Source organism: Erythrolamprus reginae, chromosome 2 (genome assembly GCF_031021105.1).
Source record: "Erythrolamprus reginae isolate rEryReg1 chromosome 2, rEryReg1.hap1, whole genome shotgun sequence".
Taxonomy (NCBI): domain Eukaryota; kingdom Metazoa; phylum Chordata; class Lepidosauria; order Squamata; family Dipsadidae; genus Erythrolamprus; species Erythrolamprus reginae.
Genome location: NC_091951.1, coordinates 107,757,120 through 108,045,477, shown reverse-complemented (window position 1 = coordinate 108,045,477; position 288,358 = coordinate 107,757,120). Strand labels below are relative to the sequence as shown.

The 288,358-nt window shown below is 40.5% G+C and overlaps 7 protein-coding genes across 16 annotated transcripts; 4 read left to right on the top strand and 3 right to left on the bottom strand.

Moving 5' to 3' along the window:
• The first annotated feature begins 9,076 nt into the window (after window positions 1-9,076).
• MYOZ3 (myozenin 3) lies at window positions 9,077-22,268 on the top strand. Its single transcript, XM_070736736.1, has 6 exons — window positions 9,077-9,161; window positions 12,087-12,241; window positions 15,739-15,807; window positions 17,565-17,715; window positions 18,509-18,689; window positions 21,887-22,268. Exons 1-6 carry the CDS (start codon window positions 9,077-9,079, stop codon window positions 22,056-22,058), a joined length of 813 nt encoding a protein of 270 aa, XP_070592837.1. The 3' UTR covers window positions 22,059-22,268.
• Window positions 22,269-24,195: 1,927 nt separating this feature from the next.
• On the bottom strand, window positions 24,196-36,671 carry RBM22 (RNA binding motif protein 22). Its single transcript, XM_070739059.1, has 11 exons — window positions 36,516-36,671; window positions 35,950-36,003; window positions 33,820-33,849; window positions 32,954-33,086; window positions 31,333-31,433; window positions 30,993-31,165; window positions 30,171-30,371; window positions 28,408-28,572; window positions 28,185-28,273; window positions 26,993-27,127; window positions 24,196-25,140 (listed from the first exon to the last, which is right to left on the bottom strand). The coding sequence occupies exons 1-11, from the start codon at window positions 36,567-36,569 to the stop codon at window positions 25,010-25,012; spliced, it is 1,266 nt and encodes a 421-aa protein (XP_070595160.1). The 5' UTR covers window positions 36,570-36,671; the 3' UTR covers window positions 24,196-25,009.
• Window positions 36,672-43,360: 6,689 nt separating this feature from the next.
• Window positions 43,361-66,035, bottom strand: DCTN4 (dynactin subunit 4). 2 transcript variants are annotated; one of them, XM_070739057.1, is made up of 14 exons: window positions 65,816-66,035; window positions 61,192-61,262; window positions 60,276-60,454; window positions 59,729-59,772; window positions 58,470-58,577; window positions 57,170-57,190; window positions 53,889-53,962; window positions 51,898-52,010; window positions 51,663-51,772; window positions 49,930-50,003; window positions 47,727-47,781; window positions 46,264-46,371; window positions 45,695-45,792; window positions 43,361-45,245 (listed from the first exon to the last, which is right to left on the bottom strand). In XM_070739057.1, exons 1-14 carry the CDS (start codon window positions 66,026-66,028, stop codon window positions 45,032-45,034), a joined length of 1,482 nt encoding a protein of 493 aa, XP_070595158.1. In that variant the 5' UTR covers window positions 66,029-66,035; the 3' UTR covers window positions 43,361-45,031. The 2 variants fall into 2 exon arrangements, with proteins under 2 accessions (XP_070595158.1, XP_070595159.1); XM_070739058.1 differs by lacking the exon at window positions 57,170-57,190.
• Window positions 66,036-76,674: 10,639 nt separating this feature from the next.
• Window positions 76,675-93,080, top strand: SMIM3 (small integral membrane protein 3). Of its 3 annotated transcripts, none has more exons than XM_070735848.1 (2): window positions 76,675-76,762; window positions 91,410-93,080. In XM_070735848.1, exon 2 carries the CDS (start codon window positions 91,426-91,428, stop codon window positions 91,615-91,617), a length of 192 nt encoding a protein of 63 aa, XP_070591949.1. In that variant the 5' UTR covers window positions 76,675-76,762; window positions 91,410-91,425; the 3' UTR covers window positions 91,618-93,080. The 3 variants fall into 3 exon arrangements, with proteins under 3 accessions (XP_070591949.1, XP_070591950.1, XP_070591948.1); XM_070735849.1 differs by having other exon boundaries at window positions 76,680-76,758; XM_070735847.1 differs by lacking the exon at window positions 76,675-76,762 and adding an exon at window positions 76,805-76,889.
• A 64,714-nt stretch (window positions 93,081-157,794) lies between these two features.
• On the top strand, window positions 157,795-171,558 carry LOC139160777 (glutathione peroxidase 3-like). Its single transcript, XM_070739056.1, has 6 exons — window positions 157,795-158,017; window positions 160,523-160,615; window positions 163,333-163,483; window positions 165,560-165,677; window positions 167,558-167,657; window positions 168,992-171,558. The coding sequence occupies exons 1-6, from the start codon at window positions 157,931-157,933 to the stop codon at window positions 169,196-169,198; spliced, it is 756 nt and encodes a 251-aa protein (XP_070595157.1). The 5' UTR covers window positions 157,795-157,930; the 3' UTR covers window positions 169,199-171,558.
• LOC139159420 (glutathione peroxidase 3-like) lies at window positions 171,352-180,630 on the top strand. The gene is made up of 4 exons (XM_070736735.1): window positions 171,352-171,425; window positions 174,609-174,749; window positions 176,630-176,729; window positions 178,064-180,630. Exons 1-4 carry the CDS (start codon window positions 171,352-171,354, stop codon window positions 178,268-178,270), a joined length of 522 nt encoding a protein of 173 aa, XP_070592836.1. The 3' UTR covers window positions 178,271-180,630.
• Window positions 180,631-185,509: 4,879 nt separating this feature from the next.
• Window positions 185,510-284,580, bottom strand: TNIP1 (TNFAIP3 interacting protein 1). Of its 7 annotated transcripts, none has more exons than XM_070739047.1 (18): window positions 284,384-284,580; window positions 245,728-245,903; window positions 243,729-243,851; window positions 228,979-229,067; window positions 221,733-221,804; window positions 209,832-210,038; window positions 205,735-205,829; window positions 201,434-201,524; window positions 200,022-200,111; window positions 198,618-198,683; window positions 196,785-196,916; window positions 194,650-194,778; window positions 194,082-194,210; window positions 193,070-193,195; window positions 191,734-191,814; window positions 189,278-189,472; window positions 188,062-188,152; window positions 185,510-187,102 (listed from the first exon to the last, which is right to left on the bottom strand). In XM_070739047.1, exons 2-18 carry the CDS (start codon window positions 245,864-245,866, stop codon window positions 187,059-187,061), a joined length of 1,899 nt encoding a protein of 632 aa, XP_070595148.1. In that variant the 5' UTR covers window positions 245,867-245,903; window positions 284,384-284,580; the 3' UTR covers window positions 185,510-187,058. The 7 variants fall into 7 exon arrangements, with proteins under 7 accessions (XP_070595148.1, XP_070595152.1, XP_070595154.1 ...); XM_070739051.1 differs by having other exon boundaries at window positions 209,847-210,038; window positions 284,384-284,500; XM_070739053.1 differs by having other exon boundaries at window positions 209,847-210,038; window positions 245,734-245,903; window positions 284,384-284,488.
• Between the last annotated feature and the right edge of the window lie 3,778 nt (window positions 284,581-288,358).

Sequence of the window (288,358 nt, the reverse complement as noted above, 5' to 3'; positions counted from 1 at the left end):
CATGCCAAGCGTTGACCCTTTGGGTGCAGAATTGTCCTCTGGCAAGACTTGGATCTGGGAATGTCAAATTGCCTAGCATTAAGAATATAAGACTTAGCATTAGAAAAGGGCTGCTAGGAAATTATCTGGAAGGTAGAAGCAGGTAAAGGAAGAGAATTTGTGACTGCAGGCACATCCTGATGAAAGCCTATTGATAAACACATATAATGTCCAAAAGAGCAAATGACTATGCCTTAAGGCTCCCTAAGTTCATCTAAAACTGATGGTTTCTCACTCAATTTTCTAAAGAAAGGAAAAACAAAACTCAGCTATCCATTAGCTCAGTTTTGTCTGCAGTTCTGTCCATTTTTTCAGAAGACTTCCTCCCAGATAGACGTATAGATATATACGGTTGAAGTCTTAGCCTTCTTTTCTGATTCCAGCGCTAAATGACTTCAGTTGCTATTGGAAGAATGTTGCACGCCCCTGGCACCAGAGCAGCAGAAGGGGAAGTTTGTGCTCTTGTACTAAGTTGATGGTCATTTGAAACCATGAAGTCCTGTTCTTAGCTCAGAGGTATTTGCTTACTCAACTAAAGACTAATACATTTTGTAGTTTCTTAGCTTCCCTACAGATACACCTGTACAGGTTTTTTGTGGCAACGACAAGACACATGTAGACTGACCAAAATCTTGTCCCTTTATGCACTGATTTATTTCCATTGAAATTTATCAGACCCTCTAGCTCTTAATTGATGGTAAAAACAAGCAAGAAATGTGTGTCTTGAATCATAACACGCCAGAGTGAGAATATACTCTCAAAATTAGATACTGTATCTTGTGAGACAAAAAAAATATTACAGCCAACCAATATATCTATTTTTTTTGTTTAAAACAGGGTCATGAAGTTAGGTAGATAGGAGGCAAATTCAAGGACATTTGTTTCTTACTTTCTATTGGGAAAGGGTTCAAATATTCATATTTTGAGATAAAAGGTAAATATTTATTTATTCATATAGACAATTTAGAAACCACACATCTGATTATAATAATCTGGGATAAATAAGGAACTAGAGTGGGAACAAGTGGAGAAAAGGAATTAGTAGGGTACGGGAGTGTATTTCAAAGGTAATAATAAAGAATCTGTTCTACATCTGTTCCTAAATAATGAGTATTCAGGCTCACAAACCTACATGTAGAAACAATGCAAGAGATTTTTGTCAAGCATTGTACAAGATCAAGAATAGGCACCCATGAGTGACATTTTAGTTTAGGCTGACGGTATGTGTGCAGGTGATAGTAGCTGACGTGGATACATTGATGGAAAGATCTTCATTCCTTGAAAAGAAATTAACTTGGCAATTAAGATGTAATTTTGAAATGCAGCTGCATGGATTGTTGATGATCTCGATCTCCCAATTTTGCAGTTTTTGTGATTTTAGGATTAAAGCTGCCTGCTTCGTCTAACACTGTGAATTCATCCTTTCTGAAAACGTTGCCTGCATCCTCCAGAGTCCAAGGTCAGGAGTGCATCTCCAGTATTCTCAGGTCGCCAGCTAAATATAGTGCTGGCAGATTTAAGGAAGGCTTTTCTGGGCAGAAAGAAGACATGGTGTCCCAATTGAAACTTTTTGCTGAGAGGTGTAGCTCTTCCTGATAGAACTGCCCCTTCAAAAAGTTTAACCTTCTATTTAACACTTTGACAACAAGTATCTTTGTTTACCAAAATCTGGTTCTTTTCTAAGGAAGAACCTATGTATATAAGCCAGCTATTACTTTACTTTCATTAGAGTTCTGGGAGGAAAAGGTTATTCTATCTATGCTATAGCAACTTAGTATTGGTCAGTGGATAACTATAAATCCACTTTAATCTTTTCCCCCCCTCTGGCTAATACTAATAGCTCAGCTGGCTTCAAAACATTCTCGCAAAGACCAGTTTGGAATTGCCAAATTACAGATCAAAGATGCATGATGCAGAACTTTTGTTTTAAATCCAAAAGAAAACATGCTGTTCTGCTCAGGAGAAAATCTGACCTCAGTAGAAAATGTGGTCAATTCAACCTAAATTATCATGAAGAATTCGGGGATAATGGAAAAAGAGAGAGAGAAAAAAAATAATACAATTTGGCTTAGCAATTCCACATAGTCTCTTTGTGCAACCCCTGCTTTTACCAAGTTGTTCTAACTGGCAATTAAGATGTAATTGAAATAACTCAAGAAATGTTAATTAGCATTCTTTGCCATATGTTAATATGTTGGCTGAATGGATTGGGGAGAGGGGGAGATGTTAGTTAATAAATTATACTCTATATTGAAAATCCAGAGAGGGAAGTGCATTTTTCTGATAACATATTTAGTCAATAAATGTAATGAAATATTTTGTATTTTATTTTATTACAATGCTTCATCCGTAGCTCAGTTAATTTTACTAGAACTTTGTAGTAAAGGAATTCGCCAGGGGAAGAGCCTTCTCTGTGGCGGCCCCGACCCTCTGGAACCAGCTCCCCCTGGAGATTAGAATTGCCCCCACCCTCTTTGCCTTTCACAAACTTCTTAAAACCCACCTCTGTTGTCAGGGCATGGGGGAATTGAGACATCTCCCCCTGGCCTATACCGTTTATGCATGGTATGTTTGCGTGTATGTTTTGCTTTTTAATAAGGGGTTTTTAGTGTCAAGGTGTCAATCACCTAAAGCAGTGATGGTGTACCCTTTTTTCCATGGGTGCCGAAAAAGCGTGTGTGCGCACTATCATGCATGCATGAGTGCCCACACCAACAATTCAATGTCTGGGGAGCAGGGCCGCCATCAGGAATTTTCCGGCCCCATACAGCCTAAGTGTCTGCCCCCCCCCCCCCGCCATTTTAAAACTATTTTAAGTCGCCAAGCCACTCCATCCCCGGGGATCATTTCCTGCTTCACGCCAAGCGAGGCGGTCCCATAGGCCAGTGTTTCCCAACCTTGGCAACTTGAAGATATCTGGACTTCAACTCCCAGAATTCCCCAGCCAGCGAACGCTGGCTGGGGAATTCTGGGAGTTGAAGTCCAGATATCTTCAAGTTGTCAAGGTTGGGAAGCACTGCCATAGGCTATTTCAGGAACTGGGTTAAGCCAATTGTGTGGACTCGTCCAGGAGAAAGAAAGAAGTGGGAGTGGCGAGGGAAAGAAAGAGCCTCCTGGCATCGGTCAGGCGGAGCAAGGCTTATTTACGGCTCCTTGGCACTTCTCCCTTCTTGGAAGAGGCCTTGTTGACAAAACCATGTGCTTTCTAGCGAGGGGAGAGGGGAGGGGGATCTCACACTCGGCAGCCACCGGCGAGGAGCTGGAAAGGAGGAGGGGAGAGAAAAAGCAGGGTACCAGCAGTTGGGCAGGTGTCTTGAGGGGGCACTCCCATCTGGAAGGAAGGGAAGAAAGGTGAGGGCAAGCTATGAAGGAAGGAAGGAGGAAGGAAGGAAGGAAGGAAGGAAGGAAGGGTAAAAGGGGCGATCAAGAGAGGAATGGGTGAATGAAAGACATGGAAGGAAGGAAGGAAGGAAGGAAGGAGAGAAAGAAAGAGGAAGAAAGAAAGCAAGAGAAAAAAAAGAATGAAAGAGCAAGAGAGAAAGAGAGAAAGAAAAAGAAATGAAAGAAAGAAGGAAAGAAAGAAGGAAAGAAAAAAAGAAAGAGAAAAGAAATAAAGAGAATGAAAAAGAAATAAAAAAGAGAGGGGGAATGAAAGAAATGGAAGGAGGGAAGGAAGGAGAGAAAGAAAGAGAAAGAAAGAAAAAAAGAATGAAAGAGCAAGAAAGAGAGAAAGAAAGAAAAAGAAAGGAAAGAAAGAAGGAAAGAGAAAAGAAAGAAAGAGAATGAAAGAGAAATAAAAATAGAGAGGGGGAATGAAAGAAATGGAAGGAGGGAAGGAAGGAGAGAAAGCAAGAGAAAGAAAGAAATAAAGAGAAAGAAAAAAGAATGAAAGAGCAAGAAAGAGAGAAAGAAAGAAAAAGAAACGATAGAAAGAAAGAAGGAAAGAAAGAAGGAAAGAAAGAGAAAAGAAAGAATGAATGAATGAAAGAGAAATAAAAATAGAGAGCGGGAATGAAAGAAATGGAAGGGGGAAGGAAGGAGAGAAAGAAAGAGAAAGAAAGAAAGCAAGAGAAAGAAAAAAGAATGAAAGAGCAAGAAATAAAGAAAGAATGAAAGAGCAAGAGAGCAAGAAAGAAAGAAAGAAAGAAAAAAAGAAAAAAAGAAAAAAAGAAAAGAAGAAAAAAAAGAAAGGCAACTCCAAAGAAAGGCTCACTGAGCATGAAAAGAGGGTCCGAGATCTCCACTTGCCTCCCCCTCGCGCCTCGCCCTTCTCACCCGGCCGCCCGCGCGCACTTACCTGCTCCCAGCGCCAGCAGCAGGAATTCAAGTGAGTAAGCCCAAAAGAAGCCATTGGCTCCGGGCGGTGGGCGGTGTTCACGGCCTCCCCGAACCCCCGGCCCAGCACCTCTGGAGGCCGAAAGGCGCGGCTCTCTTGCCCTTGCAATCCTCGGGGGGACACAAGGCCGGCGGAGAAGCCGGCCGGGCTCCGCCCTCTTCCGGCTTCCCCAATTCCACTTCCCCAGCAGTGCGGCTTGGCTTCCGGAGGGTCCTGCCATCGGGGCTCCCTGCCTGTTTGCAGGCCTCCCTGCCTTCTTTCCTCGCGGGGGTGGGAAGAAGGTGCGGGCCGCGGTCGGAGAAGCTCCGCAGAGGCAGAGTTCGTCGCAATCGGGTTTGGAGAGTTTTTGGCGGGCGCCCCCCCCCCCATTTTTCAATTTGGCCGGGCCCGTGACACCACTCCCAGTAGTACCGCCCTATCGGCGGCCCTGCTGGGGAGGGTGAAAATAGCTTCTCCCACCCCCTAAATGCTATCTGGAGGCCATAAATGGCCTGTTTCCCAACTTCTGATGTGCCCAGTAGGCTCATGTTTCACCCTCCCCAGGCTCCAAAGGCTTCCCTGGAGCTGGAGGAGGGTAAAAATGCCCTCACCCCCTGGAGGCTCTCTGGAAGCCAAAAACACCCTCCCAGAGCTTTTGTGTGAGCCAAAAAATCAGCTGGTCGGCACACACATGCACGTTGGAGCTGAGCCAAGGCAACGACTTGTGTGCCAGCAGATATGGCTCTGCCCGTGCCGTAGGTTCACCATCTATGACCTAACACCTATGTTCGTTGTACCTAAAGACCAGCACTCTAATAGGTTTCATGTGCAATTTGAATGTTGAGTTTGACCTACAAGATCCTTTGTAACTTCATGCCAACCTTGGGATTGCATTCTCTAATTATACCTGATCAGTCCAATATTATAGAACAGCCTCCCTTTGTCTATCACATTTGCTTCAAAAAAATATTGAAGTCTGTATTAATCCAGATCTTGGGTGGTTTAATGTTGCCCTCCTTCGCTCATTCTTAATTGTGTGCTTTTTCTTTTATATCATGTGTGATAAATTTACTGAAGAGGATTATAATTGTTTTAATGTGTATTATGAGATTGGAGTTTTTAGGATTCTTACCAGGAATAATTTAAGGTTGTAATGCTAAAGTTATTTTAAACTTACTTTACATGCTTGTTTTAGCGTTGTTATGTTTGTTATATCATGAAACTTTTAATCCTGCTGAAAGCCATCATGACAGAGTTGGTGGCATATCAGCTTAAAATCAATCAATCAACAATCAATCAATCAACTCAGGACTGCTGTAGGGCTCAGTAATCTCTTTCACACAATTGAACCCTTACATGAGGCTATTGAGAGAGTCATTCATCAATTTGCAGTTGACATTTGCCTAGCAACTCATATGGTGGTTCTGTGGCTACTCTGCTATTTTTGGTGTACTTGGTAGCAGCAAGGTCTTCAATTTGTAAGTCCTCTTGAGTTTGCAGTTCCACTTACATCAGAAGGTGGATACAAATACAGTCCTTTTGGGAGTGGGAGTTACTCTACAGCAGTTACAAGTCACTTATATTTATTTATTTATTTTATTTGTCATACAAATATAGTATTGTATTGTAGTATGTATAAGGATAAAGTAGAGATAGAAAAGATAAAAAGACATTAGGACAGGAATGGTAGGCACAAAGGTGCACTTATGTACGCCCCTTATCTAGGGCTACCCTTTGAAGATCACCCAGAAATTGAAATTGATGCAAAATTCAGGCTCGCAGCAGTCTCAAAATGCAGACTTGCCCCAGCTCCTGCCCACCTAGCAATTCAAAAGCATGCAAATGTGAGTAGATTAATAGATGCCACTTTGGTGAAAGGTGAAAGTGTTCCATGTGTTTTTGGTGTATAGCCATGGTGGCCATATGAATGCAAAAAATGTCTTTGGACAACGCTGGCTCCCTTGAAATGGAGGTGAGCACCATGCTCTAGAATAGGACATAACTACACAGGGAAACCTTTACCTTTACTTGCAACACTCTACATGCCAATGGGTACACAGAGGTTCCGCAATATCACACCTATTTTGCTAGTTCTGCAGTGGCTTTGAGTAGTGCCCAAGTAAAACTCAATGTATCTGTCTGAAACTATAAAGGCCATCTCCTCCCATTTGACTCTGGCTGATCTGGCTTTTCTACTCAAGAGGCTGCTGTGCTACCCAGACTCTGGGAGGTGTAGATAAGGACCTAAAAAGCAATGTTGTTCTTTAGCTTATGATTGTAAGCCATCCAGAGTCATCCTATGGTAAGATGGGTGGGCAATAAATTTTACAAACAAACAAATAAATAAGCAACCAAACACACAAGCAAGCTGTGCTGATTCTGTGAAAGAAGCTTCCCCAAGATCTGATTGTCTCCCCAAATCATTTTTTTCTGACAAGCTACTTCAGATTGACATCTATTATTTTCTGATCCGCAATGGAGTGCGTTAAACTGTGCTTTCTCTTAGAATTATGATGTTTTTAGTGCTTTTGATCTCATTACTTGATTTGCGAACTGCCTAGAGATGGGTCCTTATGGCAATATTGAAATTGGGGGGGGAATAAAAATGAATCCCTCTATTGTCTTCCAAATTCCTGTTGGCATAACAGCTGTTATCACAGTTCTGGCAACAGTCTGCTGCCATAGGAAGATCCAGAAGTTAGAAGATAAGAGGAGCCAATCAGCTACTCCAATAAGGCCCTTCTTGGAATGCAAGGCAGTATTATGCTGCTACTTCTCTCTTAACCATCCCAGCTTGAAATAGAGTGTCTTTGTTGGTGCCTATGATGCTATAGACACTAGAACAATCCAGGAACTATCACAATTGAAACAATCCAGTCGTTGTATTATATCATGAGTAGCAGGCTCATCTTGTTCCTTTGTCTCTCCATTTGAAATGTGAAAATGTCAATTGCCAAATGCGTCACTTTCTATTATTGTTTAGCTTTCCAAAGGTTCTGTATCAGGATTCCAACTCTGTTTTTCATTTGACGTTGATATTCTCATTTATAAACTTTAAAAATGTGGTTTGCATGGCATTATAGTAAAATGTGCCTGTGACTGGCTGTCTACTTGCAGTAAAAGAATCCGCAATAATGGTTCTATATCAGGTTGGGTAGCGGTGAACAGTGAGTCCTGCAGAGATTTGATTTTTGGCCAATATCATTCAACATTTGGATTTATTAGCTGGATAATGGAGTTGATGGGATGACACAATGTGCGGATGACACAAAGTTGAGAGGTTTGGTCAACAGCCAAGATGACCAAATGAGATTGCTATCTATTTGTACAGATTGATGTCTTTCAATAAGGAAAAATGTGAAGTATTATCTTTAAGGAGAAAAAAAAAGTAGCTCATTTTCCAAGATGGCTTAGAAATGTGACATTGTCAGTGATCACTGACAGCAGCTAGCAGGACTAATTAAATTCTGAGCTGCATTAGATCACACTGTACCAAAGATATGCAAAGTCCTTATTTCTACCTAGACACTGTTTGTCTCTCTTCCCAGTAGAATTAGTTTGCTGGCAAGCTTTATTCATGTATTTATCAAATTTCTATACCTGTTTCTATTTTTGCTGGGTGTCAACAGACTCAAACTCAACCCTGATAAGACGGAGTGGCTGTGGGTTTTGCCTCCCAAGGACAATTCCATCCATCCGTCCATCACCCTGGGGGGAGAATTATTGACCCCCTCAGAGAGAGTCCGCAACTTGGGCGTCCTCCTCGATCCACAGCTCACATTAGAGAAACATCTTTCGGCTGTGGTGAAGGGGGCGTTTGACCAGGTTTGTCTGGTGCACCAGTTGCGGCCCTATTTGGACCGGGAGTCACTGCTCACAGTCACTCATGCCCTCATCGGCTTGACTACTGTAATGCTCTCTACATGGGGCTACCTTTGAAAAGTGTTCAGAAACTTCAGGTCATGCAGAATGCAGCTGCGAGAGCAAACATGGGCTTTCCCAAATATGCCCATGTTACACCAACACTCCGCAGTCTGCATTGGTTGCTGATCAGTTTCCGGTCACAATTCAAAGTGTTGGTTATGACCCATAAAGCCCTTCATGGCACTGGACCAGATTATCTCAGGGACTGCCTTCTGCTGCACGAATCCCAGCAACCAGTTAGGTCCCACAGAGTGGATCTTCTCCGGGTCCCGTCAACTAAACAATGTCGCTTGGTGGGACCCAGGAGAAGAGCCTTCTCTGTGGTGGCCCCAGCCCTCTGGACCCAACTCCCCCCAGAGATTAGAATTGCCCCCACCCTCCTTGCCTTTTGTAAGCTTCTTAAAACTTACAAAGTCTGCAGAGAGGGGCAGCATACGAGTCTGCGGAGAGGGGCGGCATACAAATCTGATTAATAAATAAATAAATAATAAAACCCACCTCTGCCACCAGGCATGGGGGAACTGAGATACCCCTTCCCCCTAGGCCTTTACAATTTTATGCATGGTATGTCTGTATGTATGTTTGGTTTTATAATAAGGGTTTTTAACTGTTTTAATATTGGATTGTTATATGCTGTTTTTATTACTGTTGTTAGCCACCCCGAGTCTACGGAGATGGGTGGCATACAAATCCAATAAATAAATAAATAAGCTTAGCACTGGAAACAAATGCAGATAACAGAAAAATAAGTGGATGTGCGAAGACTGATCAAATCTTGCTTTCCTTGCAGCTGGAAATATGTTTCCCCTTCCACGCTTGTACCTCAAAAGCGAGCAGTATGAACCGATTCAAGCCATTGTGAAAGAAATTCATGGAGAAGAGGGTAAATTGATTTTGTACTGCCATAATTGTGTAGAGTCTTCCTAGATATTAGGCTTCTCTAGCATTTTAGATGACTGCAGGTCCTTACAAAGCAGAAGATGTGAATAGTACAGACAAAACTGGGAAGGTTTCAGATCCTAACATAACATGCCTGGGTTTTTTTAAAATAATTTTTTATTGAATTGTATTAAAAATCATAGCCAAAAACATATATACATTTGTACATTTGCAATATTTGCAATACACAAGAAAGGAAAAGAAAAAATACAAACCAAAACAAACAAAAACAACAACCAAATCAAAATAAGAATAATACAAAAATATACAATGGACAATTACAACAATAACAACAATAAACAAATAACAAGAAAAATATCTCATCAATATCCTCTTGAGAGGAGGAAAATTACAATCCTTTCTAATATCAAATTATTTTCTGGTGAATCAAACCATCAGTATTCACTATTGTTCTTTTTGCTTATCAATGTCTTCTTTGTTGCTATTATTATTATTTTAACCACCTTCTGTACAATCTTTGTTAATTAATTTAATTACATAAAAATGTTGTCTTCACAAAACAATTGTATATGTATCCTATTTCATCTTTCTGACAATAAATACATGCCTTAACACATTGTTATTATCGTATTTTAATTTAAACATGCCTGTTTTTATGAGTATATTCTACTCAGTGGAATGTGTTGTAAAATTCAGGCAATTGTGAATTAATGTCCACCTTCAAAAGATCTAAGGATGGCCTAATTGCAGATATTCAGATATGCCCTTGTAAAAAGTAGTTGGTAAGAGAGATCTGTACTTACTGGCCATAAACAGGATGCTTCTTCCCTTGCTTGTTACGATTCTTCCTTAGTCAATATACATTTGGTGGAGATAGACTTGTCTACACCAGAGTGTGCCTGCAAAGCTATTTCTGCCCATAGTATGTCCTTTCTCTATCAACAGCTGAGTATCAGCCAGATATGCAGGAAAATGTATTTCTGATACCAATCATCCATTTACAAGTAGTCCTTGACTTATGAGCATAGCCAAGCCCAAAATTTCTGCTGCTAAACGAGACATTTACTAAATGAATTTTGACCCATTTTACAACCTTTCTTGCTACATACGTTAAGTGAATCACTACAGTGGTTCAGTAACCAACACAGTTGTTAAATGAATCTGGCTTCCCTATTGACTTTGCTTGTCAGAAGGCCACAAAACATGATCACATGATCCCAGGACACTGCAACCATCGTAAATAGGAATCAGTTGTCAAGCATCTGAATTTTGATCATGTGACCATGGGGATGGGGCATCAGTTGTAAGTTTGCAAAACAATCACCAGTCATTATTTTTTCAGTGCCGTTGTAACTGCAAACAGTCATTAAATGAACTGTTGTAAGTTATTGTTCAAAGCCTAGGGCTAAGAGAGCCTCAAGAAATATTTGTTCTTGTTCAACTGGAAAAAGATGTGCCCATGTGTTTTTAGTTGGCCACATCCTCAGCTACTAAAACCAAGGATCCTTCTAGAGAACAATAGGGTAAACACCAAGGAAAACAAGCCAAGAATTATGATGAAAGTTTCTTCTTGCAACAACTTCCCTCTCTAATTACAGTAGGTCTAATTCCTATACAGTAGTACCTCTAGATACGAGCTGTTCCACATGCGAGTATTCCAAGTTATGAGCCGCGACGCGAGCAAAATTTCTGTTCGACACCCGAGCTCAAATTCAGGATACGAGCCAAGCTTCCACTAGGTGGCACAAGAATCTCCTTGCTTCCAGTTATCTCAGCGTGAAAAACAAAGTCTAAAGGCATTCGTTCAAGATGTGAGTTGATCAACTTACGAGCTCGGGTCTGGAACGAATTAAACTCGTATGTCGAGGTACCACTGTACATACTTTAACCTAGTAAGCACTCTTGACTGCAATCTTTTTGGTTAAATGTTCAAACAATAGCAAAGGGTGAAACAAATGCACCCGTATTTCTTAATCTGAATATATACTGTATGTACTATATTTTTGGAGTATAAGACACACCTTTTTACCACAAAAAAGAGGGTGAAAACTGGGGTGTGTCTTATACACTGAATGTAGCCCCGCTCAGGCACCCCCACTCTTTGGCCTCTGCCTCCCAGACATTTACCTCCTTGCAGCAAACACAGAACCTATTAAGCCAAGCAACTGATTAGCAGCTTCCCAACTCTCACTTGATTGAAGCTGCAGGCAAGGCCATGTGCTGAAACTGAAATTAAAGTTGCAAGGAGGCAAATTGCTGGGAGGTAGAGGCAGAATTTTATTTCCTTGTGCTAATCAGACTGCTGAAACTGAATGCAAGTAGGTAAGCCAATACCCTGTCTGTAGAATGTTCAAAATATTAGACATATTTTTAAAGACTGCTTTATTGTTGTTTTAGGCAACTTAACAAAATGAAGAAGATTTTTAAAATAAATGATTGATCTGTAGAGGCCCAGTGCTTTTGTATCTTCTTTTAAATAGCAGAGAATAATGTATACTTCAAGAAAGCCACATCAATTTTAACAGCATCTGTACAAGTATAATCTGAAATGTAACAGTGTCCTGTTTTAGTATTAAGATAAGGGAGCTGAGTTAAAACCTGACTAGTCATGTTTGGAATAGATCTATTTAAATAAATGGGATGAGTTAGTGTGACTATATTTAAGAAAACTTTCTGGCATTAATACACTTCCATAACATACATTTCTCCAATTCTTTGCTGTTTCTATGGATCAGGCATACATGCACAGAAATACACAGCAAACAGTGTATATCAACAGTGCTGTTTGCGTGGAGGAAAATTGCTAGGAAGTGGGGCAGAATTTTTTCTCCTTGTTTTCCTCCCCCAAAACTAAGGTGTGTCTTATACTCTAAAAAATACAGGTATATTTATTTCTTTGTGTCTTCAGCTCCAGAATTAGACTTGGGAAAGAAGGTTAGCACTCCTCAAGACTTGATGATGGAGGAGCTGTCCCTCTCCGTAAACAGAGGATCGAGGCTATATCAACAAAGGCAGAAGAGAGTGCAGCGTTTTGTGCTGGAGAATCCTACAGGCTACAAAATTGTAAGTCAAAGTAACGTACTAGGCAAAAATTAGAAACATAGAAACATAGAAGACTGACGGCAGAAAAAGACCCCATGGTCCATCTAGTCTGCCCTTTTACTATTTCCTGTATTTTATCTTACAATGGATATATGTTTATCCCAGGCATGTTTAAATTCGGTTACTGTGGATTTACCAACCACGTCTGCTGGAAGTTTGTTCCAAGGATCTACTACTCTTTCAGTAAAATAATACTTTCTCATGTTGCCTTTGATCTTTCCCCCAACTAACTTCAGATTGTGTCCCCTTGTTCTTGTGTTCACTTTCCTGTTAAAAACACTTCCCTCCTGAACCCTATTTAACCCTTTAACATATTTAAATGTTTCGATCATGTCCCCCCTTTTCCTTCTGTCTTCCAGACTATACAGATTGAGTTCATTAAGTCTTTCCTGATACGTTTTATACTTCAGACCTTCCACCATTCTTGTAGCCCGTCTTTGGACCCGTTCAATTTTGTCAATATCTTTTTGTAGGTGAGGTCTCCAGAACTGAACACAGTACTCCAAATGTGGTCTCACCAGCGCTCTATATAAGGGGATCACAATCTCCCTCTTCCTGCTTGTTATACCTCTAGCTATGCAGCCAAGCATCCTACTTGCCTTTCCTACTGCCCGACCACACTGCTCACCCATTTTGAGACTGTCAGAAATCACTACCCCTAAATCCTTCTCTTCTGAAGTTTTTGCTAACACAGAACTGCCAATGCAATACTCAGATTTAGAATTCCTTTTCCCCAAGTGCATTATTTTACATTTGGAAACATTAAACTGCAGTTTCCATTGCTTTGACCATTTATCTAGTAACGCTAAATCATTTACCATATTACAGACCCCTCCAGGAATATCAACCCTATTGCACACTTTAGAGTCATCGGCAAATAGGCAAACCTTCCCTACCAAACTTTCCCCTATGTCACTCACAAACATATTAAAAAGAATAGGACCCAGAACAGACCCTTGTGGCACACCGCTTGTAACCTGTCTCTGCTCAGAATACTCGCCATTAACAATAACTCTCTGATGTCTATGCTTCAGCCAGCTTGAAATCCACTGAACTATCCAGGGATTAAGTCCAATCTTCACTAATTTATCTATCAGCTCTTTATGTGGAACCGTATCAAAGGCTTTGCTGAAGTCCAGGTAGGCAATATCCACGGCACCACCTTGATCCAACACCTTTGTGACATAGTCAAAGAACTCAATGAGATTAGTCTGACACGATTTGCCTTCAGTAAAGCCATGCTGATTTGGGTCCAATAAGTTATTGTTTTTTAGATGCTGATTTATCCTCTTTTTGAGTAGAGTCTCCATCATTTTAACTACAACTGATGTCAAGCTAACTGGCCTGTAGTTTCCAGCTTCTTCTCTACTGCCCTTCTTGTGGATAGGCACAACACTGGAGAATCCTACAGGCTACAAAATTGTAAGTCATATTAACGTACTAGGGAAAGACCCCATGGTCCATCTAGTCTGCCCTTTTACTATTTCCTGTATTTTATCTTACAATGGATATATGTTTATCCCAGGCATGTTTAAATTCGGTTACTGTGGATTTACCAACCACGTCTGCTGGAAGTTTGTTCCAAGGATCTACTACTCTTTCAGTAAAATAATACTTTCTCATGTTGCCTTTGATCTTTCCCCCAACTAACTTCAGATTGTGTCCCCTTGTTCTCCAATCCTCAGGAACACCTCCTGTTAACAGGGATTGGTTAAACAAATCAGTCAGGGGGGTAGCAATGACAGATCTGAGTTCTTTAAGAACTCTGGGATGGATGCCATCTGGACCCATTGCCTTATTTATCTTTAATCTTTCAAGTTCTTCTAAGACATCGGCTTCTAAGATCACTGGAGCTGAATCCGTACAGCTGGAAGCAATGCTATATCCCTCTATAGTATTATTTTGTAAGGTGTCCTTTGAGAAAACTGAACAGAAGTAGCTATTGAAATGGTCAGCGATCTCCTTATTCCCATTAATGCATGTATTATTCCCGGTACTAAGCTTTGTGATGCTGCAGTTTTTCTTCTTCCTATCACTAATATATCTGAAGAAGGTTTTATCCCCCTTCTTTACAGATTTTGCTATTTCTTCCTCTTTTGAGGCTTTAGCAGCATATATTATCTGTTTCGCCTCCTTCTGTCTCATTTTATACACCTCTCTATCAGCTATACTTCCAGACTCTTTATACCTCCTATAGGCAGCTTTTTTTTCATTGACTATAGCCCTTACATCATTGCTAAACCATAGCAGTTTCTTCTTCCTTTTACCTTTAGTTACTTGCTTTACATAAAGTCTTGTGGCTTTTAAGATGGCCTTTTTTAATACAGTCCACTGGGTGCTCGCTCCTGCCATTTTATCCCTCCCCTTTAATTCATTATTTAAATATTCCCCCATTGCATTAAAATTTGTTTTTCTGAAATCCAATACTTTGGTTGCAGTATAGGATTGCTCACAATCAGTTTTTACATCAAACCACAAACATAGATGGTCGCTGCAACCTAAATTTTCTCCCACCTTGACCTCTGAAACCCGATTCCCATTTGTAAAAACTAAATCTAGAATATTCTCCCCTCTAGTTGGTGTCTTAACTAGCTGTGCCACAGCTGCTCTTGTAAAGGCCTCTACTATATTCTTACTTTTGCATGTAAGGGCACTGGGGATATTCCAGTCAACATCAGGCATGTTGAAATCACCCATAACCACAATATCTCCCTTTACTGCCATTAGGGTAATCTCATCCACCATCTTGTTGTCATGTTCCTCAGATTGCCCTGGAGGCCTATAGATCACCCCAATTCTAATGACAGAACCGTCTTAAATTCTTACTGGGATGTCAATTCGGGAACAAAACCAGGAAGTGTCAAGGCAGGTATCCCACTTAAAGCTGAACAAATCAACTTTCCTTTTCACTTCAGATGGGGTAATTTAATCATAATTGTTAAATTTCTAAGCACAGGAGCCTGGATCAGTCCCCTCTTGAAGCAGCTGGGGTAGATTTGTGGGACGCAGATCAATGCAAACCATAGTCATTGCTTGGCTTGAAGCATAAGTCTCAGGGTTAAGTTTAATTACTTGATAAACTAGATTACTGAATTAGAGTAAATACAATTAGATTAGAGTAGAAACTCCTTGAGAAACTCTTATGGCATAAAGATCTATAATTAAGCTTAAAATTACTAGCTACTGATTAATTCTCTGTCCATCTATCCATCTGCAAACAAATACTATGCGTGGAAGAAATTATTCCATCTCCCATATAATGGATTCTAAACAATTATATTAGCTTAACGTTATAGGAATGCCCATAGACCACTGTAGACCAAGTTTCAATATACTCAATTGACAAGCTTTTATTAAAATTATTAGCCAACCGACGTATGCTTTCTGGTTTCAGGTCTTCTTTCTCTTTCTTCTTATCCAAATATGGTTTGTTTGTTTTTTTTGCTTTCTCCTTCTAGGCCTCCAACATGGCAAGTGGAGGCTCACACGCAGACTGCAATGGAGTGGCAACAACCAAAGGATGGAGGGTATGCTTAGTTACTTGATCAGAACCCAGGATAATGTCATATGATTAGCCTGGGGTTTAGTGCCTTAGAGTTTCCCTCTGAGCCCTTTTTGCATGGGTGTCATTTTTGGTTAAAACGAATGAATTTGAATGATCTTTCCAAATTAACATTTTAGTATTAATGGAAATGAGATATTCATGTCTAAGCTTATCCGTGGGGTGTCAAACTCGTGTCATCACAGTGTCATCATATAGGCCACAAGTTTGACAGCCCTGCACTAGAACCAGTGGTGGGATTCAGAATTTGTTACTATCGGTTCTGTGGGTTTGGCTTGGTGGGCATGACTTAGTGGGCGTGGCAATGGAATATCCATTCCCACCCCATGCCTGCTACAGAAATAATATTGTTACAGGCTGAAATATATGTATATATTGCAACCTTATGCTATCATGGTTTCTAGAGCAATTACTTATACATTATCAAAACAGAAAAAGTATGATAAAAAAGACACTGATTTGTTACTACCAGTTTTTATTTATTTATCTATCTATCTATCTATTTATCTATCTATCTATCTATCTATCTATTTATCTATCTATCTATCTATCTATCTATTTATTTATTTATTTATTTATTTTGTCCAATACACAATGAGGGTTTTAGTGGGTATATATCTATATACACATAGTAAAATACATGATGAAGGTTATAGAGGAGATACTCATAGTAAAATATATCTAAGAAATAATAGAAAAGAAGGTATAGTAATAGAACATATCAATGAAAGAATAGAAGAAGAGATATAGGAATAGAAGAAAGGTATAGGAGATATAGGAGAGCAATAGGACAGGGGACGGAAGGCACTGTAGTGCACTTGTACTCGCCCCTTACTGACCTCTTAGGAATCTGGATAGGTCAACCGTAGATAATCTAAGGGTAAAGTGTTGGGGGTTTGGGGATGACACTATGGAGTCCGGTAATGAGTTCCACGCTTCGACAACTCGGTTACTGAAGTTGTATTTTTTACATTTCTGTGGGAGTAGCTTGGTGGGCGTGGCAAGGGAATATCCATTCCCACACCATGCCAGGGGAAGGTTATTGCAAAATCCCCATTTCTTCCTGATCAGCTGGGACTTGGAAGGCAGAGAATAGATGCAGGTGGGGCCACAAGGTTGCAATATATACATATATTTTCAGCCTTTAACAATATTGTTTCCATAGCCAGATGTATGCGGAGTTAGTCTTGTGGTTTTTTAAAATTTATTTATTGGCAATTCAATGTAAATCTGGACAGTGGGAAGATAATAATAAACTAAATATTAAGTGCAGATATTTTGGGAGAAAATGTTTGTGCATAATGGCAATGAAGGAAATTCTCTTTCCACATGGGGAAGAATGGTTTAAAAGCAGTTACTCCACACATTGCCTGAAAAAAATCTTTTTCCTTTGCCTACATTTTTCCATTGCTTCTGGACAAGGGGTCTCCAAGCGTAGCAACTTTAAGACTTGTGGACTTCAACTCCCAGAATTCCCCAGCCAGCAAAATTCTGGGAGTTGAAGTCCGCAAGTCTTAAATTTGCCAAGGTTGGAGACCCCTCGTCTAGACAACCTAGTCCTAATCTCTCAGTCTTCGGAGAGGAGCGGCATACAAATCTAATAAATAATAATAAAAATAAATTAATAATAATAATAATAATAATAATAATAATAATAATAAGAAGGTATTTTGTCTAATAGAAAATATTGACCTCTTATGCATGTTCTCCTTTATCTGCCAGTCTGATCACTCCGCCGGGGGCAAAGAGAACTATCAAAATGACATAAATCACATGGAGGCTTCCGGAAAGAGAGTACCTCCCCAAGTACCACAAAAGACAGACAAAGTCTTTAGGATGAGCAAAGCCCTGAACCCTAGTGCACTTGCTCCAGGTAAGAAGTGCTTCTCTACTCCAAACTGCCCCTAACATCATGGAAGAAAGGCTTGCTAGCCTTGACTCATAGACTTTCTACCCTGTGGGAATTCCCACATATTGCATTGAATACTTGTAGGGAACCAAGTTGGAGCCCATCATAAAATCAAAAATCAAGAGGCGTGTCTTCCATCCTGTCCTTATGTTTCTCTCTTACTAGTATCATGTATATAAATATTGTTATATCTTTATATACCACCAATACGTACTTGACAAAACAAATATAAATAAATAAATAAAAGAAAAGAATAAATTTGAAGTAATGGTGATGGATGTCCATATAATGATGATAGGGAACACTTGAAGGATACATCATCTTTACCTTATTGCTCATATTGTTCATAATACCGTCATCAGAGGTGGGTTCCTCCCAGTTCAAACTGGATCACCCGAACTGGTTGTGACTTGCTGGTGATGTCACAATGCCATCACGGATCCAGTTTTGGCGGCGCTGGTCCGTGGACATCACCATCTTTTTTTTTTTACTGTTTGGAAGTTTTTTCCTTTGCTGCTGCTTGAAAAGGGGCCCTCCTGCCCACCCCTAGGTTTATACTTACCTTTAGTCCTTTGCCTGAAGCACAGCTGATCAGCTCCTCTTTGGGCTGATTATAGCTACTGAGTGCACAGAAGCAGAATTGGATAGGTGGACACCTATGTATGCACAAGCACAGTGAGCAAATTGAAACCCATCATTAAAGTTTTGGTGTCTCATGACTTAAAACAGTTGTTTTATTGGACAATCCTTATTGCAGGCTACTCTGGACCACTAAAAGAAGTTCCACCGGAGAAATTTAATCGAACTGCGATCCCCAAATGTTACCACTCTCCCTGGGGGAAATTCTTCTGCAATGGTGATTACCAGGTAGAAAATGCGGAAAACCATTTTCCTGAATCCACAAAAGTGAATAATTTGGACCTTAGGGATTTCAACAGGTAAAAAGGCTTGCCCTGTTTCATTTGTTTTTTTTCTTTTGCATATGTTGTTGTTTACCCCTTTCCTATAAGGCTTGATATGCATATTTTCAAATATCAGCTCTTTAAAGCATGCTAGAAAATATATATCCTTCCAGAAGCTGCTCACTTGTATCCTTCATTATGGTCCATACTGGTTAAGGCTGCTATGGGTATAGCTCAGTGGTCCCCAACCTTTTTTTGGCCATGCCCCACCTAAGCATCTCTAAAATCCTGATGCCCTCCTCCTCGCATGACATATAATTCTTACTATTCAAAAAGTAACTCTTACTCATGCGGAACAAGCCTAAAAGGCCAATAACGTGGTTTAAACAAGGTTCCAATTGCCTCCATTAGAAATCAAATTGCCCCCCCTATGAGGCGTGGGCCCCATATTGAGAACCGCTGGTATAGCTCATCAACAGTTTAACTTTTTGTGACTATTGGATTTTATAAGAGCAGAGGAGGGAGTTGTCATCACCCCCCTCCCCCAACATAACCTCTCAATCACAACATAGGAAATAATTCTTCAATTAATGCAACACTTTTTTGTTTTCTTTAAAATTGTCATCAGGACATATTAATGCAAATACATTTCCAGTCTCTTCCCCATATCTCAACTATGTGAAAAATTTTGGTGCCACCTGTCACTTTAGTCATGCGTCACTTCGTGATGCATGTATTTCTTAATTATCCTATCCTATCCTATCCTATCCTATTCTACTTTACTCTCCTCTCCTCCACTTCACTCCACTCCATTCCATTCCATTCCATTCCATTCCATTATTTATTTAAGACACTTAAATGTAATGATCATTGAACGCAAAATTCTATTGCAAGGAAGTGAAAGACCGGAAAAGAAAAACAATAGTATTTCAGTAGGGAAGGCTTCATCACTTCATTTAAAAAAATGGAAGACAAAATGGAAGTTGTATGTTGGAAGGAGATGGAGTGAATCCCAATTTTAGATATTCCTTCGAATAATGCTGACACTTCCGCTTCTAAGGTATGTTGAATGTCTTGGAAATGAAAAACACTACTTGCAAGTTAAATTTTTGACTGCACTGGAACACTAGAAAAACACATGTGGACATTGATAAACCTAGTTTCAACAGTTACGTTGATATTACAGCTGACGTCACAGGTGGCAAACACTCATTGTGCGATGTTTCAAAAGAAGTGCTCCCCCTTCCACCACTACCCATTCTGGCCAATGGCACACCACTGTATGGGTAGAGGCTGCTGTGCAATGCATATGAAGATAAGTGATATGCACGGCATTCAGTACTGAAGCTAGCTGGAGGAGCATTTGAAAACACAACTCAATTCACTAATAACAAGCGATCTGATGTTTTTGTACAACAGATATACAGCGATTCACTGCATGGAAAACTCTCAAAAGTGTCCCCAAAACATCTCACTCCATCACCCCTATATCCCCCCCCCCCCGAAAAATGAAATTGGCCTCTGGGAGGCGATATCGCCCAGGTTAAGAACCACTGCTCTAGAAGACTATACAACACCAAAGGTGACATTTTGAAATGCTTACCCTGGAATACGCATGAAACTATTGTGCTATTTTAATTAATCCTTTTTCCCCTTAATGCAAAATTATCTAGATATATTATAAATAACACATATTTTGGAAACTCCATCTGGGCTATTATCTATGATTTCTAAGAAGGGTTCCTGACACATTCTAAACCTAAATCAGAGCACCCCCAAAATGCATGGAACCATAATTTTCAAACAATGGAGATTACTTGTTGATATGGTCTTCTTAATCTATACCATGGGGTGGGCAATTAATTTTCTCAAGGGACCACTGGAGAGCCACTGTTGCCCTACTGGCCCTGAGGACATCCTTCCACTAAGGCTGCCTCCTCTAATACTGCAGGCCAGACAAGGACATCTGAAGGGCCCGATATGACTCACAGGGCCATAAAATGCTCAGGTTTGCTCTATTAAGTTCTCTATCATAGAAACATAGAAGACTGACGGCAGAAAAAGACCTCATGGTCCATCTAGTCTGGACTGAGATACATCCCCCCACCTATAAAAAATGTAAAAACAAAAACAATTCACAGATTTCGCAGAAAGGAAAAATAAGCCCAGTCTCCAAAGAGTCAGAAGATGCCAGAAGTTGCAAGCTTCCATTTATAGACATTTGGTAATATAAAACAGAAATGGCTTCAGCCTTTTTATTTCTTAGAAATTTTACAGCAACTGTTTCATTTGTTGGAGCTTGCTTGGAAACATATTCTGCCCAATTTCATCAATTTGAGAAGCTGGCAACCTACATAATCCATGATTTTATGCACAGTTTAGAATAACCAATTTGTGAGCTCTCAAAATCCCTCCCGGGTAACAAAAATGGTATCAGGAAGCAAAAGATGCCTGACATAGTATTTACCCAGAATTGAAAATACTCCGTTGTTCATCCATGTAATTCAGTGTTTCCCAACCTTGGCAACTTGAAGATATCTGAACTTCAACTCCCAGAATTCCCCAGCCGGCGAACACTGGCTGGGGAATTCTGGGAGTTGAAGTCCAGATATCTTCAACTTGCCAAGGTTGGGAAACACTGGTGTAATTGACACTGTGTTATTTCACTACAGAATTAAATAACTGTTTAGCTGGATGAGGTCAAAATAAGATTTGGACAATAGACTCACTATTCTTGGTTGACTATCAGTTGAAAACAATGCATCGTTTGTTTTGCGATCATGAATAATCATACGTACATAAACCCACGCCCATACACCAGTGTATGTGGCAGAAAACACAATGGGTGTAAAACAGTATACACAAACGGGTTTGAAAGAAAGAAATGTTTGCATTTCACACCAAGTAATTCACTGACTTATCTGTGAAGCAGATAAGCAGTTCACAGAACAAACCTGCCGTTAGAAATTATTGCAGAAAAGAAACTCTAATGGCACATGTCCGTGATCGGTTTTGCAATACAAACACCATGCAATGAAACTTGGTTGGACAGAAAGTTTCAAGTATTGACTAGCAAACCATGAGGAACATTTTAATCGTGGCTTAATTTGCTAATGGCTAGCTGCATTCAACACTTGCAGATTGTGTCATATTAGCAGCAAATATGTTCCCCACTTATATGCTTCCAAAATGTTTGTTTACCAATTGTCTTGAACTTCTCATCTTCCTTATAGGACCCCTACACCATTTGGTGGGCCATTACTGATTGACGGGTTCTCCGGGTTTGATGTAGTCGTGCCTCCTGCAGATGCCATGAATGATGTGATGCTACTTTCAGACCGACCCAGTTTCAACAGAACACCTCAAGGATGGATACAGTTTATGCCTGAATCGGAGGATCTGTAGAGACTGCCTCATAGTCGTATCTCATATCCCAAGATCAATGCCTGCTTGACACCCAGTTGTTAACAAATAATTGCCAGAATTTCACATCATGAAAGAAAAAAATAGCAGCTTTGGCTTATTGCTTATTATTAAATGCTCCCGCTTGGTGCCATTTTGACTACAAATTGTAACAGACATGTAGTTCATAGTAGGGTGATTGCTTAAAACATTGAAACAAGGAGTGGAAGTGATTATTAAATCCAAAGAGCAAAATCCCCAAAACATTTGTAAAATGAACATACTGTATATCTAGGGATATGAAAAGATACAGTGGAGTAAAAGTATGCAGGACATATAAAGTCTCTCTCCGATTGTCTTTACCTGTCCTGTTAGATCCAGCAGAAAAGGCAAGCTACAGACCTCTATTTAGTCATCTGGCAAAACCCAGGAAAAGAGCTTTTCTCTCATGGTGACTTGAGGGGCCACAACACTGGTGGCCCTTCATACAGCTTTTATGTCCTGGTTTTTCCATCAGAGTTGGAATATATGACGGAGCCTGTAGAATGGTTCTCATGATGGTGGGGGAAAGATATTTTTTTAAATCTTGTTACTGTTTAAAGATTTATTGAGGTGTTATTTTTCTTTTGGGATCTGCCAATTGCCACTCAGATCCATTTCATTAGACGGGTAGCCATCAAAATTGAAATTAAACTTAAAAAATAAAATAAAGCAGGTTGAAACGAACTGAATTTCATGTTGTTGTTGAAAAACATGATAGGTCAAATGTGGATTTATGTTTGTCTAGTTTATGTCTAATTAAAATACCCAGATTTTTTTTTTGGAAATATCTCAAAGCTAGATGTTGGAAGAATTGCTAGAAAATAAAAAAAATATGACATCTATTACGACTGTTTTTTCTTGTCTCGCAACTCATTTCTTTGAATTGTCGATGTTCAACCTCTTTTAAAAAGTCTGGAAACTGAAATTGCCAGGTTAAGAACTTGACTATTATAACACTACAATTTGAATTTTAGCTATGTCAACAGGCCTAAAAGTAAAAATGCATGGTGGGATAGGTTTATCTATCTTTCCACCAGTCTGGATTATGAAGCAAGTGTTGAAGAATATATATAGACCTTTATTATTACAGTCAAAGACCATCAATATATTAATAATAATTTTTTAAAAACCAAGAAGAAACCAGGAAAACAGAACATCCAAGTTTCAGATTCTTAGAATCTAGACATTTTAGTATCTCTTTGATCATAGTAGCAGATTCTTGGGTGATAAATGTAGTCCTTGACTTACAACAGTTCATTGTACTGTACTGTACTGTATATTCACTTTGGACAGCTGCAATTATGCAACTGTGGTCAATTCTCACCAGATCTAGTGCAATGCACTCTGTAAAGGACAATCCTTGAAGTCTATTCGGAAACTTCAGTTGATGCAAAGCAGGGAAGTGGAAGCAGACTTTGGTACCCTGATGGATGGCCCATATTGCACCTCAGCCCTGCAAATTTCACTGGCCATCTATCTGTTTCCAAATACAGTTCAAGGTGTAACTTATGGCCTGCAAAGTCCTTAATGGCATAGGTCCAGGCTCTCTGATTAACTGAATTGTCCCACTAGGACAGGGATCAGGTGTGAGCATTGCTCCACATCCTTCTGCAAAAACCTGATGCCCTGGCTCTGCCAATTAGCCTGGGAACCAAATGAGGGCCTTCCACAGTGGAGGTGGTGCTGGATTGATGGCAGACTCCACCTCCACTCCTCTGTCTGCTCTCCATCCACCCACGCATCCATCCCTTTGGTTGTTATGGATCAACACCAGCAATTATTGTGGGCGCAATTGGCAAAAACAAGTGCAAGACCATATTGGTTGGAAGTATGCAGAAGAGGTCTTCATTCTGCAGTGGAAGACAATGGGTAAGAGGATGATGAATATTCTTGTTGTGTTGCTTGTTTATTTTATTGTTTTAGTTCTGTTTACTCCTGCCATTTTCATCCTTTTTATTATTATAAGCCAGGTAGAATAGCACCATTGCAAGATAGGCAGCAAATTAATTTAACAAATAAAGAAACTAAATCCTAAGTTCAAACCTCACTGAGGAAACCAATTAGGAACATTAAAAATAATAATAATGACCCTCGAGAATAGGTAAAAAATATGATTTTCTTTACTAAGACACGTTACAGACCAAGGGCAAAAAAAGATGGTACAAAGTAAATAATGAAACACATATCTAAAACAACCCCCAGTAATTGAACATTTGAATCAGGAATAAACCAGACAGGTTATAGTAACAAATGCAGGCCGTGGAACTTTTACTCTGGGTCGCTTCCTCTGTAACAGAGGATTAGCAAGCATGCTGATTCAACATTTCGATAACATGTACTACAGCCAAGATCATGAATGACAGAAACAGCTTTGATACAAAGTGGCACCCCCATCTGCATGATCTTCATGGGAGTCTGCTGAGACCTTCTGCGTTATGCCTGTCCAGCTCAGTGCAAGGAGGAATCTGAATCTAATTTCAACAGTGATACAGTAACTGAGCTGTGAAGGTGTGTCCAAAACCTGAGCAGGTTTGGGTCAATTCCACCGTTGACTGACTGGCAATCAGCAGACTTAAAGTAACAATAGGCCAAAAGACTTAACAGGGGTGTGCAAAATGGAATACATGTCTGGTGTCTGTAACTCTAGCAAAATTATTTTTTAAAAAATCATAGGTACGCTTCTTATTTTTTTTTCTTTTTAAAAACAGAAACCACTTTTCCTCCCCCGCCCTCGGTTAAGAATTCTGGTTATTTATAGAAGGGATCGTTTTTTTGTTGCTATGAAACACAATAAGATTAAAATCTGTGCTGGGTGCACAGAAAAAAAAAGGGAGATTTATTGTAACTGTATGTGATACGCTGCAAATTTAAATGTCTTGTCGAAAGAAAACGAAGAAAAGGAGTCAGCGGGGTTAGGGATTGTTGTGTTTTCCTGCATGTGCTCCCATTCTCTGTGGATCTTGAGAAGGATAATGTATGGGGCCTGGAGCCCTCATGAAAGGAGGTGGAGGTCCCATTGCATGAAACATGTGTGGCCCAAAACCTGCAAGAGAAAAAAAAAGATTATCTATGCACGATTCATTTCCCATGTAAAAGCAAGGGGATTTTTTGCAAATAAAGGAAGGTTCAACAGCTCCTCTGGAATGTACAAGAATGATTGGATTATGAGCTTTCCTATTTTTTAATTTACTAGCTACTGTATTTTTACTTCTACTTTTATCATTTATCCGAGTCTCCGGAGAGGGGCGGCATACTAACTAACTAACTAACTAACTAACTAACTAACTAACTAACTAACTAACTAACTAACTCAATCAATCAATCAATCAATCAATCATTACTTCAAGCGTATATTACCTGAAGATTTTTGCATGGTTTATAATTCAAATTCGAAACAAAATTCATTTCCAAAGGATCACCAATACTGTATATATTTTTTTAAAGAATTACGGTGGCAATTATATACAGGCAGTCCTCAACTTGCAACCACAATTGAGCCCCAAATAACTAAGGGGGACATCGGTTAAGTGAGTTTTGCCCATTTTATGACCTTTCTTGCCACGTCCGTTAAGTGAAGCACTGCAGTTTTTAAGCTAGTAACGTGTTCATTAAGTGAATCTGACTTTGTTTTGTCAGAAGGTGGCAAAAGGTGATGACACGACCAGGGACACTGCAACCATCATATCTATGAATCAGTTGCCAAGCATTTGAATTTTGATCACGTGACCACAGGGATGCTGCAACTGTTATAACTGCGAAAAAATTGTCACCAATGTTTTTTTCCTCCCAGTGCTGCTGAAAGTTTCAACAGTCGCTAAACAAATGGTTTGTAAATCAAAGACCATCTGACCAATTTTTCCGACATATGGCAAAGTCGGAAAAATTGTCTAGGAAAAGATATAATTTAGATGGCTTGTTTTCTTATCCCCTGAGCTTTGTTTTGCAAAGGCTGGAAATGAAAACAAAGTAAAAGCTTGCTGAAATAACAAAGGGGTTTTATGTGATTATTATTATTATTATTTATTAAATTTGTATGCTTCCCCTCTCTGTAGACTTGGGGCGATTCACAGCAATAGTAAAAACAATGTACAATACAAATCTAATATTTAAAAATCTAAAAACCCATAATTTAAAAAGACACACAAATTCGAACAAATAAATAAAATAAATAAATAAATAATACCATCCCATCCTTTTGAACAATTTCTGAAGACGTTCAGACAATAGAATATACCAGTGATGGCGAACCTTTTTCCCTTCAGGTGCCGAAAGTGTGCGTGCATGAACTATCGCACATGCTTGAGGGCCCACACACTGAGTGCAATGCCCCTCCCACATGTCCCAGCGCCTGCACATGCGCCCCCCACACACGTTTTGGCTTCCCATCCCAAAACAGCAGTGGCAGAGGGGAAAAACCTCCCATCCCCAAATGGAGCTGGGGGAGGGGGGAAAGCCTTGCGTGCCCGGACAGCAATGGGGGTGGAATCTCCAGAGATCTGGGAAGGCAAGGACCACAGCAAGTGAGGAGAAAGCATGAGATTGTCTGACTCGAAAATCAGCTGGGCAGCGGGAAGCGCTCGCACATGCAGTGGAGCTGAGCTGGTCAACGGCTCATGTGCCCGCAGAGAGGGCTCCGCGTGTCCTTTGTGGCACATGTGCCAGAGGTTCGCCATCACAGAAATGTACTATTCTATTCCTTTAAAGCAGTGTTTCCCAACCTTGGCAACTTGAAGATATTTGGACTTCAACTCCCAGAATTCCCCAGCCAGCAAACGCTGGCTGAGAAACTCTGGGAGTTGAAGTCCAGATATCTTCAAGTTGCCAAGGTTGGGAAACACTGCTTTAAAGAACAGTAATCAAGCATCAGCTTCTTTGGGATCGGAATTAATAATTACCTGGTGGTGGCGGCGGTGCAATGCCAGGTGGTGGCGGAAGGGCAATGTTTACAACAGCTGGAGGGCCACTGGGTGATAGGTTGAAATAGTTTGCAGAAGACGCTTCCTCTTCTGCTGCAGGAGGAGGTGGAAGAGCTGCAGGGCACAAGATTTCAGTCAGTTGTAAAACTTTTTTCCAGTGACCACGGTACCCACCCCGTCAGAACAAATTACGGTAGGTCAAGAAAGCATCATTTAACGGTTTTCACAACGATGTCTTCATTCCACCAGAACAGAACAGCAGTAGCTCAGAGTTGAACGGTGGAATTATTGCTAGTCTCTGAGCTTTGGATGTTTCAATATCCTGCTACCCTAAGAGGCATGGTGGCAGAGTGGTTAGACTGCAGTACTGCAGGATACTCCTGCTGACTGCCGGCTGACTGCAATTTGGCAGTTCAAATCTCACCAGGCTCAAGGCTTACTCAGCCTTCCATCCTTCCCAGGTGGGTAAAATGAGGACCGACCTAGGAGCAAGATGCTGATTCTGTAAAACAGCTTAGAGAGGGCTGTAAAGCACTGTGAAGTCTATTGCTATTGCTACTACGTAGCATCATCAATGTGACTAAATGTGGGGTTTCTTATCTGTTTATAGGTAGTTTGCCCTGCCAGCAAACCGCACGCTCACAGCAATGATGCTCTCTAGTGGTGTAAGGAAATATCAGTAAACAAACAACCAAGCTTGGAGAGCATCAAGAATCTCACAATATCTTCAGTATTTACTAGGGATTCAACATGGATTGGGAGATGCTGTAAAGCCATACAGTCACTCCCTCATCCCAGATTACTTCATAGACCTGTTTATGAAAAGCCCATATTTGGAATAAACAAAACACATATCTTTTGAACGGTTTCAGAATCACTAAAATAAATAAAAATATTGAGGCATCAAAAGCACTTGAATATAACCCTAGCTCTTTATCCTTCCAAGAACTAAATTAGCAGGCTTCAAATAATAACCAAGGCTTTCATTCAGACTTATTCTAATTTTTTATTTAACTGCCAATCAAACAACACACAAGATGTTCTATTTGCTTCATTCCCTTTTGGGAATATAACTGCCTTTTGAGGTTAGATTTTAAAAAAATCAAATACCTCTGTATTTTTCCTTTGCTAAGGCTGTCATAATGGCTTTGGTAAAAGACAATTGCCTTACCTCCAGGTAAACCAGGAACTGGTTCCAGTTTTAGACCAGATTCTGTAGTCCCTTCTCGTTCCTTTTCTTTCCCCCTGGCAGCTTGAGATCTGAAATCCAGGGAAAGATGCCAAAATTATGATCAATTGGTAAGTTAACAAATAATGAACTTCAAAGTTAACAATTATACTAGATGAAAGAGTAGTAGAAAAATGTGTATTGCTTTCACTCACTACTCACTCACCTGCCCCACTTCACATTAAGCCTGCGGCCGTTCACAATGAGTTTGTTGAAAGATTTTTCTGCTGCTACTTCTGCAGCTTGTCGGGTAGCAAACTGGATAAATGCACACTGCTGCCTCTGGACCACTGTTATTGTCCGAATCTCACCAAACTGATAGAAGTGATTCCTGAAGGGGAAACATTCTGTTACTGTAATACACGGTCATACACATACCTATGTCACACAAAACTGAATTGATTTTTATAGCCAGCAAAGAAAGTTTGCCTCTAAATTGTTCACTAATTAATTATATATAATTAATGCTATTTAAAACTCTGTGTGTGTTTTTTTGTAGATGTTCACGTGTATAGGTATGTAGGTCTTGGTGTATTCGGGTCTTTCCTCGTATAAGATTGATAGAATCTTGGCAACGTTTCGACGAGGTCCCACTCATCATCTTTAATTAATGAAAGAACTAAATTAATTTCCAAGACCGAACACTGCAACAAAAGAATAATTATGGAAGCCATTGAAATAGAGAAACACCCCCAAAACATGAATAAACGTGACCATACCTCCCACCTACCAGACATCTGGAAACTAGCTCTAATAAACAAACGAATCCCAGCCATGAAAATTGACACCGAACCCAGAACAACACAGGACGCCGCTACCAATCACCCTCACAAGACCCAAACCCACACCCACCCCACAGACATAATACAACCGCCACCCAGAAGCCAAACCACGGCAGCATCTCCAATTGCTGCACCTCCCTCCAACATCCACACAAAACAAACTGACACACACCATAAACACATAGCCAGACCACAAACTCAGAGCCAAACCAAAACCCAGAATGTTACATCACAGACATACATTACAAAACAGCTGAGTAGTCTGCATGCATCAACTGCAACAACTACTCAGGATATCACTTCAATCTGCAAACATCAACTGCATCAACTACTCAAGGTGTTAACCCATCAGCTAATCAAGATGTTACAACACAGGCAAACAACCCGTTTGCAGCTTTTGAACCAGCACTCCACAGACCCCACCATTATTGATAGAGGGACAGCAGCTCAGACCAAGTTTTGTTTGCCCTAACACAAATCCGAAAGCACCAGCCTGAAAGTGATGAGTGGAACCTTGTCAAAACGTCACCAAGATTCTATCAATCTTACATGGGAAGACCCGAAGATGCCAAGCCCTACACACACACACACAAACCACACACACACACGTATGTGTATGAATATGTAAAGCAATTGATTAATAAAACAGTATTGCATGTTGATGAATCGAAAGAATACTTTGTAATTTGCTAATATTGCCAAAGAATCATTAGTCAACAGTATAGTAAGATGCTGGTAACACTTTAACTGCTATTCTATTAAAAACCTTCATTTGGCATCTCTTCTCATTGCCACTGTTGGATTGTATTATTTCAGAGCAACAAGACACATAAACATGATAAATATCTTCTCCAAAAACAACATTCTATCCTGATTCAGAGATGTACCAGTTTATTATGCAGAGAAGTCTCAGGGTGAGATAAAGAGTTTGTTCCCTCAGTTTAAGCATGAGAACTCAATTAAAAAATAATAGATGTCAAATGTACATAAAAACTAAAAACAAAGCCTTGAGAAGCAAATTGTGGATGCAGATATCTATTGCTTTCCATACATTTTTGACCAAATCTGGAAAAATCACTTATGATTGACAATCTCGAAGAAAGAGTTATAACACTGACAAGAAATGAAGCCAGCAATGGAGACATACCTAAGATCAGACTCAGTGATAGTATCGCCTAGACCACCGACATACAGGGTTGTAATGGTCTTGTCATCAGGGGGGTCTAGTCGAGGCATTGTAGATGCTCTCTTGAGGAGCTTGTCAGCCACAGGATCATTTATGCCATAGTAGCGGTCTTTAATGTTCTGATCTGCAAGAGGATCATCCGGATCTGTAGGTTTTTCATGTCTAAAGGGTCAAAACCAACATTGTACGATATGATTAAGAGGTGTTCAATTCACTTGATTCATCTAGCCGTTTAAACTATGGCATTAAATTGGCAATGTAACATCCAGAGAACTTAAAAAGAAGCTAGATTATTAATAACATAATATGCAAATATTGGAAACTTTATAATATGCAATTATTGGACATTTTCTAAAAGCACCATTTCTGGAATTTCAATTTCACCAACAGTTTCTCATTCAGCAGAGTCAATTACTTATCTAAAGATTACAACTATTGTCTCAACAGTAATAGCCTGAGAGCCACTGGAATGATTTTTTCCATAGAAGCAAGAAAACCCAGATTCTATTAGACCCTTAGTCCACAGACTCTTTTGCAAGAGATTGTTGAGTGAAAATTAAAAGAGAATGTTCCCTTTGGCTGCTAATTGAATAGAATAGAAATCCAATAAACAATGTTTCTATTTTGGTATTTCTGGATTTGTTGAGGCATAACATTATTTTCTTTTGGGTAACTGCCTAAACTCTTGAAACCTTCCTTCCTTATCCATCCATCCAATTTTGTTACCCACTTGTCAGGCAACTTAAAATTGTAAAATTAATACATTTCTGCAGTAGGCTATACCTGTAAGGACACTCTTCTCCCCTTTTACACTCTCCTTTCACCCAAAATGAACAAATATGAGGGCGATTGCGCTTGTAGTAAGGTGTGGTCCGAGCCAATTTTAGCAGCATGTCACTGGTAGATGTTGCCTTTCCAAGAGCACCAACAGGTCGAGTGCCATCTGAATTCATGATCTAGAAAAGCGGACAGATATGGGTGGTTATTTATTTTATTCAACTTATATGCCATCCCTCTCGTGGTTTAATGGGTGTACATTATACAGTAATAGCAAGAAGGTTCATGTCCAAATATTGGGCTCATTTAATTTATTACTCCACCAAAAATAAAATCATTTCTTCACCTCTCTTTCCATATTTTGGGTGTAATATTCTTTATTAACATCAGACTTGGGCATATCATCTTTAAGTGAGAGTCCAGCATCACGAACCTGAATAGGTAAACCTAATATTGAGGAACAAAACACACAATTATTCATATTCATATTAGCAACTATTGCAGAGTCCCTATAGTTACATGATTGTGATTCCTAAGCATTTTGGCAGAAAACTGGAAGTTGCCCACATATGAGATTCTCACTTAAGGATGATCCTCATTTAATATCAGCACTGCACTGCTGGAACTGCTGCCACTAACAGCACATAAGTTTTTCAACTTAGGATTGTGCTGCTTAACAATAGAGTTTCTGGTCACAATGAGCATTGTTAATTGAGGGATATTTATTAAGTCATCACATGAATTTCCTTTATCAATTTTTTTTACAAAATTATTTATCCTCTCTGCGACATTGAGACTGTAGCTATATTCCAGTTCTCTTAACTCACGTTCAGCTACGCTGGGGCTGTGCAATTCTTCAGGTTCAAATATTAAAAAGATGCTAAACATGGGTATAGCAGTACAGATAGTCCTCGATTTACAACAGTTCACTTAATGACCACATCTAATCTACAACAGCTCTGAAAAAAAATTACTCATGACCGTTGCAACATCATGTGATTTACATTTGGTTGCTTGACAACCAACTCACATTTAAGACGGTTGAAGTGTCCTGAGGTCATGTGACCACCTTTTGCAACTTTCTGACAAGCAAAGTCAATGGGGAAGCCATTGACTACCATGTTACTAATTTAACTGCAGTGTTTCACTTCACGAATGGGGCAAGAAAAGTTGTAACATGGGGCAAAACTCACTTAGTTAATTTTTCACTTAGCAACATAAAGTTTGGGCTCAATTATGGTTGTAAGTTGAGGACCAGCTGTACATCATTCCAAAACACACATAAATATCTATGGTGTTAAGAAAGAAATGCCTTAAGATGTAATAACCATTAAAAAAAATGGTCAATCTTTGGAGCAGACAGGATTACCGTACAAAGTAACGGTACTCCCAGTTGGGCAAACTGGGAAGAAACAAAACTGATTTATCTGATCTACAATTACTATTCACACAGATGTCCCTAAAAATATTCAACCTAAATCATTTTCTAACAGCCCTTCAAAATTAATTATAATACCTCAAAGAGAAAAAGAATAGCGAGACCAAAATATTAAAAAGAATTGTACGTGAATATATTACATAATATATTTTTCTGGATCTTGCACCCTTTCTTGGTGGGATAAAGTTGGGAGAAAAACATTAAAGGTACCTTTTCTGATTTCGGTCAGAGCTTCCAGTATTGATTTATTCAAAACAGTAGAACAGGGATTGACTTTACCTACTCATTTATATGACAAACTATTTATTTATTTTTATTATTAAGCACTATCAGTAATGTCTGCCCTTTCAAGAAGGAGAATGCCAGACTAATTTCTCCAAACTGATAAATTAGTGCTATTTAGATAATCTTGTAGAACTTCAGTATACAGACTCGGATCTCCAGCAACAGCAGTTCATTGTTAGTGTACTGGAATAATAATGTGCTAATTTTATGTTCATAGATTTAATATAAAATGATAACTACAAACCATATTCCAAGTCCAGAAGGCAAGTCTGGCAAACATTCTTCAGCTTGCTGCATGTTTGGCACACTTCAGTCTTCTTAAAACGCATACGGACACCAGGGCACCAACGAAAAACCGTGAACGGCCTGGCACAGATCTGAAACAATTATTACATTAATGTACATCACCCTAGCCAAAATACATTTTAATGCATTTTTTATTTAAAATATTTCTATCATGCCTATATTTTATGCAATTTTAGCTGGCTGACATATTGCACATCCAAATAAATTCTTACATTAAGTCAGTATCTCAATTTAGGCATACGCACATATATCTAGTTTTCCATTATTAAAGGGATGGATATATACCGTGTTCTGATAAAATTTGTTTTGAGATTCAGTCTTAAATTGTTGAAATAAAAATTAAAAGATAAACATTGAAAGTAATACCATCTTTCCTAAAAAGAACATATATTATTCAAAGATTGGAAGATTCTGGATATGTTGTTTTGTTTTTTTAATCACATAGACATTTCACTGCCTAAAGTACCCTTATAGTTAAAATGCTGACCTTTAGAACCAAGATATTTAAATTTAAAGAAAAACAACTAATTTAATAACACTAACGAACCAGATTTACACATCCAAATTAATCCAAATTAATCAAATGTGCTTAGGATTCACATAATATTCTACGTTCAAGGAAATATTGTTAGTTTAAGATGATGGCTAGATTTATACAATTTCCTAAGTAACAGCGAAACTACAAATAAATAGTTTGGGCAGCATAGAAGTTGAATGAATAAATAAATTTACACAACCACAACCTACTTTTGTGAGCCATTTTTACAATTAAATAAGTCTTTTTTTTCCAAATGAAAAACCTACCTTGCATTCTTTTCCATATTTTTCTTTGGTCTAAAATACAGGTAAGAAAACATATATTACAATAGATAATTATCCCAATACAATGTATTTCAAAAATCAAGATTTGTTTGTTCATCAATATCAAAGAAGTTCATTTGTATTTTGTACAACTTCCATCTGTCAGATGGAAAAACAGAAGACAATTAACACGTCGCCTATCACTACTAAAATCAAAATATAACATATAAGATATCTTCACTCTTCATCTTCTAAGAGTCTAGATATCGTAGTCCTATCAGAAATCTATTCCTTGATCTCCATGAAATTTTAGCTTGTCATCTGCTTCAAAGTTGGTGCTAACCTTTAATGTGCCAAAAAGGATACATATATACATACAAATAAATCTTGTCATTAATGTACGAGGGTTATCTGGAAAGTAAGGTTACAAGGCACGTAACTCTCAGGTGGAATCTTCGCTGGGGAAGTTGGTATTACTATTGTGTCAGCGGAAGGGAACGAGCAGTGCCAGTGGTCAGTAGATCATCGACTGGCATTGTGATGAAGATTAGAGATGAGTATCCTCATTCTGTTTCCCTCCAAGTGAAAAGTGTGCGCTGTAATACACTACCTGAATGCTAAGGGCAAGAACGCTGCTGCAATGGGTGCCCAAGATGCTTATTGAAGCTCACAAAATCGACAGTCAGTACCGCCTGAGAATTTCTTAACCGTTTCAAGATTGAAGGCAAAACTTTTCTCAACTGTATAGTGCCATGAGATGAAACTTGGGCTTATCACCATACTCGAGAGAGCAAACGTCAATCAATGCAGTGGTGCCATACCCATTCTCCTTCAGCCAAAAAATTCAAAAGTCAGCAATCAGCAAGAAAAATCTTCGGCACCCATCACACACAAATTGATGGATCTACTGACCACGGCACTGCTTATTCGCTTCTGCTAGCTTCCCGCTACACGATAATAATTCCAACTTCCCCATGAACATTTTTCACGAGAGCCTTGTAATCTTATTTTTCGGATAACCCTCGGACTTGAAAAGAGTACTCATCCATGGTGAGTATATAGATCTTTTGCCAGGTTACATGAAGAACTATGAATTAATAATAATAATAATAATAATAATAATAATAATAATAATAATAATAATAATGAGATCATAAGCCTGAAAAAGTGGTCGAAAATGAGCAAGCAAAACTACTGTGGGACTTCTGACTTCAGACTGACCGAATTCTGAAGCATAACACACCAGACATCCTGATTGTGGAGAAAAAGAAAGTATGGATCATCGACATCGCAATCCCAGGGGACAGCAGAATCGAGGAGAAGCGGCTAGAGAAATTAGTGAAATACGAAGATCTAAAAATCGAGCTGCAACGACTCTGGCATAAGCCAGTGAAAGTGGTCCCAGTGGAACACTGGGTGCAGTGCCAAAGGATCTCAGCAGACATTTGAAAACCATTGGAATTGACAAAATCTCCATCTGTCAATTGCAAAAGGCCGCTTTACTGGGATCGGCAAACATAATTCGCCACTACATCACGCAGTCCTAGGTGCTTGGGAAGCGCCCGACTGGTGATGAAATGCGAAATCCAGCATAGTGATCTCATTTGCTGTGTTGTATTGATATAATAATAATAATAATAATAATAATAATAATAATAATAATAATAATAATTTAGATTTGTATGCCGCCCCTCTCTGCAGACTCGGGGTGGCTCACAACAATAATAATAACTGTGATAATGCAACAAATCTAATATTTAAAAGAAAGCATCTAAAAAACCATCATTTAAAAAACCATACAACGCTAGCATACCATAAAACTATATAAGCCTAGGGGAGATGTCTCAATTCCCCCATGGCTGTCGATATAGGTGGGTCTTAAGCAATTTACGAATGACAAGGAGGGTGGGGGCAAGTTCTGATCTCTGGGGGTAGTTGATTCCAGAGGGCCAGGGCCACCACAAAGAAGGCTCTTCCCCTAGGTCCTGCCAGGCGACATTGTTTAGTTGACAGGACCAGAAGGCCAACTCTGTGGGACCTTATCGGCCGCTGGGATTCGTGCGAAATGAAGTTCTAGTTTGCTTTATTCTTTATCATGTGTTTTAAGTATTATTCCCTTACAAGCAAACATACCATTCGGATATAGGGGTTTTCTCCAAGGCAGGTCTGGCACAAAATAGGGAAATCCTACAGAGAAAAAAAGTTATTATTAAAAGTAATAATTCCAAGACCAAGTTAACAGCATACCTCTTTCACTACCCTGTTGTAAACCAAAAGGAATAGATTAAAAAAACAAAGAAAAAAGACAAGGACACAACTCTTCCAATGACACACTGTTGAACAGCTACAGGATCTCAAGGAACCAAATACTCAAAACTAAAAGAAAGGGAAGCCAAACGCGATTCATTCCTCCGGGAAAACTGATCAAGGTACAGGGCCGCCCCGGGCCTTCCGTTTGATCCGGGGAGGAAGCTAGCCTTGCTCCAGGCACCCCTCGGCTTCTCTATCCTCCCGCAGGAAGCTCAGATCAGGCAGCAGCCCCGGTCTCGGCGCGCTTCCCAATATCCCTTCTGGAGCAACGGATCGGAAGCCTCTTCGGCCACGAAGCACGAAGGTGTCAACGGACCGCCCGATCCGGAACCGCCCTCTCCCTCCTACCAAAGCCAAGGCACCCAACCCCAAAGGACAATATTGTTTACCGCATCCTCCCAGTTCTGCCGATTGTACGTGTTGGATCCCAGAGACGTCGCCATTTTATTGTGCTTAAAGTAGTACTGTATATTAAAAAAGGGGGTCCGGAAGTAGGCGCTCTGCACTCCGGAAGTACTTTTCCATAGTCGGTGTTCTTGACCAATGGCTGTACGGGGGCGGTTTTTTTTAATGCCCTATTAGATTGGGTTGCTCTCTTTTTGACCGGTTGAAGCGGAAGCGCCTCCCCTGGGCTTGTCCCCAGATCTGACCTCCAAGCGCGGGCTGACTTAACTGCTAGCGTGAGCGAAGAGGAGGCGAATTAATTAATTAATTAATTTGTTTATTTATTTATAGTTAGTTACTTAGCTAGCTAGTTAGTTAGTTACACTATACACAATGAAGGTGATAGACGATATATTCGTAGTAAAATATATCAGAGAAAGAACTAACTATAGCTTAGTTGCAGACTAAGAGTCTTGGAGGTGGGGGGGGGGGGAGAATCACAATGGACATTTAAAATAACCGATGATTTTTTCAGTACCGTTGACAACTGCATTGACTACTCTTAAATGCAGCGTCGTATATCAGGATGAATCCTAGCTCGGCTTCAAAGCATCGCCTATTCCGCAGGTATTACTTGCAATTCAGCTATTATGTAGAACAGTGTTTCCCAACCTTTTTTGAGCCGCGGCACATTATTCACATTTTCAAAATCCTGGGGAACATTGAGGGGGGGGGGGCAAAAAAGTTTGGACAAAAAAAATCTCTCTTTCTCCCTCTCGCTCTATTTCTCTCTCCCTCCCTCTTTCTCTCCCTCCCTCTTTCTATCTCTCCATCCCTTTCTTTCTCCCTTCCTCTCTCTTTTGCTCTTTCTCTCTCCCTCCTTCCCCCCTCTTGCTGTCTTTCTTTCCTTTCTCTCATTCTGTCTCTCTTGCTATCTATTTCTTTCTTTCTCTTTCTTCCTCTCTTTTGCTTTCTCTCTCCCTCCTTCCCCCCTCTTGCTGTCTCTTTCTTTCTTTCTCTTTCTCTCTCTTTCTGTCTCTCTTGCTATCTCTTTCTCTCTTTTCCTTTCTTTCTCTCTCTTGTTCTCTCTCTTCCTTCTCTGCGGAGGCCGGCAAAGCTTTTCCGGGTAGACTGGCTGGGGGATAGGGCGCGTGCGTGCACGCACCCCCGACGTTCCAAAGAACCTTCTCCGACCTCCGCTGTGAGAAGGTTTTCCCCGAGCGCTCGCCGGACGAGCTGGAGAAAGGGGCAGATCGAGCGGGAGGGAGGGCGGGCGTCAGCGGCGAGAAGCCAGGGGCGCGAGGGGAACGGAGGCACTGGGGGGGTGGGGGCAGCCGTGGCGCCGGCCTCCGCACTTTCATCGCTCCCCACCCCAAACTCCAACGCCCAGCTCCTTGCGCGGCACTGGAAAAGGGTGCTGCATTGCCGGCTTCTACCTGGTGCTGCCAGGGAATCTCCAGCTGGGCAGGGCTCTCCTTAAGCTCTCCTTTTTCCCTAGGAGCTTGGCGGCACACCTGGCTGTGTCTCGCGGCACACTAGTGTGCCGCGGCACACCAGTTGGGAAACGCTGATGTAGAAGACCCACTGAGCAAAGTGAAGCTTGCTTCTGAGTATACGAGGGGTCTATTATGCATAGTTTTCTGAACGTGAAACTCTGGAAAAAGCATACTTGTCTTTTTGGTTTTAATCCTCCCCACCGAATTTATTTATTATTTATTTTGGGGGGATTTATATGCCACCCAATTCCCGAAGGACTGGGCGGCCCAGACAAATACAGATAAAATACAATATAAAAACCCCTTTAAAAAGTACCGAACAATGTAAAACTCACAATTAAATCAATTAAAAATGGTAATAATACTGTATATAATTCCTGATTATATAAAAATAATAAAGTCATTTACCTATACATTGTTGGAATACTTCAAGTACACTAATAACCATTGCTTGTTTTATTGATTTAAGATCATTCCCCTTTAGCAAGAGATACTTTGGGGTTTCTTTTTTAGCAAATTGTGTGTTCTGTCGGGCTCTCTGGTAGACTCCTCCCAAAAATTCACAGGTACAAATTTCAGACACACACACACGTTTGAAAATTCAAAACAATGTTCTTTATAATGAAAATTCACTTAAACCAAGCCCTCTTTTGGTATAGCAAAGAGCACCCGTCTCCAAACAAACTGGTAATTTGTACAAGTCCCTTCTCAGTTCTGTGATACTTAGCTTGCAGCTGTGAGGCAATTCACAGTCCTTCTTTCACAAAGTGAAACACACTTTGCCCTGGTTTAGTTTCAAAGCAGGGAAAAATCAGCACACAAAAGGTCAAAGTCAGTAAAGCAGGCACGAAACACAAAGATCAGATAATCCTCCACAATGGCCAAACCCACAGGCTGCTATTTATAGCAGCCTCACTAATTTCCACAGCCCTACCCAACCACAGGTGGCCTCATTTTCTTTGATAATAATCTCTCAGTTGTTGTTGCCTATGCATCGCTCTCCGCATGCGTGGCTGTATCATTAACTCTTGTTCTGAATCCAAGGAGGAACTAGATAATTGATCTCCTTCTGAGCTGTCTGCCACACTCTCCTCCCTGTCACTCATGTCTTCTTGGTCAGAGGAGCCTTCATCAGCAGATTCCACCAGGTGTGGGGGCAAAACAGGCCTGCAGCATGTGGATGTCTCCCCCACATCCACAGCTCTTGGGGCAGGAGCTGGGCCAGAGCTAACCACAACATTGTGGAATACTGTAAATGTGTTCAACAATTACCGGTAGCTCCTATTCTAATTATAATGTTAAAATTGATTTTGTGCCATCAAGTTAGTATTGACTCTTAATGACCGCATAGGTTTTCTTCATGACAAGATATCCCTCATCTGGTATTTCAGATATTTTAACAGTGTAGCTCTCATCATTGTAACAAAGTCCATCCATTTCACTGTTTAGTTGTCCTCTTCCAATTTACAAGAATCAGCTTTTTCCAGAGAGCTAGGTCTTTCAACTATGTGTCTGAAGGATAACTTCAGCTTGGTCATTTGTGCCTTCAGTGACAATTTAACAGTCCATATTAAATTTATTTTCTTTACGAATCTCTAGTCTTAAATCTTTTTCAGTATCATCCTCTTTCCTAATATTTGGAGAACATTTATATTTTAAATATAATTTTTGTCCTTAAAAATGTTTCCTCCTCAAAATGTGTGATATATGAGAAAGAAGGTAGAAGAGTGTTTATCAGAACCTGAATAAGTAAAACAGTTAAATACAGATAGTACTAAATTTACAACAGTTCATTTAGTGATTGTTCAGTTACAATGGCACTGAAAAGTGACTTATGACCATTTTCCACACTTATGCCGATTTCAGCATAGCCGTGGCCATGTGATCTAAGTTCAGATGCTGGACAAATGACTCATATTTATGATGGTTGCAGTGTCTCCTGGTCATGTGATATCATCTTTTGTAACCTGACAAGCAAACTGAATGGGGAAGCCAGATTCATTTAATTACGTTACTAACTTAACGATGCAGTGATTAATAACTGTGGCAAGAAAGGTTGTAAAATTAACATAAACGTTTGACATAGCAACATAAATTTTGGGCTCAATTGTGGTTGCAAGTCAAGGACTATCTGTAATAGCAATTTTACCAGGGATCTGTCTGAAACCACAGTCAAATAAGAAAGCATGAAAAACTTCCTGGTTTAGTACCACAAAAATGGGTATTCAAGGCACAGATCCTTTTGATTTCATATTATAATAATACCTCATCTTACGAACTTAATTGGTTCCGGGACAAGGATCGTAAGGTGAAAAGTTCATAAGATGAAACAATGTTTCCCATAGGAATCAATGGGATAATGCGTGCAAGCCCAAAACTCACCCCTTTTGCCCATTACTGCCAGCATTTGGAACCTTGTTCGGGGGTGAGTGGCAGCGGGGCTGGGTGTGGATGTGACATTCCCAGCACTGCTGCTGCTTCTGAAAGGGAAACCGCCACCGCCACTATCCTCTTGTCCTGGCAAGAGGGATGGAATCCGCCGAGGCGGGGCTCGAGCAGAGGGGCGGCTGCGAAGGGGCTGGCACGGCGAAAGCGCTCCCAGCAAAGGGGCTGTGAGAGGGTTTTCTCCAAGCGCTTCTGGAACGCTTGCCCCGCCCCTCTCGCAGCCCCTTCGCTGGGAGCGCTTTCATCCAGGGCTGTCAGTGAAGGGACTGCAGGAGAGGCGGGGCAGGCATTCCCAAAGCGCTCAGAGAAAGGGCTCTCGCAGCCGCTTCGCTGGGAGCGCTTTCTCTGAGCGCTTTGGGAACGCCCGCCCCACCTCTCCTGCAGCCCCTTAGCTGACAACCCTGGACGAAAGCACTCCCAGCGCGCGAGCCCTCCATTCCACTGCCAGTCCACTGTGCACCTGGGGGGGGGGGAGGATGAGCACTCCGCCATGAACTTCAAAGAGGCTCGGCACCTCTCGGTCCCCACCGCCTGTGTCTATTGCTGGTGCCTTCCGCCAAGGCGGGGATTGCAACCAGAGGAGGCGGTGAGTCTCTGTGCCCGCTCGCTGAGGCACCTCCGCATCCGAAGCTGGAGCGACAGCAGCGAGAACGTCCCCCTCGATCTCATCTCACCCGAGGTAAAGGAAGGCCTGCCGAAAGCTGGCCCCCACAACACACACACACACACACCCCTCCTCCTCCTCCCTGAGTTGCCGGCTCCTATTTTCTGAATGGGGATTGAATGGGAGTCCGGGGTCAGAGGGTGGATGCTTGTTGGGTGAGTCCTCAATGGGGAGAGAAGAGGGAGGGTGAAAGAAGGAAAAGAGAGAGAAAAGTGGAAAGAAAGAAAAGGGAAAAAGAGGGAGGGAAAGAGAAGAAGTGGAGAGGAAGGAGAGAGGGAAGGAAGGGGGAGAGAGAAAGGGAGGAAGAGAGAGAGAAAGCAAGAGAGAAAGAGTGAGTGAGAGAAAGCAAGAGAGAAGGAGAGGAAGGAAGGACTTTTTTGGGGGGTGTATATTTTTTTAAAAATTTCTCTCAACATACATTCAAACAATACAGTGTACCATCTAGTTTTCCATGAATAAAATGCGATATTTTGTTATTAACTAATATAAAAAAAGTTGCAAAAGTTTTTTTTGTAATGTTGTCATCCAGGTACATATTTTTCTAATTAAATCCCCTCCTTAATGTTCCTTCAAAAAGTACACCAATTATATTTCTAACTTATTAACCATTATGCCAAAGTGCTTCCTTCTTTCTTTATACATTTTTCTATAAACCAAGAAAACCTTGTATAGCCAGATGTTAACAAAAAAAATTAAAAACAACATAAACATATATGAATTTCAGACTTCTTCCCCCCTCTAAATAGTACAGTACGTTCCCATTTTGTTTTTTACTTTAAAATAAGGTATGTGCAGTGTGCATAGAGATTTGTTCATAAGGGTTTTTTTATAGTCCGGCCTTCCAACAGTCCAAGAGACAGTGAACTGGCCCCCTGTGTAAAAGGTTTGGGGACCCCTGATGTATAAGATGCACTGACATTTACACCCTCTTTATTTTTGGAGTGGGTGTGGATCTTATATTCCGAAAAATATGTTTATCAGTGGAACAGCTAGCTTCCAGAAGTTGTGAATGCTCAAACACTGGAAGTTTTTAAGAAGATGTTGGATAACCATTTGTCTAAAGTGGTGTAAGATTTCTGCCTAAGCAGGGGGTTGGACTAGAAGACCTCCAAGGTCCCTTCCAACTCTGTTGTTCTATTCTAATCTAATCTACATGGTCTACTCTTTTCCCTCTACAACACATTACAGAGCCCCAATTCTCAGCTGCCTTGTGTGTTCGAAGTACATACACCCTAGTTCTATAGCATCTTTCAGTTCCTGCCTATTGCCAATCTTACTCTTTTGATTGCCGCTATGAAGCATCTGGAATGGCATTTTAATTTCAGTTTTAATTTGCTAAAGGACAATTAATGTTTCTACTTACAAGAAATGTTTCATAACTGACATCACCATAGATTTTAAATAATTTTACTAAAATTGCTATTTGCTTTCTTATTGGTTAGATGAATGGGATATACATAAGATTAATGCTTTCAGCTAATCTTACTCTACAATAAATGTTTCATAAGTGACAGAAAGGACTTACACTAAAGGATAGTAATGTAAGTTAGATAATAGTTTCAATTAACATTTTATATAGAAAAGGCATTGATCAGATTCACATTTGTAAATGTTAAAAAAGGCACATCCCCCTTTTTATGGAGCACAGATAGTCCTCAACTTACAGTAGTTTATTTAGTGACTACAAGTAGTCCTCAACTTACAACCGTTCATTTAGTTCAAAGTTAGAATGGCACTGGAAAAAGGGACTTATGACTGTTTTTCACACTTACAGCTGTTGTAGTATCCCCATACTCAGGTGATCAAAATTCAAATGATGCATGACTGGTTTATATTTATGATGGCTGCAGGGTCCCAGGGTCATGCGATCCCCTTTTGGCACCTTCTGACCAGCCAAGTCAATGGGGATGTCAGTTTCATTTAACAACCTGGTTACTCGATTAACAATTGCAGTGGTTCACTTAATAATTGTGACAAGAAAGGTCATAAAATGGAACAAACTCCCTTAACAACTGTTTCACTTTGCAACATAAATGTTGGGCTCAATTGTAGTTATAAGTTGAGGACTATCTGTAATTCAAAATTTGGGCATTTGCATACCTTGTAAAAATGTGTAAAAATAACGTATTGGTCCAGTATTAGAAATGGAATGCTAGCCCTGCCAAAAGTAATGTAATCTACCATAGTTATTTCTAGTCATACAAATAAAACATCTTAAATATGATAAAGGAAAAATACATGAAAGCAGCTTTGTCTGCTTATTTATTTGAAGTTCACTAAATTATACAATAAGGCAACACAGTTATCCTAATACTGATAAAGGCAGAATGTCCCTCCAGTGAGATATTTTTACAGGTATGTGAGATGAGATACAATATGTACAAGTATTCCTTATTCTGAGAGGTTAAAAGGAGAAAAGAGTTTTCAAGTATATGTCAACTTTATATGTCTATACAGGAAATAAATATAGATTAGTTCATTTCAATCTTAACTTAATTGGGCTTTTAATTAATGTGGGGAATTAAATCATGGATTAATTGCAGTTAATGTATAAATTTAAGAGCAACAGACAGTAATATTGTACAACACATTGAGTAAATATTGCCTAAATGTCTTAAATTCATGCTGCACAATATATAATCAACATCAAACTTTTGTTTTACTTCAATTGCACAAAATACAAAGGTGAAACTTTTCTTTAAATAGTGTCAATCAAATTAAAACTACTTAAATACACTTTCTAACAAATTAGAAATATATCTCCAAGGGCTTTAAGTACATCTTCCAAATTATACATCATCTCCATTCAAATCGTGGACTACATGATAAATATTCACACTATAATGAATGCTCATGGCCACCAGTCTACAATCAGATTTTTTCACTTTTCCATTACATGCCTTGCTACAATATTAAATTTCAAATCATTAAAATTTAAGACCCCAAACTTGGAATGTATACTTATAATAATTTATTCACCTTCCTATTAACAAAACCTAGGGAAAGCTGCTCAATAGGGGAATAAGATTTTACACCTTTGGTGCCAAATTGCACAATAGTGATGGTAGCTACTTTTCCAAGAGGTCTTAAAAGTTCAAATTTACATACCAAAAGTAGTTAAAATCATAATGAGCGATCTTTGGTAAATACCCTGTTCCTAAAGGAATAATTTAACAAAAATACTAGTACTTCTCCCAACTGGATTCTTGCTTCAATAAATGCAATACATCAGCAAATACAACTATTCTAAATTGCATTTTGTTTAAATAAGCATTCACCAACCTAAGAAGTTAAATCTTCCAACAATATAGTATTAATTCATGTGCTAGTTTTTCAATTGTCTTCCTTTCAGGAATTGTCCAAAGCAAGACAATGAAATGCCACAAATACAATAAAGAAACTTAGCAGTAATATTTGAGATGGCTGACATATAATGAAAGCAAGATCTCTCATGCTGCTGTGCTGATTATTGTTTTATTGAAAAACCTAGTTGAAGCAATTACTACTATCAGAAAAGTAGTAATCCAGTTATTAGAAAACGTACCAGAGAAGAGAAGATATTTTGTCCAATACTAGCTTGATTAAATTGGTACAAGGAAAACTAGTAAAATGTTTTGCAAGGAACTAGTGTATGAATTTTTTAAAAGAAGATAAAAGATAACTACAAACATGCACATTAAGCCTTTACTGTCACTTTGACTACATGGTATAGTGACAGAATCCCTAATTCGCATAATGGATATGAAGACAAGGCAAGGAGGGGGAAAAAGTGTCTCTTTTCTGTTTCAACTCTCCCTTTGTTGACTGAAATTTCATTTGCCAAGGCTTCTCTGTAGAACCAGCATTTTATCAGAATGCATTTTCAAAGCACAGTATAACAGGCAACTCTCATTAGCAACCAATTAAGACACAAACTTCAGGGAAGCAGAGGGCCCAGGCTGAGCTCCACGTGATGGGTGAGCCAAATGACTTCACAACTCTGATCACATTCCTCTGTGGGACGAATTGGAGCAGCAAGATTTTTGAATTCATGTCTCATCTTAAAGCTTACAGTAACTTTCCCTTCTTCTTTCTGTGGAGTAACTTTGATGAATATCCCAACTTTGTTAGCCTTCCGGAAAGCTATGATGCTACAAAAAAAGAAAGATAATAATACTGAAATAGTCTGTTGTTCAAGTAACTAACTGCCAATTCAATTTCCTCTTCAATGCTGCTCCAGACTCTCAATTCACAGGAACAAATAGTCATCTCCCCCATCTTTTTATCAATTACTAGAATAATTAATTACCATAATTGGAAGAAGAGCTAGATGCAGTCCATATACTATATCTTGCTTTAGTTAAAAGCTATAAAATCTATACAAATTTAAACTGCGAGAACAATCCTAGCAATATTATCATATAGGCCAGTGATGATGAGGCATTGACATTTACTGTATATTGCAAGATATCCAAACTAATGTCTAATGAAGGCTACATCTGATGCTGATGCCCCTCAAAAACATTAGGATAGCACTGGTCAATTTTCAACAGTTGGTAGATGCAAGTCTGTAGTTATTAAAGCAGACAGACAAACTTACTCAGGGTCATCCTGAAAATCTTGAACTTCTGCCAAGTCATCATATTCTGCTGCTGCATCTTTCCCAGCCAAGATTAGTTCCTTGGAAGGAACCACCACCTGAAAAGAGAGATAGAAAAAAAAAGGTTTCATAACAAATATAAAAACAACTCCAATTGCAAATGAAATTTGAACTACCAAGGAAAATTCTCATATCAAAAATATTTTCTCACAAGATCTAATACCCGTACTAATCATGGATATTAAAAGCTTCCTCTCCTTTTAAAAAAATAATACATCATCAATAATAATAATAATAATAATAATAATAATAATAATAATAATAATAATATTTGTATGCCGCCCTTTTCCGAAGACTCAGGGCGGCTCACAGAATACAAAAAAACAAATCTAATTAATTAAAAATTGCTACTAAAATCCCATATATATTAAAATCAGTCGGCCAACTCATTCACAACCACACATTACAACTCATAAACAAGGGAATGGGGCTTGATCTAATTGCCTCATTTTTAGCACAGTATCAGAGTATATACATTAGTTTATGCGTGTAAAATGTTAAACTAGTACCTTTGCAGTGCTATTAATATCCTCAGGATCATTTTCCTCACATTCTTTTAAGGTCACATGGGTAAGGTTTTCCACTGGATTGGTTAGAGTTAGAAGAACTTGACTTTCCTATGAATGACAGAAGTATATAAGAGACAAAATATGCATGAAAGTTCTACATAATGAATGGTTCTATATAACCATTTTTGCCTGTACAATGCCCTTTTAAGAAGTGCTAACCTAAACAGCAACATGAACCATTATCCCATTCATTTTTCTAAACTATAAATATCCAATTTATATTGTAATTAAGGAAATTTATGAGTCGGTTTGTAGTCAATCAAACCAAAATCAAACAAAAAAAATCTGATATGGCAAACAGACACTGCTGTAATGCTACAACATACAGCTATAGCATAACAAAACTTTAGGAGATTCACTGACTCACCCTCACTCAGCTTATTACCCCAGGCAATAAATTCATACATTTCTCAATCAGATTTTTTCTTGATGGAAGGTGCTTCCTGAGGCATGGCTGGGAGCAAACAGCAAAAGTCTAATCGCCTCCCAACAGACTCTTCTCTTTGATAAGAGAAAAAAAATGTATTTTTTCCCAGAGCAGCAAGAAACTGTGGTCTTAGGTTGGATGATGTCAAGATTCACATCTAATCTCAAATTTAAGATTAAAAGTTCCAGCAAGGATAGGAAAAAGAAGGAATATTTTCAAGTCAAGGAATTACTACTTTAAGACGCATCAGTATATGCCTAGTTATCACTACATTAAAATTTTTGAAGGGGCTTTCTGGTTTTAATTTTAATTTTCTGTCACTGGTTATTGTCTATAATAAACTATAAACACAGTCCAGTCTGATAGAAAGTGGCATCACTTCCCTTCAGAGTTGTTTTTATATTAGTAGATTCTTTTTAAAAAACAAGTATATTGAGGGATTTTTTTCCCCAGTGGGAGATTTCTATAGTGTTTATAACAGCAGCAATGAATAATTTAATCTCTTTATCCACTGAATGTTTCACTTTCTTATTTTTAGTGAAGCAATTTTCCTTTCAAATTATAATTTGTAATCATGATCTAGCCTCCCAAATTAGGAAAGTAGGGGGGCTATTTTCCATCATTCCTCAATGCTACAGAGGCCAATGAGTAGCACCTTTAAATTTCTTTTTCTCCCTGTCTTTTTCCATGCGTTTTACCAGAAGCCAAAGGACTGTCAAGATTAATGAAGGGCGTCATCTAAAGGTATTCCAGGAATACCATCTTGGTCAGCTTTTGAATCCACTTTAAAAATTGGATTGTGAAACCATGAGTTAGAGTCATGCCTGAACTAATGTTATTAAACATAACATGTTAGCTTTCCAAGCTTTTGTCACATTTTAAATAAAACAAAAGATTTAACAGCCAGTCATATGCAGGCTTCATGAAGCTTTGAAAGTCCATCTCAAAAAAAGGGTTAAAGTAAACAATTACTAACCTTCATGTAGCGTAGATTAGGAATAGACATGATTCTCACTTCTGGGATGTAATTGCTATAAATATAAACAAAAAACACCAATAGGAAATATATGAATGGCATTGTCTCCAGGTTTTTTTGTTATACTTTATAATTTTAAGTAACTTGTTTTTCAATTATGCAGTTTTCAAATTATTCTGAACGTTGAAGCATTTTTAAAAACTAGCAAAATATATGATTGGGAAATATTTTTAAGGAGATAATAATTTATAGCTTCCAGTTTGTTTTTTCCATACAATACAGTAATTGGGCTTACTGTAAATTTCCTTTCTCTATTTATACAAAGCTGGATGTAAGAGGAAAGAGTTGATTTCAATTCTTTCAACTAGTAGTTAGGACTAGAAGACATTTTCCTACACCATGAAGGAAATATCTTCCCTTCAATAGTAATTAATTTCAGCTGAAAATCAGAAGCCTGGTAGCATCTTTCCAGACTTACACATTTTATGACTTATGAGCTAATGAAGTGATATAGCATTCAAATTAAGATGAGGGTAAGGAGGGGAAAACAGTTTATTTATGCTAGTTACATATTACAGAGATTACAGTGTAAAGTGTGATGTTAAAAATCATTGTGTTCCTTGAAACCTTTTGATGTATGTGGACTCAACTACCTTTCATTCAATTGTGCTATTAAAAGTTTGGGATTGCTTGTTTTCCAAATGGTAATCATCTTCCTCTTCTTTTCAATACCATAGATTTAATTTGGGTTGGATTAAATCTATATCTGATTTGGGTCTCCTACAATTATTTCAGCAGGGTAGTTTAACTTCTTTCTAGGGTAAATCATTGTAGTAACAAAGAACAACCAAAACTTGCCATTGTCACGAGCACACAGGAAATAGAAGAACAATGTTAGATAGTTTACAGGACAATAAACAAAATCAGCCACTGCTTTCTTAAGCCTCTGTCTTTCCATATCCTATAAGATGGGGCATCAATAAACATGCATCTCTTTCTTCGTAGGATAAGAGATTCTTCTATCATTTCAAGAACTTTTCTCAAAATATAAGCAGCTCTCTTTTTGCTGTTAGATGCTTCACCTCTAATCTTATGTCATCCTTTCCCCCCCTTTTCCATTGAGCATGAAAGAGACTATGCATTATAAGCAACACTTTCAGTATTAGGTACAACTAAGATCTAACAGCTGGCTTGCTTAGGCTGTACTATCGAGGTGTTCAATACTGGTGCTCGCTTCCTCTGTTACGTTCCACTGTTTTGGAGACCAATTCTCCACAATTCAGTCCAATCTCTGAATGGGCAATCCACCACACTGATCTTCAGGTGTGATCTCTTTTCAGCACAAATCAGCTATGCTTGGCAGAATCCCTTTGCTTAATTACCCGCCATTCATGGTGTACCAACTTTTCACTATTTATTTATTAATCTATTTATTAAATTTATATGCAGCCCATCTCACTGATAAAGCAACTAAGCATGGCTTTTCCCAATCCCTTTTATTTATTTATTTTCTTTTTCAACCTTTACCATAGAACTGAAAGGAAAGCTGGCTTTTTCTAGAAATGAAGACTAAAGACTGGAGGAAACAGTATCTTCCATGGGATAGACTTCATTTTATCTTTTGGCTAAGATAGGTAGAATAAATCTTACCTGCCAGTTGGTATGTATGTATGTATGTATGTATGTATGTATGTATGTATGTATGTATTTATTTATTTATTTATTTATTTATTTATTTATTTATTTATTAGATTTGTATGCCGCCCCTCTCTGTAGACTCGGGGCGGCTCACAACAACAATAAAACAGTGTACAATGAACAAATCTAATATTTGTCAATGAATAATACTAATTTGCAATCTGCTAGAGCAGAAACCAACTGAACTATTAGAAGCACGAATTAAATGAGCATTACAGCCTTTTGCCTAAGAAAAATGTAATACTCAACATAAGGTCTAGCTGATTACACTGCATTGCTTAATAAAACTGGAATTTTAAAAACTATTTTCACAAACGTATTTATCTATATGCATAAGAAAAGCTAAAATAGAAAAAAATATGCTACTGGCACACTATTTTTCTGCATGCTGGACAACCTTTATTTGCTAGAAGAAACTGTATTACAGCAGATATAGATTTATCCCAACCATGAGCATTTGATTCAAGTCTTTTTATTTGTTGTAGTCAGTTTTCAAAATACTTACACAGCAGCCAATTGAATTTTGAATTTTATTGATGTGGGGTTGAACTCTGGCTTACTCAAATTGTGTTCACATTTCTACAAACAAAAGAAAGAAAAAGAGAATAAGAAGTTTGCAAAGCTATACTCAAGAATTATAAATGCCACTGTAGAATCATTTTATTTTACTCAATTCACCAAACTGGACTATATCCAAGAGTGGCTGTTGACAGTACAACTGAAACTGCTATTGTGATGGATTACACCTAAATTGAAGCTTTAATTAAATCTCAAATCTGCTACAGAGAACCCAGTGTTCTCCAGAATAGATATGATAGAAGGAAAGTGCATGAGCACGAGGGGAAAAAACCAAGGACATTCATCCATTTCCTTAACAATGGAAGCAGGCTATAAAAATGCTGGAAATTTTTTTTCCAGACATTAAAAAAGATAACTTTGTTTCCTAAAATAACTTGCTCTATTGTCAGGCTTAACTCAAGAACAATGTAAAAAAAAAATCCAGTCAAACTTCAGTTCCTTATTTGCATAATACCATATAGACAGAATCTTACCAGATTAAACCTATGATACTCCAACCTAGTTGAGATACCATAGAAAATTCTAGGGAGTAATTCCCTATCCTAAATCTCTTCCTCTTCTCACAATCCAGCTTCAAACTGTGCTTCCTCTTGCCCCACCTTGGAATGTGGTCCCTCCTCTCTGGGAAGTTGCTGTATTATTGTAATCCACTATATCATCTCCCCACTCATAGACACATTCCAAGACAACTGTCAAATTTTATTTAGTTTAAGATGTTGTTTCCTATCACATCTAGCTACAAGTCTTTGACAAGATGATATAGTGAAGATGGAAACATATCTTGCCTAGAAACTGATAGAGATATAATCACCAGGCAGAATACCTACAGATTACCTACAGAATATCTACATATCTACACCATAAATTTATCCAACATAAGATTTAAATCTACATTCATTTTGACAATGAATTCTACAAATAATACAAATTTATATTCTAAATGTACCTTTCAGGGTAAGATTCTTTACATCTTTAGAGCTTACTCTTTTATTAGTTGTCCTTGGTTCATTAGTTCTCATACTTCAAATAAGAACTAAAGAACTAATTCAACTCCATGATAAATATGCTTCTAGTTGAAGTAAAGCACTTACTAGCACTTAATAGAGTGAGTGTCTACCTCACTCTATTTATTTGGCCTGCATTGCCAGGAATTGTCAGTATTCCTTAGCACTATTATCGGTAGTCACTGGAATGAAACAGGGAAAGTTACATCTCACAATGCAAAGTGAGATGAACTTGGTATCATGAAAGATCAAGTTATCACATTCAAGCAGTATAAATTTACAATTGGGTTTCATCACTCTAAAATACATTTATGAAGGGCACTGCTCATTGTATAGACCAGGCCTGTCAAACTGGCAGCTCCAACGGCAAAAACCATCGCAATGTCACATGACGTGATCCAGTTTGACACCCAAGGTATAGACATATTTTCCTAGAGAAGTAATACAAATTTATTGTAATCTAAGAATTCTCAAAACAAGCATTTTCATGCCAATTACATTCAAAATCAGCCAAGGGCCAAAGCTGAAAGAGTTACGTGGAAGAAAATTGGAACAATTCCGGGACAGGGAATTCTGGAATTTACATATACAGTAATCTCTAATTTTGTCAAAAGTGACTGTGATGTCAATATAATTTTTGATAGTGATTACATACCCTGCATCGCAGTGAGCGTTTGATCAGAAGGTGTTTATGACGTGGGTAAAGTTGAGAAGCAGAAATGGGCTGAAAATCTGGCTGCAGGAGACGCTGCTTTAAGGTTGTCACTGTTCACAACACAAGAAGTTCAGAAAATTCACAATCTCAGTTCATGATTTTAAATAATAAGAACAAGCTCCATTTGACTCAATCAGCTTGGACAGAAATGGACAAAGACAAGTTAAACTATTACCTTCTGTTAGATTGACTGGCCTTGTGTAATAATCCTCAGGTAAAGGTTCTACTTCTTCCACAGCCTGAGCTGGTTCAATTTTTATCTCCTTGTGGTCTTCCCCTTCTTTCAGCCTGAGGCAAAGTGAATGGACCAATTGCTTTTAAAAGAAGCCATAAAAACCTGAGCAGTATTAAATTCCTGGTTCAAATGAAACAGTATAGAGCTGCTAGAGATCAATTCTTTATTTATGTTCAGATCTTCTTGCAGCACTTGGAGTAATAATACCAAGCTGTAGCCACTCAGACTAATTTACATTTTATCACTGAATTAATATAGATAATAGCAAATTTTAGAGGTAAGAAGATGAGCTGTATTTTTTTTTAAATAAAAATGAAATTTTAGGTAAGATCACAGGTACATCTTACATGTCCACACACTGGTATTAAAAGTATAGCATTTACTGTATATACTCGAGTATAAGCCGAGTTTTTCAGCCCCAAAAATGGGCTGAAAACCCCGACCTTGGCTTATACTCGAGTCACCACAAGAGGGCGCCGAATCACCACAAGAGGGCGCCCAGACAGCAAGCTAAACGGGGAGGACAGGGACGACATGAACTCTCTCCAGGCTTTAGAAGCCTCCAGCCGGAGACAGAAGCAGATTTGTTACAGAGATCCACTTGGTACGGCAGCAGGGGAAGGAGGAGGAGGACAGCTCTTTCCTTTCCTCCTCCTCCCCCGCGGCTGTGGGCTATTCTGGCTCTCCTTCGCCTCATTTCCCTGTTGCTGTCCCAAGTGGATCTCTTTAGCAAATCTGCTTCCCTGCACAACACATGGGGCAATAAAGGGAGACGGAGGAGAGAGCCAGCAAGCTAAAGGGGGGGAGGGACCAGGACGGCATGAACTCTCTTTAGGCTTTAGAAGCCTCCAGCCGGAGAGAGAAGCAGATTTGTTAAAGAGATCCACTTGGTACAGAAGGAGAAGGAGGAGGAGGGCAGCTCTTTCCTTTCCTCCGGCTGTGGGCTATTCTGGCTCTCCACCTCCTCCTTTCCCTGTTGCTGTCCCAAGTGGATCTCTTTAGCAAATCAGCTTCCCTGCACAACACATGGGGCAATAAAGGGAGACGAGGAGGATGGAGGATCAGGGGTGGGAGATCAAGCCAACGAGCCAGCCAGCAAGCTAAAGAGTTGGGGGGGGGGGGGGGAAACAGCATGAACTCTCTCCAGGCTTCTAAAAACTCAAGTTTAAAGAGCCCTGGGTTAGGGTTATAAATGCAAGAGTCTTCAAACCTGGAAAAATTAGGGCTTGTGGATTTCAACTCCTACGCCTGAAGTAGCATGGCTGGTGCAGGAATTCTGGGAGTTGAAGTCCACTAGTCTTAAAACTGTCAAGTTTAAAGACCCATGGGTTAGGGTTAAAAATGCAAGAGTGTTCAAACCTGGAAAGATTAAGGCTTGTGGACTTCAACTCCTACTCCTGAAGTAGCATGGCTGGTGCAGGAATTCTGGAAGTTGAAGTCCACTAGTCTTAAAACTGTCAAGTTTAAAGACCCCTGGGTTAGGTTTAGAAATAGGTTTTAGCTTGGTTGCTGATTGAGCTACATTTTTTACTTTTGAATTTATTGTTATTACCAGATTGCTTTCGTTTACCCTCTTTTAAATTTACAGAGCTAATTTTGGTTTTCTTTAAAATAAATATTCTAAAACATTTAATCTACTGATGTCTCAATTAATGTAATTTTATTGGTTTCCATTTTTATAAGTTACCAGTAGCCACTGCATTTTCTAACCTCGGCTTACACTTGGGTCAATAAGTTTTCCCAGGTTTTTGTGGCAAAAACTGGTGCCTCGGCTTATACTCGGGTCGGCTTATACTCGAGTATATATACGGTAATCTAATCAACTAAAGAAGAAAGAATTATCCTTGATTTTGAGACTATTTCTATTTTATATGATTGGGATTAAGCAATGTAACTTTATCAATCATTGATATGAAAGAACTAGTACTCACGAAAGTCCAGTAAGGGCACTGATAGGAGCCCCAGGCCTCTGACGTTGGAGCCTGGTTCCAATGCCATATTTGTCCTACAAGAGATATAGGTAATCCTTGATTTAGGACTGGTTGCTTAACAAACCTTCACAATGAGACTGAAAAAAAAAATCCTTGAAGTTATGATTGCCACGCCATCCCCACAGTCACGCATTTCAGGTGCTTTGGCAGTCAGCTTACATTTACAATCAGCTTGCAGAGTCCCCAGAGTCATATTATCACATTATGCTCCTTTTTGCCATCTTAGAATCATAGAAACATAGAAGACTGACGGCAGAAAAAGACCTCGTGATCCATCTAGTCTGCCCTTATACTATTTCCTGTATTTTTATCTTAGGATGGATATATGTTTATCCCAGGCATGTTTAAATTCAGTTACTGTGGATTTACCAACCACGTCTGCTGGAAGTTTGTTCCAAGGATCTACTACTCTTTCAGTAAAATAATATTTTCTCATGTTGCTTTTGATCTTTCCCCCAACTAACTTCAGATTGTGTCCCCTTATTCTTGTGTTCACTTTCCTATTAAAAACACTTCCCTCCTGAACCTTATTTAACCCTTTAACATATTTAAATGTTTCAATCATATCCCCCCTTTTCCTTCTGTCCTCCAGACTATACAGATTGAGTTCATTAAGTCTTTCCTGATACGTTTTATGCTTAAGACCTTCTACCATTCTTGTAGCCCATCTTGTAGCTACATTCTTGTAGCATGTATTATTTCCGGTACTAAGCTTCGTGATGCTGCAGTCTTTCTTCTTCCTATCACTAATATGCCTGAAGAAGGTTTTATCCCTCTTCTTTACAGATTTGGCAATTTCTTCCTCTTTTGAGGCTTTAGAAGCATATATTATCTGTTTCGCCTCCTTCTGTCTCATTTTATACACCTCTCTATCAGCTATACTTCCAGATGCTTTATACCTCCTATAGGCAGCCTTTTTTTCATTGACTATAGCCCTTACATCATTGCTAAACCATAGCGGTTTCTTCCTTTGACCTTTAGTTATTTGCCTTAAATACAGTCCAGTGGCTTTTAAGATGGCCTTTTTTAATAGAGTCCACTGGGTGCTCGCTCCTGCCATTTTATCCCTCTCCTTTAATTCATTATTTAAATATTCCCCCATTGCATTAAAATTTGTTTTTCTGAAATCCTATGCTTTGGTTGCAGTATAGGATTGCTCACAATCAGTTTTTACATCAAACCACAAACATAGATGGTCACTGCAACCTAAATTTTCTCCAACCCTGACCTCTGAAACACAATTCCCATTTGTAAAGACTAAATCTAGAATATTCTCCCCCTTAGTCGGTGTCTTAACCAACTGTGCCAGAGCTGCTCCTGTAAAGGCCTCTACTATATGCTTACTTTTGCATGTAAGGGCATCTTTTTAGCAAAAATATGTCATTGGATAATAAAGTGGTTTGCTTTAACTACCACAGTGACTCATTCAATGACTGTCATAAAAACAATCATAAAAATAGGTCTGAGCACATGCTGCTTCAACTTACGACCACAATTACTTGAAATCAAAATTCTGGTCCCAACTGTGGTTGTGAGTTAAGGATTACCTGTCACTAACAAGAGGTGTATCAAAGGGGTGGGTTCCACCTTTGCCACAAGGTTGCATTGTGATGTTTTGTGTGTCCCCTCGTACAATTCTGCTTCTGCACATGCTCAGTAACTGGAACTGGCCCGAAACACAGCTGAGGAGCTTATCAACTGTGCTTCAAGCGAAGGAATAAAGGTAAGTATAAACTCAGGAGCAGGCGGGAAAGCACTTTTTCAAGCAGCAGCAGAGGAAAAAACGTCCAAACAGGAAAAAATTTGGGGAAAAATCCAAAAAAAGAAACAAGAAAAAAGAGATGGCGGCGCCCACCCACAAAGCAGGACTGACCGAACGGGGTCAGTGATGCCATCATGACATCACCAGCAGGTCGCTACTGATCCGGGCAATCTGGTTTGAGCCAGGAACCCACCCGTGGTGTATCGGCAAACAAAAACATACCATCTTGAGTTTTGGAGGCAGCTTAAAAACAAGATGAATCAATTACAAGAAAAGCAAATCTGGAAGTTTTCTCTGTTCAGAGAAAGTTTTGGTAGCTTGATGAACAGAAATCAAACATACAAAAGCTAAAAAAAACCTAGCAAGCCCATCAGTCACCATTTATTCTACTTAACAGTATTCCTGAGTTGTGACAGAAGATACCAAAACTGAAGGTTGTCAATTTTCTAAGGAGAAGTAGGCTGGATTCGAAGATGTTCTTCTGTATACAGAAAATAATTGAACCAGTTCTTTTCCCATTAGTGCCAGACCAGTGCACTAAAAAATGAAACCTAAAATGAAGCTAAATATCTACATGCACAAGAGGTTAGGCAACTTTTCAGAGAAGTATGGTAACTGCTATAATTCAATGAATCCAATGTTGAAAGCACAGTTCACAGGGCAATGTTACTGAGTCAGGTGGTTTGAATTATTTCCTTGCTGCTCCTAATAGCTCAGACCGTGTTATCTTCATAGTAAGGATAGAAGGTTTAGCCACATACAAGGGATGTCAAAACAGGCAGCTCATGGCTGGATGCATCCAACGCAGGCCATGCCCATCCCTGTTCCGCAAATGGGAAAGCTCTCATGAAACATCACATGATGGCAACGTGATGGCACAAGTTTGACACCTGTGCCCTATACCATAAATAAAATTGCTAAATATTTTGGGATACTATTTTGCCTCTCTAGCTCATCTATTCTTTTGTAAACTTTTTGGTGGTTGGCTTATATTTGTTTAAAGAAAAGGAAAATATATTTGTCTTATATATGTAGCATATCAGATAAACATTGCCATATAAAAGGATTTATTATTTTTAACAGGGAAAGAAATATTTAAGTGGCAAAAAATTGTAGACAGAGTTCAAATGGATTAAAATGTGTCAAAGAATCATAGATAGTGGAAGCCCAAAACATACTTCTCCAGGCAAAATCTAGCCAACTGTTCTTAATAACACTCCAATTCATCAAAGATTGTGACCTCACGGTACATTTATAAGGTGTTACACTGAACAATTTTGATTTTATGTAAAAAAAAAATTCATAATACACTGAGTTTATGACTACTAAACTCAAATGCATATTAATTCATTCAGATTGAATGTGAAGTATCCTATTATGAGCATGTTAGTTACCCAAATGCAATAAAGACAATTTGACTAGCTGAATCCAGCTAATGGAACCAACTAAAGGAACTTACCACTACATGTATAGTATGTTGCTGTGGACAGCCCCAAATTAACGGCAGGTAGCAACGGAGATAAAAAAAAATGCACCAATAAAGACAAAAGCAATGCACAGAGCAAGCAGGTTATATACAGTTTTCCAAAAGGCAGCAAGCATATGCAAAATTATTTAGCAAAAAAAAAAAAGCTTTTCATTTGACACTGAATGCTTAACTGACAATTAAAACAAAATACACATTTAAATTTAAATATCTCAGATATTACATTTGTGCCAACTCTGAGCTAAATCACTGTATACAGAGTAACAGTAATCCAGCATTGGAGGTAAGGGTGGTAAGGTATTGGAGCTAAGGGTGGGTTCTTGTTTACCTCGCTGTCAATTCGCTTCCTCCCACGCCACATGGCTGCACTGCATAGCCATGTACAGTACATGTGCAGTTTCAAAAAACTTTTAATTTTTTTAAAAATTATTTTTTTAAGCCAAAAACAAGATGGTGACGCATGAGCAGTGCTGGAAATTCAACTTCTGCACATGCCCAGAAGAAGAAAAAATAAAAATTTAAAACATTTTTTTTTAAAAAAAGATGGTGGTGCCCATGGATTGGCACCGACGAACTGGTTCCGTGATGATACCAGTGAATTTGCCCAGTTCAGGCAAACTGATCTGAACTAGGAGGAACCCACCTCTCATTGGGGCCCATTTCCAATTCTGAAACTTCACTGTAAAATTCAACCCAAGTCACTTTATGATTTCAAAATATGAATGCCTACATTTATTTCAAGTGCAGGTAGTCTTCAATTTATGACTATGTGTCAACCCAAAATTTCTGTTACTAAGCAAGACTGTTAAGTACATTTTGCCCCATTTTATTATCTTTCTTGCAGCAGTCGTTAAATGAATCTGGCTTCCTCATTGACTTTGCGTTGTCAAAAGATGGCAAAAGGGAATCATGTGACTCCAGGACAGTGCGACTATCCTAAATTAGAGTCAATTATCAAGCATTTTGATCAAAAGACCATGAGGATGATGCAATGGTCACAAGTGTGAAAAATGGTCATGTCACGTTTTTCAATGCCATTGTAACGTCAGTCACTAAATGAATTGTAAGTTGAAGACTACCTGCTGATGATACCTCTTAATAAAACATAAGCTATGAAAACTTCACATAAGCTTCAATTATTGACTTTTCAATTTCCTTGTTTCAGTTTTAAAAATGTCAGCTACAACAATAATTATATAACTGCACTTTAGAATATTATATTTGATGTTCACTATGTGACTTCAATAATTTCTGTGCTGTTTTCATAGCTTACCGAAAAAGCCAGTGGCATGTATGGTCGACGTCGAACTAATTTTTTACGATCTCTTTCCATCTTCTCCTTCTGAGCCAACTGTTGATAATATTCCACCAGTTTATTAATCTATATAAAAGGAAACATTTTAATTTTTTTTTGTGAGAAAGCATATTCTTTACAATATTTTTTTTTGTGAATTCACTCTGAATACATTTTTTAAAAAAAACTGTCACTCCATTTATAAACCTCTCTCTCTTTTAGCAACTCTTTCTCCCCCTATGTATTTTCTTTATATAATATTGTGTGTTTAATTTGTGCCACTATTCTACGTAATTACACATTTACTCTTTTGAATGAACATTACTGTTCTTTCGTAGATGCTAAACATAGAGAAATGGGGCAAATGAATATACATTCCTGATTTATTTCACTTTCACGTTTCCTAGTAACTTAATTTATTCCAGAATAAACCTGCAGCGTTAAAACTATCCATGTGAAAATTCCAAGTGTTTCAAATGTCTCAAGATATAAATTCCAAAATATATTTTAACACTCTGGCACGCAGCAGCTTATATTTTCATTCTTTTTAAATGGCATTATATTTTATTGAAACATAAATTTATGCACATGCATGCACACGCAATACTGATATAGACTAAGCTACACCCAGACCAGTTTTATCTTCATTGTTGGAGTAACTATTGCTGTGTTTTTGCCTGAACAGGAATTAAGCTGATTTGGAACAGGATTCTATCTGTCAAGCTTTGTCACCTGTTTTAATTAATCTGTTAATTCCAAGATTATTCTAATAACTGCATCAAAAGACCCTTGTATAGGTCTTTTATTTAAGCGATATTCAGTACTCAAAGGCCAAATCAGGCTCATACTGGAGAAATCCAGAAATGATCTAAGCTTTTTAAAAATCTATTACATACATCAATGACTAGAAGCTATCTAGTTATCTAGTTGTTTGCAGAAAACAACTGATCTGGAAAGAAAATCTGACCTGAGCAACCTCCTCCTTCTAAAAATGATACAGTGATTGTGATCTTCCCTATACAGATCATTTCCAGAGCTAATAAGATCAATGCAAGAAGACAGTGTCTCAAAGCAGGGCAACTACGTAATACGTAGACTTGATGCTTTTTCCACCAATACACTTTCATACCTAGGCCAATAATTATTTTATACTGCTAAATCAGTTGGGGGAAGATTGTGAATATCACTTGAGACTTATTTTCTCAAACTTAAATTACTAGATATGTTTTTTTAGTTACCTTTTGTGTGTAAGGATTTTCAGGTTCCTGCCAACCACCACTGGCTGCAATACAACAAAAAAATAATATCAACAATTAAAAAAGAAGGAATCATGAAACACATGTTCTTGTCAAAAATAAACTACTGTGTTTCCCCGAAAAGAAGACCCTGACTTATATTTTTTTGAACCCTGAAATAAGTGCTTGGCCTTATTGCCATGTGCACAAATGCCCGATTAGGCAAATTATCAGGAGATTTCTTATTTGTGGGGGAACAGAGTATATAGAAAGTAACTCTGCTAAATCCATCACTGGGCTAATACTGCATATTTTTTACTTAGAATGACATAATACTGCATGCTGTATAACGCTAATTGTATAATGAAAGTCAGAAAGCAGCTTGTTTTTCTAATCTGGTAACTGACTGTTGGTTAACATGAACATAGGGACCTAAAATATCAATCAGCCAACCAAAGACAGGTGTTTTCTCTTTGACTGATAACTCTGCATAACATATAGAGGTTTTTAAAGCCATCCTAGTCCCATTTATTTTAGATATGACACTCACCAACTGATTTATCTGCCATGCCAACATCTCTGGATGTCCAGCGGCAAAATCCACAGGCCAGATAATAAGCTTTTTTCATTGTAGTCTTAGCTGGATCATCAGGCAATGGAGCAGGAATGCTTGTTGCTCGGGTAGAAAGGGTGTGCATACAGCAAGGACAATCAAAACAGTTAGCACACCTAAGCAAGAAGACATCAGTATTAGCTTTTTAATTGAATGGATTTGATTGTATTTACGTACAGAGTGGCAATGCTCATTATTATGTAAACCATATTTATTTCTTGATATTAAAAGCTGCATGTAAATTGGAGCCAAGGTTCTTGGTTTATAAATGTACATATAATTCCAAAAATGCTCTTAATAGTAAGTTTTAAAATAATACTTTTTGTTCAGAAAAATTCATTGAGACAACCAACAGGAAGCAAATTCATATATCTGTTCCTTTATAAAAAGACAAAAATCCTGTCATGCGTATTCCTTCAGATTTTACAATAAGATTCTATACGTTGTAAGTCCTCATCTTACAATAGTTCATGTAATGACCTTCTGAAGTTTCAACAGCACTGACAAAGTGATTTATGGCTGTTTCTCACATAACCATTGCAGCAGCCCCATTGTCACGTGATCAAAATTCAGCCGCTTGGCAACTGACTCATATCCATGTTACTAACTTATCAAATGCAGTGATTCACTTAACTGTGGCAAGAAAGGTCTTAAAATGAGACAAATCTCACTTAATAAATGTCTCACTTAGCAACAGAAATTTTGGGTTCAATTATTGTCGTAAATCAAGGACTACTGTACTATTAAATTCTAAGTGGGTTTCAAATTAATAAATCTATTGTCAAATATAAACAGATTATGCAAAATACAAAAAAAAAGCTTTAGAAAAGAAAGGGGGGGGATGTAGCCTTACCTATTTTTTTTCAGTTTGGCTTCAGCTGAAGGCATATTCTCCAAGCAGCTGGGACAATAGTGAGAATCCACCTATAGAATAATTTTAAAGAGTCATCATTCTTTATCACTATACTTGAACTAATACTGCTTCTTATATTTGGAACAAAAAAGACATTTAAATTTTCAGGGAGCTGGGATAGGATGAGATTTAAAAGACTGATTTGTAAACCACAATTTCAGATTTTGCTCTCAAAGATCAGATAGGCATTTTAATTTAACTTTGTTAAGACTTCTGGCTCTCCTTGGCTAGTTCCAAATATACACCTTGATGCTTGTGGAGAAAATGTATCCCATTTTAAAATGAAATGTCATGCTCAGGAGACATAATTCTGAAAGGCTGACAATTAAATGAACAGAAAAGGTTGTTTTCCAAAATTATGCAGAATTTTTTTCTATTCTAGTTATTGAGAGGAAATTCAGATTTGTACCAAAAAAATAGTCAGCATCCTTATTAAACAATACCCAGGATTATTAATGACAATTAAAATTGGCATTATACCTGGGATGAAAAACAAACTGATAATCAGCAGTGATGCAGAGATTTTTTTCTCATTCTCAATTATTAATATTTTGAACAGATGTCAAAAACCAAATTTGGAATTTGCCTTATCATGAACCAATTCTTAAAATGTATTTTCTATCCAACTGGGTTCCAATAGCTTGTTGCCTTCTTTAACTACTCTTTAAATATTTTTTCAGAACTGAAAAACTGAAAAATAAGCAATTCAAAAACTAAAAATTCAGATTAAGACTATTTAATCATAATGACTAAGTATTTCTTGTTTAGTGCTTATAGACCAGGGGTGTAAAACCTGATCAGATCGTGGGCTGTTTCATGACATATGGGGATTGATTTTGGCCTTGAAGAACTGGGGTGGGCGTGGCCTGTGTGGGCGGCAGGCTACATGTTTGACAGCCCTACTTAGACTGTTTTAAAATGGAAAATGGTTTACATTCAAAGACATATATAGCAACAGAGTAAGATTTAAAAAGTAAAATATTCTGTTTCATTCATATTCATAGGGAACAAAATTGGGTCAATTAAAATAGAGCTAGGACCTTGGAGGTCTTCTAGTCCAACCCCTGCTCAAGCAGGAAACTCTATGCCAGTGATGGCAAACCTATGGCACATGTGCTACAGGTGGCACACGGAGCGATCTCGGAGTGCACATGAGGCATTGCCCTATGTCAGCTCCAGCAACCATGTGTGCACTGGCCAGCTGATTTTTGGCCCTGGTGAAGGCCGTTTCACCCTCCAGAGTAAGCTTCCCTGAAGCCCTGGAGTATGCAAAACTATCTAACGCCAAAACGGAAGTTTGGAAAAATGGATGACTGGTTTGCCTGTTGTGCTGTTTTTCATACTCCGGAGGCTTTAGGGAAGCTTTCTGAAGCCCCAGAGTGCAAAAAACAGCACAATGGGCAAACCGGAAATCTGTTTTTCCAAACTTTCATTTTGCCCATTTGGCCATTTTTTTTCAGCGTCCCAGGCTGGGGGGATTGTGCACATGTGCAATGTGTGAAGTGTGTGCATGTGGGAGGAGGGAATGGGTGTGGGCACATGTGCACACGCGCTAGCACACACATGCTCGTCCTTTTGGCACACAAACCAAAAAAGGTTCGCCATCGCTGCGCTATACCATTTCAGACAAGTGACTGCCCAGTCTCAAAAACTTCCAGTGATGAAGCGCCCCCAATTTCTGAAGGTAAGCTGTTCCACTGGTTAATGGTCCTCACTGTTAAGAAGTTTCCCCTTAGTTCCAGGCTGCTTCTCTCCTTATTTTCCATCGTTTCTTTTCCTGCCTACAGGTGATATGGTAAATAAGGTGACCCACCCTCTTTGTGACAACTTGTCAAATGCTAGAATTACGGCTATCAAATCCTTCTTTTCCCCAGACTAGCCAACTCCAAATCCTGCAACATGTGATCAAAACTGGAATCAGTATTCCAGATGTGGGCTTACTAAGACTTTATAAAATGGAACTAATACTTCATGTGATTTTGATTCCCTGCCTATGTTTATAGAACCAAGGATTTTGGCGGTGGCTGCACACTGTTTGCTCATAGTTAAGTGATTGTCCACTAGTAAATACTTATTAGTAAATACTTAAATACTTATTTACTAGTAAATGAAAGCTAGCAAACGGTAAAATAACTTTCAAAAACAGTTATTAACAATACTGAGACTGCAACCCAAACAATATCAAAATTAGGTTCAGGAAGGAGAGTCTCATCTTTGGAGACTTCTAGAATGTTTGAAGTAGCAGAGTACCTTTACTATTTTGTGTTTAACCAATGGAAAACCTGTTTAAATTTTGGGACCCGCAATAAAATCTGAACAAAAGTTACATGTTTTTATTGGTGGACTCACTTCTCTGAAGATCAAACAACTAATACTAAATTGTTATTGAATAAGGTTATTTAATAAATTGATTTTCATCATTACGAAGTACAGTATTGAATTCCAAGTGCCCTGTAGCTTGACAAACTTGACAGCACGTCTGGAGTTCTGTGAAAATGTCATGGGAATTCCTCCAAAAAGATGGCCACTGTGAATGCTCACATACTAGTCTTTCAGGATACTCTATCATATCTATGTATTTCTATCCTTTTCAGAACATGTGGCCATACTTCAAAAAAAACCAACCCCAAAGTAAGTCCTCAATCATTTTCATTTTTTAAAAAAATGCCTCCAGAATATATCTGGGGATCAGGAGCATTCTTTGGAATGCTGTTTGTGCTTTGCAGTACCTTAGTATCCCTTTTTTTAAAAAAAAAAAAGTCTACAATTAAAATGAAGTGGGACATTTTTTCTGGAGCACATCACAGAACACATCTCCAAGAAAGTTGCAACTTACATGTGCCACAATATGAATCAAGTCTGTAGTCCACTTGTAACTGCCCATTGTTTTTATTTTTGTTTTTGCAAGTGCAAGTTTCATGTAGTTAACAGTACCTGCTAATCAACAGTACCACCCATAGTTCCCTCTAAGCTGAGCAGTGAGCAATCGCTCACTTAAAAATCATCATCAACTCAGAGTTTTCCAAACCTGCCCAGAAGCCGAGAGGGAAAGAGTGAGAGGGAAGGAGAGAGAGAGGAAGACAGAGAAACAGATAGAAAAAAGAGAGGAAGGAAAAGACAAATAAAAAGAATGGGAGTAAGGAAGAGAGAAAGAAAATCAAAATCTAGTTTGAAACTAGCTCAACTATTTAAGTGGCATTTTGATATTGATAGAGTTGCCCTATTATGAGCTCACTGTTATAGACACACAGTACAGTATTTTATTTTGAAATTCTCTGAGGCAAAACAGGGTGGGTTTTTTATTTATTTGTTTGTTTGTTTATTTATTTATTTATTTATTATTTCTGTGCCGCCCAGTCCCAAAGGGACTGACGCTCAGACACTATACTTTTCCACCCACCTCCAAAAAAAAATTAGAGGGAACACTGGTACCACCTAGACTCTAATTGGACTGAGGCAGTCAGGTAGGCACCCATGACATAAATATATGAGCCTTGGTAGTTAGAGTGCAGTACTGCAAGCTGCTTTTGCTGACTGCTGGCTGTAGTTCACCAGTTCATATCTCATCAGGCTCAAGGCTGACTCAGCCTTCCATCCTTCCGAGGTGGGTATAATGAGGACCCAGATTGTTGGGGGCAATATGCTGATTCTGTAAACCACTTAGAGAGTCTCTAAAGCACTGGGAAGCATTATATAAGTCTAAATGCTATTGCTATATAAATATACTGCTCAAAAAAGCAAAGGGAATACTCAAATAATACATCCCAGATCTGAATGAATGAAATATTCTCACTGAATATTTCATTTGCATAACTGCAACTTGTGGGGGCAATATGCTGGCTCTGTTAAGTGCTATTGCTAACATGTTGTAAGCCGCCCTGAGTCTAAGGAGAAGGGCGGCATTAAAAAATCTAATAAATAAACTATTCCATTTGCACAACAGCATGTGAAATTGATTGTCAGTGTTGCTTCCTAAGTGGACAGTTTGATTTCACAGAAGTTTGATTTACTTGGAGTTACAGTGTGTTGTTTAAGCGTTCCCTTTATTTTTTTGAGCAGTGTATGGGGTGGGCAGAGAATAAGGATGCGGCTTAAACTGCTTGGGGGGTGTGTGTGTGGACCAGATGACCTACAAGATCCCTTCCAACTCTACTAATCTGTAATCATTAATCAATTGGGAGGCACAGCATATGATGGTCTGACCAGTGAGTGACACAGGAAAAGCAACAACTTCATGGGGACAAATTCTATCTCAAATACATGACAATGCTAAAAGATTCCCCTCCACCCTTCCTACAAATCTCTTCCTCTCTTCCCTACCCAGAATTTGCTCCCATTCAGCCTAGGCAAGGCAGCACAAAGGGACACTGACAATCGAGGTTGCTGTTTTCCAGATCCAAACCAGGAAAAAGGGGGGAACGTTTGGCACCCAATCCCTTTCAGCCAATTGGATGAAGGAGGGCTAGGACTGCGAGTGGCAGCATGGTTAGCCAATCCACACAGCCGGCGTGCCATTAAACACCCGCCCGCCCCCCTCCCAGCCTCTCCAATACGGCCAAATTACCTCATGCGAGACACACTCGAGGGAGCGGAGCTCGCTGCAATAGCGACAGAAATACAGCTGCGAAAGCGGCATGCGGATCTCCTTTTCGGCGCGCACCAGGTAGGAGACGCGGTCCGACTGAAGAAGAGAAGCCATCCTGCCAGAACAGAAGCCGGCCTCGGCGCGCCGCCGCACCCGACTCTCCCAATTTCCGCCACGTGACCCCGGAAACATTCGGTCTTGTGCCTATGGGCCGCGGTAAACTGGCGTGTCGTCATTTCCGCCAGTTCTCTCTAAAGCGAGATCAGACAGACGAATGTAAAATTAAGAGGAATGTAGAAATGTAACGTTGAGGTTGAGTTGGGTTTCCTGTATCAGCGCATTGAGAATTACTTGTCAAATTTATAATTAGCGCCTTTTGTAGCAATGTGATACATTTATCTTGTCTATGTACGAGACACCTTAATCAGGAGTTCCCAAACTTGGCAACTTTAAGTCTTGTGGACTTCAACTCCCACAATTCTCCAGCCAGCAATGCTCCAGCTATGCTGGCTGGAGAATTCTGGGAGTTGAAGTCCACAAGACTTAAAGTTGCCAAGTTTGAAGACCTGCCTTAAAACTAAAACCCATTTTCTGACTGATGATTGTTGTAATCAGACAGACTAGAGCTGGGATGCACTTTGGAGGTGTTCTAGTCCAGCCCTCTTGCTTCATTGAGCTTGCTTTTGAGAATTTTTCTCACTCTGTGTGTATTCTTTGCTGACTACATTTTTCACATGGCCATGTTTGATAATTCTCCAGTTGTGGTATGCCCAGGTATTTATAATCCTGTGATTGATGACACTTTCATGCTTGACCATTAGGCATATTTATGCCCACACTTTCAGGGATTTTACCCTTCAGTGCTTTTGTGGCACATTTGTCCATACCAAACTCCATGTGATAAAGATTTGAACAGTGTTGGTCAGAGAGTGTATTTCAGTTTCTATTTTTCCATACAGCTTCAGATCATCCATGTATAGCAGATGTGAAATTTTATTAGATTTATTGGATATTTGATAGCCAAGGTTTGTTTTTTGTGAGATTGTTGACAACGGGTTCATAGCAATGATGAAAAACAATGGTGATAATGAGTCTCCTTGGAAAAGTCCTCTTCTGATGTTGACAGATCCGTAGTTTTCATTTCCAACAAATAGTTCAGTTTTCCAGTGCTTCATCATGTTTTTGATGAAAGTGCCAACATTTTTGTAGATCCCAATGGTGTCTAGGCATTTGATGATCCAATTGTGTGGGAGTGAGTCAAAAGCTTTTTTATAGTCAATCCATGTTGTGTGAAGATTACTTTCATCTGGTAAAATGTAATTCTTCTCAAGATAATCTTGAATTCTATCAGCTAAAATGCTAGTCAATAGTTTGAACATAGTGGGTAGACATGTTATTGGCCTGCAGTTTCCTGGTGCTGGTCCTTTTGCTGGATCTTTTTGTATCAGATATGCTCTCCCAGTTGTCAACCATTCACTGATACTTCCTTTTTCATCTCATTGAATTGTTGGGCCATTTTTTCATGCAGATTTGGTCAGATATTTGAGCCAAAATCCATGCAGCTGATCACTGCCAGGTGATGTCCAATTCTTTACTTTCCTCACTCATTTGCTGATCATTTCAGTTATTTCCATCTGTTCCATTTTTCCTCAAACTCTATTATTATTGTTGTTGTTGTTATTGTCAAATAACTTCAGGAGACAGCAACAACTAAATGAACTTCTTCCAGAACTATATAGTATATGGAGCTAACAGTAAATGCAGTTTTGGGAAGAAGGGAGTCTGATCAAACTGCCAATACTTTTTCTAAAAAAATCTAACTACCCCAGCAAACATTATTTGGAAGAAGTGGGGTTCTAAGGTGTTTTTTCATAATAGACAAATCTAATAAATAAATAAATGTGTATACACATGATATACATGCAGTATTACTGTTTCCTGAGCCTGCTAGTATTTTTCTCTCAGTTAATGCATTTACCAGTAATTATTAATGGTAATTTGTAAATGTTCACTATTATTTTATTGTGATAGAACTTCTTTAAAAACTATGCTAATAGAAGACTTCAAGTTAATATCAGGCTCCTGAAAGAAAATATATGTCTTAAACAGTTTTATAGGAATAAAATGTGTAGCTGTTTTGATAATTCTTGGCTTATTGTCATCAACTACTAACTCAAGCAATGATGCAGTCTTGTTTCAAATTATACAGGAGAGGAAGCTGAGGAAATTAGAAAGGCAATATTGTTGCACTTTTCATTACACAGTGGTTAGATGAATATATTATTTTCATGCTACTTACCTGACAAGTCACATTAAAACATCTGTAGTGTGTCTATCGTATTCTTTGACTTGTACAATTGGGACTCAATGTTTTCAAAAACAAAAGAAATAAAAAGTGAGCTGTGCTTCAAACCAATTCAAAAGTGTCGCTTTTTTCCTCCAAGAAAAGAAGATAACCTCTAAACCTCTAAGAGCAACTTCTCTTCTAACAAATTGATTTATTTGATAGCAAAATAATCATTCTGTAACAGTGCTAAAATAAATAGTAATTTCATATTTCCAACACATTTACTACATTTTAGTTATAGGTAGCTCAGGGATGAACTGTAGTATTCAATCTTGCTTGACTGCAGATAGGTAACATCACTGGTAGTGAATGTGGCCTTTGGTCCCTGTTTATATATGGTAGTTTGTGCCAGTACCTTATATACACCCCCACTAAAATTGGCAGGACATATATATAAATAGGGAGCTAAGCCCACTTCGCTAGCCCTGATGATGTTATCTAGGGTAATATAATATCTGCTACCAAACACAGTAAGAGAACGGAGAACTCCACGGGTGTTTGAGTATACAGTATTTCCAACTCCCTTTACCTTTCTTCCAGCAGCTCCTAGTTGGCAATTTTCGCCTACAGATACTTCCATATTTATGGATTGCAGTGTGTTGGTATTACAGAGAACCTGAAGGCTCTATGATCCAGAAATGTTTCAATTTCTGAATGGGGCTCTAGAGCTCAAGGACAGCTGTATATATTTATTTATGTCTGGGTATGTATATGTTGTTTGCTTTTTAAAATATGATAGGGTTTTATGTGCTTTTTAATATTAGATTGGTTTTTGCTGGAATATTGTTTTTATTATTGTTGTGAGCCGCCCCGAGTATACAAATCAAATAAATTGAATTGAATTGAATTGAATATATTGTCATTATGATTTCTTACAGTTTACTTTAGAAGACTTCATGTTTCATTCAGTCTGCACAGTTTCACTTATGTAGAAGGCACAATTTCTTCTATCACAAATGAAATGAACAATATTATGCTCTTCGAAGATTAGTTCAACTGAAGAATATGCATCTCACTTCTGGTTTATAAATGGTGTGCTTTGGCCATCTATATTGAACCAGATATGCATTTGTGGACATTGGTCTGGTAAACCAAATTAGAAAATTCATTATCATTAGACAAAAATATTTTTAATACAGCTGCTTTATTTTACAAAATTATTTTTGTTGCGGGGTTTGTTTGTTTTTTGCCACCTATAAAGAGAATAGCAACTATACAAAGACATTATCTTCCTTCCTACATGATGGACTAAATTACTGTAAAATGGATGTGTTTGATTAAAAAAAAAAATTCTCCTGAAAAGAACATGTAAAGTATCAACTAAGCATCAACTAAGCGTATAACCCAGAGAGGCTGTATTTGGTGTTATCCTCTTAAATAATATCTGCTGTATGAAAAACCACAAATGACACTGATTTGCGCCAACTTTTTTTTTTTTGGCACACCTGTAGATTAACTGCTCTTCCCCAAATTTGTATGCAGTAAGCAGGGCTGTTGGAAACTGAACTGTTACCATTGTTCCACAGTTACTTTTTTCCTCCTGACGTAGCCCCAAATTTAAGAACTTTCTTAGACCTTTTAATCTCATGGATCAGTGGAATATTCCAAGAAAAAGTAGTTGTTATTATGGAATATTCCATAGGAAAGCAAGCCAGTTTCCCACAACTGAATCCCATTTTTTGACATCATAAATGATGCCTCTGTGGTATTTCAGCAAAATAAACAGTTTAAGATCATAGACGTATTTTAGCAAAGTGCTCGGTGTTGATTCTTATCTTCTTTCTGGGAATCTGATATATAGTTACTTCAGCTTCATTCATGTCCCAAAGTTTTATTCAGAATGATTCTCTTAAGGATAACTGGGAATCAGTTCAATACATCTCTTTTTTTGTTGACGTAACTGTAATGGTTTCCATATGACTTGATGAGAAAAACACATAGAGAATACATTATCTTATCGAGTTTTCATTGTTTTTGCCATCAGTCAGAACCAGTAATTGCTTGTCAGAGTTCTAGGCATCTAAAAGAGTATTTATCCTTTTCTAATGAATTCATATGTGGTACAAATTTAAAATATATTGTGAGAAACAGTGATGAAATTTATTTGTCTCATACTGAAACTAAATGAAAGACTGCCTTTATTAGTCTTTTGGGATTATGAAACTAACATCGAGATGAAAGCTTTAAAAACGTCATTTGGGGGAAGCTGAATTAAAAAATCACTATAGTCTAGGACAGTGTTTCCCAACCTTGGCAGCTTGAAGATATCTGGACTTCAACTCCCAGAATTCCCCAGCCAGATATCTGGACTTCAACTCCCAGAATTCCCCACCCAGAATTCCCCAGCCAGCATTGTAGAAGGCTGGGGAATTCTGGGAATTGAAGTCCAGATATCTTCAAGTTGCCAAGGTTGGGAAACACTGGTCTAGGACAGTGATGGCAACCCTTTTTTTCCTTGGATGTTGAAAGAGCTTGGGCGAGCCTACTGGTGAGCCCAGTAGGCTCGTGTTTTGCTCTCCCCAAGCTCCAAAGGCTTCCCTGAAGCTGGGGAAGAGTAAAAACAACCTCCCCCATCCCCCTGGAGACTCTCTGGAAGCCAAAAACGCCCTGCCAGAGCCTCTGTGCAAGCCAAAAATCATCTGGCCAGCACACACATGAATGTTGGAGCTGAGCTACGGCAACAACTTGTGTGCCAGCAGATATGGCTCTGCGTGCCACCTCTGGCACCCATGCCACAGGTTCACCATCATTGTTCTAGGACAGTGATGTTTAACCTTTTTGGCACCAAGTGCTAAAATTGGACCGTGCAGATGCGTGTGCCAGAGAACCAGAACCGGAAGAGAGCCTCTGGCAATGGCACATGTGCCCACAGAGAGGGCTCTATCTGTATGCCACCTCTGGTACGTGTGCCATAGGTTTGCCATCACAAGTTTAGGAAATAAGACAAGCATCATATTCTGCCTGTGTGATACAGAATGGAGACTGGACAGGATATCTTCCACCCAACCAGTACTTGACTTATTTACAACAAACCATATAATACTGGTTGTAAATCTTTCCTCATTGTTTCTGGAGTTCTGAAGCACATTCCTCTCTACAAAGACTCAGCGTTGCGATGGGTGGGTGATGCTTTTTTAGATGAATTCAGAAACTCTTTTTAAAGTCTTTGTCTCATCCCAGTATCTGTACTGATGAGACAAAGTTGGGTTCAGGGTGAAGGTTGGGTGCTGCTATTTCTGCTTTTTGCTTTTTGCTCCTGTAGGAGAACTCATTTTTCTTGCTGGGAGGAAGAACCATTGGCAGAGAATCTAGAAAAGGACATTTTTGATGATTGTAGCCAGAGGAAAATAGCTAGTTTCCAGGCTGTTTAAAGCAGGGGTGTCAAACACAAGATTCAGGAGCCAGATTTTGGCCCAGTGGGTGCTTAGATCTGGCCCGCAGAGCCACCCTGAAAATAGCAAAGGGCAGGCCTGCAGTGCCTCTGCCAGTGAAAACAGAGCTTGGGAAAGCTGCATGTGGCCCTTCTGAGTTCCGTTTTCATTGGCAGGGAGTTGCAGGAGGCCACTGCAGCTGAAAACTGAACTCATGAGCCTATTTTCGCTGGCGGAGCAATCGGGCTGCCACAGGCACTCCAGACATGAGTGGTGTCGAGCTGGCCACACCTGCTCTGGGTCAAAAACAACGCTGATGTTGCCCTCAATTAAATTGAGTTTGACACCCCTGGTTTAAAGGCTGTTCTATAGTGAGAGGAGTAACCGAAGCAGATATATAATGCTGCTACTATGGGAACTCTCTCCCACCTTCCCCTCTGTAAGAGAACGCTACTTAAGAACGCCTACTAAATATAATGATTTGAAACCTTTACTGCTGTACATGGAACTAACTAAGGTTTTGAATAAAACATGAATAGCCATGAATAGCAAAAACATAATCTTTTTAGAATGTTTTCTGTTCTTTTGCTTTCGGTCTGCCAAACAAAATGCTTTGGAAAGCATGAATCATTATACACTTCATCTACAGTTCTAGGTTCCAGGAAAGTACAAGCTTCCTCTTTCAGTTGTTCCATTATATGCAGGCGTTTTCGTAGAGCCTTGGTAATGAAAGGAAGAGGAGGGTTTTTCATTATGGTAAGTTGCTAAATAAACTGCAGATAAAGAACCTGTTTTTTTATTATTTTTTATCTATATTATTTTATCTTTTATTATTCTTTCATATGTTGTAGCAGTGGTTCCTTGCATTATAAGCAGATGGCAGACCTCAGTCTTAATAAAATCCCCACACATGCTCAGATTCCAGGGCCTTTCTGTGTGCAGTGTACAATTCAATGGAGATAATTGCTTTTCTATGGAAAAAAAAACTTAAAATGATATAGAAACATAGAAGACTAACGGCAGAAAAAGACCTCATGATCCATCTAGTCTGCCCTTATACTATTTTCTGTATTTTATCTTAGGATGTATATATGTTTATCCCAGGCATGTTTAAATTCAGTTACTGTGGATTTACGAACCACGTCTGCTGGAAGTTTGTTCCAAGGATCTACTACTCTTTCAGTAAAATAATATTTTCTCACGTTGCTTTTGATCTTTCCCCCAACTAACTTCAGATTGTGTCCCCTTGTTCTTGTGTTCATTTTCCTATTAAAAACACTTCCCTCCTGGACCTTATTTAACCTTTTAACATATTTAAATGTTTCGATCATGTCCCCCCTTTTCCTTCTGTCCTCCAGACTATACAGATTGAGTTCATTAAGTCTTTCCTGATATGTTTTATGCTTAAGACCTACCACCATTCTTGTAGCCCGTCTTTGGACCCATTCAATTTTGTCAATATCTTTTTGTAGGTGAGGTCTCCAGAACTGAACACAGTATTCCAAATGTTGTCTCACCAGCACTCTATATAGCGGGATCATAATCTCCCTCTTCCTGCTTGTTATACCTCTAGCTATGCAGCCAAGCATCCTACTTGCTTTCCCTACCGCCTGACTGCACTGTTCACCCATTTTGAGACTGTCAGAAATCACTACCCCTAAATCCTTCTATTCTGAAGTTTTTGCTAACACAGAACTGCCAATACAATACTCAGATTGAGGATTCCTTTTCCCCAAGTGCATTATTTTACATTTGGAAACATTAAACTGCAGTTTCCATTGCTTTGACCATTTATATAGTAAAGCTAAATAATTTACCATATTACAGACGCCTCCAGGAATATCAACCCTATTGCATACTTTAGAGCAGCGTTTCCCAACCAGCTGGGGTGAGCATGGCCAAGATGGGCATGATCAGCTCGACGTCATTCATGTCAGGGATGCCTGAGGTGGGCCAAGCACTCTGCCAGTGAAAATGGAGCTCGGAAGGGCCTCTCCCATGCTCCAATTTTGCTGGCAAAGGGTTGCAGGAGGCCGCCCGTCACAGCTGAAAAGGGAGCTCAGGAGGGCCACATGCGATCCTCCTGAGCTCCATTTTCACTGGCGGAAGCATTGCAGGCTGGCCTGCTGTTTCCAGAGCACCCCTACATGCCAGATCTAAGCACGCTGTGAGCTGGATTTGGCCCACAAGCCTTGAGTTTGATATCCCTGTCCTACACCATTTCAGACCTCCATTGATGAAGTACCTACAACTTCTGAAGGCAAGCCATTCCACTGGTTAATTGTTCTCACTATTATAAAATTTCCCCTTAATTCCAGGTTGCTCCTCTCCTTGATTAGTTTCCATCCATTTTTTTCATGAGGAAATTAACTAAGAACAATGACTCTCTGGGAAAGACTCTAATGCTGGGAAAAGCAGGCTGAAGAAAAAGTGGATGGCCAGCTCAAGGTGGGTGGTTTCAGAAGCCATGTGTGTTCAAAAAGTGCTTCTCCTCAATTATTATTATTATTATTATTATTATTATTATTATTATTATTATTAATTAGATTTGTATGCCGCCCCTCTCTGTAGACTCGGGGTAGCTAACTTAGTTCTGCTGAAGAAGCTTCTTCGATTAGAAGCGAAATGTCTTCAAAGCATAACAAGGAAGTCCAGTCATCTCTTGAAAAAAAGCACCTTTGGGACAACCATGGCCTAGATCAGTGATTTTCAACCTTTTTTGAGCCATGGCACATTTTTTACATTTACAAAATCCTGGGGCACACCACCAACCAAAATGACACAAAATGACACTCTAACGCAGTACATATTATATAATAATATAGTTTCTAAATGTATTTATACTCACTTAGAGTGAAACCTGTGCCTGTTTCAATGAACACAAAAGGGATATCCTGGCAGGAATGGTAGTTTGGGGACCCATGTTTAATTTCCCCACGGCACACCTGATTATGTCTCACGGCACACTAGTGTGCCGTGGCACACTGGTTGAAAAACACTGGCCTAGATGACCAAGAAACTCCAAAGACGTTAGAAACGATAGCTGCTTTTTTGGGAAACCTAAAAAACCTCAGGGAAAGATCGCTATAGAGCAGTGGTCTCCAACCTTGGCCATTTTAAGACATGTGGACTTTAAACTCCCAGAATTCCTCAGCCAGCAAAGCTGGGAGTTGAAGTCCACAAATCTTAAAGTTGCCGAGCTATTGATAATAACAACAGAGTTGGAAGGGACCTTGCAGGTCTTCTAGTCCAAACCCCTGCTTAGGCAGGAAACTCTACACTATTTAGATAGTTGATTGGTTATCCAACATTTTAAAAACTTACAGTGTTGGACAGTGTTCCCTCTAATTTTTGGGGTGGGTGGGCGGAAAAGTATAGTGTCTGAGCGGCAGTCCCTTCGGGACTGGGCGGCACTCTTTCCCTCTCACTTTTTCCCTCTCGGCTTCTGGGCAGGTTTGAAAAACTCTGAGTTGATGATGATTTTTAAGTGAGCCATTGCTCACTGCTCAGCTTAGAGGGAACTATGGTGTTGGAACATTCACAACTTCTGGAGGCAAGCTGTTCCACTAAATAATTGTTCTAACTGTCAGGAAATTTCTCCTTAGTTCTAAATTGCTTCTCTCCTTGTTTAGTTTTCACCCATTGCTTCTTGTTCTACCCTCAGTTGCTTTGGAGAATAAGTCAGGTCCTTCTTTGTGGCAACCGCTGAGATATTGGAACACTGCTATCATGTCTCCCCTGGTCCTTCTTTTCATTAAACTAGCCATGCCCAGTTCTTGCCAACCATTCTTCATATATTTTAGTTTCCAGACCCCTAATCATCTTTGTTGCTCCTCTCTGCACTTTTTCTAGAGTCTCAACATCTTTTTTGCATCGTGGTGACCAAAACTGAATGCAATATTCCATGTGTGGCCTTATCAAGGCCTTATAAAGTGGTATTAACACTTTGCGTGATCTTGATTCTATCCCTCTATTTATTTATTAATTTTATTTATTTATTAATTGGATTTCTATGCTGCCCCTCTCCGAGGACTCGGGGCACCTCATGACATATAATACACAATATACAATAGCTTGAATCCAATTAATTAATTAAAAATCTAAAAACCCCAAAAAGCATAAAAAAACCAATCATTCACTCAACATTCTTTCAACACATTCATTGGCCAGGGGACAAGGATCTAATGTCCCCAGGCCTGGCGGCATAAATGAGTCTTCTGACTCTTATGGAAGGTGAGGAGGGTGGAGGCATTACGAATTTCTACAGGGAGCTGCTTCCAGAGGGCCGGGGCCCCCACAGAGAAGGCTTTCCCCTAGGCCCCACCAAACGACAATGTCTAGTTGACAGAACCTGGAGAAGGCCGACTCTGGGACCTGGCCGGTCGCTGGGATTCATGCAGCAGAAGGTAGTCTCGTAGGTATTCTGGTCCCATGCCTATTAATACAGCCTAGAACTGTGTTAGCTTTTTTGGCAGCTGCTGCACACCGCTGGCTCATATTCAAATGGTCGCCCACTAGGACTCCAAGATCCCTCTCACAGTTACCACTGTTGAGCAACGTACTACATATACTGTACCTGCGCGTTTTATTTTTCTTGCCTAAATGTAGAACCTTACTTTATTCACCATTGAATTTCATTTTATTAGATAGGTTAAAGACCCCTGCTCTAGAGCAGTGTTTCCCCACCTTGGTAACTTGAAGATATCTGGACTTCAACTCCCAGAATTCTGGGAGTAGAAGTCCAAATACCTTCAAGTTGCCAAGGTTGGGAACACACTTCCGAAGACCTAAGAGCCCACGCCAATTTAATGACACATCCCTCCCCACCTCCCTTTGACGCTAAGCGCCTGTCCAGGCATCTTCCCGTCTTCATCCACCACTAGGTGGCCTGATGGGCAATGAGACAAACGAAGACGGACAGACGAGAGCAAATCAAGTCTTGGAATTCATTCTGCTCCCTCTTGGGACTGGAAGGGCAGCTCCAGGGCTACCAACGGCTGCCAGCCAGCCTTGCCCGCCAAGCCAAAGGGAAACGGTCCATATTGCTTTTTCGCCGGACGAGGCGCTTTTCACTCCTCTCTTGAGAAAGGAGGCACCACGTCGGGCGGCAGACGCGTCCAGCGCCTCTTCCTGCCTTGAACGCCTGACGACCTTCCCGCCGAAGTGCGCCAAGGGCGTCCAGCCCTTTTGACCCATCGAGCCGGGCAGGTGATTTTTTTCGAAGGAGTGGGCGGGGGTTCTGAGCTCTAAGGGGCGCTTGAGAACATTTCCCTCCAAGTCCCGTTTGTCTTCCCTCCAAGAAAAGTGGATGCAGCTCACGGACGGCTTATCTCCGGTAACTAACTTGGGTAAATTTAAGTCAGTTGGGTAGCAATGTTTTTCTTCCCCTTTGATTCGGATTGCTGGGCAGTGTCGGGTAACTGGGGTCGGAATGGTAGCTCTTAATTGGGTGGACTTTTTGGACGACTGAGCGGATCCTTTAAAAAAAAAATCACACACACACACACATTTCTTGGTTTTTTTGGTTTTTTACAGCTTTGGCACTTCCTTTCCCGCTTGCACGATTGACATGTCTCTTCCATTGGACCCATTTCTCAATTTTTCGGTTCCAGGGGAAACTCCATGTGGTTAAAAAAAAAATCCTTTGCCATTTGGCCCACTTTTCAGAAGTTCCTTTTTCTGGTTTGAGAGCTTTCAGTCAGCTTTCCCAGATAGGGTTGTCAGTAATTTCATTTGGCTCCCTAAACCAGTGTTTCCCAACCTTGGCAACTTGAAGATATTTGGACTTCAACTCCCAGAATTCCCCAGCCAGCAAATGCTGGCTGGGGAATTCTGGGAGTTAAAGTCCAGATATCTTCAAGTTGCCAAGGTTGGGAAACACTGCCCTAAACTATTATATTTCCAGGTGAACCTTTGAGACATACAAGCCCTTGAGGCGATATGTGTAAAATGACATGTTGATGCAGTCTTTGAGTGCTGGATTAGGGCTGCTTTGTTTTCTCTTTCTGAAGAAACCTTCTTGGTGGTACTTATTCCTGAAAGCCCTTAGTGCAGGGCTACAAATATATCCAGTTATTTTTGCTTAGATGTCTTTTGTTATGACTTGGCAGTTTTATATTTTCTTTCTCTTCATAGCACTTAGCTGTGGACCGACTGGAAATGTGTTGCGGGAGGCATTGTAGAAGGAGAGGTGTGCAAGCATAAGTCAGGAGGTGTCTGATTGCAATTTTTCAGACCAATAAATTTTATTCAAGACATAGATAGCTGTAAGGAGAAGAGAGAGGGAAACGGGTGAATTATGCAGAGAACACATGAGACAAATTACAAATGCTTTTATCAGTTTAGAAGTTTTTTGTTGTACTAATAAGTATCTATTGTAATATGTGAAAACTCATTATGTTCAATGAGGCCTTTGAGTAAGCCTTAATATAGATTTTAAAATACAATTTTATTAGAAATTCAAAGAAAAGTGTGCAAGCAAAACATTAACAAAAACAAGGCAAAAAGGTATATATCTCCGATTGAAATTCTGATAGAAATGGGGATGTAAATATCCCAAATGTATGTTTTTATGTTTGTTTGTTTTTATTTTGTTTGTGTATGTTTAAATTAAAAATAATTTTAAAAAACTTTAAAAAGAGAGAAAGCCTTAAACCTTCTGATGTATGTAAACTCAATCTAAAAAATAGTCACTTTGAGATCCATAGAGGGGTCTGGGAGGTTGAATCACTCTGAAATTTCTTTGTCCTTGTTTTGAGTCTGATATCAAACTTATGCCCATTTATTCTTTGGTCCAAGGGGCATTGCTGGAAGAGCATGACAAGTATCACATAAGATGATTAACATGTAATGGCTCTTCTAATCTTGTGTATGTGGATCCTTCTATGTGTATGCTTCAGACCTGTGTTGGCGCTGTTGGAGGACATACAGCATATTGATTTGACAAAATAAACTTTGTATAAAACATGCTATAAGATTCTTTCTGTGATTCAGAAGGATAACTAGTCTTCCAACATGCTTTCACAGCCAACTTTGGATTCTTTTGCAGTCTCAGTTATTCATTTGTATAGTGAGAATAAGTTTCAAGGGATTGCTATGGTGATAAGCAGAGGGAGGAAATATTTATTTTGTGAAGTTTTGTGAAGAATATCCCTTAACGTCCTTTCTCACTTGGACCTTTGTGGTAGCATTGTGTGGATGTTGTTCTTGTGATCGGAGAAAGTCAGGAATATGTCTATATCCATTAGCTGAAGATATTCCAATGCAGAAATAGCAATTTGTTCCTGTTAAATGTCCTGTTGGCTATCACATTTTTTGTTTAGCATTTGCTAGAATTGCTACAGAATGAGACATGTTTCTAATTGCTTCATTATTAGGATGCTTGGCAGCAATTTGATTCTAATTTCCTACTGGATGTTTCCAGTATGGGTTTGTTGCTTTTTCTTCTGTCTAAGATAGAATAAGCTACTTTGGACAATATCTAAACAGGGCAACCCTGTTGCCTGCCTCAAAGCAAGTAACCATAGCATGGTCAGCTCTGAAGAAAAAGGTGAATGAAAAGAACAGCAGGGATGGGCCAGGAGCCGTTTCCGAAGCAATGGCACAAATGTTTCTGATGAAGGCAGATCTTTTTATAACAGAAAAGCATCTTATATTTAATGCCATGTATGTGTGTATTCATGTACATGTAAATCTATATTTGTTCTCTAATATGTGGGTATGGCAAGCAGATGTCGTCCAGATGTTGGATATCAGCTCTCAGAATCCCCCAACCAACGAGGCCAATTTTAAGAATTCAGAGAATTTAAATCTATGTATCTGCATCTATAATTTTTACATTCCTCTCCCACATTTTTCTGTTCAATAAGAAAAAAATATTTTGATAGGTTATTTTTCTTGAATTTTTCATTTTGCAGTTCCAATATTATTTATCGCTGGATTATATTCATTTCCTCCTCACAAAATTGCAGCAGCAACTCAGGAAGATGGGCATTTTTTCTCTCCAATTGGATATTCTTAGCTTCTTTTTGCTTGCCTCTCCGTAAAGAAGACAATAGGCCATTGCATTGGTTTTGGTATTTATAAGAGCCCTAAAAAATAGGTAGCTTAGTTGAGGCGTGGTAGGTCGCAACCATTATAGTTTGTAAAACATGTCCCCTTGCAAGATTTTGTTTCTGCACATGCACAGAAAGCAAAATAAAGTAATTAAAAAAAAAAAAGATGGCACAGCGTGATGGACCCGTGAAGACGGCACCGGACCTGTCACGTGCAAATTGCGTAATCCGCGGGCCGCTACCAGAATGGAGCTGTGGAGCGTACCAGTAGCAACTCACCCCTACTTAACGTGTTAAACAGCACATATGTTTTTAGAATCAGTAACGGATACTGATAAAAGTACATTTTCTCATACCACAGGATACGCAAGCTTTATTTTTCTTTTGCAAAACATATTTTGACCTCAAGGGTGTATGTATATCATATCATACCTCAAGGGAGTAACTGGCGATGGGGTGAAAAAGAGTTTAGGGGGCAGTTCCCACAAGGACAGATTAAAGGTCTCCTGTTCCTTGAACTGATATGATAAATATATTGAATCACTTAAAGGACTGTCACAAGAAAGATAACCAACCAGATAGTCTGTTGCTTTTAAGTTGCTAGACCCAGAGTGATTTTTTTCTTGGCAACAAATGAAGGGGAGAAAAAAAGTCCTCAGATGGAACTTTGACAAAAATCATCGGCTGCTTAACAGTAGAACCTTGTGGGGCAGGGAACCTTTCTTTGTTAGGGGATTTTTAAGGATGGTACAAGTGCTACCATGGTATTGCTACCATGGTAGAATTTCTACCGCTTCAAAAGATGGGTTTACATTACAGTACTATTTAGGATCAGTGCTATCGCTCTATAACAGTGTTTCCCAACCTTGGCAACTTGGAGATATTGGCGAAGGTTGTTTCCCAACCTTGGCAACTTGGCGAATGCTGGCTGAGGAATTCTGGGAGTTGAAGTCCAAATATCTTCAAGTTGCCAAGGTTGGGAAACACTGCTCTATAATTCTATTAGGAATAGACCTAAATCTGATCTTGAAGTTCTAGTCCAGTGATGGTGAACCTTTTTTTTCCTCAGGTGCCGAAAGTGCATGTGGTATTGTACACACGCAAGTGCCCACACTTATAATTCAATGTCGGGGGGGTGGTAAAAACAGCTTCCTCTGTCATCCCCCCCCCCCCCCCGAAGGCTGTCTGGAGACCAGAAATGACCCATTTCCTGACTTCCAGTGTTTCCAGTAGGCCCATTTTTCATCCTTCCCAGGTTCCTGAGGCTTCTTTGGAGCCTGGGGGGGGGGGAGTGAAAATACCCCACCCTCTGGAACCCCCCTGGAACCAAAAATCCCTTCCCAGGGCCTTTGTGCAAGGCGAAAATCAGCTGGCTAGTGCACACATACAGTATGTACTGGAGCTGAGGTAGGGCATATGTGCCAGCAGATATGGCTCCACATGCTACCTGTTGCTCGCATGCCATAGGTTTACTATCACTGTTCTAGTCTATCAATATAAGGGCTAAAGAACTCCAAACAGCCATTAGATAAAGCAAAGAGATGTAGACATTCCTGTTTGCTGTCGTCAATTTATTGTTTGGATGTTTGCAGTTCTGATATGAGAGCCCTGTTCCTATTTAATTGTGGTTCTAATGACTTGTTGTCATTAGACAGAGAAAGCCTATCCTAAATTAATTATTTTTTACTATATCATCTTATCTTCAGTCTTCCCTTTCTGGAGAAGGTTATTGAGAAAGTAGTCGCACAGCAGCTCCGGGGGTTTCTGGATGAAATGGATTATCTGGACCCTTTTTAGTTAGGGTTCAGGCCTGGATATGGGACAGAAAGTGTATTGGTTGCTCTTTTTTATTATCTCTATTTTTGCTATGAAGGTCACTAGTTGACCTCTGAGTGACCTTCCGTATCATTGGCCATGATATCCTTTAGAGCAGCTTTGGGCGTTGGGCACGGGGAGGGTGTTCTATGTTGCCCTAGTTCACTTTCTTCCTCTGTGGTCCCTCTCAGTTGGTGAGAAATCCAGCCTTTGTCCTCTGTTGGACTTGGTGCTTTCTCTGCTTCTGTTTAATACCTACATGAAGCCATGGAGTGATATCATCTGCAACCAAGGGCTGAGATATCATCAATAAGCTGATGACATCCATCTATATCTTGGCCCATGGTGAGCTAAGTGATGTCATGACATTCATCTCTTAATGCTTGGAGGCTGGATGGGGAGCAACAGATTGAAACTAAACCCTGGCAAGGCCAAATTTATTTATTATTATTTATTATTTATTATTTAGATTTGTATGCCGCCCCTCTCCGCAGACTTGGGGCGGCTCACAACAAAACAAAACAATTCATGACAAATCTAAATTATAGTTTAAAATATTTTAAAAAACCCATTTACTAAGCAAACATACATACAAACATACCATGCATAAATTGTATATGCCCGGGGGAGATGTCTCAGTTCTCCCATGCCTGACGACAAAGGTGGGTTTTAAGGAGCTTACGAAAGGCAAGGAGAGTAGGGGCAGTTCTAATCTCTGGGGGGAGTTGGTTCCAGAGAGTCGGGGCCGCCACAGAGAAGGCTCTTCCCCTGGGGCCCGCCAACCGACATTGTTTAGTTGACGGGACCCGGAGAAGGCCCACTCTGTGGGACCTAATCGGTCGCTGGGATTCGTGCGGCAGAAGGCGGTCTCGGAGATATTCTGGTCCAATGCCATGAAGGGCTTTAAAGGTCATGACTCTGGGTTTGGAGTTCTTTGGTCCATAAACAATGGTCATCTCTGATCTTGGATAGATGGAACCATTGCTCCTTATTAAATATGAGAAATCAAAGTAGGACATTTATTCATGTTGGGGTTTGCTTGCAGCCTTCTTACAAAATGCCTATATTTTAACATCTCTTTGAGGCATGAAGATGGGTGTAGTAGCTGGCCTTCGAATCTACACAAACTTTGATGTAACAATGTTATCTTTGATCTCGATTACTTAAGGAAATCTTTATCCCGACTCCAGCTTAACCTGCTCATTCTGACGTCAAAGTCCTGCAAAGTCTGGAGGAGAAATTGCAAAAGTGGTGTCAAATTAGTTAGTTTACAGCTAAAAAGTGGGAGGAGGGAGTTAAAGGAATTTGTATCCAGCTCTCCTTTCATATCTGTTAAACCAGTGTTTCCCAACCTTGGCAACTTGAAGATATCTGGACTTCAACTCCCAGAATTCCCCAGCCAGCGAATGCTGGGTGGGGAATTCTGGGAATTGAAGTCCAGATATCTTCAAGTTGCCAAGGTTGGGAAACACTGTGTTAAACCACTGATTTACTGTATGCCTTTTCTTGGATTTATGGGCCAATCAGATCCGCATCTATTTAAATTGATAGAAGATTTCAGTGCAAAGCAAGGTAAAATATTAACTATTAATCATGTAGCATGCAGCTGTCCATTGTGTATTTCTTTTCTACAGCCTAAATATGCAGGGTCCTGACATGAATCAGGCTTACCATAAACAAGGAGAGAAGTTTCAAAAAGAGAGAAAAGCTTCTGTTAGCAAAAGTGCCAAAACTGCTCTGTTAGCAAAAAGAGAGAAAACTTTCTGTTAGTATGAAATATTTACTTCTTCCTGGGGGGGGGGGGGGGGGGGGGGGGGTGTAACAGAAAATAATTGAGAAGTATTGGATTACATTATGAATTAAACTAGTTCATTTATAAATTATTCCTGACATGGAAAAAATGTCCAGGATTCAGAGCCTAGTGTTAAGTCATTATTATAATGGCTGAGTAAATTAGACTTACACCCAAGTCTTGCTTGACAAGAAGTTGTTCCCTTCAATGGCTGCACTAATTTATTTATTTATTTATTTATTCATTTATTTATTTATTTATTTATTTGATTGATTTGTGTGCCGCCCCTTTCCATAGACTCGGGGCGGCTCACAACACAATAAAAACAGTTTATAACAAATCTAATAATTTACTATTTAAAATATTTTAAAAAACCCATTATTAAACAGACATACACACAAGCATACCATACATAAATTGTATAGGCCCGGGGGAGATATCTCAGTTCCCCCATGCCTGATGACAAAGGTGTGTTTTAAGGAGTTTGCAAAAGGCGAGGAGGGTAGGGGCAGTTCTAATCTCTGGGGGGAGCTGGTTCTAGAGAGTCGGGGCCGCCACAGAGAAGGCTCTTTGCTTGAATGCTTTTCGCTGGAAGCTGAGCCTATTATATTTGTGTTCTACCATATTTTATGAAAAAGGAATTCAACTTTAACGTAACTGTACCAGAAAATTCTTCATCAAAAGTATAAGCCAGATAGAGGAAGACTTTGTCCTCTGTAAGTAGGAAATCAAAAAATAAGATTAGCGGAGTTTCAACCCAAATCTCATTCCATTTTTTTAAATTATTTTTTTGTCAAGTACGTATTGATGGCATACAGAGATATAACAATATTTACATACATGATACTAGTAAGAGAGAAACTTAGTAAATGTTACGCTCATCTTTAAAAAATTAGGATCTCTCTCAAGAATGTTTGGGGTTAAAATCAGTGTGTGTGTGTGTGTTTGTGTATGTGTAGTATTAAATAATCAATTACTTATTGAACAGGTTGTGGAAAGCTATCTCCTAAGACATGTTTGCTAAAACATGATGTGTGTTTTTAAAGCAAATACAAAACACTGAGCCATAAAACAGACTTTGATATCGATTTTTATGTCTGTGCCCTCTTTTTTTGACATTTTTTTCAGCCATCAAGAGACAAGGGCTAAGTGATAGGGACACTATCGGTTTTAGGTGAATTGTGAGTTGGAAGGGGTAAAATATTGTGTTAAGCATATTAAAAGCTCAATTGCATTATATAATAAATCTAAAGTAAATTAATTTGAAGAAGAAATATGTTTTAAAAATGGGAGTACTGTATATAAAAATACAATAAACCGTTAAAAAAACTGGGCAATGAATAAATAGATGTTTATATTGCAGTCCATGCATGTTTGAAAATTGCAATCCCTACATAAGAATAAAGTTCATTGAAGTCAAAAAGATTTACTTTGAATAAACATATATGCCTATATACTGTTTACATAATTTTCTATAAATGGCTTACATTTCCTGTATGTGGACTGAGTTTCATCTTACATTTTAAAACTGCTTTCTTCTGCAATATCTTTAAATAATGCAGTTCATTTAATAGAAATATCCAAACCTGCTAATTTTCGTACAGAGAAAGACTTTGAAGAAAAATTTTAAAGGTGAGAAGTTTCAGTTAACGCAATAGGAATGCGTTATGGTTGGCATGCAATGCTGGACTAAATAAAAATACAAGTTCCATGGGTCTATGTCTATGACAATTCACAGTGGCCGACTTGCCGCAGCCAATTTGCCATGACCAACTTGCTGCGGCCAATTCACAACTCAGTGCTACACTAATATTGAAGAATTGTTGGAACACAGTCATTAAAGAAAGGATGCAAAAGGAGGGACAGAATGAAATGTGTATGACAAAAATCAAAATAATGTTTAATTTATTTTAAATAGTTAAATTGAATTGTTAAGTAGTTCCGCAACGAGTTGGCCATAACAGGTTGGCTGTGGAAAACTGCCCCATTCAGAGTCAAATTATGGCAGCCCGTTCCATTGGATTCTGGGTGACTTACAAAATCTAAATACACATTTAAAACAGTTTTTAAAAATTCCAGAACCAAAAAAAACCCCATGATGTGGTCTCTTAAATACAGTAACCCCAGTCCTGGGAACAAAGCTAGGTTTTTTGGCTTTCTGGAATCCCATGTAGACATGTTGTTTCAGAGGCAGGGGCAACTTCCTTGGCCCTTCAAGGAGAGAAGCATCTTAGAACTAAGGAGAAATTTCCTGACAGTTGGAGTAATTAATCAGTGGAACAGCTTGCCTCCAGAAGTTGTGAGCACTCCCACCCTGGAAATTTTTAAGAAGACATTGGATAACCATTTGTCTGAAGTGGTGTAGGATTTCCTGCCTAAGCAGGTTGGACTAGAAGACCTCCAAGGTCCCTTCCAACTCTGTTGTTGTTGTTGTTGTTGTTGTTGTTGTTGTTCCAAGAAAGCAATAGTGAGCAGTGTGGTCGGGCGGTAGGAAAAGCAAGTAGGATGCTTGGCTGCATAGCTGGAGGTATAACAAGCAGGAAGAGGGAGATTGTGATCCCCTTATATAGAGCGCTGGTGAGACCACATTTGGAGTACTGTGTTCAGTTCTGGAGACCTCACCTACAAAAAGATATTGACAAAATTGAACGGGTCCAAAGACGGGCTACAAGAATGGTGGAAGATCTTAAGCATAAAACGTATCAGGAAAGACTTAATGAACTCAATCTGTATAGTCTGGAGGACAGAAGGAAAAGGGAGGACATGATGGAAACATTTAAATATGTTAAAGGGTTAAATAAGGTTCAGGAGGGAAGTGTTTTTAATAGGAAAGTGAACACAAGAACAAGGGGACACAATCTGAAGTTAGTTGGAGGAATGATCAAAAGCAACATGAGAAAATATTATTTTACTGAAAGAGTAGTAGATCCTTGGAACAAACTTCCAGCAGACATGGTTGGTAAATCCACAGTAACTGAATTTAAACATGCCTGGGATAAACATATATCCATTGTAAGATAAAATACAGGAAATAGTATAAGGGCAGACTAGATGGACCATGAGGCCTTTTTCTGCCGTCAGTCTTCTATGTTTCTATATTTTATTGAGGGAAACTGGAGTGCATCCATCCTGTCCAATACTGGCTGATCCTAAATGAATAAATAACAGTCTCAGGACTCAGGAAGGCTACAATTGTAGATTATCTAGGAAATTGAAGAAAACATATTGTAAGCTGACAACGACAAATTGCTATATTGTTGACAGGAAAATTACATGTATATGTTTGAGATCAATTAAACAGTTTGCGTATTTGTTTTGCATTCAGAGTGTAGGGTCTGGTCTTACACAGATAAACCGGGTATTCCAAAGATACGCCACCCTGATTTAGTGTCAATCCTTCCAGGTAAATTAAACAGGAAGCATGACTAAATGAACTAATTCTACTTTATTGTAAGGCTACATTAACAGAGTCTTGCAAATCTGAAGAAGCAAATCTCTCTCCACCACTTTCAACTGCTTGATCCGTGGGTGGGAGAGATTTCCTTCCTAAATTTCATCCTCTGAATATTTAGGCACAGGGGCTTTCTCCTCTCTGGTCTGATTGTATCACAGTTGACAAATCTAGAGTATCAAAGACAATTTTCTGTAGGGTAACTGATAGTACGAAGGGCTAGTATTGTTTGTGATCTTGATAAGACAATGGTCGAATGTTCTAAAATGTGTCTTATTCATGGATCTTTTCAAGACGACCCCCATTTCTGTGTCTCTAAGACAAAGTTTGCAGATGTATTCAAACATTGAGATGGTGTGGACATGGCTATATGTTTCTGAGTCAAGGAGTCACCTAAAACTGCCCTTTGTAGCACCAATGAGCACAGAGTTGCCAGCCAATCAGTACCCATTTGTCATCCTTAAAGTTCGCAAATATCTGAGTGCATTGGCCTTTGTTTCAATGGGCTAAAAATATCCTTCCTCCCTACCACAAGAAAAAATAATAATGCAAAGAAAGATGTATTGTATATGCCAAGGTTCGACAAACCCAGGCGCCTGGTCGCCAGTGGCGCCTAGAAAATGTTGTCTGGCACCTAGAGCCGCCTGGGCAGGGCGCTGCGGTGCCTCTGACCTCTCCGCTCCTGCCCGATGCCGGGGTTTCTGGCGCTCTCCTGCTGGGTCCCAAAGAAGGCAGGCAGGAAGGAGAGCTCCATTCTTCGCGCCTTTTTCCCCGCCTTCCTTCTTTGGAGCCCAGCAGGAGAGCGCCAGAAACCGCGGCATCGAGCAGGAACCGGGAGGTCGGAGGCACCGGCACGGCAGCGCCCGCCCAGCTGAAGGTTCCCTGTCGCCATCGGCAAGTGTCGGGAGGGCACTGGCGGTGGGAGCACTGGCACCGGCGGGAGGGCACTGGCGGTGGGAGCGGGGGGGGGGGCCGCGGCTGCAGCGGCACAGGCAGTCGCGGGGAGATGGCGGGGGGAGCGGGGGGCGGCTAAAGCGGCCCCGGGCACCGTTCCCTGTACGCTTTTCCAGGGGCGCGCAGGGAGCCGCGGCCACCCGCCCGCCTACCGGATTTCCCTCCGCGCGGCTGGGGAGGTGGATTCGCCGCCCCCGCCAGCCCGATCTCCCTCCAGTGGCTGGTGACGTAGTTCTACCGCCCTCGCCAGCCTGATCTCCCTCCGTGGGGGGGTGGGGGGCGACGAACCGACGACCGGGGGCTGTCCGTCCGTGTTGGGTGGTGCAGGGCAGGCACAGGCAGCCCCAGGGGAGAACAAGGGAGGGAGAGAAAGGAAAGAGAGAGTAAGGGAGGGAGAGAAAATTGAATGAAGGAGGGAGAGAAAGAAAGAGTAAGAAGCAGAAAGGATAGAGAAAAAGGAAGAGAAAGGGAGGGGGAGAAAGGAAAGAGGGAGGAAGGGGGGGAGAGAAAATTGAATGAAGGAGGGAGAGAAAGAAAGAGTAAGAAGTAGAAAGGATAGAGAAAAAGGAAGAGAAAGGGAGGGAGAGAAAGGAAAGAGGGAGGAAGGGGGGAGAGAAAATTGAATGAAGGAGGGAGAGAAAGAAAGAGTAAGAAGTAGAAAGGATAGAGAAAAAGGAAGAGAAAGGGAGGGAGAGAAAGGAAAGAGAGAGAAAGGGAGAGAAAGGGAGGGAGAGAAAATTGAATGAAGGAGGGAGAGAAAGAAAGAGTAAGAAGTAGAAAGGATAGAGAAAAAGGAAGAGAAAGGGAGGGGGAGAAAGGAAAGAGGGAGGAAGGGGGAGAGAAAGAAGATATGAAGGAGGGAGAAAAAGAAAGAGAGATAGGAAGGAAAGAGGGAGAGAAAGGAATGAGAGAGAAAGGGAGGGAGAGAAAGGGAATGAAAGAGGGAGAAGGGGTGAGAGATAGAAAGGATAGACAGAAAGGGAGAGAAAGGAAAGAGAGAAAGGGAGGGAGAGGAAGGAAAGAGATGAGAGAGGAAGGAGGAGACAGAGGGGGTGAAAGCGATGTCAGGTGGAGACTCGGCAAAAAACCAAGTTTGCTTAAAAAAAATTCTGGCTCCTAAATTTTTTGGCTGGCTCCTAGATTCTGAACAACTTTGTCGACCCCTGGTATATGCATACGTGTGCATGTATTTGTAAACATTCTTTGGTTTGCAAAAAAGTTGGAAGAGAAACTATGCAAGAAGGGTAAATCGTTATCTATTGCCACTTTTTCTATGTTCTTTCCATTTACATTTACTTACTTACTTACTACTTACTTACTTACTTACTTACTTACTTACTTACTTATCCCCAAAAACTTTACCCTTAGACTATCCACTGTTGACCTCTCCCAATTCCTAAAAGGTCAGTCAGGGGACGTGCATAAGTGCCCCACCGTGCCTTCTGTCCCCTGTCCTAATGTCTCTATTTTACTAGTATCATGTATATAAACATTTTTATATCTTTGTATACTACCAAACAAACAAAACAACAACCCTGTTAAGCCTTTCCTGAAGGCCTTATTGTTAAAATACTACTAGGTTTTTTTCTCATCATTCCTATCACCCATTTCCTCCCACTTATGATTGTACGATTGAAACTTGTTGCTTGTATATTAAGACTTTTACTAATATTGATCATTTCTTCATTGCTTATTTGACACCATGACAACATTAAGTGGTGTACCTCATGATTCTTGACAAATATATATTTTCTTTTATGTACACTGAGAGCATATGCACCAAAGACAAATATCTTGTGTGTCCAATCACACTTGGCCCATAAAGAATTCTGTTCTGTTCTATTCCATTCCATTCTATTCTAAAACAGCCTGTCTCTCCTCTGCTTAGTTACAAAGCAATGTATGGATTGAAAAGGCAATGTTCCTCCCCATCAGATTATAAAACCAAAGGTTAATTAAAATAATAATTACATACAGCAAATACTTTTACAACATATTTTATTGAAGAGTATCAAAGTACATGGTTTTCCACTCCTCCAAAGATTCTCCTGTTGGAAAGAATATTTTGCAGTTTAGTATATAGAGTAGAGAGACTGATTAAGGCATCACACTAGACATCAAAGGCATCAAACAGGGGAGCATGAATTCTAGGCTTGCCTTAGGAACAAAGGCAACCAGGGGACTATGGACCAGTCTGTCTTAGTCCTAAGAAGGAAGCAGTGGCAAACACTTTCCCAAGACAACTGCTTGGATTTGCCTGGGTAGTCTCTGAGAATTGGACATAGTTGAATGGAAGAAAAAAATAAGAATATAAATAGCAATCCAACTTTAAAAGCTGCTTTCTGTCATTCTGTCACATATCCTCTCCTTCTACACATTCAGCATGCCTGATGTATCCAACAATGATTGCCAGACTCCATAAAAAGAGGAAAATGTGCACATTCTAATATGAAAGCATCTGTTTTATCTTACAATACACAAATGGATTTTTTAGTTTATTTAGCACATGTGCATTCCATCCCCCATACAAGGAACACAACATTGTTAGGCAGGTCAGAAAAATAATGATGATCATGGATTTGTGTATAGCTTCTAATATTTATGTAGGGTCACCTTTTGACTTCTTGATACATTGGAATTGGATACTCTACCTCCAAACAGTATGAACAAAAAAACATACTGGCCAAATTCTGGAATTTGAATTCCAGTATTTTTGGAATACAGCACATTAACATCATCTGGTTTACAAAAATGTTTTAGGAAGTCAAATAGCAAGTTACATCAAATTCCATATGGTATGAAGGTGAGTGTCGATCCTGAAAGTGATCTATTCCATTAGATCAATTAGTACAACCTTACTGGCACAAAACGGATATCATTACTTTTGATTATTTAATTCAATAAACACTTATATACCGTATGAATACTGTATATAAATAGAGGTAAAAATGTGTGTAAGATTTCTGAAAAATGTTCTACTCAGCTTTAAAAGAGGCCCCAGTTCTGCTGTAGAGGAAAGAAAAGACTCAATGACGGAGATGGCTAGTTAAGAAGTTTGATTACATAAATATAAATTTACATCATAAGAGAAATGGTGGCACAGTGGTTAGAATGTAGTATTGCAGGCTATCCACTGACTGCCGACTGCCAATAGCTCGGTAGTTTGAGTCTCACCGGCTCAAGCCTTCCATCTTTCCAAGGTCAGTAAAATGAGGACCCAGATTGTTGAGGGCATACGTTGATTTTGTAAATAGCTTAGAGAGAACTGTAAAGCACTGTGGAGGGGTATATAAACCTAAGTATTATTGCTAAATAAATAAATAAATGTTTATTTGAACTTCCCATGGATTAACTGAACCATAGAAACATAGAAGTCTGATGGCAGAAAAAGACCTCATGGTCCATCTAGTCTGCCCTTATACTATTTCCTGTATTTTATCTTAGGATGGATATATGTTTATCCCAGGCATGTTTAAATTCAGTTACTGTGGATTTATCTATCACGTCTGCTGGAAGTTTGTTCCAAGGATCTACTACTCTTTCAGTAAAATAATATTTTCTCATGTTGCTTTTGATCTTTCCCCCCAACTAACTTCAGATTGTGTCCCCTTGTTCTTGTGTTCACTTTCCTATTAAAAACACTTCCCTCCTGGACCATTATGGTCAATGGTGAAGATTGCTGGATGATGCAACTCAGCAATCTCTGGAGGAGACCATACTAACCTTAACTTGTTTTTGCTTTGTTTCTTGTCTAGTTGATAACATTTTCTTCCCTTTTCTTTGCCTTAGGGAAGAACTCAGGAAGATGATGGGTAACTCGGAGAGCATGGAATCTACCCAACTCGCCCTCCCGAAGCACATTCTGGACATTTGGGCCATTGTCTTAATCATCCTGGGTACCATTGTCATCATGACTTTACTAGTATTGTGCCCAGCAACAACAGTGATTATTTATAGGGTTTGGACACACCCTATGCATCATAATGGTGCCGAGTGAGATTGGTCTCCATGTCGCTGTTTGGACTCTGCTTTTGAGGAACACAGGCTAAAGGCAATAGGAAAAGCAGCCAAATTATCTGGCAGTTTTCAAGATTAAGTTGAGCCCTGAGCAAGCATTGGTACATTGTCAGCAAAGATATGGTAGCAACACATCTGCTGTCAGCATGTGATAAGAATGCTACAGCTCACAAGAAGTATCTTCTGGGTGCCTGGTTATCTATTTGGCTTATGTCCACAGAACATTACATCCTGGACTTTATCCCCTCTTGTGGAATGAGCTAAACTGCTACAGAATTCCAGATCCTTCCAGTTTTGATATCTGGTGTGTGTACTTCATTCAAAACGAGCCTGTTTTCATGTTTACAAAGCAAACTATTCCAAGGGGACAAGGAGATGGCAGAATAATGTTACTGAAGAGGATACCTTTAGTAAAATTTTAATAGTGGCTACTTTGCATAAACAACTTGCTTTATCTGATTCAGACAATCTTCATTCCACACAAATCAGATGAGATGGAGAGCTAGAGGTCTTCGCTGATCCATCTTTTCTCCCAGTGCCCTGTTTTAAGCAGCAAAGAGGATTAAAAGGGAAAAATGAGAAATCAGTAGATAAGTGACTGGTGGGAATAATATTTGGTATCTAGTGCAGTTGAACAATACATTAATAATGGGAAAGGTTTATTTTAAAGAAATTGAATTAACATAATGTAGAGAAAGAGAAAGGAGAGGTTAAGATTCTAGAAAAATATTTTACCGTCAGGGATTTGTATAGGCTGTAACAATGAAAAAATAACATAAAAAGCTTTTCAGTTGTGAAACTAGATTTTGTGATAGGAAGGTCGATCTCAAAAAATATTTTACAGTTATTGTGCTATACAAGTAGTATTAAGATGGAGGTTTTGAAATTATTATTCTTTTATGAGATTGATTCCGGTCATCAAACCTTTAAAAAAATATGTTCTCCTTTTAGCAATTGGCTTCTTAGAAGTACTACAATAGCTTCCTTCAAATTTTGGAACAAAATCATTCAGATTTTTTGGAGACAGCCAGTCTACACATTTCATTTACCTGGCTGATACAATAATTTGCATTTTTCAAGGACCAGGCAATGTAATGTCCTTTCTTTTTCTCCCATAGTTAATAGTGTCAGAAATGAACACATTCAAGTCACACTTGTTTTCCATTCCCATGTACAGTAGAGCTGGTAGCCTCTCATCCACAGAGGTTATTACAACTACAGGGAACATAAACATTTAGCAGGGATTTTTGTTCATGTCTTAAAGGAAATGTTTTGGTAGGTGAAAAACCCTGTAGTGTTTAATAAATGACACAATCAATATTCATATACATATCAACTGACAGTAAATTCATTTCCAGTCAACATATCATGAGAAAATTGTTATATTAAATTTCAGTATTGTACAATGCCGTGTAATAAACTGTTTTGGTGCCTGTCTCTGGATTTTAATGTTTGGATATTAGTTTCCTTCTTCCTGTTTGGCCTTGAAGAATCTTATAGTATTGCAGTATTTTATTGTGTAACTTCATATCATTCTAGCCCTCCCTTATCTGTTTGGTCAAGCTTCAAAACTCTCAAAAGAAAATAAATTCATAATGCAAATTTGTATTGTTGCCTGGGTGAGATCATCCAAGGGCATGGGGTGAGGTATCATCAGTACGCTGATGATACTCAGCTTTACATCTCCACCCCATGTCCAGTCAACGAAGCAGTGGAGGTGATGTGCCGGTGCCTGGAGGCTGTTGGGGCCTGGATGGGTGTCAACAGACTCAAACTCAACCCTGATAAGACGGAGTGGCTGTGGGTTTTGCATCCCAAGGACAATTCCATCTGTCCGTCCATCACCCTGGGAGGGGAATTATTGACCCCCTCAGAGAGGGTCCACAACTTGGGCGTCCTCCTCTATCCACTGCTCACATTAGAGAAACATCTTTCGGCTGTGGTGAGGGGGGCGTTTGCCCAGGTTCGCCTGGTGCACCAGTTGCGGCCCTATTTGGACCGGGAGTCACTGCTCACAGTCACTTATGCCCTCATCACCTCGAGGCTCGACTACTGTAATGCTCTCTACATGGGGCTACCTTTGAAAAGTGTTCGGAAACTTCAGATCGTGCAGAATGCAGCTGCGAGAGCAATCATGGGCTTTCCCAAATATGCCCATGTTACACCAACTCTCCGCTGTCTGCATTGGTTGCCTATCAGTTTCCGGTCACAATTCAAAGTGTTGGTTATTCAATTCAATTCAATTTATTAGATTTGTATGCCGCCCCTCTCCGAAAACCTATAAAGCCCTTCATGGCACCGGACCAGATTATCTCAGGGAACCCCTTCTGCTGCACAAATCCCAGCGACCAGTTAGGTCCCACAGAGTGGGTCTTCTCCGGGTCCCGTCAACTAAACAATGTCGCTTGGCGGGACCAGGGGAAGAGCCTTCTCTGTAGCGGCCCCAGCCTTCTGGAACCAACTCCCCCCAGAGATTAGAATTACTCCCACCCTCCTTGCCTTTCGTAAGCTCCTTAAAACCCACCTCTGCCGCTAGGCATGGGGGAACTGAGATACTCTTTCCCCCAGGCCTTTACAATTTTATGCATGGTATGTCTGTATGTATGATTGGGTTTTATATAATGGGTTTTTAACTATTTTAATATTGGATTGTTATATCCTGTTTTTATTACTGTTGTTAGCCACCCCAAGTCTGCGGAGAGGGGTGGCATACAAATCCAATAAATAAATAAATTAAATTAAATTAAATTAAATTATTAAATTAAATTAAATTAAATTAAATATTATACATTATACAATTATCACCAGTTGCCCTGGGTGCAGGAAAAATGCATATATATGGTAAGCCCAAAATGTGTTTTATTTGCCAAGTGAAAACAGATAGTGCTAGGAAGAAATTCACCAGTAATTGATGCACACTTGAGATTAGAATCTTGGGGGTGGGGTGGGGTACAAGAGTTTAGGTTTATTTAGAAATAAAGAAACAAGCATACAACAATTACAACACCTGATATCTGAGATAAAGCTTTGGAACTCTCCGATTATGTTTGTTTTCTACCGGATGAGGTTTTGATTCCATGGCTTCTTTGTGCCATGACACTGTTTTACGGTAAATTTGCAGCATTTTCTCACATAGTCTAGGCGTTAGATGTGGTGGGAGCTGAGGAAATGGATGGAAGCCCTCAATAGTGATAAGTCAGCTTTTAGCCTAGAAAGACATAGAATATGTTTTATTTACTGCATTCTGTTTCCTGCATAATAAAATCTAGGTGTGGGGTATATTCAGAGGAATTAAATGCACATTTAATGCAAACACTATGTTAGCTATATTGCACGCACAACTGACTTGCTCTCAAAATTGAGGAATAGACTTTTCTTATTTGGTTATTGTTGTGGTTAGCTCTGACCTAGCTCCTGCCACAAGGAATGTCCCCCAGGCCTATACAATTCATGTGTGGTATGTTTGTGTATATGTCTGCTTTAATAACATTTTTTAAAAATGTTTTTAAATTATTAGATTTGTCTTGAATTGTTTTATTATTGTTGTGAGCTGCCCCATGTCTACGGAGAGGGGCAGAATACAAATCTAATAAATAAATGAGTGAATGAATGAATGAATAATAAATGAATGAATGAATGTGGAGGTGGATGTGGGGGAAACATCCACATGCCACAGGCCTTTTTTGCTCCCAATAGAATCTGCTGACGAAGTCTCCTCTGACCAAGGAAGCGTGAGTGACAGGGAAGAGGGGAGTTTGGCAGACAGCCCAGGAGGAGATCAATCATCCTTATCATCTCTGGATTCTGAACAAGAACTTATGACGGACCCATGCATGCGTAGGAGAGAACAACTGAAGGATTATTACAGGAGATAAGTGAGGCCACCTGTGTTTGGGCTGCTGTAATTAGTGCTACAGATAAAAAGAGCAGCGTACTGGTTTAGCCTTGTGGAAGTTTATCTGATTCATTGTTTCATCAAGATCGTGGTTTTTGCTGTTCAGGATTGTGTGTGTGGACTCTGGACTTTAGAATTGGACTCAATTTCCCAGTTATTGGGTGGGCAATTGGACTGCATTTAACCTGTGTCTTGTGTGTACCAGAAAATCCCTTTGACATTTAAAAAGGAACTGTTTCTGTTTTTCTGTTTATAAAAACTTTTGGGTTTTTCTTTTATCGTGTGGTGTGTGTCTTCCTGGACTAATTACCTTGTAATTACGGGCGGTTGAGACACGCCGGCAGAACACCGATGAAGTCTCCTCTGACCAAGAAAGCGTGAATGACAGGGAAGAGGGGAGTTTGGCAGACAGCCCAGGAGGAGATCAATCATCCTTATCATCCCTGCATTCTGAACAAGAACTTATGATGAACCCACGTATGCGTACAGTGATCCATAGGAGAGAACAACTGAAGGATTATTACAGGAGATAAGTGAGGCCACCTGTGTTTGGGTGGGGCTGCTGTAATTAGTGCTACAGATAAAAAGAGCAGCATGCTGGTTTAGCCTTGTGGAAGTTTATCTGATTCATAGTTTCGTCAAGATCATGGTTTGCTGTTTCCCTGTTCAAGGCTGTGTGTGGAATTTCTGGACTTTGGAATTGGACTCAATTGGATTGCATTTAACCTGTGCTTGTGTGTACCAGAAAATCCCTTTGACATTTAAAAAGGGAGTTGTTTCTGCTTTTCTGTTGATAAAGACTTTTGGTTTTCCTTCTATCGTGTGGTGTGTGTCTGTTTGGGACTAATTATCCTGTAATTACGGGCGGTTGGGACACGCCGGCAGAACAGTTATATAATGAGGGGCTCTGATTTCCAAATGGATGACAATAAGTTTGCTGGCATATCTGGCAGGCAGACCAGGGATGCTGCACTTCAGGCAGGCAAGCTGCAGAGCATAGACTGGTGAGGCAGGGCAAGTGAGTGGTGACCAGAGGGCCAGTTTGGGGCATGGCCAGCCAGCCATCACTACCAGTTTTGCAAGCCATTGGCAGCTGCAGCTTCCAGTACACATGAACCAGGGGGTGAAATCCAGCAGGTTCTAACAGGTTCTGGAAAACTGGTAGTGGAAATTTTGAGTAGCTCAGGGAACCAGCAAATGCTACTTCTGGCTGGCCCCTGAGTGAGGTGGGAATGGAGATTTTGCAGTATCCTTCTCCCAGGAGTGGAAAGGGAATTTTGCAGTATCCTTCCCTTGCCACGCCCACCAAGCTACATTCACCAGGCCACACCACGCCTACCAAGCCACGCCCACAGAACCAATAGTAAAAAAAAAAAGCATTTCACCACTGGCACGAATTGGTCACCCCTGCAATAAAGAATATTGAAATTAGTACAGGAACAGAACAATTGCATCTCTGATATTGTTAGAAACTGTGTTGTCCATTTATGTTTGCCATGCTGTAAATCATCACTGAATTTAGGTTCTTCCTGTAGGGTTTGGGGTTTTTTAAAGAGGAAAGGAAAACTACCTCAAGATCAGGCTCAAGCTCAAAACAACAGTCACGATTTCTGTCAAGCCAGGGGTACATTATGAAATGTGGAAATAATACAGAAGATGACTTATATCTTTTACTACATTTGATCTTAGCTACACCAACTTTTCTCAACACATGTATGCTGCCATGGTTCATTCCACACATTTTCCACACATTCCACTAATGTTCTTGGATGACAAGGGCAGCTGCCCACCCATTTCCTCATGATTCCCAGCAAATCACAATTAAATTGTTCAGATTCTTGGCCACCAGTGGATATACCTCTTTCTCCAGTGGCTTATAAGCAGACACAACCCAACAACCCCAGGACCACCTTCTGCCGCACGAATCCCAGCGACCAGTTAGGTCCTACAGAGTTGGCCTTCTCCGGGTCCCGTCGACTAAACAATGTCGTCTGGTGGGACCCAGGGGAAGAGCCTTCTCTGTGGCGGCCCCGACTCTCTGGAACCAACTCCCCCCAGATATCAGAGTTGCCCCCACCCTCCTTGCCTTTCGCAAGCTCCTTAAAACCCACCTCTGAGGTTAGGCATGGGGGAATTGAAATTTTCCCTTCCCCCTAGGTTTATAGAATTTATACATGGTATGCTTGTATGTATGATTGGTTCTTTAAATTGGGGTTTTTAAGATAATTTTTAATATTAGATTTGTTTACATTGTCTTTTTTATTGTTGTTAGCCGCCCCGAGTCTTCGGAGAGGGGCGGCATACAAATCTAATAAATAAATAAATAAACAATGAGGACCAGAGTTGACATTCCCCAAATACAGTCCCTGACTTACGACCCACAATTTCTCTTGCTAAGCAAGACATGAGTTAGTAATTAGTAATTAGTAATTAAATTAGTAACACGGTTGTTAAGTGAAACAGGCTTCACCGTTGACTTTGTTTCTCACAAGGTCACAATAGGCGATCACGTGACGCTGGGACACTGCAACTGACGTAAATATGAACCAGTCTCCAAGCATCTGAATCCTGATCATGTGACCATGGGGGAATGCTACAACAGTTCGAAGCATGAAAAACAGTCAAATCACTTTTTTAGCACTATTGTAACTTTGAATGGTCACTAAATTATTACTCGGTTTATCATGTAGATGGTTGAGTGGTTCAGGGTGGGGAATTTGTAGTGGTGGGACATTTTATTCTATTTTTTATTCTATTTTTATTCTATTTTTAAATTTACCTATTCTGATTTTATGTATGGTGGGACTGGTCTTTGGGTGTCACACGACTTTCGTTGCCAATGACAATTCGTTGTTTTGACAATGACAATAAATAAATTTATTATTATTATTATTAAATGAACAATTGTACGTCAAGGACTACCTGTGGCCTTTCATATTCCCCATTATCTCACTTTCTCTCTTCATACCCTCACCATCAATGCCATTGTAACAAATCTTTTATCAGCTGCTCGTCCACTTTCCTTTTCCTCCTTCCTCTAGACCAGTGTTTCTCAACCTTGGCAACTTGAAGATATTTGGACTTCAACTCCCAGAATTCCCCAGCCAGCATTTGCTGGCTGGGGAATTCTGGGAGTTGAAGTCCAAATATCTTCAAGTTGCCAAGTTGGGAAACAATGCTCTAGACAACAATGTCCTTTATTTTAGTAAGATAAAATAACCAAATCTTAAAGACTTTACTAAGCTTCTGTGGATCCCATCCTACAGTAAAAACAAACCTTGTTTTGTTTTCAAAACCACAAGTTTGAGTTTCTTTCAGGACACTGTAATCTTTTTCTGCAAGTCTTCCTTTAATGACTCACTGAATCCTTTTCTGTTTCCAAAGTAAATTCTACATTTCTTTGCAACCACACAAGAATTCATATTTATTTCCTCTCTACTTCTCCCTAACAGCTATCATTTAAAACCAAAGTTCAACAAACTAACATTGAACTAACAACAAACAATCTCAGGTAGAAAAAGAGCTGCATTCAAAGCACAATAGTAAGATAAATAGTCAAGGTGAGTGGACCAAAATATATCCATTTTACAGACATTTGGCCATTTTTCCTCCATAATTAATCTCAGAATAAGAGGGATCTAATTTTGTTTGTTTGTTCAGCTTGTATACAGCTAAATATTCTGGAACTCTAAGCAGTTGACAATGTTTGCACACTCAAAATAGCCACAGTGCATATGTGATCATACAAATTTTCCTGCATGATTCCAATTTTAGGACACACGTTGCCAAAGTTGTACAGCTTTGGAGAGATTTGAAAATGAAATGTCCTTGTTCACAGCTCAGATATATTATCAGTTAAGTCACAAACTCTACATTTTTATGAAGAAGTCAAGGGCTGTTAGAGTCTCTAAAGTATCATTAGGAGGTACTCTAAGGATAAATCCAATTAAGATTATGCGATCTGCTTGGGCTCATATTAGTCTTAATTATGAGGAAACATTTTTTTCCTCCAAGGAATTAATAAGAGACTCAATTAGAGTAAAAATTGCTGCGTAATGACTGGTTTCAATCAGGAAGGAGCAGAGGGGATGAAGGAGACAATTAAATAAATGAAATACAATACTCAAAAAAGTAATATGCTTTAACCCAAATAATTTTATACCCAAACTTGTTCAATTTCTCCTCCAGAATTAAATTTGTCTTTTCTCTGCAGGCATACCACTGTGAGAACAACTGCTAGTGTCTCTGAGGAGTGCACAAACTGTTTTACTAGAGTCTATTCCTCCCTGAAGAACATCTAAAACAAAGTGTGTCCTTGTGTTTTTAGTAATAAATTGCCTTATTTGGATTCCGGTCAAACCAGAATAGAAATTTAAAAAAAACATTTTTTAGGAGGATTTCCGTTTTAAGAGCAACCACATTTTCCATTATGTTTTGCTTTTTATTTTATTTTTTACTTGAGGGCATATAAAAAATTTTATTTGATAAGAAACAAAATTGTTTTATGTTCCAGCAAGTACACTTTGAATTGCTTTATGGAACAGATGGAACGCTTTATATAATGAATTTTAATTCAGAAATGGGCTAAAGAAAAGAAATGAAAAATGACCAATTTTATGGAGAATCAGAATTACAGTGGTACCTCTACCTAAGAACGCCTCTACTTAAGGACTTTTCTAGATAAGAACCGGGTGTTCAAGGTTTTTTTGCCTTTTCTTAAGAACCATTTTCTATTTAAGAACCCGAGCCCGGAAAAATTTCCCAGGAAATTGGAGAGCGGCACGAAGGCCCTGCCAGCTTCCTGCCATTCCCCCTGGGTTTCTCCCTCTGGTGCAGTATATGGAAGGCAGCCTCGCACCGGGTGTATGGGAGGCACGTGCTCCTCCTCGCCGCTTCAGAGTCCCTCTTTTTTTTTTAAGACATAAAGTTTTGGATTTTTTTTATTCCCCTCACCTCACCTTCTTCCTTCAGCAGCAACTGTCCTCCTCCTGTTCTTCCTCCTCCTCCTCCCACCCAAATTCCAAGCTTTTATTTCTTTCCTAATGGGTTTGCACACATTATTTGCTTTTACATTGATTCCTATGGGGAAAATTGCTTCTACTTACAAACTTTTCTACTTAAGATCCTGGTCACAGAACGAAATAAATTCTTAAGTAGAGGTACCACTGTAATTAGATTAAAATTCATCCAATATTTTAACACATTTACCAAGGATTGCATAGATATTGGGGGAGAAGGAGAAGAGCCTATACCAGTGATGGCAAACCTTTTCGGTACCAAGTGTCCAAATCACAACGTGTGTGCATGTGTGTGCATGTGCCCATGCCAGAGCACCGGAAACCCAAAGATTGGTTGGCCAGCGTGCACGTGCCTTTTTTAATTGGTGATTTTTATGGCATTTTTCAGACCATTTTCCAGCATTCCAGCACCCGTGAAGACCAGTTGGCCATCACGCATGAAACCAGAAGAGCAGCTGATGATAGCACACGTACCGATAGAGAGGGCTCTGCATGCCACCTCTGACACGAGTGCCATAGGTTCACCATCATGTGGCTATACCATCCCTATACTAATCCCAAAAATATCTGTAGCATACATAACTACTCCTTTATTATTGGTTGTGGTCTGTAGGTAATTAGCTCCTGGCATGAGCCAAAAACACAAAAGGGGCAGATACTGTGTCATGATGGTATGGAGCTACCTTCTTAATTTGATCCTCTGCTGCAAACGTTTATATGACAACACATTTTTTTTTCTGTAAAGTGTCACATTCTCAGTTGGAAAGGCGGTGGTTGGGTCTGAGCTATTATCGGACTCCAAGCATGTAGTTTGTTCAGTTCCCAGCAAAAATGTAATAAATTTAGATAAATATTTGTAAAAATTAGGAATGGAGAAGTTCAATCATCTGGAAAAAATATGATTAGCCAATGCAGTTTTTCTGTATGTCTATGACAAATAACAATATGATTCCTAATTTTTATATCATCTTTATTATTAACTTAGTCAGTAATCCCTTAAACCAATGTGGAACATTAATATAATTGTATCTGACTTTGTTCTTAACCAATTGAAACATCTGCCAAAACATGTTTCATAGTGCGCTTTATCCATGCAAAATTTCATCTTCTGAATTGCAACAGTAAAAAATGCAGAGAAACATAGTCTGCCCAGCAATGAACTGTTTGAAAACACTACAATTCCATTTAAGTCTGAAAATAGCAAATTACCCTTGAACGAAATACCCAAACAACCAATTCAGTGTGTTTATATATAGCCAGTACTGCTTTCTATAAACTTTTCCAGAGGGAAAACACAGAAGGAAATATAAAGAATATGCAAACCACCAATATGATCCCATGAAAAGAACAGGACATTCTGCAGAAAACTAACCAATAAGAATAAATGACTTTTTTTTAGCATTCCCTGCAATGGTCAAACACTTTAATTAACTTTTTAACATTTCATCTTATTTATATTCAATGAAGCAAGTTTGTGGGGAAACCCTATCATATCCCAACTATGAATACTGTATATTTACATTGGAATAAATAGATACACCCAGTAATTTAGTCATCTCTGGTTGGTCTCAAAACGCTGTGCAAATTCTGTTAAGGAGTATGCAGAATGAGCCCTGAGTTATCAAAGATACACATACACAAAGAAAACGTGGAATTCTAGCAGATATCGAGTAGATATGAATGATAGTCCCATCATATAAACTAGATACATTAAAGTGTATACAATACTTTAGCAAATATCATTGTCAAGTTAAACAGTCCAGTCATACTGGCCACTGAAGCTGACTGCAGATCTGCAGGTCAGCGGTTCAAATCTCATCACCGGCTCAAGATTGACTCAGCCTTCCATCCTTCCGAGGTGGGTAAAATGAGGACCCGGATTGTGGGGGCAATATGCTGGCTCTGTTAAAAAGTGCTATTGCTAACACGTTGTAAGCCATCCTGAGTCTAAGGAGAAGGGCGGCATAAAATTGAATAAATAATAATACACAGTCATATCAGTCAATATCTCTCAATACATTAACAATGTTACAAGCCTTACTTGTACAGCTTACAAAATACATAAACTATCATCAAACACACAATTCTTACTACAGCAGTCACAATGAATGAGCACAAAATGAACAGGAAAAACACAGAGACAAAGAATCACACTTCTGGCTCTCTCTTATGGCAATTCCCAACACTAACTCTTAAAGCCATAGTGTTTTAATACATGGAAGCATTCATTGTTAGCTTGTTTATATATTGCCAAACCCAACTGTTACGTACGTAACGAATTCAGATCAGGTCAGTAATTAGATAGAGAACATTTCTTGGTTAAGATTTGGGGGGGAGTTGAAGGGGGGGCGAAGATCCACAAAATGGTAATGGCAACTCATAAGTGCCAAGGAAATTACAAACCTCCTCAGTTTGCTGAACGAAGTCAAATTCAAAGGAGATTCAGTCTTAAATCCCATTGAATTACAGTACAGTCATACCTCGTCTTACGAACCTAATTGGTTCCAGGGGGAGGTTCGTAAGACGAAAGGTTCGTAAGACGAAACATTGTTTCCCATAGGAAACAATGTAAAGTCAATTAATCCATGCAACCAAAAAAAAACCCCGCAAAAAAACGCGGCCCCCCGCTGTGACCTTTTAAAACAGCCGTGCGGCTTCCCAGCCGTCTCCCGAAGCTGAACGCCAAACCCAAACTTCCGCGTTTGGCGTTTGGAGGCTGCTGCAAAGCCGCGTGGCTGTTTTAAAAGGTGACAGCCGGGCTGGGGGGCTTTCCAGCAGCCTCCGAACGCCAAACGCGGAAGTTTGGGTTTGGCGTTTGGCTTCGGGAGACGGCTGGGAAGCCGCTCGGCTGTTTTAAAAGGTCACAGCCGGGCTGGGGGGGGTTGCTGGAAAGCCCCGGCGCCCGGCTGTCACCTTTTAAAACAGCCGCGTGGCTTCCCAACAGCCTCCGAACGGTTCAGAAAAAAATTGCCTCTTCTTACGAACTTTTTTCGTGATACGAACGCCAAACCTGAACTTCCGGGTTTGGCGTTCAGAGGCTGCTGGAAAGCTGCGCGGCTGTTTTAAAAGGTGACAGCCGGGCTGGGGGGCTTCCCAGCAGCCTCCAAACGCCAAACCCGGAAGTTCGTGTTTGGCGTTCGTATCACGAAAAAAGTTTGTAAGAAAAGGCAAATTTTTTCTGAACCCCGGGTTCATATCTTGAGTTGTTCGTAAGACGAGGGGTTCGTATCTTGAGGTACCACTGTACTTCTGCCTGCAGAAGTTCAATATGTTAAGTATATTGAGCTATGAAAAACTAAACTAAAAGTGCAAGCAATCTTACAAAGATGGACTATTAAGTGGGTTGTTACAGTTAATCCTCGATTTGCAACAGTTGGTTTAGTGACTGCTCAATGTTACAATGGCACTGAAAAACGTGAGTGGTGACAGTTTTTCATAGTTACAACCATTGCAGCATCCCCATAATCATGGGATCAAAATTCAAATGCTTGGCAACTGACTCATATTTATGATGCTTATAGTGTCCAGGTGTGTGTGTGTCATGTGATCTCCTATTGCGAACTTGCGACAAGGAAAGTGAATGGGGAAGCCAGATTCACTTCACACCCTTTGTTACCAATTTATCAACTGCAGTAATTTGCTTAACAACGGTGGCAAGAAAAGTTGTAAAATGGGGCAAACCTTACCTAACAACAGAAATTTTGGGCTCAATTGTGGTCATAAGTTGAGGATTACCTGTATTTATTTATTTTCTACTCTGAGATAGGTATGCTATCCAGCCTCTCCTTGGTTTCTTGGTTGTCTCTATGCTGCTTTATTTGAAAGTTAAGGCAATAGTGAATATCCCATTCACAAGGAGGAAAATAATGCCTTCATTCCTGCTATGAAAAAAACTCAATCCTTATATCGTATCGTACAACTCCTCCACTGACTTCATAGAGCCTATTTTAAAATACTGTATTTGACAATAGTACAAGCATTATTCAAGAAAGGCATTCTGAACTTTCAAATGAGGATTGCCTTTCTGGATTGAGTTGGCCTTCCTTCAGTTATTTTATTTTATTTTATTTTATTTTATTTTATTTTATTTTATTTTATTTTATTTTATTTATTTTATTTATTTCATTTCATTTCATTTCATTTTATTTTATTTTATTTTATTTTATTTATTTCATTTCATTTCATTTTATTTATTTCATTTCATTTCATTTCATTTCATTATTTATTTTATTTTATTTTATTTTATTATTATTTTATTATTTTATTATTTTATTTTATTTTATTTCATTTCATTTTATTTTATTTTTTATTTTATTTTATTTTATTTTATTTTATTTTATTTTATTTTATTTTATTTTATTTGTCAACAGTGTAAGGAAACAAGACACATGAAAAAATGGCACAAATAAATGGATATAAAGAAGCAAAACATGGACACATAAAATGAGTATATACAAATGGGTACCGCAGGACAGGGATGGTAGGCACACTGGTGCGCTTATGCACGCTCCTCCTAGGGACCTCTCAAGAAATGTAAGGTCCATGGTAGGTAAAATGTATGGGGGTTAGAGTAACTAACAACCGGATAATGTAAAGTGTTCCAGACATTTACTACTCTACTGCAGAAGTCATATACTGTATTGAGCTTCAGTTCCTAATATTCATACCCGACCCATGTGGAAAACACCCACAAAGGGAACGCTAGATTTGTTGTTCCACTTCTTCATTTGACTTGTTAGTCGCTGTTTCTAATAAACTGTTGCAGTCTGGCAGGGAGTTTTGTCTTTTGGAAAGCACATTTCCTTTGCTTATGGTTAAGGGAATTTCTTTCTAAATTAATATCAGTATGAAATAAGTAAACATGTTTCTCATTGTTTGGATGGAGTCATAGCAGCATAAGTCCACCCCGCAAACTGTCTTCTTTGTTATATATGGCAACCACACAGCTCAATGACATGGGATATTTTTGTTGGCACTTACACAGACAAATAAATATTTTCACCCTTTGTTGTCAGAGAAAGTTGGAAGAATCACACTCACTCTTTTCTTTGAGTAAACAGAGCCTCGGTTTCATAAATGGTTAGAGAAATGGTGACTTAACCAAAAATTCATTAGGCAAGAGATTGGTTTGTTTCATAAATAGTAAGAATGGCATGGATATGTTATCTGATATTTGAGGAATGCAAACAATTCTAAACAAACAAACAAGCTGCTATTAATTGGAAAAGAAAACAAGCTGTAGTTTATTTATTTGTTTCTTTGTTTCTTTTTTATTTATTAGAGTTGAAAGGGACCCTGTAGGTCATCTAGTCCAACCCCATTGTTCCTGGTCTGGCCCACTGGTGCCCTGGAAAATAGTGTGACTCCTTCCTCTCTATGGCAATCCCTCAAGAACCTGTATACTGCTATCATGTTCCCCCTGGCCCTCCTTTTCGCTAGACTATCCATGCCCAGTTCCAATAACCTCTCTTCGTATGTCTTGGTTTCTAGTCCCTTTATCATTTTGGTTTCTCTCTTCTGTACCTTTCCCTGAGTTTCTATGTCTCTTTTGTAGTGAGGTGACCAGAATTGAATGCAGTACTCCAGGTGTGGTCTGACTAGGCATTATGTAATGGTATTAGTACTTCTCTAGTCCTGGAGAGTATCCCTCTGTTGATGCATTTTAAGATTGTGTTGGGTGTTTTAGCCGCCGCTGCACATTGCTGGCTTATATTTAGTTGGTTATCCACCAAGACTCCGAGATCTCTTTCACAGTCACTACTGCTAAGTGTGGTTCCTCCCAGTTTGTATGTGTGTGTTGGGTTTTTCTTGCCTAGATGTAGGACTAGTTAATCTATTGCTTTCTAGAAAGCATTTGCTATACTTTTTACATAGATGTTGCTAAAAATACAGTACGGTACAGTACAATACAAATCATACACGGGCACGGTGTGAGTTACCACCAGTACACTGATAATACTCAGCTGTACATTTCCACCCCGTGTCCACTCAATGTCCACTCAGTGAAGCAATGGAAGTAATGTGCTGGTGTCAGGAGGCTGTCAGGGTCTGGATCAGGGTCAGGGTCTCAATCCAGACAAAGCGGAGTGGCTGTGGGTACTGCCTCCCAAGGATATGTCCATCTATCCATCCATTACCCTGGGGGGGGGAGTATTGACCCCCTCAGAGAGGGTCCGCAATTTGGGTGTCCTCCTCAATCCACAACTGACTTTAGAACACCATCTTTCGGCTGTGACAAGGGGGGCATTTGCCCAGGTTCACCTCGTGCAATAGTTGTGGCCTTATTTGGACAGGGAGTCTTTGCTCATGATCACTCATGCCCTTATCACCTCGAAGCTTGACTACTGCAATGCTCTCTACATGGGGCTACCTTTGAAGAGTGTTTGGAAACTTCGAATTGTCCAAAATGCAGCTGCGCGAACAGTTTTGGGCCTTCCAAAATATGCCCACATCTCTCCATCACTCCGAGGACTGCATTGGCTGTTGATTGGTTTCCGGACACAATTCAAAGTGTTGGTTATGACCTATAAAGCTCTACATGGCATGGGACCAGATTATCTCCGAGTCCGCTTTCTGCTGCACGAATCCCAGTGCCCGGTTAGGTCCCACAGAGTCGGGCTCTTCAGGGTCCCATCAGCCAGACAATGCCGGCTGGTGGGGCCCAGGGGAAGAGCTTTCTCTGTGGGAGCCCCAGCCCTCTGGAATCAAGTCCCCCCAGAGATTTGCACTGCCCCCACCCTCCTTGCCTTCCGTAAAAATTTGAAAACACATTTATGTCGACAGGCCTGGGGTCCTTAGACCCCAGCCTCTGCCCAATGAATGTATTTGGTGTGATAGTATGTATGTATGTGTTTCTTTGATTTTATATGTTAAGTTTTAAAGAAAATTTTAAATTAATTATTCTATTAATTGGCCTAGAAATGTTTTATTTATTGTATTTTTACTGAAATGTTGTAAGCCGCCCCGAGTCCATGGACAGGGGCAGCATATAAGTTAAATAAATAAATAAATAAACAAACAAATAAATAAATAAATAAATAAATAATTAAATGAATAAAATAAAATACAATACAATACAATACAATACACAGAATACAGTAGAGTACACACAATACAATGCAGTACACACAATGCCATGCAATGTGATACCCTGCATCAAACAACTCCAGACCTCTTTAATCCCATAACATCAGCTATATTTGCAAACTGAGCAGATTTGTTTCCAATTCAGCTGTAGCAGAATCCAAAGAGTCAAAATAAAATGAAATACAAATCCTGATAAATTATGCAAAATCAGGGACAACATGAACAAAAGTTCAAGCTTATCCTTTTCTTTTCAGCAGGGAATGATTCAACATGCATGCAATGCTACTTGTTTTTGCCTTATTCTCTTTTATGTGAAGAGGGGAAGGGAAGAGGAACTTTCAGATTATTTCAGTGGAGTAAAAAGAGTGGCAGCAAGGAAATGTCCTTACAATGAGCTCCTGCTCCTAGCCTGAAAATCAAGCATTTTGCTTGGACCCATCCTTGAATACAGCTCATCTGTTTGGAACCCATATCGCATCTCAGACATTAATACCCTTGAAAATATCCAAAGATACTTCACCAGAAGAGCCCTTCACTCCTCCACTCGAAATAGAATACCCTATGAAACTAGACTTTCAATCCTGGGCCTAGAAAGTTTAGAACTAAGACGCCTTAAACAATTTCTAAGTATTGCCCACAAGATCATATGCTGCAACGTCCTGCCTGTCGGCAACTATTTCAGCTTCAACCACAACAACACAAGAGCACACAACAGATTTAAACTTAATATTAACCGCTCCAAACTTGACTGTAAAAAATATGACTTCAGTAACAGAGTTGTCAAAGCGTGGAACTCATTACCGGACTCCATAGTGTCATCCCCAAACCCCCAACACTTTACCCTTAGATTATCCACGGTTGACCTATCCAGATTCCTAAGAGGTCAGTAAGGGGTGAGTACAAGTGCACTAGAGTGCCTTCCGTCCCCTGCCCTATTGCTGTCCTATATCTCCTATACCTTTCTTCTATTCCTATATCTCTTCTTATATTCTTTCATTTATATGTTCTATTCCTATATCTTCTTTTCTATTATTTCTTAGATGTATTTTACTATGAGTATCTCCTCTATAACCTTCATCATGTATTTTACTATGTGTATATAAATATATACCCACTAAAACCCTCATTGTGTATTGGACTAAATGAATGAATGAATGAATGAATGAATGAATGAATGAATGAATGAATGAATGAATGAATGAATGAATAAATAAATAAATAAATAAATAAATAAATAAATAAATAAATAAATAATATTGCCCCTGTCTCTCATTTCACTTTACCACTGGAAAAGGCATTTGGTGGAAAAACAGAGACTTTTCTCAACAAAGAAAGAACTGGATAGCTGGACAACTGCACTCTATTACATATGCTCAGACTGTTTTTGCAAGTGACCTCAGAAGAGGGCACAAAGCATATTGAAAATGTGGATTGTGGAAAGGGGATGTGCCAGCATTTTATGTTCAAAATTTATTTTTTTCAATTGAATAGAGTTGAGAATATTTTTAATAAACATTCCAGGATTTTTGACTTTTTTTATTTGGTCCTCTGTGTCAACAGTGGGCACAGAGTCATTTACTTCTAAGGTTGGGCAGGAATAAGGATCATTGGGAGCTAAACGCCAATCTTTAACTTTTAAAAAAAGTCTCCAACTTTAAAACTAAATAGCTTTAAAGGCATTTGGTAACAGAAGTGCTCTTCTCTTTCATTATTCAATAAAACATTATTTCATTATTCAATAAAACAGAGATCGTGATTTCAGTAGCAACAGAAATAAACTATGATGGTGAGAGCTTGAGATTGGTTCGGATGCTAGACCATTTATTTTGATTTCAGATTTTATTCAATTAATAAATTTCTCTAATAGAAGGATATAAAGGAAGCAACGATGTGTGTTTGTGTTAGTCCTTTTTGAGACTTCTTTTATTTTTTGATTCCATGACTTTGCTTTAATTTTCATAGCTACAAGGCAAGCATAAAATTGTATTAAAACATAATTTGTAACATACAGTAAACATGATTAAAAACAGCGGATACCAATATGGAGATAACACAGAATAAAAACAAAACAACATAAAATCAGTAGCAGAATAAAATGAGAAATTTTTAGACCCACCTACTTTTGGAGCAAGGTGAAAACAAATGGGGTGCTGATGTGGCCTTTGGGCCATGGATTAATCTGCCCTGACTTAAAAGTTAACTTTAGATGATGACGTGGATAGATAATGGAAGAAATCTCACTTTCTGCAATCTTGGGAAATCTGTAGTCAACTAGGGGCACTAAGTAAGATATTTTGTGTCAATATGGACTAAAACTTTGAGATAATTTTCCAAGGCAGGCCCATAAATCATACATAGCAGTAATCAAAACAGGAAGTTCAAAGGCTGCCTTGAATCAAATTAAACTCTTAAAGATTTCTACAGACATGACATTGTAAATTTGTGGGACATAATAAAGGAACAAATTACCAAGCTACCAAGGCTAAGGAGACAACAACCCAACCAATGAGGTCGCTTCCATCTTGTAACCAAAAACTCCATCTTCACCATCAGCAAGTAATAATTAATCATTCCCTAGTCCCAACAGAGGCTCCATACACTCTAAAGTAACAGCTCTGGAGAACAGCGGTAGCAGGCACTACCAAAACCCCATTTCTTTGTTTCCAAGCCCTAACAGAGGCTCTAGCTACAAGCACTCCCGCAACACATCAAAGGAATGGCAGCTGTGGATGCTTCACAAGCAGCAAGCCCAAACATACATTCCTTTAAATCCTTTTTAAAATCCTTTTTTAAAAACTTCCAGGAAAATCTAAAATCAGCAGAACAAGTAAAGGCCAGAGTGAGACCTTTGCTCCTAGAGGTCATAGTTTTCCATTTTCAAACGTAAATGAGATGAAGATATACAGGAGGATATGACAATCCATTTGGCCAAATGACTGTTCCACAGGGTAGTCTCTTGTTTATTTGGTTATTGTCCAGCAGGTGGCATGACTCTTGCACAAACCTAATGCATAGAATAAATGCGTGGCAAAATTAAACATTCTTATAGTACCTGTAGAAGAGTGAAAGGGATAGGGATATGGTGGTGGGAGTAGGATGCTTGGCTGCATAGCTAGAGGTATAACAAGCAGGAAGAGGGAGATTGTGATCCCCTTATATAGAGCGCTGGTGAGACCATATTTGGAATACTGTGTTCAGTTCTGGAGACCTCACCTACAAAAAGATATTGACAAAATTGAATGGGTCCAAAGACAGGCTACAAAAATGGTGGAAGGTCTTAAGCATAAAACTTATCAGGAAAGACTTAATGAACTCAATCTGTATAGTCTGGAGGGCAGAAGGAAAAGGGGGGACATGATCGAAACATTTAAATATGTTAAAGAGTTAAATAAGGTTCAGGAGGGAAGTGTTTTTAATAGGAAAGTGAACACAAGAACAAGGGGACACAATCTGAAGTTAGTTGGGGGAAAGATCAAAAGCAACGTGAGGAAATATTATTTCACTGAAAGAGTAGTAGATCCTTGGAACAAACTTCCAGCAGACGTGGTTGGTAAATCCACAGGAACTGAATTTAAACATGCCTGGGATAAACATACTGTATATCCATCCTAAGATAAAACACAGGAAATAGTATAAGGGCAGACTAGATGGACCATGAGGTCTTTTTCTGCTGTCAGTCTTCTATGTTTCTATGTTTCTAAATGAGCTATGCTAAATACTGTCTGCTATAATCATGAAAGGCACAAGATCTGTGCCTTCTGGAGACTACTGTAGAATCTTTGAACCCATACATTTAGCAACACTACAAAGACCTCTTTCATTTTTGCAAAGTGGTGGTTTGCAGAGGAGCCTCAGTTTACTCACAGTATCTCTATTTTGCTTTTAGTGGAAATCCAGCTTTGGTACAAATGAGTAGAATCTGGTCGGGCCTGAGTGTTTAAGGGCAAAACATTGTGATAGCGCCTCAGTCACCAGTCTCTAACTCAAATCCACTGAGTCAGGGGCCTTTATTCAACAGCACAGGAGCATATCTCTTCTTTCATTCATGGTTTTCATAACTTCACACTAGCTTATCAGTGCTGACGAGCTGGACTAGAAGTGTCCCAGGGAAAGAGAAATGAGTGGCCCATCAAGGCCTCTCTTTATAAGGCCTCTTCAAGAGAGGAATGAAGACTTGGAGAGATGCCCTGCTCCTGGAGGTATAAAGGGCTTTGATTTTATTGCTGTGCGTAGGCTCCAAATCACCACTTTGCCTATCATAGTTGGCAAATATTTTCCAAATATTTGAGTGCCTTAGGAGCTTGCATTTTTCAAGCGGATTTTGACCAGGGCATCCCCTGAGAAAACCTGCTAAATTAAAGAAACTCTGGGCACCCACCACCATTGGGTTGCTTTGGTTTTAAATTCTTCTGAAATAATCCAGAAAGAAGCCTCGTTGAGCCCCTTTGAGCTTTTGAGCTCCCTAATCATAATTTGAACTTAAGGGTTGGGGGGGGGGGGGAGAGAGAAAGTTAAACTAAATAAAATGCTTTTAAAAAAAAGCAAAAGTATAAATTTATGGTCCCTTTCCAGCTTTCATCTAACTCTATCATCCTTGCTTTCCATAGTAGCTGCCTGTTGACATAATTGATATTGGTAGCCCGTGCTACTCCATTGCTATAATTAACACATTATCCAGTTCCACTGTAAGAACTGTATACTGTATTCTCTTAAGCATTCTTAAATGTTTACAGAATATTTTTTACATCAACTAATGAATTTAAGAGTGTAATATCTCTTATGCTGTAAACTAGAACAGGAAAAGCAGTTACAGAAATGAGAAACATTGCAAGCAAGCAGAAACTTCAGGATGTGGCCGAAGGAAACAGATTAAACAGAGATTCTCCTTTAGGTTTAGGTTTATTGGATTTATATGCCGCCCCTCTCCGCAAACTCGGGGCAGCTCACAACAATAATAAAAAACAGTACAGTACATAATACCAAATCCAATGCCCACCCATCTAGTTACAATTTAAATTAATAATCTCATAAAAACAGTATATATAAAAAACAGGCACACAGTCAATCAATCAACAAAACAACATGGGCAAGGGGGAGGTGTTTTAGTTCCCCCATGCCTGACGGCAAAGGTGGGTCTTAAGGAGTTTACGAAAGGCAAGGAGGGTGGGGGCAATCCTAATCTCAGGGGGGAGCTGGTTCCAGAGGGTCGGGCCCCCCACAGAGAAGGCTCTTCCCCTGGGTCCCGCCAGATGACATTGTTTAGTCGACGGGACCCGGAGAAGGCCAACTCTGTGGGACCTAACCGGTCGCTGGGATTCGTGCGGCAGGAGGCGGTCCTGAAGATATTCTGGTCCGGTGCCATGAAGGGCTTTATAGGTCATAACCAACACTTTGAATTGTGACCGGAAACTGATCGGCAGCCAATGCAGACTGCGGAGTGTTGGAGTGATATGGGCATACTTGGAGAAGCCCATAATTGCTCTCGCAGCTGCATTCTGCACGATCTGAAGTTTCCGAACACTTTTCAAAGGTAGCCCCATGTAGAGAGCGTTACAGTAGTCGAGCCTCGAGGTGATGAGGGCATGAGTGACTGTGAGCAATGACTCCTGGTCCAAATAGGGCCGCAACTGGCGCACCAGGCGAACCTGGGCAAACGCCCCCCTCGCCACAGCTGAAAGGTGTTTTTCTAATGTGAGCTGTGGATCGAGGAGGACGCCCAAGTTGCGGACCCTCTCTGAGGGTATGGTGGCATGTTATACAGTCAGTTGTGTAAATACTTCTTTATATTTATGTTGCATAACAAAAGACTCTTGACTTCTTCCACTTTGGAGAAAGGGAGCAATATGGTTACACTATATAATACAGCAATGCTGACTCCTGCATTGTACATGTGATTTACTCATGGCCAGCTGGCCTGGGGATGGTGAGATATTGAATGCATGTTTATATATATTTTTTCCCTACCAATATCAAATAATATTTGCACATGGTTCACTAGAGGACAGAGGTAGGTTCCTCTCGGTTCGGACCGGTATACCTAGAGTGGTACCAACCTGCTGGTGATGTCACAATGACATCACGGAACTGGATCGGTCAGTACCAGTCTGTGGAGGCTGCCATCTTTTTATTGATTTGTGTGTGTGTGTGGGAATTTGGGGATTTTTAAAAAAATCTGATTTTTTGCTACTGTACATGCATGCATAAAGTGCGTGCCCACCCACAAGGCATGGCCATGCGGTGCAGGAGGAAGCAATCTGACAGCGAGTTAAGTTAGAACCCAACCTTGCTAGAGGACCATTAATATTTTGATCTGCATAACATTTGTGGAATGGGGAGAGATGAGGAGAGGCAAGAAAGCAGAGAAGATACTATTTCTGTCTGCCAAGGACATTAGAATGGTTGTTTTCCTCCAAGAAAGAAAGAAAAATAAAGTTTACTTTTAAGATAAAGACGTCTCTTGGACTCTTGGCTAAAGCCAAAGAGCAAGGAGGTTAAAGAGGGACAAATGTGGTGAGGTTGAAATATGATTTAAATTCTTTCCAGCAAAGCACAGAAATGCATGACAAATGTTTAATATTCTGAAACTACGCTAAGTGACTCCATCTATTCTGATGAGAAATTGGTCTGTGATAACCAAAAGGCTTTTAAAGCAACAATATATCAACCAGAGGAACTGTGGTTGAAATGCTGAAATGCTTTTTCTTTCATGACTGTTAGGAAAACAGATTCTTCCCTTGAGATCTACAGAAAGGCTTGAAAAGACATGACTGTAATCCTTATCCTTGATTTCAACTGGGGGTTGTGCAAAGAACTGGATTTTAATTCATCTAAGTTTCCATTTTAAACATCTGCTCTTTTTGCATAAGGCTAAAGTAGAATGAAAATGGATGTATTTTAACTGTCTGAGGGCTATGGAGTTAAAATTAGGCAGCTACACTAAGTAAGTTATAAAACAAACTGTTCCTGCTACACTACAGGAGATTTTTGTGGCCAAAAATCAGAAAACCATAATTTTTGTTGAATATTCATTAGTAAACAGAGTGAGGCCAAAGAAAGGAATGCTTCACTTCGGCCCATCTCCAGGCGAGAATAATAGTTTAGAATGATTGGTCAATTTGTTCTGGCAAGCTGCCAGACAAAATGGCTGGATTTATTTATTTATTTTATTTATTTGTCATACAAATATATTATTGTACAGTGTTCCATCGACTTTCGCGGGGGATGCGTTCCGAGACCTCCTGCGAAAGTTGAATTTCCGCAAAGATGCGGAAGTAAATACACTATTTTTGGCTATGAACAGTATCTCAAGCCTTCCCTTAACACTTTAAACCCCTAAATTACAGTTTTCCATTCCCTTAGCAACCATTTAGAGTACTACTCACCATGTTTATTTATTAAAGTTTATTCATTTTTTTTTAAATTAAAGGTGGATGAAAGTTTGGCGATGACATATGATGTCATCGGGCGGGAAAAACCGTGGTATAGAAAAAAAAACCATGAAGTATTTTTTAATTAATATTTTTGAAAAACTGTGGTATAGACTTTTCGCGAAATTCGAACCCGCAAAAATCGAGGGAACACTGTAGTACGTTTAACATAATATAAGTATAGTAGTAGAGATAGAAAAGACAAAAAGATATTAGGACAGGGACGGTAGGCACGAAGGTGCACTTATGCACGCCCCTTAAAGACCTTTTAGAAAAGGGGAGAGGTCTATTGTAGATAATGTAAGGTTGAAGTTACAATGTAACAATAAAGAGCTGAAGTCACACTTTGTTCTCTGTCTCTTCACTCCACCCACACTTAACACTGGCAATGAGGATGGGATTTTAAGAGAAGAAACAAATAAACTGATTGCGATCCAGCCAGGAACGAGCAAAGACACTGAACAAAGATGGGCTCACACACCACCTGAGCATTTCAATCCAACCACAGAGAACTGGAACTCTTACATGACCCAATTTGAGTGTTTCCTAGAGTCTAATGATTTCTTGGGACTTTCTGATAACATAAAGCAAGCACTATTCCTGAGCTACTGTGGGTCGAAAATATTCCAGGTAGCCAAGGTGCTCATGGCACCTGCAGTCCTGCAAACCGTACCATGGACAATGCTGCAGGATACTCTCCAGACACACTACTCGCCCATGCAATCTCAGATCATCAGGAGTCATGAATTCTATTGCTGGAACCAAGAAGAAGGCAAATCAATGAATGGAGGCATTGTGGCATTGCGAACAGTCCCCTTATACTGCGAGCTCTGAGAACTAAATGAAATGCTCCAGGACTGAATAATCTGTGGGGTAAGAGACCTAAATCTCCAAAGATGGCTGCTGGCCAAGCCCAATCTCACCCTGCAGACACCATTCTAAAATCTGCCAAACCATCAGTTTCACGCCAAAATGCCACCATCCATCAATGTAGCACCGAGTGGGAGGAATCAACGGAAGAAGAGAACAAAGTCTGATACCTCCGATCAGTAAGGAGAGGAATGTCAGAGGAGACAACGGCAGTGTGCACTGGATGTTGTGGAAATTACCCAAGATCTTGGGTAGATCTTTTATAAATAATAGACATCAACACTAGACCAGACAGAGAAATGACAGCTGGTGTCCTTTAAATCATCGTGGTTATTCATCTTGTTCCTCCAACAGACAGTGTAGTTAGAACTGAAAGGCAGAAAGGAAATTCAGGTAAATTGCCATTACATCAGAATTAAAAGACTGCTGCTATCATTTTATAGATTGCATTCAGCTATTCTAATTCCTACTATATAATTTACTCAAAAAAGGAGTCTAGGATTAGTATCCATTCCTTTTCTTGGCACTTGAATCTCAAATTCAATGTTTTTCATATAAGCTGTATCCACTGTCTCTTAAGACCTAGAGTGGCTCCCCATTTTAAAGTACTGCTTTTATAGACACAACAAGGTAATATATTTCCATTTCCTAGAACAATCATTTAAATTGCAAGTAATATGTGTATGCTTCTCTCCATGCCTGGGAACCCATATTAGGACAGGCCTGGGGCATGTACTCACAATGTTTAAAGATTCCAGTATTTATTTATTATTTAATCAATTTATGTAGCCTTCCTGTTTCACAGGTTTATTACGGGAATAATTGTGCAATAGCAGGGTAGTTGCAGTAGGTTTTTAAATGGGCTTTCTGCTAACTAGGAAATGATCTTCTGATCCCAGACATCATGAATAATTTTCCTGTGTGCTGAAGGAAAGGAAATACAGTAAAAGGAAGGGAGCTTGAAGCCAAACGAGAATTTTTTTCCTAATTTCATAAACTCTCGCCAAAACAAAGGAACACATTTATGGACAACTCTTAGCAACTTCCTTCAAGTAAATGAAATAGCAGAGAGAAGACTTAAATTAGTAACAGTAAACCATATGTCCCATCTTAGAAATATTGTAGGTTGCTCAGAGGTTTATTCATATTTCTTAGGAAGCAAATGTGGAACTACAGCCTGACATAGTATTTCAGTAGATAAAGTAGAACTACAGCCCATAAATACTGCTATGTCTAAATTCTTGCATTGTCTGTCTGTCTGTCTGTCAGTCTGTCAGTCTGTCAGTCTGTCAGTCTGTCTGTCTGTCTGTCTGTCAGTCTGTCTATCTGTCTGTCTATCTGTCTATCTTCCTACCTACCTACCTACATATCTATCATCTATTCATGCATCCATCCATCTATCATCTGTCTATCCATTATTATCTATCTATCAAAGAGGTACGTTTCAGCAGGTTCTGACCAGTTCTGGAGCACTGGTAGCAGAAATTTTGAATAGTTCAGAGAACCAATAAGCACCACCTCTGACTGGCCCTGCCCCCATCTATTCTTTGCCTCCCAAGTCCTAGCTGATCAGAAGGAAATGGGGATTTTGAAGTAATCTTTCCCTGGAGTAGTGAGGGAATGGAGATTTTACAGTATCTTTCCCCTGGAGCGGGGTAGGAATAGAGATTATCTATCTATCTATCTATCTATCTATCTATCTATCTATCTATCTATCCATCCATCCATCCATTCATCCATCCATCCATTTCTGTCATCATGTGGTTATCTAGAATTTTACAGCTCAGATCTAGTGGCCCCAACAAAGAAGCTCCGGTAACAATATTTTCTGCAGCCAACTATGATAGACATTGCAAGTAGACTACCAATAAGGAGATGAGAATTCTGATCATGCCAGATTGAGTTTATATGCGTGTAGATAGAGAAAGAAAGACAGAAAAAAAAGAGATGAGGAATATAAATGTAATGAATAAATGTGCAACGTATCTCTGAGCAAGCTTCTAGGGCAAAGTTCTTCAACTTTGGCATCTTGTGAATTCTGGGAGTTGAAGTCCAAATATCTTCAAGTTGCCAAGGTTGGGAAACACTGGTTTAAAGGTTATGTGACTGGCTTAAAGGTGGCCAGCTTGATGTCACTCACATCAAGGGTTTAGGTTAGGGTTAGGGTGCCTGGCCTCTCCTCACCTCAAAGAGATACAATTTCCCTTACTATTACTGAACATCCAAAATATACTATTTAATTCTATGTATATATGCCATATGTATACATCCATATCACATATAGAAACACAAAAATATACATTATCTACTATAAAGTGTATGTACACAACCACGCGCCCAACTCTTCCAAAATTATACACATTCAACCTCATTTAGGAAAAACATACTCAGAGCCCAGAAGGAAAAAAAAGAAAAAAAGAAAAAAATTCTACTGGTTCTGCATACCTCACTGTCCCCTTAGAAGCCCATCACTGGTAGTGACCCACTGGTGATGTCACTGAACTGGATTAGCTGGTGCGGGTCTGTGGGTGTTGCCATCTTTATATGTGATTTTTTGTGATTTTTTAACTTTTTGTTCTGCTGGTTGAAAGAGGGACCTCCCTTCCTCCCCTGAGTTTATACTGACCTTTATCCCTTCTTATGAAACCAGCTGATCAGCTCCTCATGTGCAGAAGCAAAATTGCACAAGGAGACATGGGCGTGCACATGCAAATCGTACATTTCCATCACAGTGCAAACCGGTGGGGAAGATAAGTAGAACCTACCTCTGTGGCAATGTACCTGTTTCAAATAGCAGCTCCCAGGATTTTCCATTGTAATTAGTCAAATTTGTACACTGGGTTGGGACTTTAAAAAACAAACAAATTATATAATGTAAACACCAAGACTAAAACACACTATAAAAGGAAGAAAGAAACTGCTTTGAAGAGGAATGTTATTTCAAGTAAATTGTATTTATCAATGTTTAGCTCCAAGAGAGCCTTTCCTTCTCAAAGTAGGAGTAGGTCTTTGCTGCCAGGTTTGCTAATGGTGAACTGAGTTTATACAAGCCGACACAAATGATATGCCAGGAGGCCTGGCATTTCTTGCAACAGAAAATGAATTGGACATTCTTTGGAGTCATTTTCTTTTATAGACAAAGACATATGACTGACTGACTCATATATTTGCTTTGTAATTCTTTCATGGGTGTTCTCTACTGGTTGGCTGAATATATTTTAAAGAAATGTGCTGAGGAAGAGGGTGACCAAGTAATTACCATCCAGGGCCTTATTACAGTTCATTAATACAGGATTAGTGGGAATCCAAAGCTGTTTAAACTAAAAAAAAATCTAGCATAATCCCACAGCATTAGGCCAGTGACTCTTAATAGTCTTAATGACTAGTAAATTTATGTAAGCATACTGCCATGCATGCAACATTCCCTATTGTTAATTTAATCTTTGAAAATTCTTTTTAATAGCTGGGAGACAAACTTAATCTTAAACTTGTTCTTCAGAAGAATGTTAAGTATATAAAAGTATTTCCCTAAAATAAGGCTATATCAGAACTTGTCAATCCTTGGAGGATCACAAGATGGCAGCAACAAAGTACAGCTTTCTTATCTTCTTGTTCTCGTCTATGATTTTCCAGATTGTGTCAGCCCCTATCTGTGAGCTTTGCCTTGTAGTCTGCTTGGTTGACTGTATTTTGGAGAGATAATGGCATGAATGCTCATTGTACATGCTAATGCAGTGATGGTGAACCTATGGCATGGGTGCCACAGGTGGCACGCAGAGCCCTATCTGCTGGCACGAAAACCGTTGCCCTAGCTCAGCTCCAACATACATGTGTGTGCTTGCAACACATGTATGTTTGGCAGGCATACAAGCCATTGCCCTAGGTCAGCTCCAACATATGTGTGTGCCTGCCACACATGTATGTTTTGGCTCACACAGAGGTTCTGGGAGAGTGTTTTGGCTTCCAGAGAGCCTCCGATGGGATGGGGAGGGCGTTTTTACCCTGCCCTGGCTCCAGCGAAGCCTTTAGAGCCTGCGGAGGGTAAAACATGAGCCTACTGGGCCCATTAGAAGTTGGGAAACAGGCCGTCCCCAGGAATTGAATTATGGGTGTGGGCACTTGTGAATACACAATAGCACACACGCACGTTCTTTTGACACCCAAGGAAAAAAAGGTTTGCCATCACTGTGCTAAGGTCTTCATATCAAACAAAAGGTATGTACTTTTTGAATTAAATTTACACATAGCTGAACATTTTTTGGCCAAGCACTACACATAGACAAAGGAGAGATCATAGTGTGTCCTTTTGCTGTCTACCATCTGCATAACAGGCAGAATGACTCAGAAGGGACTGTCCTTAACTTCTCAGGCTGTAGAGGAGACAGTAGGAGACTTGTATTTCTAGATTTGCAAGGTTCTGTTGAACTAATATTAGCACATCTGACTATGTTTCCTGCCTGATCTACATTGTCAGACTTATGAGGTAGTCTAGACAAGAAGCACACCCAGGAATACTAGTTCTAACTTTATTGTTAGTTTATATTAACATAAATTTGTAAATCTCCCTCTTTACACTTGCAACCAAAGAAACTACAGGAAGTCTCTTCTGAGACATTTTCCACCTTCCCTATTCATTATGCAGATTCAGCCTGGCCGCTGTCATCATTTCACCCTCTCTCCCAAGGTCATTCCCAGAAACCATCAGATTCTCCCTCTCCCATTCCCTCCCCCCACTCTCTGTGTGAGGCAACAAATAGTATGTGTGTGAACAAGCTACCTAGAGTTGTTAAGGAGTGTGCAAAACCCTTGAGTTATCAAGGGTTTGCACAGAGAAAATGTGGAATTCCAGCAGATATCCAGTAATTATTTATGTTAGTACTGTGTGTATAACTAGTTGGGTTTTACAATAAAGTATATAAATTAAGCCAACAATGTATGGTTAAAGGAATTAGCACACTACTGCTTTCTAGGTCTAGAAAGCTTAGAACTACGACGCCTAAAACACAATCTAAGTATTGCCCACAAAAATCATATGCTGCAACGTCCTGCGTGTCAATGACTACTTCCGCTTCAACCGCAACAACACAACAGCACACAACGAATTCAAACTTAATATTATTCGCTCCAAGCTTAACTGTAAAAAATATGACTTTAGCAATCGAGTTTTCGAAGCGTGGAACTCATTACCGGACTCAGTAGTGTCAACCCCTAACCCCCAACATTTCTCCCTTAGACTATCCACGATTGACCTCTCCAGGTTCCTAAGAGGTCAGTAAGGGGCGTACATAAGTGCACTAGCCTGCCTCTCGTCCCTTGTCCAATTGTCTCTCCTTATTTCATATATCATATATCTTTTCTTCCTTTCATATATCTTCTCCTCTACTTTTATATCTTTTTCATGTCTATCCTCTTCAATATGTATTGTGTATTGGACAAAATAAATAAATAAAATAAAATAAATAAATAAAAGAGTTGGTGCTGCAATCTGCTATAAGAGGCAATCAGCAGTATCTCTCTTTCTCAGAGCTCAGAGCCTAATGGGACTCTCTTCCTATGGAGATTCTCTGATTCTATGCTGGTTTGTCTATATGACTATTCCATTGTAAGGACTACTCTGTATAGTAAGAACTATGTGTTCTAAGGTTGGTCTCTATATGTATTGAGTAAGGCTTGCATTGTATATGTATTGAGAATATAGATTGCTGTATTTCTGAATGACTAGGACTGTTACTGAGTACGATATTTGCCTCATAAATAATATTTATACATTTAATGTATGTGGTCTGTTTATTTGAAGTACTGCTCATATCTCTGGAATATTAGCTGAATATCTGCTACATCCACATTTTTCCTCTGTGCATCCTGTGTAACTCCTTAGAATAGCAATGCTTACTCTTTAACACCTAACAATTCAGTCATACAAAACAGATACATTAAAGCTCAATTAGTGTTTACTTTAGAAATAGCACAGTCAAGTTAAACAGTCCAGTTATACACCTTTAAATCAGTCAATATCTCTCAATACAATGATAATATTACAAGCCTGTCTTTTTCTTACATATCAGATATAAATTACAGTTTATAAATACATCAAGCTATCATTGAATAACACAGAGCTTACTACATCAGTCACAGTGAATCAGCAGAAAGATCATAGAGAGCTGAGAGAGAGAATCATGCTTTCTGGCTCCCTCATATGGCAATTTGCAACACTACTTTTTAAAACTATAGTACTTCAATACAAACAAACATTCATTGTTACTTGTTTATATATTGCAAACCCAACTGTCTTGTACAGATTACTAACATATGAAGTAGTCTACACAAGAAACGCAACCAGGAATACTAGCGCTTAACTTTATTGTTAGTTTAGGTTAACATAAATTTGTAAATCTCCCTCTTCACACTTACAGCCAAAGAAACTACGGGAAGTCTCTTCTGAGACATTTTCCACCTTCCCTATTCATTATGCAGATTCAGCCTGGCCGCTGTCTAGACTGCAGCATTTCATCCTGTCTCCCAAGGTCTATCCCACACACTATCAGATTCTCCCTCTCCTACTCCCTCCCCATCTCTCTCTGTGTGAGACAAGAAAGAGTATGTGTATGAATAAACTACCTATAGAAACTAAGAATAAGTGGACGGCCAATACAAATTTTCATAAATAAATAATGGTAAGGGATTTTTTGTGGGACTTGTTTTCTTCAAATAATTCTTAATGGGTGTAATTTGGAAATAAAATTGAGATGTGAAGATATAGGATATGCTAGAGGTGTGTAAAAGTGAAATTTAACAGGCAAATTGAAGCAGTGTAGGGTTTCCTGCCTAAACAGGGGGTTGTACTAGAACAGTGTTTCCCAACCTTGGCAACTTGAAGATATTTGGACTTCAACTCCCAGAATTCCCCAGCCAGCGAATGCTGGCTGGGGAATTCTGGGAGTTGAAGTCCAAATATCTTCAAGTTGCCAAGGTTGGGAAACACTGAACTAGAAGACCTCCAAGGTCCCTTCCAACTCTGTTGTTGTTGTTGTTGCTGTTATTATTAAATAATTGAATTCAAAATACTATGATTGGATCAATTAATTATTTAGTTTCCCACCCATTTTTATAACTTGATATGGCCTGCCTCCTTTTATAAGTAAAAAAGAAAAGGCCTGATAGATCCTTTCCAGGCTAATTAACTTTATTAAAAGGCACAAACTCTTGTGAGCTTATGCAACTTATTTATAGTGACCATACATCCTTTACTATAAAGCAAGAGTCCCCAACAATTCATCTACATGTGGCATCAGTCTACAACCTGCCAGGAAGCAAGGGAAATCCCATCTACCCCCACATGGACAGGATCCAGGCAGCAAAACCAGGCTCCCACAGTCCTGGAAAAATCCTCCCCCCATAGAACTGGTCACTGGGGCCCAAAGGATTGCTGCTATAAAGGGCAGTCCTTTATTTCAGAAAACCATCCTTTATTTATCTTTTATTAATTTATTACACTAATTTATTTATTTTCTGGACTTAACTCTTGAACTCTCATTTGTAAAGTAACCTAAACCTTTTTTAAACCCTTATGAACCTTTTTTCAGATTTGCTGCTTTTTCAGGTTTGTCCTATAAACTTTTCCCAAGAAATTATGGCCACTATAAGCACTCTCTTTGTTTTTTACTAAACTCTGTTTCAGTTCTAGCAAACCGCTGGTGATGTCACGATGATGTCATGGAACCAGTTCAGTTGGTGCTGGTCTATGGATCCCACTATCTCTTTTTTTAAAAAAATTGGGGGGGGGTGTATTTTTTCCATTTCCCCCCCTTCTGCGCATGTATAGAAGCCGCATTTCTAGAATGGTACATGCCCATGTGGCACGAGAGGAATTGAATTGGCAGCAAGGTAAGTTAGAACCCACCCCTGCACCCAACATGTCTTTCCTCCTACAGTGTCTCCTTTTGCATTGGAATTGTTGCTTACCACCAAAAGTTTGATATGGCCCGGAGCCAAAATAAAATGTACACCATTGTCTTGAAGAATTTAGAAAGGTAAAGACTTATATTCTCATACCGATAAATTGACTTTTTAATATACAGTGGAACCCCGACATAAGAGCTGCTCTACTTACGAGCAACTCGAGATAAGAGCTGGGAGGGGAGAGATATTTTTGTTCTACTTACAAGCCCAAATTCGAGATACAAGCGCCAAGGAGCTGTCTCCTGAAGCCGAACGCTAACTTCCGCGTTCGGCTTCAGGAGACAGCTGCGAAGCGGCGCGCATGTTTTAAAAGGTTGCAGCCGGCCTGGGGGGCTCGGGGGGTGCTTGCAGCCAGCCTGGGGGGCTTGCCAGCACCCCCCGAGCCCCCCAGGCCGGCTGCAACCTTTTAAAACACGCGCGCCGCTTCGCAGCTGTCTCCTGAAGCTGAACGCGGAAGTTAGCTCTTTTTCTTTCTCTCTTTTACGTTCCCTTCCTCTATTTCTTCTTTTCTTTCTCCTTCCCACCTTCTTCCCTCCCTCCCTCCCTTCACTCATTCCTCTCTTACTCTCCCCTTTCATAAGTTTCCTTGCTTCCTTCCTCTGTTCCTGTCCCTTCCCTCTTTCCTTCCTTCCTTCCCACCCTCCGTCCATTCATTTATCCCATTCCTCTCTTGATCGCTTAAAGCCGGTCCCTGGTGCAAAAAGGGTTGGGGACCTCTGTCCTACAGGATTGGGTGGCAGAGAAGTTGAACATATGTAAATTTAAAAGTTTAAGAAAGTTTACAAGTTAAGTGAAAGAAACTTCATTATTCATTTATATGTACATGTACATTTCTTCATTAAAAACTTGTCTTTCTGCATAATTTAGACTAACTTTGTGAGTTTTTTGAGGGCTGGAACCAATTAAAATTATTTACATTAATTCCTATGGGGAAAAGTCGTTCGAGATAAGAGCTGCTCGACTTAAGAGCCCAGGTCAGGAACGAATTAAACTCGTATCTCGAGGTACCACTGTATTGTTTGTTTGATTTGGACCTTCTCTTTTCATAGCCGTATGTAATTGATAGCAAATATTAAAACCTTAAATCATATGAAAGCATTTGTTCTCCACCTACAAAACAAAGAAAAATCCAATAAGGAAGAAAAACATTAAAAAGCTAACTGCCAAAGGCACCTTGAAAAAAATAAAACCAAAATTTGACTTATGTGGTCAAGTGCTTTCAACTAGCTTTTGTACCAACAGAGAAGTGCTCAAATAATTCATTTCTCTAACTAGTCTTTTGATATTAAAAAAATGATTGATAGTGAAGGCTGATTTATTTACTTATCAAATTCATATGTCTAAGATAGTAATATCAGCAATCACCCAATTCTTGGGTTAATGCTATAATATACTAGCAGTTTCTGACTCGTTCGTTTTACTAGCGCTTGAAAACTTGGTGGTTTTAGAGAAATTGTAGAAGAGTCCACATGCAGTAAACTGTCAAAAAATATTCTTTGTTCCTACCTAATTAGGGCACTAGAAGTTGTATAATTTGATACTAGGCAGAAATCTGCCTTAAGTTCCCCATGTTTTCCTTCCTTCTGCATTATACCTGGTTTTCCAAATCTGTTCCAGGATGTTTTCGAATTATTATGGAGTAGTTGCAGATAGCAGAGAGTTCTGCAGCTTTTTATTTTATTTATTTTATTTATTTATTTGTCAAGTACATACTGGAGGGATGTAAAGATATAATAATATTCATATACATGATACTTGCTGTTCTGGATTTCTTCATCATGCTACGTGCATGAGATCATGCATGGGGCTTTCTAAAACCAAACTAGATGACCTCAAAGCTGATGGAAAGACAACAGCTTCTCCTGGGATTTCAGTGAAGCCAGGAATGTTGGAGACAAAATAGGAGTGGTTCTTTCCTTCCCAGACATGGAACCCATATTATCAAAAGCATGTAATCTAATTTTTCTTCTTCTGTGAATAAAATGGTGCAATAGAAACAAATTTAAAAATGATTTCCACTGAATTTCAAAGATTAATAAACAGAATTGCCGAGTAAGTTTTCAGCAAAGCCATGATCCATGAGCTCTATTATAATTCAAATTATAATGAAAAAAATAGAAAAGTTAAACTTACTTTTATCAAACAGGGACAAATTTTAATTGGCTCAATTTCATGATGAGGTTCTAATTAATAATCACAAGGAAATCTTTCTGACACGTTGTTTCTTCTTTCTCCTTGCTATACAGCGCCACATCATTCATAAATGCTAGTCACCTCGTGAATAGTTGTATTCCGGAGGTGGGTTCCTGCGGTTCAGATTGGTTCTATAAAACTGGTAGTAACTTGGTGGCCTGGGTCACTGGAAATGATAGCAACCCAGGCCTGCCATGTCTCCAAGCCAATTCTCTCAGTGGTACCATAGGCAGCACCATCTTGTTTTTTTGCTTTTGTGTATGTGCAGAAGCCTTTTTAAAGTACTGCACATGCATACATGCAGTCAGTGCACACAATGTGCAGCGTGTCCCTGAGTAAACAGGCAGCAAGGAAAACTGGAACCCACCCAGGTGGAGTCCAACCCAGCTCTGGGTTGCCATAAGCTTAGAAAAAGAAAAGCTCTGCTTCTGTTCTCGTTCTTCCACCTGCAGATCCTGGCCATGCAACATAATCTCTTTCCAACTTAGTGGCAAAAGCCATAAACATGATGTTTTTTGAAAAGTGGTCAAGCTGATGATTAAAAATGGCAATGAATACTATTTTAAGACAATGTAAATGTTGTTGTGTTGCTATTGTTTATGTGTGCTATTTTAAGACAATGTAAATGTTGTTGTGTTGCTATTGTTTATGTGTGCTGAAATTTGGTGTTGTCCCAGGGGTGTCACTCCTTAAGGGCATCTCTTCTTGCTCCCTCTTGGGGCTCGGTCATTTTGCCTTGGCTTTCAGGTTACAAACTATTCATCCCTGGCGATCAAGGAAATAGTCATTATATGGCTACCATTTTCCTGCTTCTTTTCTGAATTTATCAGTACTTAAAATCTGTACAAGTGTACTCGGTCCATTTGCTGCTTCCAGCTATGCCGACAGGCAGGACGTTGCAGCATATGATCTTGTGGGCAATACTTAGATCTTGTTTAAGGCGTCTTAGTCCTGGGCCTAGAAAACCTAGAACTAAGACGCCTTAAACAAGATCTAAGTATTGCCCACAAGATCACATGCTGCAATGTCCTGCCTGTCAGTGACTACCTCAGCTTCAACCACAACAACACAAGAGCACACAACAGATTTAAACTTAATATTAACCACTCCAAACTTGACTGTAAAAAATATGACTTCAGTAACCGAGTTGTCGAAGCGTGGAACTCATTACCGGACTCCATAGTGTCATCCCCAAATCCCCAATATTTTACCCTTAGATTATCCACGGTTGACCTATCCAGATTCCTAACAGGTCAGTAAGGGGCACTAGAGTGCCTTCCGTCCCTTGTCCTATTGCTCTCCTATATCTCCTATACCTTTCTTCTATTCCTATATCTCTTCTTCTATTCTTTCATTTATATGTTCTATTACTATACCTTCTTTTCTATTCTTTCTTAGATATATTTTACTATGAGTATCCCTTCTATAACCTTCATCATGTATTTTACTATGTATATATATACCCACTAAAACCCTCATTGTGTATTTGACAAAATAAATAAATAAATAAAATAAAAAATCACATTTTATATGGAACAACATAATGCCACATTGTTCGATGCAGTAGTCAATTTTGTAATATATGAAAACAGTGTCCAAAAGAGGCTATGGTTATAATCCTACAGTAAATGATTAGAAAGACAGAGAAGGAAGGAGTGATCTTGGAGAGAAAGGGCATCTGGGTTTAATAGAGGCATCTGCTTATATTATGCATAGCTAGTGCTGCACAAAGCCCTGATCAGACATTATGAGTCTATACAGATCTACTGGTCTTGGTTTAATTTGATTTCGTTGAAAGGACTGTGGGGGTCTTCTACTCCAACACACACACCCTGCTTAAGCAGGAGACCCTATAGACCTTCTCTCCTTGATTAGTTCCCATCCACTGTTTCTTGTTCTGCATTCAGTGCTTTGGAGAATAGGTTGACATATCCCCTCTTCTTTGTGGCAGCTAGGTATGTCTCGTTTAATGAAAAGAAGGACTAGGGGAGACATGATAGCATTGTTCCAATATCTCAGGGGTTGCCACAAAGAAGAGGGAATCAACCTATTTTCCAAAGCATCTGAGGGTAAAACAAGAGGCAATGGGTAGAAACCAAACAAGGAGAGAAGCAACTTAGAACTAAGGGGAAATTTCCTGACAGTTAGAACAATTAATCAGTGGAACAGCTTGCCTCCAGAAGCTGTGGATGCTCCAACACTTGAAGTTGGATAACAATTTGTCTGAAGTAGCGTAGGATTTCCTGCCTGGGCAGGCAGTTGGACTAGAAGACCTCCAATGTCCCTCCCAACTCTATTGTTGTTGTTGTTGTTGTTGCTGCTGTTGCTGCTGCTGCTGCTGTTGCTGTTGTTGTTATTATTAAATCACTCCTAGTCTTTTTTTTCATTAAACATATATTATTATCTCTTTTATTCATGAAACCTGAAATTCAGTCAACTGAACATTTTAAAATGTATCACAAATATCATTGACTGGGGCTGATGGTTGTTACATATTATTATTATTATTATTATTATTATTATTATTATTATTATTATTATTATTATCATCATCATCATCATCATCATCATCATCATCATCATCATCATTATCATTATATCCATCCTTAGATAAAATACAGGAAATGGTATAGGGGCAGACTAGATGGACCATGAGGTCTTTTTCTGCAGTCAATCTTCTATGTTTCTGTTTCTATAATCATTAATCATTGCATAGTCAGCCAGATGTTCAGACTGGGTTTAACATTTTTGTCTACTTATCAAATACTTAGCAAGGATAGGCAAATCTGGAGGTTTGACAGAATTACAGATATCATTGTGAGATGGAAGCTGTTCCAAGTAAAGTCACTTTTTGCAATCAACTGATGGTAAATTGGTCAATCCCTATGGTGTTTAAATGGTGATCCAGTTGCTCTGGGATAGGGCACCCAAGGGCTCTATTACTATTGGTACTGCCCTTGTTTGTCTTTGCCACAGTGGTTCTATTTACTGTATATTTGTTCATATATCATTTGTTGATATTCATATTTTTCATCTTTACCAGTTCTTTCTCTTCTATTCTGCTGTCTTCGGGCACTGCCACATTCACTATCAAGACTTTAAATATTTTATTATTATCTCTTTTATTCATTAAACATGAAACTCAATCAACTGAACATTCTAAAATGTATCACAAATATCATTGGCGCTGATGGTTGGTAGGAATTGCTGCCAGCATCCTAAGTATTAAAAAGTATATTATTATTACAGTATTATTATTATTACTACTACTACTACTACTACTACTACTACTACTACTACTACTACTATCATCATCACATTCCCCAAGGTTCTAGCATGTTTTATTGGCATAATACACAATGGTAGGATACAACTAATTTACCAGCCATGTGGGCATGGCTGGGGGGGAGGTCATGTGACTGAGTGGGCATGGCCTACTCAATGTCACTCATGGCAAGGTGGGGCAGTGCATGCAGACTGAAGCAGCAGTGGCCGGAGCCTTAGACTTGCCTTTGTGAAACAACAGCAGCAGTGATTTTCCGATGCCTCATATCTTGCTAGAACTTGATGTCCGACAGTCAGAGTTTTAAAAAAGGTTTTTGCAGCAGGAAATGGCAGATGGCTACTTCCGGCCTTTATTGGTGCAGCTGGGCAAATGACCCTGCACTGGCCTGCAACTCCCGCCTCTTATTCAGCATGAGAAGCCTGCAGCCACCAGCCTTTTTTGGTGTGTAGTTGCCAGTCTCTTCCAGCGTGAGAAGTCTGCAGCTGCAGCTCTTTGCTGGTGCGAGAAGCCTGTAGCTGTCGATGTTTTTCAGCATGAGAAACCTGCAGCCACCGCTCTTCACTGGTGCGAAGGACCTACAGCAGCCTCCTCTTTGCCTGCTGGAACTGGGCCAACAACAGTGGCTGGAGGCATCTCATGCTGGCAAAGACGGGTGGCTGGAGACTTCTCGTGCCAAAAAAGACCACAGCAGCAGGCTTCTCGCACCAGCAGAGGTGGCAGCTGCAGGCTTTTCATGGGGGACACGGCGAGACTTTTGGGCCTTGCTTTGGGCTGCCACCTGCTCAACTTCTGCTCCACCTCAGGTCCCACATCCAGCCACAAGGGGATATGCTGCTTTGAGGGCAGTCTGGCTAAGGGATGTGCAAGCGGGAGGCCCTCAGGGGAAGAATTTTCTCTCAGGCCTCCCACTTGGAATGCTCTGTAGGAGCCAAATCTGGGCCCAAAAGTTGGCCAAGCCTCGCAGTGTCCCTCCCCCCAGGTGGTCCTTTAGCTGAGCACAGCAAGCCCAGAGTGGATCTTCCTTCCCTGCCATCAGGCTTGCACCATTCTCAAAACAGTGGCCTGGCATATGGGCGAAGGCCCTAGGGAAGGCAAAAGCCAGGAACTGGTGCTTCCCTTGACCCAAGGCAACATGCTCAAGTGGGTAACATGCAGGCGGAAGGATGGTTAATGCCAGGCCCAAAAGGCAGCCAAACCTCACTGTGCCCACCCTGAGGCCGCCCTTTGGCTGAGAATCTTACCTTTGTGGGCAGCCACAGAGAACAGGGAGGAGGATGCATGGAGATCAGCTGGGCTGTATGGTCCAGGCAAGAAGTGCAATTCAAGCCAGAGAGTAGCTGGGCACGGGCTTGACTCTAACCAGCAGCCAAGGCTGGTGAGGGAAGATAAAATGGGGCAGGACATGGTGAGTACATGTGCAGCAACAGGCATTGTGGCCTTTTTTAATTGACAGGTGTTGTGGTTGGCTCTGGCCCAACTCCTGCCCCAAGGAATGTGGAGGTGGATGTGGGGGAAACATCCACATGCCACAGGTCTGTTTTGCTCCTGATAGAATCTCCTGACAAAGGCTCCTCTGACGAAGGAAGCGTGAGTAGCAGGGAGGGGGGAGTTTGGCAGACAGCCCAGGAGGAGATCAATCATCCTTATCATCCCTGGATTCTGAACAAGAACTTATGACAGATCCACACATGCATAGAGTGATGCATAGGAGAGAACAACCGAAGGATTATTACAGGAGATAAGTGATTGGTTGGGTGGGGCTGCTGTAATTAGTGCTACAGTTAAAAAGAACAGCTTGCTGGTTTAGCCTTGTGAAAGTTTATCTGACTCATAGTTTCGTCAAGATCGTGTTTTTTTCTGTTTCCTTGTTCAAGATTGTGTGTGGACTTTCTGGACTTTGAAATTGGACTCAATTTCCCAGTTACTGGGTGAGAAATTGGATTGCATTTAACGTGTGCCTTGTGTGTACCAGAAAATCCCTTTGACATTTAAAAAGGGAGGTTTTTTCTGCTTTTCTGTTGATAAAGACTTTTGGTTTTCCTTCTATTGTGGGGTGTGTGTCTTTCTGGACTAATTACCCTGTAATTACGGGCGGTTGGGACACGCGGGCAGAACAACAGGTGGAAAGTGTCTCAATGCACAGATTTTCTAGGCTCTACCTAAGAGGTTTTGGTATGGCACCGAATGTGCTGACAACTACTGGCAACTACCTGTTAGTTTTCAACTACCTTTTCAGTTCTATGTTCCCATCAATTTTTCATTACTGGTATACAATAATTTTCACAAATGTTCCACTGGATTAGTTTGGTTATTGTTTTATGTTGTTGATTATGATCGGTTTTGTGTGATTTTCTTGTACAACCCGAATATACGATCCACTCTTTTGTTTTACACAACCTGCCAATTGTTTTTTTTTAAATTCTGGGTTTGATTGCATTTCTTCAAATAGCTTGCTCTTGCACAGCCAAAATCAAGCCATTCACTTCTTAATGAGTTCCACTTCCCCCCTGCAAAGATATTTTGCAGAAATTAACCATTTAATGTTTTTCTTTCCCAGCATTCTGCTTTTGTTTTCATTACTTTATTTCGATATTCAAGTTTTGTTTACAGTACACTCAGTAAGTTCCAATGTTTAACTTGCAGCAATGTTTGTTCCTGGCTGCCTTTTACATAATCAGCCAATGCATGATGTTCTTCCTCAACGGTTTGTTTGACTTGAAATAAACCTCTGCCTTTATTTATGCAAGGCAGGTATAATTATCAATATCACTACGGGATTATAATATACATAATTAATTTTCTTGTTTTTCAGTCCAAACTATTCAGTTCAGTTTGTGTTTGGTGAATAATGCCAGTAGTGCATCATATCAAAGGTATGGATGGGTGTGTTTATTTTTTGCAATTTTTCTCAATCTCTGAATATATATTTTTACTAAGCACATTTTCAACTTGTTCATGCTAGATGTTATTCATTTGTAAAATGTCCATATACAGTATTTATAGGCTTCATCTGGATGTCTCTTGATGATTTGACCATTTGGTAATCCTGTTTGTGATTTTACCCAATTTATTGTTATATATTGTTTTTCATTATTTTAACTCACTACTACTTGCTCTTTTTCTATGCCTTGCTTTTTCCACGAGGAAATAGCACGATGGGTATGAATACAGATAATGATTAAAACATTTTCATCAGAGCTTTTCTCTTCTATATTTCTGTGTATGGGCTCCTGCCATCTGAAGAGTATTCTTCAAATGTTACATGAAGCAGATCCTAGACCACAAAAGCCAAGGGTTTTTTTGTTGTTACTTAAGGATGTCTTATGGCACCTTGTTATTATCAAGAAAGAAATCCTCATCTAATAAATGCTGCCTTTGTGACAGGTCTTTCAAGCTGTTCCTGTTGCTTGAAAGAATTGAATTCTTAAAGATGATTTTGTCTGAGCCCAGGAAATTCACTAATCAGTCAATAAATAAAATAAAATAACAGAATGTTTGCTGCCAAAGTGGTTACAGTAAGTCTCAATTAACCAATCTACTTAAAACTACATTTTGCTGAATTTACTTCTGAAGAAACCAAAGTTTACAGTACAGTGGTACCTCTACTTACAAACTTAATTTGTTCCCTGACCAGGTTATTAAGTAGAAAGTTTGTAAGAAGAATCAATTTTCCCATATAATCAATATAAAAGAAAATAGGGAGGGTGGAGGCCCTGTTTCCTCCCAGGAGATTCCTAGAGAGGTCCCACGGGCATAGTTCCCTCTAAGCTGAGCAGTGAGCAATCACTCACTTAAAAATCATCATCAACTCAGAGTTTTCCAAACCTGCCCAGAAGCCGAGAGGGAAAGAGTGAGATGGAAGGAGAGAGAGAGGAAGAGAGAGAAACAGATAGAAAAAAGAGAGGAAGGAAAAGAGAAAGAAAAAGAATGGGAGTAAGGAAGAGAGAAAGAAAATCAAAATCTAGTTTGAAACTAGCTCAACTATTTAAGTGGCATTTTGATATTGATAGAGTTGCCCTATTATGAGCTCACTGTTATAGACACACAGTACAGTATTTTATTTTGAAATTCTCTGAGGCAAAACAGGGTGGGTTTTTTATTTGTTTGTTTGTTTGTTTATCTACTTACTTACTTACTTACTTATTTATTATTTCTGTGCCGCCCAGTCCCAAAGGGACTACCGCTCAGACACTATACTTTTCCGCCCCGCCCCCCCCAAAAAAATTAGAGGGAACACTGCCCACGGGGGCTTCTCCCTGCCTTTTCCAGTTACAGTTTCAGAGGCTCGGGTTTGTAAGTGGAAAATGGTTCTTCAGAAGAGGCAAAAAAATCTTGAACACCCAGTTCTTATCTAGAAACGTTCGTAAGTAGAGGCATTTGTAGGTAGAGGTACCACTATATCTTACAGAGCATGGCTTTCAGTTTTTCAATGTACACTGCTCAAAAAAATAATGGGAACACTTAAACAACACAATATAACTCCAAGTAAATCAAACTTCTGTGAAATCGAACTGTCCACTTAGGAAGCAACATTGACTGACAATCAATTTCACATGCTGCTGTGCACATTCAACTTTGTACAGAACAAAGTATTCAATGAGACTATTTCATTCATTCAGATTTGGATGTGTTATTTGAGTGTTCCCTTTATTTTTTTTGAGCAGTATATTTATTTATTTATTTATTTATTTATTTATTCATTCATTCATTCATTCATTTAGATTTCTATGCCACTCTTCTCCTGAGACTCAGGGTGGCTAATGTTTTTAAGCTTAATGGAAAAAATGACTTCATGATCATACCCAAATTTCTTGCCTGATGGGGCAAATTGTGTGAAGGAAGAAGGAAAAAGCAGAGTAGATCTAAATGTTATTTTTGTTGGAGGCTTAGAGTTGACAGGAAAAGCTTTTCGGAGCATATATCACACATAATGAACAATAAATCCAGCATTCCCATTACCACACAAGACTTTCAGGAAAAATATTAGTCAAGTCATGTTGATGTATTCATAACCACACCTATGAAATAATAGAACAGGCTGACATGGCAGCCTGTGGTTATGAGTTATGATCTTAAACCCTTTTCTTTTGTCCTGGAGACAGAGAGTTCTTTCAAATGGAAAACAAAAAGCTCAATGAATAATGTAGCCATATAGCTAATTGGTAACCACTGTGCTAATGAAACAATGTGCTGTGTGGGAACAAGGAGGAAAAATACATGAGACATTTGCACCAAGTTCAATGAATTCCAGGGTCATGCACAACCAGGTGGAAAGCTCACTTATGCTGCAAATAGAATTTCATGCTAATGCAGGATTGCTGTAACTCAGTTGCTCCAGTCAAATGGCTGGATGGCTGTCACTGTTCAGTCCCTCTCCCCAACTATGATAATTCAGGGTTGATGCCAGAAGTAGACTTGGTGGGAGCCAATTTCCCACCATTTCCCAACCCTGTTATGTCATCCTTGTAGGGCTGGTAGGAGTGGGTGAAATGTAACATGGACAAGAGTTTCAAAAAAGCCCGGTTTTTGTACGAGTAGTATCTTGGTTTGTTTGCCTGCATTTCTCCAGTTGGGTGGGAGGCTTGAACTGGGTATTGATTGCAGGTGATGACCTGTTTTGGGTTTTTTGCCCAATGTCAACACTAAAAAGTTTTTTCTCTCTAGATTCCTTTGTTCAGCTAGAACGTTTGTTCTCACCCAAGCCTAAATTAATAGGTTGAATGCTGTACTCATATAGTATATAACTCTGATCTATTTCTGAACTTTAGGTAATCCCCATTCTTTTTTTGCCATTTATATAGTATAATCTTTTACTCAAGGCTTGGAAAGGATGAACGTTTAAGGCACCCTAATTATGTGCACTTGGGAACTGCTTTCTCTGTTTGTTTAAATCCTGAGTGCAAAATTTTTCACCTTCTGCCAGGTGAAAAATCTTTTGCCAGCTAAGCTATGGATCCCACTGAAGAAATTTTAGAGAATACTCAAAATGATCCTTCATTTGCTTTGTAACCTTAAATAATAAAAAAACAGTACAGAATTGACTGTGTAATTTACCTGGGGGAAGGGGGAGAAAGAAAGATGCTAGGAAGGAAGAAGGAAGAAAGACAGAAAGACAGACAGAAAAGAAAGAAAGAAAGAAAGACAGAGAGGGAAGGAAGGAAGGAAGGAAGGAAGGAAGGAAGGAAGGAAGACCTATGACCACAATTGAGCCCAAAATTTGTTGTTAAGCAAAAGCATTGTTAAGTGAGAATCATCACATTTTACTCAATCCATGACATTTCCTAGCTCTAACAGTGATGTGCAAGCTAGGGAAGTACCAGTACATCTGAAGGCATGTGTAATGTTCTAGTTATGGTTAAATGTGTGGCAGACAGTGGACTCTGGGTTTGTTTTTCCTATCAGAGTAAGTGAGGGTGAATTTATATAATTTTACAAGAGCTCTCTCTCTCTGTGTGTGTATATATACACATACAGTTTATATAGTAGATAATATATATTTTTGGGTGCCTGTGTGTAATATGTATGTACACATATGGCATATATACATAGAATTAAATAGTATATTTTGGATGTTCAGTAATAGTAAATAGAGAGGGAAATTGTATCTCTTTGAGGCAAGGAGAGACCAGGTACCCTAACCCTAACCCAAACCAGCGGGAGCAGCAGGGGATTTAGGTAAGTATTTGCATTTTTTTGCCTATACCTGCCTTGGGGGGACATATACCTGTTTACCCTCTTTTAAACTTACAGAGCTAGTTTACTGGTTTTCTTTGAAATAAATATTCTAAAACATTTAATCTACTGATGCCTCGATGTAATTTTATTAGTTTCCATTTTTATAAGTTACCAGTAGGCCACTACATTCCCCCCCCCCCCTCGACTTATACTGGAGTCAATAAATTTTCCCAGTTTTTTTTTTTTTAGAAGTTTTATTAGTTTTTATCACAATTGTACAAACTGAAAAAATGATAGGAAACTTTACAAACATTATTTCCCATTTTACAAACCACTCATAATTATATAAGAAACATAAAGTAAATCAAAAAAAAAAAAAAGGAAAAAACATATATAAAAGTTTCCCCCCAAAACAGTTACATTAATCTCTTTCCCGCCTCCTCGCCCTACCCCCCCAACCTCCCCCCCTCCTCGAACTTCCCAGAGTGAAATCAAATTATCAATTCCCTTAAAATCAAAGTCATACGTACTTAAATTCTATATTATCTATTATCCTCCCTGACTCTACTACCTTCACACCCAAATCCATTTAGACTCATTATACTAATAAAAAATCCTAAACTATTCATATGCTATTTGAAATTTTTTAGAATGATATTTAATTTGAATATAATCAATCCATTTTTTCCAGTCCAATATGTATTTTTCATTCGAGTGATCCTTCATGTAGGCCGATATCTTCGCCATCTCTGCTAGATTCATGACCTTTATTGTCCATTCTTGAATTGTGGGTAACTCTTCCTTCTTCCAATATTGGGCAATCAAGAGTCTCGCTGCTGTTATTAGATTCAATATCAATTTAGTCTCTATACTTGTACAGTCTGTGGTAATACCTAATAAGAACAACTGTGGTATAAACTTCAATTTTTTCTTAAGAACATTTTGCATAATCCACCATATTTTTATCCAAAATGCTTTTACTTTTACACATGTCCACCACACATGAAAGTAAGTAGCGTCCATACAATCACATCGCCAGCATTTAGGCTGTATATCAGGATACATACTAGCCAACTTCTTAGGATCCAAGTGCCATCTATACAACATTTTATAAAAGTTTTCTCTCAAATTTTGAGCTTGTGTGAATTTAACATTTCTTACCCAAATTACTTCCCATGTATCTAATGTAATCGTTTCCTCAAAATTCTGTGACCATTTTATCATACAATCCTTGATTAATTCTGTTTCGGAGTCTTTTTCTATAAGTATATTATATATTCTTTTCCCAGTTTTTGTGGCAAAAGTAGGCGCCTCAGCTTATAATCCGGTCGATTTATGCTCAAGTATATACAGTATCTGATTTGATACTGAAAAGTCTGCCAGAAACTAACCAAGCTCAGGGAGTACCAAAGACCCCGGAGCCATGTAGAATGCAGTATTGCAGGCTAACTCAGCCCACTGCCAGGAGTTCGATTCTGACCAGCTCAAGATTGACTTGGCCTTCCATCCTTCCGAGGGCAGTAAAATGAGGACTGTTCTGACCCAGCCTTAGCAGAAACAAGAAACAGACTCCTTATTACAAAAACACTCTCTTTATTTTCCTCTTGTGAATTAATTGCATTCAGCCATCAAAAAGTCCAGGCATTAGTCCTTCAAGAAGTTAACTGCAGTACAGACCTTATTAGTTTCTTGCGATAAATGCAAGGTTGAGAGCTCCCAGACAAAAGGCTGCAAATTAATTCTGGCAAGCAGTTGTTGTGGCCTGAAATGCAATGAGTAAAATCTTCAGAAATACGAACTGTTGTCTCCTACAACAACCACTCTCCTTTCTTTCTATTTATTCCCGAGCCAGGGAGAGGTCATTCAGGGTCCAAGGGTGCTTTGTCCTCTGCTGTTCTCCTCTCCTAACTGCTCTGTGTATACATGCATCTGGAACAGGCCCCAGCTGTTCTTCCTCCTCACTTATCTTGGTTTCTAAAGGCAGCTGACTCCTGGTGGTTGGGAAAAATCAGATGTCCCTGGCTCTATCACTGCGTCCAATGCAGAGCATCCTTCAGACTCTTCCCCATACTTCAGAACTGGCCCAAGTTCCATCCAAACCTCCTCATTGTCTGAGTCTGGCGGGCCACAACAAGGACCTAGATTGTTGAGGGCAATATGCTGGCTCTGTAAACTACTCAGAGAATCCAGTAAAGCATTATGCAGCAATATATAGTGTAAGTTTAAGCACTGTTGTTATTGACACGATAGTTCAACCCTAAACTACAAATATTATCTTCCATTGGAGAATGGATACGATATGGAAACAGGAAAGCACATCCTTGCTTGGTTGCTTTGGGGCAAATATGGTGCTTATTCCAGGATAAAAGTACAGACTCATGCTGAACTCTTTATTTCTCATTCTCTAAGTAAGAATCCATAGAAACCAAAATCAGTTTGAAAAATAACAAAGCAATTTTTAAAAAGGCCCAAGTCTCTCTTGTTTTGCATTTCTTTTGTGCTACTTTAGTTTCTGAGTCCCACATGAAATCCCTCTTGACCTGGTTTGTTATGGGCCCATTCTTTGTATAATGTAATCCATCTAGTACAAAAGCTCATCTTCCAGGTAATTAAAATCAAGTTCCCAGAAACCAAATCCTCCCTGTTGCACATTTGTCATGAAAGTGACAAAAGCCCTTCACTTCTTCTATAGCAAGACAAAAAAAAGTGCTAATAGATTCTTTTGCTTCTCCCTTACCCATTGTCCCCTGTAAAACAGAACACAACCCTTTTGGAGTCTATTAGTGACCACCTGAATACTTAGTACATTGTAAAAGAAAGCCTGTCTGAAGTCAGACAGATGGGAATGAGCTGGCAGGCAATCAGTTCAATTGCCTCTGATTATTTACACCATGAATTTAAGCCCTCTGGAAGTTGATCTCTGAATGGTGGTGGAAGAGGAGGTAGCCAAGAAAAAATGATTGAAACATTGTAGGAAAGGGGCATGTTTCTAAGGACAAACATGCAACCAGAGAAAGATGGGGAAGGGAAACGAGTATACAGTGATCCCTCGATTATCGCGAGGGTTCCGTTCCAAGACCCCTCGCGATAATCGATTTTTCGCGATGTAGGGTTGCGGAAGTAAAAACACCATCTGCGCATGCGTGCCCTTTTTTTTCCATGGCCGCGCATGCGCAGATGGTGGAGTTTGCGTGGGCGGCAGGGAAGACCCAGGGAAGGTTCCTTCGGCTGCCCAGCAGCTGATCTGCTCGGCAGCGCAGCGAGGAGCCGAATCGGGGTTTCCCCTTTGCGTGGGCGGCGGGGAAACCCCGATATTTGTCTGCTTGCTGCTGCTGCGTCCGCCCAGCAGCTGATCTGCTCGGCAGCACAGCAGCAGCGAGCAGACGAAGATCGGGGTTTCCCCGCCGCCCACGCAAAGGGGAAACCCTGATTCGGCTCCTCGCTGCGCTGCCGAGCAGATCAGCTGCTGGGTGGCCGAAGGAACCTTCCCTGGGTCTTCCTCGCTGATGCCCCCGCTCGCCCGGCCGCCCGCCCGCCGCCCACCCGCCGCCTGCCAGCAAGAGGGGGAGAGATAGAGATAGAGAGAGAAGGAAAGAAAGAGATGAGAGAGGGAGGAAGAGAGTGTGAGAGAGGAAGAAGCAAGATAGAGAAAGAGAGAGAGAAAGAAAGATGAGAAAGGAAGGAAGAGAGTGACGTCATCAGGTGGGGAAAATCGCAATATAGCGTTTCGCGAAGAACGAGATCGCGAAAATCGAGGGATCACTGTACTGTTTATGAATGTATAATTGATCATACTGTATGTTACCTGGATAATGGAATGTTTGTTTATTTTATTTTTTATTTAATTTACATTTAATTTTAATTTTGATTTTGATTTCCAGTTTCTATAATAAGTTTAGGTACAATAAAATGATTTTACCAAGAATTCTCACTCGAAGCACAGATGATCAAGTTCAAATTATCCCATGTGAAGACCTAGTTCACAGCTTTCAAGACCCAGGATTGTCAGTCTAGTTTCCTAGGTTATTCCTCTAAATAGTATTTATCAGCACAGCAAATCCAATATTCATAGAATCATCAAATGGGAAGGTCTTAAAAGTCTTCTAATCCAAATTCCTGCTCAGTGTGGGATCTACTGTAGCATCATTAACAGATGGCTACTCTGCTTGAAAACCTCCAGCGAAGAAATAATATAGCAGGCTGTTCCAAAGGGTGATGCTCATAGAACAAGGAAGTTCTTCCAGTTTTTGCCCGAAGCTTCTTCCACGTAATTATAATCTTTGTTCTGTTTCCTCTGTGATAACAGAGAGCAAATCTACTTCCTCTTTTATATGACACAACTTCAAATGAAGTTATCTTCCTTGCTTCATATTCAGATTTTTAAAAATCATTCACCTAAGTGCTTACTGTCAAGATCATGGTGGTTTTAATCCTTTAATTTTGGGATAAAAGGAAGAGGAAAGATTATAGGTACTCTTCAGGTTACAACTACTCAGTCAGCAACCCTTCAAAGTTTATGATGTGCTGAACAAGAGGTACTTACGACTGGTCTTCAAAGTCCTGTTCATCACAGCACAAAGGGCTTTTTATAGCAGGAAATGCAGGCATGTGGAGAGGTGTTCACCTGAAAAACAAAACTTTTGGATTGGGCAACAATAAAGCAAATTCTGAAAGAAATGCGAAAGAAACTCTAAAGCTTAGAACAAGGCAGAACCCTTTTTCCAGTAAAACATGGGGAAGTTGGAGACCTTATTACCACAGAGTATTATAAAATCAAGGCGAAGGTCATGTCATTGTGGACCATCAGGCTGCACACCTCCGTTTCAGGACAGCATATCCAAAAACAGGACTGAAAGGACCTTTGTGTTTATGAGGCAAGACTGATGGTTGATTATTAAAGTGAAATAGATTTTTGTTTACTTCCATTAAATTTACCGTAGCTCTCCTCTCCCCTAAAAACAAAGACCAGAGAAAAAGCTGGAAAGGTTGTGTCAACAATTCATTGGCTGCTGGGACAGATGCCTTTAGAAGAGTAAGTCATCTGACCATTTTCCTGTCTTGTTCTGTCTCTCTGCCAACCCTTTATCTGTCTACCAAGCCTTTAGAAATTCTTCTGTTCCTTTTGATAACATGATACAATGCTTCTAATTGCTATGAGTAGGAGGAAAGACATTGAAATGCTGTTAATTTTACATTGTGCGAAGCATTTACCATTCTTTTTTTCCCCAGCCACGAAGCATTTATTACGTGTTGATGGCTAATTATGCAGCTGGACTCAGACAAGGAAGTTCTGTGCTATCTTCTTTCATTCCTTCAGTCAGATGACATATTTACACAATCTGGTTTATTTCTAATATACACTGCTCAAAAAAAAAATAAAGGGAAACAGTTAAACAACACAATATAACTCCAAGTAAATCAAACTTCTGTGAAATCAAATTATCCACTTGGGAAGCAATACTGATTGACAATCAATTTCACATGCTGTTGTGCACATTCCACTTTGTACAGAGCAAAGTATTCTATGATAATATTTCATTCATTCAGATCTAGGATGTGTTATTTGAGTGTTCCCTTTATTTTTTTGAGCAGTATATATTTTATTTATTTAATTAATTAATTTATTTATTCATTTGTCCAATACACAAATACATAGGAAGAAAAATAGACATGTAGTAATATATATAAGGGTAAAATGAACTTAGAGGAGAGGATATATGAAAGAAAGAAAATATATATGATAAGTGAGAGAAAGGAAAGACAATTGGACAGGGGACGAAAGGCACACCAGTGCACTTATGTACGCCCCTTACTGGCCTCTTAGGAACTTGGAGAGGTCAATCGTGGAGAGTCTAAGGGAGAAATGTTGGGGGTTAGGGGTTGGCATAATTGAGTCCGGCAATGAGTTCCACGCTTCGATAACTCTATTGTTGAAATCATATTTTTTACAGTCAAGTTTGGAGAGGATGGTATTAAGTTTGAATCTGTTGCGTGCTCTTGTGTTGTTGCGGTTGAAGCTGAAGTAGTCATTGACCGGTAGGACGTTGCAGCATATGATCTTGGGGCAATACTCAAATCGTGTTTTAGGCGCTGTGGTTCTAGGCTTTCCAGGCCCTGGATTGTAAGTCTATTTTCGTAGGATATTCTGTTTCGAGTGGAGGAGTGAAGGGCTCTTCTGGTGAAATATCTTTGGACATTTTCAAGGGTGTTGATGTCTGAGATGTGGTATGGGTTCCAGACAGATGAGCAGTAGTCAAGGGTGGGTCTGGCAAAAGTTTTGTAGGCTCTTGTGAATAGTGTGAGATTGCCTGAGCAGAAGCTGTGTAGGATCAGATTAACAACTCTAGAAGCTTTTTTGGCGATATTGTTGCAGTGAGCTTTAGCACTTAGGTCATTCGATATTAGTATTTCAATGTCTATTAGAAAAGGAAATGGTTTTTGAGCACTCCAAATTTGGATACCTGGCAGGAAGGTCTTTAATCCTTGATGAGGTGAACAGAAATCATGCCTCAAAGGCATTTAGCTACAGAGCTATTGGGTATTTTCTTTGGTGTCCGCTGTCCATAAATTAATTTGCAGCACCCACAAACAATTCCATGCAGCCTTCAGCAAATCTCATTATCAGCTGTGGTTGAATCCTAGGCTACCTCTTCCTCTTCACCCATGATCAACATTTGTATTATGTCACTTTATCCTTGTCCTCCTAGGAAAAGGTGTGGCTACTGTCAAGCAGTGTGAGGTAACATCTCACTAGATGTAGAATTATAATGTATAACTCCAAAAGCATCACATAAAATGCAATGCACATTCATTAACTGGTAGAACCCAATGTAAACATAGTATGTTCCACGTCTATGGAATTTTGAATGACAAAAGGGAAGGCAAAATGTATATTATGTACATTAATTATATATATGAAATATACATTAAACTTACATTAGAATTCTATGCCACCCAGTTATTGGTCAAGAAGGGTGGCTGTACAATTGAATGAATGGATGGATTAATGAATGCATAGGTGTGTGATGGGGAAAGGAAATGGAACAGACACCAGCGTGGATTCTGCACATTAGTATACCTTTGGGTGCAATAGATGTCATATAGTTTGAAAAAAACTGTAGCTGTTGTCAGCAATCTTAATTAACAATATTTTCAAAAATAATAGTTGGGTTTGAATTTGGGTGTGTTGTTTTCTACCTGAACACAGCAGTTTGGAAGGATGGTGGAATGCAGCCACTCCTCTTAAGTGAGTTGATCTACTACAAAATAGAACTTCCATCTATCTTTGGCACATTGAGAGCATTAAAGAAATGTTCCCCAACAATGTGCATATTGATGCTGCTTTCACCTTTTAAAGATAATTTTATTGAAGACTACAGTTTAAAAAATAGAAATTAATACAAGCTACCAGAAATACAAAATGAAATTGAAAATATAGAAAAGAAAAAAGAAGAAAAAAGAAAAATGTAAAGAAATAATTTCCCCCTTCATTTTTATAATAAAAACCATTTTGATAGTTTATTACCATTTCTTTTCAATGGTTGCTTTTCCCTATAACTCATCTCTTGAATGTAAACAGAAACATAAAACCTCATAATTTGTTCCTAGTGAGCAAAAGTTTAATAAAGGCTATCAGAAATAAGTATGTATCCATTTTAATCTTCATCAAATAAAACAATGCTATGTTCCTTCCCTCTATTTTAACAATCTTGACTTTTAATCCCTTCAAATAATATTCCCAAATTTGATTTTTTAAAAAATCTCTTTGTCTCTTTTTAAGAAGCCCTACACAATTTTAACAGATCTCTTTTGTAAATCCAGTAATAGAGAGTTATATAAATCATTTTTATGGCTTGACATTTCTATGTCCTTTTCAGACATCAAACTGGTTTCAATTATATATCCAGTTAATCATCTTTTCCATAGCAGAGTTAGAATTTGTAGAGCATACAATGAAGGATTAAAGCATCCAATAACATGTGAGGATAGCCATAGAAAAGAGCATTGTATTTTGATCGGCAAAATCAGTATTTGTATTTCACTAAGAGATTTATTCCTGACATTTGTTTTCAGATAAAATAGAGGAGGAGAGATTTCAGGACATTAATGGAACTTAGCAGACATATTGAATTATTAAGATAAAATTTCTATGTTTACTGTATATCAGCACTGAAAACATTCAAAGGATGGAATTTTCTCCTTGATAGCAAGTGATATAACTAGTGACAATTTGTTCATTGTTTTCAGCATTAATATCTCACACACACAAAAATACAACCCGAGGTTGCAAAAGCACTTAGATCCACTTATCAGTGGTACATGATATGAGGCATCAATTTAAACTTCCTAATTATATAGCCAAAGGACAATTATTTTATGCTGGGAAAAAAGCTAATCTATAGTATTAATTCACTGTATAATCTTATCCAAGGTGCATATTAAGCTAGTAATCAAGGCTTATCTCAGTCTCTGGTAAAACATCACTACAAGGAAGGTACCTTCATACCCTTCACAAAAGATTTAAAACTTATAAAGCTTTCAGTTCGTCACCTGACCTGATTTGCCCATTGCGCTGAGCCACAAACAATTTTAAAATGGCTGGATTTGTAATATAAAGTATAAACCATGGGTTAAAACAACATCACAACATGTTGAAACAAAAAAAGAAAAAGAAAACTTGATTATTCCAACGTGAACAAATATCTGTCTTTCTTAGCGCACCTATATCATCATGGAGCTTCTGGCCAATTGCTTTAGATTTTGTTGCTATTTTAATTTTAATTAAGTCCTGAATGTTAAATAATCAGTCCCAGTTCACCCATAAGGCATGACTGCTGTCTCTTTCTTTCTAGATTTTTCTATCTCAAATGTATTTGCAGTTATGTGGAACTGGAGATCCAGTAGTATAAAAATAGTGTTGGGATTAGTTGAGCTAAACTAACCTGATTTACCAATAAATAATTCTCACAATGTACTGAACCAGACTTGAACACTGGGCCTGATCTAAAAAAATGAAATTCAATGTAGGAAAAAAATAAGGTTTTACATTTTGGCCAGAAAAATCAAATTTTTTATTTATTTATTTATTTTGTCCAATGCACAATACATATTGAAGAGGATAGACATGAGTTATTATATATAAAGAAAGGATATAAAAGTCCAATACACAATGAGGGTTTTAGTGGGTATATATCAATATACACATAGTAAAATACATGATGAAGGTTATAGAGGAGATACTCATAGTAAAATATATCTAAGAAATAATAGAAAAGAAGATATAGGAATAGAATATATCAATGAAAGAATAGAAGAAGAGATATAGGAATAGAGGAAAGGTATATAGGAGATATAGGAGAGCAATAGGACAGGGGACGGAAGGCACTCTAGTGCACTTGTACTCGCCCCTTACTGACCTCTTAGGAATCTGGATAGGTCAACCGTAGATAATCTAAGGGTAAAGTGTTGGGGGTTTGGGGATGACACTATGGAGTCCGGTAATGAGTTCCACGCTTCGACAACTCGGTTACTGAAGTCATATTTTTTACTGTCAAGTTTGGAGCGGTTAATATTAAGTTTAAATCTGTTGTGTGCTCTTGTGTTGTTGTGGTTGAAGCTGAAGTAGTCGCCGACAGGCAGGACGTTGCAGCATATGATCTTGTGGGCAATACTTAGATCTTGTTTAAGGCGTCTTAGTTCTAAACTTTCTAGGCCCAGGATTGAAAGTCTAGTCTCATAGGGTATTCTATTTCGAGTGGAGGAGTGAAGGGCTCTTCTGGTGAAGTATCTTTGGACATTTTCAAGGGTGTTAATGTCTGAGATGCGATATGGGTTCCAAACAGATGAGCTGTATTCGAGGATGGGTCTGGCAAAAGTTTTGTAAGCTCTGGTAAGTAGTGTGAGATTGCCAGAGCAGAAGCTACGTAGGATTAGGTTTACAACTCTTGAAGCCTTCTTGGCTATATTGTTGCAGTGGGCTTTGGCACTTAAATCTTTTGTTATTAGTATACCAAGGTCTTTAACCGAGTGGGGATTATCTGTGATAATTTGATTATTCAGTTCGTATTTGGAGTTCAGGTTCTTCTTCCCAGTGTGTAGGACAGAGCATTTGCTAGTTGAGATTTGGAGTTGCCATGTGTTAGACCACTCAGAAACAGCGTACAGACTAGGTGAAACTCGGCTCAACAGTAGTAACAGAGTGATCTTGGAGTCTTAGTGGACAATCCCTTAAATATGAGCCAGCAATGTTCTGCAGCTGCAAAAAAACCCAAAAAACCTTCAAAAATCCAATGTAATCCTAGGCTACATTACCTGAGGGACAGCATCAAGATAATGAGAATTGATATTACCGCGAAAAAAAGAACTAGGGTTGACCTGATAGCAGTATTCCAATATTTGAGGGGCTACCATAAAGAAGAGGGGGTCAACCTATTTTCCAAAGCATCAGAAGGCAAGACAAGAAGCAATGAATGGAAACTTAGCAAAGAGAGAAGCAACCTAAAAGTAGGGAGAAATTTCCTGATAGTAAGAACAATCTACAAGTGGAACAACTTGCCTTCAGAAGTTGTGGATGCTCCAGCACTGGAGGTTTTTAGAAAGAACTGGACAACCATTCATCTAAAATGGTATAAGGATCTCCTGATTGAGCAGAGGCTTGGACTAGAACAGGGGTAGGCAAAGTTGGCTCTTCTATGTGGATTATAACTCCCAGAATTCCTGAGCCAATCATGCTAGCTCAGGAATTCTGGGAGTTAAAGTCCACATGTCATAGAAGAGCCAACTTTGCCTATCCCTGGACTAGAAAATTTCCAATGTCCCTTCCAAATGTGTTATTCTATTATTATTTTATTTTATTTATTGGATTTGTATGCCACCCCTCTCCGCAGACTCGGGGCGACTAACAACAATGATAAAAACAGCATGTAGCAATCCAATTAATAAAACAACTAAAAACCCTTATAATAAAACCAAACATACACACAAACATACCATGCATAACTTGTAATGGCCTAGGGGGAAGGAATATCTTAACTCCCCCATGCCTGGTGGCATAAATGAGTCTTGAGTAGTTTACAAAAGACAGGGAGGGTGGGGGCAGTTCTAATCTCCAGGGGGAGTTGGTTCCAGATGGCCGGGGCCGCCACAGAGAAGGCTCTTCCCCTGGGGCCCACCAAACGACATTATCTAACCACACTGGCTGAGTTTGGACAACATGTTGCGATAGCCATTTGCGCACACAAAACAGAATATTACTGAAATTACAGGAAACTCCTATATTAAGGCCAATTATTTTACAATATTTAATTATGGTAACGTTGATCAGGCTAGCTAATGTCTCTGCACATTAAATATAATACATAGGGACAGGGTTAATTACCTCCCACTCATTTGCTGTGTCTGCAAGTATAATCTTTCTAATGCCTGGAGCAAGCTTCCATCAGCCAGTCATTTTTGCAAGAATTCATAGTTGCTAAGAGATACTTTTTATCTGTGCTCCAATGAGACTTGATGTTTCTGCACTGAAGAAAAAGGTCATGGTTACCTGAGCTCATTCTTATTAAGGGAGTTTATAAAACAGTATTTTTTTCCAATGGGGGGGGGGAATGAAATCAGAAGATAACAATTTGTAGAAAGCTTAATGAAGATCTGAAAACTCCCAAAAGGAGGAGGGAAGAAAATTAGTATTGTTACAGAAGAGGATCCCATAAAAGTCCTTGCCCTTGGAGGGGAATTGCCCCCCCCTTCAGAAAGAGTGCAAGACTTTGCTCTGCCATTTGGCAGGGAGGTGGGGGGGAGAAGGATAATCATGGGGATGATTGGTAACATGATCATGTTCCCCCATCCCACCTTTGAAATTTTTTAAGTTTTAATACTGTAGACCTATCTTTTAGAATAGAATAGAATAGAATAGAATAGAATAGCAAACCTTACGACGGAAGTCCTGGCAGATGTGATACAGGTGGAAAAAAGGAAAATGCAGAATAGCATTGATGAGATCTATAGAATTCAAACTAACTATGTCCGACACTATAAGCTACCATTTAAAGTTCATATAAGAAAAAATACAGTGAGAGATTAAATCTATAGAAGGATAAAAGACAATCCACTGGTATATGAGTGGAAGGACTCTTAAAACAAGTACCCAGAGAAATTAGTGAGCAAAGGAGGAATGATAACTTTCTCCCTTGCAATTGGTAAAAAGCAAGACAATGTTCCAATGGTTGATAATGGAAGGTATGCTTGTATCATGGCAAGACAAAAAAAAAGAATTGACACTTTGGACAAAGTTCGAGAGTTTTATGATTAATATGTACTAATGGATGACAAACTGGATACAGGAGAGGTATTGGAGGAGGAAAGTCAGAAAGACCAACAGGTAGAAGGAAAGGAGGGAGAACAAGGAATAAGAGAGAGATCAGATAGAAAACAACACAACAAGAAAGGGAAGGAGCAAAGGATACAAAGGGAGACAAGATCAAGAATAGGAACAAGGGTAACCAGCAAACAATAAGATGGAAGAAGAAATTAAATTATAATCACTTAACAAATGAATTTGCTGGTTAAAAGAAAGCTAGTATTTGTCAAACTTCAAAAACAGAAAAATGGATATTATTTGTCTACAAAAAACACACATTAAAAAAACAGCATGGTGGCATTCTAGAATTTCCAAAAATTGGGAAATTATATTTGGCGCTAGCACAAAAAAAGAGAGGTATAGTGGTATATATTAAAGAAAGGTTAAAACTAAGATATATATGGTTGAAGGGAGAACACTATTAATGTAGGTCTTAATAAGACAAAAACCTACATTTCTGGAAGTCATATATGCACCCAAAACAAATCAGAGGGAATATTATGGTAAATTATATAAGATAGTAGAATTAGAATTTGAGAACATTTGTCTGTTAGGAGATTTCAATGCGATAGTGGATTCAAAAAAAGATTATAAAAGTGGGGAAATAAGAAGAGGAAAATATTGCCAAACACTTTTTTTTGAAATGGTACAAGAATTGAATTGAAAGGATATTTGGAGAGAATTGAATCTGTGAAAAAATCAGTATACTGTACTTCCTTTCTAACCCACATAATTCATGGTCCAGGATAGAAATGGTATGGATGGATACGTAATTGGGTAATAATATAACTGAAGTAGAGATTGTAGCAAATTCATAGGCAGACCATAACCCATTAATAGTGAAATGGAAGGGAAGAATTAACAAAAAGGGAGATGGATATCAGAGAGTTTTAAAAGAAAAAAAGTAGGTTGAATGTTTGGAAAAAGAATTGGACTTTTTTCTGCAGAAAATAGAAACAGATATACAACTCTACAGAACCTATGGGATACAAAGAAGGCATATGTCAGAGGATTAACAATAGCTTATATGACTATGGTTAATAAGGAAAAGAATAAGGAAAGAATAAGGAAAAAAAAGAACAATTTGAGTTGCAGAAGAAATTAGAATTAGAATGTAGGATGCAACACTCCCAAGATGAGAAAACTAAGAGAGAAAAAGAAATGATTAAGCATAAAATTGTACCCCACAATAAAACCCCAGGACCAGATGGAATTCTTGCAGTGGAGTCACTACTACTACTACTAGAGTATAAAATAAAGCATTGGAACAGGTAAAACTGCATCTTTTAATTTGTTGGCCACAGTCCCCATCTGCGGTGATCTTGGAACATTTTGTCAGAGCTCTCTGCTATGACCTGTCTGTCTTGGGTGGCACTGTACAACATAGTTCATAGCTTCATTGGGCTATGCAAACCCTTTCCTCCATGACAAGACAGTAATTCAAGAAGGAGTATGATTCTATAATTTTAGTTAATTCACTAAATAAAACTTTAGTGGGGTTTTGTTTTAAGGTGCATTAAATGCAGTGAAGGGCTACCAAACTTTTTACTACCATACAGTGGGCGTGGCTTATGCAGGATGCCCTGCATTTTCTTTCAACATCTTTCAGTGCAAATTGGGTGCTCTGGGGCGGAGCTCCATTTTCCTTACCCCACTGCATTCCCTCCCCCAATCCAGACAGTAGCTCACCCCTGATTAAATGTGTCGGTGACAATGGCAGATGTGCAATAATAAAATTTGAAAAATGATACATTTTGAGGTCTTAAATGAACCTGCACATCTTTGAGAACTAGCATTTCACAATTTAATTTTTAAAAAACCTTCCCAGACCAGTAAAATTTACAAATTTACATGGACATTATCAAAATTCTTATTTTAAATTCAAGAAAAGTAATTCTGGAAATAAAAAACAACTAAGAAAGATGACATTTAAAAAATCAATCCTCCAGCCAAGCTTGGTCTTTTTTATTGCTGAAACACAGATATTAGACTATATCTATAGTAAATAAATCCATTCACTTACAAGTATTATCTAAAAATATTAAAATAACTATAGAAATCATGTTCTTAACCCCCTGGGGTGTCTTCCCTCAAGAAATGTAAATGTTTTCCTGATCAGTAATAAGCTTTATATAAGCAGACTATGCTTCTAGAACAATTTATTCCTTTCTATGAGTACAATCATATTTTAATGGTATTATCCTGCCAATTTTGGGGCATGGGGGGGAGCAGAGGGAAGTAGAATCAGGTTTATCAAGTTGGGAAGGAAGGGTATTCATTTCATTGGTTTCTGCTTCTGCTAAAGATTTTCAGTACTTAATAGAACAATTCACTTAATTGTTGTGAAAATAACAGCTTTTGATTTATTTTTATTTTTTTCTTCATCTGGTTCCAAAATACTCTTCAAACCTTTGAGACATCTCTTTTGTAAATCCACAATTAGAAATCCCAGTCACTCTTATGGCTTGCTATTTGTATAATGCTTTTAATCATTAAGAGATCAGTCAATTTAATTTTATCCATGTAACTTATTTATCTATATTATTCTTATAACCGGTCATTTTTGAATTCAATTTAAATCAGCCTCAACCTCTGTCTTATCTAGTAAATTGTGTTCCCCTTCTATAACATATTTTAAATCCAGTTTTGTGATAGTAGACAATCTTAACAGTAACTTCTGAGTGCACTGTTCCCATATATCCTTAAATTCATTCAAAATTATATTGTGCTTTATTCTGTATTAATGGGTCTCTTCTCCTTTACTTAATCTTTATTTCTGACTGTGCCCACTAGTATACAACCTTCAAAGTCCAATCTTATTTTGGTGTGTGTGTATGTGTGTGTGTGTTCCTAATCAATAGCATTGTCTCACAGGAAAATACAATTTCAAAATCTTTATTCTTTTCAGTAGAATTCTAAACTACCACTTTCCCCACAGGAAAAAAATATTTAAATTTTTCAAAATCTTATTTCAAAACCATCCCCATAGTTTGTTTACAGCTTTCCAAAATCAGCACTCTAATCACCTTTTTCCTTTTTATTCCAAAATAAGAATTTTTAAGTTCATGTACTTGCATAAAACGTCTTTCACCAAGAAAGGGACTCACATAATGTAATGAAGTTTGCCATTTAGAAGGTTCCTAATAACCAAAAGCCAGTTAGCAAGCAATTCCCAGAAGTGATTAAGAAAGGAAGCATGTGAATCCTGTATCCATAAAAGCACCAGATGGGGATTGGAGCAAATTGGTGATCTCTCATTTCCCAGATTATTAAACCACTATCTTGCAGTACTGTCCCAGGAGCTACTGTATGGAATGCACATGGGCCATCCTCTTTTGTCCAGAGAGAAATTTATTTAATTTATTTATTTATTTATTTTATTTGTTTTGTCAAGTACATATTGAGGGTATGTAAAGATATAATAATATTCATATACATGATATTAGTAAAAAAAATTAAAAAGAAACATTAGGACATGTTCTGTCGGGCTCTCTGGTAGAATCCTCCCAAAAATTCACAGGTACAAATTTCAGACACACACACATGTTTGAAAATTCAAAACAATGTTCTTTATAATGAAAATTCACTTAAACCAAGCCCTCTTTTGGTATAGCAAAGAGCACTCGTCTCCAAACAAACTGGTAATTTATACAAGTCCCTTATCAGTCCTGTGATACTTAGCTTGCAGCTATGAGGCAATTCACAGTCCTTCTTCTTTCACAAAGTGAAACACACTTTGCTCTGGTTTAGTTTCAAAACAGGGAAAAATCAGCACACAAAAAGTCAGTCAGTAAAGTAGTCATGAAACACAATGATGAGATAATCCTCCACAATGGTCAAACCCACAGGCTGCTATTTATAGCAGCCTCACTAATTACCACAGCCCCACCCAATCACAGGTGGCCTCATTTTCTTTGATAATAATCTCTCAGTTGTTGTTGCCTATGCATCGCTCTCCGCATGCGTGGCTGTATCATTAACTCTTGTTCTGAATCCAAGGAGGAGCTAGATAATTGATCTCCTTCTGAGCTTTCCGCCACACTCTCCTCCTCCCTGTCACTCATGTCTTCTTAGTCAGAGGAGCCTTCATCTTCAGATTCCACCGGGGGCAAACCAGGCCTGCAGCATGTGGATGTCTCCCCCACATCCACAGTCCTTGGGGCAGGAGCTGGGCCAGAGCTAACCACAACAGGACAGGGGACGGAAGGCACGCTGGTGCATTTATGCACACCCCTTACTGACCTCTTAGGAATCGGGAGAGGTCAACAGTAGATAATCTAAGGGTAAAGCTTTGAGAGTTAGGAGATGAAGCCATTCACTGCAGGGTGGGTTTTAACTCATCATGCCATCGGTTTGCTTTGCTTGTTTGTTTGTTTGTTTGCTTGTTTGCTTGTTTGTTTGTTTACAGTGGTCCCTCGATCATCGCGAGGGTTCCGTTCCAGGACCCCTCGCGATGATCGATTTTTCGCGAAGTAGCGGTGCGGAAGTAAAAACACCATCTGCGCATGCGCAGATGGTGTTTTTACTTCCACGGCCGCCCGCCCTTCGCCCGCCCACCCCGTTGCTCGCGCCTGGGGTTTCCCCACGTGTGTGCCGCCCGCCCGCCCACGCCGTTGCTGGGGCTGCTTCCCAGCTGGGAAGCGGAGCTGGGATGTCCCCAAGCGCGCGCGCGTTGCTGGGGCGGCTTCCCAGCTGGGAAGCGGAGCTGGGGTTTCCCCAAGCGCGCGCGCGCGCGCACCGCCCGCCCATGCCGTTGCTGGGGCCGCTTCCCAGCTGGGAAGCGGAGCTGGGATGTCCCCAAGCGCGCGTGCGTTGCTGGGGCGGCTTCCCAGCTGGGAAGCGGAGCTGGGGTTTCCCCAAGCGCGCGCGCACCGCCCGCCCACCCACGCCGTTGCTGGGGCCGCTTCCCAGCTGGGAAGCGGAGCTGGGGTGTCCCCGCGCGTGCCGCCCGCCCGCCCACGCTGTTGCTCGCGCCGCCGCTGGGGTCTTACCGGGGCAAGAGGGGGAAGACCCAGGGAAGCCGCCCAGCAGCTTATCTGCCTGGCGGGAAACTCCACCATCTACGCATGCGTGGCCATAGAAAAAAAGGCACGCATGCGCAGATGGTGTTGTTTACTTCCGGGTTGAAAACTCGCGATATAGCGTTTCTCAATACTCGAGATCGCGAAACTCGAGGGATCACTGTATTCAAAAACATAATAATACACAATGAAGGTTATAGAGGATACACTCAAAGTAAAATATATCAAGGGAAGAATAGAAGAGAAAATATAGGGATAGGATATATCAATCTGCTGCATGGGCACGCACAAGTGTATGCACAATGCCAAAAACTCAGCTTCTGCACAGAAGCCAAAAATAAGATGGCAGTGCCTATGGCGCCACTGAGAGACACAGTTCAGGGGCATAGCCAACTGGCGTTCTCTCCCAGTTTGGTTAGCAGGGGAAAATTCCCACTACTGGTTCTATAACCGGGAGCAACTCACCTCTGATTCACTGGCTATTCATTCCACAGTGGTATTCTGCTCTGCTCTCGGTGGAATTGTCTTCAGTTCACCATTGCTTCCTTGGCAATCTTCGCTGCATTTTTTCCCCCCAGGAGTTATTCTATTGTCACTATTAAGTCCTGTTCATGAAAATTTTTTAAATAGGTTTTCTTCTCTTGGATAAATGCAAAAAAGTATGTATGGTACTCAAAACGGAGAAAGTAATGAATTAAATGGGTGAGCAGTGTGGTCGGGCGGTAGGAAAAGCAAGTAGGATGCTTGGCTGCATAGCTAGAGGTATAACAAGCAGGAAGAGGCAGATTGGGATCCCACTATATAGAGCGCTGGTGAGACCAAATTTGGAATACTGTGTTTAGTTCTGGAGACCTCACCTACAAAAAGGTATTGACAAAATTGAACGGGTTCAAAGACGGGCTACAAGAATGGTGGAAGGTCTTAAGCATAAAACGTATCAGGAAAAGCTTAATGAACTCAATCTGTATAGTCTGGAGGACAGAAGGGAAAGCGGGGACATGATCGAAACATTTAAATATGTTAAAGGGTTAAATAAGGTCCAGGAGGGAAGTGTTTTTAATAGGAAAGTGAACACAAGAACAAGGGGGCACAATCTGACGTTAGTTGGGGGAAAGATCAAAAGCAACATGAGAAAATATTATTTTACTGAAAGAGTAGTAGATCCTTGGAACAAACTTCCAGCAGACATGGTTGGTAAATCCACAGTAACTGAATTTAAACATGCCTGGGATAAACATATATCCATCCTAAGATAAAAATGCAGGAAATAGTATAAGGGCAGACTAGATGGATCATGAGGTCTTTTTCTGCCGTCAGTCTTCTATGTTTCTATGTTTCTAAATTATATCTTTCCCTCCTTCATAATGTTTATTAAGGTAACTGATTCCATACTGACAAGAGCAGAACAGTGGTAGGGATATTAAGCAAGATCATTAGGAGGGATGGAGGTTAAACTTCATTCCAAGCTTTAAAATGTATGCTCCAAACAGGTGTTTGTTTTACTTCTGCATTTGTGAATAGCATGATAAATCATCCTGGCCTCTTTTTGTGTTCCTACAAAGGTTTCCAGTGAACCAAAGTCTCCAAGAGATTGTTAGATCTGACAGAATGTCACACAAAAATTCTCTTTCATTCCAGAGAGCAGGGCAGAGAACAATTGTTTTAAGGTACAGGTAGGCACATTCTATTTAAATTGTAGATGTATTTAAAAAACACACCACAAGAGACAGTGAGCATTCTTGCAATTTGGATTCCTGACAGGTTGGACTCAATGATCTCTTCCAGTTATATGATTCTGTGGAAAGCCCCACCCGACCTAAGAAGAATGAAATATTTTGAGTAATATTTTAAAAGGCAGAATATTATATTTCCCCAAAGGAGAAATGGAGAAAACATGTTTTTGTGGCAGAAAGCAGCCCCAAAGTCTTTGTTAATAGACAACAGCAAATGGCAGCACTTAAGAGATAAAGAGTTTATTGAATGAAGATATGCATCCAGATAACCCTATTCATAAGCAAAGCAAAGCCGCCCCGAGTCTACGGAGAGGGGCGGCATACAAATCCAATAAATAAATAAAATACTGCAGGCAGAAATCCATTTAAGACAGGCTATTTTGAAATCCCTTGGCAGAATGGTAGGATTAGAAAGCAGCTCCTCACCCAAGATCCAGTACAGGAAAACAGCCATTAGCCACAATAGGAACTGTCCAATCCTTTCAGAACATAAGCCCTTTCATTGCATCACCCTCAGAGCAGGCCAAACTTCAAAGTCACAGAAACCTGGGAGCTCAGATAAACAACAAACAAAAGATTGACAAAATTAGCTCAAACATAGGATTTGTATTTCCTATTCTGCCTATAAAGCCAGCTGGGACCCCTACACAACCCCTACATGACTCTCATAGGAATCTGACAACGTCCAATAGAATATTAAAGGACACATTCTTGCACAGGAACAGGAAGCTCAAATTCAAATCCCCAAGAAGGTATAAAACCCACCTGCTCTCAATTTCATTTTGTCAGCTGTCCCAGAATCCTGTTGGTTCTGTACACCAAAAAATGGACCTTCTCTTCAATCAGCTTCCAGCCTCTATTTTGTTTCCAGCGTCTTTCTCCCAGATTGGAACTGAACCAGATGGATTTTCCTTCCAACAAGTCTTTAATTTTATAATGGAAAAAAGATTTGTGGTGGTACTGATCAATAGACAGTATGATGTGCATCTTTCTGAGTACTTTAATTACAGATAAATTCTGACTATAAGTTTGACTGGACGAGAATTCATAGTGTTGTCTTGGAAATCTATTCGTTGTGCCTAAAGGATTTCTAGATCTGTTTTTGTGAATTATGCCACTTGAAATGGGAAGGTAGATATAAATGCTATGACTTGGTCTAGGCTTTTTTGTTTGTTTGTTTATTGTAATTATTTCCTGCCTCAAGGCAATAAATACAGCATTCCTGCATCAAATTTCTCTATAACAACAATCCTGTGAAGCAAGTTAGGCTGACAAGAATAACACAAAGTCACCAAATGAATTTCTGTGGCTGAAAGAGACTTTTACCCAGGTTTGCTCCAACCTGCTCCAATATCTATCACACCTCGTTAGCTTTAAACAAATTCCCATCCTTCCCCAAACTTAATATTTTTTAGACATCGTGGACTACAATTCCCACTGCTGCAGCCAATCTTAGTTATGGAACATGGGACATATATGGTGTATCTAAATGCACATCTGATTTTTAATAAAAAAGTATGACAATATAAATGTTACTCATAGATTCTGTACAATTGTCCTCAGTAACAGTTCCACTAAATTCAATGGTGCGTAATCCTACTTAAGAGATATATAAGACAGGAAGTCCTTGACTTACAACAGTTGTTGGTAGCGACCGTTAAAAATTACAATGGGGCTGAAAAAAGTGACTTATGACCCTTTTTCAGTTATGACTATTGCAGCATCCACATGCTCACGGGATCAAAATTCAGATGCTTGGCAATTGACTTATATTTATGAGGCTTTGCAGTGTCCTGAGATCATTGTGATCACCTTTCTGACCTGCAAAGTCAATGGGGAAGCCAAGTTCATTTAACAACTGTGTTACTAACTTAACAATTGCAGTGGTTCGCTTAATAAATGTGGCAAGAAAGCTCGTAAGATGGGGCAAAACTCGCTTAACAAATGTCTCGCTTAGCAACTGAAATTTTGGGCTCAATTGTGGTCATAAATTGAGGACTACCTGTATTCAGTTATAGAAAAAGAGAACCAGGATGTGATTTTCTTCTGCCAACAAATCACAGAATCATAGTATTCCAAAAAAACCTTCTTTTAAATGACCCTTTGGAACATGCTCAGATTTTCCCCCCCTTTAATCTAATACCATTTATAGTCTGGAGGACAGAAGGAAAAGGGGGGACATGATCAAAACATTTAAATATGTTAAAGGGTTAAATAAAGTCCAGGAGGGAAGTGTTTTTAATAGGAAAGTGAACACAAGAACAAGGGGACACAATCTGAAGTTAGTTGGGGGAAAGATCAAAAGCAACAAGAGAAAATATTATTTTACTAAAAGAGTAGTAGATCCTTGGAACAAACTTCCAGCAGACGTGGTAGATAAATCCACAGTAAATGAGGTCTTTTTCTGCCGTCAGACTTCTATGTTTCTATGTTTCTACCACTTGTTGAATGAAGCATGAATCCCAATTTACAGGAATTTAGTCTTAAGGCTCCAAGCAACATTTGTTACCTAAGACTTTGAGGAATGCTGAAGCCCAGAAGCCACATAGTTAATATCCAAAGGACCAGCCCTCGTCCCTGCTGCTTCACGATTGGCTACCCGTACTTAGCTTCATCCTTTTTATACTAGCTGTTGAGCTGGAAGGTGATAATGTGTTGACAGAGAGAGAAAGAGGGAGAAACGCAAAGAGCATCTACAGCAAGCAGCGACACAGATTTTTGTGGAAGCGAGACAGGGCAGGGGCGCAAGAGCCCTGTCCCTCTTGCTTTCCGACCATGAAGGGCAGACTGAAAGGAACCTGGATCCTCTCTTTGCTTTTGGCTGGTTTATTTCAGCCCAGCCTGGGACAAGCACAACAGGAGGTAAGACATCGTAGTGCTGTTTGAAGGAGGGAGGTGCCTGAATTGTGCAGAAGATGGATATCATCAGACCAGACAGGTGATGCTTTCTAGTTTTACGTTAGACAGTGTTTGCCTGCAGATCCAGGGGTTTATAGTGTTTGTGGTAAGAGTAATGATGCAGACATCTTAGGAATCTATAGCTACTAGCAGTCAATCCGAACTAGTTAAACGAGGGCCAAATCCACTCCTCCAGTGTGGATTTATGTGTCTATTTGAAAGAGAAAGACTGAAATGAATTCCAATTTAGCCAACTGGCATTCTTTTATTTCAGCATTATTATTGTATTTTCAAGTGAATCAGGCAGCCTTGCATTTATTTATTACAATAAGACCCATGTTTGAACCTCTACTGTCAGACTACATTAAAGGATAAAAGAAGGTTATATCTCCCAGTGTGAACCGACATTTCCCTCAACAACCAGTGAAAGGTAATGAGGGTGTTTGCCTAACAGTAGTTTAGCATGCCATCCTATCACTCTTGAGATTTTTATATTTTTATCTGTTGGCTACCATGAAAGCAATTTGCGAACTCAGCAGTTTCAACGAGACAGCACATTTTTCAGCCTGATGAAACTAAAGCAATCCTGTAAATTTCATTTCGGATTAAGGCTTTGCTGATGTTGCTGGGCCAGGCACCAGGTAAAGCTGAACTGCAAACACACCTTTGCGTAATGTGAAAAGCTAGCCCACAGGATGGTTGTGAAATAAATGAACCCATTTTTTTTCTTTCAAAAGTACGATTCAGCATTGTAGTAACGATGATGGGTTAAAAAAAGATGGTTGCTTCTTTCTCAATGGCTTTGCCCTAAAGGGAAACCCTGGAAATAAGAAAGGAACTCAGAACTAAAGAGCTCTCTGGTGAGGCAAATATTAACCCAGCAAAGAAAAAAACTGTTCTACGAGTATGCTGTAATTAGTAAAACAAATATGGTGGAATGACTCTTCTACGTGGCCACCTGTATTTAGCCCAGTGGACGAGATCATCCTCAAGGGACTTGCTTACATTAAGAGCTGTGTATTTGCACAAACTCTGGCAAATATTGCCACTGTGCTGAGGTCAGAAGAGCAGTGAAAGCTGACGATGCTGACAGAGGAGGTTTAATGGCCAATCTTTCATGTAAACTAGTGTTTCTCAAACTCAATAATTTTAATATGTGCAGATTTCAACTCCCAGAATTCCTGAGCCAGCCTTCTGGCAAGTGAAATATTTATTCTCAGAATATATAAACTGGCAGGTCAAATATTACATTCTCAGAGGACATAAACATGTATTTAATTAGTGTGGAAACCATTCTTTAATAAGATTCTGACTCTACTTTTAAGCAGTAAAATCTACGTGGGAACAGAATTAACAACTCCAAAGTTTTGTGGCACCTTCGATGACAACGCATTTGTTACAGCGTACTTTTCCTGAATTACCTGGATTTTTGTTTAGTTGCTCCAAGTACAGTACTTCGAATTGGGCTGAAAACATGATTATTACTTCTCTGAAATATAAATGGAAACCTTTCCAAATCTAAGGCATACAGCTAGTCCTCGATTTACAACCGCAATTGTGCTCAGCATTTATGTTGCTAAGCAAGACATTTTTAAAAGTGAATTTTGCCCATTTTACAACATTTCCTGCCACAGTTGTTAAGTGAATCACTGCAGTTGCTAAGTTAATAACATGGCTGTTAAATGAATCTGGCTTCCCCCTTGAATCAGTTTGTAGGAAGATGACAAAAGGTGGTCACATGACCCTGGCACACTGCTGTCAGTTTCCAAGCGTCTGAATTCTGATCATGTGAGGATGTTACAGTGGCTGTAAGTGTGAAAAATTGTCATATGCCACTGTTTTCAATGCCATTGTAATTTTGAAAGGCCCCTAAATGAACTGTTGTAAGTCAAGGACTATTTCTATAATGTGTTTTCCTTCTTCTAATTATAAGCCTGTATTGTTATATTTGATTTTTTTTGGTCAGCTGAATTTAAAAACCTCCCCACCAAATATCATTTCATAAAGAACAATGAGAAGAAGAACTGTGGAGCTAACCAGCCTTCCTTGATCCAGGTTGCTGTTTTTCAGGCATTAGCACTGTACTTTCCCAAATTTCTACCAATCTGCCTCTCTGGGTGGCACCAAAGTTGGGTGGATATACACATGATATACAATAATGACATTAATCATGAGTGTACAAAGATGAGTGTGCAACTCAGAGTAGAGTCCAAACTATACACTCAGCTGAAAATAAATACCGAGTTTCAATGGAATTTAGTTTCATAATCTGTCCATCATGCATTACAATTTCTTACATACATTAGTCAGAAAAAATAAGTAAACATGTCTAGAACTGATGGTATGGACTTTAGAGATAATATAATATGGACCCTCTTACACACACAGGAAATGCTAATGTGTTATAATTGCTCTTAATATGTACATGATGTGCTACTAGATTGCCTTCTTACTTTGGTTCTGAATCAGATTTTGACAGGATTTCAGTTATCTCATCAACATGAAGAAGCAAGATCCTGCCCGCATGTTCCTACTTCTCAACCAATCCCAGATAGAGCCAAGGTAGGATCTTCTAGTGTCTATTGATTCCTTAAATGTTTTAGAAATGATTTACTTTACCCTACTTGCATATCCTGGAATACTGGATTGGGACTTTTTTCTACATGTTTTATTTAGCCCTATGAAAACAAAATCCATCTTGCCTTGCATTGTTTGAAGAGAGTGAGTGAAAAAGAGAGAAAGAGAGGGAGGGAGGAAGGGAGGATGAGAGAGGGAGAGAGAGAGAGAATGAAAATAGTGGCATAGAAGGAGAGAGAAAATAAAATTCCATATTTTTGGCATTTTTGCTAGAGTTAAATAGGAAATCTTATTTCTTGATTTCTTATTTCTTCTTTTTTTCACCTGTGCCTTTTCTTTCTGTAAAAACACTTAGGTCAAAGGCAATAATAGGAAATCGCAAGTTTGAAATTTGGCTGGCAACTTATGTTATTTCAGTTGGCTTGTCAGTGTCAGAGTCCAAAATCTCCCTCCCAAATTGAAAAGTTTGCTAAACCAAATAAAATTGAAATAAAATATTCTGAACAGATATTTGAAGTAATGTACTCTAGGTTTATAATTTAATTTATATTATTGATTGATTGATTGATTGATTGATTGATTGATTGTATGCCTCCCCTCTCCGCCTGGTACATTGTCTGTTATTAGAAAGGCTCAGTAAAGGGAAAATGAATATTGTCAAGTTATTCTTTAACTGAAGCTTGCTTAAACGTCCAACACTTTATCCTGACATTGGCCCCAAAATGGATATTATTTTAGAAGTGTAGAAACCAGAATCTAGCTTTTTCATAGGTCACAAAGTCTAGTTCTGGACATACCAGCTACATCAATGTTAGACCTAGATGACATGGAATATTGCTTACATTAGTGCAAACACTGTACATAATAAGGAACTACAGGCTCAATTAATATTCAATCTTAGCATGTTAAGCAATCTTATAAGCTTAATCCTTATTTATTAAAACTGAATTAAACATAGTGTTTGTCCAGCATGTATTAATTTTTTTCCAAAAAATGAATGTAAATACTTGCAATAATCCAAAACCTCTGAATTTTCATACACTTCTTTAAGATATGAAATTCCTCTGAGGTTGAACATGCAGTTCCCACAAATGATTTTAACAGCCAAAACTTCAAAAAGTATGCCATGTTGATGAAGAGGTTTCTCCTTTATCTTTTCAAGCAGTTTTTTTTTTAACAATGCTAAGAGTAAGACTATATCAGTTTCAGTTTTTCAGTATCTCAAATTGCAAACTAGTCTTTCATTTTGGATCATATTTTCAACAATTTTGCCAATTTGATTAAAAGAAAACAAAAAAGTGCATGAAATGGAACAAAGATTTATGTGCATGGTTGCCGTACAATTTATCAAAGGAAACATTTTAATGAGAACACAATGCCACTATTTTAGGTAAACAGAAAAGACACAAGAAAAAAATTGTAGTTCTGTTCCTATTATTTCTACTGCCCTTCCAAACCTATAGTTACATATAGCTGTAGTTACACGTAGCAGGCAGCTATGCTTCAAAGCACTGAGCTGTTTTAAAGGTAGAATGGTTTGCTCTCAATTTGACATGCTCCGAATATACAGTGATACCTCGTCTTACGAATTTAATTGGTTCTGGGACGAGGTTTGTAAGGTGAAAAGTTTGTAAGACAAAACAATGTTTCCCATAGGAATCAATGGAAAAGTGATTAATGCGTGCAAGCCCAAAACTCACCCCTTTTGCCAGCCGAAGTGCCCATTTGTCCCCTCCATGGAAAACCCCAGGGGAATCCCAGCAGCACAAAAATGGATGCTTCGCTGGCAATGGAAGTCCGGAGGTGGGGTTTCCCGAGTTTCAGCGAAATTGCAGAATCACAAAAACATGGAAGTCCTCAAAACCCCACCTCTGTGATGAATCACTCATGGGGTGACTGTCTAATGGGCTGTCTATAATTCCTTCCTCTGTGGATCCCACTTCACTTTCACTATCGGCAACAGACACTTCGCTGTCGGAAGCAGTCAGAGGTAAAACTGGCCTCTGACTATGGGAGGATTCTCCTACATCAATCCCCACAGTCCTTGGAGCAGGAGCTGGCCCAGAGCCAACCACAACAGCATCGGACCAGAATACCTCCAGAACCATCTTCTGCCGCACGAATCCCAGCAACTGATAATGTCCCACAGAGTTGGACTTCTCTGGGTCCCGTCAAATAAAAATGTCATCTGGTGGGTCCCGGGGGAAGAGCCTTCTCTGTGGCGGCCCCGGCCCTCTGGAATCAACTCCCCCTAGAGATTAGAACTGCTCCCACCCTCCTTGCCTTTCGTAAATTGCTTAAAACCCACCTATGTCACCAGGCATGGGGGAATTGAAATACTCCCCTCCCCCGGGCTTATATAGTTTATGTATGGTACGCTTGTATTGTATGGTTTTAATTATGAGTTTTAGATGCTTTTAAGTATTAGATTTGTTATATTGTTATTATTGTGCTGTGAGCCGCCCCAGTCTATGGAGAGGGGTGGCATACAAATCTATTAATTATTATTACCTCAACACGTTGATTTTCCTACTGATGAAAGCTTCTGATGAAATTGAACAGCCTGTTCCATTTCCATGGCAGGAGCTGGGCCAGAGCTAACCACAACATAGACAAGATACTAAACTGAACTGGAGTTGATGTGAGAATTTGGACTATATGTTAGAGCTCATGGGACTATTATTTCTTGTACTGTCTTCCAGGTGGATTGCTATGACTCAGTTCAAGGGTCAGCCCATGATTATGGGGCTCTCTCTATGTCTGGTGAATACATCTCCTTCCGGAATTATGCGGGGAAGTATATCCTCTTTGTAAATGTGGCCACTTACTGAGGACTCACAGAACAATATGTTGGTAAGAGCTTGAGCTAGGAAGAGAAGTACACTCTTAAAACAATCTGTTGCTAAAGTAAGCAGGTGTTAGATGTCTAGGCAAACACCAGTAACTTTGTATCTACACCCAGATGGAAACGGATATGCTCAGAAGTATTTAATAGTTGCATCCCATAGTCCAGATGTGATCGGCCATTGAAGGCTGAGATTAGAAGGTTTAGGGACACAGTTTATATATTAAAAGTTATTATAACGGACTTGTCCCAGTTTAGGCCCCTCCAGAATGGTGGTTATATTGATTTCAGATCAGTGATGTTTCCTCATTCGTTCAGTCGAAAGCTTGGGAAACCAAGCCAGTCATCTTCCAGTTTAGCCTTTTGCTCCAAAGAAAAGGTTACAAAGATATTTTCATAACAGTATTTTCTCTGGAAATGCAGGTAGGCAATTTCTCAACAACAGGAACTTCTATCTCATCCCCCCCTTTTGTGTGTGTGTTATGGATTTGCCCCATACTACAGTCATTGGGCCAATGGTAGAATCAGCCCATCTCCCAACCTGAAACCTTTTGTTGCTTGTTCTATATAGCAAGAGCACTTAGATTTGTATATGGCTCTCTAAGCTAAGTTACACGTTTAAGCTGTTTACAGAGTCAGCACATTGTCCCCATCAATTTGGGTCCTCATTTTACTGACCTCGGAAGAATGGAAGGCTGAGTCATCCAGTCATCCAGTGGGAAAAAAACTATCAAACTGCTGGCAAACTTAAGTAGCCTGTAATATTGTATTCTAACCACTGTGCCACCATATGATGGTCAGTTAACAGTTTTAAAAGTTTTCTTCCCTGAGAAAGAACAAGAAAGAGATGGACCATTTCTTTGCTGCCTTTTCTTTAGAATAGAATAGAATAGAATAGAATAGAATTTTTATTAGCCAAGTGTGATTGGACACACAAGGAATTTGTCTTGGTGCAGATGCTCTCAGCGTACATAAAAGAAAAAGATACATTTGTTAAGAATCATGGGGTACTAAGAAAAAAGAACAACAAACCAAGCATTACTATACCATTGAAAAAAAACAAAAAAAACCCATATAAAATAGATATAATAACAGGAAATTGAATGATTGTATATATGCAATAAATATGTAACAATTATTAAAAGGAAGATTTTCCTTTTTGTATGATGTATAAGCTGCAAGTCAAATACACTACCTTTTAGGTGGTGCAGATTGTAGGTAATGATACCAAATTTTGAAAGTATAAAGCAAAATGCTTTATTCTCTTTTTCTCTCTCCCCCTTTCTCTTTTCTATATTTGTATGTAGTGTATATATTTCTATTTTGTCGGGGGGTTTTCCTTTTATGTTATATGTTTATATGTTTTAATGTATATATTTAATAAAGTCTTTAAAAAAAAAGAATCATGTGGTACAACACTTAATGATTGTCATAGGGGCCAAATAAGCAATGAAGAAACAATCAATATTAATAAAAATCTTAGGATATAAGCAACAAGTTACAGTCATACAGTCCTAAGTGGGATTAAAAGGATGATAGGAATGATGAGAAGATTTAGTAAAAAGTCTGACAGTGTTGAGGGAATTATTTGTTTTGTAGAGTGATGGCATTCGGGGGGAAAACTGTTCTTGTGTCTAGTTGTCTTGGTGTGCAGTGCTCTGTAGCGAGGTTTTGAGGGTAGGAGTTGAAACAGTTTATGTCCAGGATGCGAGGGTCAGTAAATATTTCCCCGCCCTCTTTTTGACTCATGCAGTATACAGGTCCTCAATGCAGGTTGGCAGCAATTGTTTTTTCTGCAGTTCTGTGTCGGTCCTGTTGGGTTACAGCACCAAACCAGAGGTGCAGATGACAGACTCAATGATTCCTCCATGAAGATTTGTCAGGTCAAAGAGAAAAAGAGCTGCTAGGTCCTATGCTGTGATTTTTTTTAAAAAAAAAGTCATTTCAAATTAAGAAGGCAAAGCTGGTAGCTGTGTGAAATGCTTTACAGAGAGTTCAGCAATGCTCAATAGATTGTTCCTTACCTGATAAGATGTTCAAAGTACAGTCCTATTGCTAAAGTATTCTATTGCTTTATCTAACAGAACTGAATGCACTACAAACTTCACTGGGAAATGACCGACTGGTCATCCTAGGCTTCCCATGCAATCAATTTGGAAAACAAGAACCTGGACGGAATTCTGAAATCCTTCAAGGAATAAAGTGAGTTTATGCAAGAAATTCCTTCCTGGCTATGCTGTTCATATAAGACTATATTAGCTTTGCTGGACTTCCCAACAGCTAGATTACTGTCTGCTTCGGGGAGCCCAAGTCTTTCTCATTGTCAGGCTCTTTGACCTGTTCCTAAGGCAGAAATGATTATTCTCCAAATATACCTCTTAGTCTCTTTCACAAGACTTCACAAGAAGAAAGAGATGGAGTTACTAGCAGAATTCTTGCAAATGAATTTGTTCCCATTGAAAACCAGTGTGTTGTAAAAGTTAAGGTAGAAACTTCTGTGCTTTCTTTTGAACTACTTTCCTGTACACTAGAAAGCCCAGTCTGGAACTAGCCATTATATTTATCTTTTCTTCCTCTTAATGAAAACTGGGCAAGCAATGGAACTTTTCATCCAAGAACAGATGAGAATTTGGTACCCATGTGCCCCATTCACATAGGGTAGTTTTGGGATACTTGAGGACTGAAATTAGTAGAATGATAATCTAATACTTTCACAGATCGTATTTTTAGGAAGTTCCTCAACTTTGCCATGGGTTAGATGTATTATGGTTAGATTATTGCAACATGCTCTCCCTGGGGCTGGGGCCTTTGTTCAGAGACTACAGTTGGTCCTGAATGCAGCTGTGTGAGTTGTTGTGGGTGTACCTAGGTACACCCACATTACATCAATCCTCTGTAAACTGCACTGGCTCCCGATTGGTCTCCAGGCGCAATTCAAGGTGTTGGTCATTACCTTTAAAGCCCTACATTGCTTAGGGCCAGACTATCTTCAAGACCGCCTTCTACCACATAGCTCCCAGCGACCGGTAAGGGCCCACAAAGTTGGTCTTCTCTGAGTCCCATTGTCTAAACAGTGTCAGCTGGCAGGTCCACAAGGGAGAGCCTTATCTGTGGCTGCCCCAGCTCTATGGAGGTCCAACTACCCCCACCCTATTGGCCTCCTGGAAAGCAGTAAAGACCTGGATTTTCCAACTGGTCTGGGATTGTTGATCCTATGGCAGTAACCAGTGAGATCCGGCTATGAACGGTATGCAGTGGTTTAATTGTTGTATTGTAAATTGTTTTTAAACGGTTTTAAAAAGTTTTAGTATTGTTATTGAAGTTTTATATTTTTGCTGTGAGCCACCTACAATCCTTAGGGAGTTGGGCGGCCTAGAAATTGAAGAAATAAATAACTAAATCAATTATACCAAACATGTCATTTTTATAATTTTGTAAATTACTCAAGATCCATCTATACCGCCAGGCATGGGGGAGTTGAGACACCCTTCCCCCAGGCTTTTTAAAAAATATTTATGTTTGGGTATGTATGTGTTGTTTGCTTTTTAAACATGATAGGGTTTTTATGTGCTTTTTAATATTAGATTTGTTTTCGCTAGAATATTGTTTTTATTATTGTGGTGAGCTGCCCCAAGTCTTCGGAGAGGGGCGGCATACAAATCTAATAAATAAATAAATTTGTTTACCAAAAAAAAAAAGAACATTTACATTCAACAGTTTGCCACCAGTTTCAATACTATGAGTTGTTAGAGCTTCAAGGGCTGTGACATAAAAGGGTGGGCATTGCACGTATCTTACCCATGCAACTTTGATTTTTTTCTCCAAGCAATGGTTTTTAAAAAAATAATATTAATAACTGCACATCCTTGGTGGCAAAGGCACTAAATGATCTAGTCTAATACAGAAGTGAGAAGTTCTGCTCAGAACAGAGTATGCTGTTTCTTGCTGCATTCTCTCTGAAAAGTTTTAATCTCCTTCTGTTCCAGACATAATATAGAAGTGAGACGTTCTGCTCAGAACAGAGTATGCTGTTTCTTGCTGCATTCTGTCTGAAAAGTTTTAATGTTCTTCTTCTGTTCCAGACATGTCAGACCAGGGGGAGGCTATGTCCCCAATTTCCAAATCTTTAACAAAATTGATGTAAATGGAGAAAATGAAGAGAAAATTTACACCTTCCTGAAGGTTTGTATTGTACTCACTGATGATGGACAATAAAATTTGGAAGATAATAGGGACAAACTTACAATGCCTCAATCTTAAAATTCCACCTACTTATGCAATGTTCCTGTAGGCATGTGGATAGAGGGCAAATTTTCCCCAATATTTTGATTTATTTCTCCCAAAAAAAATTCTCTGGAGGGATGGAAAATCTTCCGGATGTTGTAATACTGATAGCTGCCGACAATTAGTAAAAAAATTACCTTTCTCCCTTGTGATAATTGGAAGTCTTAATGCAGCAGACAGAGCAGTGTTGAACCCAAAATTATTTATTATTTATGCAAACAAAAATTAAGATGGAGTTGCTTAGAAAGTGAGAGATAACTGGGTTGTAAGGATCAATCTATAATGCTACAATAAATCAGCTTGGAATAGAATACATAACTTCATAATAAGGGGTCCTTGGTACTCTCTGAGCTTGGTTGTTTTCTTGCAGATATCTCATTACCCCAACTAGGTAACATCTCTGATGATGTTACCTTGTATGGGTAGTAAAATGTCTGCAAGAAAACAACCAACCTCAGATAGTACCATCATTTCAACCCTGAGTTACAAATATTCTCCTGTACTGGTAACTTCATAATAAACTCCGTAAGAGTCTGAAGACTCATTTATGCCTCCAGGCTTGGGGTCACTAGACTCTAGCCCCCTGGCTGACAAATGTACTGTATGTTAGTGATTGAATGGGAATGAGTGTTTTTTTAATGGTCCTGGGGTTATAGATTAATTAATGTAAACTAATTGGATTTAGGATGTCTATATGGTACCTTTTATATGTTGTAAGACGCCCGAGTCCTCGGAGAGGGCAACATATAAATCAAATCAATCAATCAATCAATCAATAAAATAAACATTGATTATAAACCTCTTAGAAATTCAGGTGTCATTGAAATAAAGTGTGCTGTCTTATATATGTAAATCTTGTATCCTAAGATTTTTATTAATATTGATTGTTTCTTCATTGCTTATTTGACCCCTATGACAATCATTAAGTGTTGTACCCCATGATTCTTGACAAATGTATCTTTTTCTTTTATGTACGCTGAGAGCATATGCACCAAGACAAATTCCTTGTGTGTCCAATCAAACTTGGCCAATAAAATTCTATTCTATTCTATTCTAATTTTCTTTTATATTCTCTCTCTCTCACACACACACACACACACACACACATTCTCTCTCCCCTCTCCTCTCCTCTCTCCATGCTACCAACCCTATGGCCATTAGATTAAAGATGAAAAAAATACTATTTGAATTCTAAAAACACTAACAAAATTTAATTTCCTCCCCCCTGATAGAACGCCTGTCCACCAGTGGTGGAAACTTTTGGTGACCCAGCAAGACTCTTCTGGACACCTATGAAGATCCATGATATTAAGTGGAACTTTGAGAAATTTTTGGTGAATCCCGAAGGAAAGCCTGTGATGAGGTGGTTTCATCGGACAACTGTTTCCACTGTAAAGAACGATATCATAAGATACATGAGGCAAAACATAAGTGGATAGACTCCACACAAATGAAGATGCTTTGAGGGGGGGAGGCAGACATATCCAGACACATTCATTTTCTCTGTCAAACAACAGAACCTTCAAAATATTCTTTATTCAAAGCTAAAATAAGATTGTTAGAATTTACCTTACATTGTGCCAATTTACATACTAATAATTCTAAATATTAATATCAAAATTATTTATCTTAACTAATATATTTTCAAACATATCTTTATAAAAGCATGTTGATCTCAGTTTACTCAACCATAGCTTTAATTTCCACAAAATGGAACCAATATGTATTGGGAAACTATTTTAGTAACTTCTGATAATGCTTCAAACATCTGTTATTTGAGCATGAGTAACAAGACCAAGATAATATTTTGGTTTTGCATTTCTAGTATGTTATGCTACTGAAGAAAAGTGAAGACTATTCCTCCTTTTCATTATTAACCTATTCATGCAGAATATACTGTACAAATTTTAAAAACAACAAAATTGTCTACGGAGATTCTCAGACATCCAGGTTATGGCTGTCCCAATCTGCAACCCTTAAGGTGTCATAAGAGACTCTTGGTTACGTGCCTGAATTCTGATTAATATTTTTTTTGTTTGCTAGAACCAAAATAATGTAGCAATTTAAAACAAGAGCAAAGTCCTTCACCTAGGTAAAAAAAAACCTGGACACACATACAGCCTGGGAGAAACCCCTCTCAGCAGTAGCAATGGCAAAAGAGATTTCGGAGTCTTGGTGGATAATCAACTAAACATAAGCCAAAAATGTGCAGCAGCAGCCAAAAAAGCCAATACAATCCTAAACTGCATCAACAGGGGAATACACTCCAAGACCAGAGAAGTCTTAATACCACTCTACTACGCCCTGGTCAGACCACACCTGGAGTACTGTGTTCAGTTCTGGTCACCACACTTCAAAAAAGACATTGAAACTCTGGAGAAGGTGCAGAAAAGAGCAACCAAAATGATCAGGGGTCTAGAAACCAAGACTTACGAAGAGAGACTGTGGGAACTGGGCATGGATAGTCTAGAGAAAAGGAGGGTCAGAGCGGACATGATAGCATTCTACAGGTATACGAGGGGTTGCCACAGAGAGGCGGGGATCACTTTATTCTCCAGGGCACTGGAGGGTCGGATGAGGAACAACGGCTGGAAGCTGACCAAGGAGAGATTCAACCTGGAAATAAGGAAGAACTTCCTGACGGTCAGAACGATCAACCAGTGGAACAACCTACCAGTGGACTTTGTGAACTCCAATACTCTGGACATTTTTAAGAGGAAATTGGACTGCCATTTGGCTAGGATGCTATAGGGTTCCTGCTTAGGCAGGGGGTTGGACTTGATGACCCGCATGGTCCCTTCCAACTCTAACAATAAATAAATTAAATTAAATTAAAAAATCTTAATTTTGTTGTCCCAAAGATGTTTTTTCAAGAGGCAACTGGACTTCCTGTTTTTTCTTCGAAGACGTTTCGCTTCTCATCCAAGAAGCTTCTTGAGAGCTAAAGAGGTTTCTTCGATGAAGAAAAAACGGAAAGTCCAGTTGCCTCTTGAAAAAAACATCTTTGGGACAACAAAATTAAGATTTTCTTTTTAAAAGTGCAAGCTATACACTGGCCTATTGTGTCACAGTATTAAAGTCAATCTAGTTTATTTTTAGCAATTTAAACACATTTCTAAGATTGGATGAACATTAAGTACTATGTTCATTGAGGCTTTCTCACTTAATTTTGTTGTTTTAAATTGCTACGTTATTTTGGTTCTAGCAAACAAAAAAAAATATTAATCAGAATTCAGGCACGTAACCAAGAGTCTCTTATGACACCTTAAAGGTTGCAGATTTGTTGTCAGTCTTTGTTTGTTAAGAGACATAAATTGCATCTGTAGTACAATCAGGCCCTCACCCTTTGACCTCCCCTCCCCTTTCTACCATCCTTGCTAACCATCTGAGTTACAAACAGTTCAACTGGAAAATAAGATGAGGCCTCCAATACAGATGGATTTCATCTCTGGATAAAGTACTGTTTTCCTCCCTTCCTCAAAATGTTGAATAGAGACCCCATCTGGAGAATTTATGAACTGGAATTTCTCTCTTTCTGACAGTGGAGGGAAGAGGGAGTCAAAAGATTTCGGGACAAGGAAAATGCGTCAGAATGACGGTTAGATCTGAAAACTCCTCACGAGTGGGATCTGGCCTAAGACTGCAAGTCAGTGGAGTAGCTCTTTAGTGCATTCGGCTACTTCACTGCAACCTTTGCAGAGATGTATTTCTTCCTTTAATCCCAAGATCCCAGCCTCTCTAACCTCCACATCTTCTCTCTAAGAACACTGTCTAATAAAAACAGCAAATTCTCAGTGCACTTCTGTTGTGGGAGACTCTCTTTCAATACAGGTCAAACCTCCATTTTACTACTTTCGTCATTTTTATTTTATGAAAGAATCGAAATTTTAGGTTTGAGCCTATTGGATATACCACATTGCTTCTTGGAAAGGCCATATGTGCATACAGTTACACTCTAAGTTTAGAATAGAATAACAGAGTTGGAAGGGACCTTGGAGGTCTTCTAGTCTAAAGGTCACGAATCTTTCAAATCTCAGGGACTACTAAATTTGTAATTTTAAATCCTGAGGACTAGTGATGGGCGAACTGAACCCGCACAATTCGGGTCTGGGCAAAGTTCAGGTAAAGTTCAGGGTCGCGTTTGGAGCTTTGACATCACCGGTAAACATTGTTATTTTTACGAAAAAGGATGCTGCAGCGGCGCTGCAAGCAAAGGGCAGTCCTTTCACGTAAAACTAAACATGTTTATTTTTACATGAAGACTTCCCTTTGAAGGAGCTGGGGAATCCCTCCCATGAAGAGATTCCGGGGGCAGAGCCTTGACGTCACCGGCAGGTTGCTAAGGATGCCAAGGTGATCACTTCCTGGGTTCCATGGAATCCAAGAAGTAATCACCTTGGCGTCCTTAACAACCTGCCGGTATACGTGACGTCAAAGCTCTGCCCCCGGAATCTCTTGGTGAGATTCTCCGTTCGGGTTCAGGTTCGGCCAAATTTTGCGTAAAGTTCGTCCAAACTTGCCAAACCCGAACACTGTTGGGTTCGCCCATCACTACTAAGGACCACTAATATCATCTGCCTAATGACCGGCTGGGTGGATGTGACTTAGTAGCGGGTTCTAAAACCCTTACTACCGGTTCGTGCTTGCATGCACAGAAGCATCCCGGGCAGGTGGGCAGAGTGCCCTGGCCAGGAGGGTGGAGCCTCCCATCGCCAGTAGTATGGGTTCTTAGAACCGGGCCGAACCAGGAGCAACCCACCACTGGCGTGGCTAGGTGGTCATGTGACTGGGTGGGTGTGGCCAACTCAATGTCACTCACATCCAGGGTGCCTCGCCAACCTCTATTCGCCCTTCCCCTCCCAACCACTCTTTGCTTGCCTTCCCGGGCTCCTAGGACGCCAACAGGAAGCAGCTGGAGCTAATCAGTCACCGCGAGAAAGAGTTGGCAAACTACTAGCTCATTTCAAATTGGATTTGACTGAGAAGAAAGCTCGGCATAGCATTTCACTGAGGATTATGAGCATAGGTTTTCCAAGCAGAGAGAAGACCTGTGGGAATGCAAGGCCAGGGACCAGCTCCTGGAGGCTCAGCGGGCTAAAATGGTCAGTCAGTTCCAGGCCATGATGTAGTCCCACTGGAATAAGGGCCTCTGTCTCTTTGCCAGCAGCAGCACTTGCCTCCAGCCTTTGCCCAAATCCCTGCACCAGGACGCTGAAGAAGGTTGGAATTTCTGCCCCCCTCCAACCTGCACAAAAAGACCCCAAAGTGGAAGACTCTGCAGCAACACAAATGTTCATTGCACATTTCTGGCCCAGGGGGGACCACAGATTTAGTGCAATATAAAAAATGCAAATAATTTTTCTGCAGACAGCCAACATTTTCTCACGGACCACCAGTTCATGACTCCTGTTGTAGTCCAACCCTCTGCTTTGGCAGGAAACCTAGACCAGTGATGGCGAACCTTTTTTGGTTCACATGCCAAATGGAGCTGTATGGGTGTACTAGCATGTGTGCACATGCCCATACCCATTCCCTCCCCCCCCCACGCATGCACACACACACACACACACACACACACACACACACATAACCGTGCTACCCCTATGCATGCACACAATCCTCCCTCTCAACACAGGCGAACAGGATTTTTTCGTAGTCCGGAATGGTGAAAAAAAATACAGCAAACTAGCAAACGGCAAACGGGCAAACCAGAAGTGCATTTTCCAAACTTCCGGTTTGAACGTTGGCCGGTTTTTTTCATTCCTGGGCTTCAGGGAAGCTTCCATGAAGTGTCCAGAGGGTGAAACAGCATTTCCCAAGCTGAAAATCAGCTGGCCAGCACGCACACACGCACTGGAACTCACATAGGGCAACGTCTCGCATGTCCTCCGATATGGCTCCACCTGCCACCTGTGGCACTTGTGCCATATGTTCACCATCACGGCTCTACACCACTTCAGACAAATGGTTATCCAATCTCTTCTTTAAAACTTCCAGTGTTGGAGCATTCACAACCTCCAGAAGCAAGTTGTTCCATGTGTCTTTCATACACATATACAAGATATTTATTTTTTATTTATTTTATTTATTTATTCCAATACACAATTAGGGTTTTAGTGTGTGTGTGACGGTCTTGGTATATTCGGGTTTCTTCCCGTGTAGGATTTGGAAATTTCTGGCGACGTTTCGACGAGGTCTCACTCGTCATCTTCAGGCTGGTGTTTCTGTCCTTGTTCTCAGGCGAACACTGTGAGACCTGAGCTGCCTTCCTTCTATAAATACTGGTGGCTGGGTGTGGTTTGATGGCTCAGCAATTGCCTGCTGTGTAGAAACTTTCTGGTGAGTCAGTGGGGTAACAATTGGGGTCGTTGATGTAGCTGAGGTATGCTGATTAGTTAATGGTTGTAGATTAGTTCTTGTGTCTAGTTGTCTTGGTGTGCAGTGCTCTGTAGCGAGGTTTTGAGGGTAGGAGTTGAAACAGTTTATGTCCAGGATGCGAGGGTCAGTAAATATTTCCCCGCCCTCTTTTTGACTCATGCAGTATACAGGTCCTCAATGCAGGTTGGCAGCAATTGTTTTTTCTGCAGTTCTGTGTCGGTCCTGTTGGGTTACAGCACCAAACCAGAGGTGCAGATGACAGACTCAATGATTCCTCCATGAAGATTTGTCAGGTCAAAGAGAAAAAGAGCTGCTAGGTCCTATGCTGTGATTTTTTTAAAAAAAAAAGTCATTTCAAATTAAGAAGGCAAAGCTGGTAGCTGTGTGAAATGCTTTACAGAGAGTTCAGCAATGCTCAATAGATTGTTCCTTACCTGATAAGATGTTCAAAGTACAGTCCTATTGCTAAAGTATTCTATTGCTTTATCTAACAGAACTGAATGCACTACAAACTTCACTGGGAAATGACCGACTGGTCATCCTAGGCTTCCCATGCAATCAATTTGGAAAACAAGAACCTGGACGGAATTCTGAAATCCTTCAAGGAATAAAGTGAGTTTATGCAAGAAATTCCTTCCTGGCTATGCTGTTCATATAAGACTATATTAGCTTTGCTGGACTTCCCAACAGCTAGATTACTGTCTGCTTCGGGGAGCCCAAGTCTTTCTCATTGTCAGGCTCTTTGACCTGTTCCTAAGGCAGAAATGATTATTCTCCAAATATACCTCTTAGTCTCTTTCACAAGACTTCACAAGAAGAAAGAGATGGAGTTACTAGCAGAATTCTTGCAAATGAATTTGTTCCCATTGAAAACCAGTGTGTTGTAAAAGTTAAGGTAGAAACTTCTGTGCTTTCTTTTGAACTACTTTCCTGTACACTAGAAAGCCCAGTCTGGAACTAGCCATTATATTTATCTTTTCTTCCTCTTAATGAAAACTGGGCAAGCAATGGAACTTTTCATCCAAGAACAGATGAGAATTTGGTACCCATGTGCCCCATTCACATAGGGTAGTTTTGGGATACTTGAGGACTGAAATTAGTAGAATGATAATCTAATACTTTCACAGATCGTATTTTTAGGAAGTTCCTCAACTTTGCCATGGGTTAGATGTATTATGGTTAGATTATTGCAACATGCTCTCCCTGGGGCTGGGGCCTTTGTTCAGAGACTACAGTTGGTCCTGAATGCAGCTGTGTGAGTTGTTGTGGGTGTACCTAGGTACACCCACATTACATCAATCCTCTGTAAACTGCACTGGCTCCCGATTGGTCTCCAGGCGCAATTCAAGGTGTTGGTCATTACCTTTAAAGCCCTACATTGCTTAGGGCCAGACTATCTTCAAGACCGCCTTCTACCACATAGCTCCCAGCGACCGGTAAGGGCCCACAAAGTTGGTCTTCTCTGAGTCCCATTGTCTAAACAGTGTCAGCTGGCAGGTCCACAAGGGAGAGCCTTATCTGTGGCTGCCCCAGCTCTATGGAGGTCCAACTACCCCCACCCTATTGGCCTCCTGGAAAGCAGTAAAGACCTGGATTTTCCAACTGGTCTGGGATTGTTGATCCTATGGCAGTAACCAGTGAGATCCGGCTATGAACGGTATGCAGTGGTTTAATTGTTGTATTGTAAATTGTTTTTAAACGGTTTTAAAAAGTTTTAGTATTGTTATTGAAGTTTTATATTTTTGCTGTGAGCCACCTACAATCCTTAGGGAGTTGGGCGGCCTAGAAATTGAAGAAATAAATAACTAAATCAATTATACCAAACATGTCATTTTTATAATTTTGTAAATTACTCAAGATCCATCTATACCGCCAGGCATGGGGGAGTTGAGACACCCTTCCCCCAGGCTTTTTAAAAAATATTTATGTTTGGGTATGTATGTGTTGTTTGCTTTTTAAACATGATAGGGTTTTTATGTGCTTTTTAATATTAGATTTGTTTTCGCTAGAATATTGTTTTTATTATTGTGGTGAGCTGCCCCAAGTCTTCGGAGAGGGGCGGCATACAAATCTAATAAATAAATAAATTTGTTTACCAAAAAAAAAAAGAACATTTACATTCAACAGTTTGCCACCAGTTTCAATACTATGAGTTGTTAGAGCTTCAAGGGCTGTGACATAAAAGGGTGGGCATTGCACGTATCTTACCCATGCAACTTTGATTTTTTTCTCCAAGCAATGGTTTTTAAAAAAATAATATTAATAACTGCACATCCTTGGTGGCAAAGGCACTAAATGATCTAGTCTAATACAGAAGTGAGAAGTTCTGCTCAGAACAGAGTATGCTGTTTCTTGCTGCATTCTCTCTGAAAAGTTTTAATCTCCTTCTGTTCCAGACATAATATAGAAGTGAGACGTTCTGCTCAGAACAGAGTATGCTGTTTCTTGCTGCATTCTGTCTGAAAAGTTTTAATGTTCTTCTTCTGTTCCAGACATGTCAGACCAGGGGGAGGCTATGTCCCCAATTTCCAAATCTTTAACAAAATTGATGTAAATGGAGAAAATGAAGAGAAAATTTACACCTTCCTGAAGGTTTGTATTGTACTCACTGATGATGGACAATAAAATTTGGAAGATAATAGGGACAAACTTACAATGCCTCAATCTTAAAATTCCACCTACTTATGCAATGTTCCTGTAGGCATGTGGATAGAGGGCAAATTTTCCCCAATATTTTGATTTATTTCTCCCAAAAAAAATTCTCTGGAGGGATGGAAAATCTTCCGGATGTTGTAATACTGATAGCTGCCGACAATTAGTAAAAAAATTACCTTTCTCCCTTGTGATAATTGGAAGTCTTAATGCAGCAGACAGAGCAGTGTTGAACCCAAAATTATTTATTATTTATGCAAACAAAAATTAAGATGGAGTTGCTTAGAAAGTGAGAGATAACTGGGTTGTAAGGATCAATCTATAATGCTACAATAAATCAGCTTGGAATAGAATACATAACTTCATAATAAGGGGTCCTTGGTACTCTCTGAGCTTGGTTGTTTTCTTGCAGATATCTCATTACCCCAACTAGGTAACATCTCTGATGATGTTACCTTGTATGGGTAGTAAAATGTCTGCAAGAAAACAACCAACCTCAGATAGTACCATCATTTCAACCCTGAGTTACAAATATTCTCCTGTACTGGTAACTTCATAATAAACTCCGTAAGAGTCTGAAGACTCATTTATGCCTCCAGGCTTGGGGTCACTAGACTCTAGCCCCCTGGCTGACAAATGTACTGTATGTTAGTGATTGAATGGGAATGAGTGTTTTTTTAATGGTCCTGGGGTTATAGATTAATTAATGTAAACTAATTGGATTTAGGATGTCTATATGGTACCTTTTATATGTTGTAAGACGCCCGAGTCCTCGGAGAGGGCAACATATAAATCAAATCAATCAATCAATCAATCAATAAAATAAACATTGATTATAAACCTCTTAGAAATTCAGGTGTCATTGAAATAAAGTGTGCTGTCTTATATATGTAAATCTTGTATCCTAAGATTTTTATTAATATTGATTGTTTCTTCATTGCTTATTTGACCCCTATGACAATCATTAAGTGTTGTACCCCATGATTCTTGACAAATGTATCTTTTTCTTTTATGTACGCTGAGAGCATATGCACCAAGACAAATTCCTTGTGTGTCCAATCAAACTTGGCCAATAAAATTCTATTCTATTCTATTCTAATTTTCTTTTATATTCTCTCTCTCTCACACACACACACACACACACACACATTCTCTCTCCCCTCTCCTCTCCTCTCTCCATGCTACCAACCCTATGGCCATTAGATTAAAGATGAAAAAAATACTATTTGAATTCTAAAAACACTAACAAAATTTAATTTCCTCCCCCCTGATAGAACGCCTGTCCACCAGTGGTGGAAACTTTTGGTGACCCAGCAAGACTCTTCTGGACACCTATGAAGATCCATGATATTAAGTGGAACTTTGAGAAATTTTTGGTGAATCCCGAAGGAAAGCCTGTGATGAGGTGGTTTCATCGGACAACTGTTTCCACTGTAAAGAACGATATCATAAGATACATGAGGCAAAACATAAGTGGATAGACTCCACACAAATGAAGATGCTTTGAGGGGGGGAGGCAGACATATCCAGACACATTCATTTTCTCTGTCAAACAACAGAACCTTCAAAATATTCTTTATTCAAAGCTAAAATAAGATTGTTAGAATTTACCTTACATTGTGCCAATTTACATACTAATAATTCTAAATATTAATATCAAAATTATTTATCTTAACTAATATATTTTCAAACATATCTTTATAAAAGCATGTTGATCTCAGTTTACTCAACCATAGCTTTAATTTCCACAAAATGGAACCAATATGTATTGGGAAACTATTTTAGTAACTTCTGATAATGCTTCAAACATCTGTTATTTGAGCATGAGTAACAAGACCAAGATAATATTTTGGTTTTGCATTTCTAGTATGTTATGCTACTGAAGAAAAGTGAAGACTATTCCTCCTTTTCATTATTAACCTATTCATGCAGAATATACTGTACAAATTTTAAAAACAACAAAATTGTCTACGGAGATTCTCAGACATCCAGGTTATGGCTGTCCCAATCTGCAACCCTTAAGGTGTCATAAGAGACTCTTGGTTACGTGCCTGAATTCTGATTAATATTTTTTTTGTTTGCTAGAACCAAAATAATGTAGCAATTTAAAACAAGAGCAAAGTCCTTCACCTAGGTAAAAAAAAACCTGGACACACATACAGCCTGGGAGAAACCCCTCTCAGCAGTAGCAATGGCAAAAGAGATTTCGGAGTCTTGGTGGATAATCAACTAAACATAAGCCAAAAATGTGCAGCAGCAGCCAAAAAAGCCAATACAATCCTAAACTGCATCAACAGGGGAATACACTCCAAGACCAGAGAAGTCTTAATACCACTCTACTACGCCCTGGTCAGACCACACCTGGAGTACTGTGTTCAGTTCTGGTCACCACACTTCAAAAAAGACATTGAAACTCTGGAGAAGGTGCAGAAAAGAGCAACCAAAATGATCAGGGGTCTAGAAACCAAGACTTACGAAGAGAGACTGTGGGAACTGGGCATGGATAGTCTAGAGAAAAGGAGGGTCAGAGCGGACATGATAGCATTCTACAGGTATACGAGGGGTTGCCACAGAGAGGCGGGGATCACTTTATTCTCCAGGGCACTGGAGGGTCGGATGAGGAACAACGGCTGGAAGCTGACCAAGGAGAGATTCAACCTGGAAATAAGGAAGAACTTCCTGACGGTCAGAACGATCAACCAGTGGAACAACCTACCAGTGGACTTTGTGAACTCCAATACTCTGGACATTTTTAAGAGGAAATTGGACTGCCATTTGGCTAGGATGCTATAGGGTTCCTGCTTAGGCAGGGGGTTGGACTTGATGACCCGCATGGTCCCTTCCAACTCTAACAATAAATAAATTAAATTAAATTAAAAAATCTTAATTTTGTTGTCCCAAAGATGTTTTTTCAAGAGGCAACTGGACTTCCTGTTTTTTCTTCGAAGACGTTTCGCTTCTCATCCAAGAAGCTTCTTGAGAGCTAAAGAGGTTTCTTCGATGAAGAAAAAACGGAAAGTCCAGTTGCCTCTTGAAAAAAACATCTTTGGGACAACAAAATTAAGATTTTCTTTTTAAAAGTGCAAGCTATACACTGGCCTATTGTGTCACAGTATTAAAGTCAATCTAGTTTATTTTTAGCAATTTAAACACATTTCTAAGATTGGATGAACATTAAGTACTATGTTCATTGAGGCTTTCTCACTTAATTTTGTTGTTTTAAATTGCTACGTTATTTTGGTTCTAGCAAACAAAAAAAAATATTAATCAGAATTCAGGCACGTAACCAAGAGTCTCTTATGACACCTTAAAGGTTGCAGATTTGTTGTCAGTCTTTGTTTGTTAAGAGACATAAATTGCATCTGTAGTACAATCAGGCCCTCACCCTTTGACCTCCCCTCCCCTTTCTACCATCCTTGCTAACCATCTGAGTTACAAACAGTTCAACTGGAAAATAAGATGAGGCCTCCAATACAGATGGATTTCATCTCTGGATAAAGTACTGTTTTCCTCCCTTCCTCAAAATGTTGAATAGAGACCCCATCTGGAGAATTTATGAACTGGAATTTCTCTCTTTCTGACAGTGGAGGGAAGAGGGAGTCAAAAGATTTCGGGACAAGGAAAATGCGTCAGAATGACGGTTAGATCTGAAAACTCCTCACGAGTGGGATCTGGCCTAAGACTGCAAGTCAGTGGAGTAGCTCTTTAGTGCATTCGGCTACTTCACTGCAACCTTTGCAGAGATGTATTTCTTCCTTTAATCCCAAGATCCCAGCCTCTCTAACCTCCACATCTTCTCTCTAAGAACACTGTCTAATAAAAACAGCAAATTCTCAGTGCACTTCTGTTGTGGGAGACTCTCTTTCAATACAGGTCAAACCTCCATTTTACTACTTTCGTCATTTTTATTTTATGAAAGAATCGAAATTTTAGGTTTGAGCCTATTGGATATACCACATTGCTTCTTGGAAAGGCCATATGTGCATACAGTTACACTCTAAGTTTAGAATAGAATAACAGAGTTGGAAGGGACCTTGGAGGTCTTCTAGTCTAAAGGTCACGAATCTTTCAAATCTCAGGGACTACTAAATTTGTAATTTTAAATCCTGAGGACTAGTGATGGGCGAACTGAACCCGCACAATTCGGGTCTGGGCAAAGTTCAGGTAAAGTTCAGGGTCGCGTTTGGAGCTTTGACATCACCGGTAAACATTGTTATTTTTACGAAAAAGGATGCTGCAGCGGCGCTGCAAGCAAAGGGCAGTCCTTTCACGTAAAACTAAACATGTTTATTTTTACATGAAGACTTCCCTTTGAAGGAGCTGGGGAATCCCTCCCATGAAGAGATTCCGGGGGCAGAGCCTTGACGTCACCGGCAGGTTGCTAAGGATGCCAAGGTGATCACTTCCTGGGTTCCATGGAATCCAAGAAGTAATCACCTTGGCGTCCTTAACAACCTGCCGGTATACGTGACGTCAAAGCTCTGCCCCCGGAATCTCTTGGTGAGATTCTCCGTTCGGGTTCAGGTTCGGCCAAATTTTGCGTAAAGTTCGTCCAAACTTGCCAAACCCGAACACTGTTGGGTTCGCCCATCACTACTAAGGACCACTAATATCATCTGCCTAATGACCGGCTGGGTGGATGTGACTTAGTAGCGGATTCTAAAACCCTTACTACCGGTTCGTGCTTGCATGCACAGAAGCATCCCGGGCAGGTGGGCAGAGTGCCCTGGCCAGGAGGGTGGAGCCTCCCATCGCCAGTAGTATGGGTTCTTAGAACCGGGCCGAACCAGGAGCAACCCACCACTGGCGTGGCTAGGTGGTCATGTGACTGGGTGGGTGTGGCCAACTCAATGTCACTCACATCCAGGGTGCCTCGCCAACCTCTATTCGCCCTTCCCCTCCCAACCACTCTTTGCTTGCCTTCCCGGGCTCCTAGGACGCCAACAGGAAGCAGCTGGAGCTAATCAGTCACCGCGAGAAAGAGTTGGCAAACTACTAGCTCATTTCAAATTGGATTTGACTGAGAAGAAAGCTCGGCATAGCATTTCACTGAGGATTATGAGCATAGGTTTTCCAAGCAGAGAGAAGACCTGTGGGAATGCAAGGCCAGGGACCAGCTCCTGGAGGCTCAGCGGGCTAAAATGGTCAGTCAGTTCCAGGCCATGATGTAGTCCCACTGGAATAAGGGCCTCTGTCTCTTTGCCAGCAGCAGCACTTGCCTCCAGCCTTTGCCCAAATCCCTGCACCAGGACGCTGAAGAAGGTTGGAATTTCTGCCCCCCTCCAACCTGCACAAAAAGACCCCAAAGTGGAAGACTCTGCAGCAACACAAATGTTCATTGCACATTTCTGGCCCAGGGGGGACCACAGATTTAGTGCAATATAAAAAATGCAAATAATTTTTCTGCAGACAGCCAACATTTTCTCACGGACCACCAGTTCATGACTCCTGTTGTAGTCCAACCCTCTGCTTTGGCAGGAAACCTAGACCAGTGATGGCGAACCTTTTTTGGTTCACATGCCAAATGGAGCTGTATGGGTGTACTAGCATGTGTGCACATGCCCATACCCATTCCCTCCCCCCCCCACGCATGCACACACACACACACACACACACACACACACACACACACACACACACACATAACCGTGCTACCCCTATGCATGCACACAATCCTCCCTCTCAACACAGGCGAACAGGATTTTTTCGTAGTCCGGAATGGTGAAAAAAAATACAGCAAACTAGCAAACGGCAAACGGGCAAACCAGAAGTGCATTTTCCAAACTTCCGGTTTGAACGTTGGCCGGTTTTTTTCATTCCTGGGCTTCAGGGAAGCTTCCATGAAGTGTCCAGAGGGTGAAACAGCATTTCCCAAGCTGAAAATCAGCTGGCCAGCACGCACACACGCACTGGAACTCACATAGGGCAACGTCTCGCATGTCCTCCGATATGGCTCCACCTGCCACCTGTGGCACTTGTGCCATATGTTCACCATCACGGCTCTACACCACTTCAGACAAATGGTTATCCAATCTCTTCTTTAAAACTTCCAGTGTTGGAGCATTCACAACCTCCAGAAGCAAGTTGTTCCATGTGTCTTTCATACACATATACAAGATATTTATTTTTTATTTATTTTATTTATTTATTCCAATACACAATTAGGGTTTTAGTGTGTGTGTGACGGTCTTGGTATATTCGGGTTTCTTCCCGTGTAGGATTTGGAAATTTCTGGCGACGTTTCGACGAGGTCTCACTCGTCATCTTCAGGCTGGTGTTTCTGTCCTTGTTCTCAGGCGAACACTGTGAGACCTGAGCTGCCTTCCTTCTATAAATACTGGTGGCTGGGTGTGGTTTGATGGCTCAGCAATTGCCTGCTGTGTAGAAACTTTCTGGTGAGTCAGTGGGGTAACAATTGGGGTCGTTGATGTAGCTGAGGTATGCTGATTAGTTAATGGTTGTAGATTAGGCATGATATCCTGAGTAGTTGGAGCTTGCAGGCTACTTGATTGCTTTACAATGTGTGTTCTGAGTCTGGTTTCTATGGCTGGGATACCTTTGAGGGCTGGTTTCCAGATGTCTGGTAAGCAGGAGGTATCATCCCGCTTGTTCATATTTTGGGGATGTTTTTCTATCTCGATGGCTTCCATGATTATTCTTTTGCTGTAGTGTTCTGTTTTGGAAATTAATTTGGTACTGTCAAAATCAATTTCATGTCCTGTAGTTTTGAAGTGTTGGAAAAGGGAGGAGGTTTTTTCTTTTTTCTTTAATTCATTCTTATGTTTAATCATTCTTATATATATATGACGGTCTTGGTATATTCGGGTTTCTTCCCGTGTAGGATTTGGAAATTTCTGGCGACGTTTCGACGAGGTCTCACTCGTCATCTTCAGGCTGGTGTTTCTGTCCTTGTTCTAAGGTGTTCGCCTTAGAACTAGGACAGAAACACCAGCCTGAAGATGACGAGTGAGACCTCATCGAAACGTCGCCAGAAATTTCCAAATCCTACACGGGAAGAAACCCGAATATACCAAGACCATCATACCTGTACCCGTGAAAATCTACGAAAACAAATATATATATATATATATATGTCAAATGTTGTTTTTTAGCTGGAATTTTAAAATTAAGGGAGACTAGGATGGTCCCATTTCGGCCTTGTTCTGGCCTCATCAGCTAGCCACACCCTTCCTTACTGGGATTCGATCTGGTAGCCTCTGCCTTGTATGTATGTGTATGTATGTATGTGCAGGTTCAAGTCCCAGTGGGTATGGCTAGCTGATGATGCCAAAATAAGGCCGAAATAGATCTATCCTAGTCTCCCTTAATTTTCAAATTCAGCTTAAACATGTGACATATATATATATATATATATATATATATATATATATATATATATATACACACACACACACACACACACACACACACACACATACACACACACACAATAAAATACATGATGAAGGTTATAGAGGAGATACTCATAGTAAAATATATCTAAGAAATAATAGAATAGAAGATATAGGAATAGAACATATCAATGAAAGAATAGAAGAAGAGATATAGGAATAGAAGAACGGTATAGGAGATATAGGAGAGCAATAGGACAGGGGACGGACTCTGGATGCCCACTAAATTATGTAAAAAATGTCCTACTTTTTTCCTGCCTTCTAGATTTTTCTGGATTTTGATAGCTCAGATCTGTAAGCACTTGTGTTTGAGGGGTTGAATAGAGAATTTTCTGGTTTATAACTCACAATTTTGGAGCCCAGATGCCATGCACCAAAAGCACATGTGTGATAGACACTATATTAAACTAAATATATTCTCCATGATTTTAGGAATGAATTCTTAGGGGTAGAAAAGGCAGCAGTGCTTTTCCTTGAATTTATTTTCATAATATCCACATTCAAAGAGAAGAAAAGATCCAGGTGGATCTTTGTGAATACTCCCCCCTCCCCCCTTTACCAATTTTGCAGGGAATTGTTTGGGGGCAAACCACATTCCTCCATCTCCTTTCATAGCAATTTGAAAGGTATACAATAAAAACAAGCATGCTACAAAAAACCAAAATTCACAAGAACAAAACTCAGATACAGAACTCCAGGCACTGCCCAGGAAAACTTGTATTTTATTAAACTGAATATAGTTAAGATAATTTTACAAAATTTTTCAAAAGCTTTTTTGAAACCAGAATATAGTTGCTAAAATATTGGCCTGCATAAATACAGTGATAGCTTATACTTAGAACTTCTCGAAATGTCTTATAAAGACATCTCCATTTAGAAACTGTAGACCAGGGGTGTCAAACTCAAGACCCTTAGGCCAAATCTGGCCCACGGGGTGCCTAGATCTGGCCTGCAGGACAGGCCTGGAAATACCAAAGGATTGATCTGTGGTGCCTCTGCTGGCAAAAATGGGGCTCCGGGGGGGAACCGCACATGGCTCCCCCACAACTGGTTTTGGCCACCAGAGTACTGCAGAAAGCCTTCCAGGCCCAAGTGTATAAAACCATGTTTGCGGAGGTGTGGTCCCATGTCACATCCACCAAGGCCACCCCACCCCAACCCTCAGAGATCAAACACAACCTTGATGCGGCCCTCAATGAAATTGAATTTGACACCCCTGCTGTAGATGGACCAAATTTCCTACTGTATCTCTTTTTTCACATCTTCCTACAATTTATTCTATCATAATTGAAAGACCTGTGACAAAAATTGAACTCAGTGAAAATGTTTTTATTTAAAGAGGTTTTCACAGGTTCTTCAAACACTGCATTTTTCTTTGCACTGTGAACATTCTGAAATTATTTTACCTTTCATTTCATAAAGAAAAACAATATATTTCTCACTTATGTACTTACTGATGAACATGAATTCTATTTTCAAAGGAGTATATATATTCCATATTTTAGAGGAGCATGTAATTGTAACTAGCAATTTACTATGTCACTTCTAGTGTTTTCACACATTATGAAATGCTTGGCTAATTCAACATTTCATAAGATCGCGCCAAGGTATCATTAATTATTAGTTTTTTAATTATTATTATTTATTAGATTTGTATGCCGCCCCTCTCCGAAGACTCACGATTCTTGACAAATGTATCTTTTCTTTTATGTACACCGAGAGCATATGCACCAAAGACAAATTCCTTGTGTGTCAAATCATACTTGGCCTATAAAGAATTCTATTCTACTCTAATCTGGAAAAAAAGACCATTCTTTATAGATGTCTCCCACTTAAATCATGGGAAGGCCAAAGATAACCTTTTACTAACAAAAGGAAATTAAAACTGAATTGTTAGATCCAGGAACATATCTATCTAATCCACTAGTTAGGTTCAATAGTAACTAGGAATGGGATGAAACAAAACCAGGGAAGTGAAATCTGAAACCATTTTCCACTGAGCAGTTTAAATAAACAGATATAATTTTATTAAGCAATACGCACACAATGATGAAGTGATATATTATTCCAATTAAGAGGGAGCAAAAAAGGCTGCCATACTTTAGGGGTAGTTGGGGGGGGGTTATTTAAGCAGTATTAAACAGTTTTCAACTCTAATTAACATTCACTGGGGTTAAAATATTTATTGAGAACTACAACTTTAATGAGTATGTGAATATATTAAGAACCCCAAACTTGTACAGGCCCAAAGCATGCTTCCACAGCCAACAAATGCAAAATTGCCACATCTTGCCAGATATACAGCTGCCTGACTGTAAGAGAATCAGATCAAAATAGGTCCAGTTCAGTAGAGGGTTCTAAATCCTGTTACTACCACTTTGTGCGCATGCTCACACATGCAATACTTCTGCGTTTGCACAGAAGCATCCCGGGTGGGTAATCAGAGTCTCCAGCCGCTACTGCTACAAGGTCGCAGAACCAGGCCAAACTTGGAGCAGTCCACCGCTGGTACTGTTAATCCAAGAATTCCTAGCCTTCACTGCTGGGCTCAAGAGTTGTTCTTTTACAGCTGAATCCTTGGATGTAGGAGAAAAAAATACGTGGATCAAATGCCGACAGTGAACAAGACCTGGAGATTTCAATTAGAGAGATTTCCCAAAGCCTCTAGGTCACGATTGCTTCTTGGTAGCCGTTCAGTTTGAAAAAATCCTGCTTATTATTCCCAAGCATCCAAGTGGCATGGATCTTTTTTTTATATACACAAATAAACGTGACCAATGTCCAGAAGTAAAGGCGTTGAGGTGGATTAACATATGATGCTGTTTTGTTTCTGCAGTTTACAAATATCATCACAAAGTTAAACGGGTCTTTGAGCTTTAGGCAACCCGAGTCCTGCAGGGTCTGAAAAGCAAACATATGTATTAAAACAGTTTTCAAATCTTGTACAGGTAGTCCTTGACTTACAACAGTTCACGCAATGATTGTTCAAAGTTAAAACGGCACCGAAAAAAATGACTTACGACCATTTTTCAGAGTTACGATTCTTTGCGGCCTCCCCATGGTTACGTGATTAGAAATTTGGTTGCTTGGCAACTGGTTCATTATTTACGACGGTTGCTGTGTCCTGGGGGAGTCATGTGATCCCCTTTTGCAATCTTCTGACAAGCAAAGTCAATGGGGAAGCCAGATTCTCTTAACAACCAGTTACTAACTTAACAATTTCAATGATTCACTTAACAATTGTGGCAAGAAAGGTCGTAAAACAAGGCAAAACTCATTTAACAAATGTCTCACTTAACAACAGAAATTTGGGGCTCAAATGTGGCCATAGGTTGAGGATTACCTGTATTACCAAGGCCCTAATTCTCCTAGCCAAGACATGCTAATTTACACGGCATTCCAGGTGAAAGGGATTTGTCACTCAAATCCTCATTCTTGTTTATTTCGTTTCCAAAGCCTGAATGACTTGATTGATATAAAATAACTGACATGCAGAAAAATGTGAACGCTTTTGTGTGCATGAGAAAGCACACATCAAATAACTCGCTGTAGCTTTACAGAAGCAGAAAAGTATGTACTCAGAATTGCAAGTGATGACTCTCCTCTCTGCAAATTTAAACACCCAACCAAACTAGAATGAACTCGGAGCACCCTGAGATCAAATCAAGGAAATGTCTGAAAGATACTCATTATTTAACAGAGTCATGAAGACTCTCCAAACAATTCACAAAATCAAGGTCATGCCAAAATTTCCCACGTGGATTCATTAATGAGAGAATTGATCCTAAAAATCAGAGCTAGGTACAGCAGTACTGAAAAAGATATTCTATTATGCCATGAAAGAAATAGAAAGCTCTTACCAGATTCCTTGGTAAACTGTTTCACACCGTCCCCTCCTTGTGTGTTCTGATTGTGTGCTATAACACATGCCGGAAACCATGTATAATCTGGCTATAAGCAGAGAAAAATAAAAATACTGTATAGTAGGGGTTTGTACAGGTAGTCCTCCCGTAATGATTGGTCACCTAGCAACCCTTCAAAGTTACAACAGATCTTCACAGAGCTACTTATGATTTTGAAGTTCTGATGGTCCCAACTCCTTCCCCTTCTCCTTCCTAATGATTATATGATCACATTTTTGGCACTTAACAACTGGCTCATCTTTACAGCTGTTTGTTACATTCCATAATCATGTGACCCCAATTTTCAGTGGGCTTTGCTGGGCTCCAGTGTTTACTTTCTGCTGCTTCCAGAAAAAAAGCATCCATTGTTTAAAATGGGTTCACTTTATGACCGCAACATTTTCTCAACAACTGCTGCAAAAAAAATATTAGCAGTCTTAAAATCATATAATCAGGTGGGGTCATCTGGTGACCCACTTAATGACAGTCATGACTTATTAGCAGGCTCATTTATCTTCATAAGTTGAGGACTAGCTGTAATTCATTTCAATTTGAATTTTTTTCAAGTTCATTCCTCCACCACTCTTTTGAGCATGAAATGCCTTATTTCAAGCATGAAAAATATTATTTTTAATAATAATTTTAATAATTATTATTATTATTATTATCATCATCATCATCATCAACATCATCATTATTATTTATTAGATTTGTATGCCGTCCCTCTCCAAAAACTCAGAAAACCGAAAATTTTTACATGGGAAATTGTCTGATTTTTTGCTTCCTGGAACACATGAGGGACTGAAGGACTGAATATTATTCAGTAAGCTTTATGCTTAAAAATGGCACGTTTTACATCAGAAAAGGGGTGTTTCAATCTTATAACAAAATTGAATTGGAACATCTCTGCTATATATTTTCCACTAGACTTCCCAGCTCTTCCCAGCTTTTCATAATGCATGGCAGCAAATAGAAGAAAAATCAATTGTTGAATAAGAAAGTTTGCATTCTTGTGTTTCTTCGTATACAAATTTTGGCAGAGAACCTGAGAATTCTAATTCTCTCTATTTTTAAAAATTATTTTTTGGACAGAAGAAAATGCCTGGCAATTGCATGCTATTCTTATTGCGTCTAGTAGTTCCTTGCTCTGATTCTTTACATTTTATTAACTCACAGGTGGGCCACGATGATAATTCTGAACTGGAGGGTGCTCATTTGCCGCCGCTGGTGGTGGGTACCGTATCTGCCACTCCTCAAAACCATGATAAAGGTGGGGTTGGACTGGAGGAGAGCACTGAAACTGGTACATGGGGCAGACTGGGGTCATTTGGCCTGGCTGTGTCTCAGGATGCAATCTGTCACCCGAATGCTGCAAGAGAGAAAGCAGAAAGTTGAAAATGAAGGACCTTTGCGGAAATCCTAGTTTATAAAGGTTAATGTTTTATTAGCCTAATCAAAGAAAGTTGTGTCAGCCTGGCCTGTTCCTTTAGTATTCCCTTTTAAAACCAATTAAAAAGGACTTTGGTGACGTCACACTGTAATTGCTGGAACGAGCGGGGCTCCAATTTTTTTGTGTTTTGGAAGCTCCCTAGGGGCAAATCAGATCCTGGAGGGAACAAGAAAAAAGAGGGGTTCTCTTAATGGTTTCTTGAGGAGAAGTGCAGCTCCCGTGGGATCTGAGGAACTCTCATAAACAGCATGAAGAAACTCGGCTATATGGCAGTTCCAGAGGCATGAGGTCCCAAACTTCCAGCTATGGAAGAGAAGAGTGGCAAGCAGCTTGAGAAATCGGAGGAACTGGAGAGATAAGGACAATAAGAGACAGATAGAAAAACTCCCTGAGACTATGGATTGTTTAGAGATTGATTAGCGGTGAAGTAAGTCTCCAAACAGGAACAGAAAAACTGTATATACAAATGATGGAAAATAAATTGTGCAATTCCTTCAAAGAAAACAAAAAAGAACAGACAATATTACAAAAATATCTGGGATACTACCAAAGCATATGTGAGAGGGATATCAATAGCATACGTGGGAAGAAGAAAGAAGGAGAAATAGGAAAAACAAAAACAACTGCAAGATAAACTTAAAGAAGGAGAAAAGGCGTGGTTACAAAAAGAACCACAGAATAATAAAATTATAAAAGAATGGGATCTAACGAAACATAAAATCAACTTAATCCAACTAGGAGAAATGGCAAGGAATGTGACAATGGCAAAGAAGAACTATTTTGAAACTGCAAACAAACCTGGAAGATGGTTGATTCATAAATTAAGGAAAGAAAAAACAAAAAGATTGATACAACAATTACAGGATGAACAGGGGAGTATATATCATGAGAGGATAAGAAAAGGATTGCTCTTTTTTCCCCAAACACTGTATATTATTTTTTATTTATTTTATTAATTGGATTTGTATGCCGCCCCTCTCCGAGGACTCGAAGCCAAGAACACATTAAAGAAGAGGATATTATGAATTATTTACAAAAGAGAAATCTACCTAATACAACAAAATAAAATAGAGAAATGTTAAATAGGAAGATAACACTATTAGAAATGAAAGAGGCAATTAAAAAACAAAAAATAATAATAAAACACCAGGACCAGACGGGATTCTCGTCAAAATATTACAAGAACCACTAGAAAAAATCATGTCAGAGATATATAATGAAATGTTAGAAAGAGCAAAAATACCAAACTCCTGGACAGAGGCACCCATAACTTTAATTCCTAAGGAGACAGCTAACCAAAAAATTCAAAATTATAGGCCAATCTCGCTGTTGAACGTAGACTATAATATATTTGCAACAATTATTAAGGAACGACTCAAAAAATATTAAATAAAATCATCCATACAGATCGGAATGGATTTTTGCCCAAAAGATATTGGTTGACACACAAAAAGCATTTGATAATTTGAATTGGCAATTTTAAAATATACAATTAGACATGATGAAATTTGGAGAAAAATTCACTAAAAACAAGATGGCAACAGCATCCACAGTGCCATTTTTTTTTTAAAAAAAAATCAAAATAAAGATGGCGGCACCCACTGATCAGCACTGACTGAACTGGATTGGTGACATCACTGTGACATCACCAGCAGGTCGCTACCTGGTCCAAACTGGTAGAAACCCATCCCTGCCCCTGTGCAATATTCAATCTATTGCTAGGATAAGGAAGAGGGAAAAAAACAGACACTAAAATAGGCACCTTCTATTAACAGATGATAGAGCAACAAACACAGAGATATTGAAAGGTGTGGGGGGAGAGTACTCTCTCACTGCCACAGGACCAAGACAAGAAAAAAAAAAAACAACCCAAGTTAGACCTGATATAGGCTGTAATTTAAATTGTACCATCTTACTATATAAAAAAAGCTTCAATAAATTCTTAAAACAATGGCCAGGGAAACTGGACAATTCTGAAAATTAAAGTGTACATTTCTGGGCAGTGCACAAGTTAGGGAAGGTGTCTTTAGATCAGCCCAGCCTGACTTCAGATATGATTTTACTACAATGCAGTATGCAGAAATTGATAGACCACGTCAAGCGACTATGACATTTAGTATTGGGAAGCCATAATATTAAGCCAGCTGGAATTTGCATTTCCACAGTACAGTATCCCATACCTGTTTGTGATGTTTAAGCAGTTTCTTAAACTTATCCTTTTCTTCCTTCTCTTTATTGTAGTCCTCTTTAACGATTCGCAGCTGTTGTGATTAAAAAAAGAGGGGGGAAAGGAAAAAAAGAATATAGACTTCCATGAGCATTTCATTCTAACACTGGGAACAAGCAGACCGATAGAAATATTCTGCTCAAATCTGCAGTTTAGCCAAGATAGATTCTGGATACCCATTGTGGATCATTAACTCAGTGAGAGTTATTTTTTATTCTGTACCTCTTGGAAGATAGGGGAAATATTTTCATAGGGAGCAAGTGAAATTGGATGGCAATCTAAGAGACAATATTAGTACAAGAACACATGAAACTGGCAAAAAGAATATTTTTTTAAAAAATCAGCAACTATATGGATTCACAATGCAAATATTTAAACACCTTTAAACTCTACCTACTGACCTGCCTTTTCTAGTTCCATTTAAAACCTCTTTTTAAAAAGTTGCCCTTTAGTGCATTTTTTTCAATCTTTAAGAATAAAACAAATGGCAGAGGAAAACTATCGTGTTTCCACGAAAATAAGACCCTATCTTATATTTTTTTGAACTCTGAAATAAGTGCTTGGCCTTATTGCCATGCACTCAAAAGCCCGATTGGGCTTATGATCAGGGAATGTCTTATTTGGGGGAAAATAGGGTACACAATCTAACAATAACTCGTGAGATGTGTTCATTTAAGAGAGCACCTATTACATAGGAGAAAGATATTGGGAGAAGATTTGGATAGACAAGCCTATCCATAAAACTCTAAAGATTGTGGCTAGGATTAGGAGGGGAATGGGGAGCAAGAGAAAATATACTGCTCAAAAAAAATATAGGGAACACTCAAATAACACATCCTACATCTGAATGAATGAAATATTCTCATTGAATATTTCATCTGCACAACTATTCCATTTGCACAACAGCGTGTGAAATTGACTGTCAGTCAGTGTTGCTTTCTAAGTGGACAGTTTGATTTCACAGAAGTTTGATTTACTTGAAGTTATATTCTGTTTTTTAAGTGTTCCCTTTATTTTTTTGAGCAGTGTATAAAGAGGAAAGGGGGGAATGTTTGAAAGGACCAGAAATGGGGTAAGACATCAAAAGCAACAAGTATTTGCTCAAAAACAAAATTATTGTTATTAAATTAATTTAGATTACCCAACAAAATGGAGTTTTGCATGAATGGGGGCCAATGGTCTAGATTTCATCTCTCCCATAGAAGCCATCTTCAAGGGATTCCATGCAAGAGATTAAATTTAGATCACCAGACCTTCCAAACTCAGAATGGTTATTTTTTGTTTCCTACCTGATTATTAGTCAGGGTCATCTGTTTCTGAAGTTTTTCTAGCTGCTTCTTCAGCTCCTCTTTTTCTTCATTCATCCTTTCCCTGTCACTCCGCTCCCGCTGGAAATCTTCCTCAAAAATCTTCACCTGGCAGAAAAAGAGGGACTTAAATCCTAGGATCAGACACTTATGCCCCCCACTCCTATTTACATGTTCTATATATTTCAGGAAAACACAAAATGCAAAAGCCTAAATTCAAAACCTGTGCCATATGTTTTATAAAGCATGTAGTCATCTGATAAAGGAAAATTCCTCCTAAATTCACATAACACTTTCCGTTTTGGTTTAATCCACTTTTAGCATATTTTCCCAAGATTCAAGGAAAGGGAAGGGAAGGGAAAGGAAAGGAAAGGAAAACATAAGAACATAAGGAGAGCCATGCTGAATCAGTCCAAAGCCCATCGAGTCCAGCATTCTGTGTCACACAGTGGCACACCAATTGTCCATGGGGATCTTGAGCAGAAAGAGAAGGCAAGACCCTCCCTTTCCTCTGACCCCCAACAAATGGTACTCAAGAGAATCCTGCCTGCCTCAACCAACATAGAGGCGGAACATGGACATTTCAATAATAAGGAGAGGAGAGGAGAGGGGAGGGGAGGGGAGAGGAAAAGAGGAAAACCCAATGTTCTGAATACAATAATAACTACCTGTCATTAATTTATAAAAAAAATTTAAAAGATAAAATGTTTTCAACTTTCCAACTGATAGAACGCATGCAACTTTTCAAAATGGCACTTAAAAGCAATGAACAATATTATTTCTGATGCTAATAGTCAATTAATGATATCCACCAGTGAAACTAGTACAATATTAATACTGATAGTCCTTGATTTATAACTACAATTGGAACCAGAATTTCCATTTGCTAAGCAGGACAGTTATTAAATGAGTCACATCCGGTTTTACCTTTTTTTGGCCACTGTTGTTAAGGGAACCACTACACTTGAGTGAAACACAAACTTTGGGTGCTTACTTGCTGTTTCAGAAGCTCGTTCTGGGTCATCACTTCCTGGTGCCGGAAACTTGAGCTAGGATCAGTAGAGTTTTTCGAGGCTGAAGGAGAATGTGGAGGGGCTTGTAAGTTCAGAATCTCTTCTAGGGTCTGAGGGAAGACAAAGGGACTGTAAGAAACTCTTCCTGGCATAGCATGTACAGTAGTACCTCTAGATACGAGCTGCTCCACATGCGAGTATTCCAAGTTACGAGCCACAACGGGAGCGAAATTTCTGTTCGTCACCCGAGCTCAAATTCGGGATACAAGCCGAGCTTCCACTAGATGGCGCAAGAATCCTTGCTTCTGGTTATCTCGACGGGGGAAAAACAAAGTGTAAAGCCATTTGTTCCAGATACAAGTTGATTGACATACGAGCTCCGTTCTGGAACGAATTAAACTTGTATCTAGAGGTACTACTGTATTCTTTCTAGCAACAGCAAGAGATGTAGAATCATTTTTCTTGGAAAGACCTGGGGGGGGGGAGATTCACACAAAGCAGAAGGGGCCAGGTACAAATCCTCTAGATTCTTTAATAAGGTCCACCCACCTTATTTAGTCGGAGAATCTCCTTCTCCTGGTACTCTCTTTGCCTTGTGACTGGCACCAATTGATCCTGAAGAAATTTCACCTTGTGCTTGAGGTCCTTCAGCTCCTCACTGAGCCTCTCTTTTTCTGCCTTGAATAGAGTGGATAAGAGAGGGAGAGGAAGATGTATAAAAAGAGAAACAACTTTCCATCCCGTTCCCATCAGGTGTGGAACCATGAATTGCTTCTCTTGCCTGAAAGCCACGTCAGAAGAAACAAGAGGGGATTAAGGACAGGGTCTGTTTTCAAGAGCATGTTAGTTTATACCAAAAAGCCCTTGAAGTTTCAATACCTGCCAAGTGCATAACTGGCTGTCATAACCGTCATTCTCAAATATCTCCCTCCCATAGAAAAACTCCTATCTGCTAAAAAAAAGAGGTACAGTGATACCTTGTCTTACAAACGCCTCGTGATACAAACTTTTCAAGATACAAACCCGGGGTTTAAGATTTTTTTGCCTCTTCTTACAAACTAGAAACATAGAAACATAGAAGTCTGACGGCAGAAAAAGACCTCATGGTCCATCTAGTCTGCCCTTATACTATTTTCTGTATTTTATCTTAGGATTGATATATGTTTATCCAAGGCATGTTTAAATTCAGTTACTGTGGATTTATCTACCACGTCTGCTGGAAGTTTGTTCCAAGGATCTACTATTCTTTCAGTAAAATAATATTTTCTCATGTTGCTTTTGATCTTTCCCCCAACTATTTTCACCTTACAAACCTACCACCGTCGTTGGGATGCCCCACCTCTGGACTTCCGTTGCCAGCGAAGCACCCGTTTTTGTGTTGTTGGGATTTCCCGGAGGCTCCCCTCCATGGGAAACCCCACCTCTGGACTTCCGTGTTTTTGTGATGCTGCAGGGGAATCCCAACAGGGGAATCCCAGCAACACAAAAACGGGCGCTTCGCTGGCAACGGAAGTTAGGAGGTGGGGTTTCCCAGCAAGAGGAGCCTCAGTGAAATCGTAGCATCGCAAAAACAAAGAAGTCTGGAGGTGCGGTTTCCCATGGAGGGGAGCCTCAGGGGAATCCCAGCAGTGCAAAAACGGGTGCTTCGGCTGGCAAAATGGGTGAATTTTGGGCTTGCACACATTAATCGCTTTTCCATTGATTCCTATGGGAAATATTGTTTCATCTTACAAACTGTTCACCTTAAGAACCTTGTCCCGGAACCAATTAAGTTTGTAAGACAAGGTATCACTGTACTTGGTGTCTCATTTGTATCCTGAACCACACAAAGCAATGTGAACACTGATGGAAAAAAAGATAACAGGTCCTAACAGGGTAAAGCACCTTCCAGAAAATACAAAGAGGAGAACATTCAGAAATCAAATCCCAAAGTAAAAGAGCTCACGTGGAATTTTTAATTTATTTTTTGGTAGTGACGGCACTGTAGAATTTGAACTGCAAAAGCCTCTTTTATCCACCAGAGGGCGGGCCTTCCCAATTCTTTATGTGTTGCTCCTCCCTACAAGGCTTAATGGACTGAGGTAGTCCTCAACTTAGAATGACAACCAAGACCAATATTTCTGCTGCTAAATGAAACATTTGATAAGTGAGTTTTGTTCCTTTTTTCTTGCTATGGTTGTTAAGCTGTGGTTATCAAGTTAGTAACGAAGTTGTTAAGTGACTCTGGCTTCTCTGTTGACTTTGCTTGTCAGAAGGTTGCAAAAAGTGATCCCTTGACCCTGGGGCACTGCAGCCCATAAATAAATAAATGCCAATTGTCAAGTGTCCGAATTTTGATTACGTAGCCACATGGATGCTGCAATGGTCATTAAGTGCGAAAAAGAATCATAAGCCACTCTTTCAATGCTGCTGTCACTTTAGTCACCAATGTTCACTAAACCAGTGTTTCCCAACCTTGGCAACTTGAAGATATTTGGACTTCAACTCCCAGAATTCCCCAGTCATAATAATAATAATAATAATAATAATAATAATGATAATTTCACTCAAGCTCATGGTACCTCCAGAGCCGCAGAGGTGAGCCCTGTACCTATCTGATAACCCATTTAGATTTAAATTTGATATAAACGTTACTGTTTTAGGCAGAAATGTAAATGTGTTCCCAGTGGGATTTTGGACTATACCTCTTCTTCTTCAATTTTGGATTTTGCCAAGAGAAGCTTGCGGTCAAAATCCCTCTGTTTCTGCTCCCGCTCTGTCTCCAACTCTGCTAGGACTTTTTGGGAGTCAGCAAATTTCTGTCGTAGTTCTGTTATCTGTCGTGATGGAAAAGTTTAAAAATGCAAAACGCAGTCATGAATTTTAACACCAATTTAAAGGCTATATTACTCAAAGGAACAAAACCAGTATATGGAGGTATACACTGGGGGATATACTACAACATATAATTTTAAATCAGTCTCTTATTATATATTTGCTATTGACACTTTTGGCAGAGATCCAATGATATATTACAATACAGGTAACCCTTGACTTAAGACTACAATTGAGCCAGAGGTTTGGACCGGTTTGCCCGAACCAGTAGCGACCCACTATTGACGTCACAATAACGTCAGGCATCACAGAACTGGTTTGGTCTGTGCCAGTCCCTGGGCACCGCCATCTTTTTTTAAAAAAATACATTTTTTAAAACAAATTCTTTTGAGCATGCGCAGAAGCTGCACATGTGTTGCCATCTTGTTTTCAGGCTTTTTTCAATCTTTCAGTTCATGCACGCCCATGAGGCACAGCCACACAGCATGGGAGGAAGCGAACCAGCAGCGAGATAAGTTAGAACCCACCCCTGAATTGAGCCCAAAATTTTTGTTATTAAGTGAGACATTTGTTAAATGAATTTGGCCCCATTTTATGTTCTTACTTGACATAGTTGTTAAGTAAATCACTGCAGTTGTTAAGTTAGTAAAATGTCTGTTAAGTGACCCTGGATTCTCCATTGACTGTACAGTATTTGTCAAAAAGTTGCAAAAGGTGATCATATGACTTTGAGACACAGCAAAAGTCACAAGAACCAGTTGCCAAGCATCTGAATTTTGATCACATATCATGGGGATGCTACAAAGGTCATAATTGTGATAAATGGTCATAAGTCACTATTTTCAGCACCATTATAACTTGTAACTGTCCCTAAATGTATTGTTAGTTGAGGACTATCTGCAATACCTTGTTCTGTCTATATATTATATATATCACCCCGTGTGTGTGTGTGTGTGTGTGTGTGTGTGCGTGTGTGTGTATGTGAAGTCAATTCCCTCAGCTTCAAATAAAGAGGGCAAGTTGTCAGGGAAAGTGCCTCCTAATGCACATAATCAACTCAAAGGCTGTTCCCTGTTGTGGGTTATCATCTAGTTTATTATAAAAATAAAAGTACTAAATTTTTAAAAAGCACAAAATTGCATACTGGTATTATTGGATTGATATTTTCTAAGTCTAACTCCAGTTAGCAGCTGTGATTAAGTGTAATTTTCTTTTGTTTTCTTTAAATCCCCAGAACTGTTTATATCTTTCCAGGCCAATAAAAGAGAAGTATCTTAAGACAGATTTTAAACAGATAGCACTGCTGACTCAACTTATGACTCAACTAGCATTCCTGCATTCCTTCATTTGGATAAGAACAAGGCCACGCCCATCTTGTGTTGTGCTATTTCTACTAGTTTTTTCTCATCATTCCTATCATCCTTTTCCTCCCACTTAGGACTGTGTGACTGTAACTTGTTGCTTGTATCCTAAGATTTTTATCAATATTGGTTGTTTCTTCATTGCTTATTTGACCCCTGTGACAATCATTAAGTGTTGTAACACATGATTCTTGACAAATGTATCTTTTTTTAATGTACACTGAGAGCATATGCACCAAGACAAATTCCTTGTGTGTCCAATCACACTTGGCCAATAAAGAATTCTATTCTATTCTATCAGAAACATCTCAGACAGAGCTGTCTTGGAACTTTTGTCATTACCTTCTGCTCATACTGCTGCTTCATGGACCGGAAATGGTTGTCCCATTGTTTATTTACCTCCAATAGCTACAGAGAGAAAAAAAACCACATCAATTTATTTTGGACACATCCCTTTACAGCCTTCATCTTCTGATGCAAGGAGTCACAAGGCTAAAATGTAATTTTCTTTTTAAAAAATAATTAATTGATTAATTAATTAATTTATTATTTTGTCAAACAATTATAGAGTGGTAATTTGAACAAATAAACCATTAGATAAGTAATGATAAAAAGTAACAAAAGAAGACAATAGGACAGGGACGGTAGGCACAGTGGTGTGCTTATGCACGCCCCTTACAGACCTCTTAGAAAGCGGGAGAGGTCAATTGTAGATAGTCTAAGGCTAAAGGTTTTGGGATTAGGAGTAGAAACCACAGAATCAGGTAGTGCATTCCAGGCGTTGATTACTCTGTTGCTGAAGTCGTATTTTTTGCAGTCAAGTTTGGAGCGGTTGACATTTAGTTTAAATCAATTTCGTGCTCGTGTGTTCTAAATCAGTGGCCCTATGCTCTGCATGGAGTCATTCAGGCATCACCCCTATTGGTAAACCTACTAGTTAGCACACTTAAAAGTCTATTCCAAGGCTTTGCTAGACAGGAAGATGGATTGCATACAACAGTGCTTCTCAATTATTTTCTGTTACCCCACCCCCACCCCCCGCAGGAAGAAGTAAGCATTTCTTGCCCTCCAACTCTCTGATCTGGGCCTCAATGGAATTTTAGTGTTAATATTCATTATTTTATTTATTATATGCTATTTTCTTATTACAAACTATTGGCTCTACCCACTTACCTAGGAGTAAGTCACACTGAACTCAGTGCAGCCTGTTTTTGGTTAGGCAAGCATAGGCCACCGTGGTTAGGGTCTTCTTTTGACAGGGCCAGGCCAGCTTAAGTTCATGACTACTGAGGTGCTCGCCAAGAACAACAAGAACTCACGCAGCCACCCCGCCCTGCCTGGCCACCTTCTCTTCCGGGCTCGGAGCAGCGTGCAACTGGGAAAACACTCCCCGTCTTGGGGAATTGAGAGGGACCAGATATGTTCCCCAGGATCAAACATGCCCCCCTTGCATTACTCCATGCCCTTTTAGGGGGGACACGCCCCACTATTTGAGAAGGACTGGCAGACAAGCACTTTAGAGGACACATTTAGGAAGAGCTCTGGCGATGGTTCCATTAGGAATATAATAAATAAACAAACCACAAGAACAGCAAGTAACGTGACAGGTTGGGATTCTAAAGAATCATTCAGAATAGTTCTGGAGTAGAAAGTAGGTAAATAACCTCTTTCGTTTACCTAGTAGCAGCCATCTCCTGATATAAAGTCTTTATAATTCTAAGGGGAAAAAAACCACCTTGTATTTACCTCATTGCGTTGATGTTCGAGTATCTTCACTTTCTTCTCACTTGCTCCCAACATGCTCTTCCCTGCTACTTGCTCCTCTGTGGCTCCCTTCTGAAAGGCAGATACATATCAGACCTTGAAAAAGCATTCAAGGCAGCCTGCTCAATGTTCAGAAGTTGGATCTACACCTCTTTTTCCAAAATCTACAATCTCAGTTCCACCTTCCCCCCAACATTCTGCGTATGACAGAACTGAGATGAATAAAAATTCCCAGCGAAGTTGCCATTTGACTGTTTCTCTCATCTCATCTCCTGTTACTGAAAGCAAGAATTACTGAGCGTAAAAGATTCCTCTATATTGGAGATTCATTCCAGAGTATGATGGGACAAGGCTGGTAGCATTTATTTATTTATTAGATTTGTATGCCGCCCCTCTCCGAAGACTCGGGGCAGCTCACAACAGCAATAAAAACAATATAACAGTGGAACAAATCTAATATTAAAAACATATAAAACCCTATCATTACTTCAAAACCAAACAGCAACATTCATACCAAACATAAAACAAAGTATAAAAAAGCCTGGGGGAAAAGTGTCTCAATTCCCCCATGCCTGGCGGTATAAGTGAGTCTTAAGTAGTTTACAAAAGGCAGGGAGGGTGAGGGCAGTTCTAATCTCCAGGGGGAGTTGGTTCCAGAGGGCCGGGGCCGCCACAGAAAAGGCTCTTCCCCTGGGGCCCGCCAAACGACATTGTTTAGTCGACAGGACCCGGAGAAGGCCAACTCTGTGGGACCTTATCGGTCGCTGGGATTCGTGCGGTAGCAGGCGGTTCCGGAGGTACTCTGGTCCAATGCCATGTAGGGCTTTAAAGATCATGATCAACACTTTGAATTGTGACCGGAAACTGATCGGCAGCCAATGTAAGCCACGGAGTGTTGAAGAAACGTAGGCGAATCTTGGAAGACCCACGATGGCTCTCGCAGCTGCGTTCTGCACGATCTGGTCTTAGCCTTTTGATAATTTAAGATATTATTCTTTTATTTTTATTTTGTAATCTGTTATTTATTGTAAACCATTAGGAGTTGATCTGTCTGCATATACATTTAGTAAATACATGTCATAAATTTTTTTCTTAAAATTAAAGACGCTACATTCCAAATAAATTCTATATTTAAATCATACACACTTGCACTATTGTCTCAAAAGATGAAAAAGTATGATAATTTGATGTTTAAGCTAAGATTATCTTCATCCTTCAGTTTTAAATACACGTTATTTTTGATTTTTTTAAAAAACTTTATCTCTTTTACTGTAAAGCTGACTTTCAGATATAGCTAGCTCTCACAATTGGGAGCTAACTTCAAGCAATTTGAGGCTAAATGTTATCACCATATGGCACAGGATAGTGGCTCAATCTTGTTAAAATCTTCTTACCTGTTGCTGGCCAGCACATTCTATATTTTCTGCTTTCACGCTTTCCTTACTCCCCGTCATCACCATCTTTCTGAGTTCCAGATTCTCACACCTACATTAGAAAGACATCATCATTATCATCATCATCATAACCACCAAACACAGTATTACATTTTAAGGAAAGCATTTTAAGCATTTAAAGGCAGCTGTCACAGTAGTCCTCATTCAGAATTAAGATTTACTTTAAAGCTCATGGACCAAAAGATATATACTGTTAACTGAATTAGATAATTTCCCTGGGGTAATGATAACTATACTGAGTGCCCAACTAACATTCACAGGCAACCTGCCTCCAAATACCATTCAGGGTAAAATTATGAGTAGGAGAGGAATATATTCTTCACTTCCTGCTGATGAATTTTGGCATGCGATATTTAGAGTAGTAGTCCCCAACCTTTTAGGACTGGAGGGATATGTGGTTTTGTGTGCTGCCTGTATCCCATGGATGGGGTTTCGTTTGTTTGTATGGCCTGGTTTTCAGAATGCCACAGCCCAGTGCCGGTCCATGGATCAAGGGTTGGGGACCCTTGGTTTAGAGCAGTGTTTCCCAACCTTGGCAACTTGAAGATATTTGGACTTCAACTCCCAGAATTCCTCAGCCAGCAAATGCTGGCTGGGGAATTCTGGGAGTTGAAGTCCAGATATCTTCAAGTTGCCAAGGTTGGGAAACACTAGTTTAGAGGACACAGAATGCTGGAGGAGATAATCCTTTGGTTTGATCTAGCCCTATTTTCTTACATCACTATGATGATATATATACTTATTTTCCCCCCTATCAAGTGCCACGATGATGCAGTGATTAGAATGCAGTACTGCAAGCTACTTCTGCTGACTTCAATTTGACAGTTCAAATCTCAGAGTTGACTCAGCCTTCCATCCTTTCAAGGGCGGTAAAATGAGGACCCAGACTGTTGGGGAAAAGATACTGATTCTGTAAACCGCTTATAGAGGGCCATGAAGCACTATAAAGTGATATATAAGTCTAAATGCCATTGTTTGCTATAGAACAGCTCCTCAAAATAGCACCATCCTATTTACCCACTTAAGAGCTGGGGTGGTGCAGTGGTTAGAGTGCAACACTGCAGGCTGCTTCAGCTAACTACTAGCTGTAGTTCAGCAGTTCAAATGTCACCACTGGGTCAAGGTTGACTCAGTCTTCTTTCCTTCCGAGGTGGGTAAAATGAGGACCCAGATTGTTGGGGACAATCTGTAAATTGCTTAGGGATTCTGTAAACTGCTTTCTATTTTGCATTGCCAAACACATGCTCAATATGTCTACAAGGAATTACCACGATTCAGTGAAAGATATGAGATTTGCTACTAAGTCAACAAAAGAATTAGCGCATATACCATCTATGTATGTGCACAAATACACATAATCAACCAATATTTACATTTGATATTGTGAGTTACGTTTTAACAGAACTCAACAGGCAATGTTAAAAGTGTCAATTTTTTATTTTTACAACATTTCTTTCTGACTTTTGTTTGCTTTTATTTTTGAAATGCTATCTAATTCTTCTCTCTTTGTTTGTCCATGCAACCCTAGAGGTAAGTCAAATAGGGAGTTGCCCTTGGGTCTTTTTTTTTCAGTTAGCTAAACAACCAAATATATTTCCTTTCAACTATACGGAAATTACTAGTTTAAATGAATACAGAATTAATGGGCTTGTTTTTTCAATATGAAATATCTGTTTGGTTTGGAGATTAGAACAGCCCCCACCCTCCTTGTCTTTCGCAAGTTACTCAAGACCCACCTATATTGCCAGGCATGGGGGAACTAAGACATCTCCTCCAGGCTTTCTTATATTTTATATTTGGTATGTATGTGTTGTATGGTTTTTAACAGTTGGGGTTTTTTATATAATTTTTATTATTATATTTGTTCCATTGTTATACTGTTTTTATTATTGTTGTGAGCCGCCCCAAGTCTTCGGAGAGGGGCGGCATACAAATCGAATAAATTATTATTATTATTATTATTATTATTATTATTATTATTATTATTATTTGCCTCAATGTAACTAAAAGCATAATTCTTATTGCATTAGTCTATAACAGCTTTATTACTGCCTAATTAATAAAACAATGTTTATAAAAATATTTCCAGAAATGTTATTATACATAATTCATTTTAAGCTACTGCCAGAAAGGCAGGATATAAATCTAAGAAAGAAAGAAAATGAAATAAGATATGTAACTCAACATACAGTATATGCATGCCATTTTGTCAGGATATGTTGGTTTGAATTTGATTTAGAAACTGAGCTAGAAATTTTCCATTCTTGTCCAATCAGTTAATTGGCTGCGTTATAACACAAGCAGGATGTATGGCAGTGCAAAATAGTCTTATCCCCTACTTGAAAGCTAGCTAGCTAGATAACTAACTAGCTAACTAGCTAACTAACTGTCCTAGAACATAGGTTGCTCAGGGAATGATGAATTCATATCAGAACTGGGTATCAAGGGCACCATCTAGAATTAAACACATAGCCTTTTAAAAAAGCAAATCCGATTATTAGCCTACAATTCTAGCTAAAAGATAAAGGCTTGGTCTGGAATAATCATGGTATTGAAGGTAGGGTATTCAGAAAAGCTTCACTTTTACCAGTTGAAGCCAGCAGAATATAATTGGCATCTATGTTACTAAAACCAAATTACAGTAGACCCCCGCTCGTTGCGAGGGTTCCGTTCCAGGACCCCCCGCAACGAGCGGGTTTTCGCGAAGTAGCGCTGCGGAAGTAAAAACACCATCTGCGCATGTGCAGATGGCGTTTTTACTCCCACAGCGCTAGCGAGGAGCCGAAGATTGGGGGCGGGGCGGCTGTTTGCCGCCGGCATGGAGGGCTTCCTAGCAGCCCCCCAAACCCGGGTTGGGGGTCCGGGGGGCGCTGGCTCTCGGCGCTTTCGAGCTGAGTCCGGGAGCGAATTCGCTTCCGGATTCAGCTCAAAACCGCCGATAGCAAGCGGCAAGGAACGGCTTGTCTCGGCGCTTTCGAGCTGACCGGACTCAGCTCGAAAGCGCCGAGACAAGCCGTTCCTTGCCGCTTGCTATCGGCGGTTTTGAGCTGAGTCCGGAAGCGAATTCGCTTCCGGACTCAGCTCAAAACCGCCGATAGCAAGCGGCAAGGAACGGCTTGTCTCGGCGCTTTCGAGCTGACCGGACTCAGCTCGAAAGCGCCGAGACAAGCCGTTCCTTGCCGCTTGCTATCGGCGCTTTTGAGCTGAGTCCGGGAGCGAATTCGCTCCCGGACTCAGCTCAAAAGCGGCGAGAATGAACGGCGTGGGCGGGCGAAGGGCGGGCGGCAGCGAGGAGTTTGCGTGGGCGGTGGGGAAACTCCTCGCTGACGCCAGCAAGAGGGGGAAGACCCAGGGAAGCCGCTGCCATCTACGCATGCGTGCCCGGCACGCATGCGTAGATGGTATTTTTGACTTCTGGGTTGAAAAATAGCGAAGTACCCTGTTCGCAATGGTTGGGGACGCAATAAACGGGGGATCACTGTATACGTCTCCGTATAGTTTTCCATCAAAGGTAAGGAAGGTTTGTGAAGTTCTGGCTCAAGAAATTCTCAAGTACATTCACAACTATGAAAATAAACCTTGTGCCTCTGATTTCTAATTCGAATCTTTGAAAGAATTGCAAATCGAAAACACGTTGTAGTTTGCTTTTGGTCAGAGAGAATAGGTGAGCCACTTCCTAGCTTCATTGAGATGGAAGAAAAATATTTCTCCATGAGCTATTCTGATCTTTACAAAACATTCTGGGCTAAGAAAGATTTTCTAAAACAAGTGAGATACTCCGATACCAAATAGGCCACTACTAGTAGAGCTACGCTCTTTTTGTTTGGGACTTGTGGGCCTAGTTTTATGTCACCCTGCACAATCTGAGCAAACTATCATTCAAGAGGGAAGATCCTCACAATTATCTTCTAATCTTTACCTGTGTCTCTGGCCTTTCCTTCGTTAAGTAACTAAATGATTTTAGACCAAGGTTTAGACTCATTCTGCACCATGCAATATATGGAAATTCCCTTAGAATTCTTTGGGGCTTCCCACCATTGTAACTTTTTTAATAGAGTACTGACCACATTGCTGCTCCTTCCTGTTCAGGTAGATTGAAGTAGATTAAAGATTAAAGTTGATACTGGAATCAATATATGTAGTAGCACTAACATAGATACTCTAGGATAGGGGACTTTTCCCGCTTTCTCAGTTGTATGCTTGCTCACCAACCTATCCTTTCCCAACTGATGCTCACTCACCTTAGTTTCTCTGATATCTCATTCCTTTGCTCTAGTTCCCTTTCCAATTTTGTCCTCAGCTCCTCATTTTCATTCCGCAACTGTTCACATAATGTCTGTTTGAAGAAAAAAAGAGAAATTGAGAGAAAGATACAGAGGGGAGAGGAAGAGGGAGAGATGAGGATGGAGGGGTGGGGAACTATGCATTGCACCATATTTGTCAAAATCCATTTGGATGTTTGCTGAACCATATAGCAATACCAGTAGCAATAGCACTTAGACTTATATACCAATCCAGAATACTTTATAGCACTCTGTAATAATTTACAGATATTGCCACAAACAATCTGGGGCCTCATTTTACTGACCTCGGAAGGATGGAAAACTGAGTCAACCTTAAGCCAATCAGGATCAAACTGCTGCCAATCAACAAAACTAGGCTGCAATACTGCATTCTAATCACTGCGCCATCACACATATATTTTTCTATTATTTTTATTTATGAAACAATCAAATAAATAGCCTTTTTCAACCTGCATCTATACATCTAATTTAAAATAGCAGAATAATGCACAAAACGAAAACATAAATGGAATAAGAACTTCAATTAATCAGAAAAGTTACTAGACTGCAAAGATATGGTTAGTTAAAAACACCTCTGTGACACAATAAAACATTTAATGGCTGAAAAGAACAAAATTGTCTAGCAGTTGGTCTTACAATGAAATGGTCTCCCTGGAAAGAGTATTTCACGGAGGCCCCGAAGCTAAGAAGTCTTAGTAGCCATGCATTGCACTGTAACATTAGAGAATGGACAACAGAGCTTCTCAAGAAGTAGAAGTTAGGAATGTACAGAGATATGGTTTTGCTTAGGTCTGATGAAAACAGTGAATGGTTTAAATTATTTTCAAAAAGCTTCCAGCAAGAGGCTGCCTACTATTTTTTCTTGGTATCTATCTTTTAGTCTGAATTAAGCATAAATCTCACCACCTCTTTTTTCAGATGTTGACCCAAAAGTCCAACTGGGTTCTTTCAGTTCTCACCTCACACCCAAGAAGCTCAAAATGGAACTGAGAAGTTCATTTACAATTAACTGATAAGAACTAGAACTTCTCAGTCTTAACCAGACACCATCACTAAATATTAATATTTTATATGCTTCAAAATTGAGAAATGCCTCAGATCTCATGAAAGTACAGCATTTCTGTTACTCATGAAAGAAGCCCAGGTTCTCTACGAAGTGAATCTTTAAAGAATAGCACAGAAGTCCTGCATGCATGTATGTTTATTTATCAAATTTTAAAATTTGAGAATATAAGATCACAAGCAGTTCTTCCAAATCATTATTGAAAGGCATACTTTATGCTACACTTGATTTTAATATTAAAGGGAATGTACTGAACGGTTATGGACTGTTGTGATTTTATATGAATTTTGCTAAAATTTATGGTTATATAACTGTATACACTTTATGATATATTGGTTTGCTCTAATCATGAAAACTTGGATAGGAAGAAAGATCAGGATTCAATACATCACCGAAAAATGAAAATTTATGTATTTTTCAGGATCCCAAATGGAATTCTACCTCTCCCAAATATATATAATAAGAAAAAAAAATTCATTGACTTGAAAGGGATAATATCTCTTTTGCCCTACCCTGGCCTAGCTTGCTCTTTTCATCCCCATGGGCTACTGGTATTTATTGCTAAAGTTAAATGATACCGTATGAGCAAATTTCTGAGAATTTCTCAGAAAAAAACATAAGATTCATTTCCAAAGGTGACACAAATAACAACAACAACAGAGTTGGAAGGTACCTTGGAGGTCTTCTAGTCCAACCCCCTACTTAGACAGGAAACCCTACATCACTTCAGACAAATGGTTATCCAACATCTTCATTAAATTTCCAGTGTTGGAACATTCGCAACTTCTGGAGGCAAGAAGTTCCATTGATTAATTGTTCTAACTGTCAGGAAATTTCTCTTTAGTTCTAAGTTACTTCTTTCCTTGTTTAGTTTCCACCCATTGCTTCTTGTTCTACCCTCAGGTGCTTTGGAGAATAGTTTGACTCCGTCTTCTTTGTGGCAACCCCTAAGATACGGAACACTGCTATCATGTCTCCCCAGTCCTTCTTTTCATTGCTCCTAATTAAAAAGTATATGTCACGGCCAAGGAAATAGTCTTCCTCTTTTTATCCAAAGGTTTCACTGATTAGTTTGCAGTCTGGAGGAAAAGTTATAGGTTTTTTTTTTACAATGATTTAAAGACCTGCCTGACAAAGGTCAGATCTTATATCCCTTGAAAGTTTCACATCCTTGTTGGAAACTGAGGAAGGAAGGAATGAACAAAATAATTCCTTTCTGTTTCCTAATTGTGGTCAGAAAGTCTTTAAATGATGATTATTTTTAGCAATAGGAATAGCACTTACAGTTATATACCACTTCCCAGTGCTTTACAGCCCTCTCTAAGCGGTTTACAGAGTTAGCATATTGCCCTCAACAATCTGGGTTTTATCAAATTTTACCCACCTCAGAAGGATGGAAGGCTGAATCAACCTTGAACTGATAGAAATGGAACTGCTGTCAGCCAGCAGTTAGCAGAAGTAGCCTGCAGTACTGCATTCTAATCACTGCGCCACCCCGGCTCTTATCACTCTGCTTTAGGACAATGGAATGCCACCAGGCATGACAACGTGATTTTGAGCAGTCACTGAGTTTGCAATAAAGTCCCTGCACAGCATGAGCTCATGGTACAGGCATAGGCAAATGGAAAACTAAGCTTGACATAGGAGCAATAAAACTGAACCAAAAGGGTTTTATTCATTTCCCCAAAAGATGGACGGGAGAGAGCAGTATTGAGGATGTCACAGAAATAAAAGAATCCTGGACACAAACTGTTTCAACTCCTACCCTCAAATCGTCGCTACAGAGCACTGCACACCAAGACAACTAGACACAAGAACAGTTTTTCCCCGAAGGCCATCACTCTACTAAACAAATAATTCCCTCAACACTGTCAGACTTTCTACTAAATCTGCACTTCTATTTCTACTAATTTTTCTCATCATTCCTATCATTCTTTTCCTCCCACAGGACTGTATGACTGTGACTTGTTGCTTGTATCCTAAGATTTCTATTAATATTGATTGTTTCTTCATTGCTGATTTGACCCCTATGACAATAGTTGTACCACATGATTCTTGACAAATGTATCTTTTTCTTTTATGTACGCTGAGAGCATCTGCACCAAGACAAATTCCTTGTGTGTCCAATCACACTTGGCCAATAAAATTTTATTCTATTCTATTCTAAAGGAAAGGCAGCAAAGAGATGATCCATCTCTTTCTTGTTCTTTCTCAGGGAAGAAAACTTTAAAAAATGTTAACTGACCAAAAAAGCAAATTAATTTTTTAATAGGCTCTAAATAAAATTTCTTCCTTAACAAAATTTATGCCTAAACAAGAGAATGTATGAGCAAAAAATCGTAGAAATAGTCTGAGCTATGCTTTTCTTCTTTAAATGGAAGTACTACCCATTTAAACCAGACATTAACACTTATTAATTTGGAATATTAGTATGGCTTGCATTGAACCTTGACAGTACTTGTTTTCCTTACAAACTAGCTCAACTTTGCTTCTTTTAAATCTTGCTTTCACTTCACACCAATTGCTTTGGACCAAGAGCTTCGTTTTTAGGAAAAAAGACTGGAGGATGGGTGGCTTTGGAAATAAAAGCACTGCAAGAGAGAATGGAAAATACATGCTTGGATTCCAGGCTCCAAGCCTTTCCTGAGCCAGGAAGCCCTCCTCATTCTCATTCTTCCTAGTCACGTCCCTTCATGAGCATATACACCAAGACAAATTCCTTGTGTGTCCAATCACACTTGGCCAATAAAATTCTATTCTATTCTATTCTATTTTTCTATTCTGCCATAAAAGGCATGATGAAGCCAGATGATCTAGGATGGCGTGGTATGGTTGGGTGCATAGGGAATATTTTTTATGAGATGGCCTGTACCCCGCCTCAGTGGGATGTGGGGGTGGGAGGACAGAAAGAAAGAAAAACAAAGATGAGAACTTAGGAACACAAAAAAGCAAATGAATTGTGCACATATACCAGTAGCCCTCGGACCTGAAGAATAGATGTCTTCTGCTCGTTCTTGTGCACTTTGGAAGCCAGGCGGTTAAACTCGAGAGCCATCCGCCCCAGATGGGCAAAAAGCTGGGTTTTGTCCGACTCCTCAGCGAAAAGACTGAGCGTGTTCTCGAACCGCTGGAGGTGGAGCATAAGGTTGGTGTCCTCGTTCAGAAGGGGCTCTACGTCCTGCAGAAAATGACCCAAAGTAGAAAATGGTATCAGAAAAGCATTTGGCCATCTTTGACTTCAACTTAAGACCTGGCAATTTCTGATTACCTGGTATTATTCTATTCTGCATTTTTAAAAGGCCATTTTTGTTTGTTTGGGATCAGAGGGCAACTGGAAAGGATTTACAGGAGAATGGAAAAACAGATCTTCTCTCTCTTTTAAATTTTGTATAAGGAATCTTCTCACACTCACAGAGAGAGTATGCTTTTTGCCCCTTAAAGCCCTTTTCCCTTAAGTGGAGATAAGAAAATTACGGAGAAGGGCGGCCTAGAAATCCAAATACCGTATATACTCGAGTATAAGCCGAGTTTTTTAGCCCAAAAAATGGGCTGAAAAACACAGCCTCGGCTTATACTCGGGTCATTGACAAAGTCACCACACGAGGGCGCCATTGCTTGAGCCAGAGCGAGGAGGCACCAGCTTTTGTCCCCTCTGGCACACCGTAGTTCCTCTCCCTGCCTCAAGCAAATGAGGCAGCCATTTGCTCCAACCGAGAGAGGGAAAAAGCAATGGTGAGTAACTATTCTTTGCTCTATCTGCATTACCCTTAGTCGGATTAAAAAGGCCCCCTGCTGTCAGATTCTCCTCCCCCTCCTTTGAAAGGATTTAAACTGTTTAAAAAATGGTATTTTGTGGTAGTTGCTGTCCTTGCTTGGATAGGATCTAATAATGTGTTATGAGGCAGAGCTAGACAGGAATTCTTTTTCTATCTGTCTATTTTTCTATCTATCTATTTTTCTATCTATCTATCTATCTATCTATCTATCTATCTGTATCTATTTCTATCTATCTATCTATTTTTCTATCTGTCTGTCTGTCTGTCTATCTATCTTTCTATCTATATCTATCTGTCTATCTATCTATCATCTATCTATCTATCTGTATCTATTTCTATCTATCTATTTTTCTATCTTTCTATCTATCTATTTTTCTATCTATCTATTTTTCTTTCTATCTATCTATCTATCTATCTATCTATCTGTATCTATTTCTATCTATCTATCTATCTATCTATTTTTCTATCTGTCTGTGTGTCTGTCTATCTGTCTATCTATCTTTCTATCTATATCTATCTATCTATCTATCTATCTGTATCTATTTCTATCTATCTATCTATCTATCTATCTATCTATCTATCTATTTTTCTGTCTGTCTGTCTGTCTGTCTATCTATCTTTCTATCTATATCTATCTATCTATCTATCTATCTATCTATCTATCTATCTATCTATCTATCTATCTATCTATCTGGTTTTCTATGCTGATAACCTCACAGCAGCTAATGCTGAAGCTCTTCTTTGGATACACTTATTTATTTGTTTGTTTGTTTGTTTATTTATTTAATTGGATTTGTGTGCAATCCCTCTCCAAGGACTCAGGGTGGCTCACAGCATATATAAAAACAGAACAATAATGTAAATCCAATTAATGATGAGAAGGAATCCAGTTTTGAAGGATTTTAACTGTTAGGTTTTAGCTTTGTTCCTGATCGAGCTACTTTTTTTACTTTTTAATTTATTGTTAATATTGTTAATTTGTTTACCCTCTTTTAAATTTACAGAGCTAGTTTACTGGTTTTCTTTAAAATAAATATTCTAAAACATGTCTCAATTAATGTAATTTTATTGTTTTCCATTTTTATAAGTTACCAGTAGCCACTGCATTTTCTAACCTCGGCTTATACTCGGGTCAATACGTTTTCCCAGTTTTTGTGGCAAAAATTGGTGCCTCGGCTTATACTCGGGTCGGCTTATACTCGAGTATATACGGTAATAAATAATAAATAATAATAAAAATGTCCCATTTGGAGATTGCTCTGGAGAAAACACATTGTTTTCATTTTTTCTATACATAGAAACATAGAAGACTGACGGCAGAAAAAGACCTCATGGTCCATCTAGTCTGCCCTTATACTATTTCCTGTATTTTATCTTACAATGGATATATGTTTATCCCAGGCATGTTTAAATTCAGTTACTGTGGATTTACCAACCATGTCTGCTGGAAGTTTGTTCCAAGGATCTACTACTCTTTCATACTAGGCATAAAGCTATCAAATCTATTATCTATCAAAATTATCAAATCTCCAGTCTCTTTCCCCACAAAGTAAGTAGAAAGCCCATCATATAGAACAGGCTCCAGATTCTTCTGACTCCTTGTTTCTCCATATCTTCACCTTATAATTGATAATAATCGAATTTAATAGATTGGGAGGAGGAGTCTCTTAAATAAAAGGAGGGATTTTTCCTCTTAAGACTGCACTACAAATCCAAAGCTAGCATATATTTTCCTCTTCAATGAAGACATGTATCTGAGTTGATGTTATGATTCAGTAGGATAGTACTTACCTTTGTCAGTAATATTCTGGGTTTCCAAAATGACTCATTATAGAATTTTTACCTCTTTTACTCCTTTATGATTTCCCTGTTCCTGCTTTTCCAGACAATTTGCCATGCATATAAGTTAGTATTTACTTTCCTTATACCATTTTAAAAAATTTAAGAAGCTGTCAGACATACTACCACCGAATGTTGCAAGGTTTCTGTCTTTCTATAAAGAAAATTCAGTTCACAGATTCCCAATCAACCAATCTAGGTGAAGTTTCTACAGTAACTATAGGTGCCAAAACCTCTCAGTTCAGGACCAAGTAGAGGTTGAATTGGACATTTAAGGATTATCATTGCTTGGAATTCCCACTGTTGTGCAGGGCGTCTTTAGGACATATTTAGGTTGTCATTTGTGATAGAGCTATCCAGAACTTGGTTTCAAAACTGGTTTGCAAGACTAATGCCGAAAAACTTTTTCCTCTCTTCATTGAGCAACTATAATCCATTCCTCAATTAAGGATGATGAAAAATTATTTTTATGGGCAGGCCATTTTGAAACGTGAATCACAGATTATGTATTCTAGAAATTAAGTGTTATGTACTCCTAGAAAGCTTAACTCTGCACGCTGCTGGAATGCTACTCTTTGCTTCAGCAAAATTTCTAAAGAGCCACAGGGAAAGTAACAATTAAAAACAGCCTCCAATGACCTCCCCTCAAAATTACATTTCCAGATAAGATTCCCTACAATCTCAGATCTGATCAAAGAAATTCATCATGCTCAAACAAAGCTGAAGCTGGGAAAGGAGACAATTGTTTATCCCTGACTTGTACAGTGTTCCCTCAATTTCCGTGGGGGATGCGTTCCGAGACCGCCCGCGAAAGTCGAATTTCCGCGAAGTAGAGATGTGGAAGTAAATACACCATTTTTGGCTATGGACAGTATCACAAGCCATCTCTTAACACTTTAAACCCTTAAATTACCATTTCCCATTCCCTTAACAACCATTTACTCACCATTATTACTGGTACTCACCATTGAATAAGACACTTAGTGATCCTGATATTTATAAACATAATTATTTATTAACAATAATTATTTTTTTTGTTATTTATTTGCAAAAATTATTAGTTTGGCGATGACATATGACGTCATCGGGTGGAAAAACCGTGGTATAGGAAAAAAACCACGAGGTATTTTTTAATTAATATTTTTTGAAAAACCGTGGTATAGGCTATTCGCAAAGTTCGAACCCGCGAAAATCGAGGGAACATTGTAATTCCCTACTCCTCCGCCCCCAAGTTCCCGTGTCGAAGAGTGAGGGCAAAAGCACAATTCTAACTGCATTTTCTTGAATGGAGACAAAAGCCACTGCGTAACCAGAGGTTCACTTTTTTGAGAGCAATCCCATTCTGACAAAACGTCCACCTCTATTCAAGGTGATATAGATGCCTCCTTCAGACTTCCCCATCCAAATGAAGTATATGGACGATTCAGAACAAGAATTCCAGCAGAGGTTACCATTTTCCAACAGGGGTAAAAGCATGAAGCAAAACATACCAAACCATTAAAAAGAATCCTTGAGGTTCCCTAAAGGTCTCATTCCTAATATGTCAACACAGCCACACCCATGCCAGCATTCTATTAACGTCCCGTTCCCAGATCTCAGAGAAGAGCTGGATCTTTCCAGCCTTCCTGAAAGCTGAAAGAATTGGGGCTGCCATATCAACACGGGACAGGGCTGTTCCATTAAATCAGGTAGCATGAGAGAGAAGGTCCACTTGCCCCCATGTGACAGTACTTCATCAATGGGACTGGAGCATGACCACTGTCAATGTTCCAAATAACATCTGAGTCTCTAAACCTTGGCCTTCTTCCAAGTTCCAATGTATTGCCAGAGTCATGTTGGTCACAAACTGTAGTCAAACCAATACTAACTTTTCCTACAGTTCCCCACCCAGGTTAAGGTTCATCCTTCATCCCCAAACCTACAAGTTCATCACGTGGACCAGTCCGGTTGTCTGCACGTCCACGGACCTCTTCCATACTTCCACTGGTGCTGAACAAAGGATGACCTTGGATCTTCAAGAAGGAATTTGTTGTGGCTAGTATCTTTCCCGCTCATGCAACCACCCCTCCCAATTCCCATGGTACTTCTCTAATTGTGGCATGCCGCTAACTTGAATTAGGCAAGTCTCATTTGAATTAGGCAAGTCTCTAATTCAAATGACGACTTCCGCCTGACACTCATCCTGCTGAAATGGGCAAAAACTACCAGGGATTTAAAAGTAGCCACCACTGCTTTGAATTGCATCCAGAATCCTACTTCACTACTACTTCCACTCTAATGGATGATCCTGCCACATCTAGAGCAATGTTGCTTCTCTCCTATATCGCCATCACGGTTCTGCAACCCAACAAGACAACTTTGGAGAGGGGCGGCATACAAATCTAAGTAATAAATAAATAAAAAAATAAATAAATAATCAGAACTGCAGAAAAAACAATTGCTGACAACCCGCCTTCCATTGAGGACCTATATATTGCACGAGTCAAAAAGAGAGCTGTGAAAATATTTACTGACCCCTCGCATCCTGGACATAAACTGTTTCAACTCCTACCCTCAAAACGTCGCTACCAAGATAACTAAACAAGATACAAGAACAGTTTTTTTCCCGAACACCATCACCCTGCTAAACAAATAATTCCTTCAACGGTGTCAAACTGTTTACAAGTCTGGACTACTATTACTATATGTTTCTCATCATTACTATCACCCATTTCCTCCCACTTATGACTGTATGACTGTAACTTCTTGCTTGTATCCTTAAATTTTTTGTTAATATTGATTGTTTCCTCTTTGCTTATTTGTACCCTACGTCCAGGGGTGGGCTACTGCCCAGACAGGGGGGAACGCAGTCGGATAGCGAAAATGGAGCTTCATCCCAGAGCACCAAATTTGCACTGAACGATGTTAAAAGAAAATGCAGGGGTTCCTGCATAAGCCACACCCACAGTGTGGTACTAAAAATGTTGGTAGCTCTTCACTGCCTATGACAATCATTAAGTGTTGTATCTCATGATTCTTGACAAATGTATCTTTTCTATTATGTACACTGAGAGCATATGCACCAAAGACAAATTCCTTGTGTGTCCAATCACACTTGGCCAATAAAAAAAATCCATCTATCTATCTATCCATCCTTCCTTCCTTCCTTCCTTCCTTCCATCCATCCATCCATCTATCCATCCATCCATCCATCCATTCATCCATCCATCCATCCATCCATCCATCCATCCATCCATCTATCTATTAAGGACGCCTTTTTCCTACCTTCTGCTCTGCAATTCCAAAATCTCATTTTGCAGTTGCATTAGCCATTTTCATTTCAATACTGCAAGTGGCCTGTTGCTCAGACATATCTGACAGATGGACCCTCACCCTCCTAAACTTACCTCCTTAATTTCAGGAAGCCTGCCAAGCCTTCACTATTGGAAGCTGCAGTTCACTCTTCAGAAGTTTCGAGCACATAGGACTGACCCTTTGTTCAACAGGAAGCACTTGGATTGCCATCTCATAGGCAGCCCGTGCGAAAGGGATCTTTTGAAAGTGAAAAGCAGGGAAACGCAACCTTTTGCTCAGCACCTCTAGTGCTGACTCACAATCTCCTCCAATGAACTTGGATCAGGAAGGGGGAGGAAAAAAACTCCAGTCTTGCAAGAGACTTTGCCCATTTCTCTGGCAGATGATTCATGAGGAAAAGACCTCAAGCACATCTATCTTCAGTCTACGGTCTGTATTGCCTGGCAAGTCACAATATAAGGGACTTTCAAGAAACATAACTATATTCTTGTTTTTCCCAAACTCATACCCTGAAGATGTGGTAGACAAACACTTCTGTAATCTGCCAATATGGCAAACAATCAACCATTATATGTAAGAAACAAACAAGTTGATTTACCGGGGTGGGGAGTTCAGGGTGAGGTGAGGGAAATTACAGATTTAATTGTACATTTGTTAATCTAGGCCCCATGGATTCTTTCCCCCCAGATATCACAGCTACATTATACAGCAATGAAAAGAGCACTTAAGCACTCTGTTGCTACGGAAATAAAAGTATTTACCATTTTATGCCATTTCCTAGCACCTAATAAGTACTTTATTACAGATGCTTTTTATGGGTTTAGCCGGTGAGATTCCAGAAATACCAAGCTAAAATCCAAGGCCTTTCTCTGCTTTACCTTTAATTATGGATACAAACATGCTCTAGCAATTTATTTTTCTACGGAGATCCAGGCCCTTGGAGTCTTCAGCTCATGCCCAGTACATGTGAAAGAAGCTCAAATCTTTTTTAGCTCTACTCATGTTAAATTAATATTTCCCCCATTATTCCAACACTGCGAATGACACCTTCAAATTATATATACTGCTGAAAAAAATAAATAAAGTACTTTATTACAGATGCTTTTTATGGGTTTAGCCGGTGAGATTCCAGAAATACCAAGCTAAAATCCAAGGCCTTTCTCTGCTTTACCTTTAATTATGGATACAAACATACTCTAGCAATTTATTTTTCTACGGAGATCCAGGCCATTGGGGTCTTCAGCTCATGCCCAGTACATGTGAAAGAAGCTCAAATCTTTTTTAGCTCTACTCATGTTAAATTAATATTTCCCCCATTATTCCAACAGTGCGAATGACACCTTCAAATTATATATACTGCTGGGGAAAAAAATAAAGGAAACACTTAAACAACAGAATTTAACTCCAAGTAAATCAAACTTCTGTGAAATCAAACTGTCCACTTAGTAAGCAACACTGATTGACAATCAATTCATTTTGTTCTCAGCACATTCAACTTTGTACAGAACAAAGTATTCAATGAGAATATTTCATTCATTCAGATCTATGATGCGTTATTTGAGTGTTCCCTTTATATTTTTGAGCAGTGTACTTTTAACCTATCAACTTTTGCCTTCTAGTAACATCGAAAGAAGTGACTAGAGAAGGGAGATAGATGCAAGTCAGCAACATATATACCAGTATTATTTGTGCTGATTTAAAAACAGGAGGAACTTTCAACTCAGGCAAGTATCTCAGACAGATATATTGTTATACAGGAATTGGATACCTCTGGTCTACTGAAAAGAAGGACTAGGGGTAATATTATACCCATGTTCCATTCTTTGAGGAACTGTCACAAAGAAGAGGGGGGTCAACCTATTTTTCCAAAGCGCCAGAAGGCAATAGATGGAAACTAATCAAGAGAGAATCAACCTAGAACTAAGGAGAAATTTCCCAACAGTGGGCCTTCTCCGGGTCCCGTCAACTAAACAATGTCAGTTGGCGGGCCCCAGGGGAAGAGCCTTCTCTGTGGCGGCCCCGGCCCTCTGGAACCAACTCCCCCCGGAGATTAGAACTGCCCCTACTCTTCCTGCCTTCCGTAAACTCCTTAAAACCCACCTTTGCCGTCAGGCATGGGAGAACTGAACATCTCCCCCTGGGCACGTTTAATTTATGCATGGTATGTCTGTGTGTATGACTGTTAGTATATGGGTTTTTTAAATATTTAAATATTTTAAATTTGTCTGATTGCTTATGATTTGTTTCTACATGTTGTGAGCCGCCCCGAGTCTTCGGAGAGGGGCGGCATACAAATCTAAGTAATAAATAAATAAATAAATAAATAAATTAACCAGTGGAACAGCTTGCCTTCAGAAAGTGTGGATGCTCCATCACTGAAGACTTTTAAGAAGAGACTGGACACCCACTTCTCTGGATGATATAGGGAGCTGTTGTTGTTGTTGTTGTTATTATTATTATTATTTATTAGATTCCGTCCAAGTCTGTTATTCTGTTAAAGTCAGATGACAATTTCCTAAAATGCGTATTTACAACTAATTCCAACAAAGTTTGTTGTGTGAGACAGCTTTGGTGACATGAGCAATTATATAAATTTGATTAATAATAAATAAATAAATAAATAAAAATCTACCCCTTCAACAACATACTAGCCCTTTAGGCACTTGTTATAGCAAACTTTTGTATTTGCAAATGCCCCCCAAAAATCTTACTGCAACAACAAAAAAGAGATTTTTGGAAGAACTTCAAAGAATTATTTTTTAAAACCTCTTCTAAATACTTCCTATATTTTCCACATGAACTATTCACATACATTTTGAAACATATTATCATTAAAAATCAAATGCAGCTTTTAAAAATTGCATTGGTATCTAATCTTGGTTCCTGTTCCAGAATCCGGGAGTTCTTTTTTTTATTTTTTTATGTCAGAATGGTGAAATATTTACTCATGAGAACTCAACTGTGATTTGAAATACACATATTGTGCATGTACCCTCACGTATACACTATGCAGCTGTGCATAAATTAAATATCTGCTTGCTTTATGGAATTATATAACATAAGGGTGGATCGTAACATTCCTGGGCACCATTAAGTTTACAATTGCAATAATTAATCATAATTGTTTGTAATAAATAGTATTAATAAATAATAAAGCCATGCATTAGGAAACATCAACAAGTTTGGAAAATGCAATCTCCCCATTATGTCTGACAGGCCTATGATAGCTCTTCACCCTACTTAGTAATTTCAGTTTTGATTTCTTGCCTGTTGCACACCACTCCAGATTTTGAAAAGGTAGGTGTGTTTTTTTATATATATATCTACAGTATATATTAATAGAGTTGCTTCTTTAAACCCTCTGCTTGACTAGCCTCACCCATGCTGGCCTGGTAGCATGAAGAAACCTGCTCTGTTTCAGCTTAAAACAAAACAGGCTAGGAGTTCCCCCTTCCTCTGCTTAAGAGCCCTGAAAAATACACAAGCAATACCAAGGAAATGGGAACTCACCTTTCACAGCAAAACTGAGACCTCTGGCAGGATAAAAAACTAGTAACTTTTAAGAAAGAGCTATGATAAATTATATCCAAGGAATCCTTCCATATTTTCTTAGAGAGAATAGAACAGAACAGAATAGAATAACAGAGTTGGAAGGGACCTTGGAGGTCTTCTAGTCCAACCCCCTGCTTGGACAGGAAATTCTACACCACTTCAGACAAATGGTTATGCAATATCTACTGTAAAATTTCCAGTGTTGGGGCATTGACAACTCTGGAAGGAAGTGGTTCCACTGATTAATTGTTCTAATAGTCAGGAAATTTCTCCTTAGTTATAAGTTGCTTCTCTCCTTGATTAGTTTCTAACCATTGTTTCTTGTTCTACTTTCAGGTGCTTTGGAAAATAGCTTGACTCCTGCTATCATGTCACCCCATAATCCTTCTTTTAATTAAACTGAACCAATATGCCAGATGAAAGGGAAACTAAACCCCTAAACAAGATGCATTTATTTTAGAATGTAAGCTTTTTAGGATTCTGAGGGTGGGATGGGGTGTTTGCTTGTAACCTAATTACTCCTTGGAGGAAGAAGATATTCTGATAATGTACACCACTGAGAACCAGCAGAGGGCTGTGCTTGGTGGCTTTCCCCTCCAATAATCCACAGCCCAATTTCCCATGGTGTTAGGAACTAGAGCTTCTATTTTGGCGCCTTGGGACATATTTTTACAATCTGACCAATCAGGCGTTTACAGTGGGGGTGTCCCTCTGACCTTCCCGCCAATCAGCTTAAAGCTCTGTTGGGAGAATTGCTGCTAGACTTATAGTTGGGGGTCACCACAACATGAGGAACTGTATTAAGGGTCCGCGGCATTAGAAAGGTTGAGAACCACTGCATACTAAAGGCTCCAGAGTTTAAATTCTTGGTCTGGTCTTCCTGCCATTTCAAGTCAATGAATTTTTGGCAGTTTTTCCAGTGAGGGGAATAAGCTTTATCTGCTTATTATTGACATAATCTTACTCAAGTAACACTGGTTCTTGCCCCACCTTTCTCAATAAAGGCTTTATGCTCTATGCCTGTGATATTACCTGCCATTCTGCTAACTGATTGCCTAAACTTGTAAATATATATTACTACCAAAGACAAGGAAATAGCTGACCTGCTAGCAGCTTTGCATATATAAGTAAGGCAATATCACCTTTAGATTATTTTTCTTACACTGTGTTCTAACAGTTTCTGTAAATCTGTTCTGGGAAAGGGCCAAGTGAAGAAATCCTTTGGCACACAACAAGAGCAATAGCACTTAGACTTATATAGCAAGTCGTAATGATTTACAGCACTCTCTGGGCAGTTTTCTGAGCCAGCATGTCACCCGCAACAATATGGGTCCTCATTTTATTGACCACAGAAAAATGAAAGGCTGAGTTAATCTTGAGCCGATCAGGATCGAACTCCAGGCTGTGGATGGAGTTTGCCTGCAATACTGCATTTCAACCACTGTGCCACCAGGGCTCTTTATGCATGATTTTGTACAGTTGTGTGCTTTTGCGGGGGGGGGGGGGCAAGAAAATATCAATAGAAGTTATGATCAGATGATGGTTCCAGACAGAAAAAGCCAGCTCCATGGAGACAGCACATACAGAGCAACCACAGAAACTAAAGCAGCAATGAGCGGAGCAACCGAGCACATAATGTATGAACACACTACATCTCCCACTTCTACAATTTGTAGGATCTCCTTTGTTCTCATCCTTTGTCCACCATGAAGGAAAAAAGAATGAGAACAGGTTGACTCAGTAGTGTCAACCCCTAACCCCCAACATTTTTCCCTTAGACTATCCACGATTGACCTCTCCAGGTTCCTTAGAGGTCAGTAAGGGGCATGCATAAGTGCACCAGTGTGCCTTCCGTCCCCTGTCCAATTGTCTCTCCTTATCTCATTTATCTTTTCTTCCTTTCAAATTTGTTCACCTATAATTTTATATCTTATCTTCTATTCTTTTCTTTAGTTATATTACTACATATCTATTCTCTTCAATGTGTATTATGTATTGGACTAACTAACTAAACAAACAAACAAACAAACAAACATAGATATCTTTCCCCCCCAATGATCAAAAAGCCCTTGGACAGTATTTTGAATCTTAACAATGGGTTACAGAGGAACACTATCTCTTTTTCACACATTTATTTATGCACATATGCATCCATTGTCTCTAGAAAGAATGCCTGGCACTGTTAAATGTTAAGACTATTCAGCTCATTAAAAATGAGTATAACCTTTTTGTACAAGATGCTACATGCTGCAATACACTTAAGTATTTAATTATAATTATTGTTTTTAAAAAGTAATGAGTCAAATCCATATAGACATCAAAGTTAGCCTGTTTTCTGTTGCTCCATACCCGTCCCTATCTTCATTTCTAAAATTTCACAAGGAAATTTTGAGAAACATTTCATTACTTACAGATTTCCTACTACTCTCTTGAGAGGATCTCTTATCTTCATTGCCAACAATTTCAAATTCAGATGAGGATCCCTTAAAAGAAAGAGACAGGGGGGAAGAAAACACATTTAAATGCTTTGTTTTGCTTTAAATTATGTAAACTGATGGATAGAGAGTCTTCAAGCAGATAACAAAAACAGCAACCTACAACAAAATGTTGCAGGATAGCTTTATATTTATATAACTTTATATTATTGCTTATTTGTACCCTATGACAATTATTAAGTGTTGCACCTCGTGATTTTTGACAAATGCATCTTTTAGAGCATATGCACCAAAGACAAATTCCTTGTGTCCAATCACACTTGGCTAATAAAGAATTCTGTTCCATTTCCATTTCAATTTCCATTTCTATTCTATTCTATTTCTATTCATTTGTTAACCAGAGCATTTCTCTTAAAGGGGTCCAGCCACACCCTGTACCAGGATATAGGAAAGATGTAGCTACCCAATCTCCCCACCCTATGCTTATTCAAATAACTATCAACAACTCTTGAAGCCTGAGATTTTGAGGTAGGAGAGTTAAGTAATTTTATGTATTTGTGTAAGTCTCGTGCCTCTGCTAAATATGCTTTAGTATGGCTCTGGCCACTTAGAGTCAATTTCAAGTCAGAATAACAGAAGTCTCTAAATTAAGTGAAATGAACAAATTAAGTGAAATAAATAAATTGCCCCAATCCTGCAGTTATGGACACTGAAGTTACTATTAACTTCACTGCATTCTAGCAGACCAATTCATTGCATACCATGCTGGTTTGGATTGGTTCTTTAGAACCGGTAGCGGAAATTTACATCCCTGTGCTGAACTGGCGGCGATTTGCGATGGTCCACGCTCCCAAATTGGTCCTCCGGTCAACGCGGCTTGCAAACAAACTCTCTGCGCATGCAGAAAGTCTTCCACGCATGAGCAGAGGGTCATTTCCAGGTGTTTTGCACAACGTGATGCAGCACACACCCAAGCAAAGTGTGTGTGTCCATGCAAAAGGACCGTTGTACCTACCTGAACGGTCTTCTCGCTGCACTGGAAGGAGAGTCCAACATGGGTAGTTAACCAATCTTATTGGTAGAGACTGAGTTAATTATTTACATATTAATTAGGTACCGCCCCCTTGTATCCCCCATGAGCTCAGTTTTAAAAACGAAGACAATGTAAGAGGATAACCAATTTTTATTGTCAACAGTCCAACAAACCAAGTCCTCCCAACACCGGCGTCCCTGAACTTCAACAGTGCCGGGTGGGTTTGGACTCTCCTTCCAGTGCAGCGAGAAGACCGTTCAGGTAGGTACAACGGTCCTTCTCCACTGCAGCTGGAAGGAGAGTCCAACATGGGATATGCCAAAGATTAAGGCCCATGGGAGGGAGAAGGTCTTGTCAGGGACGTCGTGGAGGCACAAACTCGTTGCAAAACACGCCTTCCAAACGCTGCGTCCGCTGAAGCAAACGAATCCAACTTATAATGTTTAACAAAGGTGGTAGGGGCCGCCCATGTTGCGGCCTTGCAGATATCTTCTATGGATGCCTGCGTGGCCCAGGCAGCAGACGTGGCCGCGCTACGTGTTGAATGACCCGTCAGTCCCAATGGCGGGTTCTGGCTTCTAGCCTTGTAAGCCTCCGTGATACACTCCTTGAGCCATCTACTAATAGATTTGGAGGATAGTCCAAGTCCCATCTTATGAGGCGAAAATGATATGAACAATTGTTCAGATTTTCTGAACGTCTCCGTACGCCTGATGTAGATTTTCAAGGCTCGCCTGACGTCTATTTTGTGCCATCGCAACTCCGATGGGTGGTTCCCACGAGTACAGAAATCAGGCAGTATCAACTCTTGCTTCCTATGAAAAGTAGAGTTTACCTTTGGTATAAAAGTGGGATCCAGTCTTAGTACAACCCTATCGGGGTAAAAGATACAGAGGTCCTGTCTGACTGATAAGGCCGCTATCTCAGACACTCTGCGTGCGGAGGTAATTGCGACCAGGAAAGCTGTCTTAATGGATAACAGACGGAGAGAAATGGACCTCAACGGCTCAAAAGGTGGCTTTGTCAATGCTTTGAGTACTAACGAAAGGTCCCATGACGGGAACCTCCGGACTGGTGGACTATGTTTATTTGTAGCTCCTCGTAAAAAGTCTCTTACCCACGGGTGAAAAGCCAAGGAGCGTGCCTCTGGAACTTGTATCATAGTGGCAAGAGCTGCCACCTGTCTTTTTAAGGTGTTAGGGGCTAACCCCCGGTCTATTCCTTGTTGTAGGAACTCCAACACCGTGATAACCGATGTCTCCTTCGGATTCAGATGGTGCTGTTCACAGAACCTACAGAACGCCTGCCAAGTTGCTTGGTATATTCTCGACGTCGAAGGGCGACGTGCTGCCTGTATTGTATCAATGACCTTCTCTGGTAGCTTTTGTAGCCTCAGCCTGCTCCTCTCAAGTGCCACACGGTTAGATGTAGCCACTGGGGATCCGGGTGTTGTAGGTTCCCCTGGCTGAGGGCGATGATCCGATCCGGAATCCTCCACGGTGTTGACACCGATAGTGCCACGAGGTCGGAGAACCAAGGGCGTCGAGGCCAGTGCGGTGCCACCAATAGCACCTCCGCTTCCTCCTCTAATATCTTCTCCACCACCCTGGGGAGGAGACTGGTGGGAGGAAAAGCATAAAGTAGACCCGGTGGCCAAGGGGAAAGAAGGGCATTGGTCCCTTCCGCCTCTGGATCCGGAAAACGTGTGTAGAACCTGGGAAGTTGGGTATTCCGCTGGGTTGCAAACAAATCCACTGATGGCATGCCGAATCTGTGTGTCAGCTGCTGGAAGATGTCGGGATCCAATCTCCACTCTGATGGATCTAGAATGGTCCTGCTCAGCCAGTCTGCCTGCGTGTTGCTGATGCCGGCAATATGTTCGGCCGACAATGATGCCAAGTTGGTCTCGGCCCAATTGAAGAGACGGCTGGCTTCTGCCATGAGACGTTGTGATTTCGTGCCCCCCTGATGATTCAGGTGGGCCCTGGTCGCAACATTGTCTGTCAGGACCCGCACGTGTCTGTCCCGCACTAGTGGGGTGAACGCTTGAAGGGCCAAAAACACTGCTTTCAATTCGAGGAAATTGATGTTGACCGGCTCCAAGTCCCTGTCTGACCAGAGGCCTTGGGCCATGTGGTGTCCAATGTGTGCGCCCCACCCAAAAAGGCTGGCGTCTGTCGTAAGGGTTACTGGACTTTGGAGTCGGAAAGGGGAACCCTTGCTTAAGGCTGGTGATGTCCACCATCTCAAGGAATCTCTGATTGTCCTTGGAACCCGGACCTTCCTGTTGCAGTGGCTCCTCCTGGCTCTCTGTGCTGGGAGCAAGAACCACTGTAGATCCCGGATGTGGTGTCTTGCCCAGGGAACGATGCCTATGGCTGACACCAAGGTCCCCAGGATTTTGGATAGCAACGCCAGGGAAACTCTCCTGTCGTGTCGGATGCTGGAGATCAGTTGTCGTATTGTGCGTTGTCTCTCCGGGGAAAGAGATACCGTGGATGATAGGGTATCTATGACTGCTCCGAGATGAAGTAATCTGGTGGAGGGAGACAGATGACTTTTCTCCATATTGATTGTGAAACCGTGAGATTCCAGTGATTGCACTGTCCTGTCTAAGTCTTTTCTGGCTCCCGATGGGGACCTGGACAACACGATTATGTCGTCCAGGTAGGCCATCAGCCGGACCGATTTCTGGCGTAGGTCTGCCGTCAAAATGTCCAACAGTTTTGTGAAGGTTCGTGGAGCCGAGGAGAGGCCGAATGGCATGGCCCTGTACTGAAAATGCTCCCCCTCGGTGCAGAAGCGGAGGAACCGTCGATGACCTGGATGTATGGGTACATGGAGGTACGCTTCCTTGAGGTCTATTGATGTTAAGAGATCGTGGGAGCGTATGGAAGCTATAATTGTCTGTAAGGAGTGCATTCGAAACCTCCTGTACTTTATGAAAACGTTCAGTTGCTTCAAGTTTAGTATGAGCCGGCAGCCTCCTGAGGCCTTGGGTACTATAAAGATCACTGAGTAGAACCCCTTGCCCTCTTCCTGTCGAGGCACCGGCTCTATAGCGTGAATGTCCAATAAATGCTTTATCTCCTCTCGGAGTTGTAGTCTCTTTTGTGAGTCCCGTATTACGGGGCAATGAAGGAATCGTGATGGTGGAGGCTGGACAAATTCCAGCCGAAGTCCCTGTGAAACGGTGGCTAAGGCCCATTTGTCGGATGACGTGTGATGCCAGGAGAGACTGTAATGTTGAAGTTTCCCCCCTATTGGCATCCCGGCTGAGTCACTTGGAGCGACGAAAACCTCTCTGGTTACCTCCTCGAAATGGCCGTCTCGATTGCTGGTAACCTCGGGGTCTGTCCTGGAACGATCCCCGATCGGACCGAAAGGATGGTTGATTGTATTGGCTGTATTGACCCTGACCAAAGGATCTTTGGGCCTGTCCCGCACCTGTGTTGGCTTCCCAGCGAGGGTTCTGTCGCCTCGTGTATGGTGTAGACCTGCGGTCTTGTCTCCTATGAGCCCTGGGGAGCACTTTCTTCTTGTCTCTGTCCTCAATGAGGACCTTCTCCAAACTCTCCCCGAAGAGCATGGATCCCTGGAAGGGGCTTGAGGCCAGCCTCCACTTTGATTTCAAGTCTGCTGGCCAATTTCTCAGCCAGAGGAGTCGTCGTGACGACATAGTGGTTGCCATGCTTCTAGCCGAAAACTTCGCTGCATGAAGGGTGGCGTCTGCTGAGAACTCCGCTGCCGCACGCAGCTTGCTCAGGTCCTGCCGGAGTCTTCCGTCCTCAGGCCCGAGCCTGGCCTGCATTTCCTGCAACCACATGATGGATGCTCTGTTGATGAATGAAGCTGCGGCAGCCGCTCTGAACCCCCAGCCCGACACCTGATGCGCCTTTCTCAGCAATATCTCCGCCTTTCTGTCCTCTGGCCTCAGGCTGTCGCCAGTTTCCGAGGGCACCAGCGCACTAGAAACCAGAGTCACTACCGGCTGGTCAATTGGCGGGAACTCCAAGAGTTTTTCGACCTCTTCGTCGAAGGTGTAAAACTTCCGCTCAATGTTTGAAGGCCCTTGCGCAGCCGCTGGGTGCTGCCAAGGCCGCTTAACTCCCTCCACAAATATGTGGGAGGCTGGGAAGTGTTCAGTCTCGGGCTGGGCTTCCTTGAGGAGAGCCTCTGAAGTCTTTGTCGTGTCAGTAGGGTCAGTTGCCTTAGGCACGGCTGCAAGGTTCATTACTTGCTTGGCCTTACAAAGCAAGGTCCTGAATAATGCCGGTTTGAATAATCCCACCGTTGGTGGTGGTTCTGGCACTGTCTCATCCTCTGACCAATCATATTCCCTGTCACTCTCCTCAAATTGTGGTTCCTCCACCATTGACCCTACGCCAGAAGGGGGCGGTATTGACCAAGGATTTCTTTCTGGAGCCTGTTGGGGGGGCCTAGCGCTTTGTTGCGCCCCCGTAGCAATGCCCTGTGAGTACACGTTGGCGATGATTTCCTGGAGGTCAGGGGTCATCTGTTGCCATGGGCCTGATGGACCTCTTAAGCCTGCTGCTGTGGGAGTAAACGTAGCTGAAGGCCCTTGTAGGCTTCTGACCGATTGACTTGCAGACCCCGGTCTGTGCCAAGAAGTGCCAGGGGATGGCATGGCCTGAGGTATAGGTATAAAATGTCTATCAGGTGACCAGTCCCCTGTTGGCATGATTCCAGTGGTCCCCAAGGGAGATTGGGTGGTCAACTGTTCAGGGGTCATCTGCTGCCGCTGTGTAAGGGGCAATCCAGAGGGAGAGGGCTGCAGGGCCGCTTCCAATTTCTTTTCCAGGGCCTTAATGCGTTTTTCCGCTTCCTTTAATGAGGAGCTGGAAGATTGGGAGGCCTTAGTCTTATCCTTTGCCTTCCCTTTGCCCTTCTCCTTGGCAGCGGGGGAGCTGCTTTTGTCAGTCCCGGGTTGCTCTGCCATTTTACTCACAGTTAATTGAAGAACAAGAAAGTTTTTGGCTCCACGCCCTTGCCGCTCGCAATAAAATGGCGCCTCGGCTATTTCGCCACTCGCGCATGCGCACTGGGGCCACCTAGCCCACTCTCGTGCTTTGCCGCCAAGATTGTCGCGTTTCGCGCCGAGAAGGCCAAGATGGCGGCGCCCATGACCTCCGCGGTCTTTTCGGGGCTCCCGCTCCGCGCCTCTGCCACCAATGGCGGTCCCCGCCAGGGTGGTAGCCCTGGCTCTCGCCTCTGCTCTCCGCGCAGCCTGGTGGTCTCAGCGGTCGCGCTGCTTGCAGCGGCAGCGACGGCGGCGTTATCGGCGGCTCGCTCTCCCCGGCGGCGGCGGCGGCTTCGGCGGCGGCTTTTCCCAGCCGCCGAACAGCTGATCGCTCTGTCGGCTCGCCTCGCCGGCTTCGGGGAGCGATTTCAAGCCTCCCAGTGGGGGGGGCGGACCCCCCCACCTTCGGCCTGCAGCCTTAGTGTGGCCTCGGAGGCCAGGGACCCCAGGCTGGATGCTCCTCTGCGGGGTGTTCCCTCGGGGGGAATACAAAACCCCTGAGGAGTATCGTTGGGGGTGCTGCCCGCGGAGGGCAGGGACCCCTTGCTGTTCCCTTGCTGTTATCTGCACCTGAAAGACAAAGCAGAAACATTAAACAGGTCACAACAATTTGTAACATTTATTAAACATTTTTAAACAATTTATTAGCTTTAATTAGCTTAAGCTCAAACTCAGTAAGTCTCTACTCTTAGACTGAGTTTTTAAAACTGAGCTCATGGGGGATACAAGGGGGCGGTACCTAATTAATATGTAAATAATTAACTCAGTCTCTACCAATAAGATTGGTTAACTACCCATGTTGGACTCTCCTTCCAGCTGCAGTGGAGAACATGCACTTATGCCATGATGCGAACCAGTAGGGCAGTGTTTCCCAACCTTGGCAACTTGAAGATATCTGGACTTCAACTCCCAGAATTCCCCAGCCAGCATTCCCTGGCTGGGGAATTCTTGGAGTTGAAGTCCAAATACCTTCAAGTTGCCACGGTTGGGAAACACTGCGGTAGGGAACATAAGTTGAACCCCTCCCTGCTGCATACACTTCATCCCCTAAATAAATTGAGGCATCAACTACTGTGTATACCTAATCATTTGGTTCATTTGTTCATTTGTGGCTATAGTTATAAAAAAACTCAAGACTGATTTCTTACACCGGAAGATGGCTTCTGTGCTGCTTTTTCTAGGGTCTTCTCACCCTCAACTGGAACATCGGAGGATGAACAAAGTTCTTGAATCTCATCTATAAAAAGAGTGAATTAGTGAGCCTCAGAGTCCTGATTCTGTGAGCAGAAATAAGCACAATGAGAAGAAAAAGAAAGCGGGGAGGAGACTAGTTATTTGGACAGAATGAAAAAGCCATGCCCTCCAGTTACAGGAAATAAATTCTGAAGTTTCACAGCAAACACAACCATTATTTGCACTTAACCAATTCCTTGTTTAAGAAAAGCCCAATCAGATATGCCAACAAGTCTAAAGTCCTCTTCACCTTTTTCTTATTAAGAGGTTCTAATAAGCCCTAAAGACTAACAAAAATCCACATGTAAAATTATCTTCCCGTATGGTGTAAGTGGCTGGTCTCTAGGGCAACATGTGTGTGCAATGCAAATATATATAAATGACATTTGATCAAAGCCAGCTGGAATTTCCCCCCTTTTCCTCCTGGGCTTAGCACACTGTAATATTGAAAGATCACAATTATTCCTCAGCTTTTCCATTTGCTGTTAATTTACCTTTCAAAAGAAGAGAATTATTGTGATTTAAAAACCTTCTACGTATTTTAAAAGTTACTTAAAATACAAGTATGTACACTCTATTGAAATAAATTGTACACTAATTATTACCTTTTCTAAGATTAACAGAGGCTTCCCTGCAAGCATTTTCGTTTGGACCTATCATTTTAATCATGTACTTTAGCCTTTAAACAATAGTTCCATCAAATCTCTATCAAAACTATGTTTCTTTCTAGATATCTGGTTTCAGTTATTTTGATGCCCAAGGTAGAAAATTGTAAATTACATCTCCAACAGTTATTAAAAGTGCTCAATTAAACCATGTAAGATGCGTTTCTTTTAATCCCATGACAAAACCATATGGACACTTGACTGGTTTTGTTTTTTCAAGAAAATATAGGCTTGGGTTTATAGCATTCTCTGATACCATATTTAACAAGGTTAAAAAAACATTACCATTAGGGACCACTCCCTTGACATGTTTAATTGCTAATTGAAAGATTAATGGAGTTGCAATTATTTGAAAATAAATGGGTGAAATTGGAAAAAGAGATGATTTGCGACAACTGACGGGGCGATGGGACAACGTAAGACGATATATGGTTAGTAGAATCCGAGACCAAGCTACAAAGAATAAATTGGAATCACTTTATAATATGTAAATAGATATTTTGCTCTTGAGTTAAAATGGTATGTATAAGAAACACCCCCCAATTTGGTGGTGGTGTGTGAATGTTTGTCTGGTGGTGGGCCCCAATCACAGAGCACTTGTTGCATGTGTGTGTTTATATTCTATAAAATCAATAAAAAAATAAAATATTTTTTTTATAAAAAAGACATGTTTAACTGCTCTAAGCGAAAAAACAGTGTGCCTTACATAAAATATAAAAGCCTGTTTTTATTTCATATAAGGTGCATACATAGTACTGACATCACCATACTAAATTTACATATTGAACGAAAGAGAAATACAGTGATCCCTCTATTATCGCGATGGTTCCGTTCCAAGACCCCTCGCGATAATCGATTTTTCGCGATGTAGGGTTGCGGAAGTAAAAACACCATCTGCGCATGCGCGCCCTTTTTTCTATGGCCGCGCATGTGTAGATGGTGGAGTTTGCGTTCCCCGCCGCCCACGCAAAGGGGAAACCCCATTCGGCTCCTCGCTGCTGCTGCGCTACCGAGCAGATCAGCTGCTGGGCGGCCGAAGGAACCTTCCCTGAGTCTTCCCCCTCTTGCTGGCGGGCGGGCGAGCGGCGGGCATCAGCGAGGAGCCGGGGTTTCCCCTTTCCGTGGGTGGCCGGGAAGACCCAGGTTGGGGGTTCGGGGGGGTGCTGGGAAGCCCCCCAGGCCGGCTGCGACCTTTTAAAACAGCCGCGCCGCTTCCTTGCTGAGTCCTGAAGCCAAACGCGGAAGTGGTTTTTTTTTTAATTACTTTTTTTTAAAAATCGCGATATAGCGTTTCGCGAAGATCGAGATCGCGAAACTCGAGGGATCACTGTACTTATTAAGGGTTTACATAAGGATTTGATTTTGTACCAGAAGCCAGAGATTACTTCAATCCATACATTTAGTTATGTTTCCTAATGCACAAGGAATCTTGATGTTTCACTTGATCTTTCACCTGTGGTTTCCTCAGATGAGATTTTTCTAACCTTTAGTCAGTTTCTCACAACTAAGGATAATTTATGTATAGCAATCTTCTACTAGCTCCACTTCCTCCTGGCTACTGCTAGATCCTTGGATAAAGGTGTCAAATATTTCAAATATTGCTAGAAATATCCTGTGGCCAGATCTCTCTGCTTCAGCTTTCCCTTATGACCTTAAAGAGTGGCTTCATATTCTGTTCAGGCTCTAGCTTCAATCTTCAGCTCACCTCCCAGGAGGTTTCTTAGGCTGATCTCACCTCCATTACGAGCTCTATTCCTTCCAGCTTTCAACTTTTTTCCTCCAATACGCTGTCATCAGCTGACTTTTCCCTGTTGATGCCTGTGTTTGATACCTCAGCGCTGCATAACAAGATGAGCTCTCCTTCCTTGACTAATCAAGAAGAGAAGCGAACTAGAACTAAGGAGAAATTTCCTTACAATGAGAATGATTGATCAGTGGAATGGCTTGCCTTCAGAAGTTGTGGGTGATAGGATTTATGACCGGAAGTTCGGAATTAGATGAGATATTAACAGGCAGTGATGAAAAAATGATTAAGAAATTATATTACTATTTGTTACATGTTGAACTAAAGGAAGAAGTGGTAAAAGAAACAATGATAATTTGGATGAAATATTTTGGATATACCTTAGAATTGGACAAATGGCAACAAATATGGGAAAGAAATTACAAACTAACCATGGCAACAGCTTATAAAGAAAATATGCATAACATGTTTTATAGATGGCATATGTCACCAGAAAAATTATCAATTTTTTTTAAAGACAAACCAGCAAAAGGTTGGAAATGTCAGCAAATACTGGGTTCTTATTATCATATGTGGTGGACATGTACAGAAGCACGAAAAATCTAATAAATGGTTAGGAAAAATGCTCGAAGAAAAGCCAGACTTAAACCCAGAAATCTTTTTATTAGGAATCCTACCAGAAAAACACAAAAAAAGAAGATATATATTTAATAATACATATAGTAACAGCAGCTAGGATTGTATTTGGACAAAATTGGAAATCAGTTATTATTCCTGGAAGAGCAGATAATAAAGAAAATTTTGGACTGCACTGAAATGAACAGATTAACATTAAGATTAAAAAATAAAGTGGATTCACTGTATTACAAGACTTGGCAGAAGATCTATAGATGATTAGAAAAAAAATATAAATAAGGAGAGAGGGCAGGAGAGGAAGTAGGAAAGAAAAGGAGAGAGGGAAGGGAAGTAGGTTTAGAAAGAGAAAAAGGAAGGGAAGGTACGAAGAAAGAGAAAGTAGGGCTGTATGAGATAGAAAGGGAGGATGGTAAAAAAAGCAACCTTGAACTAATAAAGCAATAAGATAAATATAGATTATATGTGTAATGATCTCATAAAATAATGAAATGAGAAATGGGATAATAAATATGTTGAAATATCTGTATGGTAATAAAAATAAACACTTAAAAAAAAAGAATTTGTGGATGCTCCATCACAGGAGGCTTGTAAGAAGAGACTGGACTAGTTTGGAATAGTATAGGGCAGTGATGGTGAACTTTTTTTCCCTTAGGTGCCAAAAGTGCATGCACACACACTATCGTGCAAACCCACAATTCAATGCCTGGAGAGGGTGAAAATTGCCTCCCCTGGCCCCCTGGAGGCATTCTGGAGGCCAGAAACAGCCCATTTCCCAACTTCTGGTGGGCCCAGTAGGCCTATTTTTTTCACCCTCTCCAGGCTCCAGAGACTTCGCTGGAGCCTGGGGACAATGAAAATGCCCTCCCCCATCCATCCGGTGGCTCTCCAGAAACTGAAAATGCCCTCCCAGAGCCTCCGTGCAAGCCAATAATCAGCTGGCCAGCGCGCACATGCGTGCTGGAGCTGAGTTAGGGCAATGGCTCGTGTGAAGGCAGATATGACTCCGTGTGCCACCTATGGCACCCATGCTATAGGTTCGCCATCACTGGTATAGGGTTTCCTGTTTGAGCAGGGAGTTGGACTAGAAGAATTCCAAGGTCCTTTTCAACTCTGCTATTCTGTTACTTGCACCAGTTTCTGCCTACCTAGCAATTTGAAAGCATGCAAATGCAAATAGATAGCGATAGCATTTAGACTTATATACCGCTTCATAGTGCTTTTCCAATCCTCTCTAAGCAGTTTACAGAATCAGCACATTACCCCCAACAATCTGGGTCCTCATTTTACCTACCTTGGAAGGATGGAAGGCTGAGTCAACCTGGAGCCTGTGGTGTGATTTGAACTGCTGAATTACAGCTAGAAGTTAGCTGAAGTAGCCTACAATGCTGCACTCTAACCACGGCACCACCACGGCTCTTAAATAGGTACCATTTTAGTGGGAGGGTAACAGTGTTCCATACGCCTCGGCACTGGTTACACTGACCACAGAACCACATAAATGTCTTCAGACAATGCTGGCTCCCTCAGTTAATGAGCACCGCCCCCTAGTGTCAGGAATATCTGGACATGAGAAACCTTTATCTTTATAAACCTGTTTTTTTTTCCTGGCTTAGTTATGGTTTCTACAGAAATTACATTGACTCAAGCCCAATATGTAGCTAAAGAGGCTTCCGCGCTCAAAAGACATAAACCAGTAATATCTCAGCAATGTAATTCTCTGCTAGGTTTTAGGATTTCCAAAAGAGGACTCAAACAGGCCATCTATATTCAGATTGAACACCCTTCTCTCAACAGAGGGCTGGGATGCAACACCACATCTCCTGTTTACAAAACAATCATTTCAGCATTTCCAAGAAGATCCCACATCCATTTACACTATTAAAGTTGCCCTTACCGCACAGATGAACTTCCAAGTGGCCTCAACAACTCTATTGACCAGGTGATTGCAAGGAATATAAATCTTTCCATCCTCCTCCATTCAATCACAATTCTTAAATGAGAAGCTTTTTCAAGAAAAAAATGAAGTCTAGTTGCCTTTTGAATAAGCATCTTTGGGACAACTATGACCTGGATGTCTGAGAGTCTCCACAGACATTCAGAATTTCCAAATTAAAAATAAGTAACATAAATTTTCATATATGGGTTGGGAGAAAAACAAAATGTTGTAGAAAGGTGGGCGGGATCACAATTTGAATATTAATTAATCTGGACTGATTGTAATGTTTACTATAAATTCCCAGCCTGTTTTTCAAGCCTTTTTGAGTCAATGGATTTTTGAAGGTTCTGAGAATCGGTTTTAATGTAAAAATTGAAGAGGAACGGTATGCAATATAGTTGGAGGATTCAGAATAGCAACCTGCAACGATGCAGAACAATGACTAATAGTCTTCCGTACAGAAAATAGGATGCATGTCCCTTAATAAATTACTTCTCAACAACAAAAAACGGCTCTTAACCTGGACATCTCCAAATGGGCAACACTATAATTAACAGAATAGATCTTACGTAACAACAGATGGGAAATGTTTATACCGAATTGCAGAATATGTTGGGTGCTGACTGAGAATTAGGTCATCTGCTACTAGTCATAGAAATATACCAGTCTGAGAAACTCTAGAGAAGTTCCTGTTTTCATTGAGATACATACTACAAACCCAGTGCAGAAGAATATAAGATTGAAATGAGAAACAGATTCAAAGAGCTCCACCTAGTTGACGGAAAGCTCAAGGATTTGTTGCAGTTACCAATAGTTAAAATGATTGTAAAAGAGAAAGCTAAAAAATAAATATTAAAAGAAAAAAACAAATAATACACTGGCTGTCAAAACAAGGCCATGGAAATGACTAAAGAAGGAAGGCACATGCCAAAGCAGATCTAGAGAAAACAGAGCACTTAATACAAGCTACCAGTGACAAGTGAGAAGAGATAACGGTGTATATACAAATTCAGAATACATGTATAGACAAATAGAATACAATAATAGAATGGGAAGAACAAGGGATCTATTGAAGAAAATAAAAAACACACACGTCATAACTGTTCTGGTTCAACTAAGGCTATCCAAAAATCTTTTCCCAAGGCTTTGATCTTCCAACAAATAAATCCTTTATTCTCTCTTACACAGAATATCAATAGCAACAATTAGTTGCGAAATCATGCACAGTGAATACTTTTACAATGCAATTCACATTCCAAGCTCAAAAACTGAAAAAAGCAAGGCTATAAATCTCTCTCTAAGTGAAGGATCCTTATCAGTGCTAAAAAGGCTCTACTCTGTTTTCTTGTTAATCTAAATTAGCACAGACTGTCATGGTTTATCAAAAGCTAACTTTTTCCAGACTATGAATCACGCCATATTTTAAATACACAGGTTGTCCAAAAGCATTTCTTTTCCGCTATATTTCAGGAAGTGACGCATTAGCTATTTACACAATTCTAACACTTGCAGATTTAAAACTTTTTCCCAAGAATTTCTTCTTTTCATTTTGCGAAACTCCTGAACCTAGGATTCACCCATGGGCTGTCAGCTATTCTCCCATTATCTGAAGATGAACTACTTTCCATACTAACTTCTAAATCATTGTTTCCTACGCTCTCGTCCCCGGGGGTGGGCTACACAGTGGGTTAGCAACAATGGAGCTCCATCCCAGAGCACCCAATTTGCACTGCAAGATGTTGAAAGAAAATGCAGGGCATCCTGCATAAGCCACGCCCACAGTGTGGTAGTAAAAATGTTGGTAGCCCTCCACTGCTCATCCACACTGCCTTCTGACAACCTTCTTAAAACAGGGTAAGCTAAAGCCTCTGTTTCCTCATCCTCAGAATCTGATACTTCCTGAGGCTGACAAAGGACACTCACAACAATAAGGAACATAAAACAAATTAATGATGGAACATAAGATAAAAAGTTGGAAAGAATAGCCAGAAAACCTGTGTAAAAAGATGACAATGTATTAGAGACAAAAGAATGTGAGGAGGAACCAATGATGCTTGAGGAGGAAATGAGATGGAATAACTGGCAAACTGAAGAGTCTTGGGGATGGATCCCTATAGAGCTTTTGAAGACTGGTGTGGAAACATTAAAGATCACAGCAAACATCTGTCAACAAAAATGGAGAAAAGCACCATGGACCAAAGGATGGAAAAGATGCAAATCCTTCAAAGGGGAGTTTTATCTCCTAATTAGAGCATATAGATAGAGGGTGTTCTACTGGGTTTTCTATCTTTATTCTCTTGGCAGAGGTTTGACTGGAAGATGGACAGCGATATCAATCGATCAATCAAGTAATTTGATCTATTGCAGAATTCTCAACAACTCTAGAACTCTTCAGAATAGGCGTTGATTGCTTACCTGAACGCCTCTTCTCGTACGGTGAGCGGGTACAGCAGTCACATGGGTTGCTCATGTCCAATCCGGTGGAACTGAGCCTAGTATTAAAAAAGCTTGCCGGATCCGCCCCTTCCCCAGAATTCGCGAATCCATAGACTAGGCTCAGTTGTGAAGCTCTGTAGTGTTCAACTCTCATTGTTAGAGGAAGAAAGAGATAGAAAGGTAAAGAAGACACATACAAGGGCGGGAAGTGACTGCTGTACCCGCTCACCGTACGAGAAGAGGCGTTCAGGTAAGCAATCAACGCCTATTCTCCGTACTGAAGGAGCGGGTCCAGCAGTCACATGGGACATACCCAATAGATGGTCCCTAGGGTGGGATTAGCTTGCTATCGTGTGAGATAACGGATTGGAGTACCCTTCTGCCGAAGGCAGCGTCCGCTGAAGCGTAAGAATCAATTTTGTAGTGCCTGATGAAGGAATTTGGCGAGGCCCAAGTGGCTGCTTTGCAGACCTCCTCCAACGGGGCTTGAGTCGCCCAAGCGGCCGAGGTGGCTGCGCTCCTGGTGGAATGCGCAGTGATGTTCCTTGGAACTGAGAGGGAGGCCGACTCATAGGCCTTAGATATAGTCCCTCTGATCCAACGGCCTATTACTGTTGAAGACACTTTGGCCCCCATGACTCTGGGATGATAGGCTACAAAAAGTGCTTCTGACCTCCGAAAGGGTCCTGTGCGTTGGATATATATTCTCAGCGCTCTGGTGAGATCCAGGGTGTGCCATCTAATTGCCAAGGGATGGTCTCGTTGGAGGCAGAAGGAAGGTAGGACAATATCCTGAGATCTGTGGAACATGGAACTGACCTTGGGTAAGAAGGTGGGGTCCAGTCGCAAGACTACCTTGTCCTGATGGAATTGACAAAGGTCCTGCCTGATTGAGAGGGCAGCCAGCTCCGAAATGCGTCGGGCAGAGGTAATAGCCACCAGGAAGGCTACCTTAAAGGATAGGTACCTGAGGGACGCCAATTTTAGGGGTTCGTATGGTGCCTGCGTGAGGGAGTGGAGAACCCGTGGCAAGTCCCAGGATGGATACCTGTGGACCTTGGAAGGTCTGAGGTTGGCTATGCCCTTGAGGAATTCCTGAACTTCAGGGAAGGATCGGAGAGGCTGTCTGCGGGGGCCCCCTAGGACAGATGAAATGGCTGCCAGATGACGCCGGAGGGTGCTGGTGGAGAGTCCTTTATGGAAACCTTGCATAAGGAAGGAAATAATTCTGTGTATGGGGATGCACAGAGGGGAGAGACCTTCCTGAAGACACCACTGGTGAAACTTGGACCACGTGTGGTCGTAGATTCGATTGGTCGAGCCCCTTCTGGCCTTTAGAATGACCTCCACTGAATCGGGGTCATGCCCACGCAGTTCTAAATCTCTCCTGATAACAGCCAGGCGGTGAGGTGGAACCACTCCGGGTCTGGATGGAAAGAGGCCCCCTGCCGCAGCATATCCCCCGAAACGGGGAGTCGCCAAGGGTCCTGGACGGACAGCTGTTGGAGATCTGCGAACCAGGGCCGGCGGGGCCAATGAGGGGCGATTAAGATTACTCGGGCCCTCTCGGTGAGGACCTTGTGAATCACGTCCGGGAGGATTGGAATTGGAGGAAATGCATAGAGTAGGCCTGGAGGCCATGGACTCCGGAGGGCATTGATCGCTTCCGCTCCCGGGGATGGAAATCTGGAATAGAAGCGAGGGAGTTGGGCGTTCGCATTGGTCGCGAAGAGATCCAGGACTGGTAGGCCGAATCTGAGGGTGATTTGATGGAACAGGTCTTGATGGAGGTTCCACTCTCCTGGGTCTATCGTTGCTCGGGATAGCCAATCCGCCTGGATGTTGAGACTCCCCGAGATGTGATCGGCTAGGAGCGACTGGAGATGTTTTTCCGCCCAAAGGCCCAGCTTGAGGGCCTCCCTCATGAGAGCCTTGGATCTCGTGCCCCCTTGCCTGCAGATGTGGCTTTTTGTGGCAATGTTGTCGGTGAGAATGAGAACGTGCCGGTTGGGGATGCGAGGAGAGAAATGCTTCAGAGCCAGGGAGACGGCTCTTAACTCTAGCCAATTTATTGGCCTGGAAGCTTCCTCCGGGGACCACGTGCCCTGGGCTATCATCCCCTGGGCGTGGGCGCCCCATCCCGATAGACTGGCATCTGTGGTGATGACAAATTGATCCGGGCACCTGAACGGGGATCCTCTGTCCATGGCCGGAGACTTCCACCACTTGAAGGATCTGCGAACACTCAGTGGAATGACGATGCGTCGATTTGAGTTGCTGTGCCCCGATCTCTGAAAAGGCAACAGAAGCCACTGGAGTTCCCTAGCATGAAGGCGAGCCCAGGGAATGATGCCTATGCATGACACCATCTTCCCCAAAAGGGAAGATAGAGTAACTATGGATACTGAAGGATTAGATAAAATGTTAGAAATTAACTCCACAATACTGAGTTTTCTCTCGGGAGAGAGAAAAACCTGGGAAGATTTTGAATCAATAATGGCTCCCAGGTGAGGAATGGAAGTGGAAGGTTGGAGGTGACTTTTTTCAAAGTTGATGGAAAACCCATGGTCCTGAAGGACTGACATGGTGACAGAAAGGTCTGATTTCACTCTCTCTAGGGAGTTCCCATGAATTAAAATATCATCAAGATAACATAAAATGTGGATGGGAGACGCCCGGATATAGGCCGCCAGGGACCCCAAGAGCTTTGTGAAGACCCGAGGGGCCGAGGAAAGGCCAAATGGCATCGCCCTATACTGGAAATGCCTGCCTTGAAAGGAAAAACGTAAAAATTTTCTGTGGCATTTGGCTATAGGAATGTGAAGGTAGGCCTCAGTGAGGTCTAAGGAGACCATGAAATCTCCCGAGTGAATGGCGGCCAAAATAGAAGACAAGGAGTGCATTTTAAACTTCCTATATTTGATGAATAGGTTTAGTTTCTTTAAATCCAAAATGGCTCTCCAACCTCCGGAGGACTTTGGAACCATAAATAGGATGGAGTAAAAACCTAGGCCCTTCTGACCGGAAGGGACCGGCTGAATGGCTCTAATGGACAATAGATGAGAAATGGCCTCCTCTATACGGTTACAATCTGAGGATGACCTGGGCGAAGGGCAGGAAATAAAACGTTTAGGGGGAGGAGAAATAAATTCTAAAAGAAGGCCTGTTTGAACAGTGTCAATGACCCAAGGGTCCTTGGAGGTGAGACGCCAATTTGCAGCGAAATGAGCTAGGCGACCCCCTATGGGAATGGAGGAAAGGTTACCATCTAGGTTTTTTTGAAGCCCTGTTAGAGGCAGCTCCCCTTTGGAAACGAAAACCCCTACCCCTGGAGTTCCTACCTTGGGAACGAAAGCGGGGGGAATACTGACCTGGAGATCTCTGATAGGAAGCCGCTTGATCTTGCTGGCGCCCTGGGCGACGAAAGGACTGCGTTTTAGTAACCTTTTTTGTGGTTGGACCCAAGACCTTCTTCTTGTCTGTGGTCTCCGTGAGGAGAGGATCCAGAAGATCACCGAAGAGAAGGTCGCGCTTTAAGGGGCCCTGGGATAACTGCCACTTTTGGCGAACTCCCGCTTGCCAAGGTCGAATCCATAGGAGTCTTCTTGCCGTTGTAGAGGCTGCAATAGACTTAGCAGAAAATCTAGTAGATTGTAAGGTGGCATCAGCCACGTACTGGGCAGCTGCAAAGACCTTGTTGAAGTCTTGTTGACCTCTCAAGTCATCTGGAGGAATGTGCTGTTGAAGTTGGCGAAGCCACAGCAGCATGGCTCTGGAGAAGAAGGAGGCTGCTGCAGAACTTTTAATGGCCCAGGAATCAGCGGAGAATCCTCTTTTGAGCATTTGCTCGATGCGCTTGTCCTCTGGACGGAGGACTTCCTCCGCCTCGCCTGGCACAGCCGCTGCCGAGTGAAGAATTTTGACAGGTTCATCTGGTTTGGGAAAAGATAGAAGCTCTTCATAGGAAGAGGAGAGTTTATACAACTTTCTGTCCTTGGTAGAGGGATTAAGGCCAGAGGCTGGAAAATCCCACTGTTTAAGTAAGGCATCTTTAAATAATTTAGGCATAGGGATTACCTCGTTATCCTCCTGTTCCTCTGTGAAGTAAGGTAAATTCTCCTCCGGGGGATCAGTGGAAGTGGAGGCTTGTTTCTCCTGGGCCGCTAATCCCGTAGAAATTCTAGCTTTGAGGAGGAGAGATTTGAATAGTTGAGAAGGGAAAATAGTAATAGGAGGAGGGACCTTTATTTGGGATTCCTCATCCTCTGATAAGCCCTGGAAAGGGTCTTCATCCTCCTCTACATCCTCATATTCATCTTGGGAGGACTCTGAGTCATCCTGAATAGGAGCTCTGACCGCTGGGGAAGAACCCAAGGGGCGGGAGGAACGAGAAGGAGGAAGAGGTAAAGGAAGCTCATTGATGGAGGAGAGTTTGGCATCAATGGCTTTGGACAACACAGCAAAAATAGATTGGAACTCAGGAGGTAAACTGGAAATATCAGCAGAGATGGCAGAAGAATTCCTAAAGGCCTGGGAGGATCCTGGCTGGGGGGAATCTTCCATAATATCTGGTTCCTCTGGACCTATGCCCCATAGGTTAGGTTGGGGTCTGTCTAGGTTTGGCTCATCCAGAGATAACACAGGGACCCCAGAAGGAGGCAGACTAGAGGCCTCTGGTGGGTCTTGACTACTGATTACTTGGGCCTGCACTTTCAAACGTTTTGCCGATTTATCATGAATCTTTTGTAGGGCTAGGTCCCTTCTCTTCTCGGCCCTGGTGACCTTGGTCGAGGGGCGGGCCCCTGGAGAAGAGGAGGAAGAGGCCTGGGGGATACTAGTAATCTCATCGCCTGTAGGCCTGGCCTCTCTGGGACCTTTAGTTGTGCCTCTCTTGGGAAAAGTAGCCATAGTCTGACAATTAACAGAAGACAAGGCTGAGCCAATAACTAAATTATAAGGAGAAGATTTCAAGGACTTCCCAAGAGGAATGGATCCTGCTTCGAGGCCTCGAAGCTGCTGAAACGTGAGGACAATCTGGGCAAACCCAGAGTTCGTGCCCCCAAATCCAGCGGGGCCAGCCTCCCTAAACTTTGCAATTAAGTAAAACCAAGGCACTCTGGTTGGAGGCTAGGCCGGTGGAGAATTTAGCCTGGGACCCCCAAGGCCCGCTCCCGGATCCACGCGGTGGACTGAGGCCTACGCGGCTGGCAGAAGGCCAACACGAGAGGCCTAGATATTTTAAGAAAGGGCGCGAAGGCCTTCGCGCCAAAAAATCGCTTCGTAGAATTTCTTAAGGGAAAAGCGATCGACTAAGTCCAGGAGACTAGAGGCGTCCCACTCCGCAGGAGGTATTTTATAAGCCCTTAAATATATTTTTATACAATAAATAAGCAATAATCCAATGATAAATACTTGCACCAGGACCTCCAGGCCAAGGGATTAGAAGAATCCACAAGCGGCCGCAGGAATCGTAACCGGCAAAACCGCCGGGGGAAAACGAAACCGCAACTTCTCCCAAGTAAAAAAGCCTAGCCGCCTTTTACTTTTTTTCCTTTTTAAAACGGCTGGCGCAAATAGTGCAAGTAATAAAATAAAGACAATAAATCTTACTACTTTTTTGAAGGAAAGATCGAAGGGAAGGTGTTAGAATGTTGAACGAGCTATCACATACAACCGCAGGATATGCGAACTGAGCGAATTCTGGGGAAGGGGCGGATCCGGCAAGCTTTTTTAATACTAGGCTCAGTTCCACCGGATTGGACATGAGCAACCCATGTGACTGCTGGACCCGCTCCTTCAGTACGGAGAACATGGCATAGGATGAAGAACACTTGTAGAATTAATCTATCAGACTGATTTGCACTTTCCAAATTAAGTATGTGAATTAGAACGAAGTGCATAATTAGAATGAATGATAGAGTATGCATCTGTACATTCATAGACATGCATCTTTTAAGGAAAACTTAACTTTGTTTTAAATGCATGTTTATCTAGCATGTAAATGTGGACGTTCATGTAAAAAGAATCTGTACTGCAGAAACAGAACACACTGCATTTATGAAAACAGATAAAATTGAAAGGCCAAATTGGAGTGATCTATTCCCTTCTATCTTGGACAGGCAGAACCTGTCTTGACAATGTCAGCTTCTTTCTTTTCTGAACTGAAGAGAGTTTTGTGGCTTCAGCAATAGAGTAGGAGAAAGTACATTATTTTGAAGATTAAGCGTATAATGTTTCTTTCTAATGTTTCAAAGCACTGAAAGTAAAGCAACTTGTCACTCATTGACATTTGAGTGAAGATGATCTAAGTTATTCAGGTGGATTATTATAATTTGCTCTACATGGGGATGCCCACGTAAACTTCAGCTTATGTCAAATAGAGCAGCCAATGTGCCTACCAGGAAATCTCAGCACTGTTATCTTACACAACTGCTGCACAGGTTGTTCTCATATGTAATTCATGGTGCTGATTACAGGAATCTATATGCTAGATGTATAACAAACCACCTCCCCCCACTTAGCTTCTGTTGCCCTGTTCAGCAGTTCAGGGAAAATTTGCTACCCACCTACCCCTCTTATGAGATCTAACCTGAAGATGGTGGTGATGGCTGCATTAGAGGAGAAAGATTGGGGACATCTGACATTTGCCTTTTGTGTTTATTGCATTTATCGGGTTGCCTTTGTTGTTGATTATTAGATTTTTTCCCCTTTTTATTGCCATTGGGCATCACCCAGAGTTGTTTTCTTCAAATAGATGGCCATAGAAATCTTTTGAATAAATCAAGGTAAGTAAACTATTATCAATTTAGCAACCTGGTCCTGCCTGTGGCACTAAACCCTTCAACCTAAGGGTTTCCCCACCTCTTACTTTTTGAGATTAGTTTTTCACCCACTGGATAAAACCTAGGATAGTTTCCACTGCTCTGTTTATGCAGCTATAATTCAATTCCACTGTCTTCGCAAACGTGAAAACACGGAATTGTTAGAAGAGCTAAGTTCATTTTATGCAAAGTTTCCTATTCATGTGAATGCTTTTCATATGTCACGGTGTAGACTGAAGCGTATTTTATTTTATCTGCCAGAACACACAAAGGCACGATTGCAGATTTATTTTTTCCTTCCCCCGCTCAAAACTTCTTCTTTTTTTTCCAAATCTTTTTTCAAATTCCATTCCCTTTCTCTGGCACGAATGCATGAATGTAGGTTTGCCAGAGGAACATTCACATATTTGTTCGAATATTCTCATACCTGCTACTTCTTCAAATTTTTCAAAAGAGGAGGTTGATCTTAGCATTTCATTGTCCTTCACGAGGTCTTCCACTTTTTGACGTAATCTGGAGGCTTCTAACTGCGACTCTTCCAATAACTCTCCTGGCAAAATAGAAAGGGTATCATTCAGAGCTTCCTGATCCATGCTCAAATCTTTTTTTCTAGCAATATAGCCCAGTTTACCACGCTTGCCCCATTGTACTGCAATTTTAATCTAATGATTATTTGATAGCTTATCCTTTTCTACATAGAGATGATCCTCACTTTCACAGCAGAGCAGGCAAATGTTTGTAAACTGACATGGTAGTTAATTAAGCAAGTACAGTAATACCTCATCTTACAAACTTAATTGGTTCTGGAAGTAGGTTCGTAAGGCGAAAAGTTCGTAAGATGAAACATTGTTTCCCATAGGAAACAATGTAAAAGCGATTAATGCGTGCAAAAGGGGAAAAAAAATCTCAAAATGGCGCTCCACCGCCGCCGCCCGGCTGTCACCTTTTAAAACAGCCGGGGGGCTTCTCGGCGTTTTCCTGAACGCCGAACCCGGAAGTTCAGGTTTGGGTTCCAGAGGCCGCCGAGAAGCGCCTGGCTGTTTCAGAAGGTTACAGCCGGGCGACAGCGCCTGGCGGAGCACCGTTTTTGCTATCGACGGCAGCGTTTTCGGCCGATCTGGAGGCTGGAAAGGAGGTGGGAAATCCCAATAGGGAATTCCATGGGAGGAGCTTTGACGTCACGAAGACGTCCTTCCTGGAGGCCACGTTTTGGCCTCCAGGAAGGACGTCTTCATGTCATCAAAGCTCCTTTTCCCCTAATTTTTCATCCTAATTTCCCTACAACCCTGTGAGGTGGGTTGGGCTGAGAGAGAGAGTGACTGGCCCAAAGTCACCCAGCTGGCTTTCGTGACTAAGGTGGGAATATAATTCAGTGTCCTGGTTTCTAGGTCACCCTCTTAACCATAGCATCAAACTGTCTCTCTGAAAGTGCATGTGACTCCGTGGGGTGAGTTAAAAAGGCAGCAATATCAACAGAAACAGAAGCCTATGAGGATGCTTTGATTTGTTTTCATTCAGAAGTGCTAATGGCAATGAAAGCATTAAACATGGAGGTCGTGTAGGTCTGAATCCAGAGAATTTATCATGCCTAGTTTATGTGCAACATCGTAACTTAAAACTTCTGCCTGCTATCATATAACTCTTCAATTTGTATTATAAAGTGCAAATGATGTTATTCTGTATTGGTACAAAAAATGAAAACATCTAGTGGCAGAAGCTGTTGTCTTATACACCGAATACAGCCATTTTTCGCTTCCCGAAGACCCATTCCCCACATCCCATTTTTACGAAAAATGGGGTCTGTAGAGGATTTGGGAGACCTGCAGAGTGTTTTTAGGAGCAAGGGGAAAGCAAAAATACTCCACTTCTTTTTTAAAGGGCCGTTTTTTACAATAATGGGGGTATTTTTGCCTTTCCCCCGTCCCCAGAAGCATTCTGCAGGCTTCCCAAACACTCTGTGTGCCCCATTTTTCGCAAAAATGGGTGAAAAACAAGTCAGTATTTGCAAAAGATTGGGTGCACAGGGGATTTGAGAGGCTTGCAGAGTACTTCTGGGTGCTGGGGAAGTACTTTTTTTCCTTAGTTACCTCTTTGAAATGTCAGTGCATCTTATACATTGCTGAGTCTTATAGTCCGAAAACTATTGTAAGTTACACAATCACTTTTCTTCTTACTTGAATTACATTTGCTGTCAGATTATTCCCCTTTATTTTCTACAATAATTCCATCCAAACAAATAGATGAACCTACTGGCAAAAGACCTCTTATGCGACAACTTAACTTCTATGAAGTTGCAGATTTGAGGGTTTTACCGATAAGAGCTAGATAAAAAGACGTTTTTCTTTAAGTTGTCACACATATGATAGGATTCCAAAGTCATCAACAATAATAACAAGGAGTCAATTGTGCTTCCGTTTCATGCTCACCGTTACCTAGAGATTTAATCCCCTGCATCTTCTCCTTAAGTTTTGCATTTTCTTCCACTAGCCATTCAAAGGTAGCAGATGCTTCTTTCGGTGTTCCCCCACCAGGGTCATAGATCCGATAAGGCCCCTTGCTTTCCATGACTGCAGATTAATTATTGAGCTTCAGGATATTCTGCCTGATGTGAAAAACAACAAGAAAAAGTTAGCATTCCGGAAGAGAATCATCTAAGAAGGTTAAAATACTGAAAGAGCATAGTCGGTGTATCAACAATCATCAATTACATCCTGCTTACAGACTAGGCCAGTGATGACAAACCTATGGCACGGGTGCAAAGGTGGCACACGGAGCCAGATCTGCTGGCACACAAGCCGTTGTCCTAGCTCAGCTTCAATGTGCATGTGTGTGCTGTCAAGCTGTTTTTTGGCTCTCACAGAGGTTCTGGGAGGGCGTTTTTGGATTGCGGAGAGCCTCCAGGAGGATGGAGGAAGGCGTTTTTACTCTCCCCTGGCTCCAGGGAAGCCCTTGGTGCCTGAGGAGGGTGAAACACAAGCCTACAGGGCCCACCAGAAGTTGGGAAACAGTCTGTTTCCGGCCTCCAGAGGGCCTCCAGGGGGTGGAGGAAACTGTTTTCGTCCTCCCCAGGCACTGAGTTATGGGTGTGGGCACCTGCACATGCGTGATGGCCCGCATGTACGCTCTTTCAGACCAAGGGAAAAAAAGGTTCGCCATCACTGGACTAGGCCTTTAACAGAAGCAAATAATCTGAATTTAGGTATCAATATCTTGGTCAGTGACAACAATCTAGATCAAGAGTGTTGAACTCGGGGTGTCACATTGCCATCATACGATATTTTGCACCATTTTCCCTCCCTTTGTGTGTTGTGGTTGGCTCCGCCAAACGACATTGTTTAGTCGACGGGACCCGGAGAAGGCCAACTCTGTGGGACCTAATCAGTCGCTGGGATTCGTTTTGGATTCGTTTTGGGACAAGTGCTCTTTGCAATACAAAAAGTGTGCTTTGTTTCTTTTGGATTTTGTGATAAAGAACATTGTTTTGAATTTTCAAACGTGTGTGTGTCTGAAATTTGTACCCTTGAATTTTCGGGAGGCTCATACCATAGAGCCCGGCAGAACATTGTGGAGCTGGGGTGAGTGTGGCCTGTGCGTGATGCATCCAGCCCATCCACCACCAGTTTTATAGATCTAGATCAATGAGGTACAGACATAATACGGTTAGGAAACCTCTCTAATAACCAAACATTCCGTGGGGGGAGGGGGAGTTGTTGAATTTTTCTGCCTTTCTCTATATAGAATTTTTGGGTAGAGATTTTTTTTTCTCTCCACATACAATCATACAATGTAATATATCATCTATTTTCATTACAATAAAAAGCAGCACTGTGTTAGTAAATCATATATAATCACAAAAAAGGAGCCATAGAAAGATACATGCTCAGCATTACAAGACCAGACAGAAAGACCTGCACATGGATTAGAGAAAGGCTCACCAACTTTTCGAACCTCAGGGACCACTAAATTCATAATTTTAAATTCTGCGGACCACTTATATGATCTGCCTAATGATCTGCTGAGTAGGCATGGCTAGCTGGTCATGTCACTGGGTGGGCGTAGTCAACTCGATGTCACTCACATTGAGGGGTGCCTCACCAACCTCTACTTGCCCCTCCCCTCCTAGCCACTCCTTGCTTGCCCACCCACGCTCCTTAGAGCCCCAACAGGAAGTAGCTGCTGCAGCTAAGCGGCCACCATAAGAAGGAGTTGGCAAAACAGCTGCCTCAGTTCAAATTGGATCTGACCGAGAAAGAGGCTCAACAAAAGTATCACAGTGAGGACTACGAGCATAGGTTTTCGAAGCAGAGAGAAAACCTGTAGGAGTGCAAAGCCAGGTACCGGTGACTGGAGGCTCAGTGGGCTGAGATGGTCAGCCAGTTCCAGGCCATGTTGCAGTCCGATATTTCCGGTTCCGGTGGGAGGAGGAGGGTGGAATATAGCTCCACCGGACTACGGCTAAATATCAAAGAAAAATATAGGAACCCCCCCGTTGAGTCAGCAACTGCTTTGAAGTTCTGGGGAGGCGAAGTGTCCCCGTTTCCAGAAATCCTAGATTCGGCGGTGTTCGTGGCGGTGGCGAGCTGTTTGGCCACGAACACGCCTGGAGTCGGGTTGGCGGAGACACGGAGGAATGGCGGCCGCTATTTACAACTGAGCCGCGCTGCCGAGAGTGAGTCGGGTGAGTCGGAGAAGGGAAGAGTGGAGGACCGTGACGGCCAGGGAGAGGGAGAGGGAGCAAACCAAGAAACAACTGGCTTGGACGACCCAGACTCCGGGGGAAGCCTTTTTTGGAGGAGGTCTCCTGAAGCTGATGGTCCCCTGGAGGGGTCTCGAGTGTGCAAGGAAGGACAGCTGACGGGAGGAGAGAGCGTGCACCGAGAGGACAGGAGAGAGGGGAGAAAGAGGGGTGACGTCTGAAATTGCCCTCCCCCCACTGCATGGACCCGAGACGCCAAGGAGCTGTATGGTGGGAGCACCCGGCGCCGGAGGGACTATGGAGGAATGAACTAGTGGGAGGAAGGAGAGGAAAGAAAGAGGAAAGAAAGAGGAAGGAGGAAAGAGGAACTGAGACTGTGCCTGAAGCTCGCCCCACTGAGCCCATATGGAGTTTCTATTAAGACCTCATAAGACTGCAGAGGGTCTGGAGACCTGGAAGCATTGTAAGAGCAGAGGAGAGGAAGTGACTGAGAACCCAGAGAAAGACCTGAGAGTGCCAGCCAGTGGCAGTGGCTGGCACCAAAAACTTAACAACAATATGCCAAGATTTCTCCCTCAACAACATTTTTTCCCCTGATCAATTCTTTTTTCCCCCAGAACTCACCTTTAAGAACTGGTGTCAGTATTGCTGGCTTGATGGATAGTTGATTTTTAATTATTTCCTATATTTTTAGCACTTTAGAACTTTGCACTTTACCAACTTTAATTAATAGCTAAGCTCTGATTTTATATTATATATTATTAACTATTAATCTATGAACTTTTTATTCCTATTTTATATTGTGATATATATTATTAGTATTTTAATTATTATTAATTTAATTCATTTTAATATCACTAGGGGGTTTTGTAATTAATGGATGATTGGGGTAAATATGGGACGAATGATTGGTATGAATGCAATGGTTGGGGCAGGTGGGATTATGGTATGAATGTGATAAATGGAAGCAGTATGAATGATAGACTTGGCCCACCTGACGCCGGAGAGGCGGGAGGGGAGGGGGCACTAATCTCTGGGGTGACAGAGGGTCAGAATATTCCTGTGTTGCTGGGGAGAGGCAGATATGGCGGGGGCCGCGGAGTTAGCCATTCCAGGGGAACGAGGGACCGTTGCTTAATAACGATCCCTTGTTCTGGCTCCGTGAGCCCAATCTTGGGTACTGGTGATGAGTGTAACTCTGGCCCTGGGCTCAGGTTGCTGCTGCTTAATGCCAGGTCGGTGGTAAATAAAGCTCTCCTCATCCGGGATCTGATCCTGGATGAGGAGGCCGACCTGGCATGTATTACTGAAACCTGGCTGGGCCCAGAGGGAGGTGTTCCTCTCTCTGAAATCTGCCCAGCTGGGTTTCAGATATGGCATCAACCTCGACCCCAGGGAAGGGGGGGAGGAGTGGCTATTATAGCCAGGGAGAGCCTTTGCCTACGTGGACTCATTGCTCCGGAAATTGCGGGTTGCGAGTCACTCTTGATGAAGTTGGACTTAGGGGTTCAGGTGGGCTTATTTCTCACGTACCTGCCTCCCAGCTGCGTGTCAAAAGCCCTGCCTGTGCTACTCGAGGAGGTAGCCGGGTTGGCGGTGGAGTTCCCCAGACTTATTGTCTTGGGGGACTTCAACCTGCCGTCACTCGGCGAAACCTCTGGGTTGGCACAGGAGTTCATGGCCACCATGACAGCCATGGACCTGACTCAAGTAGTACAGGGTCCGACTCATGAGGGGGGGCACGCACCCGACATGGTATTCCTTTCCGAGCAATTGAGTAATGGTCTGAGACTAAGGGGCTTAGAAGCAGTGCCTTTGTCATGGTCAGACCATTTTCTACTACGGCTTGACTTCCTGGCTCCAATCCTTCCCCGCAGGGAGGCGGAACCAATTAAGATGTTCCGCCCCAGACGCCTGATGGACCCAGAGGGCTTTCAGACGGCGCTTGGGGTTATCCCAGAGGCACTTGTCCACAGTTCGGCAGAGTCTCTTGCGAAAGCCTGGAACGAGGCTGCAGCAGAGGCTCTTGACCGGATTGCGCCTTTGCGACCTCTCCGTGGCGCTAGACCCCGTAGAGCTCCATGGTTCAACGAGGAGCTCCGGGAGTTGAAACGCCAGAAGAGACGTCTAGAGAAGCGATGGAGGAAGAGTAGGTCTGAATCTGATCGAACACTTGTAAGAGCTTTAATTAAGACTTACAAAGTGGTGCTCAAGGCGGCAAGATGCGCGTACCATGCCGCCTTGATTGCATCAGCGGAATCCCGCCCGGCCGCTCTGTTTAGGGTGACCCGCTCCCTTCTTAATCAGGGGGGAGTTGGGGAGCCCTTGCAGAGTAGTGCCCAGGACTTTAACACGTTTTTCGCTGATAAAGTCGCTCGGATTCGGGCCGACCTCGACTCCAATTGTAAAACAGAGTCGACTGACAACGAGTCAGTCGAGGTGACTGGGGCACGTACTTGTCCACCTGTCTGGGAAGAGTTTGATCTGGTGACACCTGATGAAGTGGACAAGGCCATTGGAGCTGTGAGTTCCGCCACCTGTTTACTGGATCCGTGTCCCTCCTGGTTGGTTTCGGCCAGCAGGGAGGTGACACGGAGCTGGGCCCAGGAGATTACCAACGCTTCCTTGGGGAGGGGAGTTTTTCCATCACTCTATAAAGAAGCGCTTGTGCACCCCCTCCTCAAGAAGCCCTCCCTGGACCCAGCTGTGCTTAATAACTACCGTCCAGTCTCCAACCTTCCCTTTATGGGGAAGGTTGTTGAGAAGGTGGTGGCACTCCAGCTCCAGCGGTCCTTGGAAGAAGCCGATTATCTAGGTCCCCAGCAGTCGGGTTTCAGGCCCGGTTACAGCACGGAAACTGCTTTGATCGCGTTGATGGATGATCTCTGGCGGGCCCGGGACAGGGGTTTATCCTCTGTCCTGGTGCTCCTTGACCTCTCAGCGGCTTTCGATACCATCGACCATGGTATCCTTCTGCACCGGCTGGAGGGGTTGGGAGTGGGAGGCACTGTTCTTCAGTGGTTCTCCTCCTACCTCTCTGGCCGGTCGCAGTCGGTGTTAGTGGGGGGACAGAGGTCGACTCCTAGGTCTCTCCCTTGTGGGGTGCCTCAGGGGTCGGTGCTCTCCCCCCTGCTATTTAACATCTACATGAAACCGCTGGGCGAGATCATCCAAGGACATGGGGTGAGGTATCATCAATATGCGGATGATACCCAGCTTTACATCTCCACCCTATGCCCAGTCAACGAAGCGGTGGAAGTGATGTGCCGGTGCCTGGAGGCTGTTGGGGCCTGGATGGGTGTCAACAGACTCGAGCTCAACCTGGATAAGACGGAGTGGCTGTGGGTTTTGCCTCCCAAGGACAACTCCATCTGTCCGTCCATTACCCTGGGGGGGGGGAATTATTGACCCCCTCAGAGAGGGTCCGCAACTTGGGCGTCCTCCTCGATCCACAGCTCACATTAGAACAACATCTCTCAGCTGTGGCGAGGGGGGCGTTTGCCCAGGTTCGCCTGGTGCACCAGTTGCGGCCCTATCTGGACCGGGACTCATTGTTCACAGTCACTCATGCCCTCATCACCTCGATGTTCGACTACTGTAATGCTCTCTACATGGGGCTACCTTTGAAAAGTGTTCGGAAACTTCAGATCGTGCAAAATGCAGCTGCGAGAGCAGTCATGGGCTTACCTAGGTATGCCCATGTTTCTCCATCACTCCGCAGTCTGCATTGGCTGCCGATCAGTTTCCAGTCACAATTCAAAGTGTTGGTTATGACCTTTAAAGCCCTTCATGGCACTGGACCAGAATATCTCCGAGACCGCCTCCTGCCGCACGAATCCCAGCGACCAATTAGGTCCCACAGAGTGGGCCTTCTCCGGGTCCCGTCAACTAAGCAATGTCGGTTGGCGGGCCCCAGGGGAAGAGCCTTCTCTGTGGCGGCACCGGCCCTCTGGAACCAACTCCCCCCCGAGATTAGAACTGCCCCTACTCTTCCTGCCTTCCGTAAACTTCTTAAAACCCACCTTTGCCGTCAGGCATGGGGGAATTGAAACATCTCCCCCTGGGCACGTTTAATTTATATATGGTATGCTTGTGTGTGTGTCTGTTAGTATATGGGGTTTTTTAAATCTTTAAAATTTTAAATTGTTTGATTACTTATGATTTGTTTCTACATGTTGTGAGCCACCCCGAGTCTTCGGAGAGGGGCGGCATACAAATCCAAGTAATAAAATAAATAAATAAATAAGGCCCTCCAGTTCTTTGCCACCAGCGGCACTTCCCTCCAGCCTTTGCCCAAAGCCCCATACCAGGAGGCTGAAGCAAAACCCAAATTGGAATTTCTGCCCCCCCCCCGGAACCACACAAAGACCACAAAGGGGGAGACTCTCTGCAGCAACACAAACGTTCATTGCACTTATCTGGCCCAGGGGCTGTAGTTTGAGGATCCCTGATTTAGTGCATTATAAAAAATGCAAATAATTTTTGTGCAAACCACCAAAATTTTCTTGCAGACCACCAGTGGTCTATGGACCATCAGAGATTAGAGAACAAACAAAAACATACAATATCAAGAGAATAAAAGAATTGAAATGGAAATGGGCTGGTCACAAAGCAAAAAGAAATGATGGCAGGTAGATCAAGGCAGTCATAGAATAGATCTCATTTGATAAACAGCATCCATGAAAGAGATCTAAATTGGAATTTAAAATATATATATTATTACATATGAATAAACCAACCCTTGATCAATACAGGCAACAAAAAAGTAAATTACAAATAAATAAGTAACTTCTAGAAACAGGAAAAATATATATTTTAAAAGTTACTAAGAAACATATGAGGCCAAAATTTACACACTATTAGTCCATTCCAGCAATTGTGACATGCAACCCTTTTATTGCTGAAGTAATTTTGGAAAGTCCAAAGAGTTTTACAACCAAATGTGCTGCAGTCCCAGATTCAATTTTTCTGACATTGTTCACCTCCTGATTCCAGTCATTCTAGCATCTTAGGAAGAATTACAATTCTCAAGAAACAACTGCAATTGAGGAGATCCAAGTTTTTAATTCCTAATGTTTCACCAATGCCTCCTACTCACTTCTTGAGAACTCTAGAGGTTTTTCCCACACGTACATTTTCTTACACAGGCTTTGAATTACCTAGTTCACATCCATGCTGTCACATGCTGCTCAATGTTTCAGATCACGTACATTTTCCATTCTGATTTATTTACAAAAAAATTAATTTGCATTCTGCATTTACACTTCTGATTTGCACATTTTCTATGTAGGCTGTTATTCTCAAGGCAGGCAACTGTGACATAGAAACAGTAATCAGCATTAAATTATCAAATACTGTATTTCTAACTCAAAAATCTCTATCAAACAGTATACCTGTAACATTTTCAGATATGTGGGAAATGCTAAACAGAGATGTAGGATATCTTCGAAAACACATTACAGATTAAAGGCCTTGGCACTAAACCTCAAAAATAATGCTCTAAGAAATTTGAACTCTTTTGCAATCTAATCCGCACTAAATTATGGAGGGGGGCCAGGCATGTGTTTAAAAAGCTTTAGTTGGAGTAGAACACGTCATGTAATGATAAAATCAGAAGAAATATAATGCTGGATAAGGCTAAAGGTCCATTCAGTTCAGCATTCGCTTTTCATATTGAGTAATTAAATGCAGTGGGAAAGCCACAAAATCTGAAAACAAAATATACTTCCCACTCATGTTCTCGTCAATTAAGTTGCCTCCAACTGAAATAATATATAATCATCATGACTTTTTTTTCTGCCTCTTTCTGATAAAATCCTCCACACTCCTGCCTTCTATAATCTCAAAACAAAAGAAAGTCAATGTTATGTATGCTTCATCCATTATGCTGGATTAAGTCAAGTATAGACAGCAACTTTCTTAGGTGGAGATGATGGGACTTGCAGTCCATTGGGTACGTCCTAGAGGACATCGGATTAAGGAAAGTTGTTTAATGAGCCATTCTAGGCAACTATATTTGAAATAAATTCCACCAAGGTCTTTAGCACTTCTTCTCCAATAAATCACTCGAATACACATTTTACGTTACAATACAGTGGTACCTCTACTTAGGAACTTAATTCGTTCCGTGACCAGGTTCTAGTTACAATACAGTGGTACCTCTACTTAAGAACTTAATTCGTTCCATGACCAGGTTCTTAAGCAGAAAAGTTCTTAAGTAGAAGCAATTTTTCCCATAGGAATCAATGTAAAAGCAAATAATGCATGCAAACCCATTAGGAAAGAAATAAAAGCTCAGAATTTGGGTGGGAGGAGGAGGAGGAAGAAGAGGAGGAGGACAATCACTGCCGAAAGAAGAAGGTGAGGTGAGGGGAATCAAAAAAATCCAAAACTTTCAGGCTTAAAAAAAGAGAGAGAGACTCTGAGGTGGCGCCCAGAGAAAGGAAAACACTCTGTTCACTCTGGGCTGCCAAAGCCTCCTTAAGCGCCACCGAAAGGCTCCTCTGGCAGCCCAGAAAAGCCCAAGATGGCCGGGATTAAAGGGGGAATGGCAGGAAACTGGCCGGGCTTTCGTGTCGCTCTCAAATTTCCTGGGAAATTTTTCTGGGCTTGGGATCTTAAGTAGAAAATGTTCTTAAGTAGAGGCAAAAAAAATCTGAACACCCGGTTCTTATCTAGAAAAGTTCTTAAGTAGAGATACCACTGTATATTCAATGGCAAGTTCACACACAGAAGTATATTTTATTATTCAAATGTGCAGTTCTGTTTCAGCTCAGAGACTCAGATCACTAACATTTATATAGGGAATGCCTCATTTTAAATATTGGCTTAACTTCATACGTATTACCTCCCAAAATTATCTTTAGATCAGTTAGAGATCCTTTGAACTTCTGAAAAGGACGGCAGTTAAATCTCAGCTGAATTTGTAAGCTAAAAATCTCTATGAAACTGTTCCCAAAGCAGCCAATTACAAAAAGTATGTTAAAATTTCTTCCCACTTTGACCGTGATGGCAAACCGATGGCCCACGTACCAGAGGTGGCATGCAGCGCCCTCTCTGTGGGCACGCAAGCCATCTCCCCAGCTCAGCTCAGCTCCGCCATGCATGCGACTGTGCCTCCCACCGGCCAGCTGGCCTTCAGGTTTCTGCTGCACATGTGCTGGGCGCACGCATGTGCAGGGGTGGGGCATATGTGGGGGAGTCTACGCATATTACATTTTGGGGTAACGCAAACACACAATTTGAGCACTCAGTTCAGAAAAGATTAACCATCACTGCTCTATGAGAACACCTACATACTTTTGTGCTTTGTAATATCATGCAAATCTGGGTACTTATAGTAAGGACTCCTGTGACAGATGACTACAAAGATGCCATTGGCACCTATTCTATATCACTGATACTTTTCCCCCCCAATCCATGCAGAGTTTTTTTAGTTAGGATTGTTGAAAAAACTCCTATTTCATGTAACTGACTAGTTATACATTTAATGAAAATCAAAACGTAAGAGCTAATTAATACAATTTATAAGCAACGTGCATAAAAATTTGATACAATAAGTAGTTGAGCAGTATAGCTTGCAGCAGAAAATTAAACTAATCCTCCACAAAGTTTTCCACCAGCAATTATTTGAAAAACATTCAGCAATACTAGTTACTGGCAAGATTCAATACTTGCATCTTCCTGGTTTTAATCCTGGTTAAATATAATACAATTGATTAAGTGCTCACCATGTGCTAAGATAGACTATATTCTTCAAAAAACATACCGAGTTCATTTTAAGAAAACTTAGCTTCTAATAAGCAAAGCAAGTCAGATAATGTAAATGGGATAATTAGTTGGATGGGGATGAAAAGGTCTCCCCATAACTTCTCTCATTTCTCCTCTATCTTGGAGACAGAAGGAAAGAAAAGCTGAAGAAACAGAAAGATGAAACTCTGGAGTGAAATGCTACAGAAGCAATTCTGTTCCCTCACCATAGGGTGGCCACTGTTAGAACAGAATACGAAACTTGGTTTCAATTCTTGAATTGCAAAATGTGAAAAGTGGACATTAGCTTTAGACTGTAGTGGTTGCCTCAGGTGGCTGAAGATGTGGACTTAAGCAAAAAATCCTAAGCCCCACACCTAGCCTCTTCTGCACAAAGACAAGGCTTGGTGGGCCACCAAATCTATCTTGTTCTTTGTTTGCTTCCAGCATTAAAGCTTCCTGGATGTGCTGCAGTGACACAGCCAATTGTAGCTATCAGGAAATGGGATGCAAATGTGCATTTGTATTAGCACGCAAGAAGAGATGCATGTGGACTTTTCTTATTTTGGCTTACTGCACATCCAGACTGGTCTTTCATACTGTAGCCCAGGGGTCCCTAAACTTTTCACACAGGGGGCCAGTTCACTGTCCCTCGGACAGTTGGAGGGCCGGACTATAAAAAAAAACTATGAACAAATTCCTATGCACACTGCACATACCTTGTTTTAAAGTAAAAAACAAAATGAGGACGTACTATTTAGAGGGGGAGAAGGTCTGAAATTCATATATGTTTATGTTTTGTTTTTAATTTTCTTTTGTTGACATCTGATTGGCTATACAAGGTTTTCTTGGCTTATGAAAAATGTATAAAGAAAGAAGGAAGCACTTTGGCAAAATGGTTAACAAGTTAGAAATATAATTGGTGTTGCACTTTTTGAAGGAACATTAAGGAGGAAATTTAATTAAAAGAAAATGAATGTAACTGGATGACAAAATTAGAAAAAAAAAACTTTTGCAACTTTTTTGATGATTGATATTAGTTGCTAACAAAATACAGTACTGCATTTTATTCATGGAAAATTAGATGGTACACTGTGTTGTTTGAATGTATGTTGAGAGAAAGATTAAAAAAAATTACCCCCCCAAAACAGTCCTTCCTTCCTCTGTCCCTCCATTCATTTCATTCTTCCTTCCTTCCTTTCTTCCTTGTTCCCTCCATTTCTCCTTTCTTCCTTCCCTCCTTCATTCCTCTCCACTTATCCTTCCCTCTCTTTCTCTTTTCTTTCTTTCTCTCTCTCTTTTCCTTGTGCTCTTGTCACTCATCGGCGGGCCAGATAAATGGTCTCAGTGGGCCGCATGTGGCCCGCGGGCCGTAGTTTGGGGACCGCTGCTGTAGCCTCTGGTATGTATTTGTGTATACTTGCAGTTCAGGGATACCACTGTCTGCTCAGCCTCAAAAAACCCAAACAAATAAAACAAAATAGGCCTTCAACAATGAATGTCTTTTACTAGGGATAACACAACCACCCACCCCCCCCCCCCCCCACCCCCAAAACTCCAGATATCTATGCTAGTCTACCCAGGCCACAAAAGAAGAAACTGGAAAGATGGGACCATTAAAACATGATTTCCAGAAAGCACAATTTAGCAAGCAACCTCTATCACTGAATGACGGCATCCAAGATTTTTTTCTTCAGAGGCATTTATTTCCCAGTTTACATAATCCGCCTATTAGGATTTAGGAATGCTGGGGATTTTCCAGCTAAGAGTTGGAACCTGACAGACTCAACAACTAGAATAGCAATTAAATTCTGGGTGGCTCAGAGAGACTGGGATTCCCCCCCCCCCGAGAGAATTCAGAAACAAACAAAACAAACCTAAATCTTCTTCATTTAGGGGGCATCAGTTAACTTCACCTACCAACTTGCACCTTCGTAGGGCACTAAGAAAAGAGTGAGAAATTCCTACTGATACCTTAAGTTCCTGACTACAAAACTGACCTGTGTCCCCAGCCAAAGCCTGTATGAGAGGCCTTGCGATTGCCTACATGGCAAAATAGAAGGACATTTTTTTTAAAAAAAAAGGAAATTAAAAAAAGAATTAAAAAAAGAAGTCAAATTACAAAATGAACCACATAGGCAAGAAATAAAGCAACAAATTGATCCTATTAAACATTAAAAATGAATACTATCGATAAGGCAGTATTGGCACAACAAATAAGACATGTCAGACAGAACTTTTTTTGAAAACGCAAACAAACCAGGAAGATGGCTTACCTATAGAATTAAGAAACAGAAGGAAGAAAAGATTGATAAACTATAGAGCCTCGGTGGTGCAGTGGTTAGAGTGCAGTACTGCAAGCTACTTCTGTTGATCACCAGCTGCCAGCAATTTGGCAGATTGAATCTCAGTAAACTCAAAGTTGACTCAGCCTTCCAGTCTTCCAAGGTCGTAAAATGAGGACCCAAATTGTTGGGGACACTATGCTTACTCTCTGTAAACTGCTTAGAGTAGGCTGTAAAGCACTGTGAAGTGGTATATATGTCCAAATGCTATTGCTATTGCTATACAGTGAGCAAAGAGAAATAATATGTGACAAGGAGGGGGGAAAGGGTGTAGCATTTGAATTTTACAAGAAATTATGCAAGGACCAGGAAAGAAATAATAACAGTAGTATTTTGCAATATCTTCGAAAATCTGAACTGCTAAAAGTCCCCCTAGAGATAAAATTAGATTTAGATAGATGGACTATCTCCAACTTTCCTTTATGGGTAGAATAGCTTTAGTTAATATGAACGTATTACCAAGATTACTATTCTTATTCCAATGTATACTAATAAATTTGGAGAAAGGTTTTTTCCAAAAATTGAACAAAATTACACTTAAATTTATATGGAAAAAAAAAGCAAGGATTAAATTGAAATTGTTACAGGATTCGAAGAAAAGGAGAAGTGCTATTGCTAACATGATATAAGCCGCCCTGAGTCTAAGGAGAAGGGCGGAATAAAAATCGAATAAATAAGTAAAATAAATAAATAAATAAATAAATAAATAAGAAAGAAAGAAAGAAAGAAAGAAAGAAAGAAAGAAAGAAAGAAAGAAAGAAAGAAAGAAAGGATTTGGACTCCCAGATTGGGAAAAGTACAATCATCCCACCAAATTATTATGGATAAAAGATTGGATACAACTGGAAAATGAAAGATTACTAAAATTTGAAGGACATGATTTACAAGCCAGCTGGCACGCCTTTTTATGGGGGGAAAATATAAAAACCACCAGTACTTCCTGAAACATTATGTTAGATGTGTCCTGATTGATGCCTGGTTCAAAATTAAATGGCAAAACTACAGACAAGTCGCCATTTGGATTTTTACTTTAGAAATGTTCATCCATCCAAATTTTATGCATCTGGGAAAAGCCAACAGAAAATAAATGAGAAAGGAAACTTAAAATTGAGGGTAAAATTAAAAGAAGGGGGCATAGACTTAGAATGATGGGCATATTTACAGTTACAGTACAGTATAGTCAAAATACAGAAAAGATAAAAAAGGCCCAGGGATCATAACAGAGCCAACCAAATTAGATAAACTACTTTTAGGACCAGAGGACAAGAGAATTTAAAAAAATTATCAGTATTTGCAGGAACAAGCTTTATATGTGGACCAGAAACTATGATAATGTGGTATAAAGATTTTGGATATAATATTGATTTAAATAAATGGGAAGATCTATGGCATAGAAACCAGAAACTGACCTTAGCTACCTCATATAAAGAAAACCTTTATGAAATATTTTATAGGTGCCACTTCCCACCAACAAGGTTAACCAAAATGGGCTCACATTTAGATACATACTATCATATGTGGTGGGAATGCCGAAAGACAAGGGAATTCTGGGCAACAACAAAACAATGGCTGGAAGAGATATTGAAAAGAAACAGAATTAAAACCAGAGCTCTTTTTACTGGGGATAACAACAGACAAATATGACAAAATCGCAACATATTTAATGCTACATATCTTGACCACTGCAAGCCTAGCTTTTGCTCAAAAGTAGAAGAACAAAAACAAACCCATAGAGGAGGAACTTCAATATAAAATACTATCATGCCCGGAGATGGATAGGCTGATGCTAGAATTGAAAGGGGGGGAAATGAAACTGAATACTTAGAAACCTGGAATAAATTATATTATTAGTGGGGGGAAAGGACCACCAGGACTGTAAATTAAGGGAACCCAAGAGTGATGTAAATACATATACTGTACATATATATACACATGTATAATTTTGTTCTTTATATTTTAAGATGAATACTGAACTAAGAACTAAGGGAATTTAAATGTGTATACTAGAAGATCCTTCATGTACTTATTTCTATGTTATATGTATGCCTTGTCTATTTTTTAATTTGTTTTATAAATAAAAAAACTTTATTTTAAAAAATTACCTGTGTCCCAAGTCTAAACCTATGTATTTGGCTTGTGCAGAGAGCAAACCCTTTTCTTTATACTGTTCAATGAAATCCAGGTTCAGAAGAATATTTCAGGGTGGCTTCCGAGTGACTGACTTCCTTATAAAGAATATTAAATATATATGCTTGCAAATATAAAGATATTAAAATATTATAGAAATTTGGTAGGGGGAGAGGTGTTATCAGTCCTTCTAAAAGATGCCAAAACCTCACCATGAATTGTACATATTACAGTAAAAGCAGGGGTTAAATGCCCCTGGGTTTGATCGTGCATGTTGGTCATCAGAGAGCTGGTCAGGAAAGTAACGTCAGGCTCTTCCCACCCACCTGGATGCTGCCATTTGGGTTCTTTTACTCTCTCCGCATGCACAGAATGCTTTGTCCTCCTGCAGAACTCTGCCAGTGAAAACAGCCAGAGTTTTTCTGCATCTTGTTTTGTGCTGCAGGAGGCCTTTGAGGCCAAAAACAGGACACAGGTGTGTGTGTTGCATTTGGGGCGCAGAGTGCCACAGGTGGCATCGGTCCCATCTGCCATCTATCCTGTTCCAATCCCCACCCACCCCCCAACACGCAGAGGACAACTGTAATGCTGATTCGGCCCTTGAAGAAATCCAGTTTCACACCTCTGGACTAGAGGGAGATTCAGAAGTGACAGTGATGATCACCAACTGGAATGGATTTTAAAAGTAGAAGATAAGGTTATGGTGAACAGGTCTAACAAGAATTATTTATTTGGAAAAATTAAGGTTTTTCTCCAGGATAGGTGGAATATACTGTATTTTTCGGAGTATAAGACGCACTTAGTTTTGGGGGAGGAAAATAGGGAAAAGAATCTGCATGCCAGGTATTCATCTGGCTAGTGTCCTTAATTGGTCAGCTTCAGTACATTATTATATCCGCTGGTTAGAGCTTGGAAATAGGCGTTGATTGCTTACCTGAACGCCTCTTCTCGTACGGTGAGTGGGTACAGCAGTCACATGGGTTGCTCCTGTCCAATCCGTTGGAACTGAGCCTAGTATTAAAAAAGACTGCTGGATCCGCCCCTTCCCCAGAATTCGCGAATCCATAGACTAGGCTCAGTAGTGAAGCTCTTTAATGTTCAACTCTCATGTGTTATAAGAAAATAGAATAGAAGGTAAAGAAGACCACACAAAGGGAGGGAAGTGACTGCTGTACCCACTCACCGTACGAGAAGAGGCGTTCAGGTAAGCAATCAACGCCTATTCTCCGTACTGAAGGAGTGGGTCCAGCAGTCACATGGGACATACCCAAGAGATAGGTCCCTAGGGTGGGAGTACCTTGCTATCGTGAGAGATAACGGATTGGAGTACTCTTCTGCCGAAGGCAGCGTCCGCTGATGCGTACGAATCGTTGATGAAGGAATTTGGCGAGGCCCAAGTGGCTGCTTTGCAGACTTCTTCCAACGGAGCCTGAGTCGCCCAAGCGGCAGATGTGGCAGCACTTCTGGTGGAATGCGCTGTAATATTCCTTGGAATGGAAAAGGAAGCTGTCTCGTAGGCCTTAGAGATGGTCCCTCTGATCCAACGACCTATTACTGTAGAAGACACTCTGGATCCCAAGGATCTGGGATGGTAGGCTATGAAGAGTGCTTCAGACCTCCGGATGGATCTTGTGCGTTGGATATAAACCTTTAGCGCTCTAGTGAGATCCAGAGTGTGCCATCTAGTTGCCAGGGGATGCTCTCGTTGGAGGCAGAAGGAAGGTAATATGATATCCTGAGATCTGTGGGACATGGAACTGACCTTTGGTAGAAAGGTGGGGTCCAGTCGCAGAACCACCTTGTCCTGGTGAAACTGCCAGAGGTCCTGTCTGATAGAAAGGGCTGCCAACTCAGATATGCGTCGGGCGGATGTAATCGCCACCAGGAATGCTACCTTGAAGGATAGGTACCTGAGGGACGCAGAGTTCAGGGGTTCGTAAGGTGCCTGAGTAAGAGAGTGGAGAACCCGTGGCAAGTCCCAGGTGAGATATCTGTGGATTTTAGAAGGCCTGAGGTTGGCCACTCCTCTTAGAAATTCTTGGATTTCTGGAAGGGAGCGGAGGGGCTGCCTGCGAGGCCCCGCCAAGACGGAAGAGATGGCGGCCAGGTGTCGGCGGATGGTGCTGGTAGAGAGGCCTTGGTGGGAGCCTTTCATGAGGAAGGTGATTATCCTGTGGATGGGAAGACACAGGGGAGATAAGCCCTCCTGCAAGCACCACTGATGGAATTTGGACCAAGTATGGTCTTAGATCCGGTTGGTAGACCCTCTTCTAGACTTCAGGATGATTTCCACTGTGTCCGGGTCATACCCTCGCAGGTCTAAGTCCCTCCGGATAATAACCAGGCGGTGAGGTGGAACCACTCTGGGTCTGGATGGAAGGAGGCCCCCTGTCGCAACATATCCTCCGAAACGGGGAGTCGCCAGGGGTCCTGGACGGACATTGTTGGAGGTCCGCGAACCAGGGCCTGCGAGGCCAGTGAGGGGCAATCAGAATTACTCGGGCCTTCTCCAGGAGAATTTTGTTGATCACGTCTGGCAGAATTGGAATTGGAGGGAAGGCATACAATAGACCTGGAGGCCAAGGACTCCTGAGAGCAGTGATTGCCTCTGCTCCCGGAGACGGGAACCTGGAGATGAAGTGAGGGAGCTGGGCATTGGCCTTGGTCGCCAATAGATCCAACACTGGATGGCCGAACCTGAGGCAGATTTGGTGGAACAGTGACTGATGGAGATTCCACTCGCCTGGATCTATGGTCGCTCGCGAGAGCCAGTCCGCTTGGACGTTGAGGCTCCCCGAGATGAGGTCGGCTAGAAGCGACTGGAGATTCTTCTCTGCCCAAAGGCCTAACTTCAGGGCCTCCCTCCTGAGGCCTAGGCTCTTGTGCCTCCCCGTCTGCAAATATGGCTTTTGGTGGCTATATTGTCGGTGAAAATCAGCACATGCTGGTTGGAGGTGTGAGATTGGAATTGTTTTAGAGCTAGAGACACGGCTCTTAATTCCAATCAATTGACGGGCCTGGAAGCCTCCTCCAGTGACCATGTGCCCTGAGCTAAAAGACCCTGGGCGTGGGCTCCCCAGCCCGAGAGGCTGGCATCTGTGGTGACTACAACTGGTCGGGGCACTGGAAGGGAGATCCCTTGTCTAGGGCTGGAGAAGTCCACCACTTGAGGGATCTGCGAACCGTCGGTGGAATGGCGACGATTCGAGTAGCTGTGGCCCGATCTCTGGGAGGTAATAGAAGCCACTGTAGTTCCCTGGCGTGAAGACAGGCCCAGGGGACAATACCAATAGATGACACCATTTTACCCAAAGGGAAGATAGGGTGGCAATGGAGGTAGATTGCTGGGGCAGGATGCGAGCAATGAGATCCAAAAAGCTGCGTTTTCTCTCAGTGGAGAGGAAAACCTGGGATAACTCAGAATTAATGATAGTTCCCAGATGCAGAATGGAAGTGGATGGATCAAGGTGGCTCCCTTTAAGATTTATGGAGAAACCATGATTCTGTAGAACCGACATGGTAAAAGAGAGGTCTGCCGCCACCCAGTTCTGGAATTTCCATGAATTAAAATGTCATCTAAATAACATAAAATATGAATGGGAGAAGCTCGGATATGAGCCGCCAAGGATCCCAAGAGTTTAGAGAAGACTCTGGGAGCTGAGTAGAGCCCAAATGGCATGGCCCTACACTGAAAATGCCTGCCTTGAAAGGCAAAGCGCAGAAATTTCCTATGGACCTTGACAATGGGGATATGGAGGAAGGCCTCCGTGAGATCCAGAGACACCATAAAGTCTCCCCGATGTAGAGCTGCTAAAAATGGAAGATAAGGAATGCATTTTGAAAGTCCTATATTTTATGAACCGGTTCAATTTTTTTAGATTTAAGATGGCTCTCCAGCCTCCAGAGGTCTTAGGGACCATGAAGAGGATGGGAGAAAGCCTAAACCTCTCTGGAGAGAGGGGACCGGTTGAATAGCTCTAATAGTCAACAAATGAGAAATAGCCTCCTCCATTCGGATACGAGATGGAGGGGAACTGGGAGAAGGACAAGAAATAAAAACGGTTAGGGGGAGGTGAAATGAACTCTAACTTTAGGCTCCTTTCCACAGAGTCAATGACCCAGGGGTCCTTACAAGAACGGTGCCAGGCGGAAGAGAACCAGGCTAGGCGACCGCCTATGGGAAAGGAGGAAAACTTACCATCTGGCTCTTTTGGAAGCCCTGGTAGAAGAGGATCCTCTCTGATAACGGGAACCTCTGCCCCTGGTGGTTCTAGATTGGGATCGAAACCGAGGGGAATACTGACCTGGACTCCTTTGAAATGCGAAGCCCTGATCCTGTAGACGCCCTGTGCGCCGAAAGGGCTACGGTTTAGGGGCCTTCTTGGTGGTAGGTCCCAAGACCTTTTTCTTGTCTGTGGTCTCTGTAAGGAGAGGGTCCAGAAGGTCTCCGAAGAGGAGGTCACGTTTCAGCGGACCCATGGCTAACTGCCACTTCTGTCTTACTCCCGCCTGCCAAGGGCGGAGCCATAGAAGACTTCTGGCCGTTGTGGAGGCTGCTACTGACCTGGCTGCAAATCTGGAAGATTGGAGGGTAGCATCTGCTACATAATGGGCAGCTGCGAAGATTTTGTTGAAATCCTGTTGGCCCCGTAAGTCATCTGGAGGCAGGTGTGGTTGGAGCTGACGAAGCCACAAGAGCATAGCTCTGGAAAAGAAGGATGCCGCTGCAGCACTCTTAAAGGCCCATGAGTCTGCAAGAAGACTCCTTTTGAGCATTGCTCAAGTCGATTGTCCTCTGGCCGGAGGACCTCCTCTGCTTCGCCAGGCATGGCGGCAGTCGAGTGGAGAGTCTTCACTGGTTCATCTGGCTTGGGACATGTTAGGAGTTCCTCATAGACGGAGGAGAGCTTGTAGAGCTTCTTGTCCTTGGGAGTGGGAGTAAAGCCAGCAGTTGGGTGGTCCCACTGTTTAAGCAAGGCATCCTTAACAACTTGGGCATAGGAATTACCTCATTGTCTTCCTGTTCTTTCATGAAATAAGGAAGATTATCCTCCGGAGGATCTGAGGAAGAAGTAGCCTGTTTTTCTTGGCCGGCTAGCCCCGTGGATACTCTAGCTTTAAGCAGGAGAGATTTGAAAGGCTGCGAAGGAAAGATAGCAGCTGGGGCTGGAATCTTAATCTGAGATTCCTCATCTTCCGACAGACGCTGAAATGGGTCATCATCCTCTTCTGCATCCACGTCCTCATCCTCTTCCTGAGAGGAGTCAGAGACCTCCATGGCTGGGGCTCTGTAGGAAGGAGAAGAACTCACGGGACGGGAGGAGCGTGGAGAGGGATGAGACAGAGAAGGCACATTGAAAGATGAGAGTTTAGCGTCAATGGTGTTAGTCAGAATAGTCAAGATAGACTGAAACTCCGGTGGCAAGGAAGAAATATCAGCCGGAAAAGCCGGAGGATCCCTGAGGGCCTGAGCAGGTTCTGGCTGGGAGGAATCCTCGGTAAATTCTGGCTCCTCTGGACCTAAACCCCATAGGTTAGGTTGGGGTGGATTTAGGTTTGGCTCATCCAGGGATAGCACAGGAACCCCAGAAAGAGGCAGGTTAGAGGCCTCCGGGGGGGTTGGATTGATATGCACTTGGGCCTGCACCTTAAAAGTTTGGCTGGTTTATCATGTATTTTTTGTAGGGCTGGGTCCCTTCTCTTCTCAGCCCTGGAGGGCTTGGCTAAGGAATGGGTGCCTGAGGAAGAGGAGGAAGAGGCCTGGGGAACTTCAGTAGAATTACCAGTAGGCCTAACCTCTTTGGGACCTTTGGTAGTGCCTCTCTTGGGAAAAGAAGCCATAGTCTGACAATTAACAGAAGACAAGGCTGAGCCAATAACTGAATAATAAGGAGAAGAATTTCAAGGACTTCCCAAGAGGAATGGATCCTGCTTCGAGGCCTCGAAGCTGCTGAAACTTGAGGACAATCTGGGCAAACCCAGAGTTCGTGCCCCCAAACCCAGCGGGGCCAGCCTCCCTAAACTTTATAATTAAGTAAACCAAGGCACTCTGGTTGGAGGCTTAGCCGGTGGAGAATTTAGCCTGGGACCCCCAAGGCCCGCTCCGGGATCCACGCGGTGGACTGAGGCCTACACGGCTGGCAGGGGGCCAACACGAGAGGCCTAGATTTAAAAAGGGCGCGAAGGCCTTCGCGCCGAAAAAGATCGCTGCGTAAAATTTCTTAAAGGGGAAGCGATCGACTAAGTCCAGGAGACTAGAGGGCGTCTCACTCCGCAGGAGGTATTTCTTAAGCCCTTAAATATTTGTATACAATAAATAATCAATAATTCAATAGGTAAATACTTGCACCAGGACCTCCAGGCCAAAGGATTAGAAGAATCCACAAGCGGCCGCAGGAATCGTAACCGGCAAAACCGCCGGGGGAAAACGAAACCGCAACTTCTCCCAAGGAAAAAAGCCTAGCCGCTTTTTTTCTTTTTTTCTTTTAAACGGCTGGCGCAATTAGTGCAAGTAAATAATTAAAGACAATAAATCTTACTACTTTTTGAAGGAAAAGATCGAAGGGAAGGTGTTAGAATGTTGAACGAGCTATCACAATACAACCGCAGGATATGCGAACTGAGCGAATTCTGGGGAAGGGGCGGATCCAGCAGTCTTTTTTAATACTAGGCTCAGTTCCAACGGATTGGACAGGAGCAACCCATGTGACTGCTGGACCCACTCCTTCAGTACGGAGAAACATTCTTCGCAGAGAGTAGCAATGAAAGAGCTTGCAAGCCGGTAAGAGCTACGAACATCATTAGCACCTGGTTAGGGCTGGAAAGAGACATTCGGACCAGGTAAAGCAATGGAAAAAAACCCTACAAAGATAGGGTTTAGAAAACATTCTTCACAGAAAGTAACAATGAAAGAACTTGCAAGCTGTTAAGCACTGGGAACGTCGTTAGCACCTGAACGTCGTTAGGGTTGGAAAAAAACTTACCGTATTTTTCGCTCCATAAGACGCAGTTTTTTTCCTCCCAAAGTAGGATGAAAAATCAGCAGCGTCTTATGGAGCGAAGATGCAGGCAGGGGGGGGGAGGCGCTGGAGCAGAGGGGGGGCGGCGATATACTCACCAAAAGTGTCCCGCCTCTGTCGCCGCCTCTCCTCTTCCCAACCCCGAAGAGAGCCGCGCCTTTCGGCCTCCAGAAGTGCTGGGCCGGGGGACGCCTCCACCGCGCAGGTTTAGGAGGTGGAGCGGCACCGGAGGAGCGTTGGCGGCTCCGAGCCTTTGGGAAGGCTACGGGAATCGCTTCAGGAGGCGGGGAGGTCTCGAAGACCCAAAATCCAGCCAGTCGCTCGCAGTCGGTCTGAGCTGCCCGTCCGACACCTCCGTCCGACCCGTCCGATGCTGGCGCCTCCCTCCCTGCCTGCCTGCCGGCCCCTGCGCGCCCCAACCCCCCCCCCCCCCGAACTCCCGCGGAAGGCAGTCCCCGTTCCCCCCCCCGCTTGCCAGCTCTCGCTTTGGTGTTTCTCCGGTGGAAGCAAAGCGGTTGAGTTGCTCCGAGGTTCTGCTTCCAAGCAACCGTTTGCCGCCTCCCCACAAGCCCCCTGCCCGAAGCTGCAAGCGCGAGATCCTGGGGCGAGGGGGAGGCGGCAGTCCTGCGCTTTGCACTGGGGAGGTGCAGCGGGGAACCGGGGAGGAAGCCACCCCTCTGTGCTGGGAGGGAAGAAGGAACAATGTTCACTATCTCCCAGGACCACCAAGCCCCCTTCCAACAGCACATGCGAGGCTCCTGGCCTGCCAGCTCTCAGCTTCTCATTTCTGCTTTCTCTCTTTCTCTCTTGCTCTTTCATTCTTTTTTCTTTCTTTCTTTCTTTCTCTCTTTCTTTCTTTCTCTTTCTTTCTCTCCTTCCTTCCCTCCTTCCATTTCTTTCATTCCCCCTCTCTATTTTTATTTCTCTTTCATTCTCTTTCTCTCTTTTTCTTTCTTTCTTGCTCTTTTTCTTTCTCTCTTTTACCTTCCCTCCTTCCATTTCTTTCATTCCCCCTCTCTATTTTTATTTCTCTTTCATTCTCTTTCTTTCTCTCTTTTTCTTTCTTTCTTGCTCTTTTTCTTTCTCTTTTACCTTCCCTCCTTCCATTTCTTTCATTCCCCCTCTCTATTTTTATTTCTCTTTCATTCTCTTTCTTTCTCTCTTTTTCTTTCTTTCTTGCTCTTTTTCTTTCTCTCTTTTACCTTCCCTTCCTCTATTTCTTCTTTTCTTTCTCCTTCCTACTTTCTTCCCTCCCTCCCTTCCTTCAGTCCTTCCTCTCTTACTCTCCCCTTTCATAAGTTTCCTTGCTTCCTTCCTCTGTTCTGTCCCTTCCCCCTTTCTTTCTTTCTTTCTATTTTTTTTCTATTTTCCTCCTCTAAAATCTAGGTGCGTCTTATCAGCAGGTGCGTCTTATAGAGCGAAAAATACGGTACTCGGATCAAGTTAGAGCAATGAAAAAAACCCAGCAAAAACTTAGGGCTTGGAAAACATTCTTCACAGAGAGAAATAATGAAAGAGCCTGCAAGATAAGAGCTGAGAAGATCATTAGCAGCTAGTTAGGGCTGGGGAAAAAGCTACATTTAGAGTATAAGGCGCACCCAAATTATCAGCCTCTTTTAGGGAGGAGAAAGGTGCGTCTTATACTCCAAAAATATGGTACTTCCAAATAGCACTTCCAAGAGAATAGTTAGTGGAACAAAGGCATATCTTTGCCTCCCATTTGTGTGCATCACAAAGGCATCTGCCCTTAGAAACAAAAATACTGAACTAAAATAGGTCAGGATGACCCTATCACCTATCTGCTAGAACAGGACAACTCAATGGTAGCACATCTATTCTGCAGCCAGGAGGAGCTACTTTCCCTTGTCATCATAACTATGTATAGCAGGGGGAAAAACCCTCAATAATAACAGACTAAATGAGTCAGTGATCTGATATTTCTTTTTGCTCAATTAGCAAGAACAAATGGTTGGATAACTGACAGTTCTGATCATATGCTTAAGCAAATCTTATCTTTCTTTTGATGCTGAATGCCACATAGCAACAGCCATTGACTTTGTGCAGTTGTTTCACAGAAGCATCTGGTAAGCCAATGCTGGAAATGGAATGATAGGTCAAACTAGTGCTTGGTTTAACGCACTAGGATGCTTTTCGTGGTCTTACGATATATACAATTAGTGAGATATAAATTTTTAAGCCTTGTGTACTGTTGCCTTATTTTAAAAAAATAGTATACAAAAACAAAGAGAGAGAGACGGAGAGAGAGGGGGAGAGAGAGAGAGATCCATGAAAACACAATTTCTTCTGCACTAAAGAAAACTAGCCTTAGGGAAATATTCACATCATGTTATACAATTAACTTATTAATATATAAGTCATTTTACCTAACTCTTATAAAAGGGGGAAATTAAACACATACTAATTTGTAGCCCCTGGTTTTTTTTAAAAAAGTCTGTAAACAGGTTCTCCTGGCTAAAAATGATTACTCAAACGCAGAAACAGAATTCTTCAGACCATTAAGAAAATGGGTATCTTTTTTCTTCCTTTTTTGGAATTGAAGAAATTGACTATAATGATGCAGCTCAAAACTACCATAAAGCACTGGAAAAATGAGTATTTCAGAGTAAACTTAATATGTGAAATTCTGAAAAATCTCTCTAGAGGGAACCTCTATTAGCCAAAATACATCATATAAACCGATGTTGCATCTCAATTTGTTGAACCCAATAGTTTCTTCTTTAAAAAGATGTAAAAATATCCAGTAGCCATGAAATAATGGCAGTTTCCAATCCATATGTGGCAAAATGGATTCCCATTTTGGAAGATGTCTATGGAGATTCTCAGTCATCCAGGTCATGGTTTTTCCAAAAATGCTTTTTCAGAAGACAACTAGACTTTCTTTGTTCTTAAAGATGTTTCGCTTCTCATCCAAGAAGCTTGATAAAGCAACTTTCGGACCTTTTGGGAGATCCTCGTGTCAATTTATCCTGTCATATTTCTGAATATCACGCTCACAGTATCACCGCTATAGAGCTGTTTTAGTAAGAGCAATAATCATTATAGGTCTATTTTGTATCCTAGTGTCATGATACCATCCGATTCCAGTTCAAAGGAGAGGAGAGGGAGGAGTTGGAACCGGGACTATCCAATGGGGATGGCACGTCTCCTCTGGAATGTTTGAGAAGTCCAGGGGTTGAAGACAATGCTATCCAAGGCCCCTCCGACATTAGGGAAGGTGGTCAACTGATCGGGGAGCTGCCTGTCCACACAAACATGTGGGAGGATCAATTGCAGACAGGAAATTAGAGGCAGCAGATCCCCTTTGATGAAAAACAGTTGCCTCCCCCCACTCAATACAAGGGCACGGAGACTGTAGTGGAGGCAAGTTCAAAAGAGGCCTTTGAGGCTGCTGGCACAGAGGCCATCCAGCTCTTACTCACAAGGAATAGCTGGCTTGGCCCGACTTAAGTAGAGTCTGGGGAGAGAGTTCTTTGTTGGGAACAATTGTTTTGCTTCAGCTTGTACTTCCACAGCCTTGAAAAAAAATTGATTTTTATTTATTTTATTTATTTGTTTGGTCAATTACATATTGGTGGTATTCAAAGATATAGCAATGTATATGTATATGATACTACTAAGAGAGAAACATTAGGACAGAGGACGGAAGGCACGCTGGTGCACTTATGCACGGCCCTTGAATTATTATTATTATTTATTAGATTTGTATGCCGCCCCTCTGCGTTTCTGCCTTGAGAACTTTAGACCTCACCTTGTCAACCTTGAATCTTGTGTACAACTTACAGACCTTGCCTTTTGGATTTGCACCTTGTTTTTAGACTTACTCTCTTCCTTTGTGAAGTGCCTTCAGGGGTTATTGGCTTATGTTTGTGGGACTTTGTTACACTGACTGTGAATGTCTGTCTTCAGGGAAGTTTGGGATGGACCTTTACCATCCACCATAAGGCTATTTGTCATGGAATTAGCAGAGCAATAAAGAACTCTATCCAAGCCTACCACTGCCTAAGTGATCTGGGTCATAACACCTAGTTTGTTAAATCCTCTAACGAAAGAGAAGATCCTGAGACATTTAGAGCTTTCCTGGACCATATTTAGACATTAAGATGAAGATGAAAATATCATTGTTCTTTTGGGGCAGATGTTACTTATTGCAACCACTCAAATCTCAAATATTCAAGCTCAAATATTACTAACTGATCTTAGTTAGAAACTTTTTCCAGGTGTGCTGGAAGAAAAATCACCTTGTTCTTTTCCAAATCTGGATTCCCAAAGTTCATAGCGATCAAATTGGAGTTGGCATGTTACTATATACCACACCTCTCCTGTAGTTAATAAGAGTAGGAGGGGAAATTCCGGACCTGCCAAGCTGGTTCAGACTCAACATTTTCCAAACATATTAAATGTGCCAATTTCAAGATGGCATATGAAGGCAAGTTTCAGTGAGGAAAACCTGCTATTCCCTAATCCCAGAAAGAAATTAAATAAATTTAATGGTGTAAATTTAAATCCTGAATATTTAAGAAAAATAAGCAGAAATGTCTCCCCACCTTAACCGATCTAAATTACTGAATTTCTAATAAGATAGCCCTTCATGGCATCTGACCAGAATACATCCAGGTCCGCCTTCTGCCGCACGAATCCCAGCGACCGGTTAGGTCCCACAGAGTCGGTCTTCTCCGGTCCTGTCAACTAAACAATGTCGTCTGGCGGAACCCAGGGGAAAAGCTTCTCTGTGGCGGCCCCGACCCTCTGGAACCAGCTCCCCCCGGAGATCAGAATTGCCCCCACCCTCCTTGCCTTCGTAAGCTCCTTAAAACCCACCTCTGTCGTCAGGCTTGGGGGAACTGAACTACCCTTTTCCTCCTAGGCCTATACAGTTTATGCATGGTATGTTTGTGTGTATGTTTGGTTTTAATAAGGGTTTTTAAATTATTTTAAACATTAGATTTGTTACATGCTGTTTATTACTGTTGTTAGCCACCCCGAGTCTACAGAGAGGGGCGGCATACAAATCTAATAAATAAAATAATATAAATATAAATATATCAGACCCCTTAGCAGCTACCTGAATGAAAGTACAGTAATTCTTTTCAGGTAAGATCATCACACTTTTGTTTAGCAAGGTTTATTGAGATGAAAAGGATGGGGTTTCAAAAATTTCAGCAAGTGAATTATTTCTCAATTACAATCAATGTAACAATGGCAACTCTAGTTTCTTTAATAATAGCAATCTCGTGACCTACTAAGATCTTTTCACTGGTAACAGTGAAACTGGTATCTGGAAGTTTACAAAACAGTTTTAAAACTGTTTACAAAATATATGTTTTAGAAACAGGTACATGCAAAATGTTCAGTGCGTGAGCCATTCCATGCACGACATAGCTGGTTTTGCATGATCTATGGCTGAACAGAAGTATAATGTATATGTTTTGGGTGTTTAAAACTGTATGCAGAATGAAATGGGAGCCCAGAAACTATAGCGTAATTGTTAGCTCTCTTGACTTTGAATCTGCCGATCGGGGTTCAAATCCCAGTGGAACCACCTTTTTAAGGGGCCTGCATAAGTGCACCAGTGTGCCTTCCGTCCCCTGTCCAATTGTCTCTCCTTATCTCATTTATCTTTTCTTCCTTTCAAATATGTTCACCTATACGTTTATATCTTTTCTTCTATTCTTTTCTTTATTTATATTACTACATATCTATTCTCTTCAATGTGTATTATGTATTGGACAAAATAGATAGATAGATAGATAGATAGATGGATAGATGGATAGATAGATAGATAGATAGATAGATAGATAGATAGATGATGATAGATAGATAGATAGATAGATAGATAGATAGATAGATAGATAGATAGATAGATAGATAGATAGATAGATAATATTGCAGATATGGGCTGACATGGACTTGTTTTGGGAATACATGATTGTCAAAAGACAAGACTACTGATGTCAGTAGTCGGAGGGAGACAGGAATTGTGGGAAGGCAAGGCACTGAGAAGATCAGGAGTCAGCAGGCAGATGGGATATGTTGCCCAGAGAAATATTAAAAAAAGGAAGGGAGAGAGAGCATTTAACTATGGGATCTGAGTTTTGCTGAAACTAGAACAAACATTTTTATTTTTTCTGAATTGTAACCAATTTAAAATAAGTTCGCTGAACTTCCAGAACGGACTTTCCTGCTGGCTGGGGAATTCTAGGAGTTGAAATCCATACATCTTAAAGTTGCCACGGTTCATAAACAACGCAGTGGATATTCTCGATATTCAGTCAGCGATATTCTTCCCTGCCTTCAAATCCCATACAAATTTTCAAGGGAAAACTCAACTGCATTCTGCTTGCTTTATATCAGCTGAATATCACCACCCCCAACAACAGCCTCCTGGAGCAGATGGCATAAAAAGAATCCTTTTATCTGCTTGTCACATGAGATACTCATCATTGTAATCCCACTTTGCCCAGCTGAGAAAACAGATCTGGAGGAGAGTATCAATTGAGGTTCAGCTGATAATGAAACACAAGGCACATCAAAGCAATGAGAAAGAGTCATTGGTTCATGAGTAATCTATCTATTTCTAGAGATTCCCAGCAGCTGACTGGAAATTGATCAAGAAATACAGTCAGACTATGTTTGCATGCACAGAGCATACTTAAATGCACTAATCTTGGAGCATAGATAATATTTCCCATTATAGTATAGGATATTTTCTTTTGAAGAATCACTGAGTCAGAGAACTTTTGGGGATTAGGTTTGTAGCAGACAACTGCCAAACATAACAACTAAAACCTTACAATTACCCCAGTTTGAAACAATGTGGCATGAACACTGAATGATGAGGTTGCCACTCCTTTAATGATTGGGGGTGGGGGGATTGAGGAAGGAAATCAGCAAATACTGTACAGATTGTACCAGATTAGTAACTGAATCCCACAAGATAATCAAACATCAAATCTATATTAATGCAATGTTCATTTTCTCATTTTGTTGCTACTGACATCAAAGGTTCCAAATATCTCACCAAGCTGCAATTTCTACAGTCTTAGCTACAGTAACAACAATATATTGTAAATTATATTACTAATAATGGCCTGTTGAGATAGTAATTTGCAGAAACCAAAATATACTAATTACAATTAATCTATCTGATAATCTTATAATTCCATTATAAACTACCATCATTAGAAAATAGATCTTTGGGAAATAAAGAAGGAATCATCACTCCGAACTTAAAACACCAATCAATCACATTATTCACATACTAGTCAATCAGACAGATATATTTAATAGCCTACCAGTAACTAGATAACTTCTATCTAGGGGGTCACTAAAATTGCATAACCTTATTCTGATATATGGTTGTTCTCATAAATATGGGGATAACTTCAAAATGATGCTCGCGTAAATGCTGTAAGCATTTATATAAAGTCTACAGGACAAATTTTAACCTACTAAATATATAGTAATGCACTTAGACTTATGCATCACTTCATGGTGCTTTATAGTCTTCTCTGAGCAATTTCCAGAGTCACCATATTGCCCCCAACAATCTGGGTCCTCATTTTACCAACCTCGGAAGGATAGGAGGCTGAGTCAACCTTGAGCCAGTCCGAATCGACTCTCCCAACTCTTAGACCTCCCATCTTGGAACTCTCCATCTTATGCAATTTTATAATGTTGTTTTACATTTTTAACCTTAAATTATTGAGTTTGTAATATTTTATTGTATTGATTAAAATGTACACCATACAGATCCCCTTTGTGAGTGAGATGGGTATTTAAAAAGAGAAAGGAGAGAAAGAAGAAAGAGGAAGCGAGAGGGAGAGTGAAAGAGAGTGAGAGAGCAAAGTCCTTAGAATATACTTCCAACAGCAGGCTGAAAATATACTGACCTACAGTAATTACCGGTATATGCCAACCAAATGCCAAATTTAAACAGCATTGCAATAGCGGCCAAAAACAGCATTCACAGCGACCAATAAAATAAACGCACATAAAATATGCTACAGAAATATATATATGTATATACAGTGGTCCCTCGATTTTCGCGGGTGCGAACTTCGCGAAACGGCTATACCACGGTTTTCAAAAATATGAATTAAAAAATACTTTGCGTGTTTTTTCCCTATACTGTACCACAGTTTTTCCCGCCCGATGACATCATACATCATCGCCAAACTTTCGTCCACCTTTAATAAATATTTTTTTTAATAAACTTTAATAAATAAACATGGTGAGTAATAATCTAAATGGTTGCTAAGGGAATGAGAAATTGCAGTTTAGGGCTTTAAAGTGTTAAGGGAAGGCTTGTGATACTGTTCATAGCCAAAAATAGTGTATTTACTTCCGTATCTCTACTTCGCGGAAATTCGACTTTCGCGGGCGGTCTCGGAACGCATCTCCCACGAAAATCGAGGGAACACTGTATATAAAATCGACACTACCTGCAATACACCATCCTTACCAAAAAGGCTCGAACCTAGCAGGGGTTTTTAGCCCATGCCATAATAGGCCTTAAAGGTCATTATGGGTCAAAGTCATTATCTTGAAGTGGGGCCCAAAATGCACTAGGACTCAATGAAGATGGTTAAGCGCTGCCATAACTTCACTCCTAACTCCTAATCTCAATTAAGAGTCTCACAGTCATGAGCTGAATTTAGTGAAATTTAGTTTCTACTTGCATCTAGATCTTTGCCAAAGACCAATTGCCCCATGGAGAGGTCCTAGGGGACAGTTCTAACAATCCCATTATACAAAATCAAAGGAATCACTACCAAGTGGTAGAAATACTATAGATCCGGGGTGGGCAATTATGGCAACATTACAACCCAGGATTCCTGAACTAGCCATAAAGCCATACTGGTTTAGGAATTTTGGGAGCTGAAGTGCAGAGGTTGTAAAGTTCCTACAGTTGTCCACCTCTGCCATAGACAGAAAAGACTTCCATGTAGGCTAAACCCAGAGTGTAACATAATCTAGGCTAGGGCAATGTTGCATAATATCCAACTGTATGCTTTGGAAAGCTCAACCAGTGAATCTCACCAGACTGGACTACCAAGTGATCCTCCATTCCACTCACCTTCCAGCAAGCAGTATTTATGATATGCTGCCTACCATTAGGCAGCATAAATGGTAGGAAATTGTAATTAGATATCAGTATTAAACACCACTAATATCCTAATTTACCATGAATGCCCAGTCTCATTTAAAACTATCCAAACCAGCCACCATTACCATAACTGTGACAGTGAAATTTCACAGTTTAACGGTGACCTATGTGACAAAATTTTCCATTCTACCAGTTGCAAACCTTCCCTCATTTAGTTTCACTGATATTTATTTTACTGAAATGCCAATATAAAATGAGTCCTTTCCTGTCCTATTATTTCATAATTTCCTCTGTTATTTTAGTAAGTTCTCTACTTATAGCTTCATTTTTGGACTTCTGGAATACGTACATCTGTTTAATTTCCTATAAGAGTGATGACAAACCTATGGCACGGGCGCCACAGGTGGCACATGGAGCCATATCTGTTGGCACGTGAACCGTTGGTCTAGTTCAGCTCCAATATGTATGTACATGCCGGCCAGCTGATTTTCGGCTAACCTGAAGGGTCTGAGAGGGCATTTTTGGCTTCTGGAGAGTCTCTAAGAGAATGGGAGAGGGCATTTTTGCCCCTGGAGCCTGGGGAGGGTGAAAAACAGGCCTCTGGGTGGATGGGGGAGGCCATTTTTGCCCTCCCAGGCATTGAATTATGGATATATGCGCATTCACGACAGCACACACACAGGCGCATTTGGCACCCAAGGGAAAAAAAGGTTCGCCATCATTGTCCCATAACAATGTTTTCAACCATAGCATCTCTAAGATAACTGGACTTCAATGTCCAGAATTCCTCAGCCACCGCTCCCCAAAATTCTGGGAACTGAAGTCCAGACATTTTAAGAGTGACGAGGTTGATGGGCTAATTCAAGACTACTGGGGTTTTTCTAGTAGACTCTCATTCAAATTCTTCTCAGGTTTTTTTTTTTAATTTAGATCAGCCAGGCTCAGCTTGATGCAGTGATATCTCTAGCTAGAATTAATGATGGCTTAAAAAACAAAGCTGAGAGGAAACTTATGGAAAGAGATATATACCTTGACACTTTCAAGACGAAACACTCCCCCTCATACTAAGGTCATGAGACAGCCATGTCTGCAGGTGCAAAAGAAGAAACCACAAAGTAATTCTGCCCACCTATTCTCTGCTTCGCCCACTTAAATGACACTGCAGCCTCCATAACAGGATTACTACACCCACTGTCAGCAGCACTACACATAATACAAAATACGAGACAGCTACAGGGGGATTTTTCTCCTTAGTGTTAGAAAACTGAGTGGGGGTAGATGGGTAGAGTGACGGCAAATAAAAGATCCACGCGGTATATATTTTGAGATAAGATTACAGAAGCTATTAAAAGGCATTGAGCGAATTGCAATAGATCAGCCAGTATTTCTGACACTTTGCCATTTAATATAGGTGATCCTCACTTAATGGCCGTTGTTAGGATCACCAACTCTGTCACTAAGTGAGGTTAAATTGGGTTTTTTTTAGATTATTTTAATATTAGATTTGTTTACATTGTCTTTTTTATTGTTGTTAGCCGCCCCGAGTCTTCGGAGAGGGGCGGCATACAAATCTAATAAATAAATAAAATAAGTAAGTAAGCAAGCAAGCAAGCAAGCAAGCAAGCAAGCAAGCAAGCAAGCAAGCAAACAAACAAACAAACAAACAAACAAATAAATCATATGACGGACACAGACTTACAACTACACTCCTGCTGCGGTCATTAAGCAAATCACCTATGGTCATTATGGAAAACATATAACTACAACTTGCAATTTCACTGATGGCTTCTCTATTATTGTCTGCCCAATAGGAAAAAAGACAACTAAAAATGAAAAACAATTGAAATTGGTTTTTTTAATGTTAAGCCTGCCCCTCAACATGGAGAAGGGGTATGTTGAAAGTCTCGTCAGGCAGAACCTAGGAAAGAGCCTTTTTTTGGCCACATGATTGTGCAACATCATCCCAGATTGACCTTAGTTTTTAGGAAGAACCTGAAGGCATTACTTGGTCAATGGGTTTGGGGATACGAAAGAGTCGAGGCAGTGGTTGTTTTGATGAATGGGATTACCTTGGCTATGAGTCTTATATTTTTTTAGGATGGTTGACATAATTGTTTATTAAACTTGTTTGCCACCTCTCTACTGTGAGGTGACTCTGGACAGTTTGTAACATTAAAATAAAGCACTCTGTGTCTGTGTGTAAAATCACAATAAAATACAATTATAACCAAAAGATGGGCAGGAAGAGAGTAGAATGTACCAGGAGCAAGGTACATTCAACCACCTCCACCCAGCATGATTGTTCCCCATTGGGGCCTCCAACCAACTGGGAGAGCCAGATCTTCTATCTCTTGTGGAGGGTCAGAAGGTTTTTACATACATACATACATACATACATACATACATACATACATACATACATACATACATACATTACCTCAGGGACCGCCTTCTGCTGCACGAATCCCAGCGACCAGTTAGGTCCCACAGAGTGGGTCTTCTCTGAGTCCCGTCAACCAAACAATGTCACTTGGCGGGACCCAGGGGAAGAGCCTTCTCTGTGGCGGCCCCAGCCCTCTGGAACCAACTCCCCCCAGAGATTAGAATTGCCCCCACCCTCCTTGCCTTTCGTAAGCTGCTTAAAACCCATCTCTGCCACTAGGCATGGGGGAATTGAGATACACTTTCCCCCTAGGCCTTTACAATTTTATGCATGGTATGTCTGTATGTATGATTGGTTTTTATATAATGGGTTTTTAACTGTTTTTAGTATTGGATTATTGTCATATGTTTTATTACTGTTGTTAGCCGCCCCGAGTCTGCGGAGAAGGGCGGCATACAAATCCAGTAAATAAATAAATAAATGCATACATACATACATATTCATTTTTCTTGCTATATTGTTCTGTTTTCCCAATGAACAATAAAGTATTATAGCACACACTACCATAACGGAACTGTCTTCTGCCTCATGTATTCCAGCGATCGGTCAGGTCCCACAGAGTCAGCCTTCTCCAGGTCCCGTTAGTCAGGCAATGCCATCTGAGGGGGCCTAGGGGAAGAGGCTTCTCTGTGGTGGCTCCGGCTCTTTGGAATCAACTCTCTCCAGAGATTCATACCGCCCCCACACTCCTGGCCTTCCGCAAGGTTGAAGACTCATCTTTGTCAGCAGGCCTGGGGCCGTTGAGTGCTAATATCTAGCTCCAGCCGATATCATGAATGTGTAATTCAATAAAATACATATGCAAAAAACCTCCCACTCTTACTTCTGGGAACCAAGGACATTCTTAAATCTGGTCAGACAGAGGAGGAGTGATATTACCAGGCAACGGCAAGGCACTGTGATTGGACCATGTGACTGACTGACTGGGGAAGGGGAAAAACTTTTACTTTTAATTTAGTGAAAACTGCAAAACTCTTTGCGGAACCTGCTTTATCCTGGGAGTATTACTTGGAACCATGACCAACAGTACATCTCAGGGAGGCGTGATTAGATCAGAATTCCATATCCTGAATGACTCGCTGAATATGAATATGATGTCTGGGACCATCTCCTTTTTGTAAAGAGAAAACTGACACGGCACAATTTTAAAGCCATCTCTCTTCTTGTCTCCAGAGCACCTCTCATTCTCCAACCTTCTTATAAAAGTTTATAATAAACAGTCTGTGTACCCTGTCTTCTAGGAAGGGAGTTAATGGTTACCTTCCAACTATTGCTACACTATCGCGCAGAATGCTCATGAATACATACGCACACTCCTACAGAATATGTGAGAATTAGGTGGTCCTTGACTTACAGTAGTTCATTTAGTGACCGTTCGAAGTTAAAAGGGCATTGAAAAAGTGACTTGTGACCATTTTTCATGCTTACAACCATTGCAACAACCCCTTGATCACGTGATCAGAATTCGGACACTTGGCAGCAGACTCATATTCATGACGCTTGGGGTGTCCCAAGATCACGTGATTGCCTTTTGTGACCTTCTAACAAGCAAAGTCAATGGGGAAGCCACATTCATTTAATCACCACGTTGCTTAACAGCCACAGTCATTCGCTTAATAACTGTGGCAAAAAAGGTCATAAAATAGGGCAACACTCACTTAACAACTGTCTTGCTCAGCAACAAAAAATTGGGCACAATTGTGGTCATAAGTCAATGACTATATACATACACAGATACACAAGTAAGGGCAAAAATCTAAATTATTTGATTTCATCCTGACTTTTCTACTTACACTTTGGGTAGAAGTACTCAAGCAGAAGTAGTCCTGGAACTCTATGAAAGTCTAACCACTTCCGGTACAGGTGAGCAATAGAGGAGTTCACCCAAAGGTGAACTGATAACTTGGCTCATATAATACTAAACCATAGTTTAACCACAGGCTACTAAATAAACCATAGTGGCTAGGCTCGCCAACAACAAAATCAAACAAACTAATCTACAGACAGATTATATGGATTCTTGGAGATTCTATTAAGACAATGGTGTGATTCCATCAGGCATTCTTAAAAAAAAGCTCTGTGCACAACCAAGCATCACTCCAACAATAACATCACGTTTAGCACCGATGTGTGCAGGAGAAATACTTTCCACCATGTCCCTTGGCTTCCATGTGAGCCAAGAATTTCATAAGGCAGGTTCAAGTTCATGTAGAAGCCAATACATACTATCCTCAACTTATGAGTAGTTGTTTAGCAATTGTTCAAGGTACAACCTACCTGAAAAAGAGGACTTAACGACCCAGGTTTTAAGTTCTGATGGTCATTCCTGCCACACCCATCCCACCACTATGGTCATGTAACCACACTTTGAGTATTCAGCAACACAACCATAATCAAGGCCATCTGTAGCGTCCCACAGTCCTTGGACTGTTTTTACTACGGTTTTGCCAAAACCCAACACTTGCTTACATTTTTTTGCAAAATCACATCAATAGCAAATAATAGGCTCGCACTTGTAATTGCCATATTCGCACTTAAGATGACTGCAAAAAAAAAATCATAAAACCGGGTTGGTCACATGACCAACTTGTTTTATGACCGTCACAACATACATCTGTAACGGGCAGTCTCCATTATGGTCATATGTAGAGGACTGCTTATATGTACTGCAATGTTATTTTGCATATGGAGTAACAGAAACCAAACTGGGGCTATGCCAGATAACAATACTTTCTCACAACTCTACCTTTATGACTTGATCTCCATACTCAGTGCACAGGCCACTGGTGATTATTTCAGTTGATGTTTTTTACATAGCCTATCACCTTAATGGCTGTATCACAACTCTATTGCTGAACATAAATGTGCCAATTGTATCATGCCAATAGCAAAGCAGGAATAGAATTTTAAAAACCCTATAAAGGGCAGTCTCGCCTTTCCTTGAAAATCAGGTTGTGTGTGTTTTTAATTCAACAATGATATAATAATATGGTTCTATGAAAACAAAAATAAAAATATTTACAGTAGATGGAGTTTTAGAACACCAGTACCAAGTAATTGCCAAAAAAAAGATTCTTATTTTCATTTAACAGAATGTAGCCTGGAACACAAGGATAGCTCCAACAGAAAGTTACTCAGAAGTGAAACTTTCCAAGATTAGTGCTTTGCAGTTTCACAACTCTGTTACTTGACTAGTAACCATTAGTTGGTTATGCTAAACCTTGGTTTTCAAATCAAGTAGTTCAATTCACACAACACTCTAAACCTCAAGAATCGATACAAGTAGTCAACTTACGATCACAATTGAAATCAAATTTTCGGGTGCTAAACAAGATAGCTATTAAGTGAGTTTTGCCTCATTTTACGACCTTGTTTGCCACATTTGTTAAACTGAATCACTGCAGTTGTTAAGTTAGTAACATAGTTTTAAGTGAATCTGGCTTTTCCCATTGACTTTGCTCGTCAGAAAGTCCCAAAACGTGATTGCATGATCCAGTGGCACTGCCATTGTCATAAATACTTGATCATGTGACCATGGATGGGGATGCTGCATTGGTCACAAGTGTGAAAAATGGTCCTAAGTCACCTTTTTTACAAAGTGCCATTGTAACTTTGAATGGTCACTAAATGAACTGTTGTAAATCGAGGACTACATATATTATATCTTAGGAAAATGTATGTTTATGCTTATTCTCCTTGATTCTGAGAAATGGAGAATGAGAAATTGAACTGACAAAATAAAATAACTTAACTGAAAAGTAATTGGGAATTTGTTATAGCAGATGATGGAAACTAATTCTGCACCATTCTTCTGCACCACCACAACCATACAAGTTCACCACCAAAACCAAAAAATCTAATCCTATTTAAGCCTAAATAGGATTGGAAAGGAGATCACAGGAAATTCCAGGAATATGGGCTAGATTGAAACGAAGAAGCAACCCCTCTCATAATACTCTATTAGCAAATCACTACCATATTGTTACCAAGGATATTTGAAGATGTACTTGCTTACATTGTTTTCTAATTTCTCAGTCTAAGGCTAGATCCATACCACTTCTTCAATCTGAAGGAGATTTTATTTTTACTAATGAGATTTAGCTTTAATTCCCTGCTCACTAGTAGCTATTCACCAACTGTGACCATTAACCAACAATGAACTTGAACCACTATTTATATAATGAACACAATCAATTGGATTAACCCATTCTACTACGCCAGTGGTTCTCAACCTGGGATCTCTTTGTGGGGCTCGAACGACCGTTTCACAGGGGTCACATAAGACCATGGGAAAAGACAATTTTTACATAGGGTTGGGAACTAAAGCTTCTATTCTGGCACCTTAGAACATATTTTTACAATCCGATCAATCAGGCGTTTACAGTGGGGGTGTTGCTCTGACCTTCCTGCCAATCGGCTTAAAGCTCTGTTGGGAAAACTGGTGTTAGACTTATGGTTGGGGGTCACCACAACATGAGGAAATATATTAAGGGGTCGCGGCATTAGAAAGGTTGAGAACCACTGTACTAAGCAGACGAGCCACAAGCCAGCCAAACATATTTTAGAATTAAGTACATGTATTTAACTCAGTCTGGGAAAGAGAAAATAAAATATTCCCCACATATCCAAACTCTAATCTATGGAAGACAGTCAGAATAAAAATACTGTGAGCACTTAAAAAAAAAGAGAGATTATAATCCTGTGCCTATTTATCTGGGAACCTACATACAGTATTTTAACTTTGAACAAACATGTATATATGAAAAGAATTGGGCCCCAGATGTCAGACAAATCAGTTGCTCCCAAACAAGAACAGTGCTTAGCACATGAGTCAGTAATTGAATTCATTTACATGACACCATATTCTGATGTGATCTTTCCACTCATGCACCTCAAAAGAGTTGCCACATACTGAAGATCTGACCTTTTAACAGCAAAGAGAAATATCACAGCAGAATTTTGTTTGTGTACTTGGACAAGGACATTTTTAAAAAGACTCTACATTCAACATCAAAGGGAACATCCCCCCCCCACTTTTTATTTTCCTGATAACCCTCCAAAACTCAATACAGCTACAAGATCACCATTTATTACCTGCACTACAAAGTGAGGTTAATAAGTGTCATTCCCCAGAGAGTGGTCCAAATGAGAGGATTCAGGCCTGCCTCTGCCTGCATCCCTTACAGTGATGCTCTTGTTTATCCCATGCTGGGCTGATCTTGTCTCCCCTTTATTCCCAAATCCTAAAGTATCCGGAAATTGAGATATGCCCTATATATGTATGTGTATGTGTGTATATGTGTGTGTGTGTGTGTGTACATGCAAATGTATATGTATATATTGTATGTGTGTGTATATATACATATACATACATACACACAATATATGTATGTAAGACATACATACATACATACATACATACATACATACATACATACATACATACATACATACATACACACACGTGCAGGGCATCTTGGGACACCCGGGATTCCATTCTTCCCACCCTCCATTTAAAAGAGAAACAATGAGCTCGAGTCCCTGCAGGGAGAGGGGAGGAGGGGAGCTAGTCCTACCTGCTAAAAACTGTACGGATCGCGGTCCAAACAGCTCCGGAACCTCCAAAGCTTTGCATCACGGGCATCGCTTGTACTTCCTCTCCTCTGCCCAGAAGGAGATCCGCCTATTGACTCAGATCCGCCTATTTTGGAATTTCCCAAGCGTGATTGACAAGCCGCTCAGCTAATCAGCAAACCTTTTCCCCACCCCACCCCGTCGCCGGCGGAGGCCCAAAAGAGGGGAACTGAAGCGGGGAAGCCCAGATGGGCTGGGAAAGGGCTTAGGGCGCCGGGCTGTGCTCCGGTTCCGCGTGTCAACAATGTGCCCTTCTGACGTTATATCCCGAGTCCGCCCTTCAAGGCTAAGCTTGGGGAAGTTGCTTAGCCGCAACGGTCTTCTGCATAAACAAGAAACATAGTTGCTGAGGTGCCGTTGTTCGCTGATTTTTCCCCTTGGAGGTTTTGAAGTGTGCTCGGTATTTTTTGCATTGCAGCCTGTTTCTCCCCGCTCCGTGCCCTTCCCGGAAAAAAAAAGCACCGCGTTCGTTTTGCAAATCGTTTGGCATCGATTTTGATCAGAATTAAATCTAGTTAGGGAGGCAGCAAGCTGAAGAGCCCTTACAAAATAGCAAAGGCAGATGATTTCCTCCTCTTGCAAGAATGAATGTGCAAAATTCTAAGGGGCGGGTATAAGTGTACCAACCTATCTTCTGTCCCCTGTCCTAATGTTTCTCTCTTACTAGTATCATGTATATAAACATTGTTATATTTTTGTATGCTACCAATTCTTACTTGACAAAACAAACATTAAATAAATAAAATAAATGTATTTTTTTTTCTTTTACAAAAAGGGGTGGGGGCCGGGGGGGGGGTTTGTGTGAAAACTCCAGTTGGTTAAATATGGGCTAAGATGTTTTTTTTTTTTAAAGGTAGGCTTCCAGGGTCTGCTGGTTAAGGTGTCATGAACTAGTTTGGTGTTTCAGAACAACCTTGCTCCTCAATTATAGTGGTACCTCTACTTAAGAACTTAATTCGTTCGGTGACCAGGTTCTTAAGTAGAAAAGTTTGTAAGTAGAAGCAATTTTTCCCATAGGAATCAATATAAAAGCAAATAATGTGTGCAAACCCATTAGGAAAGAAATAAAAGCTCGGAATTTGGGTGGGAGGAGGAGGAGGAAGAAGAGGAGGAGGACAGTTGCTGCAGAAGGAAGGTGAGGTGAGGGGAATCAAAAAAATCCAAAACTTTAAGGCTTCAAAAAAAAAAGAGGGACTCTGAGGAGGAGCACCCTCCCATACACTGCAAGGCTCCTCTTGCAGCCCAGAAATGCCTGGGATGGCTGGGATTAAATGGGGAATGGCAGGAAACTGGCCGGGCCTTTGTGCCACTCTCCAATTTCCTGGGAAATTTTTCTAGGCTCCAGTTCTTAAGTAGAAAATGGTTCTTAAGAAGAGGCAAAAAAATCTTGAACACCCAGTTCTTATCTAGAAAAGTTCTTAAGTACAGGTGGTTCTTGGGTAGAGGTACCACTTTATATTCAGGGATTTGATAATGGGGAGGGAGGGTCATGCATTTTTAAAAATTATCTACATAGATGCTGACTGCAGGAAAAAGTGGGAGAATATGATGCTGCATAGGGAATAGCCTTCTGTACTATTCTTTTTAAAGCCAATGTTCATGTTAGGATGGTACCAAAATCTTCATCTGTCAAAATTATCTGTCATTATCTGACTTACTATTATGTGGTTCTTGTTCAGGAGTGTTCCCAACAGCTTCTGGTCACCTAAGGCAGTGTTTCCCAACCTTGGCAACTTGAAGATATTTGGACTTCAACTCCCAGTATTCCCTAGCCATTGAATGCTGGCTGGTGAATTCTGGGAGTTGAAGTCCAGATATCTCCAAGTTGCCAAGGTTGGGAAACACTGACCTAAGGTACCCATGGTTTCTAAAATATAATTACAGGAGGGATTGTTTCCAGATACTGTATGTGCTAGTGCTAATTGTTAAAAAGCATTTTGCAGTAATTTCACTTGGCCCTTGCTAACAGATATTTCCCTGCAAAGAAAAAAGTGAGAATCAATAAAAGGATTTCTGAGAACACCAAATGGAAGTTAGTTGTGGAAAGGCTCTCCTAGCCACAACTTCACCTACACATCAAGGAAGAACCCCAAGTTACAAACTGGGTTTGCCTGGGGCAGTGCAACCCAATCCAGGATTAAAGTTAGGTTACTTTGGCTATAACAAAAAGATGCTAAGCAGAATAGGTGAAAAAGGAAGCCACTGCTGGGAAACGTTTGAAGGAAAAGATAATTCTGGATTCCAGTGTAGAATCTGAATTTGGAATGTTTTGTCTGTTGAAAAAATAAAAATTTCCAATGTCACAATGAGTTCCTGGGAAAAAGAAAAGTAGGACTGGCAAATCAGTTACAAACATCCAGGTGGCAGCAAAGATCAAGAGTTTTTGTATATATGTCTTGGTTGCCACCTAGTGGTCACTCAGAGCTTTGTAGCTCAAAAGGAAATGCTGGCTTAGTGCCTATGAAACAGTCACTCACTCTCAGTTTTATTCATTTCACAGGCTTCTTGTAGGAAAATAGGAGGAAGAAGGAGCATTAAATATCTTCGCCACCTTAAGTTATTTATAAAAACAATAAAAATTGATTTTTTTTTAAAAAAATCCAGTTGATATGGATGGGGAGGTGAAGGAATGAAAAGATAGGTAACAGTTACTGCAGATATTGTTAAAAGCATGGTTGCCTGTAACTAGACATGTTAATAGCAATTTTTTTTCTTATGAAGTTGAACATCTTTAATAGCAGGGTTATTTATTTTATTCTAATTCAACTTCTAGTTTGAAATCCATGTACTTATGAGTAAATTTCACTAAACTTGGTTTTATTTTTTATTAATGTTTGTTCATGCAAATATGCAGATGGCGCTGCAAATCATTTGTGAAACTGCTAAGTTTGTAAGCATTTTGTTATTCTAACCTTCCCTGCAGAACTTTAAACGATTTCCCATGAGAGGAGGCTAGTGAAAATTGTATTAATAATTATGAACTCCTAGTCCCATGGCCATTATAGTAGGAGGTAAATTCTATATGCATGTTATTCTAAAAGAGTCCTCAATACCCTTATGTGTTCTGCCAGCATTTTGTATTTCTCCACTTATGTGGACCACAGAATCATCACTACAATTTTTTAAAGCCATGACATAACCAGGTTGATGACACATTACTTTTTTGGGTGACATCATGCATATATATGGCTATGCCTGTTGGAATTAGTTAGGGATTAGTTAGGAATTTAAAAATGAATTAAAACGATCATAAGATCACAAAATCTAATGTAAGTTTAGAGTTCCGTTTTGCAGTTTTGCAAAAATATACAGTAGCTGAGAACACCAAATCTTGACAGAATGGTTGTGGCTATTAAAATGGTTTGTTTTATTTCATGTGAGCTCACATTAAGGACAATCAATCTATATTTTTGTGCATTTATCATGTACTTGCATGGCACTCTGGTATATCTAGAATTCTTGGGATTCCTCTCTCGAATTTTAGCAAGTGGGAAACTTTATACCAGAGACATAACATGGGAATGTTGTAAAACAGGGATGAGAATTTCATAATCTATCCGGAGAGTCACAATAGTAGGAAATGGGACTGACGTTATTTGCAGGTGGAGCCAGGTGGCTGTTTACTTTTTGAGACCCACCCCTCTAATTTTTCTTCCGTCCCTGTTCAGCAGGCTGGTCAGGGCTTTAGAAATTAGGCTAAGGGTTCAAGGTTATACATCTCTGTATCATCAGAGGCTTCCATGAACCAATGACAGGTGTGCTCACTGGCTTGGTTTATTGTGAAAACATTTTGGTTTGCAAACAGCTGCATAGTTTCATAAGATCTGACCTGAATTTGCCTTCAATATAAGTGTGTGTGTGTGTGTGTGTGTGTGAGTGTGTGATTTCACGCAAGAAATCTCAAACAATATAAAGTT

What these genes read in the sequence shown, in the direction of transcription:
- MYOZ3 (XM_070736736.1), top strand. Translation starts at nt 9,077, where the DNA reads ATGTTTCCCCTTCCACGCTTGTACCTCAAAAGCGAGCAGTATGAACCG. An exon ending in ATCCTACAGGCTACAAAATT is followed by an intron (nt 12,242 to 15,738) that starts GTAAGTCAAAGT and finishes TTCTCCTTCTAG; the next exon opens with GCCTCCAACATGGCAAGTGG. An exon ending in CAACAACCAAAGGATGGAGG is followed by an intron (nt 15,808 to 17,564) that starts GTATGCTTAGTT and finishes TTTATCTGCCAG; the next exon opens with TCTGATCACTCCGCCGGGGG.
- RBM22 (XM_070739059.1), bottom strand. Translation starts at nt 36,569, where the DNA reads ATGGCGACGTCTCTGGGATCCAACACGTACAATCGGCAGAACTGGGAG. An exon ending in AAAACCCCTATATCCGAATG is followed by an intron (nt 33,850 to 35,949) that starts GTATGTTTGCTT and finishes CCTGTATTTTAG; the next exon opens with ACCAAAGAAAAATATGGAAA. An exon ending in CCTTCTGGACTTGGAATATG is followed by an intron (nt 31,434 to 32,953) that starts GTTTGTAGTTAT and finishes CCTCAATATTAG; the next exon opens with GTTTACCTATTCAGGTTCGT.
- DCTN4 (XM_070739057.1), bottom strand. Translation starts at nt 66,028, where the DNA reads ATGTTTCCGGGGTCACGTGGCGGAAATTGGGAGAGTCGGGTGCGGCGG. An exon ending in AGTGCCCTTACTGGACTTTC is followed by an intron (nt 52,011 to 53,888) that starts GTGAGTACTAGT and finishes ACTTTGCCTCAG; the next exon opens with GCTGAAAGAAGGGGAAGACC. An exon ending in AACGCTCACTGCGATGCAGG is followed by an intron (nt 50,004 to 51,662) that starts GTATGTAATCAC and finishes TTTTGTTTGTAG; the next exon opens with AAATGTGAACACAATTTGAG.
- SMIM3 (XM_070735848.1), top strand. Translation starts at nt 91,426, where the DNA reads ATGATGGGTAACTCGGAGAGCATGGAATCTACCCAACTCGCCCTCCCG.
- LOC139159420 (XM_070736735.1), top strand. Translation starts at nt 171,352, where the DNA reads ATGACGGTTAGATCTGAAAACTCCTCACGAGTGGGATCTGGCCTAAGA. An exon ending in GTCAGTGGAGTAGCTCTTTA is followed by an intron (nt 171,426 to 174,608) that starts GTGCATTCGGCT and finishes CTATTGCTAAAG; the next exon opens with TATTCTATTGCTTTATCTAA. An exon ending in AAATTTACACCTTCCTGAAG is followed by an intron (nt 176,730 to 178,063) that starts GTTTGTATTGTA and finishes CCCCCCTGATAG; the next exon opens with AACGCCTGTCCACCAGTGGT.
- TNIP1 (XM_070739047.1), bottom strand. Translation starts at nt 245,866, where the DNA reads ATGGAAAGCAAGGGGCCTTATCGGATCTATGACCCTGGTGGGGGAACA. An exon ending in ATTATCATCGTGGCCCACCT is followed by an intron (nt 188,153 to 189,277) that starts GTGAGTTAATAA and finishes CTCTGCTTATAG; the next exon opens with CCAGATTATACATGGTTTCC. An exon ending in ACAGTTTACCAAGGAATCTG is followed by an intron (nt 187,103 to 188,061) that starts GTAAGAGCTTTC and finishes TTTGCTTTTCAG; the next exon opens with ACCCTGCAGGACTCGGGTTG.